At 39.7% G+C, this 286,541-nt stretch overlaps 14 protein-coding genes, 2 long non-coding RNA genes and 1 other non-coding gene across 30 annotated transcripts in view; 12 read left to right on the forward strand and 5 right to left on the reverse strand.

Annotated features, from left to right (window-relative positions):
• dock11 (dedicator of cytokinesis 11) overlaps nt 1-50,004 on the forward strand; it is an 82,202-nt gene extending 32,198 nt beyond the window's left edge. Inside the window, exons 21-54 of one of the 3 annotated variants that reach the window (XM_014991564.2) lie at nt 2,700-2,812; nt 2,952-3,035; nt 3,120-3,209; nt 3,387-3,508; nt 5,701-5,770; nt 5,908-6,033; nt 6,291-6,362; nt 7,788-7,934; nt 8,198-8,281; nt 8,698-8,809; nt 9,144-9,182; nt 12,126-12,307; nt 13,438-13,551; nt 15,569-15,644; nt 16,564-16,652; nt 20,205-20,325; nt 20,406-20,472; nt 20,687-20,734; nt 21,990-22,135; nt 25,848-25,963; nt 26,043-26,180; nt 29,373-29,555; nt 29,736-29,849; nt 31,689-31,904; nt 33,586-33,643; nt 35,318-35,424; nt 35,614-35,736; nt 37,780-37,893; nt 39,368-39,514; nt 39,915-40,125; nt 41,000-41,190; nt 41,313-41,413; nt 41,506-41,644; nt 47,970-50,004. In XM_014991564.2, the coding sequence (XP_014847050.2) occupies nt 2,700-2,812; nt 2,952-3,035; nt 3,120-3,209; nt 3,387-3,508; nt 5,701-5,770; nt 5,908-6,033; nt 6,291-6,362; nt 7,788-7,934; nt 8,198-8,281; nt 8,698-8,809; nt 9,144-9,182; nt 12,126-12,307; nt 13,438-13,551; nt 15,569-15,644; nt 16,564-16,652; nt 20,205-20,325; nt 20,406-20,472; nt 20,687-20,734; nt 21,990-22,135; nt 25,848-25,963; nt 26,043-26,180; nt 29,373-29,555; nt 29,736-29,849; nt 31,689-31,904; nt 33,586-33,643; nt 35,318-35,424; nt 35,614-35,736; nt 37,780-37,893; nt 39,368-39,514; nt 39,915-40,125; nt 41,000-41,190; nt 41,313-41,413; nt 41,506-41,644; nt 47,970-48,059 (3,950 nt within the window). In that variant the 3' untranslated portion in view covers nt 48,060-50,004. Of the gene's footprint in view, nt 1-2,699; nt 2,813-2,951; nt 3,036-3,119; nt 3,210-3,386; nt 3,509-5,700; nt 5,771-5,907; nt 6,034-6,290; nt 6,363-7,787; nt 7,935-8,197; nt 8,282-8,697; nt 8,810-9,143; nt 9,183-12,125; nt 12,308-13,437; nt 13,552-15,568; nt 15,645-16,563; nt 16,653-20,204; nt 20,326-20,405; nt 20,473-20,686; nt 20,735-21,989; nt 22,136-25,847; nt 25,964-26,042; nt 26,181-29,372; nt 29,556-29,735; nt 29,850-31,688; nt 31,905-33,585; nt 33,644-35,317; nt 35,425-35,613; nt 35,737-37,779; nt 37,894-39,367; nt 39,584-39,914; nt 40,126-40,999; nt 41,191-41,312; nt 41,414-41,505; nt 41,645-47,969 lie in introns of those variants that run through there. The other 2 variants (XM_014991566.2, XM_014991568.2) reach the window with 2 other exon arrangements.
• Nucleotides 40,562-43,811, reverse strand: LOC148153872 (uncharacterized). Its single transcript, XR_015766088.1, has 3 exons — nt 43,312-43,811; nt 40,971-41,250; nt 40,562-40,890 (listed from the first exon to the last, which is right to left on the reverse strand). It is a non-coding gene; the product is annotated as an uncharacterized LOC148153872 (long non-coding RNA).
• Nucleotides 50,005-55,267: 5,263 nt separating the features above from the next.
• LOC106920523 (uncharacterized) lies at nt 55,268-69,328 on the forward strand. The gene is made up of 10 exons (XM_014991571.2): nt 55,268-55,648; nt 60,259-60,407; nt 61,383-61,545; nt 61,647-61,746; nt 62,402-62,559; nt 62,664-62,794; nt 63,430-63,574; nt 65,520-65,619; nt 67,106-67,175; nt 67,285-69,328. The coding sequence occupies exons 1-10, from the start codon at nt 55,579-55,581 to the stop codon at nt 67,369-67,371; spliced, it is 1,173 nt and encodes a 390-aa protein (XP_014847057.2). The 5' UTR covers nt 55,268-55,578; the 3' UTR covers nt 67,372-69,328.
• Nucleotides 69,329-72,432: 3,104 nt separating this feature from the next.
• il13ra1 (interleukin 13 receptor, alpha 1) lies at nt 72,433-88,443 on the forward strand. The gene is made up of 10 exons (XM_014991572.2): nt 72,433-73,012; nt 73,570-73,715; nt 76,739-76,871; nt 76,956-77,055; nt 81,781-81,968; nt 82,190-82,320; nt 83,339-83,465; nt 83,746-83,833; nt 84,621-84,696; nt 84,833-88,443. Exons 1-10 carry the CDS (start codon nt 72,949-72,951, stop codon nt 84,926-84,928), a joined length of 1,149 nt encoding a protein of 382 aa, XP_014847058.2. The 5' UTR covers nt 72,433-72,948; the 3' UTR covers nt 84,929-88,443.
• Nucleotides 88,444-90,821: 2,378 nt separating this feature from the next.
• trnar-ucu (transfer RNA arginine (anticodon UCU)) lies at nt 90,822-90,895 on the forward strand. The gene has a single exon. It is a non-coding gene; the product is annotated as a tRNA-Arg (tRNA).
• A 2,371-nt stretch (nt 90,896-93,266) lies between these two features.
• kirrel1a (kirre like nephrin family adhesion molecule 1a) lies at nt 93,267-135,831 on the forward strand. Of its 2 annotated transcripts, none has more exons than XM_014991573.2 (15): nt 93,267-93,641; nt 114,205-114,357; nt 119,844-119,993; nt 120,075-120,232; nt 121,339-121,489; nt 122,158-122,263; nt 124,874-125,022; nt 125,103-125,230; nt 126,328-126,454; nt 127,160-127,260; nt 130,291-130,507; nt 130,624-130,731; nt 130,885-131,012; nt 131,272-131,385; nt 133,618-135,831. In XM_014991573.2, the coding sequence occupies exons 1-15, from the start codon at nt 93,596-93,598 to the stop codon at nt 134,278-134,280; spliced, it is 2,499 nt and encodes an 832-aa protein (XP_014847059.1). In that variant the 5' UTR covers nt 93,267-93,595; the 3' UTR covers nt 134,281-135,831. The 2 variants fall into 2 exon arrangements, with proteins under 2 accessions (XP_014847059.1, XP_014847062.1); XM_014991576.2 differs by having other exon boundaries at nt 93,269-93,641; nt 131,308-131,385.
• Nucleotides 135,832-136,778: 947 nt separating this feature from the next.
• On the forward strand, nt 136,779-142,831 carry ndufs2 (NADH:ubiquinone oxidoreductase core subunit S2). The gene is made up of 14 exons (XM_014991577.2): nt 136,779-136,933; nt 138,153-138,256; nt 138,339-138,529; nt 138,668-138,788; nt 139,011-139,123; nt 139,222-139,296; nt 139,380-139,457; nt 139,548-139,633; nt 139,707-139,826; nt 140,486-140,615; nt 140,751-140,846; nt 142,097-142,180; nt 142,529-142,586; nt 142,687-142,831. Exons 1-14 carry the CDS (start codon nt 136,824-136,826, stop codon nt 142,722-142,724), a joined length of 1,404 nt encoding a protein of 467 aa, XP_014847063.1. The 5' UTR covers nt 136,779-136,823; the 3' UTR covers nt 142,725-142,831.
• Nucleotides 142,832-143,014: 183 nt separating this feature from the next.
• On the forward strand, nt 143,015-154,985 carry fcer1g (Fc epsilon receptor IgFc epsilon receptor Ig). Its single transcript, XM_088015354.1, has 5 exons — nt 143,015-143,215; nt 152,293-152,384; nt 153,643-153,690; nt 154,215-154,238; nt 154,330-154,985. Exons 1-5 carry the CDS (start codon nt 143,149-143,151, stop codon nt 154,381-154,383), a joined length of 285 nt encoding a protein of 94 aa, XP_087871480.1. The 5' UTR covers nt 143,015-143,148; the 3' UTR covers nt 154,384-154,985.
• Nucleotides 154,986-157,047: 2,062 nt separating this feature from the next.
• LOC106933623 (nectin-4-like) lies at nt 157,048-179,363 on the forward strand. 8 transcript variants are annotated; one of them, XM_015012994.2, is made up of 11 exons: nt 157,048-157,400; nt 165,826-166,020; nt 166,394-166,561; nt 167,864-168,142; nt 168,291-168,405; nt 174,025-174,179; nt 174,278-174,428; nt 174,694-174,778; nt 174,886-174,966; nt 176,488-176,679; nt 176,820-179,363. In XM_015012994.2, the coding sequence occupies exons 1-11, from the start codon at nt 157,346-157,348 to the stop codon at nt 177,168-177,170; spliced, it is 1,827 nt and encodes a 608-aa protein (XP_014868480.2). In that variant the 5' UTR covers nt 157,048-157,345; the 3' UTR covers nt 177,171-179,363. The 8 variants fall into 8 exon arrangements, with proteins under 8 accessions (XP_014868480.2, XP_014868482.2, XP_014868479.2 ...); XM_015012996.2 differs by having other exon boundaries at nt 174,694-174,766; XM_015012993.2 differs by having other exon boundaries at nt 157,049-157,400; nt 174,883-174,966.
• Nucleotides 179,364-182,405: 3,042 nt separating this feature from the next.
• otub1b (OTU deubiquitinase, ubiquitin aldehyde binding 1b) lies at nt 182,406-187,724 on the forward strand. Its single transcript, XM_015012991.2, has 7 exons — nt 182,406-182,498; nt 184,133-184,194; nt 185,246-185,344; nt 185,430-185,548; nt 185,776-185,860; nt 186,427-186,621; nt 187,116-187,724. The coding sequence occupies exons 1-7, from the start codon at nt 182,456-182,458 to the stop codon at nt 187,311-187,313; spliced, it is 801 nt and encodes a 266-aa protein (XP_014868477.1). The 5' UTR covers nt 182,406-182,455; the 3' UTR covers nt 187,314-187,724.
• Nucleotides 187,725-188,341: 617 nt separating this feature from the next.
• Nucleotides 188,342-190,956, forward strand: cskmt (citrate synthase lysine methyltransferase). Of its 2 annotated transcripts, XM_015012988.2 has the most exons (3): nt 188,342-188,529; nt 189,030-189,067; nt 189,714-190,956. In XM_015012988.2, exons 1-3 carry the CDS (start codon nt 188,429-188,431, stop codon nt 190,394-190,396), a joined length of 822 nt encoding a protein of 273 aa, XP_014868474.1. In that variant the 5' UTR covers nt 188,342-188,428; the 3' UTR covers nt 190,397-190,956. The 2 variants fall into 2 exon arrangements, with proteins under 2 accessions (XP_014868474.1, XP_014868476.1); XM_015012990.2 differs by lacking the exon at nt 189,030-189,067 and having other exon boundaries at nt 188,349-188,529.
• Nucleotides 190,945-193,063, reverse strand: LOC106933622 (ependymin-like). The gene is made up of 6 exons (XM_015012992.2): nt 192,926-193,063; nt 192,787-192,821; nt 192,564-192,698; nt 192,279-192,471; nt 192,065-192,152; nt 190,945-191,424 (listed from the first exon to the last, which is right to left on the reverse strand). Exons 1-6 carry the CDS (start codon nt 192,990-192,992, stop codon nt 191,301-191,303), a joined length of 642 nt encoding a protein of 213 aa, XP_014868478.2. The 5' UTR covers nt 192,993-193,063; the 3' UTR covers nt 190,945-191,300.
• A 2,185-nt stretch (nt 193,064-195,248) lies between these two features.
• On the reverse strand, nt 195,249-198,778 carry LOC106933626 (ependymin-like). Its single transcript, XM_015013005.2, has 6 exons — nt 198,712-198,778; nt 198,587-198,621; nt 198,383-198,517; nt 198,112-198,304; nt 197,049-197,136; nt 195,249-195,655 (listed from the first exon to the last, which is right to left on the reverse strand). Exons 1-6 carry the CDS (start codon nt 198,776-198,778, stop codon nt 195,532-195,534), a joined length of 642 nt encoding a protein of 213 aa, XP_014868491.2. The 3' UTR covers nt 195,249-195,531.
• A 1,052-nt stretch (nt 198,779-199,830) lies between these two features.
• On the reverse strand, nt 199,831-202,123 carry LOC106933625 (ependymin-2-like). The gene is made up of 6 exons (XM_015013004.2): nt 201,984-202,123; nt 201,786-201,820; nt 201,556-201,690; nt 200,435-200,621; nt 200,262-200,349; nt 199,831-200,174 (listed from the first exon to the last, which is right to left on the reverse strand). Exons 1-6 carry the CDS (start codon nt 202,048-202,050, stop codon nt 200,042-200,044), a joined length of 645 nt encoding a protein of 214 aa, XP_014868490.2. The 5' UTR covers nt 202,051-202,123; the 3' UTR covers nt 199,831-200,041.
• A 1,499-nt stretch (nt 202,124-203,622) lies between these two features.
• Nucleotides 203,623-215,320, reverse strand: alpk1 (alpha kinase 1). Of its 2 annotated transcripts, XM_015013002.2 has the most exons (14): nt 215,281-215,320; nt 214,642-214,771; nt 213,946-214,100; nt 212,583-212,781; nt 212,196-212,255; nt 212,030-212,116; nt 211,189-211,265; nt 210,988-211,083; nt 210,790-210,900; nt 208,551-210,237; nt 207,934-208,081; nt 206,222-206,384; nt 204,705-204,891; nt 203,623-204,381 (listed from the first exon to the last, which is right to left on the reverse strand). In XM_015013002.2, the coding sequence occupies exons 2-14, from the start codon at nt 214,745-214,747 to the stop codon at nt 204,185-204,187; spliced, it is 3,273 nt and encodes a 1,090-aa protein (XP_014868488.2). In that variant the 5' UTR covers nt 214,748-214,771; nt 215,281-215,320; the 3' UTR covers nt 203,623-204,184. The 2 variants fall into 2 exon arrangements, with proteins under 2 accessions (XP_014868488.2, XP_014868489.2); XM_015013003.2 differs by lacking the exons at nt 213,946-214,100; nt 214,642-214,771; nt 215,281-215,320 and having other exon boundaries at nt 212,543-212,682.
• A 3,538-nt stretch (nt 215,321-218,858) lies between these two features.
• On the forward strand, nt 218,859-282,613 carry LOC106933619 (RAS guanyl-releasing protein 2). 2 transcript variants are annotated; one of them, XM_015012987.2, is made up of 17 exons: nt 218,859-219,269; nt 239,355-239,488; nt 239,600-239,702; nt 239,884-239,940; nt 241,455-241,586; nt 241,965-242,115; nt 243,439-243,612; nt 249,623-249,739; nt 250,102-250,383; nt 257,588-257,662; nt 258,481-258,603; nt 260,681-260,796; nt 260,886-261,027; nt 270,618-270,654; nt 275,429-275,587; nt 276,516-276,578; nt 280,847-282,613. In XM_015012987.2, the coding sequence occupies exons 2-16, from the start codon at nt 239,407-239,409 to the stop codon at nt 276,572-276,574; spliced, it is 1,809 nt and encodes a 602-aa protein (XP_014868473.2). In that variant the 5' UTR covers nt 218,859-219,269; nt 239,355-239,406; the 3' UTR covers nt 276,575-276,578; nt 280,847-282,613. The 2 variants fall into 2 exon arrangements, with proteins under 2 accessions (XP_014868473.2, XP_087872328.1); XM_088016202.1 differs by having other exon boundaries at nt 258,484-258,603.
• Nucleotides 282,614-283,768: 1,155 nt separating this feature from the next.
• On the forward strand, nt 283,769-285,585 carry LOC106933617 (uncharacterized). The gene is made up of 2 exons (XR_015766205.1): nt 283,769-284,335; nt 284,919-285,585. It is a non-coding gene; the product is annotated as an uncharacterized LOC106933617 (long non-coding RNA).
• Nucleotides 285,586-286,541: the final 956 nt, after the last annotated feature.

Here is a 286,541-nt window from a genome sequence, read left to right on the forward strand (position 1 = left end):
TTAAAGCTAGCAACATTTTTATTTAATTATTTCAAGCATGTTCAAACACGCATGGTATTAAAATGCCAGATGTTCACATAATGTAGTATTTGAAAGCATATATATATATATATATATATATATATATATATATATATATATATATATATATATATATATATATATATATATATATTTAGGGCTGTTGTAAACGAATATTTTAGTAATCGAGTAATCTATCGATTATTCTTACGATTAATCGAGTAATCGGATAAAAAAAATTATAAAATGAAATATTGGTAAATCTGGCATAATACCGGTGTTACTATCAGATATCAATATCAGTCCAATTTTTCATATTTGAGCATCCCTAACAGTTGCTTTTTTGTAGTTTAGAAAACTAACCTGTAACAATAATAGCTCACTTTCTAAGTTAACCAGAAGAAAAGTTATAGAAAAATCTGAAATTATATTGAATTTAATAACAAAGAGGCAGGCTCACAAAAATGCTTATAAAAAATGTCTACAATCCAGCTTTTAGTTTATGTATTCATCTTCAGTGAGTTTAATAGATTAATTAAACTCACCTTGCCACCTAACCTGTCACGCTTTGGGTTTGAAAATACGGGAAATGCCGCCTGGAGTGGGAGGAGAGGGCGAATGAACGAACGTAAGATGGAGGGGAGGAAATAGACCAGCGGACTGACGAACCGTTAGACCGGGGGACGAACACGGGGGGAAGCAATACGGGATATTTACGACACCTTCACTGGTCACACTCAGAAACTCATCTACCAGCCATGTACGATGCGCTCCGCCACCCGTTTCTTCAGACCGGGATATGAAATTTATTGTGCGGTTCGTCGGTAAAGCTACATTTACTCGGTAAGCATCAGCTACTCAGCCGCCCGCCCTGTTCAGGCTATCCGCTCACCTCAGCGCTCTTCCCGCCGTTCGCTTTCAACCAGCAGCCCCGGAGGAGAAATGCTGCCGTACTCCAGGCATTCCCCCAGTCATTTTAAGGATGCTTATTGGTTCCCCAAAAACGATAAAAAGTCGGGCATTATCATCAATCAATAAAATCCCCACGGGCCAATCTTGAAGATTGGACTTTATGCCGCTGAGACTTAGCTTTTGTCAACAACTCAGAGGCGGAAGTGAGAGCTCCGCGCGACGCAAATGAAGTCCCGGCCGGAACACGGTGCGCTAACTAATAAAACATAAATTAACGAAGCTTCGAGGCAGGTAAATTTTTCTCGAGGAATTTTAGTAATCGAGGTACTCGAATCATTCGAGGAATCGTTTCAGCCCTAATATATATATATATAGTTATAGTTATAGTTTTGTAGTTTTGTTCAAATTAATTAATCAATTGATTAATGTATTTTATTTTACAAAAACTGCTGCAATTCCACACCAGCACAGAAAATATTTGTCATTTGCTAAAAACATTTTGATATCTCTGGCACTTTGTCTGTGTCATTTATATGTCATAATAAAATGTTTTGGGACTAAAAGTGACACTTGAGATTCTCCAAATATCTTAATTGTGATAGTGGTTGATGTCTGTGCTTTACATAAAGGAAGTCTAAAATTATTCATATCCCTGGTAGAAATAAGTTAGAAAAATTATTTTTTGAATGTTATTAATAACATATAATAATAATAATATATATATATATATATATATATATATATATATATATATATATATATATATTATATATATATATATATATAATTTTTTATATAATTTTTTATATAAAATTATATAATTTTATATAAAAAAATTATTTATATAATTTTTTTTATATAATTTTTCATTAATTAAAAAAAACTAACTAGAAAACAATTATGTGTCTTCTTTATTGGACCTAATAATATAATTATAATATTTGGAGTTTGGATGCTGGATTCTTGACTGAAATCTAATCAAGCATCTGTGGGAGGAGCTGATGATTAGGGTGATGGTAGTGAGGCCTTCCAATCTGAAAAGATTCGGAGCTAACGACAAAGATAAATCATTAAAGTACCAGATGAAACACACAAAAAGCTGCTCAGATATTATAAAAAAGGTTTTCATTCCTGAAAAGCCATTTTAATTTTTCCTATTAATCTACTACTGTTTAAAGAAAAATGTTATTTTTTTATTGATTTTTTTAAATCAAAATCTACCAGGTTTATGAATAATTTTAGCTTTATCTGTGTTTGTTTCACCTAACTGAAATATATTTTTCTTCAAATTAATAAGGTCATATTCCTTCTTTCATTTTTGTGGCATTTCGCAAATCTAAATAATTTTGGTAATTCTCACTTAAAACACAAGAAGCTTTGCCTGATTTAACATTTCAGGGAGAGACAAAAGGTCTGCATGTCTTTTTAGTTATTGTATGCAAACTTCTGTTTTCAGCTGCATATTACTGTTTCCGTCAGGAAATATAATAAAATGCTAAAAGAGTAACATTTCAATATAAATGTTGGTGTAACTGAGTGTGTGGAGAATCTGAGCTGCTGGATGAAGAATTATTCTGTTGTGATAGTAGTGCTCAAATTCCCTTCATTTTTTTATTATTGCTATTTTTAGATGTATGAACACAATTTATACACCACAAATTTATCCTGGATGTTAATGTTTTGCTTTTGACGTGTTGACGGATCACTACTGTTCCATCCCATGTGACTTACCTTCTGTTCATCTGATTCGTCTTCATGTTGTTCAGTGGGATACTCCTGGATGCCTCTGCTCAAAGATGGGAGGATGCAGTCATCGGAGCTCCAGCTGCCTGTCGCTGCTGCTCTGCCTGCTGGGTATCTGTGTCAGGACAGCAGGAAGGTACAACCTGAATACCTGATCCAGAAGTTCAATCCGTCTGTGTCCTCTGCGGAGTATCTAAAAAAAAAAAAATAAAAAAACCCCCCAAAAAAACAGAAACCTGAGTGGCCAATCATATTCTGCTTTCTTCTGCTAACAGTCCCAGCCAGATATAAAGTGGGTGGAAAATGCCAAGCCACTGTTTAAAGTGAAGAGCCGTGTAGCGTCAACAATATATCCTCAGGTCAGTGTCCGTTCATTAGCCGATGTATAAAAAAATGAAGCACATACAAGAGATGAGACGGCTCAGCTTTATGTCTTCCTACAGGATCTCCATCTGCATAAATTCTTCCAGCACTGCCAGCTGATGAAGACCATGTCAGACGGCAACCCAGCAGAACTCATCAAATACTTGAAGGTGAGCAGCAGTGACCCTGGCTACGGGCAGGAGAGCTGCTAAGTCATTTAGCATATACGTACAATCCCAGAGCACATGGAAGTGACCAGCTCTGTCTTTTCCACATTGCCTCCGGCCCTCTCATGAGTTTTTATGTAACTCTTGTCTGTTACTTCCTGTCACTGTTTCCTCCTGTAGTGCCTACATGCCGTTGAGACTCACATCGTCATCACCTTCCTCCCGACGGTGCTGATGCAGCTGTTTGAGGTGCTCACAGCCGCCACCAAAGAAACCCACGAGATTGCTGTCAATTCCCTGCGGTGAGTTATGAAGGATCTTCCCCTCTATCCATCCCGTTCATTTGGCACACACCGCTCGTAGTTGTTTGGACCCGTTCTACTTCTAGAACTGCTTTAACTCTGCAAAGTGTTCGAAAAATTCCTCAGAGATTCTGGTTCCCTTAACCACATTTATCTGGTGGAGTTTCACTCGTCACACGTTGGTCGGACCTTACCTGTATTAGTTAATGGTCAATAAAACAGTAAAATAGTACCAGTTTGACAACATGAAGTAGGCTAATGGAGTACGTCACCAACACATCATGCTCTGACCTGAAGAAACTCAAGAGGAGATGAGAAAACGTCACAAGCTGTGTTTCCATTCCAAATGTGTGCAAATCTTTGCCTATATTTTGCGAATGTCAAAAATACACACTTTCACAAATGAAATTAAAATCACATGCGAATAAGCTTGTTCACATGATAAGTCATTAAAACTCATGTCAGCGGCTATGTGTGTGTAGCTATTAACTGGGACGAGAACTTAAACTCAATGGTGGGGTGGCTATTTGGGTTCGTTAAGTTCTGGTAGATACCACGCAGGTTTACCTATGTTGAGTAAATCCTTACCTGTCCAATTACCATACACTCATTTAAAGTAACATAATTAACTCCAGACTGTTAACTGAATCGTTTCTTTTAATAAGAACTTGGAAAAATAAACTGTTTTTATGAAAAAACTTTTCTTTTGAACTGTTGTTTCAATATAACCAGAATTCAACTTTTGTCACTAACATAACTCCATACATTTACCAGAATTTACAGTTTTTAACACAATATCACACATGGGCCCATACTCTCACTCACACACACACTGTCCGGTACTGGTTAAAGTTTTCGTTGCAGGCCTGATGAAGCTAGGACAATCCTCTTCTCCCCGTTTAAACAATAAAACTGACTCAGTCCTCTCCGTCAAGGTTGCTTTGTTAGTCCAATTTCTGTTGGAACTCCGCCACACGAGTTGCAGGACTCCTCCTCAATCATGTTAAAGCTAGCGTCGCCATGTTGACACGTTTCTCTAGCCACCTCGGATCAGCTGCAGTTCTCCTCCGCAGTTCTTCACTACAAAACACTTCTCCAGGTTTCCTGCCCACCGGGTGTAACTTTACTTGTGCAGAACGTGCATCAAACAGTCCAGTTCTTGCTCCCACCTCAACCTCTGCCCGCATTAGCAGCGGTCTACATGAGCTTCCCTCTTGTCGTCTCCCATGTTCTTCTCCCTTCTTCCTCCCATCATCCCATTGTTCTGTTCTTTTTTTTCTATATTGAGTTCACTTGTCCCTCGTTAACCTAAACTACTTCATAGATAGGAAATTCAATACAGTCTTTAAATTAATGAGATAATTGATCAAACAAGAATACATTTATGTAAGAACACAAGTCCTGTCCAGAAAAGCTTCGGCTTTCTGTTGTTCTCATTTTTTCTCACGCTACTCACAACAGTAACCGCTCCCCGCATGTACATAATCACTCGGATCAACAATTTACAAAAACAATAATACAAGTTTCTCACTTATATTTTCTATGTACATACAACCAACCTTGTAAATATTTTGTAAATATTAAAGGGCCTTAGGAGCATGGTTTTTAACCAGGGGCTGCATGTGCATCAGTTTGGGGAAATTGTAGAAGAGCTGGGTCAGAACTAGGCCTGGCAGACATAAGGGAACAACTGCAGAACGTATAGAGCAGTGAATCTGTTCAGGAGCTGCAGACCAAAAACCAAGAGGAACATCTGCATACTGACGAAGCTAGGGGGAATCTGTTTGGAAGCCGGTGCGTACTCTGGTCTAAAACTAACAGTATTCAAGAAGAGGCAGCAGTGTGACCATCTGGAGCTACCTTGCTCCAAAGTTGTGTGGTGCGTTCAAAAGTGGCATTAAAATGTTTGTAGGGAGTGATTGTTTGAGCAACTGTTGCTGGTCATAATCTTAAACCAGACTGAAAGTGTTCCCTGATAGCAACATATGCATTTCTGCCTACACAACTTTTTCGCATGATTGTGTGTGAAGATACCTTCACCACGTCTAGATTTATCAATACATTGAGTTGCTGCTATGTGATTCGGTGATTCACTGCTTTTGTTGCCAAGGTATTGAACCGTTATATCTAATATAGTCAGTATATGTCTTTGAATGCTCACAGCTTTAACATTTCCCACTCTGTCCTTTCAGTGTAATCATACACATAGTGTCCAAATGTCAAGAGGAAGGACTGGAACACTACCTGCGCTCCTTCGTTAAGGTGACCTACAGTCCACATCCACATTCCTCCAGTTATTTCTATCACCAAAGCAGCAGCAGATTATGTTTGGTTGTTTCTATTTAAATGTTAAAATTAATGAGCTGTTTGTTTGTTTGTTTGTTTTTTTATTGTTTCAGTATGTCTTTGTGGCCAACGCTCCAGCATCAGGAAGCTCGTCTACCACTCACGAAGTGCTGGCCACCGCTGTAACAGCCACTCTTAAGCAAACTGCAGATTTTAACACCAGCAACAAACTGCTCAGGGTGTGTAGAGACCTCAGGGTGTAATACCAGCTCTGAACAGCAGGAGGAATGCTAGAGTTTAAATCTGTTGGTATCCGCAGCCGGAACAAGATGAAAAGTCCTTCAACATGTTTCTGCCTGCCGTCTCGGTCTTTGACGTGTTTTCCCATCACCGTTTCTTTATTTGTGGTGACTGCTATTCTTAGGAAGACTGTGTAGGAGTAAATTCTGACTCTAGGCCAGCTTGTGACCTTTTCTCTCTTCACATCTTTTTCTAGTACTCATGGTTCTTCTTTGAAACCATGGCAAAGTCCATGGCCCAGTACCTGCAGGAAGGGAACCGCATGAAGGTTGGTATTCAGTGACACTGACCCCTCCAATCCAGATATTCTTTTCTGGTGTGCGTCTGACAAGTTGTAGCACGCTGCATGTGGTGTGACAAAAACCCGCCATTATGTTTTCACAAACCTTCCACTCAAGGATTCTACTGGGTCATTACTCATGTGCATACTGTACATTGCAGTGTCATGAGTCTGGGTTCCATCTGGGAGCTAACCAGCAGCACTTTAAACAGGAGAAACTGAGGCTTAATCAGGAAGAAGGAGGGTAGAACTACGTTAGTTATTTTCATTCAGATCACCTGCGTGATCTGGTTAGTGTTTGCATGGTTTCATTTTTCATTTTTGGATTTTAAAAGTGGTGTATTTTGACGGCATTTGGTTGTTTTTGACACTCAGCTTTGGACTCTCAGGTCTTAGAATAAAATTAAGTTTCTAAAAAAAAATTTTCAATCAAAGTAAGGCAGATAAGAGACAAAGTTTGAAAGTACATTTAGGATGTTGCCAAACATTCTGATATCTATGCTGAGTAAAATACAAGCAATAACGGACAGCCAAGAGGAGGAGTTCTCAAGTACAACTTTCCATCAGAGAATGGGAAATTATGGAATAGGATTTAATTATTTTCCAGGGTGAGATAAGTATGTGGAAATACCGGTATATGTGTTTCCAGACTTTTTTTTTGCCAACCCCATAGTCTTGGTTATGCAAGTTGCCGTTACAGAGTGCTGGATGTCAGGGAGATTGTAGAGTGTGTAACATGTTTCCAGGTGGTAAATCCAAATGTCACTTTAACCCTACTTTAATCATGCCTGAATCTGACATTTCTGTTAAGTAGCGACGCTTTTGAAAAGTCCAACAAGTTTATTACACAGTTCAATTGCATTAATTTGATATGTCCCATAGCCTTAAAGCTATAGTGTGTACAGTGTCTATGTTGTGACAGCATATGAGACAGATAACCTGTGATAATCTTCTCCCAGTGCTAACTAGAAACAACCAATCAGAGCCAAGAGGCGGGTCTTAGAGCAGCCAGTCATAGGTATGATTGAGAACTAGTTAGCATGACTACCATTGATGATGGATTGGCTGATTTCCTGTAACAGTGAGTTATGTCTCTACTGTTAGCACATTGAGAAACACGTTCACGCGGTTGATTGACAGCACTAAGACCCTCCTCCCGGCTCTGATTGGTTATTTTTGGTCAGGACCGGTGCGTTTCTTTTCCGAGACGGTGGCAGCGCATGGAGGAGGTGGAGGAGTTCCATCTTTTCACAGATTATCTGTCTCATACGAGCACGACATGGTGACAGCTTGAACAAATATGTAAAAAAACATATAATTTTTATAAAAGTTACACAGTGTTACACACTGCAGCTTTACGGCCATGCTGATTGTAGTACATATAATGGAAAGCTATTCTGTCCATCTCTTCAGATGCCACGGGCCCAACGTTTCCCAGACAGCTTTCACCAGGCGCTGCAGTCCCTGGTGTTGTCCATTATGCCCCACATCACCATCCGCCACATGGAAATCCCAGAGGAAGCCAGGAGCATCAACTTGAGCCTGGCCAGTTTGATCAAGGTCTGAATGCCACATGCAAAACATGACAGCAATCGTTTCCTTTTTTTTCCCCTTTTTTAATCAATAGCTATTTACCATTTCCTTTTCCTCTTACACCTACGCAGTGGTTTATGAATCACAGGTTGACCAACTCATTTGTATCTATGAAATTTGACATGAGACACAACTCGTTATTTTCACGCTTGCTGGTCTGCTATGGTTGGGTTTCTGTAAAGATGCCAGGGATGTGGTATTAACCTCAGCCGTGTGCATTTCCCTCTCAGAGGTGCATGACGTTCATGAACAGAGGCTTCGCATTCGGCCTGGTCAACCACTACATGTGCCACTTCAGCCTTAAGGATCCAAAGGTACGTTTCCACTCAGCATCCACTCCGATTGACATTCAGCCTCTGCGTGAGATGGCATCTGTTTTTATTTGACAGAGATCCAAATTAGATCAAAGCAATGTGCTCCTCGTCGTCTGATGTGGCTTTCTTAAAACCTCAGCACACTCAGTACACAGACGACTGCATCGTTCTCACTCGCTCTTTTCCATAAACGCGCAGCCCGTTGTGTGGTGTCGGCCTGTTTATTTAGCTCCCAGCTAACTTCGAGTTTTGTTTTCTCACATTTGTTGCGTGAGCCTCAAATTTGATTAACAAACTAAAAGAAACACAGACCTCCCCGTCATATTTGAACAATTGTATTTGCACAAGACGGGCGATGAGAGAGATTTGAATATGTGCGAGACCAAGCTCATGCGTTGTCCATGCCCGTCTCTCAGGTGCTGACAGAAATGAAGTTTGAGTTCCTAATGGCGGTATGTAACCATGAGCACTTCATCCCTCTGAACTTGCCCATGGCGTTTGGACGCACCAAGCTGCAGAGAGTTCAAGGTGAGCACACAGGAGCTTCCACAACGCTGAGTATTTGTTCTAACCTGCATCCGTCACACTGATGCCCTCTTTGAACCTGCTTGGTAAATGATACCTGTCATGATTCAGCCCCAGATTAGCAAATGTAACAGAAATTTTTTTGCCTCACCATGACTACGAAGCAGACTGTGTTGTGTTGGCAGAAACATTGCATGGATTGTTTAGCTTACCCCGAAAATTCTTTATTTTCACCTCACCCCACCCTCTCTGTTTTTTTTTTTTTTTTTGCTTTTGTTTTTTGTGTGTGTGTGTGTGTGTGCGTGCGTGCGTGTGTGTGTGTTTTGCTTGTGGTCAGATTTAATACCGTACGCGACGGAGCTTTTTGGCCCTGTAGGTAGGTGATGCTCCCCTCTCCGTAACCGTAACACTCCCCACGTTTGCCGCCGTGTGCAAACACTTTGCTCACCGCTCCTGTTCTGACTGGCATTATTAACCCTCCCGGCCGCCGTCAGCGCGCCCCCTCCCTCCCCCCTCCCCTTGACCTCTTAAGGCGCTCGTCTTTTCCACTCATCCTAAACATTCCTCATGCTAGGCCTTCATCTGGGTTCCTTGTTTTGCAGTGGAGAAGCACTCTGCTGTTCAGGGAATCAACCAAGCCTCTTTTCTTTATCCATAATTGACTTTCAACTTGTAAACAGAGCCTTAAAACATTTCTTATGGAGCTGCGGTTATCTCTCTCGCTGTCTGAGCCTCTTCCCTCTGCATATTGTTCTCTCTCTGCCTCCAGCATTAGCCAAGATAATAGTTGCTTGGTTTTCAGGCTTTGGCTCCTCTTGAATTAACACAACAGATAACTCTTTGGACTCTTTGATCTTTTCTGATTACATGAAATTAAAAAGTTCCTGCATCAGAACTTCCTAATACTCTCCATTATGGGCTGAATTATTTGGGTTCTTCTCATTTTCATATTTGTGGAAGTAATATCTCATTTGATGTGTTTTGTGATTTTGTTGCACACTGGTTGCGGTGTTGCACTTTGAATGACATATTTTGCATTTGTGTTACCTTGCAACTAGTTCATTTCAGTGGAGTACCATGTATTGATCCGATTTACGTCATTTTTGTTATTTATTTAATTTATTTATTTATTCTTAAGTACTTAAATAGAAAACTACTAACCAGGATACAAGAAATATTCAGTTCTTATCAGGTATTAAACTGATATAAGTACAACCTCAAAAACACATGACTTATTATACTGTTATTAATTGAAGCTCTCTCAAACTGCAGACCCAGTTTATAGAAAACAATATTTAGTAGGTTGTAGAACCATCTTTAATACTTCTTTATCATCTTATTAGACATATTACTATGTAGGAGTTATGACCTACTTCTGTTTACCCCATTTATTGCTTTAGTTATTTGAGCTTTGCAAGTATTTGCTTCAGTTCAGTTTTCTAAAGCTTGAGCTGCAGCTTTAGGTCAAAGTCTGGATTTTTTTCTGGGTCATGATGTGTGTTTGGGTCCCATAAGGTGCCCAGATCCTATTGTGATCCTACCAAGCTAACTATTTAACTCAGCACTGTTTAATGAGAGAGACATCAAAAAGTTGCAAGAGACCAAACTCCCTGGGCTGGAGTTTTCAGACCCTTGCTCCAGGACTTTGTTCATTGATTTGATTTTTGCTCAGATGATTTTTGAGAGAAAGGACTTTTTGTCTTAGCACCTTCTAGCTCTTAGATTGTATTGTCATGAATTTCAGCCTTTAACATGTTGACTGCTTGCATGGAAGTCTATCAAAAGACAGTTGAAAAATGGCCTAGCCAAAATCCAGACTTCTAACCGGACATACCAATTCATACATAGTTAAAAAAATAAATTCACCAACTTGACATGCAGTGATTTTTTAAAAATATGTCTTAAATTCAGCTTAGGTTTTGTAACCAGCAGTATAAGAAAGGTATTCCTCTTTCCCAGAAATGATTTAATTTAGCTGGTAAGCTCAAGGTTAGGAAACTGAAAACCAACTTAACTTCAAATTTCCCCATTATTGTATGTTATTTCGAAGGTAGTGAAATGATAAAAACATAGGCTATTGAGGTTTTTCTTAATCTGTCTTAAGCACAGCTTAGGCTTTATGTTACAACATTTTAAGAAAGGTATTTCTCTTTTTCAGAAGACATTTAATCTAGCTGGTAATCTCTCCAATCTTGGATGCTAATTTGTATGTATGTATAAAGTTGACAAAGATAAATGTTGGCCTTGTTTTTTACAAAACTCCTTAGCCTTTCTAAAGTAGCCTAATGCTGTAATATACTATAGATCTCATTCTCTAGAAAACACTTAAGCTAGTTTGTGATCTGAAGTTTAAGAGATTGTAAACCAAGATAGCTTCAGATATCTCAGCTTTAGCTTATGAAAATAAGCAAGACAGATTTTTTTAGATCTCTTTTAAACACAGCTTAGAGTTTTAGTTACTTTGTAACTTTTTAGTATTTCTAAAACTAAACAGTGAATGCTATGTTAAGCTAGCTGATGGGCGAGTTCAAGCTTAAATAAAAGTAGCACAAGTTAGTTTGGAATTTCTGCCTTAGTGTTTTTGGTTTTTTGACTTGGAACAATAGGTTAACATGACCTTATCCGAATCTTATATTTTCTTTTTTACATACGTAAGTTATGTAAAAAATTTGCATAACCATTTCAAGTTTGCATTCCTCTCAAAGCTCATGAACAGAAATAAATAGTCTTCTATTAAACATATATTTGGCACATGCCAAAGAATAACTTCACTATTCAATATCGTGAGAACTTGGAAATGTTATGGTAATTTTAATATGCCCACTTATTACAACATTCCTCTTCCTGACATCAAAGTTTATGTAACGCCATCTTTGAAGTATTCTGTTTATAAAAGTGTCAAATCAGTGAACTTCTGTCTTCAGTCATCAGATGGATTTAATTTAACACACAATGCTGCCACATTCTGGTTTATTTTTGTTAAAGAAATAATTACACAATATAATATGTAGCTATGTGTTGTAAGGTTGTACTTATGTTATAAATAATGCCTCATGAAAAGGAGATGATATTTCATCATGATTGGATGTTAATTGAACATTAGGAATTTAAGAAGAAATTTTCTCCATGACTTTTGGAATTATGAATTATCCCAGTGAAATATAAAGTTGCCTGTTACCCAAGCATTTTATTTATATAAAAAATAAGTTCCGACTTGCATAACTGGCTATTACTATTTTCTTCCCTTCATGCTTGTTGAAGTGTTGCTCGCTCCATCCGTTACTGAAGAGCTAACACTTCCTGTTTGGCTCAAACACAGAGCAGAGTCTGGAGTTCAGCCTGACAGAGGAGTACTGCAGGAATCACTTCCTGGTGGGTCTGCTGATGAGAGAAGTGGCCGAGGCCCTGCAGCAGGGCCCCGAAGTCAGACAGCTGGCCGTGAGCATTCTTAAGAACCTCCTGATTAAACACGCCATGGATGACCGCTACACGGCGTTTAAGGTGAGAACAGGGAGGTGAAGCGAACGTCCATTCATCCATCCATATCCTGTTTCTGATAAAACCTGTTTTCCACTCACTGGGGGCCAAAGTGACCCCATTCACCTTTTTAGAACAGCCAGGTAACATAAACATGCTTGGTTTAGAACAGAGTTTAAGATTAAACCACAACATTAACTAGGTTTAACTTCATTTGTTAACATTAATGTAAAAGTTTCCTAGTTAATAAGAAAAGTTCTGTTTTCCTCCTTATTAGATTATGTTTTTCTCTTATTTGTCCATATATTTATTATAAAATGGTGCCTTCCATATTTGCATTTAAGAAGTTAATGTTTAATGTGACACACGTCACCAACTGTACATAAGATTTAACGTTGTCTGCTGCTCTCCCATAGCGATAGCGCTGTCTGTTATGCAAACAAGCCACTGTTTAGTGCAAATCCATCACTGATAGCAGCAGGTGACAGAAAGGCTTGGGGAGATAATCTCGTCCGCACCCCCAGTGTAGGAGAGTCATTTTTATTATTTATTGTGGCCTTACTTTGCATGTCTTCAACAATACACCCTGTTTTTTTTTTTGTTTTTTTTTGTTTTTTTTACTGTCTTATTGTTATCTGCAACTGTTTCTGAACACAGAACTGAAACACTGCCAATGCTGTTTTCCTTTCTAAGGACAAACTGTGTGGCTCTCATAGCAAAGTAAAATAAATTATCCTGCTGCTTTTTGTTTTTCTTGTCACAATGAAAAGAGGTCAGTATGTATTTTTTGGAGGCTCTTTAATTTTTTATTTTTTGGCTTACATAATTTACTACATATTTTTACTATACATTTTCTCTAAGGTTTCAGACTTCATATAAAAAATTTCAAGCGCATATATTTGTAAAGCAATAGTTCTCAATTAATTGGCCAAGATTTAGTTAATTTTGGGAACTCAGCCGATCTTCTCTGCCTCCGCAACGGTCCGAAAATCAGCCAGTGTCTCCTTTCTTGTTCACTTTATAATGTTTTGAGAATTTGATAACTAAAACTTTTTGGATGATTTTAATCATCATTTCTTCATATGTAAGAAAGAATTCGGTTTTCCCTTAAAGACCAAAGTGAAGCGCTGATCTGCTCTTTGTGAACGTCTCAGAACCAGCAGGCCAGGATCTGCACGCTGTACCTGCCACTTTACGAGCTGCTCTACCAGAACCTGAAGCAGCTGTCGGCCCAGCCGCAGATGTCAAGTCTTGGACTTGGTCTGAATGTGAGTTAATTTACCTTGTTACACTCTTACATGTTGTTGTTATTGATAAAATTTACCCTGAAATACAATCACAGTACAGTATCACAGTTTCCATTATTTTAAGTTTTATGCTACATTTTTTTTTATTATTTTGAAGTCCAAACCAGATTTCTTCAAAGGAAGAGAAACCATGATGCCACAGATTTACGATGCACAGTCATGGCAAACTAAGTTCCTCCTCTTTCTTGGCTAAGGTTATTATATTGGCATTATAGCATTATGGCAGCGTCAGATGAATTACATTAGACTTCTGCTGCTGAAAAGACAAAAGCTGAGGCTAAATACAGAAGCACTGTGGGAACCAAATGACCACTGAATGTGATGACAGCTTGTTACAAACCAACTTTTGCAGCAACACCTTACCATAACCATGTTCCCTATCGCCTTATCAGCAGCACCTGCAGCGAAGTGAAGATCTGTGGGCTCCTTCCTGTCAGTGTTGCCTCATTGAGTTGAGGTTTACTGACATTCAGTTGTGAAAGGTTGTGAAACAGAATGTTGATGGTTTGAGATCTGGTCTGGTCTCTGACTAAGTCATTGCAACATCTCGACTCTTGTTCTCTTTTCTAGACATTCTGTGTTTATGCAAATCTGAGCACAGTTACTCAGCATTCTCTACATATCACTGTTTACATAAGTGTTATTTATTTTGTATTAATAATCATGGTTATTTTATTTAAAATTTTGTTTACAATAAAAAACATCCCTTGTCCCCCTAAGATAAGCCATTGCCCCGCCCATCTATATTCCTCTGGAGCCAGTCTGCTGTTGTGTGTATGGGACTCTGTGACATCAACTCATTGAATCAATAATCCACAATTTGATTGAGTCATTCATTTCCATGTAAATGGGACAGTGCATATAGATGAATGTTCAATATTGTCATAAGTATACTGGATGTAGTAAAATGCTGTGGTTCCATAAAATGAACTAAACAAGATAGAAGACTAATAATTAATATATTATAATCAGTGACAGGATCTGAAAATATGTTAACCAATACAGAGAAATTAACCATGCCTCAGTGCATGCAGGCTGTTCTTCCTTCTTGCATGGAGTTCAGTGCATTAGCTATAGCCTAGCTTTAGCCTGGCAGGGGGTAAGTAAAGCCTGGCAGCCCACCAGGCTGACAACACTGGGTTACAAATAAATATTTCCTGGAAGTTGTCTTATGTTTTTTTAAATGAATTAGGACTATTTTGCACCACTGAATCCTAAAATGACATAAATTTTTCCCAATCAGGTCAGGTAATAATTTGCTTTAGAGAAATTCGATCTTTTAACTAAATTGATGACATTTTTGTGACATTATCAGTTCATTTCTGTAAATATTTCTCATCCAAAAAAAGTCTTAGGAGAAAAAAAATTGTTTTCTAACAGAGTGTATTAATTAAATGTTACAAACTCAGATTTCTGTAAATTGAATAATAAACACTGATAATGTTAAGTACATGTGAACTGAACATTTCGTCTTCATTGTGTAAAATTCTCCGTCTCTGTCCTGTCCTGATGGAATCTCTCCTCCTGCTCATCACTCATTGATCAGATTCTCCAGATGTGAGAACAAGTCCTGCATTTTGATGCTCATGTTGCTCCATAGTTCAGAAAGTTGACCTGATTGAGCAAAACCAATGTGATTTTAGGATTCAGCTCATCAACATGACCCTAAAACAGATGAAAAACCCCAGACAATTTTTTTTTGGCTGTTGACCAGCGTAACTCAGGAGGAAACCCTGTAATTGATAATGGTGGTTGAACCATTTGAATAGCAGCTATATGTGAGCACTAAGGTACATGTGTTGTTTCAGACATCCAAAGAATTAGAACAAGTTCTAATTTGTTCTAATTAGAAAAAGTTTGTATTTCAGTCAAATACAAACTTTGTTCCATTTTCGTTGCGCTAAAGTCCGGTTGAGTGGAGCAGAACCTGAAGTCAGCTCTCTGTATCTCTGTGTGAATCTGCCTCTGCGGTCCGCAGGGCTCCAGAGACGAGCTGATATCAAGCAGCTCCACGGACAGCCGGAGGATCAGCACGGTCATGGAGAAAGACCACGGTGAGTGGAGAGCCACAACCTGACCGGCCGACCTCTTCCTGTTTACACATCTCCCGGTGTCATCACCCTAAGGGGCTCCCGCAGCACCGCAGCTGCATTTACGCAACACACAACTTAATGCATTAGCAGCACTCAGTGTGAAAGCCACAGCTGAGCACCAGACTAGTGCGAGCGCGCTACATTACTGCTCATTTCTTCTTGGCATTAGTTGCTCAGCATATAGAATTTTCCCAGGCCGGACTCCTCCATCACATTAAAGACTTCTTGATTCGTACATCACTCACTGGTGACATGAGATGAAAGTAGCAGCATAGAAAGGGTGCGGACCCCACATTAATATCAAAAGGAAGTACGGCAATGTTCAAATACAGCGGACATCGCCGTGTTTTGATCAGTTTTGTAGACTGCAGTGATGACGGTTCATTAGCCAAGACGCTGATTGGTTTGTTGATTGGGTAAAGAGCACAGGCGCCCTCTCTGTGTTTAGCGCTAATTGCGATTTCCTAGCTGTCATTTATTCAGTGTCTGAAAGGTGCTGCAACGATTACAGCGGTCATAATGACGTCTCAATCAGAATGTCGTTTCCTTACAAAAAATAAATAAAAAACCCCTCATCTTTTAATGTTTAATGGGCCGTGGTGCCTGTTGAGTTGCAAACGACAAAGAAAGCATCATCATCTTCAACTTTAAATCTTTCATGTGCTTCTCAAAGCCGCTTTCACCACCTTCTGTTTTCTGTCGTCCATGTTTACACAGTCAGAGTCACACCGCGCTTTGTGTAAAGTTTAAACTGCTGCATTGGAGAGCTCTGCTGTGTCTCCAGAGAGCCGTGAGCTGATGGTTCTGAGGAGAATCAGCGACCTTCTGATGGATGGTGTTCTGCAGACTGACATTATGCTGTGTGCTGCTCCGGCTGCAGGTCTCGCGCTGCTGAACGGCCAAGCTGTGAGGAGAGAGGACTCCAGAGGCTCTCTGTTTATGGACTCAGGAACAGCAGACAGCATGGAGGTGAGAAGGTCTCACATTAATCCACTGATACAAACAACAGAGTGGGATGAGAAATTAAAGTCCTATTCATGGAATCCCACACAGAGCGGTTGGTACTAACAGGACCACACTCAGTCTACTAGAACACAGTTTACGAGATGAGAGCACAGACAGACTTCCAGATGTGGACAATCCCCCACCATCACATGTAATGACACGTTTTTATGAGTTTTTTCATGTAAATCTAAATATATACTTTATTCATTTTGCACCAAAAATAAAGAGATTGCATTACTTTTTTTTAATCTAACATCCATTTCACCATTAACTCCACTTACAGACTGCCGTAAACGAAACTGTTTCCCTCCTCAAGCCAACTCTTTGAATTTTATATTCAATATTACATAAGTTTAAATATTACATTTTTTATATTATTGACCCAGAAAGCAAAATGTTGTGGTTTTTGTGAAAACACATTTTTTCTTAGTGTTTTATCCCCCCCCACACCCTGCAGTTTTTATACAATAAAACTATTATCGCAGCATCTTGTACTATTTAAAGCTTTACAGTTCCACCTTATTCACAGTGTATTGAAGTTCTGCAGAAATAATTGTAAAACTTTGATGTGGAGCTGGTGTAAGTGTGATGCTGGTACTTATTTGACATCCAGAAGCAATAAAAATGCAATTGACTCAAACTGCCTAAAGACAAGGGGCTTCCCCTCCTCCAGCTGCGTAAACACTCTGACCCTCTGCTGTCTGTTTCGGATCCTCTTGGAAAGACGTAGTTGTATCTTTTGGCGTAGCAGGTTAAGACCAACATGATTAAGCCTTTACCATTCCTGTGGTTCATTAAACAAGACAGAACTGCAACTCGGTTTGTTTCATTTTGCTCCAAGTGTCCCACCTCTCAGCAGAAAAACACTTCATGTGAACATTGGCAAGTTCCTCAGTACAGTTGAGTGTTCACAGTCAACACAATATTGAGATTTGTTTTATTAAACGTGGATGCCTTTTTTCTATTAGCATAGAAGAACATCAACTAGACCCGTACTCAGGTTAACATATGACGGCTTCAAAGTCATATTCATCACCTTTTTAACAGGCTTTAGTTTAAAAGCACTGAAGACAAGGCACCGCCACATTCCATGTTATTCTACGGTTACCAAGCAAAACCAAAATTCCTAGTAAACAGGTTGGAACAAGAGTCAACGCTCAGAGTCTTTTCCTCTGCATTTGCTGCCTACACAAAAAATGATGCTGCTCAACAGCCACGATTTAAATAAAAGCTGCATTATTAAACCTGTGCTGAGCAGTTCAGTTCAATATCAGTATTCACATATTCTCCAATTATTATTTTTTTACACTTGTTTATATTTATTTATTTCAGTTATTTTTAACCTTTCCATACACAAGTCAAAAAATGAAAAACACAAAACTGAAAAAAAAATGTACAGAAATTTTTTATGGCGCATGTCTGATATATGTGAAAGAAAACACAGATTGGGAAACTAAAATACTGAGTCGCAATGCTAGTTGACACACTATTATTTTAGCATTATTTGTTTTTTTATTTTAACGTATAATGCCTGTCCTGTAGCATTCTCAGTTTTTATCTGTGGGGGGAACGTAGGCTACTACATAAAAATGAGGGTGTAACATATTGAAGATGCTACAACGTGATGGTGTAGTTTTGTTCTCTACTTTCTCACCTCAAGAGTTCAGAAAATATATTTTTTTTCATTCTGGATTTCAAAATCCTACTAAAAAAAGTTGAAAAAATGTTTTCGTTTCACCACCATGCCTGTGTTTCGCACTGGTTGTTAAGGAGTACGGATGTGTTTGCACATGGGATTCATTTTTTACAAACAAAGTTTTAAAAAGTAAGAATTTTTTCTCTCTTTTTTTTATTTTTTATTTTTCCCCCAAATTACAGTTTCCAAAATCTTTGTGGTTACTTTTAAGTTTAATATGGTGACTATTATTAACCACTGGACAGGTCTGCTGTGACATTTGCTCTGTCACAGCAGAGCAAATGGGGACATTGGATGATTTCCAGACCTTTATGTAGGTAGATTAGATCAATTTTACTTGGACTTATCGGCCGATCACAGATCTCCCAAAATTAAGAAAATGGGGTTAGATTAATTGGCCAGCCAATTTATCAGTGCACCTTTAATCATAAGGTCAAACTGTGGTGAAGATTTATGGTTTGAAGCTAGCTCTCCTTTAAAGCTTGACATCAGTGGAGGAAGTTTTAAAGTAGAGAGACAGACAGCCAGTGACTACTTCATTTTCTGGACTGAAGTCCAGTCCAAAGAGTTTATCACAGTCTACCTCCAGATTTTAGGACAGGCAAGGACCGAACAGCCTGGACACACTACTGTCCTCAGCACTTATTGAGGACTTGTGGGTATTGAACCAGAATAATCCAACACAATCACATCGGCAGACTTGAGTCACAGCCGTCCAACAACAGTGTGCGACCAAGGTGGTGATCAGCTGTTGAGGTTTTCTATTGTAGTTTGATCTCCATTTATACAGTCCAATAAATGACACTAAAGACTCAACAGCAGAGTAAGCTGCTAGTCTTTGGCAGAGAAAACATGTTGCCGTTTTTCACCTGACAGAGATAATTCAGGAACAAATCCCGTGTGCTTCCTACTTCTTCATTACAATGTCAAACTCTGGGCCATAATGAGCGCAGACCCTCTAATTGTTGAAGGCTGGTACTCTATGGGGAATTCAATGTATGCATATCACCAGATATGCATCCTGATTCACAATCCAGTATTGTCAGCCTGGCGGGCCACCAGACTTTACTTGCGCCTCCACCAGGCTAAGCGTTGTTTATTTTAAATATGTTTCTTTTACACCAGTAGGAGTGACAGTAAGCTCCTTCGAGCTTTTTTCATTTGACAGTTTAGATAAATCATTCATGTAGACAAAGTTACAACAAGAAAAATCAACAGAAATGAATGTAACCATGGCGCTTTCAGCTGAACACTTTTCTCTTGAGTAAAGATAGTCAGTGCAAATCCCTGGTTGCTTATCAGGGCTAAAAGGTTTTCCCTGTCTGGGACTTAAACCAAACAAGCCCCAGACAGGGAACTTGTTTGGTTTCCTGTGTGTTTATAGACAGACACAGGTTCAACAACAAAAACAGCCACACACACAAAAAAAAGCTTGACTCAATGCAGCTGGTAAAATGTGGATGTTTTTTTGTCATTAGCTGCTAGTTTTCGAATATTTTTTCATCTTGCTTCTGTTAGCGTTTGATGACAGATTTGTTGACCTGGTGAGGGTGCCAGTACGTTGGTGGAAATCCGGTAAAAACGGGCTCCGGAGCTCGCCCAGTCGGAATCCAACAGAAGTGATCCGACTGCTGTGATGACCTCAGAGTCCCTCCGGTGTGTCTGAAGCCGGAGGAATGCAGGCAGCAGCGCCGAGCGCGCTTTGTGGTTTACATTCCAACACAGAAAAAACTGTTTTTATGAATGTCATCTGACCACGCCATAGCTGCGAGAGGTGCTGATTTGCCCTGGTGACCGTGTGTTCCTGTGTGTGCTTTCAGCTGCAGCGCCGCGGCTCCACCATGAGCAGCAGCGCAGGGCCGCCCGCCGGCAGGCTGGGGCTCTATGAGATCAAGGGTCTCCTGTTCTCCTTCCTGCACATCGTGAAGACCTTATCAGAAGGTCAGTCACTGACCGACACACACCATTCAGAATACACCTCAGTGTCGCCTCATGAACTCACGCTGTCTTCTGTCTTCCAGAGACTCTGATGGCCTACTGGAGCAAAATCAGCCCTCAGGACATCATGAATTTCCTCAGCTTGCTGGAGTGAGTAGAACGTGAAAGTAGAACCAACTCGCTCCATGTTGGCCTGTTTACACCCGCTGAGCTTGTAGTGAAACTAGGAACCTGTCCCATCACGCCTAATCTTTGTTCACGTTGTTTTCCCTGCCACCAGCAGGGAAAAACTTGTTCTCTGTTATGCAATGAAATAACAGTGAATTTAAGAGGTTATCTCCATGTTTTTTTCCCCCCCCTCCAGGACTTGTATTATCCAGTTTCGATACATTGGAAAGAGAAGCATTGGCAGGTAAGCCGGCAGCACTTTAACTTAAGTATAGCTTGGGCATATCAGCTGTCATCTGTCGACATGTCATCTGATCCCAGGGTTTGTACTACAGGCCAATTTTTCAACAGATTACGTCTTAACTGAGTTTACAAAAAAAAGTTTGACTTTAATTGGCAGGTAAAACATGAGCTTCCACACTGGCTTTCCCTCTGGGATCTTTTCTGTGTGGATTTGACATTTTCTCTCCACTCATATGTCCTTCTTTGTTCATCTCGGATCCAGCAGGTTGACTTCACAGCAGAGACATTCAGGATCATTGAATGCTGAGCTGAATATAGCTACGTTTTAATTACAAATGTGAAGAATTTTGTTGATATTCTGCTATTGTCGAAAAGCCCCACAAATCCTCAGTTGAGGTGTTTCCTTTAAATAAGAAAGGCATTTAAAATCACACGTGAATAAGTTTGTTAATGCAATAAGTCATTAAAAAACATAAAGACATGCTGCGCCATCATCCTCCAACTACTTCCTGTCTTTTTCTTCTTCGTGGTTTGTGCAGGTGGCAAAATATGGTTGTTGATCACAACTCATGTGATGCAAAAAAAGAAAACTGTTTCCGTTGCAGTTTTGCCAAGTAAACACATTTTTGATATTGCAAAAAAAAAAAAAAAAAGAAACACCTCATCGGAAAACTTTTTTTTTTAAAGCACTTTTTTTTTTTCAAAATTTCCATGTTTTCATTAGAATTTATTTTTGAAATGTCAAAAATAAATTTGACATTTCAAATTTGAAATTGCATCTAATTGTGCAATTGTCAAATATATTTTTGACGAAACAAAATGATTTTGAAGAATAAATAAATCAATTTTGACAAACTTCACTTATATAGTGTTAAAATAAAAGCCTGGAACACATGGAAGGATTCTCTTTGGATGCTCCGACTTCCCCATAGTCCAAAAACATTTGGTTCATTGGTCTCTCTAGATGTCAATGTCTAGATGTTACATCTATACAATTTGACATTTTTGACAAGTGAAAACAGATTAATTGTATTTATTTATTTTCACAAAAACTCTGGTCAGTTACTAAGAATACACAAAATAAATTAAGTGATTGTATGACATATACCAGAGAGAATGTGTTAAAAAAAAAAAAAAGCTGGACACAAATGCCCTTTTTCAGCTCTGTTCTGATCTGTCCTTCCACTGGTGAAAAAAAAAAAGTTCTGATCACATCTGCATATTAACCAAAAAATCCTTCCTGCCTTCCGGTCCAGGAGCCAGGACGTATGCGTGTCGAAGCTCTTCTCTTCAGACAGGAAGTCTCAGACAATGCCGGCCATGCGCTACAACCGCGCTAGCCTGATGCAGACCAAGATTCACCAGTTCAGCACCATGGAAACCTCCCTCACCCTCAACATAGGTAACCTTCTCCTCTGGTTTGCAGTATGCTAAACACCGTCTCTATGACGTTTACCCACTCAACCGTTTCTTGGGAAGGAACTGACACTGTTTAGTAAAGTGGAAACAGATATGCAAAAGTATTGGGTTGTATTCATGTTACTGTGGAAACAAATCAGGTTCTCTCAGTGCGCTTGGTTCATTTCTGAAAGGGTTTTGTGAGGACATGAAGAGGAAATTGTAGAGCCAGCGATCTGTAATCTATAGTGGATTTTACAGCCAACCTAAACCGAACAATTGAAAAATGCATCCTTGTAGTAATGGTTGGGTTCATATTTTAAATGGATTGGAGACATTTTTTCAAAATCTCACATTTATAAAATGATCAGGCTCTGATTTGTTCTTTTTGTAGGTTTTAGTTCATATTTTTTTTAGTTGAGACGTTGCATGTTTGGACAGTTCTCTGCTGCATCTGGAAGAATTAAAAGAGGATCGGCAAAAACAAACAAACTGGACCAGCAGTGTTTGCCAACAACTGATGTTGCTGTGGAATATCGTCTCTGCTGCCCGGGTTTGGAGCTGTTAGCATGTCACGGCAGTCCAGTGGCATGCTAGCAGTCTTCAGTTGGAGAAAAAAAATAATACATGGCAAATAAATATACATCAAATAATAAAAAGAACTCACCATCATTATTATCTGGGTTTGAAATCATAAAATGTTTTAACGACAGTGTGGAAGTACTTATCCTGCATGCTAATTTAGAAATGCTAACCATATAATTTATTTTATTTTACTGCCAGCAAACAGATGCGACTACATCTGTGGCAAACAAACTGCTGGCACCAGCAAGACAGCAGCTATGAAAACATGGTTTCTGCTTCACCGATACGCGGTAATTGATGAGATTAGGTGGCTAATCTGACAGTCTGTGTTGTTCTTCCCTGAGGCCTTCTAAAGAAACACAAATAGCATGAGTGGCTCCCAGACTGGCCTTAAACAAGCAAAGGTACACCAAAAAGCAACGGTGTTGGAACCAGTTCAGGATGGTGACTGCAGACGTGACCAACATGCAGACGAATGCAACCATGCGTGATCCGCTCTGTCATTTACCTGCAAGCTGAGGATCTCTATGAAAGAAGATAAATGCCAGACGGATTGGCTGTAAAGCTCTGAATGTTGTTGTAAATTTAAACACAGGTTGGCTCCGTTGTAGACACACGCTCGTCCTCTTGCCTAACTTGTTTTTGTCAAGATTCGAATCAGCAACATAGGTTCCAGAGTAATGTGTTGTTGTTTTGTTTGTTTTGGTTTTTTTTTGCATATGTTCAGGATATGAAGAAAGCTGCCACTAGTGATGGATGACGTGCCTGAATGTCTGATGCCTCCGTAGGCCTCAGGGCTAGACCCTATGTAACATGACAAATACATTTTTATACGGTTTGGCCTTTAATCCACACTCAGTTTAATATCACTAAAAATTAGTAGTTATAAAAGTGACTTGAGAAATTTGGGTTTTGTGTTTGAAAACAGAGACCTAGGGTCGCGTGCATTACAGTCTGTGACAAATAGTGCAGTGATCTATCGGCATGCTTGCTTTGACAGGATTCCCATTCAACATCGTTTTGTGTTTTATTAACTTTATATTCTAATACACTATCTGAAAGTAGTCTAACCTATATAACTAGAACTGTTGACACAAATGAAGCTCCTGGCATCATGTTTAACAAGAAGTCGTGATTGTTTTGAAGCAGTGTGATTGGCTGACATAGGTGTTAACTTTGTGCTACACTGTCCTCTATTGGTTTGGCATGTTTAAAACTACTCTGTATGTGCGGCCTCATGTGGACTCAATCGTTTCTGAAACCAATCCTCTGTGTTCGGTGTTATCTTTTTAAACAGATTTTCATTTTTATAAAAACGTGCCTCAGAAATACAATCCACACCAAAGAAAACAAATATGTCACAGGTCCATTTATTATCTGTTAATTGTGTGTTAGAGAAATAAATAACATCACAATTCAATAATATCTCAGTTATCCTAAATGGAATTTAAATGTTGTCCTAAATCTCATCCAAGTATCTTCAAAGAGTAATGAGGTTCCAGAGTAATGAGGTTCCAGAGTAATGAGGTTCCAGAGTCATGAGGTTCCAGAGTAATGAGGTTCCAGAGTAATGAGGTTCCAGAGTCATGAGGTTCCAGAGTAATGAGGTTCCAGAGTCATGAGGTTCCAGAGTCATGAGGTTCCAGAGTCATGAGGTTCCAGAGTCATGAGGTTCCAGAGTAATGAGGTTCCAGAGTCATGAGGTTCCAGAGTAATGAGGTTCCAGAGTAATGAGGTTCCAGAGTCATGAGGTTCCAGAGTCATGAGGTTCCAGAGTCATGAGGTTCCAGAGTCATGAGGTTCCAGAGTCATGAGGTTCCAGAGTAATGAGGTTCCAGAGTCATGAGGTTCCAGAGTCATGAGGTTCCAGAGTCATGAGGTTCCAGAGTCATGAGGTTCCAGAGTAATGAGGTTCCAGAGTCATGAGGGTCCAGAGTCATGAGGGTCCAGAGTAATGAGGTTCCAGAGTAATGAGGTTCCAGAGTCATGAGGGTCCAGAGTCATGAGGGTCCAGAGTAATGGGGTTCCAGAGTAATGAGGTTCCAGAGTAATGAGGTTCCAGAGTAATGAGCGATGGTGCAGGAAGGATCTCCAGTAGCAGTCAGTCTTGTTGCAAATCTGAAGATGTCCATGAAACGCTGTCAGCTCAACATCTGGGCAGCAAAGATGATATTTCATAGTAACATATATTCGATGACATCATCACTACTAATCCACCTCATTTGCTTTTGCCTCTTCTCTTCAAATCTCCGCCTGAAACATTAAGAGTCTGGTCTGTCACGATGGATGGTTTCAACTTCCTCCTTCTCTTTGCAGTTTGGGGTCGTAGTTCAGGTATCAGTTGATCTTTTGAGATGCTAATCAGCTGCTCCCAGTTGTAAAAGCAACATCTTACAGTGATGCATCATATCAACTGTCTGAAAGTTAAAAAAAAAAAAAAAAAAGTCTGAGCAAAAATCCTCCCAGCTGCACAGCATCCAAAACCAGTGCGAGTTCTTGTCCAAACATGCAAACCAAGAGAAAAATGATGTCAGTTGCAAAAAAGTGGATAAATATTTGGTTAAACGACTTTCATTTTGTCCACACCCATTTCGTGCCCAATAAAGCCTCTTTGTTCGGGCCTTCTGTGCCACTGGAAGTGGAACATGCCTACAGCATGATGCAGCCGCCGCCGTGTTTGACAGATGGTACAGTGTTTCAAGCTTTCTGCTCATTATGGCCAGAAAGCCTTAATAAGAAGTTTTGGTCTATTTTCCATTTCAGTTTCTAGTGCAAACATCTTAGACAAAACTAACTTACAAGTAACTTATGGGAAGGAGCTTGTGTTAAGGCCTTAATATTCCACTGACAGATTATTTCACTTATAACATGGGAAAATGTCATGTTTTAGGAGAAATGATCTGTCAGTGTAACTAGTACTTTTTCATTAATATGGAGGAATTAGTATCGTAAAAATACTTGGTAAGATTTATTGGGGTTTTTTGCAGTGTTGGTTCATCACTTGTCAATCATCAAATTAGAGAAGAGGAGACAACATGAAAAACCTCTCTTTTTTTGGACACATTGTGAATCTGCAACACCAGCTGAATATGTTTTTGTAATAAACAACTCCTCTGTGTCTGTGTTTGAAGGGGCGGGGCCGTCGGAGGCAGAGATCCACCATCAGGCTCTGCTGGAGGGCAACATCTCCACCGAGGTGTCCCTGAGTGTCCTGGACGTCCTCTCTCTCTTCTCCCAGTGTTTTAAGGTCAGCACACACACCCTCACACGCCACACCTGCAGATGGACACCATGGTGACGACGAGGCTGACTCGTACTCGTTGCAGACCCAGCTGCTGGACAGCGACGGTCACAACCCCCTGATGAGGAAAGTGTTTGACGTCTACCTGACCTTCCTGAAGGTGGGCCAGTCGGAAGCCGCTATCAGACACGTGTTCGCCGCGCTCCGAGGTTTCATCAACAAGGTTCACACACACACACACACGCACGCACGCACGCACACACACACACACACACACACACACACGCACACACACACACACACACACACACACAGAGAGAGAGGTGACTAGTTGTCTCGGTTTGGACACAGCAGGTGTTTGAGGTTTTATGATTCACATTTATTTATTTATTTTCACATCCTGAACGAGAAGCTCTTCTCTGTTCTTGTTCAACATGTTTATCCCAGTTTACACGCCATCTTAGATTTCCACTCTTGTATACAATGTTTTTTATTTCTTATTTACATTTTTAAGTCAATTCGGGAAGCCCAGACAAGTGAAGTGAGCGCACCCACTTCCCTAAAGACGACTTCCAAGTAGCATCCTGCGATATCAGTTTCTGCACTTTGTCGCTCTAACAGAGTGTGAAACACTGAGGAGCTTCTTCGTTTCATCCTTATGCTAAGCAGCTGCAGTGAGGCTTGATCTGCTGAACTCAAATGTTCTCTTAGATTAATGCTGCGTTCCATTTGTTCTCTGAACTGGGAAATTGATCTGTAACTCGGCATGACACAATACGGAAATTTTACTGGACGACAAATTCTTCCAATAGTTATTGCAATAAACAATAATATTGTTGTGGAACCATTTTCAAGAAATGTATTGTTAACGGAAGTTCGATCTCTGGAAAACAAATTTTAAATTTGTGAAGAACATTTAACACTGAAGATGTATCATATATCCAAAATAAAACACTCAAAGTCAATAAATAAAACAGAAATAAAATTAAAAAAACACACAACTTCATGGATCATGAAGTCTCTATCAAATTGGCCTTCAAAAAATATTGATGATCAGAATGGTCATCAAAATTTTTTGAATATTCAGAAATCAGAATGATCAAGCTGACTTTAATTTATCATGCGATTAATTGATTAATTGCATATTGCGCCAGGTTAACGTCTGCAATTTGCAATATTGTGAAGGCTAATACTCTTTCTCATCACACTAAACACGACAGGCCGACTTTGCATTTCAACATGGCTGCTCCTCACATTTACAGTTGCAAGCTGTGGTGGATACACATGTGAGAATGTTAGGGTTAGGGTTAACATCTGCAACTCTAAATTGAACAAATTAAAAGTTGTGTTTACTTACGGAAAGTAAAGCTTAAATAGCTGTTTGTAAGACGTACTGCAGGCAATGTCTCTGGCCGTCGTCATGTTGAAATTCCCACTTTTTAACTAGATGGCTGCTTATTCAGGTTGCTGAGTTTCTCAGGTAACTGAATTCCAGTTACCCAGAACTCTGGGAAGTGAGCAACTGCTTTCAGTGGATCAGAGGGCTGAAGAAGGACGGTTTGTTTTGGTGCTTCATGTCAGTTTGGATAAAGATCCAACAACAGCAGCTCCACCAATCAAACAGAAGGTTGAGTCCTTTGATCTTTCATCATCAGGCTTCCCCTCCACCCCCCATCAACAGTCATTCTGGAGTCTAATATAATTATACCTATAATGATGGCTGAACAGTTGATTGATGGGACGGTGTGTTCAGAGTGACGTTCCACTAAAATCATTTTGGATGTTACTCAAAAACTTCAAATTTGCAAATTTACATACAGGACCTTTTACAGCTAACTGTCAGCAGTGGAAATCTTTTCTTCTTATCAATACAGTATCTTATCAATACAGTATTTAGTGAAAGCTAAATCAGTATGCCAACATGATATTTGGTGAAAACTAAAGCAATGACTTAAATTCAAATGATTTCTTTCCTGTGCCTTTTGGTTGCTTTTCTGCTGAAATTTCTCTGTGCCTGGCTTAAGTTTTGGTGAAACTTAAGCCAGGCAATGTTCAAAGCTTGGAGATCTGTGGTATTTGTGGCGGTTAGAGATCACAGCCATCCAGAAATAGTACCAAAACAGAACTACATATTTTAATAATTCAAACACCAAATATGGCTTAATATACATTAATACACATAGTGAAAACCGTCTTAGCAGAAGCTAACAGCGACAGTCTGCCTTATTTCCACTCTTGGGAGTACACCCAATCAGCGCGAAGGGAAATAAATGGCTCTCCTGGATTGGCTGCTTTGCAAACACCAACCAGTAGTGTTTCAAGTAGCATTGAGTCTAGGTGTTTCAGCTTCCTGTTCTGTGTTTTCTTTCAAATATTATAGATATGATCTATAAAAAAATCTGTGCAAACAGGTGAACTTTCCACTGATATTTTTGCGTTACACAGAAAAATCCGCTAACATGCAGGAGCTGCACAGCAGCAGCACATTGCTCAGAGAGATCACAAAAAACAAGGAGTGACTACTTCAGGAGGGTTTCCATTCTCTCTCTAAAATATGAAACAGAAGTTATCTTTAAGAGTTGACCGTCAACTACTCTTTGTACCGTTCCCAATAAACCGACCAGTGATTTAAAGCAGTTGGATTTAACTAGAGCAACTCTGAAAAGTGGTCAGCAGATAAATCATAGAGTTCCTCCTTTTCATGGAGCGTCTCAAAACTGTAAACTACAACTTCGATTTGGTCTGTCGAGACAGCAGCATTTTGGTTTCAGATTTGGATCAAATAAATTATTAGGCCATGTGAAGCATAACTGCAGATTATCTGGTCGTTTCTGCTGGATTCCAGAAACCCTATCAAGGAATCTCTATCCCTTGTTTTTCACTTTTAGTCGATGCTTCTTCACTTTTAACGTTGAGTTAACATCAGCTGCGTTATAGTACTTCGGAAAATCTGATTTCTCCTTCAGTCTTCCTCAGTTCTAGAAAAATATTTAATTATACATATTAATGTTGACAAAGGTGTGAATCCTTTGTACTGTTTGCTCTGTACCAGTGTTTTTATGAGTTCTTTTTAATGCCGTTTCCTGCTTTGGCATGTTTAATGTCTGACATGGAGAACTCTGTAGACACTCTGTAATCACAAGGGAATTCTTAGTGGCATCTTTTTTATTTGTTTGCAAAGCAAAGTTAGAATCAGAACATTACTCATGATGTTTTCTCCTTCAGAGAAGCGCGTCCACAGCGTTTCAACCGTCCTGTGCATCGTGCCTCAGACTTATGCTTTCTAATTTCCTCTGCTGTTTCCTGCTCACTTCCCTTCGTGCCGTTCCTAACTTTATGTCCTAATCTCAGTGGCTGTCTTGGATCTGCTTTTAATCCACTGACTAACACACTGCCCCCTCCGTCGCCCCCACAGTTCCCGTCTGTGCTGTTTAAGGGCCGTGTGACGCTGTGTGAGGACCTGTGCTGCGAGGTGCTCAAATGCTGCGTCTCCAAGCTGGCCGTCCTGCGGGCCGAGGCGTCGGCACTGCTCTACCTGCTCATGAGAAACAACTACGAGTTCACCAAGAGGAAGACCTTCCTGCGCACGCACCTGCAGGTAGGGCATCAGGTCCACCCGATGGGTCCAGTCACGTGCTTCTCTGAGAGATTAATTAAATACAAACATTCACAACTCTCACTTCACTTTTTCCCTATTTAAAGCATTTAAACTGTTTTTTTCTTCTTCTTTTTTGTGTCCCGTGTTTTTTTGTTGTTTTTTCTTTCTTACCCTCCGCAGATTATCATCGCGGTGAGCCAGCTGATCTCTGACGTGGCACTGACAGGCAGTTCCCGTTTCCAGGAGTCGCTTTCCATCATCAACAACTTTGCGAACAGCGACAAGGCTATGAAGGTAGACGAGATGCTCCCTAAAATTGTCCCATAAAAGCAGGATTCTGCTCAAAGACACCTTTGTGGTCCAAGTCTGGTTGTTCTTTCATTTCAGATTTGATCAAACTGAAATCCGGAGTAGAACCAGTTTGTTTGTAGTTGGTGGTTTGTTTACTCTTAAACCTGAGCAGTTTCAGTTATGGGCCTTAGAAGTGATATTAATACAGCTTTCATGATTTAACTGGTCCCTTTTTCAGGGTGGAGTGTTTATATGAAGTACATATGTAACTATTTTTAAATGTAAGAATTGGGTTTGAACATATTGTTGTCAGGGTGGTGGATGTATCATGCTGTGGGCCGGATAGGCTGACAGTGGTTCTAGTGCTGAGTTCATTTGTTCCCTAATTAGCACAAGGTCAGATATATACATACACCCTCATCAACATTTGGATAAATGTTCTTCACACATTTTTTGGAGTCATCATGAACTCCATACATCTAGGTAGAAATATGCATCTATGACTTTTGTTAGCAGAATTGTTAAGCTCTATTAAACTAGCGTCCTCTAGGGGTAGTCGGAAACCATTTCTGTGTGGAATTATTGTTGTTAGTGGTGGGCACCGCTAAGTACAAAGTTAGTTGTGCTGCTAACACTGTAGCACTAATCAGAAGCGTTAGTTCCACTAATGCTAAAGCGCTTCACCAACATAGTATTGAATACATACTGAAACAATGTCCAACTGTCTGGCTGCTGATTGGAGGGGAAGTTGAGGGATTTGAGGGTAGTTTCCCTTCTTCATTATGTTGCCTACTTTGTACAACGCTTTCAGTATCTCTACAGCTATAACCAGAAGTTTACATACACCCAATAGAAAGACACACACACCTTTTTTTGTTTTTGTCTCACAGTCTGAAGTTAAATTAGACCAAACTGGTTATATTTTAGGTCAGGTTGAATGACCAATAATATTTTTATTTGCTACATGCCACAGTAATAAGGGAGAAAATATCAGATTTATTTCTTATTGTCTAGAAAAAAATCTGAATTTACAAATTTGGTCTAATTTGACTTCAGACAATGAGGAGAAGAAAAAGGGTTTATGTGTCTTCAGTGTGATTCTGACACCTCTGTGCTTCATAGTTGGTTTAGTCTAAGGTTTGCTCAATTTTAGTTTAAAGAAGTTAATTTCTAACTGTTCAATACAGTTGGTGTCCAACTGGAGCCAATCAGGAGCCTTGTTGGGTTAAAGCAGGTTTTAAATCTGCGTACCCATTTCAAATGTGCATAAAACTTTGTCAATATTCCACCTACAGGTAACACAACTGCTGTGTTTCAATGTAATCAATTAATTTAAAATAACATGAATAAGTTTATTCACTCGATAAGCCATTAAAAAAACATGATCCTCCAACTACTTCCTGTCTTCGTCTTCTTCATGGTTTGCCAATGTCAAATTTATTTATGTAGCACTTTAAAATCCGGTTTAAAACTGCACCAAAGTGCTGTACAAAAACGATAATGAAATACGTTGATAAAAAGAAAAAGAGAAATATTACAAGGGAAAAAAATCCAAATATAATGTTAAAATAATATAAGTAATAATAATTGTGTTAGTGGCAACATCCAGCTGTTGCTCATGTGACTTGTGAAAAAATTATTTCCGTTCTAATTTCGATACGGCCAAAAGCACACATCATCGTTATTCGAAATTGAGCAAATTTATTTTCAAAATGAGAAACTGAGCAATTATATGGTCAGTAGAAACACAGCTGATATTTCTTATCACTGTGTTAAATTAGTCTGTTGACACATGTCCTGACATGAGTTAATGAAGTTGTGTGTTTGCTGCATGCCCCGCAGTCCACAGCGTTCCCCGGTGAGGTGAAGGGTCTGACCATGCGGATCCGGACGGTTCTGATGGCCACGGCCCAGATGAGAGAGCACGAGAAAGACCCCGAGATGCTCCTGGACCTCCAGTACAGCCTGGCGCTGTCCTACGCCAGCACACCGGAGCTGCGCCGGACCTGGCTGGACAGCATGGCCAGAGCTCACCTGAAGAACGGAGACCTGTCTGAGGTATCTGAAAGGAAACACGGGCAGCAGGTTCATTCTGGGCTCTCGCTGCAAACACGTTTATGTCTTTTTTACGCCCTGCGAAGGCTATGTGCTCTAACCGGTCATTGCTGTCTTGGCTAATTGATTTTATGTGCTCTAAAATTCTTTTAATATTTTCACTTTCTTTGTCACACAACAATTTGAGCAACAACAGAGAGAGAGAGAGAGAGTTTTATATTTAAGAGGTTGAGCCCTTTTCTCAGATACACGCCCTGCGCAAATATCTGCACAGCACTCAGGATCCACCCCCTGCTGTCCTTTAATGTGTACGAGCTGCTGATTGAAGTGTTGGACAGTAAAACCATAAACTGATGATTGATTTGAGACTCCTACTGAAGACAGTAATTAAGGAAGGCAATAATTAAGGGAGAGTAGTTGGAATTAAAAAGGACAAAATAAGAATGGCCATTACGGACAGTCAGTAAGACTTTCATTGGCTGTTTGGACATGTTGTTTCCATCTAAGAGACCATATGAAACAAGTGGAGCATGAAGAGGATCTTAAAGGAGTTTTATTAACAACTGCAAACATCATTCAACACTCAATGTGTCTACGGCTATCTCAAAATTATTTTAATTGTTTTATGAACCATTGGAGAAGTATATCCTTCTGCACACTTGAATTGTTTAACCTCACTCTGATATTAATACCAGCCAATCAGAGCCTCGGGCCCACAGCATCACAGGCCCTCCACCATGCTTACCAGTTGCAATGAGGAGTTTTCTTCATGTCCATCCAAGACAGAATTCTGCTTTTTTTTGTGGCCCTAATCCTCTTCTGTAGGTCCCATTTAAAATCCAAGCTGAATTTACAAAAAAGAAAGTTTTTTATAAATTATATATTTTTTCCTACACTGGTAAAAAAAAGTAAATATATAAAACAACCACACAGTCAAAAGTGATATTTTGACTTCTTAAGTCAGCTTGACCCTTTAGGAACTCCTAATTAATAAGTTTTCTGTGGTATAAATATTGTGAAATACAGATGCTTACATAGTCAGCCACCACCCAGAACAGATGGCGTGATAAGGGAGGTAAAAATATCTTGGAACAAAGAGGAGGCGTGGTTGTTCAGATAGATTACACTGCTGCATTTAAAGATTCAAAAATGTCATTTTTAATGCAGAACCAGAAATTTTAACATATTTGTTTTCGGTCTTATATTGTTCTTGTATCTTAGATTTTTTTTTGTTTTACATGTTTAGTTTTTTTCATTTGAACACTTTTTGAAAATAAGTTCCTTTCTTCTGGTTTTAGGTTAAGAAAAGAATATATATATATATATATATTATATATATATATATATATATATATATATATATATATATAATATATATATATATATATAAAACCGAAAACAACTTTGAAAACAACATTTGTGTGTTTACACTCAGATCTGACCGCATTGCGTGTTTGTGTGTTGAAAATGATTTTCCAGCTGACGATGCATCAACTATCTCTGTCATTGTGACATTGTGATGGCAGGATGAGGTATGCCGTAGTGTTAGATTCCATTCCAGTTTGTATTGGCCTCAGTTGTAAGCTAGTTTTATGTTCCTTTATGCTTGTTTCTGTTTCTCGTTCTGCTCTGAGACAAACTGAACCCATCCAGTTGGTTTGTTTGTGCCTCTCTCTCTTCGCAGGCTGCCATGTGCTACGTTCATGTGGCCGCGCTGGTTGCTGAATATCTGTACAGAAAAAGTAAGTCTGAACACAAAAACAAGCCGTTGTTTTTATCCCCACCTGAGGACTAATAATAACTCTGCTGGGTTAAAGCGTCATGTTTGACAGCGATTGGCTGCTTAAGATTCCTGAGAACTAAAACTAACAAACCAACAAAACTAAAACCAAGTTAACATTTTCATTAACTGAAATAAATTGAAATGGTAATTAATAGGGAAAAAACTAAAACTAACTGTAACTATACCATGCATTTATAAAACTAAAACATGCTGAATTATAGATATGATATCTTTCATTTTCATGTTTATGAATCTATTTATTAGCCTTTTGAACTGAGGTGAAATTGATTTGCGCCCCCTCCCCAGTCCACACAAGAGCTTTACATCAGCTGTCGGCAAATTACGGCACGCCTGGCTTACACGAGTCTGCAAAATGGCGACAGCAGAGGTTGAGACAAAACACCAGTCAGTTGGTTGTTCAACAATAATTTAATACATTTTTTGAAAATGGTACCTTTGGTTGACCTAAAAATTAACTCAGGTAATCTGAGGTTACCTGAGTGTAATCTTAGGTAAGATTACATTTAGGTAATCTAAGCATGTTTGTTTAGTTTTGTTAGCATGAAAAAACTAAAACTACTATAAATAACAAATAAAAGCTAAACTAAAACTAAACAACATTTAACTAATAATAATGGTAACACTTTATTTGAAGGGGTTTATGACACAGTCATAAACGTGACATTACAGTGACATAACGTAACAGTGGTCATGAACATGAAGGCGTGTTCATTAATGTTTACAACTATTTGTCATAAGGCGTCATTCACTTTATGGCATAATGACACTTTAATGATACGTTGCACTAAAAGTTGCATTAAAAGTCCATTAAAAGTGTAAGCTTTGCATTATTTGGTTAATGACAATTTTAATGGAAAGTTTTAATAAAATTTGCATAAAAACTCATTAAAAGTGTCAACTTTGCATTAAAAGTGTCATTATTTATTTGCATGAAGACTCCATTATGTTTGACAGTCATGTCAGTCTTATGCTCACCCCTTCAAATACAGAGTTACCATAGTAACTAATAAAAACTAGTAAACACACTCTAAGAACTAATGAAAATTAACTGTATTAGGCAAACAAAGTCACAATGAAGTAAAACTGAACTATTTTGTTCAAAAACTCAAAACTATTACAACCCCGGACTGGACTGCAGACAGCCAACCAGGCTGCAAAACCATCACTGGTCGACCTGAGTGATCATTTTCCTGCTGTGGTACTTCAGGAAAATGTCCTCCAGTATCGAAAGACCTCCCTGTGCGCCGCTGCATGCAAAGGAGGTGTCTGGCCAAAACCATCATCTCACAACTAGCTTCTATCTCATGCAAATCTCACCTTAAAATAATCCGCTAAGCAAATGCGAGGCGGCTGTCGGCAGTGACAGCAGGTTGTTTATCTGCAAAGAATGACATGCATCTTTGAGTTATATCTGCTTCCATTTGGGACCAAGTCATGACACGGCGTAGCCATGACCCACATTGTGCTACGTGTGTTTGTGCGAGGTGAATTCCTTAAAGCGACAAGTGTGTTCATGTGAATTTACTCAGAGCCGGTGCCTTCGCTGCTGGTATGAGTCGATCAATCGTGTCAGAATTTTTATTTCTTTTTTTTTCTGCTCCTCGTCAATCAGAGTTGTTCCCCTGCGGTCTGACTGCGTTCAAGAAGGTCACCCTTAACATCGAGGAGGAAGCGGCCATGAAGGAGGACACAGGAATGCAGGATGTGTATTACACTGAGGTGTGGCCCTGGGATTTCATTTTCTTATAATAAACACGACTGTTTGCTTTTCAAAAGCCCCGATTCTGATAATATGTCAAAGAAGACTCTGCTTTTTATCAAGAAAATACATTTTTAGCTCCATTGATTTTGACTCTTTTCTTCACAGTAGCGTTCAGAGTTTACCCTTCCCTCTGTCCTGTTTCTCAGGAAGTCCTGGTGGAGCACCTGGAGGTGTGTGTGGAGGCCCTGTGGAAAGCCGAGCGTTATGAGCTCATCACACACATCGCCAAGCTTATCATCCCCATCTATGAGAAACGCCATGAATACGAGGTATCGCATCAGTCCGGCTCAGGTTTTGTTTGTTGTTGTCATAATCGGACCTGCCAGTCACTTTCTTTGACAGTGAAACTTTTAGCATTCCGCCCACTGAGCCGTTTATCTCAACCTGCTCGACTTGTTCTGAGTCATAAGGGCTTTTTACGCAACACTGATTTTCTCTGTCCTAAAGGAAGGGACTCGCTAGACCCCAACTGACTGGCTGTGAAAGTCAAGAGAATGAAACAGATTAATGAAGTGAGCTTGTTTACACATCGTCTGCTCACTGAACTGATCTGTATTAAAAAACATATTTCAGACTGTTTTTAATGCTCCATGTTTGCCTTTCCAGTATCACTGTGACTAGGGCGTCACTGTGAAACACAGGGTGACGTTTCTAAACTAGCTTGATAACTCACCATTGTTCTTGTAAAGATGCTGGTTTAATAGGTAACGTTTTAATCATATATCTGTAGATTTGGCAGGAAATAGTAAATGGACTGAATCTAAAATAGTCATACTGACCACTCAGTGCTTTACATTGTGGATAATCATAATCACAAAATATGTAAATGGATAAAGCAATGGTGGGAACTTCTAACTGTAAAGGTAGTTGCACTAATCCTAAAGCACCAATAAAGTAACATTAGTTCTGTTAATTCTAAAGTGCTACACCAACATTTAGCAGAAGCTAATGCTAAATCATTAAAGCACTAAATTCAGTCAGGTTGATGTTCACCATGTGCTAAAACATAGCGTATTGCTAAGCGTGCTAAACTCTCAAAGTTAACAAGAACACTAAATCACTAGGCGACAAATGAACTCGGCTATAGTAACAATTTTCAGTTAAAGTTTTTTCTTTGGTTAGATGAAGCCACATGGTAGCACCAATTCTGAACCGTGCCTGAGAGCTACAAGGTGTTAAAAAGGGCCCAGACTTTCTGGTTTATGGTAGCATGAGTGCATGTAAAAAATATCTGAGGGATGTTCCTGCTGAGCAGTAATGAAGCTGTTCACTGTCTGGTCATTTCATCTGGAAAACATCCTCACAGGCTGCATAAAAGTTTAAAAACGGCTCAAACTATTTTAGTTTGAGCTTTCTAGGGAAAGAAAACAGGCCTTTGAGAGCAGTGGGAGGTAGAACATCTCCATCAACAGGCTTTTATTTTGAAGTAGTAACTAGATGTCAGTCATTGTTAACAAAATATTTTGTTTTTTTCTCCTCCTGACTCTCAGGCATGTTGAAAGTTTGTCCTAAAAGCTGCCAGTCTGTAACCTGAAACAGTCCAAACAAACCGTCTCTTCTCTTTAATACGTCTCCTTCCAGTCAGTGGAGGGTCTTAGTTTCCAGTTTAACCTGCTGGGTTACTTACAGAGTCTTGCAAAGGTATTTAGTAGCTGCACATTTTGTGCCATTACAAGCTCAGCTTTAAAGCCTTTTATTGATCTTCTATGCGATAGACTAACACAAAGACGCACATACCTGAAGGGAGAGGTTATAGTTTGAAGTGAACATTGGTACCGTCAATCTTCACTTGACGGTGAACAATTATTCTCAGAATTAAAACGGCAATTCCACTGTTAGTTGAAATACGGGCATCATTAAATTCTCTCTGGCTCCTTTTAAAGTCATTGATTTCCCATGGTAAATATGCTCCTCAGAGTGAAATCTTTTCCAAATCATTTAACGCCACCGTTGCTAAACTCCATCTGAAGAGAAAAAATCTCAGTGCCTCCACACACAAGAACTTCAGACCCATTTTTAAATGACCATTTGTAAGCAAAGAATTATAGAAACTTGCTCTTGTTCAATTGAACAATTTTCTGAAACTGACTGTAGTAGATTTTCTTAATTTTGGGACGTCGACCGTATCCGTGTCTGTGACAGCCTCATGCTGTGGGTGGAGACACGGCAGTGACTGTGTTTGTTTTCATCGGCTCCTGGTTTTATCTTATCTGTGTATTAATTCCTTATGCTGTGTGAAATCCTCTGTTTACTCCGTGGACATGAAACAGATCCTATAAATGACTTGTTTCTTCTGACTGGTTGTGTTTCAGAAACTGAGCCGCCTGTATGACACTCTGCACAGAGCCTACAACAAAATCATGGAGGTGATCCAGTCAGGCCGCAGGCTGCTGGGGACGTATTTCAGAGTGGCTTTTTATGGGCAGGTACGTTCTGCAGGGTTTATTCATCCAGGAGAGAGGCTTCACCTTCAGGATAAATGTCACTGCTCTCTCACAAATCATACGTAAATTTTTCCTCTTTTTTTTTTGTTGGAATGACAAATTATTACTGAGAATTTTTGCAGGAAAATTTACATTACCTAGAAGTTTACATGCACTAATATTATAATACTGTGTCTTTTAAGAATTTTTCATAAATATCGGTAAATTGAAAAATATGATTAAATGTTGTTAATCCGCACCATTCACTAATTTAAGTAAGTGGCGTTCTGAAGAAGCCTATTCAAATGGAATGTTTGTCAAGAGCAGTTTTTGTGTTTGTGGGGTTGTCTCTGCCTTACAGATACCTAAAAAATTACATATAAATAGTTTAACATCATTTTTACATTTATCACAATAGTACCACAAACTATCATGATAAAATAAGTGACTATCACCCACCATTACTAGTGAATGTCATTGTCACAGTGAAATAGGCTGTGGTAAACCATTATTTTAGTAGTTGAGTAATCTATCAATCAACAGTTGTATCTATCAACTGACGATTAATCGAGTAATCGAATAAAAAAATTTGATAAAGTAAAACATTGGCAAATACTGTGATAGGCTTAGAAGCTTATAAAATGGATCAGACTTTTTAAGTCAACCTGGGAAAAAATTTTAAAAATTGAAATTGTATTCAATTTAATAAAGATAATAAAGCAGAAGGCTTAGAAAGATGTATTAAAATGTCGATAGTCCAGCTTGTAGTTTACATATTCGTCTTCAGTCAGAAGACAGAACATGAAAAGTGGACATTTCTGAGGAAAAGAGGACGTTTGTTATGCTAACACTTAGCATTCGTCAACAACTTATAGGCAGAAGTGAGAGCGTTGCGCAACACAAATAATCATCCGTCTGGAACATGGCGCGTTAAACCGTAAAACACCAATAATGAAGATTCAAGGCAAATTATCTGCCTCAAGGTATTTTAATAATCTAAGTACTTGAATCAGTAGATTAATCTTTACCTGAGGAAAACAAGATGGAACTGAAACGGACTGAAACGCCACTCAGCAAGGAGGAAGCCAAAAATACAGATTACAGTTTGTAAATGCTTACAGGGACGAAGACTTTAGTTTTTGGAGCTAAAATATGTCTTTTGGCCATGATTACTTTTGTTATAGTTAGAGGCAAAATGAGAAGCTTGAGAACACAATCCTGGCTGTGGAGTGTGGTGTTGGGCTGGTTGCAGTATTACAGAGACTAATGCACTTCACAAAGCAACATGAGAAATCAAAAAGTAGAAGTTGAAATCTTGGCAGAAATAGCTCATCTAACTGGAAGCACTTAAAGCCGAGGTCGTGTTCACCGACTCGCTGCAGCGAGTTCAATAAACAGACAGATGTTTATCTTATGGAGCATGTTCCATGTTGTAAAGCAGAGCTGATCCTCAGCGAGCTTCTGTTCTCGTCGGCAGGGTTTCTTCGAGGAAGAGGATGGAAAGGAGTACATCTACAAAGAGCCCAAACTCACCGGCCTGTCCGAGATCTCGCAGCGCCTGCTCACCCTCTACGGCGACAAGTTTGGTCCAGAAAACGTCAAGATCATTCAAGACTCCAACAAGGTGCCGGCAGCAGACCGACGGTCACTTTAATTGGAGAGCTGCAGTTGGAGCTGAAACACAGTCTGGAATGTAAATAATGTGTTTGGCTTTGCAGCCTCACTGCTGTGTTGACTCAGAAAATATCATTAGTCCAAGATAATGCTGGGAAATGTTCTTTCTCCAGCATGATGAGTTATTATAGAGTCTCAGCTGATAGATTGATCTGATATCTGAGTGCTTTCAGAGGTACCAGTCAGGATTACATGTGATGTTTAAGCCAAATGATTCAACTTTTTACACAAATTCCTTTATGTATTGCGGTTGGAAAGTTGCTTTTGGATGCCGTCGTCTCCTTCCCTCAGTGGCTCTTTGATTCTTTCCACATCTATTCTTTTCTTAAACCTTCTGGCTGATGTTTCAGGTGAACCCCAAGGAGCTGGACTCCAGGTTCGCCTACGTCCAGGTGACATTCGTCAAGCCCTACTTCGACGAGAAGGAGGCCCCAGAGAAGAAGACGGACTTTGAGAAGTGCCACAACATCAGAAACTTTGTGTTCGAGACGCCGTACACGCTGTCGGGGAAGAAACACGGCGGCGTGGAGGAGCAGTGCAAGAGGAGGACCGTCCTAACAAGTACATAAGGAACACACACATGCACACGCATACACACACACACACACACACACACACACACACACGCCTACATGACATGAAAGTGTGAACTTTTACACATTTTGTCAAGCTGCAACTAAAAAGAAGATAAATGATATTCAGTTTTTGGAGGTACAAATCTGAAAAGTATGAGATAGAAAGAGCAAAAGCTAGATTTTATGTATATTAAAATCACGTTCTTTCATATCATTTTTGTGAAAAATGTATTCGTTAAAATTGTTAAAAAGCTCAGCAAGTTTTCCAGCAGATAACTCGGTATCGTCTTCCTTCCTCTTCGTCATTATGTTGATGTGTCACATAAACTAAAATACATCAGAGTTTGTTACTGAAACAAAAGGTGAGAATGGTGCAGAAGTATTAACACTTTGACAGGCTGCAGTTTGGAGAAGTGCTGCTGTTTGTTTTTCTTTCAGTCCTATATGGTCACCATCAGATCGACATTAATTATGCATTTGTTTAATTGTTATTGGGATGACAAAGAAAAAAAACAACAGCGAAAGTTGGACGAGCCGTCAGGTTCATAATAATTTATGTGTGTGTGGTGTGTGTGATGTGGAACATTAGCGTGAGCGGCTGGTAGCTGACAGAGCGGACCCGTCCATCGGCGCCTCATCAGGCCAGCCAGGTTCTCTGGTACCAGCACCAACACCCTGCAGGCCTCTGCATTGTCTCCGTCTCCTAACACTGACAGTCCTTCTGTTTACTCCCTGCAGCCTCCGATACCAGCTGGGGGAAAATGACGCTTTTGTTTGTTTGCTTGTTTTAAATTTTTTGCTTGTTTTGCCACATTTGCATGCATGACTCACCCAGGCTTTGCGTGCGCTCTCGTCCCCAGCCACCAACACCTTCCCGTACGTGAAAAAGCGCATCGAGGTGAAGGGGGAGAAGCAGGTGGAGCTGAAGCCCGTGGACGTGGCCATCGACGAGATGAGGGCGCGCACGGCCGAGCTGACCAAGCTCTGCTCCAGCCAGGAAGTGGACATGATCCAGCTACAGCTCAAGCTGCAGGGCTGCGTCTCGGTTCAGGTACTGCCGCCTCACAGGCCCCGGCCCACGGGCCCTCACCGTCCCTTGTCCTGTGTTCAACTTGTGCACATAAAGAGGCTCTTCAGAGATCAGTGACAGAGATGAGTTGTGTGCTGGTGCAGGTGAACGCAGGCCCCATGGCGTACGCCCGGGCCTTCCTGGACGACAGCAAGTCCAACTCATCCGGCAGTAAGAAAGTCAAAGAGCTCAAAGAGGTTTTCAGGTAAACATCGGCCGAAAGAGATTAATCAAATAGGCTTCAGATTTATCATTATTTTGTTAAAGTTTACATTTTACTCATTTCTTTGTCTGCAGGCGTTTTGTGGAGGCGTGCAGCATGGCGCTAGACATTAACGAGCGAATCATCAAGGAGGACCAGTTCGAGTATCACGAGGGCCTGAAGTCCAACTTCAAGGACATGGTGAAGGAGCTGTCTGACATCATCCATGAACAGGTAACCTGGAAGCTAGCTGAGAAATGGGGCCCCACCTCCTTTAGTCATATCTGAAAGTATGAAGCTCTTGTTTGTAGAAGCTGTTAGTCACACAGTTTACGTCAGAGGAACAGAGGCATTCTTTATTATTTCTACCCTATCTGGAATCTTTGAGTCTTGATAAGTTTGTAAAATCCAGGCACGGCCTGAGTCAGGGCAACAATGAAGAATACAAGTAATGAAGAGATGGATTGTAGAAGAAGAGACTTAGTTGGTGAAAATGAGAATTTGTACTTATTTAGCATTTAAATTTTATGCAAGTGACCAAAAAATAAATAAAAAAAATGGTGGAATGAACCAATAATATAAAGATGTCTGTATTCAGGGTGTCCGCGCATCCTTAAAAAATATAGACTCATATCTAAATGTAAGCTGGCCTTAAATACGTTAATCACAAATCTTATGTTTTGCTAACAGGACTAATTAATTTCATATTATTCTCATACATAACTTGTTTTTTTTTGTCGTTTTTTTGTGAGACTTTTCTGTCAAGCAAAGGCTTGAGTCACGTGCAGATGCTATGGGTAGTGAGTAGCTAACATGCCCCTGCTAGCAAGCTAGCTAGCAAGCTGTGTAGAAAAAGCTAGCTAGCTAGCAAGTAAAAAGGAGCTAGAAGAAGAGAAGTACTTTGTTAATTTTAAAGAACCCAAGTAATGAAGTGATATCTTGCAGAAGCTGAGAATTAGTTGAAGTTGGGAATTTGAACTTATTAGAAACCTTTTTAACTTTTGAAATTTTATACAAGCTTCTTATAAAAAGAGGTGGAAAGAGCCTTTTTTAGCTAAGTGTTCAAAGTGTTGAAGCTACGTAGCTAAAAGTTATGCAGTTTTGGGCAGAAGCAGGTGGAGCTGAAGCAAACAAAAAGAATTAAGACACAAATAAACATGTAAACATTAGCTGGTGCATTAGCAGAAAAAACAAAAAAGTTGTTTTTCAAATAGAGACGCAGCAAACAATTGATCAAAGATCAGAATCGGATTATTTCCCCTCAACGTGAAAAAGATTACTTCCTCTCTCAAAGAACCCACAGCACATTTTGTTTTTCTTTACAGTTGTAAAAAAAATTAGGAAAAGATTCCACACACAAATTCCAAATGATGTATGTTTTTCTGACATATCTTATGAACACTTCATATAGATTTTGAAAATACTTTGAAATTCAAACGGTATGAATTAGCAATTTACAATACATCTGCATATTGGTTTTGATACGACAAATAAAACTGGGTCGATATTGATAAACAATTATATTTTCGCCTTGTTGCTGTTTATACATGTGGTATGTGTTTGGTCATGTGACAGTGCTAGCAATGCAGCAAAGGATTGTGGGGTCATTTTCTCACCTTGTCGAAAGGGAAGAGAAATATGTATAATATCGGTTATCGGCCATAACAACAATGCTAATATTAATACTGGCCCAAATTTTCATATTGATCAAATTTGTATATATCACATTTCAGGCACTTCAAAATGCTTTACATCATAAAAACATAAAACAGTAATAAAATAAACGGGGGGAAAAATTAACAAACTCAAACCAGAAGTTTGGAGTTGTAAATATAAAGATGTTCACGGAATTAATAAATCAACTTTTGTCATTTAAAGGCAGTTTTTTTCAAAATACTTACAAATGCTTTTTTCTTCCCTTCAGGCAACTGACAGACGGTTCCTACTGATATCAGTTTTTCAAAAGTTGGATTAGGCAAGGCGTTGCAAAACAGCAGTCATGTTTGCGCGAATCATCCTGCTGGTTTCATCATCTCTGACGTCCCACAGGCCACTAGTCAGATATTTTGAGAAGAAACTGTAAGGTTGAATTATGAGAACGAATATAAACAATTTAGATTATTGTAAAGCCAATTTGTAATGTGATTCAGCGGAGAAACTGAGACATGATCAGATTCCACACTTTGAACCTCAGCAGATGTTTTTTAAGCTCGAGACAACACAAGATTTTTAATCCACATTCTTCAGTTTCCTCATTTATCGGGGTCAGATTTTTAGTTATTTTCCCCTTGATCATCTTTGACCCCGAGACGACCTCTAACCCGATTTAGGGCAAGGTCGCCATGGCGCAGGAAAGTGAATTGAATTTTCAGACATTTGGACCCCTGGCCCTAACCAGAGTTGCAAAAGAACAGTGCAGGATTGATGCCATCTGAAAACATTTGGTTGATTAGGAAAGAAAGCGGTGATGGTAGCACTAGTCACAACCGGTCCACTCGGATCTTTTCTGAAGAAAAGCTGATGCAACTCCAGACGGTTCTCACCAGATCCTCTGGAAACACAATCCACACCTGCTGCTAACGCGCCAAACAAATGTTCTGGAACTGGAAGAAGAGATATCTGGAAAAAAAAATCTCATCTCTGTGGACGGAGCCACGCTGCAAACAGACATGCAAAGAGACACCTCCGATTGCCAGATGAGGCGTTTGACAAGCAAACGCCTAATTACACGCTGAGATGGAATCAGATAATAATGTGTAAACTGAGAGACGTTTCCACTTAGACTCACTTAGAAAAAGCCAATTCCAAACACATCTTTGCATCGTCCCACTCACAAACACAAGCTAACCCGTCTGGGTTTGTACTGCTGATGCGTCTGCTTTTAGTGTTTAAATATTCTACTTTTGGGAGATTCTTGTATTGGAGAAAAAAATTCAGCCTAGGAAAAAAATGTTCAAACCCATCAAAGGAAACTCATCTAAGTTCTCTGGACGAGCGTGTCGCGACTGTAGACAGTTACTTGTGTTGAATTTAAAGTGATCCCTCATACTCAGCATGCATGTGGCGACAATGGAGAGAAAAAACTCCCCTTTCATAAAGGGAAACAGAGCAGAGAGAGAAGGAGGAAGTTCAAACAATTTTTTTTATCCATCATAACCCCACTGATCTTATCCCCTACGTCAACGTCTCTCTTCCTGACTTTCTACGCGTACAACAAATGAGGTGGATTAGCAGTGACGATGTCGTCCAGGACATGTCATTCTTTGAACATACTTAAATGATATGAATTATTATGACATTTCATTTTCTTTGTGATAAATACAGCAATTTTACTAGAGCAACTTCCGCATGTTTGCTGTGTCAGCTTGTGGTAAGCTGCAAGCAGAAGTTATAGTTCTAATAAATATTGGTTTTCTTCCTGCCACTCTTCCATAAAGCTCTGACTTTTTTGAATGCTAAGCTAACAGTAGCATTGATCAGATTCTCCACCTGAGCTGTGGATGTCTGCAGCTCCTCCCATGTGTCAGATTATTGGTTTATAGACTAACCCTCAACAGTATATATTCAGTCAGGGAGGAAGTGTGCCTCAGTTTTAAAATTTTTATCTGTAAAAAAAAAAAAAACAAGACAAAAGAAAAGTTGAAATGCATGTATTATTTTTCATGGATCACTTTTACTATCAGCTAGAACTGACATGAAGCAAACTGACCGTTTTGGTGTTAAGCTGATAAAACATCCAGTCGGCTCGTAGGGGCGTTCGCTCCGGCTGCTCATAATCGGAATCCAGCTGACTCATAATGACCCACAACGGGAATCTGTGGTTCACTCGGCATCCAGGAATTATTGAAAACTGAATTTCCTCTTGACTGCTTCCTGGAAACAAATGATGCGCTTCATCATATCAGATGGCTCGCACAATGTCTTCTTTTGTGCTTAAAATCCCTGCAAGTCGGATTCCACTAATGACAAGCGAGGATGTAATGAGATTAAAGCTGAGATTGTGAGTTTGTGTACGTTTTTGGTTGGGTCCAGTGTGTGTGATTTACTTCCTACTAACTAGTTTTCTTTCTTCTCTCCACCGTGCTGGCCTTTAGCTTTAAGGAAAAGCAGGTAATGGCTGTTTTGACAGTTTCATCCTTTCATTCAGACACCAACTATAATTTTGCACACCCTTTTATTCCCATTCATTTAGTTGAAATAAAGATGCGTAATCGTTTGCAAGGCAGGCACGTCACCTTAAAGGGGCAGTATCATGTAAAATTGACTTTTTTGAGCTTCACATCATATTATGTTACTTCCCCAACATAAACATAAACAAACCTTCTTTCATGCATGTTTGAGAAATCCTTCTGTCTCCCATGGCAACCATTCAGCTGTGATGCAGCTGTGACTCCTTCTTACTAGCCAGCAGCAATTAGCAAACAGCTGAGACACAATCTCCAGGCATCAGAATACAAAGTCAGATTTCTTTTTAGTCATATTTGATATATGTATCATTTTAATATATGTAACATAGTTACTCGACTGTGCTCTAAAATGGCACCATATGCCTGGAAAACACATCGTACTGCCCCTTTAAATGACAGCCCTTGAGCAGAGAGTGGTAGAGCTCAGCTCATCCTTGTGGAAAGATCTTCACCTGGCACAGATAGATGGAAAGTTGTTTTAACATACTTAGATTCCACTTGGCTTCCTTCTGCAACCAGCCAATCAGATTGCTCGCTCCGATAAACGAAAGGAGCGGATCGCGGTCTGACAACGGTGCTGCTTAGAGTGACAAAAAACAAAAACAAACAAGAAAAGAGATGCAAATGAGACGCCTTTAATCAAATCACCATCACATTTGCTCTCCGGGTTTTGGGTTTGAATATTTCCATGCTCACAAATACCCATAGCAATGCTGTGTTTTTTTTTTTTTTTAAAGCCTGACTTTAGCTTTAGATTCTGAAGCAAAGCAGGCTGACTGTAAACACGACACCTGGACGGCTGCCATCAATGGCTTCCCTGTGCCTCTTGTCACGCAACCATACCAGCACAACCTGTCTCCTCGGGTTGCTGCTCACTGCTCACGTGACAAGCTAAACTGTTGATCTACAGCAAACATCCAGATTTGGCACTCCATTCTGCTTTTCTACCATCTCACACCTTGATGTAAATACATTTTGTAAATTTCTTTTCATCTTTCTAATACGTTTACACTGCAAAAACATCAAATCTTATGCAGTGTCTTTTGGTCTAGTTTCTAGTGCAAGTATCTAAGCACACTTGGAAAAAGACAAAACTAGCTTTAAACGTAACTGTTCATAAAGGAGATGCTTTTACATCACTAAAATTTTAATTTTTATAAAAAAGTACTAGTTCTACTAGCAGATTATTTCACTTATAGAAAGACATTTTTATTTCCAAGTTATAAGTGAAAAATTGGAACTAGTACTTTTAGTACTTTCACTAGTACTTTCACATTAAGCTGAGTTTATTATTCAGAGTTTATTATTAGTGAAAACATTTTTCATCTAAGGAAACCCAGCAGATTGCATATAGTCACTGACTCTTCCTGGAGGAGAAGTAGAGACAGGAGACAACCGCCTGCATGGTGTCATTAGCCGAGCATGCATGGAATGACAGTGGAGAGAAAAAACTCCCCTCTAACAGGAAGAAACCTCCAGCAGAACCAGAACCTGGCTCAGTATAATCAGCCATCTGCAACAACCAACTGGAGGTTTGAGAAAACAGAGCAGAATGCACAAGACGAAAAGATGTAGGATTATTTTTGATGTTCATGAAAGTAAAAAGTTAATAGCAGGATAGGAAGGATGATTAGTCGACAGCAGCATTTTGTCAGCCAGGAAGGAATGTAGTGGCAGGCCAGATGTAGCTTCTATGAAGGGGAAAAAAGAGAAAAAACATGAAGTTAACAGTTGAAATAGCAGCAAATACCAACTGGAGAATAGTAGGAGAAGAAAGTGAGGAAAAACGGTCATTCTCCAACTCACCAAGGTTGATTCTGGAACAGATTCATCAGGGTAACGTTAAAGCTGATAGAAATCTATCAACTCTGCTTCAAAGTCCAGAAAACCAACCAATTTAAATGACCTCAAACAATTTTGATCCGATTATTCTGTTATCCTACCAGGATTCTGCCAGTAGTTTGTTGATGGCTAGAAAAAGCCGTTTTCCTTCAACTTGCTAGGAGACATCGTGTGTGTGTGTGTGTGTGTGCGTGCGTGCGTGTGTGTGTGTGTCTGATTTTTCCCTATGTGTGCGTCAAAGGAAAACGTGCAGATCCAGATCCGGTTTTGTTTTTAATGCATAGAGGGATTCCACAAATGCATCGTTAAAGACCCCAAACGCTCCGACAGCGAAGCCAATCAGTGGATCAGAATCAAACATCTACGATCCCGCTTCTCCTTTCATCCTGGCCCGTGCTGACCCAAGTCCCACCGTAGTGCATCCCATCTAATCCGCCCATGCAGCTCTTTGCGTGTGTGTATGTGTGTGTGTGTGTGTGAGAAAGAGAAAGAGCTTCTTTTTAATTGTGTGTTTCCTCTTCACCCATCAGATCTACCAGGAGGACATGATGCGGTCGCTGCTGCAGAATTCCCTCCATGTTTTCCGTGCCATCAGCGGGACGTCCACAGACATGAGCTGACCTCAAACACTCGGCCCCCTCCTCCAGCCCCCCTCTGTGTTCTCACAGCCTGCCCCGCCCCTCCAAACATAATGTTTACCTTTCCACATTTCCCTTAAGGATGTAAACTGGGCGATAACGGGAGCAGCCGCCTGCCTGCGCTTGCCAAGGAGCTGCCCCCACCCCTGGTGTCTCTGCCTGACGTGCAAAGGAATCTATGAGGCAAAAAAAATCGAAAATAAAATCCAGCATGGTGCAGGGGTTGGATATTCACATCACAATGAGCAGTATTTCTCAGAATGTATTAAAAAAAAAAAGCTGAGCTTCAATGTGTGCATGTCACATAAAGCTGATGAATTCCAGACTGTGATGCTCTTCTCCCACCTCATGGAAGGGGGCGTGGCCCCGAGGATCTATGCAGAACGCCGCTCTCCGCCCCGCCGTCACCGTTTCCTACAGGAGAGCGCTTCTTCTTTTAAAGCCGCTTTTAATTTAGCCGCACTTCACCGTTTCCTGTTTTCACCCTCTTTTATTTGTTTCACGCCAAGTTGAAAAAACACAAGCAGCTCTGTTGTGATAGCCTGTAAAAGCGAAAGCATCAGGTTGTGAAGCAAAGTTGTTTTTATTCATTTATTTTTTTCAAATGCAACAGCGCGTTCCAGCCAGGTTGAAAAAAAAAAAAAAGACGCGATAAGTCACACTGCGGGTCAGAAAGGTGCCTTGTGTTTCTACTCTGTCAATAACAGGATGCGTTTGACTCCTGATAAATGCTCACAGGTCCAAGACTTCTTCCAGTTTGAATGCCAAGATACTGAATTCTTGGGTCTGGACTTTGACTGGGTCATTCCAACACACAAATACATTTAGATCTAATCTATTCTGCCGTGTGGCCATGGTACCTTCCTCCACATGTCTGCTGTGCCCCCAGACTGAGTCCAGTCGATTGCACTGGGTTTTACTTAGTATCAGGCTGATGAGAATAATTTATCTTCCACCTAACAAATATGTTCTACTTTGTGAATGCTGATGAAATACATGACACAATGTGTGAAAGTTAAAGAGGTGTTTATAGTATAGCAGGCGCGCACCGATTGCAGTTTCCTGGCCGATCGCCGATCTTTAAAAGTCTGACCTGCCAATTACATTTTTAGCTCAAACTGATTTTTTTTTTTTTTTTTTTTGGGTCTTAAAAGTTGCTAAATGTAGCGAGAAAGCTAAGCCAGCGACAATGGAGCGGCTGTTGTTAGCCGACATGGTGGGCTGTAAGTATCGACCAATCACAGATTACCGAAATTAAAGAAATGGGGCCAATTTATCTGTCCACCCTGCTGTATAGAAATCATAGGAAAAGGAAAAACTTCAGCTTCTTGCCAGTGGATATTAGCTGTGTAGCAATGCTGATGAAAACATTTTTTTTTATTTTTATTTTTTTATATAAAACTATGCTGTAAGGATTTTTTTAAAGCAAGGCAATAAGTAGTGACTAATAAAAGATAGAAGAGCTTTAATTCTTTAAACATTATCTCCCTTTCAAATCAGGACTGGGTTCAGAAATAAAAGCTGTGTGATAATATTTACTCGTTAAAGAGCTCCTCTCATTACGTTTAGATCTGGTGCCTTCACACTCTGCCTTCTGGAAGAAAAAAAAAAAAACCTCCTCTAACTCGACTAATACTCACCATTGCAGGTCGGTTATTCCAAGTATTTCACAAGTGCTACACTGAAACGAGCAAATAGATGATTAATATTTAAGATGATGTGTACATAAACTGTTGACATGATGTAAATTCAATTCTGTATCCATGTATGTTTGTATGTATGTATGATATTTTGTAGCTGTCTTAGCAGAGACTTTTGTTTTGTTCTTATCTTTTTAGTTTTATTGCATTATCTACAAAAGGTGCAGCTGCTTGTCAAATTTACTTTGTAAAGCTTTTTTTTTCCCAATAAAACCTGAAAATATCAATTATGCAGATTTATGTTTATGTACAATTTTTGTGGCAATAGCAGCTTTTTATTTCAATAGTACCTACACGAAGATAAGTGGAAGAATTACAGGAACAGGAAAAAAATTATATATCGTGAAAGAGTTACATTTTTTGTCACTTATTTTAAAAAGTTGATTATTGTATAGAAATTTAAAGACTTTATTTGGCGTAATTTTGATGATAATAAAAATCCAAATGATGTAATGAACATATATGATATGGTGATGCACACCTCACCATATGTCCAGGTATAGTTTGTTTCATGATTAACAAAATATTTGTAGTTTCATAATTTATTTTCCATTTCATTGTCCATATTTTGTTTCCATCCATCCATCCTTTCTAATGTTCGTTTTGATGGAGTCGGTAAGCACTAGGTGACCATATTTTGACTTCCAAAAACTTGGCCCAGTCCTGAAACAATCAACATCAGTATTGGCCGCTATGATCATTTTTTAACATATTTGTGTCAGTCCGATAAACTGGTCCGATATTAGCGACTGATACTTATTTCCATCTTGTTGCCATTTATGTATCACAGGAGGGGCTTGGCCATGTCTGTTCAGTCATGTGATAGTAATGGTGATGATGCAGCACAGGATTATTTGGTATTTAACTGAAGCACAGAGTCAGTGTAGGCCGTGTTGTTGCTTTGACATGGTGTCAAAAATCTAGCGAAACATATATATTTTTCTCGACCTGAACAAAAATAACACAACAATCTGAAATTGTACTCAATGAAATAATAAAAATAGAAAGTAGCGGTCTCATAAAGACACTTTAATCTCTTGGTCGGTTTGACAGATGAACTCTCACTTTGCACAGCCTTTTTATAGCTTTTGTGTCCAAGTGAGCGATGAGATCTTTGGCACATTTGTCACACACAGAAACACATGTGCCAGACATCTGCTTCGTGCACTCCGCCACCCATTTGTTGCGAACAGGACAATATGGCGGACCTTTTCATCAATCAAACAAACCCCTCTCAGATCAACAGGGCAGAACGTGAAATAGGGGCCGTTTCATCACCAGTTCTTAATCACAAACCTTCTGACAACATTTGATTGCAAAAGCATTAAGGAGGCCTCTACCATTTTAAAATAATGTTTGTGGCTGAACTTTAGATTCCCAGAAGAAAAAGAGAAACCATGACAAAATGATCTACATGATTTGCAAGCACTGTCAGAACACCACAAATGGCTAACGGCTAAATATGTTTCTGGCTGAAGGGCCAAATCTAAAATACTTTGATTAAACCTGGACTGAATACTTACATATTAAAAGACTTTTCTTTAAGGCCCTGTTTGTGATTTGTAAAATTCTTATAAATAGGGAAATGTAAAGTTTTGCCCCAAAATATCACCTTATGTCATCTTGTTGTGAACTTAACACTGGGTTTTGTGGCATGACCTAGATCTTTATCTGCAGATGTCGCTCATTGCTGAACCCAGCCATGTCGGTGGACAAGGACTGAACTACCCGCACAAAACTAAAGACTGGTAAAAACTCTGAATCCCAGAATGCACAGTATTACCTCTTTACAAAACAAGTCCCAGGAAGGAGTAGTCCCAGAGACATAAAGGTATTGGTTAAACATGACAAGATAAATTAGACATTTTTAAAATTTGCAAAGGAAACAGGATTATATACAATGATATAGTTTAATCAGGGTTTAATTAGGTAAAATACTCTGGCCCACACTCCAACACAGTAGATGGCAATAATGCATCTAGATGTCACCTGCCATAAGATCTTACAAGAAGAAGGAATCCCAGCTGGAATCCCCTTGACATTACAGAGCTACAAAACTCTGCCCAGCGGCATCTTCCTTCCACGGGAACATCTTGATCTCACTGGCCAGTAAAAGACTGCATATTTGAAGAAACCTCCAAATTAAAGTGCTGCTGTTTGTGTATCCAGACTGGCGACCTGTCCAGGGTGTACCCCGCCTCTCGCCCGGAACGTGAGCTGGAGATAGGCACCAGCACCCCTCCCGACCCCACTGAGGGACAAGGGTGAAGGAAAATGGATGGATGGATGGATGTTTGTGTATCCGGTGACTGAACTCTGCTTGTCTGAGCTCCTGCAGAATGAATTATACGTTCCCTAAGAAGGGATGGCGTCAGTTTCCCCTCCACTGTCCTGTGAGAAGAAGGCATAGGAACCAATGTTCTGTTCAAACTTAACTGCTGGAGTGCTAACAGGATACTGGGCCTGAAGCAGCACATTTGTTTTGGAAAGTTGATGACAGGAAAAAAGTCACTTCAGTCCTGTTATATGAGTTTGCTCCATTTTGTCTTTTTCTTCTTCCTTTCCTCTCACAAATCTGCATAAAGTTCTGACCCTAATAAGCATATCAAATTGTCTCTGTTATCCCAGCTGCTGACGCTAAAGTTTTGATAATGCTAATAGGGTAGCCAACATTAGTCCTGTTGTGTTTAGTTCTGTTCTGTTTGCACCGCGATCGCATTTGAATTGTACGATTGTCTTTTAACAATGCAGTTTGGCTGTATGCCTACGGTCATTGTCCAGTTTGATAGACCCATTTGCACCCGAGCTAACAGCTGGTGTCTTTAGACCAGCCAATTAAATCAAATACAGCGTCGCTTAACCTATCAAAGGTTTCCAACATCAACATCTTGGCTTTCCCCTCATTGTTTAAAAAGGTGGTCATCATTTTGTATGTAAACTTCTGATTTTAAAGACATTAACCCGTAAATATCTGATATATTCTCTTTCTCATTATTGTGGTATTTAGTTAATAGAAATAATCCTGATAATTCGTATGGAACAAAACCAAGTTTCATGTGATTTAATTTCTGACAGTGGTTCAAAAGTCCATAAATACACTCCTTCACTTGTTCTATAAAACCACACCTCACCACACAGGTACTCATTACACAATAACTGACAGAGACATAACAGTGATTCGGCTATTAATTCCTGATGATCCGGTGTTGCCCTGACTTGGTAGATGTGATCAAAATTACTCAAGTTGTTAATAACTGCCTTCACAGTTATTAGTAGCTACATAATTGCCAAACCAAACCAAACGTATTGCTGCACAATACGCCACCAAAAAACTGAAGCCATTGCACTTCTGCTTTCAGGCAGATTATTGTGCGAAGCATAGACAAATACCTGTTTATTCTAAAATCCCCTGCTTTTCTGGTTCTGTTGTCGTCTACATTGTTGATTTCTAAACCTGTCTGAGGAACTTTCTTGTTTGTTCCCATGCAGACACAATACGGTGCGTATGCATGGGGACATTTAACTGTGATTTACAAAGTGTTCAAACAGAACAAAAATAATTGTAGTTTAAAATGCTACAATCTGATGAAGGAATGTGGCGAGGAATGGTTTAGTTATCTTGTCTTGTTAGACAGATGTGCTGTTTTCTGTGAGCCGATTCTACAGACCGTTGGTCTTCTTGACTCTGGGTTGCGATTCTGTCACAAATGTTCGAGTTATCTTTGACACTGACCTCAAATTTGCCAAGCGGGTCAGTGCAGTAATCCAGCCTAGCTTTTATCATTTGAGGTAGATCAACAAAATGAATCCATATCTTTCTCAAACTGTCCTAGAACGTGTCATCCATGCTTTCATTGCCACTAGCCTAGACTCCAGCATCTCCTTTTACAGTAGGAAGAACCTGCTAACTGGGAAAAGACAGCGTGAACACATCAACCTATTAAACTCTCCACCATGGCTTTCTGTTTTGTTTCGAATAACTTTCAAGATTCTACTTTTGGTTTTTAAACCATTAAATAGTCTGGCACAGTCCTTGTAGGTTGCTGAGATCTAAAAACCAAATACGTTTAGCTGTTCTAAGGACTAAACTGGCGCGTTAAAGAGATCAAGCTTCTTTTTTTGGCTGTCATTTTCTTTGACTTTTAATTCTGGAGAGATGGAGAATTAGGCTGCTTATATTTCTGTTCTTTTTTAAAATTCTCTGTCATTCTGTTTCTATTTCTTTTATTTCACTATTTTGCCACTTTTTTTTTTTTTTTTACCCATGAAGCTCTTTAGTCACTTTATTGTGTGTAATATTGCTATATACATAAAAATTGAAGAGAGATTGAAGAATTGCACCGCTCTCGATTAAAAACAACCAATCACAGCCAGGAGGAGGAGCTTAGCGTTGTCAATCAACCACGACTGCTTCACCAGATGTGCTAACAACAACTCAGTAGAAACAACCGTCAACATCCACAACAACTCTTTGAAGAAACTTGGATGATATGAGTTACAACACAAACTGCCCTTTGTGGATTAATAAAGTATTTTTTGAATTGATTTGAATAATTTGAAAATGAATCTGTTCACATTTATGAATTCTGAGCAATAAATATAATAATAAACATAAAATTGGTAGGAATGTTAATTACCAGAGCGTTCCAACTTGAGGTTTGTTGGTTACCCTAATTGTTATTGATTTTTGTTAAAGGTGCTTAATCAATACCTTCTTAGATTCGTAGGGGGGGGGGGTGCCTTTGGGTTCAGCAGTAGAGTTGATTGTGTGACTTTCAAAAAAAAAGGGGAGTAGACATTTGGTTACCCATTCCATCGTCTCTTTTCTTCCCTCACATGGTTTCTTTGCTTGTGTGCAATTTTTCCCACATTTTCTTTACACCACATCCTTCTTTTTTATTTCTTCCTCTTGTTCTGGCCTTCCTTTTGAGCTCACCCTTATATTACCTTCCTGCTCTTTTTTGTTTGTTTTCCCCCTTCCTTCTACTCTTTCTGTCAATTCTGATTAAGTAGATTTGCCAAGTTTCAGAAAGACGCAGCCCATAAGTTCAATTCTGCTAACACTGACCTACTTGTTTCTGGTGACTCAGTCTACAGTAAATTGTCGTGAAAGTCATTTATGGCGTAGTTCTAACTGTATGATCTGGAATCAGTCTGGAACAGAACTGACTCCTAAATAAACTTGGTGCAACACTCTGCTGCTTCAAAAATAAATTCCATAAATGTTGAAATGTGTTTTTATATTCCTGGCCTTTCTCTGCTCTCCTACACGTCATGTGTTTTGCTTTCACATAAATCCATTATCATACAGATTTTCAGCTTAATGATTCACAGACTCATTAAGCGGCTGACGACTTCCTGGAGGAATGGATGGACACTTGTGTTTATGATATCCCACAAATTACACGCATGCGCTTACCCTCCTCCCAATGTTGTAGTTTCTCCTCCTACAGTCAAGCAGAGTTTTATGGAGCTAACCCGGTGTTGACAGACTATGTAGGGCTCACTGTCATTGATCTCCTCCTCCTCCTACTTCTGTGCTCCTGCTCAGCTTCGTCGCTTCAGACACCTCTGACCCACCGAGACTGTCTGTGCTCATATTTCTGTTCCCATTTGGTTTATCTTCTTCTGCTTTTCTGAAGTGGTCCTCCGGGCACCCTTCCTCTTGTGTGCCTGTCACAGGCACTGATTTGTAATTTGTTTTCTTCTCCCCCGTCTTCCTGTCCCCTCGGAATACGAGAGCTCTTGTGTGATTTTTTGTCGCGCGCAGAACTGTACAACTCAGACGCTCGAGGACAAACATGAGCGCAACGCTGAAATTTGTCACCTTTCTGAGCTTCGCCATCATGGTGGCACCCCACGGCGAAGCAGGTAAAACTTTTAAAATAACTAACCGTTTTCCCTTCCTTCTTTACACATTCTTTTTTCGGGGGAAGAGGAATTAAGTTTGGAGTTTAGCTGAAACCCAACACCTGTTGGTTGCTCTGTCTTGGTTGCTGTTAATTTTATCGCTCATTTCCTTAGCTATTTATTGAAGGGTAATTTAGTGGTGTTTGGTATCTAAATTGCATTTAATGCCATTTACAGCAGAATATAATTACCAGTTCTAGTCGTGTGATTAACCTCTGTGTCCGAGTTGCTCTTAAATAACTCTACACTGATGTTTGCTAAGATGTTCTTATTTAACAAGTTACTGAGCTGTTTCCTCAATCCACAAAATCAGTTTTTTTTTGTCATGTTTAGAGAGTGAAATATTTAAATAAATAGTAAGTAGAACTAAAATGGTTATGCCATTAAGTTTTGGGGCTGAATTGAAGCTGTCGCGGTTGTGGAAAGTCGGCCAAAAGGAGGATGTAAAACGATTTATTGTGGTAGAATTTGTAATAGTAGTTTCAGCAGAGCTGTAATAAAAATGAAATGAAAACATGCTTGCTTTAGAACCTTTACTAATGCTGCGTACCCCGTCCTTCACTGCGCTGCTTTCGACAGCTGTCATTCCTGAAACGCACAGAAACTGCTTTCAACCATCGGAAAGGGTTCGACTCCTATTCCCAGCGTTTCACTGCTTTTCGAGGAATGACAACCTTATTCGATAACACCTAATTCGGAATCTAAAATGCAACAAATGCTTCATATTTTGTTCATTTTGTCAGCAAAAAAAAAAAAAAAAGAAGAAGAAAAAAAGCATGTATTGATTTATTAACAAAAATATTACACTAAAAAAACAGCTTTTCCTTTTTGTGATCAAAAACAGAGAGTGGAAATTTTAGTGGTTTAATTTTCTTATAATTTCACTGTGGCATCACTGCCCATGTATCCCTTTTATGTCACAGTATAATGTGCTAAAAATACAAATGAATCAATTTTATAATCCTGATTATTTGTTTTAAGGTGACATGATATGTGGGACAACGCTTTTGAGGCGCATAAAACAAACAGCGCCTCCTGCAGTATGCGATGTTTAGAATTAAATGTGAGGAATGTAAAAATCATAAAATATTTTGTTTATCTTTAACAGTGATTTTCATTATTTTTAAGTACAGAAAGAAAATCAAGATACATTTATAATGCTGCTTATCAGTTGTTGTTTTTCTTTTTAAAGAAAACAAAAAAAGGCCCTTGCAAATAAATGTAATGCTTTGTATTTTAAAACATCTAACTTTAGTTTGTATTTTTTTGTATTTTCATTCTGGTTGCTAAAAAGAAACTCCCTTATGCAAAAACATTCACCATGTTATGTTGCTTCTGTGTACACACCACAGGTCGTACGGCACAACGTAAATAAACAGCAGGGTATAAAAATAATCACAGTTACATTTTTGATAAATTTAATGATGAAAAATGTTCTTTTTAAAAGTGATGTCTTTATAACATTGTGAGCCGCGTGTAAAAAAAACAAAACAAAAAAAAAACACACAAACAAAACAAACAGTTCAGTGTATCAGCCATGCCGTCACGATGTGAAGTTTGTATTTTGCTTGTGTAAGTTAAAGTGTGGAAGATGTCAGAATATGAGAAAAAGTGCCAATTTTTCCATTATCCTTTGCCAGTTATTTTATGATTTTATTATTTTATATAAGAAAAGAAATTACTGTTACATTTAAGCATCTGCTTATCCTTTTTTTTTGACTACAAAAAGAAACACCTCCAACTATACAGAGAGGCATTTCCAAAAGCTCAATCTGTTTTTTATTTTACTTAAATATTTTGACTGCTATCAAATTAATGTTTCAATAACTTTTGCCGCTCAGCCCATTTGCTTCTGGTAATGCTTCAAAATCATACTGTTGGGGTATGTGCTTTGATAAAATTTTATTTGATTCATTTTATTAATAGGGGTAGAAAGTAGCAGTGAGTGGGATTCTTTCATTTTATCTGTGTGATGAACTCGCTTTGAGTGTGTGTGTGTGTGTGTGTGTGTGTGTGTGTATATATATATATATATATATATATATATATATATATAATAAACTATTGCCTCCAATAATTTCTAAAGTTGTAAACATCTTGTTTTTCCAATATTCTTTTAAGTTACTTTAATAAGCATTATGGAATCATTTTAATTCATTATGGCCTCTGTTTTCTTCTTCCTCTATTTGCTATTATCTGACAGAAAGGAGAAAAAACAGTTTACAGTCTAATCAGAGTCATAAATGCATATTATTGATTTCTAACACAAATCTAAAACCTTCTTGTTGTGGGAAGTGCCGTCTGTAAACATAAGTTTGCTTTACTCTCTCAAATTAACTTAGTTTCTTTTTATTATTATTTTTTGAAAATGTGACGTTCCAGAGGATACTTGACCTTTTACTTCTTCCATACACATAAATTCAGGCCAAACTTTATGGGAATAAGGGACATTTCAGCATAACATGCATCACTGATATTACCTAAGAAGCTACGTGTTGGCATCCGCAGAGAGCCGATGCTAATTATCAGATCTCACCATCTCTCAGTGTAGCTGGTAATGTGCTATTCCTTTATTTATTCAATTCGCTGATATTGGTGACCAGAGATCCTCATGGTCTTTAACGTGTTTATTTGAATATATAAATATTAACACAGGCCTACCTTCACTGTCCAGTTTTCTGGTCCGATGTTTAAAACCTGGACTGTTTTTCTTCTTTAAATAGTTTTAACTTTTCTCTTTACAAGTATAGATGTACATAGGAACATTAGGAAGAGTATGCTAATTAGATGACTGGAACACTTTACCTTCACAGAAACAAAACTCACGTCCTGTTAGCTTTGCCAAATCATCCCGGTTCTGAAACTTGACTTTCAGAACTTGATGCAGAGACATCACAGCCCAGCTAAATGCAATCAAGAGCTGATAATTGCTCAGTTAAAATGAGTAACGGGTCATGTTGAAGCACCAAAATATGCAAATTTAGTTTTTCCACTTTTTCAAGAGTCTTACCTACGGAGCTCAAACTGACCACAGCATCTTTTGCTGTAAAATATACGGGAATTTTTTGATAATGATTGGCCCTTACAACACTTAGAGAGTTTGACGCCCCATAGTTATCATAGCTAAAATGTTGCTAAAGGCTTTAATTAAGAAAAAAAAGAGAAATACCTAAATCTGTAAATATTGCTTTAAAATAAAAAAAATGCATAAAATTATCTAATTGCTTTTATTCAAAACAAATAAACAACAAAATATAATGGGGGGGAGGGAGTTGCAGCCAAAACAAAAATTACCATTAATTACCATTATTACCATCAAAATAAATTTATTTTGGTTTGGAATTTAATATAGATTATAGATTTATGTTTTTTATTTATACCTGTTCTAATTGTTTTCTGTTGTAGCCAACTGACAAGCATTGCAAAGCAACAAGTTGGGGTGGGGGAGAAAACTTTCTCTTACTTCTCATTAAAATGTCTTTAAATCATAGGACTAGTCAGACATTACATTTGATTTTGAGAGAGTAAATTTTGTAAAATCTTACACCTAATAGCAGTACCAGTCCACACTGTTAGAATAAATTAAATAAACTGAAATTATTTGCAAAATGCTAAGATTATTGCAGAGAGTTGCTGTTTCTTGCTCTTACAAATCTAAATTGACTCAGTGTGTAAGCTTATTAATAACAGAACATAAATCTGAAATGAATCAACCCCCAGATCAAATTAGGCTTAATTGCAAAATATATAAAGTAGTACCTATTAAAACAGTTCATTTAAGTCAACATAACTCCTACTGCAGGTGGTTTCTCTAAATGTAGCAGCCTGTAGCTGTCTGGACCTGCTGTAGAGGGGCTTCATAACCAGAAACCGGCTTCTGGCAGCATTGCTGAAGAATCCGAGCTGTCCTCCTGGGCAAAGGCTTCCGGTTCATTAACATTCTTGGGTTCGCAGCTGCAGCTGCCCTTTTTTCAACTTTACTGCCCCCTGTGACGGATACTCTGGTTTCTAGAACGTCTCCTGGAAGACTTGGTGGACATTGAGGAGAATTTGGGATCATCGTCCTGGTTGGAGGTCCAGTGATGGCCAAGCTTTAGCTTCCTCTCTTGGTAGTTTTTGGTGATATTTTCATGATGTTCATTGGGATTCATTGGTCTCCAGAACGGTTCTTGGTGCAGTGATGGAGCCATTAGCAGAGCTACTGAGCATTGCTATTTCTGTAACATAGAAAGTACTCCTGTTTCAGTACTTCTGGGTTTTCTTGTTGTCGTTTTCTGTTTGTTTCTCCACTGTCTTCTCAAACTCCCAGCTGGTTTCTTCCTGCTAAATGGGAGTTGTTTATTTTGTTTATTTCCAAAGTCTACAACTTAATGCAAGCTACTGTCATACTTGTCTTGCTAACAATGTGGCTTAGCCGCATTAACCAGGCTAAACCAAATCCACTTAACACTTTGATATTTCCTTTCATTCTCAGTGACCAGAGGGTGTTTGAGTCAGATGTATTGGTGCTGTATCTATATGCAGCATCTTTATGCTGCGTGTCTGACTGTCATCTTTCTTCCCTCCTACAGATCACCGTCTTCCTGCCCCCCAAAACTGTACTCCTCACTGGGCGGATAGATTTGTTGTGGAAGTGAAATGGATTTGGCCGAAGCCCAAGGATCTGCCAGAGAGCTGTAAAGTTGAATTTGAGATACGATGGACCGATAAGCAGGAGGACGTAAGAATGGCTACATTTGGGGGGTGGGGGTTGCTTGGTGTGATTATGATAATGATGACCTACATTCTCTTCACATTCCCCATGTAAAAACTATGTATGCACCGATCCCCTTTTTCACTTTTGATTCTGATACACATATCTGAGGTTTAGCACCGGCTGTTATTGATCCGATACAGAAAAACAGAGCTGAATTGACTTAGACTTTTAAACCCTTAACATGAAGCCCACAAGCTTATCTGAGTTATACAAGCCAGGTTGTATTTATTTCACAAGAACAATGCTGGATTAGATGAATTTCCAATGCAAGATTTACCAGGATTTAGTGTATAAAAAAAGCCTTAACTTCTTACTCCTCCTTGTTTACATAGGTGTAGATGACACTGGACAACTAAGCTATAAGTTTGCAGATAGACAGAGGTTGTCTCCCAAGCAAAAATTGTTTGAATAAAAATGTTGAGTATTGTGAAGTTGTGGTTAAAAAGCGAAAGGTGAAAAGATGCCCACATAAAGCGACTACAAGTGTTTAATTGTGGTTAACCAAGCCTGACTTTCATCATCTTTGTTTATGTTGACTCTGGATGTTTCATACTGTATCAAATTCCACCATTTTATATGTAAAAATAGATTAGTGTGCATAAGATTCTGTACTTTAAATTACCATTAGTAAGTTCAATTAGCTGCCAGGTTTTTTCATGAATAAAAAAAAATTCAAAGAATTGTTTGAAATATATGCCGTGGCTGAGCAATATATACGATATGAAGTAAACTCGCAAATTGCAATGTAATGTATTTTAAAATCCATTTTTGAACATTTTGAATCAAGTCAGAATTGGACTAGGCATTGTGATTCTCTATGCAGTCAGTTCTTTTTTCTCTGACTGAAGACATTCTGCTGCTATCTGAAAACCTCCAGATTTAACCTGGAATTTTATGGAATAATAACTGGAGCTAATACTCTCTGTTGCTGTCTTTCAGGTTGCTCATGTGAAACACACCAATTTCACTTACTACTATTTAAGTAAAGATTTCACCGCCAACATTCTGGAGCTGAGCATTTCCTCCAAACCCTTAAAAGACTGTAACGGCTGGAATGAAAGTGACCCTGTAAAAGTGAATATTAAGGCACCAAAATCATATGGTGAGGATGAAAAAACTGTCAAGTAATAATAATAATCCACAGTTGAGCTTCACAGGCAGATGTACAGACTGTAACAATACTTTACTGTTTATCCTGTGCAGCTGAGTTGGTGAAGGACTTCAGATGTTTTTACCTGTCCAACGGCTCCAAGTGTTTCTGGACTCCAGTTGATCCATCGGAGGATCTGAAGGTGTACTATAGGTGGGAATCGGTTTGTTTAAACACTCTTAAAAGGTGTAACAACAGAATAAAAGAATGTCCACAGTGCTGGTTAATAATTACTCATGTTCCACTGTGTTGACCCAGAATGTGTTCACAGTAACCTTTGTGAGCACACTGCAAAATCACAAAATCTAACCAAGCATTTTTGGTCTAGATTCTACTACAAATATAACATAATTTGTCTCAGTTCCGATGTTCTAACATGCAAGTAACATTTCAACAACATATAGCAGCTTATGTTAAGTCAGTTATTTCTTAATATTGATTAAAAAAAGTACTAGTTCCACTGGCAAATTATTTCACTTAAAACATGGGAAAAATGAATTTCTACATGTAAAATAAGCTGCCAGTGGAACTTGTACATTTTTTAAAATTAATGTTGAGAAACTATTTACTTAAAACAAGCTGATTTGTAAGTTAGTTTTTGTTTTTTTATGTGTACTTCCACTAGAAACTAAGCAAAATATATTCAAGATTTTATTGCTTTTGCAGTGAGGTGTAAAGAGCTGTTTGAAGAGAATGAGTCGCCACTCAGACTCGTTTCACAGACTACGTCTCCCTCTAGTGGCTGAAAGGGAACTTGCATCTTAACCTGCAGGTGTGTGACATCATCTGCACCTTTTTATCATTTCAGGTCCCGTGGAAAAGAGAAGAAAGACATACAGAGTCTGAAGGTGTGTGAGGCTTTCAAGATGGAAGGGAACAGCTGTTCCCTGAAACTAGAGAAGCGTCGAGATATCTTTGTGCTTGTGGAGAATGAGACAAGAATGAACACCTTTGAACCTAAGATGGGTTGGTAGTCTTTGGTGACTCACTTCTATGTTTGATTTATTTTTTTGTACTGCATTTTGGCCAATCTGATGAAGGAGTTTTACTATTTATTTATTTATTTTTAGAAATATATGTGCCGAAAATGAGCATCATTGAGACAGAAAAGTATCTCCAGCTGACATGGAGAAAACCAGCTGTTGGACCGGACGGTGCGTGGCGATTTTGCGTCTGGTACAAAGAATGTGGAAACAACAAAGTAAGTTTTCATGTCAACATCAAAATATTCAGGAGTTTATGACGCAACGGAGGTTCTGAAGATGTGGGTCGTGGTTCCGTTTTGGGCGGGGGAGTGAAATCATGACAAGAGAGGGCCTTCCTGATATTTGTTTTCAATGTTTTTCACGAGTAAGCCTTACTTTTATTTTGATCCGTTTCAAAATGCTAATACAATAAATTGAAATTTGTGGTTATAATGTGATAAACATGTCAAAGCCCCAGGAATGTAAATATTTTTCATATGCGAAGCAAAAAAAAACGAAAGAACCATCCTGCAAAGATATGTTGAAGCTGCACATCTGATGCAAGCCAGTTTTTTTCTAGGTCTTTAAGCTACTTAAGAAAAAAAATAAAAAAATAATGTTTAGTTTCACTTCTGTTTCCAAATGAGAAAAGGCTCCTGTTTAATTTCACTGTTTTGGTAAAATGCTGTTCCTGTTTCCTCACTAACAAAATTACACAAAAGCTAGTTCACTTTTTGACAAGAAAAGACAACAGAAATATGGGACATTTGAGCAGAAATTATTTTTCCTTTGCGACAGTTTGAAAATCATGTTTTTTTACACTTTAACTTTTGAGTTATAAAAGTAAGCTAATGATAACCCTTTCTTTCAGCCTCCTCGGTGCTATGAGTTCAGTCAACGTCGAACTGTGAGCATTCCCTACAACAAATGCTGTAGGTACGAGTTTCAGTACAACATCAGCACTAACAAGTTCAACGAGGACGTATCCAGTGACACCAGTGAAGTTATACTTCATGGTAAATATCCAGTTTTATTTACATCTTTCTGTTTTAACATAATTTTAGGTTAGACACTGATGATTTCTCACTCTTGATCGTCATATTTTTTTAGCTTTAGCAGAAAGAACGGAGTCTCTTCTCCATTGTCACACACATGTCTGATGAAAGTGCTGCAACATGGTTGCCTGACGTGCGTTCCATATCATGAACAGATAATGCAAATTGGAATATGATCAATGTATCGTGTCTTTGGACCATGACATCCTGTGTGTCATATCTCATAGCACATTTGAAATGAAGATTAGAGCTAAGGAAGACTTGAAGCAAAAAAGGCTAAAGTATTAATAATAGTGCTACAGAGATATTTATAAAGTATAATGTTTAACATTTATTGGTCTTTTGATGCTGATACATACATTCTTAAGCAAAAAATATAGAATAAGCTGCTCGTAAATTTAATAGTTTGATTTGATGTATGGTTCCCAGCGTATATAGACTAAAAAGACACTCTGTCGTATACATCTAAAAGGAAGTCAAGAAAGTCATAGAACAAGGTCCCCAAACAGTATAAAACATTTGCAAAATATTAAATTCCATATCAAAGGGACGTACTGAGGACACGAAACTTTCTGTCTTTGTTGCTGCACTGGTTCAAAGAATGTTGCTAACACAGAGGTTTGGCTTCAGACAGCTAAAACAGATAAGATAATTAGATAAAGTCTCAGAATAAACAATTATCATATATAACAGATAATTGATAGATAAATTATTTCTCAAATCATAATGCAGAGAGCAGTGTAAGATAAAATTATACTAATCCTCAACCACAAAACTTTCATAAACGTCTTTTCTTCTGGCACCCCTTTGAATCTTCCCACTTCAATCGCCAGAGGCAGCGTACCTGTTCTTACCTGAGCACATAGACACCTTTGTCTTCTTTTCTTGTTGAAATTTACAGATATCTCAGTTTGAAACACATTTTTAATTTGAATGTAAGTTCCAAGTTTGGGTTTCCTACAGATTCTCTTAGCTTGCCAGCTGTAGTTTTGCAGTAGCTGTTTTCAGGATATGTGAGATTGCCTAGAAAAAAAGATTCACACTTTTTTTTATTTATTTTTTTTTTTTTTGGAGTGAGGTTATGTGAATCTGTCATTGCTAACTGTCTTTTTGCTTGTGTTAGAAATGTTTCACATCACTGTGAGCTTGGTGAAAAAGTAAACACACCTCTGGAGTGATTGAAACTTGCCAGCTAAAATGGTTGGTACACTTCAGAGCAGCTTGGTAGCTTTCTGCCATTAAGAAGATTTAATTACTTCTTCAACAACCTCATGGTGATGTGACGTCCTTCTACTACATTCTTAAAACAGTTTCCAAATAATTTGGATGCATCATTATACTAAAAAAAACAAATGCTATAATATCAGTAGAGATCATCCCAGAAAATATAGTGCTTGTAATGTCCCCAACCCACAAAAAAGTTGAGAAACATTGAGATTTTCAGCTGATGTGAAAATTAGCATGTCTGGCCACAATTAAAAGCACATTTGGTGAAAAAGGAACTGCATGTCAGCACAAATACCTCATTCCAACTGAACCGGGACAGCGGTGGAGCATGGCGCAATGACTCCAACCTCATCCTGATTATGCTTCAACAAAACATATTACATAAGCAAATGTACAGAAACTGAAGAAGTACTGTAAAGAAGTGGGACAGAATGCACTTACAGTTCTGTGAAAAACTAAGATTACATTACAGTGTACTCGGGTTTTCTGAGAACTAGCAGTCACTACTGGCATGCCACTACTTACTTCCTTTCTCCTTTCTGTTTCTGTTCTGTAGTAAGTCCTTGAAGTCTTTTGTATATTTGGAGCAGAGATGAGCAGAAGCCTCTTCAGAGTTTTCAGAGCAAAAGGCTAAAAATTGTATTCAACAACTAAAGAGACTGCTTTCTTTCTCTTCAAGGTACCACAAGCTCTTGCATCAGTTCGGCAAATGTGGTGGCCATCATCATCCCGATCATCGTTTGCTTCTGTGTCATCTTATCCATCTACTGCTTCAAGAAGTACGTGTGTGTGAGGAGAAAAGAGGAGATGGTGTGGGGGGATTAGGGGATAATTACACGTTTAAAAACATGTTTAAAGTGAAAGAATTCAGAGTCCGTTTGTCACAAAAACCAAAAACACATGCGGTGCATTTATAGGAATTTCTTGATTCCTAGTGAAGAAGAGAAAAAGGAAACATGAACCAGATAAAGTTGTCGTCGCTGCACATTTCTGGAGAACTGCCAAAATATTAGGCAATGACTACATAGTAACCCACAAAATTCTTTTGACAAATCACAAGAGGGTCAGACATTTTGCATATCTGTCAGGCATGTAAATTACATTCTTAATCAACAAAAACAACATGAAACGGGAGACATTTTGAAGTTCAGAGGCAATTTACCAGTGAGCCATATTCATGCCACTTGGAACTTTTTCACTTTTTATCACATTGAAAACACATACCTGAATGTATTTCATTGGGATTTTAAGTGATAAACCAACTCAAATAGTGCAGGGGAAGAAAATATGAGATAATTTTTAAAGCTAAAAACTGAAACTGCATTTCTGTCAGTGACAAAACAGCATGATGAAAACCGAGCAGACATGGTGGTGGATAAAGTTGTGGAAAGGCTTGAAACAGGTTTAGGTTATAAACTCAACTAAATCAGCTGAAAATAGAAAGGGTGTGGCACGACTGCAAATCTACCAACACCACGGCCCTCCACACCGTAAACCAACTGAGGTTTACGATGTGAACCTCAGTTGGTTAGGGTTAGGAAAAATCTATGGAGAAGATTTGTTTTGCATTCCACACATATTTGTTTAATCTTTGAAGGCAAGCCCCAACAAGTCTCCTCTACAGTCTCCCACAAGCAATGTAAGGCAAACTGAAAGTATGTAAAAGAATATATTCTATTGGACTACATTTGAACATTTTGGTCTGCATGCAAAATGCTATTTGTGGAGAAAACTACAACCTTGAAACCACGGTGAAGCAAGATGGTGGTGGGGAAAAGGAAGTTGGTGAGAGTGGATGAAGCTAAATACAGTATAGAAGCATGTTAAAGGAGAGAACCAGCTTCCAGTGCGATGATCATAAATGCAGAACCAGAGCTGCAGCCTTTATGTCGCATAAAAACATGTTAGAATGGAACAGTCCAAGTCTCGTCTGTGACAAGACTTAGAAATGAATGTTCACAGATGGTATTTGGAAAAAAAGAAAGACAAAAGCTTCACTCCAAAGGTATTCAGCACTGGCACGAACATGCCCCAAACGTTTTGCAAAAAGCACATCGAAGTTTGTTGTTTTAGCTCAACCAAATGACGAAATGTTACTGAGTACATTTGCAAGGAATGTAAACATGATGTGTAAATGCAGGTCACATGAGTGTGACCTGTGCAGTTGCAAGTATTATTGGAACCTCTCTATTAGGCATGATGAGTCGTAACATGAATCCCTTTTCACTCTTATGTTGTTCTGTTTATTTGCTTCCCTTTTTGCAGACATGAGAAAATCTTCGGCTGCACCCGACTAGACCCCTCTGTAATAAAGGAGATCTTGAACCTAAAACAGGTAAATAAGGTGATTTATATATATATATGAGAAAAGTGTAAAAATTTGAATGCTTACCTCAGTTTTTCTCAGTTTTCACAAAGGTTTTGACGCTCTTCTCAATTTTCAGATTTCCCAGGAGAACCAGTGTGCGCAGGACCCAAGGGAGCACACAGACACTTGCACTCCACTTGTACCTGAAAAGGAGAAATGCTGACCTGTTGTTATTAACAGTCAAATATCTGCCTGGCAGCTGGACTTGAACTCTGGGTGAACCTACAAAAGAAGCTAAACGTTTGGTCAAGAGGCTTGGCCGTGCTGACTCACAGAAACACTGTTTCATCCTCTGGATTTGCTGCGAGGGGGAGCTAACCTGTGCTAACAGCCAGGAGAGAACTGCCACTACTAAATGTCAGTGGAAACCTCTGAACATGGCGCTTCGGCACTATAAATTTTGACCTATAAAATGGGAAGCATGCAGCGTTTTATTGAAATCTCAAAATTACTGCATGAAAAGCAAAAACTGTGGAATATGCCAATTACTTTGGAAGTTCATTGTTGTTCTTTAACAAGTCTCAACGCTGACAGCTAGCAGTCTGATCAAGATTCTTCAGAATCCTTTTCTCAGGTTTCCTGCATTTTGTTGTGTACACTCACAAGATGAACCCATATTATATTTTTGTAAAAGGTTCTTATACTCGAGTCCTGAGTGGAAGCTACTCTGTGGGCTCTTGAACTCAATGGTTCCGAGTCAGGCCTGATTCTACTTCTGCTTGCGTCGATGGAATGGAGTCTGAAGATGTTCAGCTGACGCGCCACAAGCAGAGCTATGCTCTAACCAATCCTTCTGCGATGGCTGTCTCGTCAACACAGTCTGGTCAACTTTCTGATGGTGGAGTGACTGAGGCAGCTTAAAACAGGGGGTGATCTTTGCAGCCAAACTGTAGCGTGAAATGGGTTTGTGACGGACAATGTTCTGTTGAGTCTCTTTCTGTCTTATGTTTATAAGGAGTTATGCTGAAGTCCCTTCAGGTGGTACCACCCATAACCTTTAACCCTCATAATTCCATTAGCTGCATCCAGGCCAAACTGTACCATAATCTCTACCTTGTTTTCGCAGATTACTGTAAATTGTCACTTGTACCAACCTTGAACTTCTGTTTACATATTTCCCACAGTTAAAGAACTGTGGATTTATCACCTCATAAAACTAATTTTAGCCAAAGTTTCTTGGATAAAACCTGGGTGGAGAAGGATAATAGAACTTTTTTTCATGCCTGCCTCAAGAGTTGCTACATGGCAAAAATATTTTTTTCTTTCTTTTTTTTTTTTTTTACTGAGACTGTGCCTAATAAGACTTAAGAAAACAATAGAGATAACTGAAGGATTATGCATTACCACTTTAAGACTAAACTGGAAAGTTTGGTTCTTCAGAAGAAAGGAGTGGCTTTAGTCGTTGCCACACTCCTGTCCTCCTGTCATTCCTCTCCATGGCAGTGCAGATGTGTTGCTGATAAAGGGCATCACAGACAGTATAAGGAAATGCAATCTGTGGGAACTAACGTTTAAAAAAGGCTGTCCAGTAGCCGAACGGGGTAATGTACGGAGAGAAAGAAAACTTTGTAATCATGACCTCCAACTCAGGAGAAGAAGAGGGCTAGTTGTGGTGTTTCATGGCTTTTGTACTTCATAGGAAATGGGTTTAAATGGCAGGTTAGCAGCTAAGCTAAAGACAGCTAGTGATGACCTGAGTAGTAGGAAGTAAACAATCTACTGCTTGTACAGGTTTGCTGCTAAGTGGCACAATTCTATGTGCTTGGGCTGAATGTCTGAAGGTAGCTCATGAGTTGGCATTACTTCTCTTTGATGAAATGCTATATAAAAGAGAAGCTCATGGCAACTTGATTTCCTCTTTTTGAACCACTGTAGGCATGTGTCCGGATATTCATTAACCCCCACTAACTCCGACTCTGAGTTAGCCAATTTTCTGGTATGCTTTATATAGAAATAAGGTTTTCATTGTTATAAGCAGTTTATTGTAAATCTTAACTGCAGTTTAAGGATGTATTCCACACTGTGTAATCAGATTTTGAACTTTCTGAAAGGAGAACAGGGATGAAATACTGTAAATATTTGAGAAAATATTAAACTGATGTAAAGCTTTGTTCAATTTATCAACTGTTGTTGTTGCTGCTTTGTTACTTTAACCTTGAGTGCACAGAAATCCATGTCTCACCACCGTCTGCTAGAACTCTTTGTTTCCTAAAATGAATTGGCCTATTCTCTTGCTTCTTCTTTATGAGTTGTAGTATCTCTGTTGGTCTGGGTTAGACTAACAGAAAAAGTAAATGGATGGGAAAAAATGCAAATGTTTGTTTTTGTTGGTGGATTTACATACATCTTACAATCCTGCAGCAGATGGTACCATTTCAAGTTTTCTTTGTGTTGCTTTTTTAGTTCAGTGCTCCTTGTTTTAGCTTTAGCTCTCCTCTAAATATATCTATAATTAATAAGTCAAATAGTATTATTGTTAGAATTCAGATAAAACGGAACAACAAACACTTCAAATGATCCTGGTATTGCCATGGCAACAAAGTAGACCTGTTCTGGACCCACAATTTTTGCTATGCACATGTTGGAGTGACACATTTTGTCATTTTGGGTTTTATTACAAATAATTATTTTAGTTAATAAGCTTTTAAACTGTAAATAATAGCTATAATAGCTTGAAGCTGTTTCACAAATCTTTACATTCAAGATAACATGTCGGATAAGGTCAAACAATATCAGACTCTGGTGTGGATGTCTTTAAAATAATATCTATGTTTAAAATGGTAAATTGTTTTATATATACGAGAGAAAAGTTCACTGAACTGAACTCTGCTTTAGTTTAGTGAGGTTTTATACTGAGGAACAATCACTACTACAGCTGTGGAAGAATGCAAACCGGCAGACTGACGGGAGGTGAATAACACAAAGGATGTTGAACTACAAACAAACTAGAAACCAAGGGGCCAAGACTAACGGTTATTGAAGAGAAATAAATCAAAGAGAAATAAATCCAAACACACAAAGAAAAGAACACAAGACTAACCTAAGAAACTAAAGACAAAGGACTAGCATAGCTACCTTTCAAACAATAATAAACAAAGATCCAAACTAAATACAAAAATACCTACAGAACTTAAATAAATCTCAACAGAAACACCTAATAATCGGAACACACTGAGCTCTAATTAGCTGAGCCACAGTAACAAAAATACACATTAGACCAAAAACCATATAATAATTTCGAACTGTATTGAACTGTCAATATTTGCTTCCAAAATTTGTAGTTGACTTTTTTATGTTTAACCTCAGTTAAGGCTGAGGTCAAGAATTAGGGTGAAAATATTAGTTGCTGTGTTTCTTCTAATTATGTGCTCCAATTTATTAGATTTTACCAGATACTGTCAGCCCTGAACTACCCGTACAATTTGCCTACTGACTGCAGAGAGGGGTAATATCAACTTCAGAATACAAATAACTTCTACAGTTCTGTTCAACAACTTCAGTTCTGCATTTAAAAACATTTAAAACAACACTGACTCATCAAAAAAATAGAGTATATTGAAAGTACAGAATACTACCCTTCTCATCATTCACTGGATATACAATATCCTCCGCAACAGGCTACAGGCTGTGAAAATACAGACAACATCATCAGCGATTTTCCACAACACCCGAGAACGCCATGGTTGCGCCCTCAGTCCTCTCCTGTAAACAAACGACTGCCAGAGTTTACCCATCACCACCTACTACAAATATGGAGCCGCAGTAGGACAACTCACAGACAATAGTTTCATTGCTGCTCACTCACATGAAGATTTTGCACTGGGGTGTTCTGGGGTTCTTATAACTATCTCTAACTCAACATTGACAAAACAAAAGAACTGGCTGTACACACGTTAAACTTACTCCTTGGACTCAATGACATTACCATTCATGGTCAACCAGTCTGGACCATCCTCTGAACTGGTTCTTCACTCCCACGTCACTGATATTGAACCCTAGACTAGAATTCTGGCTCAAGCAGACCTGTTAGTATGTCTTTACGAAACCCACCAATCCTCCACTGATTCTCTGTGTTAATTGCACCAGATTGAGCTTGTTACCTGTACAAAAGATTCCTGTCCAACCAATCAGTCAGACTCAAACTTCTCCACCATTGGCAAGACTAACAGGCTGTCCAAGGACACCAGGGACAAATTATAGACCTGCACATGACTGGGACAGGCTACAGAACAAAAAGTTTTGTGAGACAGCAACAACGATCCAATTATTAGAAAATGGAAGGAATTCAAGAAGACAATCAGTCTCTCTTAGACTGGGGCTCATATCTTGAATTATAATGATTATGAGACATGTGAGGGATAGGCCCAGAACTACAGAGGAGGACCTGGTGAATGACCTAAAGAGAGGTGGGACCATAGTCTGAAAGATTACTATAGTAACATACTACGTCATTATCGATTAAAATACCGCAGTACTCAAGCCAGTGCCCAGGCCCTTTTGAAGTTTGCTATTGACCAAATGGATAATCCAGAGGAGGCATGGAAGAAGGTCATATGGACAGATGAGACCAAAGTAGAACTTTTTGGTAGAAACTCAACTGGCTGTGTTTGAAGGAAGTAGAACGAGTACAATCCCAAGAACACCATCATCCCTACCACGAAGCATGGAAACATGCTTCGGAGATGCTTTTTGGCAAAGGGGACAGGATCACTGTATAAGACGGAGAGGACCATTTGTCTCTAGATTTTGGGCAACAACCTATATCCCTCAGTTGGAGAATAGAAGATGGGTCATGTGGTTTCATCTTCCAGCATAACATTGACCTGAAACACATAGCCAGAGCAACTGAGGAGTGATAACGAGCATTTCAAGGTCCTGGACTGCCCTATCCATCCTCCAGAATCTGCACCCTACAGAAAATCTTTGGAAGGAGCTGAAACTCTGGGTTGCTCAGTTTCTAGGCTAACAGGCTAGAAGCCTGTTAGACATACTGACAGGCTTGAAGGAGAAGATGTGTATGAGGGAGTGCAAACCTGGTCAATAACTACAGGAACAGTTAACCTCTGGAACTGTTAGCAAAGGTTTTGACAACGAATGTTAAGTTACTATTGCATAAGATTTTTCAAATATTTATTTAATGCAATAAAACAAATATTTTAAAAATCATACAATGTTGTAGCTGCTTAAAAATCACGCAATGTAATTTTCTGGATTTCGGTTTTACATTCTCTCTCATGCAGTTGAGGTGTACCGACCAAGAAAATCATAGTTCAGATCTCTTGGGGAAAACCTGAGAAAATAACTATATATCAAGTATTTATTTCCTCCAATGGATATTTGCGGCTTAGAACATGAAATAACGCGTGGAGGATATAACAACTTCATTACTTCTCAACGGGATGCATACTGATATTCTGACTCGCAGACGTCTCGCATTTCTACTTCAAAAAAACAAAACAAAACAAAACAAAACAAAAAAAACGTCGCCGCCCACCTCCAGCTTCCAGAACTTCTTATGCCTTCCCCCTTAAAAGAAGTTGGAAGCGAAAGCGAACTTGCGCTGCTGTCTCTCTCTCTCTCTCCCTCTCTCTCTCTCTCTCTCTCTCGTTTTACTCTTTAAGTAAACGGGCATCTTGGGAACCGGACGTCAGTCTGTCATGAGAAAGTCAAGGTCTCTGAGCGGCACGAGGAGGGAATAAGAAAACGAAAAAGACAAACCGCGTTTAACTGTATCAACAGGATGTTTCACTGCTTGGAGTTCGTCGCTTTTATTTGTCTGTTTCTTGCGGCCAAAACCACAACAGGTAAGAGGACTCTTACATACGCCACAGTGTGGGCTTAATGTTTGGTGACGTTATAGGCTTATTTATTTAGTTAAGTCTTTTAACTGTTTTCTCAGTCTTCTGTTTCCCAATAGTGACGTCATGTCAGTTCTGGCATTAATTCCCGGATGAACTTGGGGAAATAGGAAATGGATCACAGGTTTATTGTGTTTAAAGGGAACTGACACCAACAACTATCACAAAAAAGTTTTAGATCTCGTTACACGGTTTTAAAAAGCTGAAGTGGTTACTTCGGAGTGGAATATTTTACTTTCTAAAAAAAAAAAAAAAAAAAAGAAAAAAAAAGTATGAGACAGACATCTGTTAGCTGTGAGGCAGGAATGTCGCTCTTCCTCTGTTATTTTCCTGGCTCCTGGCTAAAATTACCCGCGATATTTACCAGGATGTTGTATCCTGGGACTGTGAGGGAATTCTTTAGATGTAGCTTCCTGGATGTTTTCCAAAATTCATTAGGAAAAATAAAATGATGTGAATCTTGTATAACCATATTTGTGTCTCTTGTCTGTTTTCACTTTCAGAGCAGATTTTGCCTCCCCAAAACTTGTCCCTGCGTTGGATAGATGAGTTCAACGCAGAACTCACCTGGGAGCCGCCTCCGCACTCCGTGGTAAACTGCTCCTATCGTGGAAAGGTGGATCAGGATCACGAAGTGAAATTAGCATTTGTAAGTCAGTAAAAATGTTTACAAGAAAACATCTTTAAAAAATGATAATTGCAGTTCCATGCTTTAAATTATAGAACCAAACATTAGGGGTTATGGTGCTGCAATGTAAACACAAAGCTGTAAACATATTGGCTGAGTGAAAACTGAGAAGCAAATGCAATTTTTAGATTATGTGAACATCAAAAAACTTTTGTTTTTCTTTATTTACAATGCCGTTCCATTGTATTCTAATCCTATTCAGTTCCATCCATTGTCTAAACCCATTAATTCTTTCAGGGTCGTGCAAAATTGAATGTGCTTTACTGGGATTGTATGCGACCAACCCAGTTTATCTGAAATCAAACGTGGTTTTGTCTTGACAGTTTTTGCTTTTGATTTTTTTTAATAAGTTTTATTTCACACACATCTACACACTTATATTTTTTGTAAATTTGTCTTTAAGTCTTTATGCTGGTTTGTGTGCTAGGCTGTTTTAACACAAGAATATGTTTCAGTCATTGAAGTCCTGGCCATGCTTAAAGCAGAAGAAGAATGCTTTACCTGGGCTGTTGTAAACAATTATTATTAGTAATCAAATATTCTATCAATTGTTCTAATCAAGTCCTCCAATAAAATTTTTGATCAAATAAGATATTGATAAATACAGCCAGAACAGCAGCATTAATATCTGATATCATTACTGGACAAAATTTTCTTATCTGTGTATCCCTAACAATGACTTTTCTGTAGCTTAGAAAATTAGCCCATGACAATAATGGCTCATTTTAGTCCAAATCAACTTGGACTAAAATAACACAAAAATCAGTTTTTATATTCAATTTAAGAATAAAAATTAAAACAATAAAGCAATAACAGTGCTTACAAAGACACTTAAAAAAAAGGTTATACTCCAGCTCCATTCCAAGCCAATCAATAGATTCATTTCCATTGACCTCAAAATTTCGCAGACTGCAATTTAGGGCTGTTGTAAACGAATATTTTAGTAATCGAGTAATCTATCGATTATTCTTACGATTAATCGAATAATCGGATAAAAAAAATTATAAAATGAAATATTGGTAAATCTGGCATAATACCGGTGTTACTATCAGATATCAATATCAGTCCAATTTTTCATATTTGAGCATCCCTAACAGTTGCTTTTTTGTAGTTTAGAAAACTAACCTGTAACAATAATAGCTCACTTTCTAAGTTAACCAGAAGAAAAGTTATAGAAAAATCTGAAATTATATTGAATTTAATAACAAAGAGGCAGGCTCACAAATATGCTTATAAAAATGTCTACAATCCAGCTTTTAGTTTATGTATTCATCTTCAGTGAGTTTAATAGATTAATTAAACTCACCTTGCCACCTAACCTGTCACGCTTTGGGTTTGAAAATACGGGAAATGGCGCCTGGAGTGGGAGGAGAGGGCGAATGAACGAACATGGGGTGGAGGGGAGGAAATAGACCAGCGGACTGACGAACCGTTAGACCGGGGGACGAACACGGGGGGAAGCAATACGGGATATTTACGACACCTTCACTGGTCACACTCAGAAACTCATCTACCAGCCATGTACGATGCGCTCCGCCACCCGTTTCTTCAGACCTGGATATGAAATTTATTGTGCGGTTCGTCGGTAAAGCTACATTTACACGGTAAGCATCAGCTACTCAGCCGCCCGCCCTGTTCAGGCTATCCGCTCACCTCAGCGCTCTTCCCGCCGTTCGCTTTCAACCAGCAGCCCCGGAGGAGAAATGCTGCCGTACTCCAGGCATTCCCCAGTCATTTTAAGGATGCTTATTGGTTCCCCAAAAACGATAAAAAGTCGGGCATTATCATCAATCAATAAAATCCCCACGGGCCAATCTTGAAGACTGGACTTTATGCCGCTGAGACTTAGCTTTTGTCAACAACTCAGAGGCGGAAGTGAGAGCTCCGCGCAACGCAAATGAAGTCCCGGCCGGAACACGGTGCGCTAACTAATAAAACATAAATTAACGAAGCTTCGAGGCAGGTAAATTTTCCTCGAGGAATTTTAGTAATCGAGGTACTCGAATCATTCGAGGAATCGTTTCAGCCCTACTGCAATTACAGAATTCAATTTGCTTAATGGAAACTCTGCAACTTCAAAAAAGTTCATGTTTTTTGAACAAAGATTTTTGCACCAGGATGAGGTGGTTTTTAGTCCACATTAAAATTTGTGTCTAACAAAACTGCAACGGAAGCATTTTTTTTTCGCATCACACGTCTCTTCAGTTTGCATACAGCAGCGATGCGCATATTCGTCTATCCTGGCCTCTTTGGATAAAGCGTAGTTGACTCCACAGCATCCTATGGTTCATCATTCGAAATTGTTGAAGCCATTGCTCTTGTGTGTGTTGCTATTGCTACAGGGAAACTGTCATGACTTGCATGATGTCAAAACAGTGTTTCCATTGCGGTTCACACTAATTTCAATATGGTTGACAAGTCCCGTCATCCTTGCATAAAAACTTTTTTTTTTTTTTTTTTTTTTTCAAAAAAACATGAGTTATTTTAAATTGTCGCGTTTCCTTTCGGAAAATTTACTTTTGTAATTCCAGTTTACACAATTTTATGGTTGATGGAAACGTAGCTAGTGGGTAAGATGGTGCAACTGGGCTTTTTGAGGCACCTCTGGAGGAAGAGTTGTTGCTAAACCTTCTTCTCTACATCATCATCAGAGTGTAGGGGGAGGAGAAGTCCCACTGGGAAGGGAAACTTTGCTCCAGGCACAAGTTGTTTGGCTCACCTAACGGACATCTATAATAAACATACACTTCATTGTGAGATTTTCAAAGCCAATGATGTTACTTTATCTGCTAATCTGCTTTAAATGTTTCCACATCTTTACCCCTGACCTGTCTGGTGTGTTTCCTTCCTAAACTCTCCTAGTGACTGTGACCAGGCTCTTTGTTTCTGTGGACCACATTTTATCCAACTGGGATTATTCCTTCTGGATAGACGACTGTTTCTGTCTGTGGCTGTATTTAAGATGCTTGTCTCCCTTTTGATAGACGAGTCAAGGCGAGTTTACATCTTTTAGGATTATCAACCACTACACGGAGAGAGGACTTCAAAGTTACTCTTTGCAAACAGTTTGTCACGATAAACGAAGTCAACCAGCAGTTTTGAATATATTTTACCCAGGTAGGACATTTACATTTAATATAATGCATTACTACAGAAGGTACATACATTGGTTTATAACAATCTGTGCAAAATGTGTCTCAGATCTGGTGAAGTCGTTGGATTTCTACATAATTTCCGCCAAACAAGGTCACTGCTCCTGGTCCCCCGTCATCACAACTCCAGAGCTGCGTTTCTTCTATCAGTAAGTCTGTGTGTGCAATGAATATTTTTTGATCATACATTTTGCAAAGTGTAGGCTGCATTTGGCTATTTTGCAACACTTCCTGATTCATACTGAGCTGCTTTGGTTGCACCACAGCCAGACTGAACCTCTCTTCTCCCCTCCCAAAAAAAAGTAAGATGATAAACTTTAACAAGGACTAATCTGGTTACTAGCTTGGCTTTTATGTTCAGTATAAACCAACACTGCAAAAACACAAAATCTCCAAGTATTTTCGATCTAGTTTCTACTGCAAATGTCTTTGTACATTTGAAATAAGACCAAACTGACTTCCAAGTAACTTTTCACCAGGAAATAGGAACTCGTTTTGGTAACACTTTATTTGAAGGGGGTTGAATAAAACTGACATGACACTTTCATAAACATGACATAAAACCTGTCACAAACATCAATAAGTCTTCATGAATATTTATGACTGTTGTCATAAAGCATCATTCGGTAAATTATGATACTTTTAATACAAAGTTGACATTATTCAAAATGTCTTTGTTATGACAACTTGACATTAACCAATAAATCATTACTGTTTAAACTTTACCTTTAATAACATAAAGTTACCTGATTTTTAAAATGCAATCAGTAATACTTTTATAACAAATTTATATCAGTAATGATTTCTTGGTTAATGTCAAGTTGTCATAACAAAGACATTTTGAATAATGTCAACTTTGTATTAAAAGTGTCGTAATTTACCGAATGACACTTTATGACAACAGTCATAAATATTCATGAAGGCTTATTCATGTTCATGACAGGTGTTATGTCATGTTTATGATGGTGTCATGTCAGTCTTATTCAACCCCCTTCAAATAAAGTGTTACCCTCATTTTAAGTCTGTGTAACAAGACATTATAACATTACAAGATATTTTCCCATATAGCAAATTAAATAATCTTCCTGTGAAACTAGTTAATTTCATCAATATTAAGAAATTATTGACTTAAAACAAACTCTTATTTCTTGTTGAAACACTACTTTCAAATGTACTATAATATTAGTACTAGAATCTTACCAACAATACTTGGTAAGATTTTGTGTTTTTACATGTGAACACAAGGATATTCTACTAGTAAAGTTGACATAAAAAAAGTATTGCTATCTAACTAAAGGTTGATTACAGTCAGTTCACTCTGACAAGGCTTTCAGCGCCTTTGGAAGAGAAACGGGTACACGGCATCATGCAGCCTCCACCATACGTGAATTGAGTTTTGTGCAGGGAGAAGGGGAAACATTTTCAACCTGTAAAATTTTCTTAATACCATGAATCCATCATATCAGAATAAAGCAGTTTACAGCTTATAATTTATGGAAACTGCATCCGTTTTTTTGAATTCTGAGTGAAAAAAGGAGTATGTCCTTTGTTCAAGGCGAAATTGTAATTTTTATTAATTTATTTTTTTAATTGAACCCAATTATCCAAACATACCATACTCTCCCACATCAGTTTGGAGAGGGGTTCATTCCACATTACAGGCGTGTGCTACCCATGTGGCATCATGCAAATTTACAAAGCAACCCCCCATAAAACTCCTCCAGCTGCCTGTAATGCTGCAGCTGGGAAACGCACACATAAAAAAAAAATATGCAAATGTAACCGTCACGGTGAACTGAAATAACAGTTCTAAATAACAACCAGTGCTGTAAACTAAAGGCCACAATCCACACCAATTCAAGAGCTATCCGCTTCACAAACGATTCCAGCGTGTTTTGTTCAAATAGCATAAGTGATGACTTCCTTTTAATGTGAAAAAAAAAACTAATCTTCTGCCTTGATCAGGTGGGGGCTGGCATTTAGAATGGTTCCCCTTTATTAACCTAGACAGAGAAAAACAGGCTCTATCTGTCTGTGTTTGCTTTTCCACAGATATTCATCGTCATTGTTGCAAAATCTGCTTGGCAATAACTCAAAGGAGATCAAGATCATCTACATATTTAACAAAAAAAAAAAAGACGTTTAAATTTAAATCTTTGAAGAAAACCTGAGTGGTTGACTAAACAGCTTTAGATATTTGAAAGCTGGTTCCAATCTGACTGAAACATCTAAATTAATAATCAAACATCTGTAGAATCAAGGCCAGACAGGCTGTTTGTTCTGAGTTACAGTCCACGTCTTGGACTGATGATGTGTAAACTAATAAAGAGATAAAAGTGGAGTTTCCTTCGGTAATTGGTAAGTGCTCGTTTTTCACAACCATGCTAATGTAATTACCAGGCACAGAAAAACAAACATATTGGATGATGGAGTCTGAACCGATAATAGGATTCGATTCCCCACACAGAATAACCTCAGTATTTTTCTTTTCTCTGAAATTGAGGACATTTAACTGGGCCCTCATTTTTAAGACATTTGTTCCAAATGGTGGTTCTACGATGTGGCTGTAGACGTCGGTCTCTCTGTAAGCCAACAGCTGAACTGTTATCACTGAGAGCAGTTAAAGGGGGACACAAACTTTCACATTTGCTTGCCAGGCTCCTCAATTCCCTGCCGGTTACATTTGGCAGCGTCTACACCTCGCATTCAAATCAGTCCTGAAGGATCAGATGTCCGCTCTCCATGCAAATAAAAAGGCAACCGAGGAGCACAGGCCTCCGTCGGGCAACATCTAGAGACCTAGGTCTAGTGTTGTTTCTGTACAGCGTCTACATTTGCGCAGTTACCACTGCAAAAGTCTATACAGGTGGAGAGCTCAGTTATGTGGCCTAATGGAAGGAATGCAAGAAGGTCAAATCTCTAAAAATAAACTTTTTTGAAAAAAAAAATCCTTCTTCCTAATGTAAAATTATTCTGTTTTTGATGCTGTTCGTGGAACAGTTATCAACCCAAAGAAGATAACCTGACTAGATAAGCCATGTTGTACAATGAGAAGCTCATACTGCGCTTTAATTGCGGATTATATTTTGAGTTAATTTTCTTCTAAAAGAAGCTTTTATCAAAAGCAGAAGTTGCAGCTTACTGGGCATTGCTCAACTTCAGTGAATAAGGCTGTGAGGAAAACACACTGCTTGCCTCTGAGTGCTCTTCACATTCCGGTCTGAGTAATGTTGAGTAAATACACTGTCTGCGTTGTCTGTCGTGTCTTTAGCAAGATAAGGTTGAGTGCAGCTTATGCTGAACCTGACCCTGCTGTCGTTCTGCTGGTTCAGCCAGAATGGCTGTTTGTTGTCGCTAAATTTATGGTTGCAGTACTGACTGAGGCCTTTGTCTCAGGGAAGCAGGAATCCAGACGCAATAGCTTCTTAGGAATCCTGTGGCACACCTTTGCTACCTGCAGGACAGCTGTGCCAATGTGAATTACTGTATGATTCATTTCTTATATTTAATTTGTATAATTGGTTATTATAAAACTCCGGCTTCCTCCCACAGTCCAAAAACATGACGGTCAGGTTAATTGGTCTCTCTAAATTCTCCCTAGGTGCATGTGTGTGTGTATGTGGGTGTGTGTGTGTGTGTGCGTGTGTGTGTGTGTGTGTGTGTGTGTGTGTGTGTGTGTGTGTGTGTGTGTGCGTGTGCGTGTGCGTGTGCGTGTGCGTGTGCGTGTGCGTGTGCGTGTGCGCGTGCGTGTGCGTGTGTGTGTGTGTGTGCGTGTGCGTGTGCGTGTGTGTGTGTGTGTGTGTGTGTGTGCGTGGTTGACTACTTAGAGCTCCAGTATGTAACATTAATCAAAAATATGATTTTTACATATCTCTTAAAACTGTCAACATGTCGTGACAGTATAGCATGAGACAGATAATCTGTGAAAAGATTAAGTTCCTCCCTGAGCTACTATTTTCTTCTGAACAAACGCACCAACCAAAAACAACCAATCAGGGGCAGGAGGCGGGTCTTGGCGCTGTCACTCAACGTCGTGAACACCCTAGTAAATGTGCTAATGGCGAAGAAACAACTCACTGTTTCACTTAAACAGGAAAACTGTTTATCCACCATTATGGGTGGCCATTTGTGGTGATTGGCTGCACACCCTAAAGAAGAAATAAGGAAGGCTGTATTAGTTTCTAGTGACAAGGCATTTTCTACTGCGCATCTTAATAATACATTTTAGGTTATATTTGGCGTTTGAGGTAGGGTGTTGCTCCATGAGCTCAGATTTATCCATCCCAACTGCTTGGAGTCTTTCTCATTCATTCTGGAGAAGTTTCTGCGGTTTGTTGTGTTGCTGATTAAAATGCTTTCTGTTAACCCATCCCTCATGTCAAATTCTGAGATTCTTCCAACCTTCACAAAGGAGGTGTAAATTGCCATCGTAAGATTTTTAAGAGCCTAAATGCTTTGGATTGGAGGATGAGACAGTTCTGGCTGTAACTTCTCTTTTAGCTCACACGTCCCCACATTTTCTCACATTACAATCTCACATGTGTGTTTCTCTTGGAATTTCTACTGCAGCAGCCATGAGGACACGACAGAGTATTAGGGCCATGCTAACAAAAAGACAAATTAATTATGAGAATAAAGTCATAAGAGAAGAAATTGATATTGCAAGAATAATACGATAATAAAGTATCATTGTCCTTGTATTATTTCGACTTTATTCAACAATGTTACTATATTTCCATATTATTTTGACTTTATTTTTGTAATATTGTGACTTTATTCTGACATTTGTATTATTATTATTTGATTTTTGTCATTCTTTGATGCATGAAAGTAATCAATGTTTATTCCACCCCCCCCAAAACTTTTTTTTTAAGATTGATTGATAATTTATCAGGCAATCACTCGACAGAGATACAAGAATGCTCATCGTACACTTACACTGATGGTGTGAAGTCTGGCTGTAATTTGGATGCAACTACAAGGATGGGCATTAGGATGCTGTTTAATGCAACAGTGAACAACACAGTTGTTCGGAACACCTTCTTCCAGGATGAATTAAAAGGTTAGTAAAACTGGTTGTTCCATTTTGTTCCCTCTGTTCTAATTATGCCAGAATGTATGATTTAAATAATAATAATAATAATAATAATAATAATAATAATAATAATAATAATAATAATAATAATAATAATAATAATAATAATAATTAAGTGAGAAACCTAAAATGCGTTACTATGTCGGTAATCCCTTTCATGTGTTTTTTTTTTTTTTTTGCCTGAAAAGTAAAACCACCTGCCCCTGAATGGACAGTTAAAGAAAATAAGAACAATTTCACCATCAGCTGGACTCCTCCGGACGTGCTACGATTAGAATCATGGACATTCCAAATAAATTACAACGAATGTGAAAAAAAGGTAAGACATTAAACACTTATGTCTGTATGTACTGAAATTCTATTCAAGAATCAAAGGAGTAATCGCTTGTTTGTTTCATCATATAAAAAAAGTCAGTAGACTGTTTATTTATTGATCATAAAAAACTTGGGTTTCTCAATATCCACAATTTTGTAACCTGAAACTGTAGCAAACAGCAGGGAATATTATGGAGTAATACTCCTTAAACATTGTGCCATGTTGCAACTACAAACTTCTATCAGGATTTTCTGAGAGAGACCAAGTAAAAGAAGGGCAGAATAGTGAAATATAAGCAGTGGTGAGCACTCTTCTGCTAAGCCTTTCAAGGTCAGATGTAATATGATGTGAAGGTAGCACCTTAGCATTAGCTTCTGTTAAACACCATGTTTGTTTAGCGCTTTAGCCTTAGCGGAACTGATTTTTATAATTAGGTTTTAAGGTTAGCGTAAATAACCTTTTAGGTACCGGTGGCCACCACTGAGTACAAGAAAATGATACATAGTTTCACATTTATTTTTTTCAAATGAAAATATGATAAATGAAAAATACCTCTTTTAGTCTGATACGTGTAAATAAAATCCAGGGCCAGCTGCTGACTTTAAGTTATTTAGTGTCAGTATGAATCCATCAGTGCTGTTCTCAGTGGTTCATTGTCCAGTGTTCAAAAGGCCAAGGACCTCTGTGTTAAAGTGTTCTTTTTTTAGTGTTTCTAGGGTTGTTTGTTTCAATGCTCTACATACATACAATAAAGTTTTCCTAAAAAAAAAAATAAAAAATCATGTGAAGTTCATTCTTTTGGATTCCAGGTTTAGATTCATCAGTTACCATAAGCTTCTGTTGTACAGCTTGTCATGAAACTGCATCAAACTGTTAAATTACTATGATTAAATCAAACCTGGTATATGTTTGGTTACAAGCTTGATATAATGAGCCTTTTTAAAGAATGTTTCAGCCCCCAGGGACTTTATCCGACGCTGCAGTTGGTTCAGATTCACATTTATTTGTCTACTTTTCTCAGAACCAACGGCCTGTCGCAGGAACAACGTCCTCTAAGCTGGAGCGGTCCTCTAACTGTCGGTACTGCATATGGATTCAGGCCACGAGCGAATTTGGCAACTCTCTTCCAACTGATGAGAAATGTTTTGGTACAGTTGTATTTCTTTCTTTTTTTATCATTTTGTTTTTCTTTATTATTTTAAAAGGTTCTTCTGCCATTTATATCACCTACAACCTACACTGCAAACTCAAATCATTAGCTTTTATAATGAGCTTGGTGCTAGGATAGTACCACGACTCACCGCTTTATCTTTATAGTTTGTGACTAAACTTTCTCATAAAATTGAATGTATTCAAAATTTGCCAGTAATCATCAGATATCCCTTTATTACATTTGCTGACTGATCCTCCTGGTGCATTTATTTACAGATCCTGCTCGGGGTTCTTACTCGGTGTACGTCGTCATCGCTGCCCTGGTAGTTACTCTGGCAGCTATCTCCATTGCGTGTTTGCTGAGGTAATACTTTTTATTTTATTTCACGATGCCTCGCTAAAGTAATCACACCTATTGTATTGTTAAAAATGTCACAAGTCAACCATTAGCTTAAATGTTCTTCAGTGGGATTTTGTGTGACTGGCCAACACAAAGTAAAGCATAATGTGTGTGTTTAGCATTTGTAGAACATTTTACTTTTTTTTTTTTTACTGTAGTTAAAGATGTCAGTCTTGGTTATTTTGGCTTATTCAATTTAAGTTGGTTCAATTCAATTCAAAAATATTTATTCCAAAGGGTAATTAAATGTTTAACTCATTTCATCCAAGTACGCTCAAACAGTCGTTGTAGATGGAGGGCAGGAAGGATGTTCAGTAGCAGTCAGTTTTGCAAGAAATCTTAAGATCAATTTTGATACAGCCAAAAAAAAGCCCACCCAATTCTTATGGGAAAGTTTTATCGACAAATGAGAGATTTTTTTATTTATTAAAAATTTATTTTTGAAATGTCAAATTGTGCAATTATATGGTCAATTATATGTCCTGTATGACATCATCACTGCTTAAATCTCCGTCTGGCTGCATGATTCGAAACCTGGAGATGTTGGAGTAGGGGAATCACGACAAAGCAGGCTGAATTCAAATGCACACCACACTTTTCTTTTTAACTATATGTTGGTCCATTCCATAAAATCGCAATGAACAATGCATTGAAGTTTTTGAGTTTAATGTGGAAAAATTGAAGAAATGTTATACTTAGGTATCATGGTTGGCTCTATTCTTCCCTTTGAAACAAAGTTCTTTCTGTACAGGAATGGTAAGCATATTTTCCCCAAAATACCAGTACCTTCAAACTTCTTCAAAGATGTTATCGAAAACAACAATGAGGTAAAAAGAAGAGGGGGGCGGGGAGCGTTATTCTGTGTGTTTAGGGCACCATTGCTGCTAACAGCACTATTTCAAGAAGCATTTTGTATATTTGGACTAACACTTTCTTCTTTCGGGTGCCTCTTCCTTCTCTCAGAGTTTTTTTCGCAAGTTGTACGTCCCGCCAGAGGAACAAGAGAACTGTACCATCACGGTGGTGAGAGATACGCAGACCATCAAACCAGACTTTTGAAACTCCTCCGCTGTCAATGCACACTTCCTCTGAAGCAAGAAATCAAATTGGCATTAACACAGAAACCCGATTCTGAGTCTGTTTTTATGAAACTTTGCAAAAAGTCATCTCGTGTGACTGTAGGTTGAAAGGCCAAACTTTACAATATTGATACAGCAGAAGAAAATCAACTGCTGTATCTGAACAGATCCACTCAGCAGCTGCTTGTTTTCACGGAAATCCCTGAGATTTGGTCGCTTTGCACTAAAGGGTCACTGAACTGTGAGTCAGGACCTTTCCTGAGACTTCCTTCTGACACATGCAGCTGTTCCTACTCAGCCACAGCTGCATGAGATGCATACTGAAAGAGATTCATTATTTATCCCCAGCTGATTACTTCTTGAGGTGTTTTGTTTTATAACTCCTCTGGTTTCCAACTGAGGCAAACCATGTATATTTTTAGATGGGATTTCTTTTTTTTGAAGAGTTCTCAGACCAGAATCCAACAATGTGCCACAAATTATCCTATTGTTTCTACCTACTCTTGATTGTTTTTATGTCATAAAACCAGAGGGACGCAGTACTGTACGCCATCTTTGTGTAAAGAGTTATCCTTTTGATTTGCACATATGAAATGGGAAGAGAAGCATTTTCAGCTCGTATCGGGAAGGGTAGTTATCCTGGAAACGGTTGGAAAATGCTACACCGTTTCTGCTTGAATTTCTTGACAGTTCCATAAAAAGATGAGATGTATTCCATTACCTACAAGAAGCTGCTAAATTAACCAGAGATTATTCATTTTGACACCATGTATGACAGATATAAATCCAGGTATGTAGTCTGCAAACCTAGCAAATCTACTGTAGACGTAAATGCACACAACTCCAAATGTTATCTGGCAGCAAAGTGCTTTGAGTACAATCGATGGGATGTGTGAGGTGTGTGTGAACCAACTTTAGGGTGATGCACACGCCTCCTTGGCTGCATTAAGGCCGGATTTGGTGCGAGGTCAGTTGTGACAATAATCTACAAGAATCAGATCCATAAATGCGGGAAATTCTCAAGGTTACAAAACCAAACATCTGACTAAAAGTTAATAAATATAAGATGGTAAGAAAAAGATTTAAAGAAGAAAAAGGATATTCCCACTGAGCTCATTTAGTGTCAGAGAGTTCTATTAGAGGTTGAAATTAAAGTGGACCCCCTGTATTAGCAGGGTTGAGAGACCACAGTAGTCCATGAATACAGGAGACCCTCTAAAAATGCCTCCAACTGCCTGTTTTAATCACTCCAACACCAAAAACAGTGGAAACGTTCTTGGCCCTACTGCAGAAATAACTTCTACACTCCTGGTTGCTTTGTAAATAATAGCCAGCAGCATATAAAACAGCAATATGCATGGGTAGTTCAGCTCCCCAGCAGCATTTTCTTATGAATATTATAGATGAGTTCTACGAAAAGATGCATTAGCAGGCAGGTTTTCCGCAAATAAATTGACGTTAAGGCGAATGGGTGAGTAGATGGGGGTTTCACTGCGAAAAGGCAGGAGTAATTTCCTGTTTCGCTTTATTACATTATGGCAGTCTGAGTCTGCTGTTGAACGAGCTCTTTAAATGACAGAGCAGATATAGAGAAAAGATTAACATGGTCCTAACTTTGGACACCGTTCTCCTCTCCAACACGACACCCAGAGATTCTAGTTCCTTTCTTACGACACAGCTGACCTTACTGCCTCAACAAACATGGCGGCACTGGCCACCACCGACTCGTAGAACGTCCTCAGAATCTTCCGGCAGATGTTCCGGTGCCCGGGCCTTTTCAGAAAGAAGAAATAGCTCCAACCCTTCTTTTTAGACCACATTTGCATTTTTAACCAAGTCTGATTTATTGTCCAAGTACACCCCTCTGATTCTTATAACTTTTCGTGGTCCCTTGAATGTCAACAGGGGTCACAAGGGCTCTTAGACCTTTTCAAGTCCACAACCAGTACTTTAATATCACCACTTTGGGTTCCAAGTGGTTTTTCATGTTCCATCTGATTAATGTGTCCAAAGCAAGCCTGTGTTATCTCTCATCACTGCCACCGAAGAGTCCAACTACCTCAGACTCATGAGAATACTTCTGTGGATGGCAGGTGTCTGAACAGCGGCTGAAGTCACAGGTGTAGAGAATAAAAAGAAAAGGTGAAAAAGCTTACGATAAAAAACTTTGGGGAAAAAAATATATTAATTTGATGAGTTAGTACTACCAAAAAGCGTTAGTGACAGCTTATTTGGAGGTTTATCACGATTTTGGCATCCAGGTAATTCCCTTGTTTGCCAGCAGTTACCTCACCACCTCTGTACAGAACTGGGCACCTTAAACTGCAAGAATCTCCCTTTATACATTCAAGTTACTGCCAATTTACCAAATATTTCAGTATTTACATTTTTTCAACTACTTCTTACCAAAAGTGTAATAACATGATAACTGAAATCTTTAAAAAAAAAAAAAAAAAAAAAAAAAAGTTCATTTAACTTTTCTACTCCTCTAGAACAAAATCTGAGCTTTTATGGCACAAATTTTTTGGGGGCGACTGCAGTAGGAGTTCACTCTGCAATTGGAGGGTCACCGGTTCGATTCCCAGTCTGTCTGCCCTTGTCGTTTATGCCCCTGGGCAAGTCATTTCACCCACCACCCCTGATAGTAGATGAGCCTTTTGTGATTTGTATTGGAGATATAAAGGTATATATATAATGAATTATTATTATATTGAAGATGCTAAGTGCACATATATATTTTTTTACTAGCTTTAAGTCTTCCAATTATTTCCATCATGGACCAACCCTCTCTTCCCTCCCACAATGTCTGAAACTGTTACTTTCCTTGTTTTTCTGTTCGGGCAGCTTTCTAGTCTGGAGATATTTTCTGTGTATTTTGATGACATACTTTGTGTGACTGATCAGTGGAGCTGTTTGCAAATGCCTTAAAACTCAGTTGGGTTTCTTTCACAACTGGAATTTGTATATTTGCACACACACACACACACACACACACGCACACGCACACACACACACACACCTACATACACACATACACATACACAAAACAGTGGGTATATTTGTTTTAAAGTAAAGCCTGTTATGTATTTTTATATCTTTCTTATGATCAAGCTGATCTCAACAGGGGAATGATTGTATTTGTTTTTTGGAGTGCATTGAAGAAACACGGTTCCCATTAGTTACATTGTGAATATGCATTGGTAGCGGTAACAACCTTCCCAGTTCCTCCACCCTTCTACCCCCACCTGACCCCAACAATGTAGTCAGATGATTATTGTCAGCAAGATAACTTTAGTTTGCAGTTATGTTTTTGGGGGGTTTTTTGTCTCCTGTCTAGCTTCTTTCTTTTTAGCTAAGCTGATTAAGTAGCTGTTAGCTGTATCATACCATGTTACACACCAACTTTAAAAGTATGCTTCCACTTCTTGACAAGAATGTGATTTTTTTATCCTTCAAAAAAAAAAGTGAATAAAATAACCTTTTTAAAACACAAAATGGGTGTGTTTTGTATGAGGCTGTATTTAGTTTGGTTAATTTCTGGTGTCTCACTTTATAAATAATTTTTACTGGTAACTCTTTTACTATTTTTTTTTCTTTTTTTAATTTTTTTTTTTACCACAGTTGAGTATACTGAGTTACAAATGAAGAAAGCATACACACATATTGTTGTTGGTACCCCTTTGTTAATCAGGAGCACTGAAATGACTTGAAATGAAAAGAAAGTACAGAAAATTAACTAATGAAAAATGAGATAGTTTCTGAATTGTGTTTCCACAGTTTTATTTGAAAAAAAAAAGTCTGGAGAAATATGATTTTTATTATCACTGTTATAATTTTTTTATTTATTTCAGTGACCATCATGGGCTTTTGGTCATCAACTGAAGATTACCAATAATGTTGTTTATGTGTGTAAATGCTAGAGAAGTGGCAAAGACTAAACACATCAGCTAATTGTCAGAACCTTTAGGTTCACAGTTAGAGGTTTTCCACATTGGCCCATCACTGTCTTCTGCTTTATCTGCAAATTATCAAGAAAGACAATTCCAACCACTGAATTCCACTGAAACTATTTAGCAATCTCACTTCTGCAAGTTGTACCATAAGCACACTAACTCTTTGGTATGTAGGGAACTGTGTGAAGGTGGATCAGGTCTTCAGTATTTTTGAGTGTTGGTCTCAGTCGAAGGTAAAACCGACCCCTGAGCCGTTTCTTTTCTTCTCAAGGGAAAGTATTAGAAAATGAAAGTGGATTCTGTCAGAGACTCCTGAATGTTTTAAAATAAAGGAAGTATGCAAAATGTCAGCATATTATGATGTTCAAGGGACTTTCCAGTAGGAAAAGAAAATAATTTCTGAGAGAAATGACATGACTAAAAGTAGCATATTTCCACAGAAAGACAACTTCCTTTGGAATTGTTCCTTATTTTGTCAGAACATTGAATTTGAATATTGCAAAACTAGAAGGAAAGCAAAAATACATCTTGACTTGGGGAACCCTGTCAGAAGCTAACATGTATCTTGAATTAGTTACAAGAAACTTTCTATGACTGCTTCATTGGTGCTCAGTCTGCATGACAGAACAGCTTTAGCTCATTGAGATTGAACTGGTGATGTTTGAGTGCAGCAGACATCGATCATCTGTGGTTTGACTGTAGTGTGTTTCAGAATGACAGAAGCACATTTTTAGACAAGCAAGCTCAAACAAAGCCAAGACCTAGACCTAAAGCTGCTTGAGTTTTAAACGTAGCGGTATGCTTGGGGTTGGATTAATTGTTCTAATCTAGACTTTCAAAATAACTTACTTTCAATTTGGGTTGAATTGGTATTGTGTTAATGTAGGCATTTCCCAACTATGCCGTATTCCGCATGCGTCATTGTTGATGCTGTGTAATAGTTGGTAGTTTGCACTACATCATTTTTTTCTCGGAAGGTGCACAAGTTATTTTATTCTTGTCTGTCTAGAGTCATTTTTTCTAGACATTCATATGGAACCTGACTCTAATCTGTACTACTTGAAAGTTAGACTTGACAGTTTTGGTTTTCACAGTGTTTGTTTCCTCGTAGAGCTGTAACACTCTGAGGCCTTTCAGGACACATGTATGAGATGGCTTTCTGGATTTCTATAAACCTGGAAGATTTACTCCCTTTTTTAAGTTTCATGTTGTATAAGCATCTCATTAAAAGCCCAAAATTAACACCCACAATCTACACCGCCAGGACTTTATAACTATGCTGTACCTCCAGACCAGATATAGATCAGCAACTGTACTTCTCTGCCAGGAACTATCCACCGAAATAATATGAGCGGTAAGGAAGGTGGTTCTGATGCAACACTGGCGCAATCAGCGCCTCCTTTCTGTGACAAGTCGGAAATAAAATGCACCTAAAAAATTTAACTTGTTTGCAACATATTTGGCCTTTTCATAACTCCTCTGATGAAAATTTCTCACCAGTCATTGCTGTGCTTCATAGAGCTACCGTTTACATGTTTCTCCCAGGTCTTTTGCCTGGAAACCACCGAAATTTCTTCAGATAAATACAATGCACCTAAATCCCCATTGTGGCAGCGTGAGGCTTTTAAATTACCTTGAATTCAGGTACTTTGATACAAAGCTTCCTGTTGAGAGGCGTTCAAAACAAAATCTTTGCGTGTGTTAAATATAGTTAGATTTTTACTTTCTTGACTCAAACACTTAACTTCCTGTTGCAGATTGACTAGCTTGATCACTGACAAATAGAGCGACAGTTCCCTCTGGTGGCCAACTTGAGAAGTGCCAATATGTCGGCTAAAAATGGTCCTGATGCTGCAGGGATGCAGATCGGCGAGGATGCTATGAATCTAACTTGTGTTGGCTGCGTGATTGGCTGGCGCAGTCTCTGTGGCGCAATGGAATAGCGCGCTGGACTTCTAATCCAGAGGCTCCGGGTTCGAGTCCCGGCAGAGATGGGTCACTCTGTATGCCAACATGGCAGATCTGCGATTGTTTTTCAATCACATCTATTCTCTGAAAACAATTACACCTTGTAGTGATGCTTTTCATGGTATTTGATCATCAGTGAAAGCGACGCACGTAATGCCTGGGTATAAATAAACACACAAAACTCATACTTATTTTATTCTTCCGCAATGAACTGGTTCAGTCTATTTCTTCTCATTGTCTTCTTTCTTAAAAAAAAAAAAAAAGATTTGTGTATGCCATTCACACACATGCACACAATATTTCTGATAGCGTGAACGGAATTATGTCTGGCTACCTGTCTGTTGATTTTAAGCTGGCATAATTTTGTGATCTACTAAAAAAAAAAAAAATAACATCCTGAATAACATTTTCCCAATAAAGTGTAATCATGTCACAAGAAGTATATTTGAATTAATTTTATGTTTTTACTCCATCTCTTAAAGGTTTGAAAGGCGGATGGAAATAGTAGTTCCTTTTAATTGAAGTTCTCACATTTTAAAAGAGGTTTACTCCAGGCGCATCTCTTGTCAAAGCTCTTCATGTGACTGTGGGTATGCACAGACTGTGGATGCGGCCGTTCCAGGAGCAGATTTGACATTTCTTCGGATGGCAGCAGCGACGCTAGAGGGCGCTCCAGCTCCAGTGTCCGAGAGAGAGCGTTTCATCGCGGAGACCCGCTGAGCCGTGACAGCTCCTCTTTCAGGGGACTCCATCAGGACAGCCTACATTATATGACAGGAATGAGGACAAGGCCTGTTTATTCGTCATGTGCTCGCGCCGTTTCATCACATTGACGTCACCGTGCTAAATAGTCAACGTCAATCTGAATGAGACAGGTGCATTTTTTTTTTTGTTTCTACGCCTGCTACCGGCGTTGAACTCTCACTTCAGTTCACCTACAACAGAGCATTTCTACGTATTTTAATCCGGTTAATCTTAATCCACGATGATGTCATGGCCAAAGGTTACACTGGACACTGAATAGTGTGATGTCAAAGCACACGCATAGTTCATGAACGCATCCATTACTTATTAGTTAACCTTTTTATGTGTACCCACGTTATTTTAAGAAGTCGAGGGGGAAAAAAACTAGTGTGTGTGGGAGAGAAAGGAATGCGCCGCTAATGAGAATATGACGTCAAGTCAGAAAAAACGAATACGACACAGGAAGCAGAACGTGGTCATGTTTAATGAACTTTATTTCACTCATCTTAATAAATAAAAAATTGAATAGATGAAATAAAAATAAAAATGAAAACATTTCAATATTTATGTTTGATTTTTGATTTATGAGAAAAAATATATATACTGAAGAAAGAATAATAGCCAGGCTGTTGAATTTAAATAATCCCACAAAATAAGGTCTGGTAATTCAGTTTACATTTGAAAAAACAAATCAACATCATGTATACTCTTTTATTATACTTTTTTATTTATATTTTTGTATTAAATGTCTGCTTGCAGGCTGTACAGTGGTGCATTTGATAGCACTGTTGCCTTGCAGCAAGAAGGTTCCGGGTTCAATTCCCAGGGTCTTTCTGCATGGAGTTTGCATATTCTCCCAGTGCATGTGTGGGTACTTCCTGTTTCTCTAAATTCTCCCTAATTGTGTGTGGATTATTGTTTGTCTGTCTGTCTCTGTGTTGCCCTGCAGCAGACTGGCAACCTGTCCAGGGTGACCCTGCCTCTCACCCAAAACATTTGTTGGAGATAGGCACCCTTCCTGACCCCACTCCTATAGCTCAGGAATTCAATTTTAAAGACAAACTCTTTATTTGTTTCCCCCCGCCCCCATTATTGTTACAAAAACTAAGTTTCTGATGAATGTAGAATATTAAATAAGCCCAATAAAAATATCCGTTTATAACACTGACATGTTTTCCTTCTGAAAAGCATATAAATTTATTGTAAAAATAAAAAATAACAAAAAACATAATTAGCATAAAATACTCTAAAACATCCTGTTAAATTACTAGAATTTGCTTTACAATCTTCTTATCTGTGTTACCTGTTTTACCACAGATTTTCCTTCCACTAAACTTTCGAATGATATACAAGGAAAAACAACGCTTTGAAAAGCTGGTTTCCTTTTGCGAAAGCCTCACTAACATTGCGTCAGACATTCTTCCTTAAGGTAGAATCAAAATTTTCGGAACAACTGGTTTTTGTTATGATGGTGTGTATGCCAGGAATGTCCAAATTAACTGTGTTCATCCTTGAGTTTAACGAAGTCAGAGGTTTTTGTATCATTATTATTATTATTATTTACTATTTTATTTTGTGTCTTTCATTCTTACAATGTGCGCGTTGTCGAAAATAACACCTAAAACCAACTGCTTTCATTTGAGTTTTATTTTGAAAGTCAGGAACGAAAGAACGGAAGTTTGAGAAGAGAAGTCATTGCCGCACACTTGTCGCGCCGGAGCGAAGTAGAAAACAGACTGTCGCTGGAGAGCAGAGGATAGAGGTGAAAAGAAACAAGGAAAGAAAGAGGAGCAAAACAGGGGCGAACAATGGTGTAAACGCAAACCAGTCCGACCCGAGTCTGGAGGGGACAGATGTGGAGGAGCGCCGCTGGAGGCTCTAGTTCGCTCCGGAGTCACTGTTAGAAGTCCGAAAACTCCCGCTTTTTGATGCTGTCCTCACGGAGGTCTGAGCCAATAACGGACTTATTGGTCGGCTGAACCATGCAGAGGCTGCTGCTCCTGAGTTTGGCGTTCAGTCTCCACACCGGTAAGGCTGTATTTAGAATTACTCTCTGTGGTTATGGTGATAACGTGATTTACCAGTTTAAGAATTTACTGTAACATTCTGAAGGCTCGACTGACCTGTTCGTCCTGGAAGGGGGTGGAGAGTCGGTTTGGAGGATGAGGAGGGTATTGGGGGGCATTTTGCATGATTTCACAGCATTCCCATGTAGGCGTCGCAGCGATGGATCACCTTCGGCGCGTGACTCTGCGCGCGCACGCGCGGGCCACCCTGAGCAAGGATGTTAAACTTCATTCTTTTTTTTTTCTAACAAATGTCTCGCGGGGTGTCTCGATTTGCGGTCGACGTGGCTGCGTGCGTGCATGCGTGCGTGTGAGCTAAACTGGACTTATATGTCGGCGCGCGGCACCGGCCTAAATGACCTTTGTGCACGTGAGCGAAGGCATCCGCGTGCCGTTTTCCCCAAACGGGCAAGTCGTATAGTGAGGCGGTGAGGACGTGACGGGAATGACAGTGATTGAGCAGAGACAGAGAGAGGCCCCTGCTAACCAATCTGCCCCCTCCCACATCACACACCCCTTCTCTCCCTCCTCTCGTGGGCTCCTACCTGTGGGCCTTCATTTCACTCTGTGCACAAAGGGGCTGCATGTGTGCACCAGTGCATCTGCCTCGCTCACCCTCCCCTACCCTGCCTCTTGTACCTTCTGCACACAATGGGGCGCCAGGTAGGCTATTTATTGGCTTATGACAATCACAGCTGGAGCCCAGTTGCTAGGAGACAGGAGGCTGAGAGAAGAGGAGAGGATGCTTGTCATTTCCCCCGAGCTACCTGTTTGATTGAGCCACATCTGCATATTTTTGCCTTCTATTATTTTTTTAATTCCGCCTCATTGTGTATACCTCAGGCAGCCGGGAGTGTGCACGCTGACCGGCCCGCCATCATAGGTAGGGTGGAGGGAGTAGGGGGGGTCGTGTTCAGGGGAGGCAAGGTATAGAAAGAGATGATGTCACCATGTCTGCCAGGCTCTATTTGCTTGGTTCTGCTCGGCACCCAGACGGCAGTCGTGGTTCTGGATAAAGACTCGCATGAGAAGCAGCTTTGAGGAAGGAATAGAGTTGGTTTTCATCGACAAAATAAGGTTGTTGGTGGCGTTACGTGTGACACTCTGGCAGCCGCTCCCTCACTTTGTCTGCCGATGGCTCAGCCTCCGTACATGTGCATCCTTTTGTCTCTGTCTCAATGCACCGCCACAACTCCATAATCTGGTTATTACTCCTGTCACACACAGAGGTATTTACCCACGCTGGTTTTCCTCCAGACCAGATTATCGGCAGGCTGATTCTTTTCCGTCTGTGAAGTCCCACACACATGTCCCTGTGTTTTTAGTTCAGGAGCATCTTTTTCTTCAAGCGTTCATCTTCATTAGACCAGTAAAACACTATAACCTGGCCTATAATTTGCACGTACGTAATTGCCCCCCAATGATTGGGTGGTTATTAGCTGAGGCGCTAATTAAAGCTTCAGAATGCTTTGTTTAAAGTCCGTAGCAGAGCTGCAGCCATGCCTACTTCCAGCGTGTCACTGTTCCAGGAGAGACTGACTCGGTATCCCGTCCTTGCATCTAGAAGCCACCCTCGGTGGTAACTCTCAAGCAAGTGCTGCCATTAACACAGCTGTTAAATGTTACTGCATAATCAATCTTTGCAAACTCTCTGCGTTAACTTACTGATGAGCCTCAGGGCCCCAGGGCCCCAGGGCTGGCCTCGGGGCAGCGGTGCACCTGAAGTGCTGACTCGAACAGAGGCCTGCTCCATACAGGTGAGCCATTTGGCACCCTGTGTGTTCTGGAGCAGACCCCAGAATGATCTTCTCCTGACAGTACTGCGTTACTCCGGTTGGTTGGTTGGTTGGTTGATCGGATTTAATGGTTTTATTGCACAATGTTAATGAGTCCAACAGGGGCAGTGATAGCTCCAATGAAAAAGAAAATTATAGAAACCTCATAAACAATCTAGTGCATTGTGACACATCAGTTTGGAATCAGCTGATTTGATATTTGCATTTAATTCTAATTGAACTCTTCCCGCATATTAGAGATTGTCCCTGAGCGGTGATCAGATGGTAGGAAATTGAAAAATCTGATTATTTCTTTAGGGAACATTGCTGTGCTAAGACCTACCAGGGACTGGTATCTCTCTTCTGTGTAGAAGCTAGCATTGAATGATGAATTAAAGTTAGCTAATTTCAGTATGAGTAAGGGTTTTTAAAATGAAGTTGAAGTATGGCACCTTCTAAGAAGTGTAGTCCAGCAATGAGCCATTGTGTTTTTGTGTTAAAATTTTTTAAAAGTTACAAAAATTCGGAGGCGCACGAGAAGGCGTCATAATTTGGAAATTATAGCATGTGAGGAGTGTGTTCAATACATCAAGTATAGACCTAGCTTAATCCATCTTTACTTTTATTGGTGTATAACAAGCCATATTTAAAATAAAGAAGCAACGGTTAGTCTGGTGGGTGGGCAGTGCATTACCAACTACCCACCCACCACTAACGGTGGATGAAACTGATAGTGGTAAATGTCAGTTATCAGTAGAGGTGTGCCGATCGATCGGCCACCGATCATAATCGGCCGTCGGCCGATTTTTGTAAAAAAGCGTATGATCGGTGATTGCTGATCACTGTCTCTTGTTGCCGATCACCAAAACCAATCACATTTATCTCACTTCGTAGCCTACATATGCAGCTTAGCTCCTCTTTCCTTCAAGTCTTCAAGCTTGCAGTGTAAGATGCTTCACACTGCGCAAACGCACAGCAACAAATCCTGTCATGTGGAACTATAACGCTCTGAGAGTGAATGGGGACGTTTGCGTGTTGTGGCGGAAAATTATCTCGGTGGTGAAGCACGTCAAAATGCATCAACACAAAGAATCTAATATGGCATTTAAAAACCAGGCACTTCACAGAGTTTATTGAGGCTGAATGCAGGAAAAAACAGGACATCCGGAGCGGCCAAGTAGCAGGTAACGTATCGCACAACTACCAACACTCACCTGGATTAGCATCACGGTCAGAAAGCTAAACAAATAAACCAAAAAATAATTCAAGTCTTCAAGCTGGCAGTGTAAGATGCTGGTTCTGCTCTCACTCTTGGACCACCGCTATGCGCTACTGGTAGTAATATTTCACAGACGGAGCGCCGCTCCACCAGAGAGTGAACTCTCATACTGAACAGCTGCTAAAAGTTGCAGCATGTAACTTAAATAAAAAGATTTTAAATATATATTAAGATATGTCTATCATATCTAAATTCTGTGATTTTATTGCTAGATAATTTTTCCATTTTGCCAGGTAGCATAGTATCATTTATACCTAAACCGAAAAATTAACAGCCATTCCAGGCAAAGATAGGTGAAAGGGAAAGATTGGCCTCATGGATGATTGGTATCGGAAATGGCGGCAAAAAACCTGATCGTTGCATCCCTAGTTATCAGCCATAACAGCAAAATATTGAATATTGACTATTGGCCCTTTCACATGGGTCCCTCTCTCATGACTTCATTATAGATTTCTGATTCTGATTAGACATTGTTTTCACGAATTGCCTTGAAATGGTATTTGTCGCGAATATATGTAAAGAAACAGAGTTGAACTGAAAACTCTAAGTCTTACATTACTGACAGACACAAGTTCTGAATGTTGACAAATAGTTTCTGCAGAGTGAAATATTTGTGGGTTTCTACTTTGGAGGATTTGGTGAATGTTTTCTTAAGACGAAACTTGATTCTTCAAAAAGGAAGACGTTGAAAGCAACAGAAAAGTCATGGAAACAAACAGTCTGACCTCCAGAAAGTCAAACTTGTCTTGATTCTCCAGGTGGATCACCAGTTCCAGAACTATGTCTAGCTTTATAAGAGCTCGATGCTACGCTCTTTGAGGCTAACAAACACCTCATGTCGTCATGGCAAACCCACTCACCAGATCCTACTCTAAGATGCCTGAACACAGATATTTGGTCTTTGTTTCCAAACCCAGCCAGAGGAATCCCTGCAAGTTAATCAGCGAGTTTGGGAAGCTTTGTTGTTGCTGATGCGTTTGCTTCAAAGCAATGCTTCGGCGTCCCATAATGCTTCTGGGAAAGTGTTGCTAAGGAGAGGGAAAGGCACAGAGGCAGATGTTTCATTATCTGACTGGTGCTTGCAGATAAATTCAATCAGAAGTGTGCATCCTCAGCTGTTAAGTGAATGTTTCACCAGGTTTTAAAAGCCTCCTGTAATGTGATTGTGTTTGATGGCCTGGGGGTTGTGAGGGGGGCAGCGATTTAAGTTATAAAAAGAAAGGGGAATAAAAAAAAAGCCTGCCCCGAGGTAGAAAGGAAGGCTTTATCTCAAACGACTGGATGTCTGGGTCGTGTTCTGCAGCCAGGAGCCATTTCAGTTGAGGTTTTTTACTGGGGGGGGGGGCAAAAAGAGGCCATCATGTTGGGCAGGTGGGTGCAGCCCGATCGAGAGTGATTAGACTTTATTCTGTTTGTTTTAGAGATTGCAGTGCTGAGGGGGGCAGAGGAGAGGGGAGTGTAGGTTGTGGTGGATGAAAAGACAGGCAACCCAGGGGAGAGAGAAGGACTGGACGGAGAAAGGGTCCATTACTCAGGCCTGACTGCCCCCTCGGCGGGGACAGAATGTGGTCGGGGGGGGGACACTCAGGCCGGGGTTGAACTGTCGTTGGAGGGGCTTGCTGAACTGCTCCCTCCAGCCCCCTTCCTTCGTATCGTCCTTGCTGTGGTTAATCACCTTTAATCGCTCTTAAACTTTCTTCAGCTCTCTCCCAACATGATCCTTTTTTTTTCTGCTTACCAAAGTGCATTCTTTCTTCCCCCCGTCCCCTCCTGGACTCTTTTTACCCCCCTCCCCTTCCCACCGCCATCAAAACTATTACTGCTTCTCTTTCCATCTCCCCCTTCCTCTCTCTCTCTGACTCTAATAAGTTCCAGATGTGCATTCCTCTGGTCGGCGGAGAGAGAAAGAAGAGGGTGGGTGGGGGGTGGGGGGGCAGGGGGGAGTAAGTTGGGGGAGGGGACAGGAGGAGAAGCAAATGAATTAAAACTGGGAGCACATGATGAGCAAGAGGAGCCCATGTACTGCCAAACGTACTCTAAATGAAATGTGCTGGCTAACACGGAGCGTGTGTGTTTCTTCGTTTGGGCGGGTGGGTGTTCGCCCCGTAATTTGGAAACTTTCTGAGATGTACTCTTCCTCCTTCCCCTCCTCCTCCGCGCCCCCTCCTTCTCCAGGAATGTTGCCGACGCTGATGTCACTCTCGCAGTTAGTGCTCCTCAGCAGGGACAGGGGCCTCTGAGGCAGATCAGACTCGCTCCATCCGTCTTCCCCACCCCTCTTCTTTAACTGTAACATCAGGGTCAGCGTCCGACCGGAGCACCGCCACGCTCGCTGTCTTCCACCTCATGCCCGCGGGCGGAAAACTGCTGCCAACTTATGGCCGAGCCATCCCGTAGCAGCAAAAAGTCGTCAATGTCTTTGAAGTCCGGTCATTAAAACAATGCGGCGCAGATGCGTGGCCCCGCTCAAGGTTCGCAGCTGTCAACTTAATGCCGTAACCTCGAGGCAGAGCTGACTTCAATGCCGTGTACTCACGGTTGGAGATGCAGATCAGACTTGGTCTAATTTCCATTTTTGCAAGTCATCTCGAGTTGATGGAAAAAGTGCCGCAAGGCCACAAAACATTGGGAATCCAGTCTTATTGAAGACTTCAGAACCTGACTGTGGGCCGACTGCCTCCTATTCAGCAGCAGTAATTGACTCTGCATCGGCCTTTATGGGATTTTCACAGTGAAATAACCAGTAGTAAAAAGACCACAATATCGCAATATTTACACAAATACTCTTAACATGATCAACTACCCTTTATTTTTAACTAAAGCAGCCAAAAAAATATCATATTTTCATTATTTCAGTTTGTTATTTATAGAGACAGTCACCAGCCGCCTACAAATATGTTGTTTACATCATTTACAGTAAAATAACTAAAATTTGTGGGAGACCCCATCTAAAAATGCTTATAACTGCCTATTTTAGTAGTTCAAACTAGGAGTGCCCTGATAAATCAACCAGCCAATAAATCAATCCTGATTTCCTTCATTTTGGGAGATCGGTGCAATACTTGCCTGTAAAATTGATCTTAACAAATGTCACCACACTCTTACCAACTTACCAACTTTGCTGCTACATTTAGCAACTTTCAAAAACAAAAATCTGAATAAGTAGATCAGGCTTTTTAAAATCTGTGATCAGCCAGAAAACTGCAATTGGTTCAACCCCAGTTCAAATGCCAACTACCACATAATTACTCTGCAACTTTTCTGGAGGACCCAAATGAATGAAATATCAAATTCAGTTTTGGTTTTTTCAACCTGTTCATTGGATTTCAAATTACATCAATTTGGAATGAGTTTTTAAAAGCATTTATTCAATTTAATCAATTTCAGATTCAAACTGCAATTGAAGCTTATTCTATTTCACTTTCTGATTGCACAAAGTTCTGCCTATAATTTGCGATCGAACTGATTACCCTCTGGAGCCCAGACAGTTAATAGGCAGGGGTCCACTGTACTTACTGTAACTTTGATTTTCATACATACAAAGATTTACACATCGTCATAGCTTGCCAACTGTATTTTAAAAACAGCATTACCGTAATAGAAGGGATGAACGGCTTTAGTTTCCACATCAACACTGTCTGTGTTTTGTGCTACTACTTCTGGTGTACCAATAACTTAATAACTTTCCGTAATTTTGGGATTTGGCTGATCGGCCGATACTTACATGTGAAGCCAATGTTATCCACTGATTTTGTCTACCTTGGTAAAATCAACCACTCTGTTACTCTGCACACCTGCCCTTCAGGTCATTTGCAGTAAACAATAGTCACTCCACTGTGACTATATTTACTATACTATACTATACTTCCTACTATATTTAACAACATTTCAGAGAAAAAAATCAGCATCGGCCAAAATTGGAATTGGCAGGTTAGGCTTGTTAAAGATTGGTAACATGGGGTCAGCCAGAAAACTGCAATTGGTGTACCTCTAAGAACTACATGAAAGACTTGACTCAGGCTCTTACACTCCAAAAGACTGTTGGATTAGAAAACAAATGGTTATTTTGCTAACCACTTATTCTGGGTGAAATATGAACTGATCCAGCCCATGTTCAATGGACACAAAAAGATTGGATTATGAGTTTGACCCAGCACCTCAGGTGGGTCAGGTACTTTAAACCCCAGGCTTAAAGTAAATAATTGTAAAATAATGCAACAGCTAACATTGTTCATTTTGAAAACCCCTTTTAATTCTTTGTCTCAGTCTCTTGAACAAATATAACTTAGTACTGTCTGTCGTCATTTTATTTTTAGTTGTCTAAATTTATTTAAGTCTTAATTGACAAAAACATGAAATTATGCAAGAATGTCTATTTAAGCCCTTTGCGGCATAAAAGGGAAATCTCCTTTTTACACTTGCCGATTAACATTAATCATTGTCTCATTTTCATAAAACTTATTGTCCTTTAATTTTTGTTAAATTTAGTCTAGCATTTGAACATTAAAAGGGGTGCTGTGACACTTTTATTTGATGAAATTAACTCTTGTAACAGAAAACGCAAAAGTTTTCTGTTACAAGGCATGAGTGGCATCAGTGGCTAATTTTCAGACCTGTGCTGAAAATATGATCAGTTTCTCATATATCGTTCTTGACGATTTCTCAAAATGAAGGAAATGGGAGCCGATCGGTGCTAGCCTAGGTTTTGCACCATTTTATTCCTTGGTATTTCTCAACCTGATTTACTAAATCTGACTTTTTTGTAGGGCGGGGTAAAGTGAAGAAGCTTGAAATAAGAAGTATTATTTCAGACCAGCAGTTTTCAGCAACGGTTGGGAGAGGGGATTTTTTAAAGGACCCATGTGGACTAGAAATGCACCACATATTCATTTTTGATTTTATGTTTAGGTCTGGCAGGACAATTCTGGTTTGAGCTTATTCATATTTTTCTTATTTACTCACTCAAATAATTAAAAAGAACAAACTTAGCTCATAAAATAGGAAGATGTTTGGCAAGATTCTTGATAGAGATAGTGTTCACGAATTGAAGAGAGGAGAAAAGAAGTTCATCTGTATTTATCCATCAGAGAATAAGTTCGTAACATCTCTCAGATGTTTTGAAAACTCAGAACAAGGTACACAAAAGCTTTGTTTTTTTTTGCTTGTTTGTTTGTTTTTTTGTTTTCCAAACTGAAAATAGCGTGAGTTTTTATTTTTGAGGTAATGCTGCACATAAGACACCAAATGGATTTTACAGTATTTACCGTACCAGTCACCAGGGGAAAATTGGAACATTTCCATTACTGAACGGCGCAACCCTAATATTGACTTTTTTTTTTTTTTTTTTTTGCCTCTGGGGCCTAATCTTGCAACCATACAAAAGCAGGCATTATTTCTGTATTACAACGTGTTGTCTTCAGGTGATGTGAAGAACTATTTGTGTAGTACCATCTTCCAGTGAGTACCGGACTTGGAGGCCACAGAGCTCATCCCAGATTCCTCCAGATGTCTATCATTTTTCAGAACGTACGATCTCGCAACAACCGGAGAGCTGGTGACATTTCCAAGAGGCTTCACGTGGACGTTCCGCTGCTTCAGGAGGTCAAGGCCCCCAAGCTTTTATGGGATGGGTTTTCTGTGACGGATGACATTGCGAGAAGCTACAGCACATACCAATAAAATTAGATTGCACTGGATTGAATTAAAGCAGACCTCGGACAGAGGTAATTTATGGAGGGGGACACTGCTTGTAAAACAGCCCCGCTTTCGTTCCGTCACTGCTCCGCACCATGGGCCTTGTTGTGGATGGAGGGGGCATGTGAAAGCTGAATCAACTCATGATGTGGTCGCTCACGTGCTCTCTGGAGGTGTTGGTGGTGGCGATGGAAAGGGGTGGGGGGCAGGGAGAAGGTTGGACTTTTGGAATGGGGTTGCCTGCCACAACCAATGGGGAGTGGCTACTGGGAATTATAGATTCATTATGATATCGATTGTTCCAGTTGAATTCGGTAGCGACTCGTGTGCTGTGAGCTACATGGTGCCCTGCTGCAGAGAGGCAGCAGGATAGGTATTGTATCCTCTTGTTCAGGCTTATCCAGAGGACAGCTATTGTTAGATGTGGTCACCCTTGGTTACAGGAGCATATTCTTTGTCAATCGCTCAGAGGATTGTAGATTACCGCCGACCGATTGGCGGACTAACTTTCCGCAGATCCAGCATATTAATGCAGCTGTAACGTGTCGGATGCCTCGTTTGTGAATTATCATATTACCCACTGCTGATCCCGGGGGTTGCCATAGTCACCGTGTCTATCATTATGTCAGCGGTCCTCACCGGGCTGTAGCCATGGTAACAATGTCCATAACAGAGGTTCCACACAAATAAAGCTCTTCAGATGTGAAATGCTCGCATGAGAGGCGCCCCAGAGAACGGAGGGGCGGCACACTCACGCATTCATAGAAAACTCCACAGCAGCACATGCACTCTGGAGCGCAGGGCACTGAAATGGTCGCAATTATTTCTGTTGTACCCCGTCCTAAATAAGCCCAATACCTCGGAGGTGGGAAAGTAACAAAGGAAGGAGGCAGAGATTGAGGAAGATGGGCAAGAAGGAGTTGGAATGTAGTGTAAAGATGCTAGCCAAGCAAATAGTGGGGAATGGGGAACGAGGGGCCACAAAGGAGAAGAAGAAAGAGAGGTTCCTAACTGCAAGTTAGGGGGAGGGATGTAAGGTAAGATGACAGAGAAAGGGAGTGAGCAGCCAAACAAAGGCAGGAGTCTTTGAGTCTCCTCTTTGCCCCAATGTCACCCCCTGCTTGGCCCCCCAACCTCCGGGAGACACCTTTGTGTTCGGCTGATGCTCAGCGGGTCACCTCCCTTTGCTCACTGCCTGTCCCTATAGTGGCATTACCATGGTGACGGGTTGTTATGACCATCCTCTCAGGCCGCCATGTTGTTGAGGGGAGACAGGCACAGGTGGTAGTTCCCACAGCTGGATAGGAAGATGAGCAGACACTCCCGTTGTGTCTATATCTATATCTTTGGGTGGTAAATCAGCTGGTCAGCTGCTGGGACATTAACCGACACTGATGTTGACAGTAAAGTAAATGCTCGGATTTTATATGATTATAAACCAAAGTTAGCTCTTCCAGAACTCCACAGCACAGCACTGATTGCTATCCAGTTATTAATCGGTTAGTTACAAAAATAGTCAAGAGATCAGGTCTACATGGCTGAGCTTTTCAAGTTGTCATTTTTAGCTAGAGATGCATCCTTTGCTACAAATGATCAGTTTTATTGCATTTTAGGCAATAAAATATTTATTTTCTTACGTGAAAAGGGAATTGAATTATTTGTTTATTTTCACCTTTTTATGTTATTGCTAATATTTTATTACATGGCCTAAGTGGTTAAATGAAAAATCTGCAGAAAGAGCCCATTTTTTATCCAATTAATCATCAAAATATTCAATAGAATAATCAGTTACTAAAATATTCATTACTTGGAGCCCTATTAATATCCAATTTTAATTTCCACCCTTTTGGTAAATATCGGCTGTTGTTACTAAATTTTCTTATCGGCGCATCCCAGCAGTAATGTGACAATGTGAAACAGTGCAGAAAAAAATCGATTCAATTCCTAGACCTGGGAGTTCTGCATTAATTCAAAATTCTCAAAAATGGATTTTAAAACACGTTTTTAAATTATGCGTCTTTGTCGCTCCAGTTTATTGCTTTTTCACATCACAAGTCCACTTGGCCTCCGTATGGATTTTGAATGATTCTTTGATTTTTTTTTTTACTTACAAAGGAGCCAGGCAGCTAAGCTAAACTAATGCTGGTAATTTAAGTACAGAATGTTATGCATCAACCTACTTTTGTTTTAATATAAACTGTGTTGATACAGTATGAAACCTTATAAAAATATTTTAAAGAAATGTTCTGTTTGTCTTTAAACAATTTAAACAGAACATCTAGACCGTTTGAATAGAAAAATTGTTTTTGAATCGAAAATTGTTTTGTAGTCAAATCGAATCGCTAGACACCGAGAGATTAGCATCTGTAGATGTGACTGCTTTTGCCAGCACTCTAAATACTTTACATTTTTTTTTGTTTGTTTTTTTTTTTTTTCCAAACCCAAACTTTAGAAATCCCTGTCCTCCTCTCCCTAAAGCATTGTCTCTGCGCTCCGGCCGACAGCTGCAGCATCCGCCAAACCTGGGCAGAGGAGAGACGGCGCCACGTGATTCCTGTGGCTGCAACTTTGTCCTGAAACAATGATGTCATCGTCCATTGCACACCTTCCCCGCCTCTTTGTGTCCCCTCATCGCCGCCTCAGCCAGTCTTTCCGCCACGGCCATAGGCTGCGCATTTATTCGAAGCAGATTGAGTATTAGTGTGAAAAAGAGCAGGGAGGGAGGAACTCTGAGACATGAGCGCTGGCTCAGAGTATTAATTGAATAGGTGGAGGGATGATGAGGTCATTGATTTTCTTTCTTTTGTTTTTTTTTTTTTTCTGTCCAAAATATGGATGTACCAAACACAGGGGAGGGTTTCATCAGACACACAGATGCACGTCGCGGGTGTGCTCACAGACACGCTTGGACAGAAAACTTTTTTTTCTTTTTTTCGGGCAGTTACTTTACACGTCAGCTGTTGCTATGGTGACGTAAGTCGGCGATCCAGCCGGGCCCGGGGATTGGCTGGAGAGGAGCGAGGGGAGGGGAAGGCGGGTACAGGAGGATACGGGGAGAGGGACCAGACACAAAGATAATTAGATGGATGCATAACGAGTCACACAAACAGCATTTTATTATTTAGGACGTGATTCAATGACAGAAAGCTGAAGTGTGAGCTGTGGCATCACATTGTTCCATATTGCAGGATGAGGTGAAAAAGGTGATAATAAGGCAGAGAGAGACGCGTGGCTGAAAATAGCTTCAAACATCTGCACACACACGCACGCACACACTGCAGCCTGGAAAAGTGTTTGACCCCCTGCAGATGTCCTCTGGTTTTGTACAGGAGTAAATACAAAACGCTGACCTTTCCGCATTTAGAAATTGTTTTTAAGATATTGTTTTTGTTTTATTTCAGTAACATTTTTTACCTGGCTTTAATTAAAGGTAAACTGACGGATGGATTACTATTGTCCTTCTGGATTTTCAACTTATTTTGTGATGCATAAAATTAGGGTACACTGATTGTAGTTTTCTGGTCAGTCACTAATCTTTGATAAGCCAATTCCTGTTTTGGTCGATGCCAACTTTTTTTGTCTGAGAAGTTGCAAACAGTGGGGTGATTATTGTTAACGTGCGCATGTGTAGATGTCACTTGCTGGCCGGGTCTGTCAGACAGCCCTCATGGCAGATCAACAGGGCCTTTGTGTAGGTAGATCAGGTCGGTGGATAAGATCGATTTCACACATATCAGCCGATACACAATCTGCCAATACTAAGGAAATTGGAGCTGATTTACCATGTGAAATGGATTCTTGTGTTTTTTAAAGAGACAGTATTGTGTTTTCCAGGAAGATAGTGCAACGTTATAGCATAATCAAGTAACTTGTTACCTTCAGTTGATATAAAAATGCTACTCCTAGGCCTGTCGCGATAAACGATAAATCAATTAATCGATAAATTAAACCTATGGACCTCATTTTAATTATCGGCTTTATCGTCTCTTCCTGCATTTTTTTCTTTCTGTTGATGACACTGAATAAAAAAAGGCTCAACTCCGGTGCTCTCCAGTAACCCCTCCCTTCCTCATTTCCTTAGTGTAATGTCCAGCGCACACTACACTAGTTGTCGTCCAATTGTCGGCCCATTTTCAAAACCTGAGAGACACATTAGCCGACAGAAATCCTAGGTACAACGGTTCGATCGGGTTCAGCCGTGTGGTGTCCAACCACACGGGCACAAAATAATGGCTACAAGTCCAGTTAACTAATTTTAAAATCAGGCATTAATCGATGTTATACTGCAATCTACCTGCAATGCATGTAGCTAGAGTCAGCGTAAAGTCCTGACCGAATGAAAATCATTAGAACCTATTTATGTCGAAGAACAGCTGAAAAGTTACCGGGTTTATGAACTGCGGTAGCAATTTGGCTCCAACTCCTTCCCTTGTCATCTCTATATTATTTGCACGAAATGTTGACTAAACATTAATGTTGTTTCCACATGTCATCTCCAATGTCAGCTGTTTGGGATTCCCCTCCGTAATTTCCCCTCAGAAAGCACAGAGGAGAATCCACGCTCGCTGATTGGCTACTTGTCACATTCAGCGTTAGGCTCCCAGTCGGAGGACATGACGATCTAAATCACACTACAGGATGATTGGTTACGAAATCACCAACGACAATCTTAGAACGGCCAACGATCTAAGATTGTCATAAGGGGAAAATAGGGGCAAAAAATCGTGTAGTGTGAACTATTGTATTGATGTGTTCATCTTCTCTATTTACATCTAGTGATTACTGAAGGGCAATATAGTATACAGACTTTATAATCTGTACTCTTTTGGTTGAATGCAGTATTTATTTCCACTTTGGCTTTATGTTTAGTTTTTATTCAAGTACGTTTTTTGTTCATGGATACTGAGAATCCATTTTATTTTTGTTTTTGGTTGTTTTGTTTATTTAGTTTATTAGTTCCAGTGTTACGTGTTCTTTTGAAAATAAAGTGTATCTATCTATGGCAGGAAATTGCATGCATTATTAGTCATTTCCATTAAATCAGTGACAAAGTCTTGAAACAATATTATTGTTTATCGCAATAATTTTTTTAGACAATTAATCGCTCACCAAAATTTGTTATCGTGACAGGCCTAGCTACTCCATATATATCAAATGTGACTTAGAAAAAATTTGACTTCCTAATTTAATGGCTTGATATTGGGCCTCTGCTCTGTCTTAAACTCTGCCTTCAGGAAGTCATCACAACATAGCTCCTCTATTAACCCTCTAACAATGTTTTTATCAGTGTTGGACTAAGAAGTAGGTCTTATAATTAGCTCAGCAGACGTACAGGTGTTTGCTAATTGCTTCTAGCTAGTCTGAAGGAGCAAAGTGGGGAATCGTGGGGGAAGGCTGCACTGAGAGGCGGAAGCTTGGAAATTGCAGTTTAGAGGAGACCTGCGCCTTGAAGGCGGCGCTAGGCCCACCCAGATGCTTTGAACAGCTGAATGGTTGCCATGGAGATTAAAGGATTTCTAAAACATGCGTGAAAGTGTCATGCCGACACTCCAGGTCTGTTTTTGATGAGGGAATAACATTATAACATGATATAAAGATCAAAAAGTAAATTTTACATAATACTGCTCCTTTAATTGGTTGCGGCCGTTGAACTCTCCAGGCCATTGTTGCCTGTCTCTATCTTAGTATTGAGTCATGAACACTAACCTAATGATGCAAGTGAGCCCTGCAGTGGTTTAGATATTACTCTGAGTACGTCTGTGAATCTCCAAGATGAAGACTAGTCCATGTTTTCTCCCTTTGTGGATGACGGCTCTCATTGAGGTTTGCTGGACGCCCCAAACCTTTCTTTGTAACTGTTTCCATGCTGGTAGACGTCGGTGACTTAGTTAGATTTGTTTAGATCGGGGCAGGATGTGTGGATGTCTTTAAGAGTACTTCATGATTTAAACGAGTTCCTGAGTTATAAAAGAAGTAGTCATTAGAAAACCACATTTCGCATTTACCCGCAATATATCTAAACAAATTAAAGCTTCATTACTTTGCCATTAACACATCATCACACAGTGTGCGAGTTGCTGGAGGCCTGAACTGCTGTGTCTGTTCACATTGTGGCAGCAGAGCTTTTAGTGAGTCACTCGCCTTTGGCATTTGCGTCCGCTTCCACAATCAGAGGTTTGTCTCTCAGGGTCCTCACTCCCAGATTAATCTTAATCCCTTTCAAAACTTTTGACTCGGGTTGTACTTAATCCTCGACGAAACTGAGACGCGTTCCCTGCAGAGCCGGGTGTGCTCTCCGCTGTCTTGGTGTTTCACTCAGGAAACCGCCTGCGCGTGTTGATTGCATGCTTCGGGATCGGCGCGGTCGTGTTTGTGTGTGTGTTGACAGGAAATGGTTAGCCGGCGTGGTGAACGTTAAGCCGTCCCTACTGCCGGTTTGGTGTTTGTACGTGTGTGTGCATGTGGTTGTAGTCTCGGCCCTTTGTGGCCATCTTTGTGTGGACAGGGTGATCAGAGTCCCCTGGTGGCATCACGGGGACGAGCGACTCAAGGAAATCAGGGCACTCTAAATTTGTCGCTGCAGCATAACCCACTTAATGAAAGAATACAAGCTCCCTTGCATGTACTCTCCATCCGACTGCTCACACTGACTGTGTGCGTATTTTTCCTTTCTTAAACACACAGGCACATGCACCCATGTTGACAAGTGTTAACTGGGTAATATGGAAATCAGAAGGCGAAGAGCAGATGTTCAAATGAGTCAATGTTTTCAGTCGTCAAGCCTTTGCATGGGTGTTTTCCTTTGCAGATTGTGTAGCCTCTGCTCAAAAGCGCTCGGTCTGGATTATGCTGTTACGGTTTATGGAGGCAGTTGAGGGAATACCTCCAGCTCCGAGACAGTGGAGGAAAGGATTTGCTTGCCCTTAGGCTGCTGTAGAGGTTGCAAGGTAGTTTAAACCCAGATAAAGCCCCTGTACACTAGACATCTGAGAAAAGACTTTTTAAGCTTTTTATGTAGGTAAATAGCTACTCTAGGCAGATTTATCATGAAATAAAGGGCCAGTCCAAAGAGAATGCATAAAAAATATGTAAGCATTAAAATAAGGGACATTCTATGCTTCTAAAATGTATAAGAAAATGTAATTAATTTGTGGTGGGACAATTAACCTATTATTTGTAGTCAAAAACATGAAGACACTGTCATTCATGGAAGTTTTTTAAAAGGATATGGCTTAGTGATACAGTCTGCAAGAAAGGTACACAAAGTTAACATATTGGTAGTAAGGCTTAGATGTATGCCTCACTTGCCAGAACATTGTGGTAATATTAGATCAACATTGCAGTTATAAACAGCAGTCTGCTATAGGCAATATCTTTTATGTCCTTGGAGGCAACCATTACTTATAACATAAAAACTCTCTATGACTGGTGTACAACAACAGAGTAAGGCAAGTTTACTGGGACCAAAACTGTATATCTAAAATGATCAAAACCCCACAAAAAGCAGAAGTTGAGGTTCACAATTACATTCTCAGTTCATATCAATGTCAAACAAAACAAATATCTCACCTGAGCAGACATGGTTTTGAGATTAATCCTACGACAAAATATTTTAGTACTTAAATGTTGACTAACCGATGCAGAAGGCAATTGTTTTGCCTTTTTTTTAGAACTGTTCATAAGAACTGAGAAGCTGGCAGTCAGCAGTCCTGTCTCTCTGCATCTTCTCCGTGAGTTATTGTTAGCTTTAGCATGTCCAAATATCTGAAATGTATTCATTTTGTCATTTAGGAATGTTTAATTACTATAATTTCTACTCAACTAAGCCTTTTTATAGCTACTACAGTTTGTATCAGTTATTTATTTGACATTAAGGCCAATCTCTGTTTTCACAGTGTAATGAAGCAGGTAGCGTAGTTAGCAGCTAACGTTTAAGGCTACCACTTAGTCAAGCGTATTGTGTGTATTTTATGAACCATGTGAACTTCTTGAACACATAGTCGAATGTAGTAATTGCATACATTAATCATGATGAATTCCTTCATTTGCTACAAACTGAATGGGTGCCATCACGTTTGATGAGCCAATTGGTCGCCTCGCCCTGTTTCTTATGAACCAGCTAGCTCTAGCTGCTGTGCACCCTTGCGACTGTTTCCGCCATCTCTCAACTTTATCATTTTTTGCAGTCTGATATTAATTGAAATTAGACTGCTCGATTTTTTTTTTTAACTCATTTATGATTTCATAAATTATTTCTAACTCTAGTTCTGATTAATGACTGAGACGTTTGTATTACTTTCTTCACATCCAGAGATGCACATACAGTGCATGTTCTTAGTATTCTATAGTTTTAGTATGTATAATTGTCTGACTCTGAATAAAGTAACAAAAGTTCTCTAAATTATGCAACACTTTTAACTAACTGTGTTTTTTATTGTTTTGCTTTGGAACAAATACTGGTATAATCACTGTGCAGAGTAGGTGTTAACCAGGATCTTTTGTAAAACCATGAATCTGTGCCTGAAGGCAAAAACTAAGGTTTCTAAGTTTCTCTAAAACATGCTGTAAAATCTTGTGAACTCGTTATTGTGTATCATGTCATTGTGTGAGCTGGATAGTCAGTACACTTCTGCTGGAAAATGGTTTTATAAAGAAATCTGTTTTTCTGAATCTTTCTAATTATTTTTTTCTCAAAATAAACTTTTCCTAAAGATCCCTTGGAAAGGGAAAAGTTCTACTAGCAGGAAATGTACAGATTGTTTTGTACTTTTGAAACCAATGGTTCTGCAATTGCCTTTCATGCGTGACTTAAAGTCCCTGCATAATGACTAGCACTGTGCCTTGTCAGCATATTTAAATATTTCTTGGAAAGACTTTTCCCCTTGGGGGGCCTAGTCTGTATTTTGGAGTCTAAGTAGATACTGCCCACCTTTATGTTGAAATTTTGAAGAGAAAACTTCCAAAAATGTTTTGTCTCATCTTAAACCAGCAGCATTCAAGCATGTAGGTTCACCCTAAGATAAAAATAATTATTAAAAATGTATAAATACAAAATTAAGAATAATGTTCTGTACAACAAATACAAGATTACCTCATGTACTCTATTTTTAACCCCTAATGCTGCAATAGTACATCCAGCAGTTGCTTAATAAAGCTTGATAAACAATCCAGAGTAACTTTGTGCTAGAAGCTAGCAAGACCAATGTAACCAAGGGGGTTAGTAACTTGTAATATCACTTGTGTTCAGTTATATAGAATGGTCTTGTGTAATTTAGTTATAGCAAACATCTGATAGTTTGAATATTGTACAAAAATTATTTCCTACTCCTAATTATCTTTAGTCATAGCTTTTTCCAGTGATGCTATTAAAACCTTTGCAAATTTAAGTACGTTTTTTTTTAAATCTTCATTTTCATCAACCTTTACTAATGTGAAACATCAAAATAAGTTTTAAAAATGCTGATGAAAACAGTTAATTTAAACTAATTATTTGTACAAAGTATACTACCCCTTATGGCTAAATATAAAGTTTTGCTACTTACATGTACGCTGGAGAAAGTGTTTTACAATTCCTCACCTCTGGTTTGCTACACAACTATCATTCTATACAGTCAAACAAAAACTACGCTAAAAATAAAACCAACCCAGAGGCAAGATGGGAAAAGTAGTTCGAACGGCAAAAGTAGGAATCTCAACAATGAAATTTTTAAGCATCATCATAAAATATATATATATATATATATATATATGTGTGTGTGTGTGTGTGTGTGTGTGTGTGTGTGTGTGTGTGTGTGTGTGTGTGTGTGTGCATGCATGCGTGTGTGTTTTTAAAATGACAAATATTGCACCCAAGTGTTAATTTTTGGGACTTTAAACTGATGTGTAACGAGATAAAATGTTTGCAGTCAAAGTTTCTTTTTTAAATCGCCGTCTGATAGTCATATGCTTTTGTTTTTGAATTCATTAGTTAATCCAGTTAAATTGGGCATTCCTCAGGGAACAAACACAGGCTTGTGTTTTTTTTTTTTTTTTGTTTTTTTTTGGGAGAGGGGCTGGGGGTGAGTACTGAGTTATTCTAGGTATGCACGCTGCCAGGCTCCATCTGCATCTGATTCCTTTTTCACCGCATATCCTCGCACATCCCCTTTATCTTCAGAATATTAATGTGCTGCACTGTCAGAAGGCATTGTAAGGATTGCTCCTGAAATCTTTTTGCATGACTGCTTTCTTTTGTTTCATCAGGCTTAGTCTACCTCTACAAATTGTGTTAAATATGACATGATGTGGAGGGGGTTGGGGGAGTTAAAGGGGTAAAAAAAAAGTGAGTAAATGTAAAAGATAGGGACATGGGGAGGTATACAGTACACGGGCATATGGCAGTTGTTAAAAAAAGACCGCAATGGGAACCTTCAGCGAAGTGCTTTAGGGCTCTGAGAGAGACTTGTGAGGGCATGAGAGACGTAGAGTGAGAGGGAACCAGAAGTGACAAAAAAGTAAAGAGGACAAGTGAGAAATATAAATGGTAAGAAGTGGAGAAAAAAAAGGGGAGAGAAGGGAAAAAGTGAGAAGAGAGATGGGTGAATGAGGGAGGGAGAAAGTGCTAGAGGGGTGATATTTAATGTGATAAATGAGTTGTGACAGTCCGCCTCTAACCCCCTTCCAACCAGCAAGGAGGAGGACCACAGAAATAGAAAGCATTATGGGTAAAAGGGCATATACACCATTATATATGTATATAGAAAGAAAAACAGTACTGTAGGAATGGAGAGTTTGGAGGGAAATCAGTGCCAGCAGAAGGACATTCATAGGCAGCATTATAGATGGAGAAAGGGAAGGAGGCGAGTGGGGATGCATGCTTATAGCCTGTCGAAGCAGCGAGTGAGGCAAAGCAATTTGGGTAAAGGACACACAACATCATGGACAGGGAAGAGAAGGAGAAATGCAGAGGAAGGAGGGGAAGGGAGGCAATGCAGCAGTGGGTTAATCATCTACTCTCCGAGTTTCTTAAAAATAACAAGCGGCAGAGGGGGAGAAATGAAAGGCAAAGTGGAAGGAAGGAAAATGTACAGAAACTCCCACCCCCCAACGCCTGAATGTTTTACGTGTGCCCTGCCTTTAAGGGACAGCTAATTACGCCTTGTCATCACATAGCATGGAACGGTAGCGGGGATGTCGGAGGCTGGGCTTTTTCTTGCTTTGTGCTCGTATTAGGTGGTCGTTGGGAGCAATGGCGGCACCGGGCCATCTGCTGTGGTTTGCGGTCTATAGACTGGAAGGCAGAGGGTCCAGAAGACAATGACAGCCACTGTAGTTCGTGTTGGTGGAGTGGAAGCCAGGGAGATGACTCATCGAGAGGAATGAAGAGGGGAGAGACAAGAGAGGGAGGGCTGGCGAGTTTTGACTAGGGGCGGGGGGGCATAATAGTTGGGAGCAAGAAGTCGGGAGCCACCCCGATGGCGGAAGATCATTGTTTAATCTCCTCTCAGTGAACTTGAAAAGCCTTCAACCCAACTTCATACTACTTCTTCAACTCTTTTCTGATTTTCTTTCCCTTCATACCTTTGTCTTTTGTCTTGGTTTGTTACCATAGTGCTCGGTTTGTGGCCGCAAGCCACAGAGTGATCAAATGTGGTAATGATGTCAATTCAATGCTATTGGGGGAATGCAGATTTGAATGAAATAATTGTCCGATAGCAGACACATCCAATAATAACGCTGGGGTGGTCGTCTGTAAAGTCTCTAACTTTTCTTTCTTTCCACATTTTCCTCCCAACCAGCAGTGAGAACGGCGAGATTCTCTCAGGAGCCGGCAGACCAGTCGGTGGTGCGGGGCCAGAGGGTGATCCTGTCCTGTGTTGTCTTCAACTACTCTGGCATTGTTCAGTGGACCAAAGATGGTCTGGCTCTGGGCATCGGAGAGGACCTTCGGGGTGAGACATCACACTCGCTCCTTAGGTCTTGCCTTCATAACACAAAGACAATTTCTGTTTTCAAACTACTTCTGATTTCTTTTAACTGAATCTACTGAGGCTGCATCAAGTAAGGAACTCTCTTTTAACTCTTGTGCGTGCAAGGACTGAGGCAAACGTAGAGGACTATGGAAAATGATACAGGTTTTACGTGTGTGGGGTCAGTTGGACCCCATTTCGATATACAAGGGTTAAACTCACTTCCCACACAAAGAGGACCAAACATTTTTCTTCTGCCAAGATTTTGCTGAAAATGAAGGTGACTAAACTTGACACCTTGTTGTAAAGTTCATGGGAACACTTAGGGGAACATTGGACATTCACCTATCAGTGGGACTTTTAACTCTATGACAAAGAGCTCTAAAAGTCTTTGTCAGAGAGGGGTTTCAGTGAGTCCTACGTTTTTCAAAGACAAGAAAAACTTAAGTAAATACAAAGATCTCCCAGTATGGCAGACATTTTAAACCTGTTTTCCAACAGAAATAGGATTTTTTTTTAAGGCCCCGTCCACACAAAGATTATTTTAAGTGTGTCCGTAAAGGTTTTTTGCAGAAACACCTAACACCTAATAGGCATTGGCAGGTTGCTCCAGAGTCTAGGAGCCGCTGCCCCAAAAGTTACCTGGTAACCTGACCTTAGTGTCTTGACTGGGTTATAAAAATTCAGCCATTGAACTGAGGTATTGGGGTGATTTGAAAACCAATAACATTTTCAAATCAACCTTCTAGTCCACCAGCAGCCGGTGAAGCAAAGTCAGTACGAGTGATGTGTGGTGACGCTTTCGCTTACCAGTGAGAAGACAGACTACTGTGTTCTACACTAATTACAGACAACATATTATCCATCCATTTTCAATATTATAAGTGTGGCAAGGGCAAACAGAAAAATCTTAGTTTTGTTATTATTAAGTTGTAAAAAACGGCTGGTTATCCAGGATTTAATCTCCCTCAAACAGTCAGTGATTTTACGTAACACCTGCAGAATCCTGTGGTCAGCAGTATCAGTCGCAGCAGTCAGGTCAAGGAGAACGACTTCACATTACTTTCATTACTTAATTGTACAATTGTCTTCAGTAAAGAAACAGATATGGCTTTAGAAAACAGAAATCGCAGCAAGATAGTTTGGTTGCTCACCGTATCAACTGAAGTACAGTTAAGCTAGTTTTCACATTACTTTCAGACACAGATTCTGAACCTAAATTAAAAAGAACAAAGAAACCAGCATGTGCCAGAACTTGTTTCTGGATCACTGTTGTCCTGTGCATCACAACTAACTCACTGATAGTTACCCTTTCATTACCTGAAAGAGTGCCTTTCAACAACATGCTACACTAATGTCAACAATTTGCCTAGCTAACCTATTAACTTAAAGCCTCATGCTAAGAAGTTGATTTACACCAACTCAAGTCCACTGTGAAAACCCCCGACCACGAAGGTATTGGTAGGAGAGAAAAAGAGGGAAAAAAATGTACAAATTCAACTTCTGCTTCTAATTCCAAAAATGAAAGAGCAAGTCTTTTCTACAACTGATGAATTGCTTTGTGGAAAAAAATCATCCCACTAGGAATACATTTTCCAAGACTGTGGTTTCTTGTTTTATCTGACTAGCATTCCCCAACACTTAAATATTCGTTGTGCTTTTCCGGTGCAGGAATGTCACCCAGAAGAATTTTTCCAAGTACTTAAAGTCAGATTCCAGAGATGGAACTTCACTCTTTTACTTACTCTGTATACCTTGAAATCTCAAAGAAGGGAAAACTAGCTGCATTTTGTGAAACGGTTCCCTGCCAAAACTAAAGAAATGCAAGAGATTATGAGCTAACTTTAATTAACTGCTGTTTTCCTAAATTCTTTATTATGAGAGATCATCAGATTACTCCTCGTTTCAATTTTCAAATATGAAACTGAAATCTAATTTTGTACAAATACAAGATCACTAATGTTTAAAATATAATACCTTTAGTTACAAAGGGCAGTTTTCAACTTTGGTTAGCTCATTAAGTAGAACAGCTGAAATCTTTTTACTTTGGGCTTTTTTACAATCCAAGTCTTCAAGGTTGCCTGTCAGTGTGTCCTCCAGTCACAGTGCCTAGTCATGTTTAAACCACAAACATCTGGGTTTTATGAGGGATTTATTTACAGATAAAAACCTAATACCCTCCTTCACTCTGGTATTCCAGAGTAAAATGCAGTGGGAACAAATACTGCCAGACGTCATCTTACTAATAAATGATTGTAAATCCAGGTGTCCTGTGAAGTCTTCAGAGGTTTTCTTTTGTAGGTTAGTTCATCTTTTAAAAATGGAAAGAATATGACACAACTGCAAGCTGACCAAAGCATGGGTGTCTACTTAAACTTGGTCATCAGTAGATCCTTGATCAAAGAAACAGACCAGATGGCCACTGTAACTCTGTAGAAGCTGCAGAGACACGTAGCTCAGGTGAAATAATCTATTAACAGAACAATAGTTAGACATATGTTCCATAATTTGGTCCTTTAGAAACAACAGCAACAAAAAGCCAATATTGAAAGAATGGCATACATTCTCCTGATTGTAGTTTGCTACAAGTCACATGGGGCACACAGGAAATGTTGAAGAAAATGGCCAGGAGGCAATTCAGACTGAATCATTTGAGTCTCTTGCTGCAACTAAAGGTCCTCACATACTTAGGCATATTTCACTCCTCAGAGGTCTGCGCGAATTTTAGGTGAACTCAAAGCAGACACCCGCCATATACATCCGTGCTTTGGTACATTCTTACTACCTCATAAGCGGTATAGCACAGAAAACTCTTTGCCACGAGGTGGTCTGACCTCCACTAGTAGGTAAGGAGGGGTGAAATGTCCAGCCCAAGAACACAATGACTGAGACTAACAAAGCAGGAATTCAAAAGAGGAACCCACTGGTTACAGGGCAAACTTCTACCTTCTTAGCCACTGTGCAGGGTTTAGTCTAAACAGTCTAGCAAGTTTTGTGTTCGACACAAGCAGCAATATTTTCCGTCCCCTAATCAATGGACGGTGTTAGCTGTACCCTAACCAAACCATTGTTTTGGTATGTACTTGCAACTGAAAAGGGCCCTAGAATGGTGAATGGTACAATTGAAACAGAAAATAGTGTCACTAACCGCATTGGTACATTGCTGTATCACTCAATGGAATCAATGACAATCTTGCAAAAGGATCTCCATCCGAGTTGACTGTAGATCAATTATTTTGCAAAGAAGAATGACTAAAACTTTCAGTTATTCTGTTCAAAGCTAGTAGAGACACATCCCAAAGGACTACTATTGGTGTTGAAGGTAGTTATAGTAGTGACTCAAATATGTGCTTCACCTTTTATACAGTAAAGAAAGGAAATAGTACCTATTCCATTTCAAAACAATGAACCCGATGGAGCATTAAGGATCTGAGATGTTTTATGATAGATCAGTTATTGTAGCATCTTCAACATTATGTTGTTACTAGTGTTAAACATGTGAAGCATAGGAAGCACTGCCAGATATAAGAGAGGCCACATTAACTTTAGGTTAGGACAGTGAGACACTTCTTTTTTTTTTCTCCCACAGCAGATGATACCCCCTGTCACATCCTATTGTTCCAAAATGTGCACATCCTTAGCTGGATGCTAAATTTACCCAGCCTCAGTGTTAACGTTGGGTGGGAATTTTCTCCACTGCCTCCGGCGCTGTTCTCAGTCCGTCAGCTCGGCTGAGCAGCATCACGCTGTCATCGCCTCTGTCAAAGCAGGCCGCCTCCGCTGCCGCTGCCCACCGAGGGGGAGCTAGCTAATAACCGGCTAACGTCCGGTATGCGTTCAGGGCGGCATACGTCGGCTAACTCATGGAACACCGCAGCTGTTTCTCTCTCTCCAGTGATTTTCCACTTTGATTTCTGTAGGACTTGGACCAAACTCCAGCAGAGTGATTCATCTGAGTTACAACACTGGTTCCAACTGAAAGAGGAGGAGGGTGGATGAGTTGCGCAGTAACAGATCAAAACATGTGGCCAGATGTGTAACTGATTATCCCACTGTTAGTGATATGCGGTTGCTGTGTGTTTGTTGGTGTTGTCTCCATGTCCACTGCAGTTTTTCCTTCTCCACATCACCTCATCACAGTGGAACACCGCAAGGCGACTATTTGGGACTTTCTCCTCTGTCAGGCTATTCCTGTGTGACCTCCTCCTCTCAGATCCCCTGTTCCTCCCTGTCCCCGCTGCTCTCCTTCACTCATCTGCCTTTGTTGCACTGAGCCCTCTCTGATTCTTCTTTTAACTCGTCCGTCCCGTCACTCATCAGCCTCGCTCCTAATTCCTGCCCTCCTCCTCCTTACCCCTCCTTTTCTCTGTTTTCTATCACTTCGTCACGTCATTACTGTAACGGCTGAAGGCTTCGAGGCAGAGCTTTGCGGAAACAAGTGAACGAACACATGCCCTCTGTCCCTTCCACACGCTCCTACACATGCGACACCCTGCATGCAAATGCGTGTGGAAGAAAGGTGGCCAAAGTCGAGGAGAAGGGAGGTCAGTCGGGCAGAACTGCAACGGCGGGCTTCGTGCGGCGATGCAAACAAACACATCCTGCACCATGGAATGAAGTCGATTTAGGTCCTCTAAAACACTCCTGTCATCATGCATTCAAACCCTTTCTACTCATGTGATGCCAGAGGAGTGCAAGGACGCCACCTAATGGCGAGAATGCATACCGGCTGCACAGCTGGAGCTGGGTTGGGGGAAGGGAAGATCTGGGTAGGTTTCTGTCTGAGTGAAACTCTGGTGGCTTTTAGGCTGAGGCTACAAAAGACTGACTTTTATCAGCGGCCATTGAAATTTTTTTTACATTTATTTAACCTTTATTTAATCAAGGTACATTTCTTGAGAACAAATGATCACTTTCAACAACAACCTGTTCAGAAAACATTGAAACATCGTTTGATAGAAAATTGTACAGCAAAAAAACTAAAGATTAGCGCTATCAAATCAGTTTAAACAAATTTAATCAGATTATCAATATGCCTAACTCTGTAAGTTTGAAATATAAATGTCCCCCATATCAGAAACTGATATGGGCGACTGAATGCATGTTTTCGAAACATGCTTAGGAAAATGTTTTATTGCCTCAAACCAAGCATGTCTGAAGATTCTTAGTTTTCAAAGTTTTTATTTGGAGGAAGTCACATTGTTTTAAACGGTAATTTAGAAAAGTCACTCTCCATTCATTTCCTATGGGACTTGTGCCATGAGGCGACAGTCATTCAACCAGCTGACTGGCATAAGTCATGCATGGGACATTTTGAACTCAGAGAAGTAGATGTGAACACACGGGCTAGCGACACATCACACAAAAGTTTAAAAAAGTGGCTGGATATAACGTTAACCTCTGTGTTTTCTTCCTACAAGTTGTCTCTTGTTAAAATCTTGATGCCTGTGTGTTTGTGTGTGCTACAGCTTGGCCCCGGTACCGTGTGCTGCGGGTCCAGGAGCTGGGTCAGTACAATTTGGAGATCCTGTCGGCCGACCTGTCTGACGACGCCCTGTACGAGTGCCAGGCCCCCGACGCCGCTCTGAGGTCCAGAAGGGCCAAACTCACCGTCCTGAGTGCGTTTCCGCTTCTGGCGTCTTCTGGAGACAACTCTCCACACTTGGTTTGTGTTTCTAACGTCTTTCCCTCCGTTCCAGTCCCTCCAGATGACCCGGTAATCGATGGAGGACCGGAGGTGCTGCTGAACGCGGGGGAGTCCTACAACCTGACGTGCGTGTCTCGTGGAGCTAAACCGCCTTCGATGGTTGAGTGGATGAAAGATGGGCTGCCGATAGAGGGCGCTGTCAGTACCACTGTGAGTTTCATCAGGCTCTTTAAGGGTGCATTCACATCCGCCCTGTTTAGTCCACTTTAGTTTGTTTGCCTGGAAAGTCTGGTTCGTTTGATGAGGTGTGAATACGCAATCAAACCGATGTGCACTCTGGTCCAACTGAAACCCTAGATCTCGGTTCAGCTCAAGTGAACTCTGGCACTGTTTGAATACATATTTGAATAGTAAGCATATCGGAGATCGCTCCAAAAGCAGGAAGCCAACTATTCTGGTTAAAACCAGCCGAAACAAAAGCAGGAGTCCAGTACTAGTGGGAGAAATGGCTTTTGACCTTTTTACCATGGACAAGAGAAATCTTACAACTACTAAAATCTCCACTCCATTTTTGTTTATGTTTTGTGAAGAAAGAAGGTGTGCTCAGTGTCTTCTTTGTGGATTTTTTTGCCATTTGCTTTAAGGGTTCGTAGTGTAGCGCCAACTTGGGACCTTAAAGGTGTTTTCCCACCTGATAGTCCTGTGCTCTCTTTCACTCTGCACTTTGTCAAACAAACCAAACTCTTTGCAGCCTGTTCCCCTCCTCGCCTGCGGCGTGCTGCACCATGAACCACTGAAAGAAACAACACAAAACCCTCTGAACAAGACATGAGCGCAACTTCCTTCTCCGCAAAATGCAAACAAAAATGGAGTGGCGTCAGATTTTAATGTTTGTAGGATTTCTCTTTTGTCTCTTGTCTTTGTGGCAAAAGAGAAATCAGGACGGTCCTCCTGGTAGCACGACACTCACATGTATATTTTGGTTACCAGAATACTTTGCATTCTGATATTTACCCAGAATGCCCAGGGTTGTAGTGCATTTCCTGTTTTGGAGCGGTCTCCACTTTGTTTGACAACACACATTCAAACCACACCAGGGTTCACTTCATCCAAACTCGGTCTGAGGTTTGTAGGCTCACCAGAATGTATCCGAATTTGTTTGTGCATTCACAACTCCACAACAAGGCAGACTTTCTAGGTAAATGAACTAGAGTTTGACTAAAGTGGATTAAACAGGTCTGGTGTGAGTGCTCAGTTGGACTCAGGAATGTGGTCAAGCATTCTCTAGGTGTTTTCACTGGGTGTCTGCTCTCCAGGAGGTGCTTCCAGACAGGAAGAGGGTGACCACGCGGAGCTACCTTCCTGTCCACCCCATTGACACTGACACTGGAAGGAACTACAGTTGTGTGGCCACCAACCAGGCCGCTCCCTCTGGCAAGAGCACAACCGTCACCCTTAATGTGCACCGTAAGTCCTGCTGCTGTCACCACCAGGCAGCAAATTGAAATAAATCCAAAAGTATTCATACTTCTTGAATTTTCTCACATCTTCACAAGTCATAGGCACTAATTTCACTACTTTGACTGAAGACTGTTTCTGTGTGACATCATCACTGCTGACCCACCTCTTTGGCTTTTGCTTTTCCACTTTAAATCTCTGCCTGGATATATTGCTGGAAATCATCTGGGATTTGGGGTTGTAGCTTTCAAGATGCTATCTAATCAGCCAATCCCAACTGTAAAGACTACTTCTTGTTGCCAGGGTGACACGTCATAATTACTGTCTGAACTTTGGAAAAAAAGTACGAGCAAAAACTCTTCCATCTGCACTGCATCCAATAGCAGAGGTCTCAATTATCCAAACGTGTAATGCCTCAACTAAAAAACTATGAAAAATCCAGAATTAAAACAAATTAGGACTAACTAGTCCAACATGCTGCCACCATGGCAACCAGACCAAGCAGAACGGGTCAAGCAGCATAACATTAAGTAGAGTGTGTAACATCTGCCACCAGATGAAGGACTTTAAGGATGTTAGTAACTAATGCATGAAAAAGCATCTTGCGTCAGATAATCCTCTGAACTGCCATGCAGCTGTAGACTCCATGTCCCAAGAGTGTCTGTTCTTCGTTTCAGATCCACCAACAGTGACCCTGTCCATCGAACCGCGCTCTGTCCTAGAAGGGGACCGAGTCACCTTCACCTGCCAGGCTCATGCCAACCCTCCTATTATGGGCTACAGGTCTGCTTCAGCCTCTTTCCTTTGCAACACAAGCTAATGCAGCTGAGCCCATAATTATTCAGACACATGGAAGATTTCCATTTAAACCTACTTTGTTTGAATCAAGAAGTTGGTTTCTGATGTCAGCAATTAACTTTTTGGCATCACGACAATCAAACTCTGCCTGTAACTGCTGAGAAGCTTTTTTACTCTCCGTGTAAACAAGAACATCATTTAAAAGTAAAATACAACAATTGAAACCAGAAGTTTACATGCACTGAGACAACTTTTTTTCTCACTGTCTGAATTTCAATCCAACCGAGCTTCTCTTGTTTCATGTCAGTTGGAATTACCAAAATTATTTCTGCTTGCTAAATTCTACAACAATGAGAGAAATAATATGTTAAATCTATTTATAAATGTCTTCTAAATCAGAAGTTTACATTCAGAAGTAATGGGTGGAAAACCAAGAAATTTCTTATAGGTTAACCAATAGGTTAATTAACACACTTAGGCTAATTAGAGACTCACCTGTGGATGTATTGTAAGGCTGTGAGAAGCTTCTCTAAGGAAACCTAATATGTTTGACCCAAGTCATGCAACTCAAAGACAAAGCTACTAAATACTGAGGAAATGTATGTAAACTTCTGGTGTTGAAGACATTAACAAATAAATCTGACTTATTGTAGCATTTAGCAAGTATAAATAATTTTTGATAAGTTTTGTCTGGTGTAACTTCAGACAATGAGAAAAGAAGGAAGATGTGTCTTTTTATCCAGTTTATGTAAACCTCTGGTTTCAACTGTGCTATAGTGACCAACTACTGAACAGATGACATCGGTGAAAATGGACAGAGATTCCTCTATATGTATCAAATCAATCAATCAAATTTTATTTGTATAGCACATTTCAGCAGCAAGGCATTTCAAAGTGCTTTACATCATTAAACACAAAAACACAGTCATGTAACATTGAATAAACAATCAAAAACATTAAATTTCCCACCGATTCGAAGTTCTGCCCTTCAAATCGGCAGAAAAAAAAACAGCCGCGAGGGACAGACTCCAACCCGCAACCCTTTTAAAACAACGGGGGGACTCTAAACCTGCAGCCCTTTTCTCCCTTTCACTTGAACCCGGGTTGGGATTCAAATCCCAATTGTTATTTATGTTCCATAAGCAACTCTAAACAGGTGGGTTTTAAGTTGAGATTTAAAGGCACTCAGTGTTTCAGCTGTTTTACCGTTTTCTGGAAGTTTGTTCCAAATTTGTGGTGCATAGAAACTGAAGGCTGTTTCTCCTTGTTTAGTTCTGGTTCTGGAGATGCAGAGCAGAACCAGAACCAAAAGATCTGAGGGGTCTAGAAGGTTGATACAACAACAGCAGATCTTTAATATATTGTGGTGCTAAGCCGTTTAGTATTTTAAAGTATATTCTCTGAGCTACAGGGAGCCAGTGTAGGGACTGGTATTATGTGCTCTATCTTCCTGGTTTTAGTCAGAACACGAGCAGCAGCTTCAGCTGTTTGATTGATTTATTAGTCAGACCTGTGAAGAAACTGTTGCAGTAATCAATACGGCTAAAGATAAACGCATGGATGAGTTTTTCTAGATCGTGTTGAGGCATAAGTCCTCTAATCCTGGAGATGTTCTTCAGGTGGTAGAAGGCCGACTTTGTGATTGTCTTAATGTGGCTCTGAAGGTTCAGGTCAGAGTTCATCACTACTCCCAGGTTTCGGGCTGATCGCTGGTTTTCAGTTGTAATAACTGAAGCTGTGCACTGACTCTAGTTTGCTCCTCTTTAGGTCCAAAGATAATAACTTCAGTTTTGTTTCTGTTCAACTAGAGAAAGTTTTCGCACATTCACACATTTATCTGTTCTAAACATCTATTCAGTGATTGGATGGGTTTAGAGTCACCTGGTGACATCATAATGTAGAGCTGCGTATCATCCGCGTTGTTATGGTAGCTAATCTTATTTCCTGTTATAACCTGAGCTGTTGGGAGCATATAAATATTGAATAGGAAGGGTCCTAGGATTGAACCTTGGGGTACCCCACTCCAAGTGTCACCAGGTTTTCTTGGGATTGCAAACATGACTGACTCCATTTACTGCCTCATCTCCAACAATAAGCACTTTTGGCATACCTTTCATTTTCCTGGTGGTCACTTTGTCCTTTGGAGCTTTAGGGGGTGGATGTGTTGGTCTTGCCTCATTGTTGATGTTTGAAGGTGAGGTTTCACTCAGAGGCTCAGGCTGAAGTGCAGAAAATCTGTTTTTCAGTGGGATTCTCACGGAGTCAGAATGTTTTGAGGCTAGGGCTGGTCGCTTTGTCCTTGGGAGCGGGGATGGTGGAGATGTTTTGGTTCCAGCTGCTTGTTCACTTTTACTTGGTGGAGCAGGAATTGAATACAGGAATAAAATTAAAGGACATTTTTCACGGGAAAATGATCAAAATTCAGATTTTGAAGTGAAGATAAAATGTCTCAGGAAAACAGTGAACTGGAATATGTTGTTTTCCAGTTTATGTTGTTTTTGTTTGTTTAGAAAATGTGAGTTTCTTTGGAAACGTTGCCTGTAAACTGTTATCTTGATGTAAAACCATCAAGATAACAGTTTGTGTGAACGGCAGGTGGGCTAAAGGCGGCGTGGTGCTGCAGGGCGCCAGGGAGAGCGTGTTCACCACCAAGGCCGACCACTCCTTCTTCACCGAGCCCGTCTCCTGCTTGGTCTTCAACGCAGTGGGGAAGACCAACGTCAGCATCTTGGTTGATGTTCACTGTGAGTCACGCCGCACTCACCTCACCGTGACAGCTGCTGGAGCTCACAGACATAATAATTGTCCCCATTTCTTCCTCCAGTCGGTCCCATCCTGCTGGTGGAGCCACAGCCCAAAACAGTCGATGTGGACTCTGATGTCACCCTCAACTGCAAATGGGCCGGAAACCCTCCACTCACCCTTACCTGGTTCAAGAAAGGATCCAACATGGTAAAAACTAAACTCAAGCTTTTTGAATTCTTAGTCTGCCCCTGACAGAGACATTAATATTCATAATGTGTATTTAGGATAACCAGGTTTTCTCAAGTTCCTTTAAAAAAAATCTTGTTTTAAAAAACCCCCATTTCAAATGTTTGACTGCCAATTTGATTTAATTGATTTTAGACCCACATACTTCTGTAGATGCTATTCAAAGCTTACAATCTTCCCTGTTTTTCCTGTAAATGTAGTTATGGTCACAAAATAAAACTGGCCAAACAGTTTCATTTTAGTTCTGTCAGACCACAGGATATATCCCCAACAATGAAGGTCTTTGTCCCTCTGGACGTCTGCAAACTGCAATTTGGCTCTTTATGTTTCTATTGGATGATGGTTGGACATCCCCATCATGTCTGTATTTGCGTATAAATGTTTGAACAGATGAATTAGGCACCTCCAGAAATCTGGAGACGGTAAACTTTAGATTTTTAAGACATGAACAAATAAATCTCTCACTTGTTTTTTCTCTTTATTATTGTGGCATTTAGCAAACAGAAATAATTTGGGTAATTTTGATCATTCTAACTGACCTAAAGCAAAATAAGTGTTTTTTGTGGGGGAAAAAAAGGTGGATGTGTCATTTTTATAGTTTTATAGGTCGGTTTATTTGATTGAAGCATTTACTGAACAATTTAGGATGGAATTAAGATGCGTTCACCTTCTGGCTTTAATTGGACCTGCATCCAGGACCAGAACTGGATAAAAGCCAGAAAACCCTCCTCACATCAGAGCCACTAAATATGTCCCGACTCGGCTCACGCCCACGCCTGTATAATCAGGTGTTTCTCTCTCTGGGTGGTTTCCTATGTAACCATCATTTTCCTCGCTTCATTTTCTGATAGATGTGGTTGCTAGGCAACTATAAAACCCTTGTGACGGGTTAAGAACTGCAGCGGGAGTTTACATTGTCAGTCATATTGGGTCAGAGTAGTAGATCACGGTGACTCTTTAAAGTGAGTAAAGCATGCGGAGAACGCGATGCAGACTGTTCCTTCACTCTGCTGTTTGCTCTGTTTACATTCGTTGCTCTTTTGTTGCCTCCCCCACAGGTTCTGAGCAACAGCAACCAACTGTATCTGAAGTCAGTGACCCAGGCGGACGCTGGCCAGTATGTGTGCAAGGCCATCGTTCCGCGGATCGGCGTAGGAGAGACCGAGGTCACGCTCACAGTCAACGGTCTGAAAAAAACTTTTTAGTTCACACCTTAAGGCTGCAATGTGCAACCTTTATTTCACCAAATATCTAAAACAATATTTGTTGTTCTACAACAAATATTGTTTTACATATTTGTTGAAAATATCATCATATCGTGACAGTATGGCGTATGAGACAGATAATTTGTGAAAAAAAGGAATTGAACTCCTGTGCCTTCTTCCAGTGCGAACTAGAAAGAGCCAATCAGAGCCAAGAGGCGGATCTTAGTGCTGTCAATCACTTCATGTACATGCTGCTCTGTTAGGTTACAACTTCTTCCTGAAAGTAGAACCTGTCATGAATACTAACTAGTTAACATAGCCAACATGATGGTAGACAAACAGTTTTACCGGGCCGGTAAGTTGCTTCTACCCCCATTAGCACATTTAGTAGCACGTACATGAAGTTAATTGACAGCGCTAAGACTCGCCTCCTGGTTGTTTTCTTCAGACAACAATAGTAGTTCAGGCAGGAGATGGAGGAGATAATTCTTTTCTCTGATTATCTGTCTCATAACACACTGTTACAACATGGTGACAGTTCTAACAAATATTTAAAGAACATACTTTTTATAAAAGTTACATACTGTGGCTTTAAAAGCAGACTTTTTTTCAGTTACTGGAGAGTAAAAATAAGATGGAATCACCCCCTGCACTTGATGAGTCTGTGGTCTGTGTGTGTTCACAGGTCCACCCATCATCTCCAGTGAGCCTGTGCAGTACGCTGTGAGGGGGGAGAGAGGAGGCGTGAAATGCTATATAGCCAGTACACCCCCTCCAGATAAGATCGTAAGTAAAAAGCACCTAATAGAATTGTTTACACCATTTGAACCCTTTCACATTTCATACAGGCCTAAACAAAGTAGTTCATTATTATGTGAAAGGGACCTGATACATTATCTATTGAGATTCTCAGTTGGACTTACACTGAGGCTTTGATCTTAACCTCTGCCCTGACCTCAACTCCTCTACCGCCTCTTCCTGGTTTTCTTCCATCATGGTCCTTCATTGAGCTTCATTCATCCTTCCTAACCAGCTTCTGTGCTGCGGAAGAGCATCCCCACAGCATGATGCTAGTAGCATCGTGTTCCACCAAGGGGGTGCAGTGTTAGCTTTCTGACACATAGCATTTTGTATGTAGGCCAGGAAAGACAAATTTGGTCTCATCTGACCAGATGACCTTCTTTCACGTGTCTGCTGTGTCTCCTTTGTGACTTTGCCTGTAAACAGGCTTTGTATGGCTTTCTTCAGAAGTCGGCACACTTCTGCTAATGCACTAATAGCAGAGCTAATTTTTTGTTTAGCACTTCAATGCTTTTGCTAACTCATGAAAGAGTTTAGTGCTCTTAGCTTCCCCTTGGTCATTTTTTCCCATACGAATTCTAAGTCACTGGTTTGTCTGTTTTGTAAACTTTCAATCAAGTAAAGTTTGACATCTGTATTGAAGTTTTAGTTATCGACCATTAAGAATTCATCATGTAGTTAGATGTTTATATTGATGCTCTTATCCTGAAGTGCGTGAAGACTGTTTAAGCAGCAGTTCTGTTTTCTTTCTTGATGTTTTTACCTCAATAACTTTATTTCAAACAAGAATCATACATAAACAAAATAAATCATCAACAGTAGAGAACCAGATCTAAATATAAATACAATACCTATGGGTAGAATAAAACATGTAAATTATAATGTCAAAATTAAATTTGAGCTCCATGGTGGATTCTGTCTGTAGATATATGAAGGGAAGGCATAATTTGAAATAAAATTACTGCCTTAGTGCTTTAGAATTTGCTTCTGCTAAATATCATATATCATGTTGGTGAAATGGTTTAGCCTTAGCTTCTGCTAAATATTGTGTTGGTGTAATGCTTTTGCGTTTATTCTTCAAAATATCATACTGTAGTGTAGCTATAGTGGTTTAGAGTTAGTTACTTACTTACTTACTTAGTTTAGAAGTTTAGAATTTCTCCTTCGCACTTGTGCGCCGCTTTGTTTTGGTCTGTCCCATAAACTCTCAATAAATTACCCTGAACTTTATCTTTGTAAGGTGACTACGTGTGAAAGGGTTCAAGACTTTTGCGAGACACTTTAGCAAACCGTATGGAGCACTTTCAGTGGAAACTTTCAAATCTCAGCGACGCATCAATTATTGAGCTGGGAACAACGACAGACAAGGAAAGGCTTTGGCCACAAAGAGCACATGGTTGTAGCTTTTAGGCTCACAGCAGTTGGGATTAGACTGCTTCCTGTCCCTTCCTAAATGACTCGCTGGCTGCTGTTAGACACTGTCTCTGTTTTTTTTTTTTTTTTCTGAGTGGTGACTCAGCCTGGAACCCTCTCTCAGTGCGTTCCTCCATCCCAGCACACAAACAAAGCAACTCTAAGTCAGTCCGCTTTTAGTTCTGCGTCAGTGAGCAGGCCGGATGCGGCGCGGAGCTCCGCAGCCGCCTCGGCTCCGTGACTGATCCGTCCTGACTTGTGGCACCGCACTCCCTAATGTGACCGAGGGAGTTGGGGGACAGAAAGACATTTATAAAAGATGATGGACTGGAGAGGAGCAGTTGTCCCTGTAAACGCCACAGCCAGGAGGTTCCGCTCCCCCCCCCCTGCTCTGCCCCTCTCCAATAAGTGGGCACATTATAGAAACATGTGGGCTTATGCATAATTAACTGAGCCTAGTACAGTACTTGAGTGCTGAATAATACAGCTGCTTTTAGTGGCTCTAAAGGTGGAGAATGAGCAATGTTCTCGCCAGCTCAGTCACCCACTGTGATGCTGCGCTTCAGCTTGCAGAAACATCAACACTGCTGCCGCTCGCATGAGAGCCTGTTAAAGTTTCTGTTGGAGGGAGACGGATGCATGCGGCCGCCGCTGATTACATCAGGCAGTGGACACAACAGAAGAAGGATTTAAGGTTTTTCTTACCAATTCAACTTTAAACGCTTGCTGCTCTAGATCGGGTTGCTTTCTGTTACACACACGAACGTTAAAGGGACATCCATCCATCCATCCATTTTCTTTACACCCTTCTCCCTAGTGGGGTCGGGAGGAGTGCTGGTGCCTATCGTTAAAGGGACAGTATCATGTAAAATCAACTTTTTTGAACTTTATATCCAAAAAATACCTGGAGTGTTGTCTTGATTCTTTCATTCATGTTAGGAAAATCCTTTGATCTCCCGTGGCAACCATTCAGCTGTGCGAAACACCTGGGTGGACCTCGGTATGCCTTGGAGACGCAGCTCCTCCTCAGAGCTGCAGCCCTCCACTGCGCTCCTTCAGACTAGCCAGCAGCAATTAGCAAACACCTGGTGGAACTGCACATCAGCTGAGCTCATTATTTGAGCTACATCTCAGTGAAACGCTGGTAATAACGTTATTTAAGGGTTAATAGAGAAGCCATGCTGTGATGACTTCCTGAAGGCGGAGTTTCAGACAGAGTAGGAGTTTTTAAAGAGACAGAGGCCCAATTTTGCATGTTTACCACTGAGCGTCAATTTCTCTGAAATCCCTCGATACATTTGATTGTTGCAGGTTGCAGGTCCAGTTGATGTTGTATGCATTCTTCAGCAAGTACCGCCTTTGCTCATACAGCGCCCTACTCCTCAGAAAGAGCCTCACACTTTAAGATCGGCACAATGCTGACGGCAAATGTCTTTTTTTCTGGCACGTGCCAAATCCAGACAGGATAAAGGCTTACAAATATTCTGATAAGGTTCCTCAAAGGGATTTGAGTTGCATATAACATGAATTCGCTCCAACTGAATCTGAATGCCTCTCTTTGATTGAGTCTCATCAGGCCGTCGTTCTGCGTGTGCGCTGCAGGTGTGGGCGTGGAAGGAGAACGTGTGGGAGAAGGAGAAGGGCACGCTGCTGGAGAGGTACACAGTGGAGCAGAGCAAGCCAGCCGCTGAGGGCGGCGGCGTCCTCTCCACCCTCACCATCAACAACGTGATGGAGTCGGACTTCCTGTCCACCTACAACTGCACGGCCTGGAACGCGTTTGGCCCGGGCACCATGATCATTACGCTGGAGGAGAACGGTGAGTTAGAAACACACACTCTGTGTTGTTTGAGTGAGTAGTTACACCCTGATTGTACTCCTAACCTGTGGTGCGTGTGTGTGTGTGTTTGTGTATTTCCCCCCCATCACACACAGAGGAGTTTCCAGTGGGGATAGTAGCTGGCAGCACAGTGTGCTCCACCATTGTCCTCCTCATCTTCCTGCTCATCCTCGTTCTCGTCTTCTACCGGCAGAGAAAAGGCAGTGAGTCATGCTCTCTGTGAGGTCAAAGGGCGTCCACTCCTCCTCCGGTGTGGGGATGTTGGCTCTCTTTGAGTTCCCGCAGCTCATGAAAACACCTCGACTCCACAGGGGTGTGTCTGGCCTGTTTTTCACTCAGTGTGTTTGCGCTCACAGGCCGGCGCGGTGTCACGCTGGGTAAGCCCGACATCAAGGTGGAGACCATCACCAAGGAGACCCACAGCCTGGAGGAGGACTCCGGCAGCGTGTCCACGGCCTCGCGCATGGTCAAGGCCATGTACTCGGTGAGCGGCAGGCAGCGGGGCGTCTGTGTTTGGGTTGGGATCTGTTTCCGCAGCCCGTAGCTGTAGAATAACTCCCTGACTCCCTGCAGTCTAACCACGCTGTACCTTTTTAACTGAAAACAAACACCAACCTACTCTTCACTCACTCCTTTTTAACTCCTCTTTCTCTTTTTCTCTCATACTCTGTTTCCTCCTTCCCGCTCCTGTTTTCTGTTCTGGCTCCTCTCCTTTTTGTTTGTTCTGTTGTTTGACGGTTTAGTTTCTCCCTTCTGTGTCCTTCTCTCCCTCTAATCAGCCTTTTAAAGATGACATAGAGCTCAAGTCTGACCTGCGCAGCGACACCCTGGACACCCGCCAGGAGTATGACCTAAAGGTGAGCTGCCTTTCTGTAAAACTCCTCAGCTTTTTATTTGGACTGAAGTTGATATGGAGTTGACATATATCATTTGTCACATTTTTCAAATTATTATTTCAATTATTAGGGCAAAGGAGCAAAACTACCCCATGTGACTGTTGTGACTGAATGTTCTTCTCTTTATGTGGAAAATGTTTTGTGTCTTGTTAAATCCTGATACACTTGAAGTAATATGTACTCTGTCAACTAGAGGAGCTGTTGTCAGTCAGTTGTGTATAATGTAACAGCAACACAGAGAGCAAGAAGAAAGAAGAATATGAGTGGATTTTAGTTCCTGTGTTATTTTTGCTTTGCTGTGGGGCATCGAGCTTAATTAATAAACCCACATCTCCAGGTTTCATTTTGGAATTGCTCTCCTCTGGATGGCAAGTAAAACAATTGTCTTTGTCCTCCTGCGTTGTGTGTATGCGCAACATTTCTGGATATAAACAACATTCAACATGTCTACAGGCTTTTTTGAGTCCAGAAATGGACCACTGTAAAAAATATAAAAATCAGAAAGTTCCATTTTTGTCTGGAGGATAAAGGCCAGGTGCTCTAGCACCCTGACAGTGGCAGGTTACAGGTTCGTTGTCGTGCTGCAGCTGCTGCAGAACCTCTAGCTAGCGTGGCATGCAGAAGTTTGACTCAGTCCATGTTCGCCATTTCTGGTTTTCATGTGTTTACTGTTAACTTTGTCTGGAGGCTTTTTGCTTTTTCACATAGAGCCAGCTCCGTTCAGATTATGCTTTTTCTTTACAAATCCAATCATCAGTTGAAATCTGGTTGTTATATTTACTCAACTTATCTTTATCTGATATTCAAATTTGTTGGATAAATTTACGTGGCCAGACTGTAATACTCTTCCACTTTGGTTTGTGATAAAGCACTTTGAACCACCAAGCTGCCAAAATGTTTCTCACAACCCCCCTTCCCATTCTAAGAATAATCTGTGAGGGCAAAGGAAGGCAGACCCCTGAAGCTGAAGTGTTGCCTCAGATCATAGGGAAGAAATGCAGACCGGAATCCACCCCAGGACTAGTTTGGTTAGATCACTCTGACGTACTTCTTCTTTTCTTCTTTTTCCAATCCACTGCCTGAAGCACTATACAATGAAACAAAGTTAGAGGGAGGGAAGACGCCTGAAATAGATTGGCACAATGCTGCCAGATTAAGACAACAGATAAGCAAATTACCAAGTTGTAGCCGCAGGCCTAAAAAATATTCCACAGAATCTTGGAATAAGGCTTTCAAGATCCATTGAAAGGCTTATTTTCAGCCTTAAAGCAGAGGATAACTTTCACAGCAACGGAGAGGTCCACGTGTTTTCTCATACAATTATTTGTATGAGAATAGCTGTCAAGGATATTGTGATCTCTACAAAGCAACATAAAGCCAAATTCCAAAAAAAGCACGGACACCCGGGCTGTCCTCCGCAGAGAATGTAAAATGATAAAACAAGATAAACTGAACTCTTTCTCTTTTGGTATTCCTCTTCTGAGAATATCTGAAAGTGTTGCTGGAAGTAATATGTACATTACGTAGTTAGAGGGACTTAATGGCACAATTTAATATGTATTTACAAGTGAAATTATTTGAGTAAACTTCTGCATTTTTGTTTAAATATGTCATATCCTTTTATATTTGGAGTTTTTACGAATTTCAGGTTGCAAAGTGTTCACACACCTCAGACGTGACATTTTGTCCAGTTAATAAAACAAACTACATATTTAGATGAGTATTGAACAGTCTTTTTAACGGTGGTGGGCACACTTCTGCTAATTCACTAATAAAAGAGCTCATTTTTAGGGGTTTGTTTTTGCTAATTTTGAAAGTGTTGTAGCACAATTAGAGCCCCCTAAATTATTTTTCCAGTTAGATTCTAAAGTCCAGGCTATAGGGCATTCTGGTTTTGTGTTGTTTCCTTCAGTGGTTCTTGCTGCAGTGCCACCACAGGCGAGGAGTGGAACAGGTTTCTCAAAGGGTTTGGTTGGTTTGACTCAGAGCAGAGACAAAGAGAACCACAGCAGCTGGAATTGTAACAAATATTTCAGTTTTACACTCCAATCAGGTGTTTCCACACCTGATAGTAAAGTGTGAAAACACTGTGCTATGTACAGTGTACAATCAGGTGTGAAAACACACTTACACTCAGCATTTATTTGAAATCATCTTAATCGTTCTTCCATCTGTTTCCACCTGCCTCTGCAGGACCCCACTAACGGATACTACAACGTGCGAGCTTCCACCCAGGACGAAGTCCACCCTGGGTCCCGTTCCACCTTGCACTACTCCGACTACCGCTCCCCTGCAGGAACGCCAGGGGGTGCGGCCTCTATCAGTAGCAGCACAGGGGGCTCTGGAGCCACCGCCAGTGGAGGAGCCCCTGTCCCCCCGGGTCCTCTCACCTCCCCCGGACGCCCGCAAGCCTGCTACGACCCCCGGCCGCCTTCCAGACTGTCTCACATCAGCTACGCCCAGTTCAACACATTCACCCGCGGGGGCCAAAGCCAGCAGCCCCCCGCCAACCCCACCCCAGCGGCCACTGACTTTCCTGGTGACTGTAGCCTCCTGGACTCCACTTCTCAGCTGGCCTACGACAACTATGGTTACCCTTCACACTACCAGACCTACCGCATGGGCTTCGCACCTTCCAGCCTGGCCCCTCTGGAGGCCGGCCCCTCCTATGAGATGTATGGGGTGGGGTCCGGGGTGCCAAGCCCGGGGGTTGGGGTCAGCCCCAGTGGCCCGGCTCCCTCCGGATCAGAGACCGGGTTGGGGAAGTACGGCAGCTCCACCCGCTTCTCGTACACCTCGCAGCACTCTGACTACTCTCACAGCCGACACACACAGCGGATGCAGACTCACGTGTGAGAGCGAGACACCGGACCCCTCCTCCCCCCTCCCACCCTCACAGTGTTAGCGGAGCATAAAGAGGCATCTTATAAATAGAGTCGCACCGAAAAACACACACATACATCCATAAATGTACATGTCCTGCTGGACACAAACACACATAGACACATGCGTGCGCACACACACACACACACGCACACACACACACAGGCACAAATCCTGAAACCATGCCCAAGAGAGAGAGAGAGAGGGAGTGAACACAGGGTGAAAATGAAGGATGTTTTAAAGAGACAGGGACGGGAAACTGATTTCCCTCACTCCCGACGTTCATAGACGCTAGCTCTGTGAGAGCGGACAGTGCAAGTCACAATCAGGCCGAGAGAGGACAAGAACTTGCAGATCCAAGGAGCCCCCACCCCACCCGACCTCCGTTCCAAACTGACGTAAAGTTGAGGGGGAGAAACCTCGGCTAGTGGGAGCCACGTCTGGCCGCCATTTTTAATTTTCTTTTAGCTGGTTGTCTTATTCAGTGATCATAGAGCACATAAACAGTAGTGTCCCAGAGAGCCCGTGTGTACAGTGCGGTCGGGCCCTGTTGGAGGGTAGTGGGGGGAGGGAGGGTGGTCGTCCATCATGTTGCACTTCGTCCACTGTATTCATCCTCTTAACTATATCTCTGTTGTGTCTTCTGTTTATTTGCACACCAGACTAGAGCTTTGTATTCTATTTTTTAAACATTACAGAATTATTTTTGTCAGCGTAAAACATGTATGTTAATCGTGTACGATGTTACGGACCAAATGGCGGATCACGAGGGAAGAGCTGCCCCAGCGGCTGGAACCTGAACCCCCCCACCCCACTCTCCCATTGTTAAAAAAAAAAAAAAAGGAAAAAGGAAAACCTTGTGCCAAACGTTCGTGTTCCTCAGGACCACGTGTATGCAGTAGACGCTCCTCCGGTCGGTGGAGACATCGCTGTTTTTTTTTTTTTTTGTTTTGTTTTTTTTTTTAACCATAAAGCCTGGCGCAGATAGGGGGATGATGGGTCTGGAGTGGCCTTATGGGGGAGCATGTCATGCATTTTCCATTTTTGAATCATTCCTCATTGTTTGCCAAATCTGGCCGAAGGAGAAAGGTTTTAATGAAGGCTTATCCGCAGTATTGACATGTATTAAAGCGTGTGAGCGCGAGAGTGAGTGTGTGTGCGTGTGTGTGTGGTTGGTTGTTGGGGTTGCACACTTCCATTTGTACAGTGTGTTTGTATAGAAGCGTGAATGAACGTGTGTGTGTGTGTTTCAGTATACGTCCATATCATTTCTCACCAAGCCGTTCCAGTACTTTTATACCTCTGGTAGGACTGTATCCTGTATTATCGTGTCTTTGAATTTAGGAGAATCCAATGTTTATCTTATCGTACTGTTGGTAGCAGAAGACAGCTGTTCAAAAAGATGTACGACAAACATTATCAAACTCTCATTTTTTAATTTCATTATCCTCGATATTTTTTAAAAATGGTATGTAATTATTTTTCCACAGTATTACATAAATAAAAGCACTGTTTTTTAAGAAAGTCTTGTGTGGTTTTTTTTTTTTGGTCTCCTTTCATGTTCAAAAAGGAGAGAAAAATAACTGAGTCTAAAAGACTCACTCTTAAATCTGCAGCATATGAATAAAATATTTGAGTAGTGACTTGCTTTTTTGTATTAAAATGTTCAACATGTTTGCGACAAATACTTTCAGAAATTAAATATATATGTATAAATAACGTTTAACCATTAATATTTTTAATAGATTAGTGGTTTTATTATGAAGTGATGAAGCTGAATATGACATTCTATACAAATCCAGGTACAAGATTATGATGTATGTGTCAATACTTTTCATTGTAGTTGGCAAAAATCACATGTGGTATACCCCAAGGTTTAAACCTGATGACTGAATCAACTCAATCGTTGAGCAGATGCATAGAAGAAATTGATTCATGGATGTACCATAACTTTCTCCACTAAGTAGAAACAAAACTGAAGTAATAATTTTTGGACCTAAAGGAGAACCATCAAGAGTCAGCACACAGCTTCAGTTATTACAACTAGAAACTAATGGTCAGAACAATGTAGTATTATAAATCACATTGGAGTGGTTTATAATGCCACTGCAATGTTTTTTTAGTTTTTTCCCCCTGATATTTAATGTTTTTGTCTGATTTTAATCAGTTCTCGCTTTGCACATAAAACTTTAATCAAAAAGTGCAAACACTTTTTATACAGAACAAATACATGTATTTATATAATGACAATGGCTTTTGTCGGAGACTTTACAGAATTTCGAATTATTTTCAATAAAATCTTTAAATTTTTAGGTCATTATTGAACAGATAAAATAATTTAAAAAAAATCACAATTTTGCCCCTTACCGCAAAATAGTTTGGACACCACTGTCTTAAATAATGTTGAAGAAGCAATGTATTATTTGCGCCGACAGGCGGCGGTAACGCTCTAAACCCCTTGCTGAAGTCTCGGAAACAACTAAAGAAGAGAGCTGGCTAGTTGTTTAACAGCCAAGATGGCGGCGACGATGTTGAGGTCGCTCTCCAGGCTGGGAGGACGTCCTTCAAATAATGTATTACTCAACAAGAGCTTATTGAGCCCTGGCTGTTCGCTACTGCAGAACAGGTATGATGAGAAGGAAACACCGGGATATGTGAGCTTTGTTCCGCTGCTTCTATGCACAAACTGGGAGGCTAATGCTAACATTATGCTAACAAGGTTTTTCTGTAAAAACAAAAAAAAAACCTGTCAAATCCACACTCACTCTGAACGATAAATACGCGTTTAAGCAAGGTATTATAACAGCAACACATACATGCACGGGGGAATTAAAGCTTAGCTGTCGGAATGTTCTACTGTTTATTTCAGACTCTGCATTTTCCTTCAAAGTGTTTCTTTCTAGCTTCTGTAATTATGCAACTATCCCCTCAGTGTTAATATTAGTCAGTAGAATAAGAATGTCCCTGGCTTGCTTTGGTTTGAGTATATAGTCAAGGCGAGATAAACTCATTACTCAGGCTTAACATCTTATGTCACCATATTATATGACGTACAATGAAAACTGCTGTGGTTTAATTAAATATCGTGGTTAAATTTTATATTTGGCGGCTTCACACCTATACAAAATAGATATAGATATATCTTGACATTACCTTGACCATTCGTATTTCCACCCTGTGCTGCTGGATAGAAATGTTGGGGTAGACTAAATCCTGGAGCACAGTGCTTTAAACAGTATGCTAATATCGGGTCGATAAAATCCAATACAATTTTTTTAACTTGTCTGATTGATTTACGATATCAATATTGGATCAGGACGACTCTTATTACAGCATCACCACCTCAAAACAAACAAAAAACGTGAAAAGATTAACTTTTCTTCCACTGTTTTTCCCAATTTTGGAGCTTGAACCCTTTTATTTAGTCTTGCAGTGCTATTGGATAGAAAATTAGCATGTGCTACCCCCCATGTTACAGCCCTTCCTCACAGCATCTCAAACTTCCACAACATGAAAAATATTGGCTGAGCAAGATCTCTGTGATTCACTGCACTAGATTAATTAAAAAATAATACAACTAATAACTTGTAATAAAGGGTAAATATCCTTTGAAATGTTTTGGGTGATTATTACAATGTCTCTAGAATGTGTATTTTTTTAAACATCTGAAATATAGCATGTTATTAATTATATTTGTTACTACAAAATGTTCACAAAACCTTACAAATAAATAAATATGAAAACACCCTATATTCATCTTGGCATGCGGGTGCCCCTAAGTTCCATGTTGGGGCTCCTCTTGCTTTTACTTGGCATTGAGAAAACCTGTTCCATTTGGGTTCCAGGCAGAAGCAATGGCAGCCAGATGTGGAGTGGATGGAACAGTATGGGGGGGTGGTGATGTATCCCACCGAATTCAACAAGAACTGGAAAGTTCCCCCATGGAACGGTACGAAGCAGCCCGCCTTTTTGTCGCCTGCTCTTCTCCTCCTTCACATCAGTCCTGAACCGTTTCCCTCGTCTCCTTCCAGACAAAGATCCCCCCGCAGAGAAGGACGTGTCCAACCTGACCATCAACTTCGGGCCCCAGCACCCGGCCGCTCACGGCGTGCTGCGCCTGGTGATGGAGCTGAGCGGAGAGTCGGTGAAGAAGTGCGACCCACACATCGGCCTGCTTCATCGAGGCACTGAAAAGCTCATCGAGTACAAAACCTACCTGCAGGTACGGACCAACAGGCACAACGCTTTAGGGGTTTTGTTTCTGACGGCGTACATTTCTAACGTGAAAAACGCAAACAAAGGGTTATTTCTCTGACATTTAGATCAATATTTCCTAGTGATTTCTTCCCTTGTCCATCAGGCTCTGCCATACTTTGACCGTCTGGATTATGTTTCGATGATGTGCAACGAGCAGTGCTACTCTCTGGCTGTGGAGAAGCTGCTGAACATCCAGGCTCCGCCTCGGGCCCAGTGGATCAGAGGTGCTCTTTTTATCTGTTCATGCCCAATGCATGAATGTCAAATTGCGCTACTATGCGGTCAATGGAAACTTAGTTAGCGTTAAACTCGGAAAAACGATCATCTTTTAAGCTTTGATGATTTTATTAATTTGTCTTTTATAAAACGGACTCTTAAGTGTGTTGATAACTTTGTTCCGGATGTGATTAGTCAAGCAGGTCCGTTCCAATCTGTTGTGTTTGCAGTTCTGTACGGAGAGCTGACTCGGATCCTGAACCACATCATGGCCATCACCACGCACGCGTTGGACATCGGCGCCATGACGCCCTTTTTCTGGATGTTTGAGGAGAGAGAGAAGGTCAGCAACATGCCTGGCTCTGTCGCGCTGTGTTAATGCAACAAGACGGCCTCGTCTGGATTGGTAATGAACCTGAAAACATGCTTGTCCTCTCCCAGATGTTTGAGTTTTACGAGCGAGTGTCCGGAGCCAGGATGCACGCAGCATACGTCAGACCAGGCGGCGTTCATCAGGTGTGGACTGGACCCTCGTTTCTTTCTCTAGAGTCAGTGATGCATCATAACAAAGCTGGGCTCATGGGGTTTGTGTGTTGCAGGATTTGCCCCTTGGCCTCATGGATGACATCTATGAGTGGGGCAAGAATTTCTCCCTGAGGATTGATGAAGTGGAAGAGGTAACCCAAATCTGAACAAGTAAATGTTGATCATCAGCTGTAGAGCAGGGAGAACTGACCGCAGGGCCATGTTGGCTTCTGTCTGCCCAGATGTTGACCAACAATCGGATCTGGAAGAACCGTACTGTGAACATCGGGGTGGTCAGCCATGAGGACGCCCTCAACTACGGCTTCAGGTAAGCCTCTGATTAAAGTTGGGACTCTGCAGCTTTATGGGTGGCTGACGTCTTTATGTCACATCTTTACCAGCGGAGTGATGCTGCGTGGGTCGGGAATCAAGTGGGACCTGAGGAAGTCCCAGTCGTATGACAAATATGACGAAGTGGAGTTTGACGTTCCAATTGGATCCAACGGAGATTGCTACGACAGGTAAAGAACGACTCTATGCTGGTTTATGTCGACTTGTTTTCAGTTTAATTCAAACACATTCCCAAAGGGAAATGAAACGTTGTCGAAACGTGACGCAGCGAATCTAAAGATGAAGACTTTCCAGGCAGCACCATCACTGCTAATCCACCTTGTTTGCTTTTTCTGCTCCTTCCTCTGATTAGAAAGCCAGGCATAGAGATGTTGGAGTAGGGGATCTGAACCTTTATCCATTCTGATCAATGATTTGAACTTCCTCCTTCTCTTTGGAATTTTCATAGTTCAGACATTATTTGAGCTTTTTAGGTGCTTATCAACCCCTCCCAGTTGTAAAAGCAACACTTTGTTGCCATGGTTATGCATTATAACCACGTGTTGAAACAAAAATAGTAAAAGCGAAACATCTTCTAGCTCCACAGCATCCAAAACCAGAGGAACTATCATCAAAAAACCAGAAAAATGATGAGCTAAAGTCTAGAAAAAGAAAAAGAACACCATTCTAGAACTTTCTTCTTTTCTGTTTCTGCTTGGATTAGTTGTGTTGTGGTGAAATAAAACTCTTAAGTTCTCTTCAGTTATTGGGAGGATAAATTGATGTGGAGAGAAATATTACTTGTTATAAACTCCTGAATTTTTTTTTCTGTGTGTGTGTGTGTGTGTAGGTATCTGTGCCGGGTGGAGGAGATGAGGCAGTCCCTCAGAATCATACTGCAGGCCCTCAACAAGATGCCAGAGGGGGAGATAAAGGTGGATGACGCCAAGGTAGCTCCACCTAAGAGGTCTGAGATGAAGGTAGGTGGAGCGGATGGATCTGTTTGGATTCCTGATCCGAGTTCTGATCAGTTTTGCTGATAAACTCACTTTAATAAGCAGAGCGAAGCTTCAGGGATGTAACTCTGTTTGTGTTTTTCCCCCTGTTCCTCTCAGATGTCCATGGAGTCTCTGATCCATCATTTCAAGCTCTACACTGAGGGCTACCAGGTGCCCCCAGGGGCCACATACACGGCTGTGGAGGCTCCAAAGGTGAGGCCCCTCATGCTGGGTCACGTTTAGGTTGTGTTTTATTTCACTTTTTCTTGATTTTCTAAGTTCTAAACCAACATTCTCCATGGTAATTATGATGATTTTACTCACCATAGCTGATTAAGACTGAAACGCTTTACTCAGGTTTTGGCTTCCCAAGGTGCATTTCGTTTGTCCTTTGGAATATTTCAGAGAATATTCCAAAATATTCCTGGAAATCATTCCAGGAATATCTTGAAGTTGCATTCCACGGAAAAATCCCTAAATACTGAACCATGAACAGAGTGAATAGTGGTTTACTGTGGACCGATTTACTCTTAACTTTGTTTAGTAGCAAAACCCCAATAAAGTGCTAATATTAGTCAGCATTTATGTTTTTAGAGAGAGTCTACAGTCTTCATTAATCATACTATCCTGAAATATTTTTTAAATACCCACACATATGATTGATAACTATTAATAATTGGTCTCTAGTTGGTAATGGAACTGCTCAAATACACACTCAGTGTGTTTAACTGTAAAGTTTGTGGCTGTTACTGTCCTCCATCACTGCTTGTTCATACTCTTCTCAAGTTAACGCCACAAAACACACATATTTTATTGGAATTTTATGTGATAAAGCAATAGATGGTGTGTGATTATTATGAAGTGAAAGTAAATGAATGGTTTTAAAAACTGTTAAGTCTGAAAAGTGTGGCGTGCCTGTGTATTCAATCCTGAATCAGCATTTCTTTTACCCGAGTTTTGTGAATAGTAGCTATGCATACAAACATAACGCTAGATTTGATGAAGAGATTATGTGAAGAGGAGTTTTCAAATGGTTTGGACTTTGACTGAGCCATTCTAACACACAAATGTGGTCTGATCTCAATGTGCTCTGATAAATTGGAAAAAAAAATTAAATTTGAGAAATCTGCGATCAGTCAATTTCCCAAAATAGTTTCATTGCTGACAAAAAATACCTGCATGTGAAACTGATCTTATCCCAAATCAGACCTTTTAAAGATCAGAACACTGCAATCGGTGCTCTGCTGGTTTGGTCTGAACCGTTGTATAGTAGCTCTGGTTGCATTTCCATAGAAACCACATTACACTTAATAATTTACTCTTCCTTTTCTGTTTTTTTTTTCTATAACTCTATTCAATATTGAACCTGTCAGTAGTTCAGCACAGATGACATTCTAACCACAGTTTATTTCCAACCGGTGTGGTGTATTAACTGTGTGTGTTTGTGTATGTGTGTGTTGCAGGGGGAGTTTGGTGTGTATCTAGTATCAGACGGTTCCAGCAGGCCGTATCGCTGTAAGATCAAAGCTCCGGGATTCGCTCACTTGGTGCGTACAACATTATGCGGAATCAAATAATAATGCCTCCTGATCAATAATTTAGAATATTTAACCGCTTGTCCTCCAGGCTGCTTCCAACTCCTGACTTTTCCCCAAATGTTTTTGAATCACTTTCAGCTGACGGCTACATGAAGCAGCTTAGCACGTTTAACTGGTGGCTTTCAGGGCAAAACTGTCTTTTCAACTGGATAAACAAACTATTAGTGCAGTTAGTGGAGAGACTCCAGGCTGTTTAGTCATGAATAATAATAAATAAAAAAAAAAGAAGTTGTTAAAGCTGCTCTGGAGGCGTAGAGGGCGCTGTTGGTGCAGATATTAACGTGTGCTTCTTTCTAGGCCGGTCTGGATAAAATGGCCCAAGGTCACATGTTGGCAGACGTGGTGGCCATTATCGGTGAGAACCGGGTTGTTTTCATCGTTAGAAAAGCAGAAGCGGTCATAAAGTTTCGCCTCGCTCAGCCTCATCTCTCTCTGTCTCTGTTTTCTCCCCTCAGGAACTCAGGACATCGTGTTCGGGGAGGTTGACCGTTAACGCTGCTGATGCACAATGTGCTTCTTGTTTTCTGTTGAATCCAGTCACCATCCAATCACACATGTATAATACTTAAATCTACTTAATAAACCTTTTATCTCCTCGTTCTTCCTGTCTGAACATCGCTTCGTTTCCTCACACTTCAGAGTTTAGATTATGTCAAACCCAACAGCCTCAGCTGGTGCCTCTTTTCCTCTGGGTTGGTGTTTTCTAGCCGGGGTGGGTAGGGGAGGGGGGGGAGTGGTCTGATGAGATCTGAGAGAAATGGACTTCGAGCTCAGACCACAACTTCCCCTCGTAGCTGTGAGGTACGCAACACCCGAGCGCCGAGTCAGACAGAGGAAAGCATCGCCCAGCGTCTGCTGCTGCTGCTGCTGCTGCTGCTGCTCCAGTCCGTGTTTCAGCCACGTTTCAGCCCGTCACCATGGGAGCGAGGGCCGGGAGTCGGCTGCTGGCCGCCGTCCCTCTCTGGATGTGTTTCGGCAGAGCCGGTGAGTTCGGAGCACTGACCTCTTTGATGTGTGTGTGTGTTAGATTGAGCGACTGAGTTCTGGTTAACCAGACAGGAAAACACATCAGACAGAAACAAACTCCAGAAGCAGATCACATATTTTATTTTATTTTATTTTATTTTACTTTATTTTATTATTTTTTTTAAGTTTGTGTTTAGTTTATGCTGGCAGATGATCTCTGAGGTTCTGGCGACATTCGGCCCCGTTGCGCTCGGTGGATGCAGCGGACTTAGTTCCTGTGAAAAGGGAAACTAATGGTGCTGACTGTAAACCAGCAGAAAAAAACCCCATCACAGCTCGACTCATTCATCTTATCCACATCCTGACAGATTATTAACCTCATCTCACTGCATATTTATCTCCACATTTGTCATTTATTGGGATTAAAAAGCTCAACTTGTTCTGTTTGTGTCAGTTTTCGAGAAGCAAAACCAATAAACCAAGAACAAAAATATAAACCAAAACTGATCAGTATCTTATGTTTCAACATGTTTATAGTCGGCCACAAACACTGGAAGAAAACATGAAATGTGTCGATTTTATTTAATTATGATAAAACCATTAAATATAAAGTAAGTTTAGTTTGAAATATCAGTTATCTTGTCAGATTTTCACATTTCTACACTTCCTGCATGTTTCCTCATGATGGTGAAGTAAAATGTCGGCGGATCGATAAGATTAGTTGTATAGTTATAAAATGGTTCCTCAGGCGCAGTAAATAATCTGTATGTTAGATGTGTTTAGATTTTATTGCAGACTTTAAGTCCAGATCACATTAAAAATAAAAAATAAAATCAATAAAATAAGAGAATGAAAAGTACATAAAACGGCCTCTAACCTCTCAGAAATTGATTTTTTTTTATTATTCCAAACCACTGCTCTTGGTGGCCTATTTTTATTTATTTATTTATTTATTTTTAATTGCTCTACGCCACGATGAGAGACAAACTCCTCTCTGACGCATTATAACATCTTTTCAAAATTGAAATCATGTGTTGAGTTATTTTTTTTATGCCATTTACCCGTTTTTCTGGTCTGATCAAAACCAAAACGCTAACACTCTGCTTCGTGGTAACAGTTGTGAATTTGTTGGGATGTGTGTTCAGGTATTACACACATTAATGCAGGGCTATTTTAGGTGTTGGTTGTTTACTCTGAAGGAAGCAATGTTAGAAAAGGAAGGGCGATATCGCCACAGAGAGATCAGCAGTGCTGATGGAACGGCTTCACGTCACTGAAGCCGACATCGGTCTTATCTGCTCCGTCACCAAACGCAGCTCCATCCTGATGGCTGTAGCTGTGTCTGAAAGCAAGAGGAGTGCGACTGGAAGTGAGTCACTTGTGGACGTCCATCATGTGGCCTAAGGCTGAAGGGAAGTGCTCCACTTCCTGGATTTCAACAGAGAAGAAAGAAAGTGGGAAGGAAGCAGCAGAGCGTCTCATACTGTAGCTTCTGGATTAATTAAAAAAATAAAATAAAATAAAAAAAAAACAGACCTTAGCTCTGAGGTGGATGAGTTGCCACTTTAGTTCAATCAGGAAGGATGCCAGGTTTTCTGTTATTTTAGTATTTATGAAGTGTTAAACTGAGGATGTTCAGCTCAGAACTGTGAGGTTTTATTTGGCCCATCAGAACTTCAGAAGCTCATCTCACACTGAATATATAAAGGAAGCAGAAGGTTTATTTAAAGTAAATATTCTGTGGAAAGAGGCGACATTCTCACTGCCACCGAGTTAAATGAGAAGATGGCGGATGGATGTAAAAACCTGTTACCATTTCAGCTGAAATTCATAGTACTGTCAGTACGCGCTTCAGAAAACATTTTCAGTAACGCAACAGCCACTGCAAAGTGTTCTAATATGGTTCTGACTATTACCGTTAGCATAAGAATTGTAAAAATCAAATTTTTCCATTTAAAATATTTAATCAATGATATCTAAAACAATATCTATGTTGTAGATATAGTCTGTGACGATATGTCACAGGTACCGTCACAGGACAATTGATATCAGATCACTTCAATCTGGTCAATTTTGCTCAGTTCAGATATTTTGACAAATTTTCAGTCCAACTAATCATTGTTGTACTTTAGGTGTATTTAAACAGTACATTCTGTTACATTGCCAACAGCAATATTTTATTGCTATTTTGGGAATTTGAAATATTTAAACATTTATTTTTCATTTGGGTTTTGTTGTGGTTTTTTCCCCCCTTATCTTTAACAAGCATTAAAAAAAAATAATAAAAAAAACGCTGAGATCCCCTGAAGGATTTCTATTTTCACAGCAAAATTTTGTCTGTCTACATGCAGTCCTATTCAATAAATTAGAATATTATTGAAAAGTTCCTTTATTTCCAGGACTAGACTGATGGTTTAAGGCCTTAACTTCTGTTCATTCTGCTTTCAGTCGATGAAAACACAACATTTAATACTAAAATATTACTTCAATGAAAAACAATTCATTATAGAAATGTGGGCTTAATGAAAAGTTTGTTTAATATCTGCTTAAGGTTCTTTTTTAGAAGCTACTGACAAACGAGCCTCATTGGAAAGCAAATTAAAATTGTTGAAATATGACTATACATTGCCAATTTCTTGTCAACAGAAAAGTGAGCACACTTTTCTGTCAACAATCCCATCTACGACAGCAGTGAGCCTCAAACACACACTCACACGGCGTGTATGTATATATATACATTAGAATGGTTCAGACCGCAGTAAATAGAATCAATCGGCCAGTGATTGAAATAGACCAGTTTTCCCAGCAGCAGTTCTGGTTGATGATCGGAAAATTGCTCCGCAAAGAAAACCAGAGATTGTGGGCCGATCGGTTAATCTCTAACATTAGATCATTTTCCAGTATAAGTACTCTGCATTCTTGTTCAATACTTAATAATTATTTGGAAACTCAACTAAGATTAAAATTAGTTTTTGTTAAAAAGCAAATCTAAGAGTTTAGTAGAATTACAAGCAATTTTTTTAACTGTCTGCATAGATAACTGACATACATGGTTATTATAGATTTAATGCAGAAACACATATTCAGGAGAATATATCTAACGTCATATTCTCATATAACTCTTTCCTGTCAATTCACTATCAACTAAAGGCCACTAGAGCCAATAAATCCTTTAAAAAAAACAGGAAGTAGAAGGTTTCTGTGTTATAGAGGAAAAACATGATTCTGTGCGAAATATAAATATGGTATGAACCTAGTCTAGATCAATAAAAAGAAGTTGTGAAGACAGCGTCTGAAACTGGTTTGCATCATCTGCAGTAAAACGAATCGTCTGAAACGCCTCTCAGAGAGGAAGAAGCCACTGCTCCAAAAGACAGATTACTGCTTGGAACTGAGCTAATGAACAAAAAGCTTCATTTTAAAGAAGTTCTGTGGTCTGCTGAAACTGTGTAAGCATTTAACCTTAATGACTGTCATTGCCACATTTAGACTGAAAAAGGAGAACCATGAGAACACGATTCAGACTGTGCAGTTATAATGCTGACCGCGCCATGTTGTGTGGGGTGAAAAAGTTCTGGTGTGAGTGAAGCCGCCTAAAACCCTGACACAAGTTCTGTTTGGAAATAAAACTACAACAAACTGTAGTCTAAAGCTTCTGAAAATATTTGACTCAAGTCACGGTTTAAAACCTGTCCCGACAAATACTAAATAAATTCAGGTCAGTGATTCTTGAGAATAGGGACAAAATGGGTTTTAATTTTCCCATATTTTCTTTAAATTATTTCTCAACCTTATGTATGCAAATATGACAAATAATGTTAAGAAAATATGAAGATGCTAAGGTACAGGCTCCCAGTTGCGAATTAAAAAAAAAAAATTACATTTTTAATCGACCTGACCCAAAACTTTGTCATCACCATCTGACAAAAATAAATCTAAAATGATTTTTAAAATACCCCATTAGTGATATTTTTACTCAATTTACAGACAAATGCTTCTCAAGAAATAAAATAAATATTATTTAAAACAAAAAACAAGAAAAAGTCCATCTGATGGAGTTGACAGTGCATGACGGAGTTGACACAGAACTGAAGGTGGTGACAAACTAGTAAGTAAAATGAAAAACTTGGTACATGTGAAGTAATGCAATTCATGTAAAATACATTAAAATGAATTAGTTGCACAATTAAGTGAGATTTGACAACAATTTCACTGAAAGAGTCAGAGAAACTCTGACGGAGTTGACATCTGACGGAGTTGACGAAATGCCAAACTACCTCAATTTATATGATGTTATTCTGAAGGAGGCCATATTGTAGCTCGTCAGGTCCATGAAATCTTCACATTATACCAAAATTAAGCTTTTATTTCGCAAAATTTCATCAAAGTTTTGTAAATTGTCAGTTATGGAGTTGACACATCATGGTTGTGACAAACAACTTAGGAATAAAACAGAAGAAAAAACTAAAGAATAACTTAAGCTAACCGGAGCTAACTAGCCCTCCTAGCAAAGGAAGAGAAAAGACAACGTCATGGGGTCCTCAGAAGTTCTGGTGCCCCCCAATAATGCCTGATTTTTTTTACATTCTTTTCATTTCTGACGGTGTTGACAAAAACTAAGGACAAATTTCAACGGAGTTGGAAAATATCTAAAAATTATTTTTAATTCAATTTATCGATACTTTTATAATTATTTATATGACTACTTATACTTAATTGTCATAATATATAATTTTAGTATTTTTTTAATGGTTTTAAACTATAAGAATGTATTGAGTTCTGCTCCTGGACAAGGGCTTTTACAGGCATCATCCACCGACTACAATGTTTAAAATAAAAAAATATTCAGCAAAAAAAAGAAAAATATACATTGTTGTGCTCACATGACCCAGGTTAGTTTAGTTAGATATTTGAAAAAAATATATTTTGTGTATATTTTATTCAAATTTCATGCTTTATCCATAGGACCTGTTTTGTCCCTATTCTCAAGAATCACTGAGGTAATGTAAAAAAAAAATCTAGTTATTGGGGCAATACAATTGCCCCAATGTATACATGCAATATGTACAATATATACAATATATAATATATACAATATATACAATATGCTGGTTATTAGGAAATACAAATAATGCTGGTATTCCCCAATTAATCTAAAAAAGAACAGCCAAAAAAAGAGGGGTTTTCATTAAGTGTGCGTAACTATACTGTCTTCTGTACGTTGTTTGAAAAAGCCGATATAGTATAAATCTAGCAGTTCATTTATATTCTCTGTTCCTATCAAGTTTAGATAATCCAAACAGTGTCGCGCTGTTTGTGACGTTGTAATGGCCGCTGTTCTATCAGATAGCCCTACGCCACATATGTCAGAGTCAAGGCCCGCGGGCCACATCCGGCCCGCGAGAAGGTTTTTTACGGCCCCTGGGATGATCTTGATTTATTATTAGAACCGGCCCGCAGCAAGCCGGCACCCCGTCTGAAAAAAAAATATCTTCCTTATTTGAACTGTAAGTAGTTCTTTAAATGTTCTGTGAGATGATGTACTTACCCATGTATCCATAACAACCGGAACTTTCAATATCCACCAAGTTATTGCCGAAATATACCGTCTATTAAACGAGTGCCCCCCGGATTAATTACACACTCTGCAGCTGCAGCTGCGAAGTTACCGTATTAACCCGATACTTGCTGGAAAGTGCAACGTCTCCCCTTTCAGAAACCGTTGGAATTTTTCCACTTAGCGCTACGTGTGGCGGAATTACGGTACTGCAAATTTAGATGTGTCGACGGCGACACATCTAAATGCCTTGACTCTGACATATGTGGATTAATAGATTTTTGCACTTTATTTTATTGTATTTCAATCCAATTATATTTTAAAAATATTTCAGTTGTGTCTGTTGAAAATTAAAGATTACTGACAGAGCCATAAGAAAATATTGCTTTATTTATCTGATCATATTGGAATATATTTGTTAGGTTTTCAGTAGGTTCAATTAGGTTCACTAGACTATATGCGTCATTTAAAAACATTTCAATGAACATTCGATCAGTCCGGCCCTCGGCTTGTAGCTAAATTTTTTATTTGGCCCTCCGTCCATTTGACTTTGACACCCCTGCCCTACGCTGTCAGGACCACAGACATGGTCCTGACAGGATAGATCTAAGGATAGACGCCTCATGGACCGCTCTCGCCTATTGTCGCTGACGAGATTTAGGGCGGCCATCTTGGAGCGGTACTCCACGCCACTCAGCGTTATGTGTTTAGCAGGCACAATGATGTATCAGCGCATTTAATCGATCATAACACACTTTTTTGTTTCTGTAAACCATATTCAAACATCTATCAAAGCAACATTAATAAACAATTGTATTTTTTAAGTATGTTTTTAATACATAGTTCATCATATTTAAATATGCTTAGTGGCTATAACAATAGAACAGGAATGGAATATTCAGATATCGATGTATGAAGAGCATATTACAAAGCACACACCCGTTCATAATTTATTTAATAAATTATTTAGTAATATCAATACATATTTTATATAACTATACAAACACTAATAAATAAAAATTAATAATGGCACAAATAAATGATTAATACTGAATTATATATATATATATATATATATATATATATATATATATATATATATATATATATATATATATATATATATATATATATATATATATATATATATATGTTTTTCAGCCGACGAGTCCAAAATCCGATGTGAGATTCATCCGTGCAGCAGTGAATCCGTCTTTATAGATATCTCCCTCTTCTTCTTATATTATGTCTATGGTCTATGGTCAGGATCATAGACATAATATAAGGGTAGACGCCGCATTGGCTGCTCCGGCGCAGGAAATACGGCGGCCATCTTAGAGCGGTATAAACTCCTACTTTCCTCAATCAAAACAATAGACGATGCCTCAGCTCTGAGGGATATTATTGTTCGGATCTATGGATTATTGATGTGAGGGCTCCACAGACAGCATTTCACAAGTAAGATGGACATATTATTGTGTATATATTGTGATTATATTATATATTAGAATATTACTTTACTGTATTTATGTCCACCGGCGAGATACCAGCTAATATTAGCTACAGTGCTTGGTGTAATACAGGTTCAGCCCCGCTATGAAGACTAACTGAGATTCTGTACATCTAAAAATATTAATTATTCTCTAACATTGACTTAGATTATATGACACAAGAGCATTAGAAATGAAACAATATAACACATATTATAAAACTTATGTGTTATAACATTCACCAGCAAAGTTTACACAGGTGGTAAAGACTATTATTTATATGTAATTCTTTCACTAGTAAGATACATCCCAAATCTTCCGTTTTTGTTTTGAAAGTTTCATAAAGACACGATGTGAGGAAGAAGAGGGAGAAATCTATAAAGAGAGACGAATTCACTGCAGCAGGATGGATCTCATCAGATTTTGGACTTAATCTCAGCTGCTGAATCTCTGAAGCTATATATATATATATATATATATATATATATATATATATATATATATATATATATATATGGTTCTGGGTTCGATTCCCGGCCCCGGTCTTTCTGCATGGAGTTTGCATGTTCTCCCTGTGCATGCATGGGTTTTCTCCGGTTTCCTCCCACAGTCCAAAAACATGACTGTCAGGTTAATTGGCCTTTCCAAATTGCCCCTAGGTGTGAGTGTGTGTGTGCATGGTTGTTTGTCCTGTGTGTCTCTGTGTTGCCCTGCAACAGGCTGGCGACCTGTCCAGGGTGTACCCCGCCTCTCACCCGGAACGTGAGCTGGAGATAGGCACCAGCACCCCTCCCGACCCCACTGAGGGACAAGGGTGAAGGAAAATGGATGGATGGATATATATATAAAATTCCCCTCTCACCCTCCGTGGGTGGTCTCTTTCATCCTCTGAGCTCGGGTCCTCTACCAGAGGCCTGGGAGCTTGAGGGTTCTGCACAGTATCTTGGCTGTGCCTAGAACTGCCAATATATATATATTATTCAGTATTAATTATTTATTTGTGCCATTATGAATCTTTATTTGTGTTGTATAGTTATTTAAATATGTATTGATATTACTAAATAATTTATTAAATAAATTATGAACGGCTGTGTGCTTTGTAATATGCTCTTTATACATCAATATCAGAATATTCCATTCCTATTCTATTGTTTTAGCCACTAAGCATATTTAAATACTTAAATAACATACTTAAATAATACAATTGTTTATAAATGTAGCTTTGATAGATGTTTGAATATGGTTTCCAGTAACAAAAAAGCGTGTTATGATCGATTAAATGCGCTGATCCGTCACTGTGCCTGTTAAACACATAGGACCGAGTGGAGTGGTATACCGCTCCAAGATGGCCGCCCTAAATCTCGTCAGCGACAATAGGCGACAGCGGGGCATGAGGCGTCTATCCTTATATTATGTCTATGGTCAGGATAGCATACATGCAGTTAGTACGCATGCCCGCGCATGCGCATTAAGAAGTCCGACCGTCAGTGGAGTTGTCAGTTCAGCATACGCAACAAGTTATGACGACAATAAGTCATTAAATTGTCTATAATATCACATAATATGATAACTAGATAAATATACATACGTTGTCGTGGTTTCAAAGTGTATTTAAAGCAGGTCTGGCTGCAGCTGCAGTCAACTACAACACACGCCCGTGTAAAACTCATTAATCTACTTAAACTCTAAATCAGGATGTCATACAGCTGTTAATAACAAAGTGTATGATGATCTACGTCATGATTCTATGTTGCTGATTAAATGAAATCATGTGGTAATGACTGCGTATACATGTTTGAGCTTAGCGCATGACTATCTGACAATGTATGCTGATCTGACAGAACACCGCCACTGTCGCACCTTTCACAATTCACAATGGTACAAACATTTAGGCTGTTGCCTAATAAGGTGGTTTTGTAAATGACTCCACACTAACATCATCATCATAGAGACCAGCTACAGTCACACACAGTGTGTAAAAGTGGAAGTCCTGTGTGTGTGCAGCAGGCTTTCTTCTTCTAACGTTCTGCTGTCGTCTCGTCCTCCAGCTGCTCTATCGGAGCCAGAGATCTGCTACGTTCTGGATGGGATTCTTTTCCTGTACGGCATCATCCTGACCGCGCTCTACTGCAGGGTCAAGGTTCGCACCCACACAAATCTTTCTTTCTTATTAATGTTAAACAAACCGTAGAGTAACAAAACGCTACCAAGTTAAGTATGGAAGAAAAATACCATCTATACATAGATATATTTTTAATGTCTGTGTCAGTAACATAAAATTCAGGGAAGGGAACCACTAGCTAAAGTTAACAGTAATCATAAACATTAGCGCTGCTAATGCTAAGGCACTATTCCAACATGGTATTTAGCAAACGATAACGCTACAGTGCTTTACCAACATATGACGCAGAAGCTAATGCTAATGTGCTGCACCAACACAGTATTTAGCAGAAGCTAATACTAAACTTAAATTCAAACTGCATTTAGCCTTGAAGGACTACAACGCAAACATTTAATTTCGACACATGTTCTATGATACTCTTAGACATTGTGTTTATGTTTATATCTTATTTATTTATTTTTATTCTTTACAAAGGTTGTTCCTTTATGTTTGAATTTTAAAAAAAGCAAAAGTTAGCAAGAAAAATTAGCTCCGCTATTAGCACATTAGCATAAAAGTGCCCGCCATTGAAGAAATGTAACACCTGAAGGAGAATATTAATAAGCAAAGTAAAAGTCAGAAAACACATTTTCTAGACAGGTTTAAAGCAATATGTCTAGATGGAGGGCAGTCCAGAAGATTTATTAAAATAAATCCATAAAAAAAAGAGTTCTGTTTACAGTTTGACACAGAAATGGAACTTTTCTGCCTAAATGGAATGTTCCCTGCATGGCTGAAAATCTACATTACCTGAACAAACCATTCCCAAGGTGGTGGCAGCATCATTCTGTGGACATTTTTTTTATACATATACATGCATTTAAACTGAGTATAAAACAAAATTTTCCACATTTTTATTTGTGAAAAATATTTTTTGTCACTCCATAATTGGGCTGTACGTTGTGTTTTGTCTAACATAAAATCTCAATAAAGGCTTAGAGTTGAAACCAGGTAGCACGGGGCGCTGGTCTTGGTCTTGACTCGGTCTCGACTTCCCTCGGTCTTGGTCTTGACTTGGTATCGGACCCGAAAAGTCTTGGTCTTGTCACGGTCTCGATACACTCTGGTCTTGGTCTTGGGTTTGGGTTAGGTGGACTTGACTACAACACTGGTTGGAACTATACGCTTTTGCACGTCAGTGTAGATTTTTTTTATCTTGATAACATCATGTATTTACTGCAAATGAATCTACCTGCTGCTTCAGAGGTTTATGTTTTTCTCTGTATATCGTTGACAGATCTACAACGCCAGAGAGGCCAGCGGCGGAAAAGCAAAGTCAAAGCAGGTGAGAGCGACTGCTCTACTAAAACAGGAGCCGCTGTGGGAACCGTGTGCGTGGAACGCATTGCGCTGCAGCACAAAGTGGCGTTTCAGTCAACAAAAAAGAAGCTGAGTTTCTGTTGAGGCTAACCTCAGTGGACACATGCTGAGGCTGAGGTTTTGGACGTGAAGAAGGAAATGAGCACACAGCATGCCTACATACATCAACCGTGCGTGTGCGTGTGTTAGGCAGTGTGAACGAGTTTGTTTCGTGGTGAGTTGCGCTAATACTGAGTATCCTCTCTGCAGTGGCTGTGACCACTGAGCAGCCGGCTGTTTAGAGGAGAATAAAGTCAACATCCTGTCCACCTTTCAGCTCAGCCCACTAAGAACAAGAGCTGCATGTTATTTTAGGACAGAGCTCTGCCTCTGTTTGGTTTTACTTTAAAAACTTGAATTGTTGGTTTGAGCCACTGTTCCAGTTCCCGTTTTTTTGTGTCACAATGACTATTTTGTCTCTAATCTCTTTCTCGTCTTTTTTTCTGTCAGAATGTGGAAGAGGGCATCTACACGGTGAGTTTCAGAGAACCGCGCCGCGTTAAGCTGAAGTTTCACATTATTCATATGTATATAAATATATTTCCTCCTCTCTCCCCTCCTTCAGGGTCTGACTCCTCACAAGCAGGACACATACGAAACCATCGGCATGAAGAAGTGATCTCACCCGGCCGCAGCGTTCTGTCTTGGTTTTTTTTTTTTCTTTTGTATTTAAACATAACACATGTCGCACTCTGTGTTTTTTATACCAGCGCTTGTTTCCCCATTTTGCTTTTGTTGAATCGAGCAGAAGTTGAGGAGTAAGAGATAGAAAAGAAGAAGTGATGCGGCTTTCTGTTTGAGATACTCTTCCTGTCCTCTTGGACATATTTAACATTTTATTTTGACTACTGATATCCTGAAGATGCATTTAAATGCTTAAGTGTGAAAAAGAAAAATAGGATTGTAATGAGAGGTTTTATATTTTGCGTAGATTTCAGGACCAAAACACGCTGATGGAAATTTCACTCTTTACCATTTTTGTAAATTTGACAAATTGCATATGCTTTCCTTCTATTTGTACTATTATTGTTTTATTTTTGTATGCCATAATTTCGGGGTAAGAGAATTATAAGGGGGGAATGTAATTATACTGAGCAGTATTTCCATTACACCTCAGGGTGGCAGTGATGGCATCTCCTTCACCTTTCTGAAGCTGATACATGTACACACAAGACTTTGTTTTGCACGCATATTCATATTAAAGAACTTATCGTTTAGAAATACGGCATCTCCGTCTCTTTATTTAACTCTCAATCAGAACTTTTTTAATCTTTAAGTCTTTCTTTACCACAAATTTCTGAAAACAATCATTTCCTGCCAGGAGATTTTCATATAAATAAGATTAAATGTGGACACAGCTTTAGCTTTGGTCAGATATATAGATATGATGTTAAAATATTTGGAGTTCTAAGTTGGAGATGTCAACTGGAACGCCTTGAATTCAATGTTTAAACTAAGATGTCATAGAAACCCAGATTTAAAACCCAAGGAAAAGGAAGTGTTATTTGCAGCCTTATTTTTTTTTTAATATAGATTCTCGTTCAGTGAGATTTCTGAAGTGCTCAACTTGTCTTGAACTTTATCGAGGAAGTGTCAGCTTCATCCTAAACCATTCCACTCAGCTTATACCCAAACCTGAAAAACACCTGGCGACTGCTTTCAAAATAAAAGCCCATTTTAAAATCAAAGCTGAAAATTAGGATCTGAGTACAGATTTGAGGAGTTGACTGTATTTAATTAACACAACTATGTTTTACCAGCATTTGTAGTTTTTAATAGTTTATTCATATAAAATACATTAAATTTACAGTTTGAGAATTAAACTGTTTTAAACTTAATCATGACCATTATAATTATTCCCTTACATTTTACAAGTGCTTGGATCTACAAATAGACTCTCTTTGACATTTCTTGTACAGAAAGAAGTTTCTGATTTACCCCATCCTTAAAAATCAGTATGTTACACATAGAATACAGCGTAAGCTGTCAAAAATAACTCATTTGCAAATCTTTTTGTGATATTTACTCTCATTCCAAGTTCGGACGTCTAAGGTACATCACCCAATGATTTTTATTTTTCAGTGTCATATAAGAAGACGTTAACAACGCCTTCAGTTTTAATCGACAGCCTTTATGTGGAACAACTGTGTCAATGACGTAACAAAAAATAGCACATTTTTTAAAATTATGTTGTACAGATGGACTCTCTTAAAATAATTTCTGTTGTTCATTGGTGACTACATGCAGAAGTAGAGATGATTCTCTTATGGTCGTATTCTGTGCTGTTGCATTGCTGTACTTGGTTCTCTTGACTGTTAGAGAAACCAGCCTGCAGGGCGTTGAACACTTTTAAACATCTACATCAGAGGACATGTTCTTGTTGATTTGAAATATATATATACATAATGTTCAAGCTGTGCCTAAAAAACAAATCTCACACTAGTAAAGCAGATGACAGTTAGTAAGTTGTTACTGGAGCACCAGCCCCCAAAAGTAAAATGTGTAACGAAAAGGAACTGGCCCAAGCACCAATCCCTGAGGAACTCCACATACAGATCATAATATTCAGATTTAATCAACTTTAGGTGATATCTAACCTAATAAGGAAAGTCAGAATTTTGTGACACTAAACATTAAACATTATTACTGTTTAGTAACAGTAATAATGTTACAGTTATTACTGTAACATTACAGTTACAGTAATAACTGTAACTGCTATTACTGTTAACTGTTAACTTCAGACATTGGTGAAGAGCAACGTCTGAGTTGCTCTTCACCACAGTGACATAAATAGACGTCAGCTGAGTTTGTGGTTATGTCAAAGTAAGTGTACCAGAGAATATTGCCCTACTTATTCAGAAAATGAACAGGGAGATTACATTCTTTCAGCTTTCAACCATTACCGTGAGAATAAAAACACTTAATGTGGGGAGATTAGTTTGTGTCTTTCTTTTCGGTTACAGGCCATTGTGGCCTTTACGTTTAGGATTATACCTCTTCAACTTAAAGGGGTCATTGGTTTCCTCCAGAGGGAGGAGGCCCCTCCAGTTTCGGTCTCAGCCTGGCTGTTATGATCCGCGCTCTGTGTCATTGGGATGAGGTTCAAACAGGTTTTCTCGGGCATGCTTATTCACCTGCCTCTCCTCTGAGCCGAGCAAGTAAAGACGAGAAAATAACTGTCATGATGCCTTCACTAAACCAGAAAAGTGAGTTTTTCAGTGTGTGTGTGTGTGTGGGTGTGTGTGAGAGAGAGAAGCAGAGAGAGGGAGGGAGTGAGAGGCAGAGCGCAAACAGGTGTATCCTGAACAGGCAAAGGCTGCACCTTCTTTCACCACACGACCAACCTGATGGCTTAACTTCACTCCTGGACAGAATCCCTACCACACTCTACCCCGAGGACCACGGCTCTTTGGACAGGACCAGGAGTAGACTATTCTTTGACTGTTCTTTGAGGATGATCACTCACCAGGAGGCATGACGGCTGCCCACTAATTTTGGATCCTACTCGTGGACCGATGAGCTTCATAGCCGTGCTGACGGCGTCCCGGCTTGTGCACAGTTAGCAGTAACGCCAAAGGAGGATGACATCTCTGCTCTACAGATTCTCATTGGGTCTCCTTGGGCTCCAGATCTTTGGTAAGATGAATTTTTTTTTTGCAACACATGGATGTGACTGAATAACATGATGATAAACTAAGCCTGGATGGTATGAAAGTGCTTTGAAGGCTCCTCATAAAGTCACAAACATTTGTGTTGATTACAGAGTAAGGTCGTTTCCAGCCAGTGTGATATGCCAAGTCTGGATTTCTAATGTAGAGGTTTTGTTTTATGCCAGTCAGAGCAGGCCTTGTGGAAAACACTGGGGGTGAACTCTGATAGATCAGGAAAAACAGGTTGTTGTTGACCAATCTGCCTACCAAAGCTTAGGAACTGCATGAACCCTTCTTCTTTGTATGAGTTAAGCCTTAAAATGCCACAGGTCAAAAAGTCGCTACACCCCCCAACGGCCCACTCTATTTCTACAGTGTGAAACGTCTTGGCACGCCATGATCTGTCAACAGGCAGTTGTTTGGAAACCTAATGGAGTCAACAACAATCCTTGTGGTGACATTGTGACACCTATGGGGAAAAAAGATCTGTTTTCCATCCATGAAGCCAGGAGAGGCTGAGGGTTATTCCAGTAATGCAGTGCAGGCAGATTCCACATTAAGGCCCAGACCTCATCCAGGGTCACAGACATTCAAACCCCACACGCACGCACGCACACACGCACGCACACACACACACACACACACCCCAACACACACACACACACACACACACACACACACACACACACACACACACACACACACACACACACACACACACACACACACACACCTTAGTCTCTCAATACACTCACCAGCTCTGATGGTAAACGCATGAATCACATCCTTCCCAACTCATTACACTGTCCCACACACAGTGTTAGAACCAACTGTTGCACAAGACTTAATTAAAGCTAATTCGCATCTGGAACCACAAACTTTATTGTGCTTTGTTCAGATAGTGATGTGATAGACCAACAGCAGTTTTCCACCTCTTGTATTTTAGGCAAATGTTTCAACGTTATAGCTTTAACTGTGCTTTATATTGCCGCATGTCTGAGGAGACTCGTGGGATTCTGTGGGCAGGACTTTTTATGTCCTTCTTAACAATATCTGTTCTCTTGCCACTTCTTGAAAGGCTAATGATAATCCTGTTAACTCTGAAGATCCTCCAAAGTTATCTTTGATTGAAACAAAGCACTGAAAGCTAACGTCTTCTGTAGTAGAAATCAGTGGTGGGCTCTGCTAGCTAAAAAGTTATTTGCATTAACCCTAACGCACTTACCAGTTACATTAGTTTTGCTAACATTGAAGCATCACACCAACATGGTATTTAGCAGAAGTTAAAATCCTAATTTCAGCCATGTTGATACTTATTGTGAATTAATGGCACATGTCTTACAACATTGTAAATTGACCTCAATAGGGTCAAATTTGTTATTGAACAATTGCGTTTCAGGAAGTGATTAGAATATATCTTTCACTCATGGTTCCAGTTTTATGATTAGAGAGTGTTGCTAATGTTACTGCTGATTTTGCCTAATTGATTTATTGGTTTAGTCAGAAAGCATGCATGAGCATAAACATGTAACTGCTAGAAGATTTCTAAACAGTCAATGATGAAAGCTTGAATGTCAAAATTTATTCAACAGAAAGATAACAAAACAGCCAAGTGATATGGTGCTTAATTCATTGAGGAGAAGCTAGGTTTGCTAAATGTTTTTTAAAGTTAGCCAAATAGCTAAAGCCCTAACTGAAAAATTAGCTCTGCTATTAGTACATTAGCATGTGCTAATAGCTATTAGCCAGGCAGACCTTGGCTAATAGCGTATTAGCTAGAGTCTGCCCACCACTGGTGAAAAAAACACTTCCAGGACAGTTGATTAGGATCAACAAGTTTGTGGCCAAGAATAAAATTATTTTTGAATCACGAAGCAGGTATTGTCATCCTCTTACAAAGCAACCTGTGTTTTCTGTCATCGTCCTAGCGTGCTAGGAGCAGCTTTGTGTATAATAACATCATAATCATTGGTTCTCCTCAAGCCATCCACTCTGCAAGCACTCAGCAGTCGCTGGATCAGTTATGTAAGGGCTATAAATTATTAAAATATTGTCCTTAATGGTGTTGGACTGATGTGTCCCTACAGTAGTTCTCTCTATACCTTCTACTCTATGTTGAGATAAAACTGCAGCACTCATTTGATTGGTGTTTGAGTTTTCAAAAGTCCTAGTTAATAAAAATGAACAAAACCATTACAGAGAAAACATACCTAAAATATATCTGTATTTGGATGAGTTTTTTCATGCCACTCACTACTACAATGATCACCTTATTCATATGTCCTGATGATTTGCATGCTTTGTGCGAATGAATGGAGGACAAACATTCCTAAGTGAATAATGTAAATTTTTACACCTTTAATAATATAATTAGTGCTGCACCTTGATGACCTCAGAAATGGCCTCTGATTTTGTATATGAGCCTGTTTAGCTGCTTTATTAACTGTACTGCTACAGATCTAAAACATTCTGACGTGTTATTGTTTACAAGGTGGATCATCTGTTGGAGGAAGTTGGACTCCACCCTCTACTTACCTTGCAGCAGACGTCCAGCCCAGTCCCAGCCTTAATTACACTGATCAATGGGATTGGATTCTTGGCTCATTGTAAATATTGCCTCCATAATACTGCAGCTGCAATATTATGGAGGCAAAAGCAGCATTTACCTGGATAGCGAACAGTATCGATGAAAATGTTGCCGAAACTGTTTTTTTGGCAACAGTTTTCTGTTGTAAGTTAAGATCCCAATTTTAGAATGGTGACTCTGTTGCGTAAGTTCTTATTAGTTCTTTTTTTTCCAAGACTTTTGCCTTGGAAAAAAACCTTTCTTTGGTTAAGACGTTGCTTTTTTTTAATCCCTCTGGTTTTGGATTCTGTACAGCTGGTAGGATTTTTGCTCTTACTATTTTACTTTCTGGAAGTTGCCATGATGTACAACAATGCCGACAAGACATTGTTTTTACAGCTAGGAGGAGCTGATTAGCATTTCAAAAAAGCTCAAACTGACACCTGAACTACGACCCCAAACCCTAGAGGAGTTGAAAAGGAGGCTTTATGGATGCAGAGAGAGAATGAGGAAGTTCAAACCATAATAGCTCATAGCTCCAACTCCAACATCTCTCTGCCCGGCTTTCTAACCTAATGGCAGACAGATTTAAAAAGTGGCAAAAGCAAATGAGGTGGATTAGCAGATCTTGCTAAAAACTGATGGAGTCATCCAGGACATGTTATTGTGGAATATTTTCTCTGCTGTAAAGACATTGAGCTGTTAGCTGACAGACATGAGACCGTCCCATTAACAGCCTTCAGTCAGAGGCCTCTACAGATTCATTGCGAGACTGACTTCTACTGGAGAGTGCTCCTTCCCAAAGCATCATCATGCAATAACTGTGAAGAAACGAGTTATGACAACATTAATGTTATTTTGGGATAATAACTGAATTGACTGCAGTCAGGAATAAAAATAAAAATAATAATAGTATGTTTTATTTATAATGCCTTTTTATCTTGAAATCTCAAAGGTCTACAAAAGAAAAATTACAAAAGATAAAAAAATAAAATCAAATAAAATGAGATTAAAATAAACATCTAAGAAAGTGACATTTGGAGAGATGAATGGAGAAAATGCTCTTAGCATTGATTCTAATCCTTTTCAAAATCTAAACTATGTGTTTCTGGTGGCCAGTTGTAGCAAAACAACTGCACTGTAAACCAGTTCCTTAAAAAAATACCACACCCTACACACAGTTAGCTACCAAGGCCAGCCACTTTACCGCTCTGTGCCCACAAACACTCCTACACCAACACCAGCAAAAATGTGGAAGTTAGCTTATTGTTGGCGATTGATTAGTGGTGGCTGTCAGATTGTTTTAGAAGACAAAGTTAGGCGCTGAGGGTTTTAAAATGAGCAGCACTGCTAGCTAGCACTGCTAGCATATCAGGCTACATTACAGAGGTTGATATGTTGTGATACAAACAGCAATGTGCTGGGCCTCAGCAAACCTGCAGGTAAACCAGCAGTCATTAAATCATCTAATCTAGCTAAAAAAAAAAGACTTTTACTCTGTTGTCCTTCCTCCTGCTTAAAGTTCTCTGCATTATAGAGAGAACATACTTGGCTGCTCCCCCCTCCCCCTACGCCACCTTGCCAAGATTGAACAAGTTGTATTAGCTTTCTCCTAATTATTACCTGTCAACTTTCAGTCTAAACCTTCATGCTGAGTTGCTTCTTGTACAGCTCTCTTCCTCGTGGTCTGGATTGCAGAAAGCAATTTAGCAGTTGTGTTTGCCTCAGGGTCGGCGCCAACGGCCTTCAGCTGCACACCAACTGAAGAACCAGTGTCAGGATCAGATTCTACGACATTCAGCGATGGAGTCTGGGCTTTCAGGTGGTTTTATGTAGAAATGTTTGCATTTCTGCATTGGAGGAGGGGAAACTGTTAGCTATGTCATATAGAAGTGAAACTAGAGATAGAAGCAGGTAATCTAAAAATACAAACAAACAGCAAGTTTGTAATTCGGCTCTGATCCACTCACTAGTCTGTCATGTTGAAATAAATAACTTAATTATAATGGCATCTCCTGTGTGTTGCTTTTAACTTTTTGTTTTGCCACGTGCCTTATCAGATGAACAGAATCAGTGAGCAGGTTGTTAACCTCACCTCTGGAATTACAGCTGTCACAAAGCAAACAATGAGCTTTTTCTGTATCAGGCTACCGTCTGCAAATTCAGCTCCACTTCTGCAGCGTGCCAGGAAAAAAAAACAACCTGCTGACAGGTGCAAACAGGCAGGTGCACCTTTACTATTAAATTCAGGTTGCAGAGTTCAACATCATAGCTCTGACTATGTGTGTTGTGTGTGTTAGACACCTAATACACAGGGCCATTGAAGATTTTGCTCAGAGGCCCCTGTGACTGTGGTGTCCGGACGCTGAGGCAACCTCAGAGAGTTTGCTTTGAAAACCCATCCTGAGCAACTAGTTACGTGACATATCTTTGCTGGTACTCACCATGCTTGGTAGACATCCTGTTTTCCTTCTCCTCTGTTTTTCTTTCCTCGGTCGTTCATTTCACGTACAAAGTCTGATGGTGTTTTATCTGTTTTAGAAACATCACATAGAAAATGGGCTAACTGGCGTCAGAGACAGAGGAATAAATCCCACTGAGGCAATTGTTTGCACAGGATTTCATTTAAGGGTTAGAGACATTGTTGGTTCATTTAATGAAACTCATTTAATGATAGACAACTTATAATTTTAGATGCTTATCTGCTTAAGGAGATGTTTAAGGAGGCATCATTTATTTCTATTTTTAGATCTGAAAATAAAGAAAATCATAAAACATAGCAGACCTGTTTGTCTGTGAGGTGAAATAACTTTCTGATTTAGCTGTGCTATCGCTGGTGGTTCAGTTGAAATATAGCTGCAGATGTGTGTAAAACGTCTTTGCTGGAAAGGAGTCAAATGGAGGTGGAGGTCAATTTTGTTCATTAAATAGGGAAGAGAGAGCAATTGGCTTGAGACCAGGAATCGAACCTAGGACAACTCCATTGAAGGCTATTGACTCTACACATGGTGCGCACTCTACCCACTAATCCACACAACGCCCAGACAAACTGCAAAAAAATAAAAAATAAAAAAAAATAAAAAAATTAGTCTGCTGGTACTTTTGGTTGTGGAATTTCAAGGAAATTATTTCATAAAAACAGAAAATTGCTAATACCTGCAGTTAGATTTTATAACTATTTTCACAAAGCCTGGTGGTTCTTTATGATGTTTTATTGAAGGTTAGTTGGAATCATTGATGGTCCAAAGAGCCACTAGTGAACGGTTTTATACTTCTGCATAAATGTTCTGTATATGACGAAACAAATGTATGCAGAGAACATCTAGTTCTTAATTGACGGTTGGAAACAGAGCTGGTTACCAACTAACAGTCGACTGAAATGGTCCAACTACCTCCTAAGCATGTCTAAGATCTGCAGAGTTATGCTAATGAACCGTCATTTGTCAGAGTGCACTGAAAAATCAGTCCTGAGTTCCATAATTTTGGGAAATTGGTCAAAACTTAAGCTAGAAACTGATCTTATCCACAACCTCATCCACCTCCATAAAGGTCTGAAAATCAGCCACTGCCGCCTTTTACTCTGTCATGAGAGAGGACTGACTGACAGACCCCACCCACCAGGTCATGCCTGCACATGTCCGGTTAACAATAGTCACCCAACTGTTGTCAACTTAGCAAATATTTAGACAAAAAAAAAAATCAATATCAACCAAAATTGGAATAGGCCTGATCGACCATAAAACTACAATTGGTGTATGTCGAGTCATTTGATTAGGTGTAAGTTCTGTGCCAACATGGAAGCACCGTGATGAAGGTTCTATGTTTCTCACCTCAAGGAGTGAGCTTCCTCTCAATCCTATGAATGACAGAGGGATCAAAACGTCCAGCAAGAGAACGTCTGTGACCATTTTGGCAATTTTTATGATTATCCAGTGAAATGGAGAACTACGTCTAAAGGCAAACGTGATGAAGACGTTGCCTCAAGATCAAAAGCTTACAACTTCAATTTAAAACAAAAGCAAAACTCACCAGTTTTTGCTTTGGCATAACCTGCTATGCTCAAGAGAATAAGGAAGCCTTTAAATGAAATGAAAGCATTTTCTTTTTCATTTTTCTAGCAAACTTCTGCAAACAGATTCTGATCATTCTTGGCACCAAAATCAGGAAATTATTCCATGAACTCATACACATCAACCTTAGTCTATTGGAGGAACTTTGAGACCATCTACATGATTCTACAAGGCTTTGAAAAAGTATTCACAGTCTTTGCTGTATTTGATTGGAATTTCATGGCATAGGCTAACACTAACATTGTATACTAGGGATGAAGAAGAACAATAGAAGAATCAAAAGGGTCATGATTCCTAAACTCAGCACCAAGGTTAAACACAAGGGTCTCAGGTGTTTTCTGCATGCCTAACCAGAGCTGACCTCTACCTGTTGGGTCAATGGGATGAAAAGCAACGGGCAGCACAAAGTCTTTGGGGAAAAATAAAAAAAATTGCCATTTGTGCAATTAGAGCTGCAAGCCTATTTAAGTATATTTTCAATTTTGGACATCTAGAGACTGAAATTCTTCTTTTCAAAATAGCACAAGATTAGAAGTTAAGCTATGTTTCGCTACAGACTCACAGTTGAATTTATACTGGGTCATTGATCTACATCAGTTTCATCGTACCTCTTGTTTTTAGGTGTATTGTTTAGTCTATTAAGACTACATACAGCACTCATCAGACTCCTATTAAGTCTGACAAGTTTCAACCTAGCATAAGACTACCACCGCCATCTTTCTCCAATGAGGAGAGTGTCCTGCAGCTCTTCCAGAGGTACCATGCTCCTCTTTGCTGCTTCTCTGAGTAATACTCTCCTTGTCCGATCTAGTTTATGTGGCTAGATGGTTTTGCAGTAGAGTTCCTTGATCTTCATGTTGCTGTTTGTTCTCTAAAGTTCTTTAACAAATATCTTTGGACCTTTACAGACCAGCTAGATTTATACTGACCTGTCAATGGGTCCACAGCTAGGTCTATGTATATAGGTGGACTTCATCTATCTATGCATCCATCTACTATACCCACTTGTTCTTGAAGGGCCGTAGGGAGGTTGAGGCACCTTGAGGTGGAGTACATCCTGCACAGATTGACAAACACACTCATGTCCTTTCATCCTTTTTTTCCCGCTTATCCTGGGTCAGGCTGCAGGGGCAGCAGCATAAGTAGGGAGTCCCAGACTTCCCTCTCCTCTGCCACTCAGGCCAGTTCCTCTGGGGGAATCCCAAGGTGTTCCCAGGTCAGCCAAGAAGCATAGTTCCTTCAGCGGGTCCTGGGTCTTCCTCTGAGTCTCCTCCCGATGGGATATGCCAGGAACACCTCACCATAGAGGTGACCAGGAGGCATCCTAACCAGGTGCCTGAGCCACCTCGATTGGCCCTCACAACGTGGACAAGCATTCATGCTTAAGGATAATTTGAGACCAATAAACAGTCACAATTTTGGACTGTGGGAAGACACCAGATTACCTGGAGAGAACCCACGCATCCATGGGGAAAACATACAAACTTCATCCAGAAAGATGGAAAGATTCCCTAATTTTGTAGACACGGATTTTATTTCGGGCTGAATACAAGCAATGTGCTTCACTTTTCAGATTTTTATTTGAAAAAACAATGCACCCTTTTACTTCCACTTCATAATTATGCACTTCTTTGTCTTGGCCTATCACAAAACATCACAAGGTGATAGATGGGCGTTTTTATTTGTAACATGGCAAAATCTGAATAAGCTGAAGGGGGTCTGTGTCACACAACAATGATTATCTTCATCTTTTCCCAACCTTTGTGTTTTTTCAGTGATGGGGATACAGGGACAGTCTGAAGACGCTCCAGCAAAGGTTTCCTTAGCGACTCTGGAGGAGAAAGAAACCATCCTGCCCTGCCCATACGAGCTGAACGGAGAGAAGGTGGTGCAGGTCACCTGGTATAAGATAGGCCTTGATGAGAACAAGGAGCAGATGATTGCTGTACACATGACCGATGGCCAGTATAGTAAGTTGGAATTGTCTTGTGATTATATATGTTGTTTTTCCACCCTTTCTACTTTATCTGCTACTTACAGTTTCACAGATGTCGTTGATCTACTTCCCCTCTCTTCACACTGACATTATTTCTATAGCTTATCTTGCTCTCTTGTTTGTTTGACCAATCAAGCAAGATGGCTCCCAACTGTGACTCTATGCTTAAATAAGGCTGACTAAAAATTTCTTTGCTGTTAACATTTTAACTACCAAAATGCTTTAAATGAAAAGTATCGTCAGACCGTTGAGGTCTGTTCTGAACTCACTGGACTTTTTTCAGTCACTTCCTTCCTTAAATGTCTCTTTAACTCTCTGACCTCTTTCACTGGCCACTCTCTGTGCAGCGTCCGACAAGTGGAAAGACCGCGTGCACTTCAAGAGCAATCAACCCATAGAGGACTCGGCTCTGGTCATCACCAGCACAAAGCCCTCCGATGAAGGCGATTACCTCTGTCAGATCACTCTTTTCCCGTCTGGGAGCATTGACAAAGAGATGCATCTCACCGTGTGGAGTGAGTTATCTCTCATAAATCTGATGTAATGTGGGTAAAAACTAACCCAGTGTAAGTGATGAACAACAAATGTAACCTAATTGTTCACTTTGGTTTAGGTATATAAATATTTTGTATGTCTCTAAAGCAGAAGAAAAACTGCATAATTCTATTGCTCTCTGATATATGTTACGACCTTTCCTGTTAGTTAGGGTACTCAAGTGATACTGGTTGGCTCTATCCCATTATTGCATATTTATCTTGTGTTTCAATGGTGTAGGAAGTCACTCTGCCTTAGGTTAATAAAACCTCATATTGCCTAGCTACACACCCATTAGTATTGCATATTATTGCAATTAGATCTCAGCTAGATCAGGCTGCCATAGATTTTTTATAGATACATTCAAAATTTCTGTGGACATGGCATCAGAATGTTGTTTTTGTTATGCTTCTATGTTTCAGATCTTTAAACAACTTTTAATAACAAAGATAGCCTGACTTGTTCTAATTGGAATAAGAAGTGATGATAATAATAAAAATAGAAAGCTATCCAAATGGTTCTGATTGAATTTAATTCAGTTTATCTCAGTTTAATTTAATTCAACTTTGTTCAGTTCAATGTAGTTAAAATTAATTATGTTCATTTCAACTTAACTCAATGCATCTAAGCTCAGTACAGTTGAGTTTGGTTAAATTAAATAAAATTAAAATAAATTAATCTTTCCATCCATCCATTTTCTTTGCACCCTTGTCCCTCAGTGGGGTCGGGAGGGTTGCTGGTGCCCATCTCCAGCTAACGTTCCGGGCGAGAGGCGGGGTCACCCTGGACAGGTTGCCAGTCTGTCGCAGGGCAACACAATTAAATTAAATTAAATTAAATTAAATTAAATTAAACACGTTTCAAATCAGTAAAATTTAGTTCAGTTCAATGTAACCTAATTCACTTCAATTCAGTTCAAATAAGTTAAATTGATCAGAATTCAGTTCAACTCAACTCATGTTTATTCAATTCAGTTTAATTTGATTCTGTTTAATTCAATCAGATTAAGTTAAATTGAATTCAGTTCAATTAATTTAAGTTCAATCCAGTTAATCTTAACTCAGTTTAGATTAACTGGATTGAACCATGTACAGTTGTTAGTTGACCATGTACAGTTTATTTGTACATGGTCAACTAACTAAAAGTAGGACAGACAAATAAGGTCAGATCTATGGATCTGAGTGTTTTTATTTTTTGTGGAATAGATTAATTGCAATATATTGTCTTTAACCTGCACTAACTGTCCTCTTTCTGATAAACTCATATTACAATCCTCCTTCCAGCCCTTCCCATCAGCTCCTTGGATCCTGTGGATGTAAAGGAGGGTGATTCCTATAAGGTGGTGGCCTCCTGCCGCTCTGTGGCCGTCCCACTTCCTGAACTCTCCTGGGACACAGAACTGAATGGTAAAACTAACAAACTGATCTCTGACAAGGGGGTTGTCTCCATACACTTCTCTCTGCACCCTCTGAGGAGTATGAATGGAAAGAAGCTGGACTGCCTGGTTCAGCATCCAGTATATGACAGTCCACGCAGGATCGAAAACCGACTGGTGGTGCACTGTGAGTATACATTCAGTGAATCAGTTGTTGCTATTTACATCATTTCAGATTACACTATCACTAGTAGAGAGAAAGCCAAGCACAACCCTCTTTACTCTCATCTTGACTTAAATGACTAGAGCCTGAAAATGGCTTATCTTTCTTTCAGTTCCTCCAAATGCTGAAGTGTCTGGCTACAGTGAACAATGGTCTGTCGGTATGGAGAACGCTGCCCTGACGTGCAAACATGAAGGAAGCCCTGAACCAACTCTCACTTGGACCAGGTACAACAAACTCACCTACCCCTCTGGTTGTCTAGGAACTGCATGACTAACCGTCTGATGTGTCTGGTCGCTGGTGCTTCTGTTAATACTTGCAGAGCAAACGTGCAAATTATTTTTGGCCTGTTATGTTGTGAATCTAATTGGGATGTTTGTTGAAGTTGCAATTAGGTTGTTCCCAGGATGTAGGTAATATTTACTGATACTACCCGGTCATTTTAGATGTAAAATACCCATTAGACGTGGGGTGTTCTTCATCTGCCCCCACCTTCTACTTCTCTGTACAGTTGAATTTTTCCTATAGACTATTCAATCATACTACAATGTTAGTCTGTGGTTGGGGTCAGTGTTGTGCACAGACATTTTGGGGGGCATGTGCTGGCTGGCTGGTCTGACATTTATTACAGGCAGATTTTGGCAGGGAAAATTACAGAAATGCTGAGGGAGTCGTAGAGTAGGCTTTTAAATCTAGAATATGCTAAAAAAGAAAAAAGAGATTTCAAAAGGACATTTTGGGATCATGGTCCTGTTGTGGGTCCTGTTGTGTAGTTGGGGATAACCACCATCTGTTGGACAGATTTGACTGGAGTACAGCTGTACAGAGGCGTTTATGGTGAACTCAAATGATTGTGAAATAAATCCCATATTATTACACTTCTACCCTACCATGCTTGAAAATTGGTCTAAGATGTTTGTTGATTTGTTTGGTGATATAGTGGGTGAATGATAGACTACAAAATATGTCACTTATGCCTTTTAAAAAAATACTTATCTCAGGTGATTGCTGATGTCACAGTGCTTTGCAAAACTATCATCAGTACTCCTTGAACTTTTTCACATTTTGTTGGTACAAACTTAAATGTATTTTAGGATAACATGTGCTAAGCAACACATAGTTACACATTATTTTGCAGGGGAAGAAAAATAATTCCAGACTTTTTAAGAACATTTTACAAAAAAAGAAAAAAAAAAAAGCTGAAAAATGTAATGTGCAAATGTTAAGTCAACACTTTGTTAATTTATCTATTTTGTGATCGGTCTAGAACAGCTTTCCTCATCCAGGATGTAAGTTCTGTATTTAGATCCAATCGTGCCAACAAGCCTGACAAGTTCCTGACTAACATGATGCTGCTACCACCATGTCTCCCTATGATAGTAACGTGATCAGGTGAATGTTAATTTCCCAGTATATCATTTTGCATATTGGCCAAAAAGGAAAGATTAAGCAGTGCACAGTATCAACAGATTCAGAGGTTGTTGTTGTTGTTGTTTTATACTGCAACCCTTGGTCACTAGTGATCTCATGCAATTTACCTTCAATGCCACCTAATTTATTAAGAGACTCCACCACTCTTTAATAATTTGGTGACATCAGAAAGTGTCACCAAATTACACCTGCTTTTTTTTATTCAATTCAATTAGAAATACTTCAGATATACCAAAGAGAAAATAAATGTTGTCATAACTCATATTGTCCAAGTGTCTTCAAAGAGTTGTTATGGATGGTGGTGCTGTGGGCAGGAAGGAAATCTGGTCAGTCTGACATTTAACTGACATGACATGCTAACAACTTAGTGTCCGGATAGCAGAGTCGACACAGGAAAATCACAGTAGCATGTTCTGGATGTCACCTGCAGTGCTAATCCACCTCACAGTGATGGGCACACTTCCGGTAATCTACTAATGTGCTATAAATAGCAGAGCAAACTTTTCAGTTAGCGATTTAGCATTTTTGCTAACTTTGAAAACTAGAGCTCTTAGCTTCCCTTCATTTGATTTTTCCAGATCAGTTCAAAAGCAGTTCTTTACTTGGCTGTTCAGTTGAAAAATGTTCAACATCTGTGTTGAAGTTTTTGTTATCGACTTGTGAATTTTTCAAGTAGTTAGACGTTTATATTTGTGCTCATATTTTGAACTGTAGCAGCTTCATTTCCTCTACTTTCTTTCCTTCAACCCCCCAGGAACTTTATTTCAAACAAGAAACATAAGAGGACAAAATAAAACATGAACAGTAGTTGACAAGATATTAACATAAATACAACAACTGGGGCATTACGGAATATGTCAAATTTAAATGGGTGCTTGAAGGTTGTAGTCTTTCAAGGGGTGATATAATTTGAATTGAATTTAGCATTATAATATTAGCTTCTGCTAACATGTTGGTGAAGTGCTACATCAACATGTTGGTCTGCCACTTCAGCGCTAGCTTCTGCTAAATAATGTGTTGGTGTAGCACTTTAGCTGTAGTGGAACTAATTGTTTATGATCAGCACTTTAGGGTTAGCTAACTAACTTTTTAGGTAGCAGTGCCCACCACTGGCATTTCATTTGCTTTCGCTGCTCCTAGTTAAATCTCTATGTGGTGGTTTGGTTAGAATGGCAAGCAGAGAGACGTTGGAACTGGGGATTTGAACCTTACCCTTTATGATTGATGAAAGAGTAGTTCAGGTATTATTTGAGCTTTAGAGATGCTAATCAGCTGCTCCCAGCTGTACAACAACACCTTGTTGCCCCAGTTACGCATCATAGCAACCGTCTGACCGTAAAAAAGCAAGGGCAAAAAGTTATGCGGTTGTGCTTTGCTTGTTGGTCTGCCATATAAAATCTAAGTAAGACATTTAAATTCATGCTTTTAAACTGAGAAAGTTTGAAAAGATACTAGAGTTGTGAATATTTCTGCAACGTGCTGCACCCTGACGCTCCAGAGCAGGAAGAGATCTGTTCAGCGAGCTTCACCATTTCCTCTTGAATTGTTAAAAACCAACTGCGAGAGTTTGTGCTGCCCTAATCCTAATCAACGATCAGTACGGACGTTGAACTCACAGACCAAAACTAAAGCCAACTTTGGGTTTCATTTGAGAAGTATTTCTCAGATCCACCGCCTGCTGCATTAAATATTCTCAGGGCGTGGCGTGACTAGAAAAATGTGTTCTGTGAACAGAAAGAGTCACGGCTCCCATTAAGTAATGAGAGCTGAAGTTGGACCTGCAAGACAAAAAATACAGAAAGAATGGATTTATCTGCTTCAGAAATACAATAAGGACTGCTAGGTGTTTCTGTGAGCTGCTGCAGACTTAATGATGATGATTATGATATGCTTATTAATTGCTATGTTAGTCATGGAAACACCTATTGTAAAAGGTGTTTTTGTGAGTAACGTTTACCGTACACATACCGATCACTCACAGACACGCTGGGAAGTGAATCTGCACCCAAAATCTGTTGTTACATTCAACCTCTTCTTACTCACACTTTGCCGCAGCGGCAGGCAAACCTGTTGGGAGTAAGTGGCAGCAGGTGAAGTAATAGCTTGTGTCACAGTGTCATGTTGTGACTTGTGCCGAAAGCAGACAGATGAGACAGTTTCACACGAAAAAGGGGGAATGAAGAAGAGGGCGGGAAGGAGGGTTCAAATGAAAAAAGGAAAGGGATGAGCAGAAATGAGAGAGGTGAACCAGGAGCAGAGAAGTGGGGTGGAGTTAGCCATTAGTGGTGGAGGTGAAGAGGAAATGAAGTTGGTGGGTATGTCTGAAAAGCTGTGAGAGTGATGCTATCACTCTGACGTGTTAGATGCAAATGTAAAAACAGCAAGTTCCTCTTTCTGATTCGTGACGCGGAGCGCTGTGAAATAAGTGAGCTCTGTGTGAAAGCTAACTCGTTAGCCTCGCGGAATGGCGCCTACCTGGAAACTTCTGGGCTGCCAGAAAAACAACCCAGCGTGGGCTGTATACTAGCTTAGCGTTGGCTCTGACGTAGTCTGATCCAGGCCTGGATTGACTGAACTCAGTCTGGCTTATTAAGGGTAGACTTAGGCCGGTTATTAGAATCATTCTGTTAATATTATGGTTTCAAAAGCATTAATATTATGCCTCATTACATTCCTAAGATTTAGAGTCTGGATGTTCATGGCGCTGCCACTCAATCATCGGTTGCTGTGAATAGCCGATAGCTGCTGATTGGACAGATGTCCAGAAGACAAGCAATATAACCACAAAATGTCATGGCTGAAGAATCTGTTTGTTCACAGAGTTCTGTGTCCAATGATAATATATTTTTTAATGTACTTGTATTATCCTTTTAACAGAATCTGACTTCAAAATTTCTAAACTACCCCTTAAGTATTTTCATTTGTCATATTTCTACCATCTTACCATTTCTTGCCGAAGTCTTATTAGGTAGTTCAAGCGTGTTTCTAGCCCAGCAAGCTTTGTGTTTTGTGTATAGCAGTGGGGGACGTGCATGTGAGTGTGTTTTGAGAGATAAGTTGATAATAAGTTATGATGAAACTTTAATCTATGTAAGTGAATGAAATGCATTCAAAACAACAACTACAGTGGGGCAACTCCCTTCACAGATGCTGAACTCGTGAGTCACCCAGCTGGTCTGGGTGCTTAGCTGAACAAATGCCTATTTTGCCTCACACCCTCTCTTCTAAAAAATAAGAATACTGTTAAGATTGGGTGCGAAGCTGTCAGAACAATCAAACGTCATGATCTTTCATCTTTATGTGCTGAGCTTTCCTGTTTGCTTGTTGCCAAACAGGGACGCACTCAGATGGACTCTAGGTGGGGCTGCAGCACCCAACATTTTTCTTTTGGACAAAAGAAGTGCCCTTCTGAAATCTTTTGTTGTTTTGTATTTGTTTCTTTTTTTAACAGTATATCGTGTGTGGCCCAATGTAGCATTTCTGGTTTTAAAAACCTATAAAGTTCTTTTCTGGGATTGCACTTATCCATCCTCCCAACAACTCTGCTTCCCAGACCCTTGTAAAGAAAACCATTGCCATAACATGATGCTGCCACCACCACTATGTTTCATCATGGTAACTTTTTTTTTTTTTAGAACTAAACAAAACAAGCAATCCACAGAAAGAAATGTTGAATAATTTTGCTCTCATCTGCTCAACATTTCCAACATGGCTGGTAATGAGTTGGAACTGGGAATTTATCTCATCAATAATTGCTTTCTTGATTTGTAGAGTGCAATTAAGGCTGCAGTACATAATGTTATCAAAACATTTTTTTTTTACTTATTGTAACTCTGACCATGTTCTGACAGTATGGTATGAGACACATAATCTGTGAACAAACTCGAGCTCCTCTGCCTTCTCTGAATGCTAACTAGAAACAACAAATCAAAGGCAGGTCTTAGTTCTGTTAATCACAATCTCATGTGGTGCTGCTCATCCCACCGCCCCTCTTCCCTGACTCTCTGCTACCACTACAGTTTTTCCATGTAGGCAGATCCTGTTGCAAATGCTCAGCCTAGTTAGCGTTGCTCCTGACGATGGCAGATGTACGGCTAAAAGTTGTTTTTCTGCCATTAGTGCATTTAGCAGCAAATACATGAGTTGAGTGACAAAATTAAGCCCCTCCTTCTGGCTCTGATTGGCTGTTTTTGACTGGGAGCAGTGTATTTCTTCAGAGGTGAATAGCAGCTCTGGTGGCAAGTGGAGGAGCTCAATCTTTTCACAGATTATCGGTCTCATAACAAACTGTCACAACATGGTGACAGTTTTAACAAATGTGTAAAAAAAAAAACAAACAAACAAAAAAAAACATATTCTTTATAAAAGTTACATGATGCAGCTGAATAGCTGAATTTTTTTTGTTTTGCCTCCAGATTAGGTGGACAGCTTCCTAGCGGTGCAGTTCCCCACCCCGATGGGAGACTCGTCTTTGAGCGACCCCTTAACACCAACGACTCCGGCACCTATCAGTGCTTGGTGAATAACTCAGAGGGTGTAGATAAGGACACTGTGACCATCACTTTAGGAGGTAGCTGATGGAGTAACCCTTCACTCTAACGCAAACTGTGAGAATCCATGAGGAATCTGTGTGTGAACGGCATTAACCTCAGTGTTGTGCTTCCACAGCTTGTTGTGCTCCTGATAAGTGGATGATATTCATGATCATGGGAGGCACGGTGGCCGGCCTGCTGATTCTCATGCTCGTCATCTTCTTCGTCCTCGCTTGTCACCACCAACGCAAGAACAAGAAGCTGAAGAAGGAGCTTACTAAGAAAAAGTACAAGATAAGATTGTTTTTTTTTAATCAAGATTAGATAAAATCAGATTCAGATTATCATTTCCAGAGGGCAAATTGATGAAATATGCATGAATGAAAACAAGTTAAAAGCCATGAAGCAGTTTTGACAGAAAATACAGCAGATGTGTGAGTCAATGTGTAGAAAGATGAAAAAATTTGAATCTAGTTTCATATACATTATCTATATGTGATGCAGCATTAAAACCTCGGCTAAATGTTGTCTTCCCAACTCATATCTTTCCAGAGAGGAAATAAGCACTCTGTCCAGACAAGCTTCGTTCAGGAGGGTGAACTCTGTCAGCACTGATGCCAGAGAGGTGTTACTAGAAGTTAGTCTTTTATGTGCTGAAATCACTACATTTTCAGCAGACCTCTTATTAGTTGTCATTTTTTCCCCACCTGTTTTAACAAGTAAACCTATTTCTTTTCACAGCAGCTTGAGGAACACCACCCTCTGAAGGTGGAGGGAACCCTGAGGAACAGCCTGTCATCCCTCGGGGTCAGTCTACAGATCAATGTAAATCTGCATGCAAGGCCGGGGCCTGGGACTGAGGCTTTACTGTCCAGATGCCGCGCGGCTAAGTTCTGAAGTTCGGCATTTCCGATCTGAATGTAGTGCGTCTCAGACTTTGTTATCAACAGTAATACAATGTATAACCAAAGACCTTTCAGACGGCGATTTCTTGGGACGTTTGGGTTCTTTGGCTTTACATCCTCACTCCTCTCTAAACTACTTGTAGACAAGTCATTTGGCTGTTGATTTTGAAGTATGAAAACACTGTCTGATAATATAAGCCTAATAGATTCAAAAAGTCACTGGTTACTATAAAAATGTCAAAGATATAACTTAGCTCTAATTTCTACAAATTTTGTTCAAACTTTTAAAACGTCACAAAAACAAACAAAACTAAATTTGAAGTAGGCTTGTTTCCATCTACTGGTTTGGTGTGACTCAACCTACACTTGGTGTAATTTGGTCAGATGTTGACACTACATATGATTGTAATAAATAAGATGAAACGGTGGCAAATTAGTATGGACCACACACCTCGGAAAAATGGAGGACCTCTGTGCTGGAGGATTGGATTTTGAAAATTTTTCTGAGTTCTGTGCCTCTGGTGACGCAGAAACCCATCAGTGAATGGGAAAGTTTGAAATTGAAATGGTAAACTCACTTTGTCTCCTAATGTTTTGGAATGATAATCCTCTGACAACAGGAAAAAACCTGCTTCACTTTGAATGCATGTTTAACCTAATGAGGAGAAGAGCTAAACACTTTTTATGTTAATGTCACTACCAAAGTCGATCATGTCCAAGCGTCGCATAGATTGTAGACGGACTGCAAACTGCAGACAAACTTCCTGACAAATACAGCTCAGGAAACACAAGAGGCTTTGTTTAGCTAAGGAAGCAAACCGATATGTTTTAACTATATCGGTTTTAGTAGCTGGATGTGATTTGGTTTAAGAGAAATAAAACCAAGACAATGTCAGAGCCACTAGCTTCATAGCATGTTAACAAATAAATTCTATCACCCATAAGCTTCCTATCAAGAGTAGGATATCACCCATTAGCTTCATACCATGCTAACATCCTCAATGAAAGGAAGAATAGAAGCACTGCTGTTTAGATGTTGTGTCATGGCAGAAGGATAATATTTCAGGATTTTTCGGTGTGGGCTCTTCTGTGTGTTTCAGACAGTTGATTAGAAGGCTGCATCCTCTATTTGCTTCCTTTTTAATATTTATTTAATATATTTTATTGAAATTAACCTTGTTGTTTTACTGACTTTAGCAATCCAGTGTTGCCCTAGAATGTGAAAATGTTCAAGGGCATGAGTGCCTTTGCAGGACCCTGAAACAGATAAAGTCACAACATAATTATAAAACATCCTGGCTGGGACAGAAATATAGCTTTACATATTCATAGCTCTGAGCAAACTCGCCTTGTCACACAATCAGGAAACATTATTATCTATGCAACTGATAAGTTCATCTGTTTATGTTTTTAAAAAAAGCATGTTTTTCTGCTTTAACAGGAGCAGGCCCGTTGCCGTGACAGCAGATCAACTGTCTCAGGTGGGCGCGGAGGAGGGGCTCCTGCATACGATTCTCTCGGCAGACCGTCCATCTACAACAACTCCCGGAGGGGGAGGGACAGGCCTATGGATCGGGACAGCGAAACCCGGCTTAGAGTAGAGCAATATGTGAGAAACAGCAACATGTCCTTGGTAAGTGTCTCATGCTGCCTGCGGCATGTCTAAGCTTGCAACTACCAAGTTATGGAAAACTTCTCACCCAGCTTACTAAACACTTGCATATTTACCTGATGACAATGGGACAAGTGATGGTCTCTTTTCTGCCATTGCAGCAGGACCCTCGGTTGCTTCCTCCTCTGCTGCAACCGACATATCCTGTGGTCCACTCAACGGAGATCGTAAGACGGATGAACGGCAATGCCGTCATCCCAACAGAGGGGAGTTCCCATTCAGGAAGCGCCATCAGGAACTACCAGCCCCCTACCATAAGCTGCACATACCCACAAGTAACTTATGACGAGGATGAGATCGACGAAGGGCTGGGCGGCCCTGCCAGTCAGGAGCATCCTGACGACCAGGATAGCGTTGCCTCCAGCTCGAATTTCTCAAAGAACAGGATGAGCCCTCAGCCTCACAATCATAACCCCCACACTTCATACGTCCACAAGGCCCAGATTGTTTAGCTGGTAGCAGCTGAACCTTAGGTAAAACCCCAAAACTGGGCAGTTGTGCTGTTGGACACAAGTCACCCAGAAAAAGCATCTTTTACTTTCTGCTCAGTATGGAAACTGACTTCACTCAAGAAGGACGACTACTGATCTCTACATGGACGCTTAGAGATCAGTCACATTGAAAACAGAACATATGACTAATTTCCCAGTCGTTGCAGCTGCGTCAGCTTTTGCAATGTCTTGTTGTTTTAAGTGGGTTCAGCTGACAGGTGAACACAGCTGAGAAACCTTGTGCGTATACACCTGAAGCATTTCACATCAGTGGAAACCAGGAAATGCGGGAGGAGTACCAAAAAGAACAACTGTGTGGGAAAGTATGTAAATCAGAGGAGTCTATTGCAACACCAGCGAAGCAAGGGCGTATTGCTGAGCTGGTGGTGTTTGGTGGAAGAGTAACCGTGCATGTGACAAATTCGCTTATGCACAACTGTTTGGGAACTGATCCAGAAGTTGTGTGAGTGTCTGGCCACACCTGTAACATGCATTCCTCTGTATTGTCTCTGAGTCTTTCTCAGTCTGCATTCATCTCAGGCATTAAGACAAGAAAATATGTCTCATGTACATTTTCACCACATATGAACTGATTTACATCCGTTAGACTGTGTTTTATTAAAGTGACAGTCAAAAAGTTTTTGTCCTTTTAAAGTTCAGACGTTTCCACATGCATGGTCGGTTGTGTCCTGTCACTTTGCACATTTAAAAACTCCACATGTAATGCTTTTCACTCATGGATACTGTGAAAAGAAGTGTAGTACACCCAACTTCTACATGTTTTTAATGAAAATTAACATTGTATATATTGAAAGCATAAAAGCGCATGAAACACAATGAACTCCAAGTCAGTTCACCCCTTTGCCAACTTGCCACAACATTTGTACCCAATGAAATTAAGTTTACTTCCTTTTGTAGATCTGTTGTTTTTTAAATTATAAAAAATAAAGTCAAAAAAACTCTTGAATGGCACTTATAATTTAATTCAATTAGATGTTATTTTAAGAAAACTTTACCCCCCCCACTGTCACCGACTGGCGTTCTTATTCCTGTATCAACCAGCTGTGACATGTTTCTATCATGTGGTTTGATCACAGATCACAGATCAAACCACAGGAAAGAAAGTCTTCACTGATAGCACATAGCCACGTTTCCTTTCGAAAGGCTGTGAGCAGATTCTAAAAACACTCTTTAAATCATTAGTTTTGGAGCGGGTAACGTCCCCCTGGTGGGTACGAATCGACGCTCGGTCAGTACGAAACATGCTAGTTGACTCATTCTGGTATTGGACAAAACTGAGTATGAGATTACAAAGAAGCAAAAGGTCCAATAAAGCCTGTTACATGTGGAGTTGCCTATTGCTTGCATATGGAGGTATACTCTACACAATAATGAATGTAAACATGGACATTTCTGTCTACAAGCTGCTCTGGGAGAGTTCTCTGCCAATGTGGATCTTTCGATAGCAGCAACAGAATTATGCCTTTACAAGAGGAATGTGACGTTATCTTTACTACTTTGATACTCTGACAGAACCAAACATGTATTTTCCTTTATTTTTATTGTCTTTGGACTGTTGGTTTTAACGTTTGGTTGCGATATGTTTTATGTGTTGTTGGGTTCTGTTACTTCCCTCATAGGGGCGTGCCAAAGGGAGTATGAAAATATGTTTTGCTTTTTCTTTGTGGAAATTTAAGTATTATTTTCCTCCATGTTACACAGCTTTCCTGCTGCAGATATGGCTGCTTCCCCTGAGTTTGAGATCTTTGGGTCGAATGTTTATGCAGTTTGTGACAAACAAAGCACTGATCCCAATCACCTCAAAGGCGAGAGCCGTTGAACGGCTCACTGTCGATTTATTGAGGAAAAGCTCTCCCTGCTGTGCATAGCTGGGAACTGCAGGTGGCTGGTAGAATTCACTGAGCTATGAAATATATTTTTTATTCCAAATATCGTTGTGTTTCAGAAGATCTTCCTGATCTGGATTTTAGTTTTTCCCTTGGAGGGCGCATTGACATTGAGGATAAATATGGGAGGGTAAAAGAGCATCGGCGTCATCCAGTTACTCGAGGGATTTTTATTATTATTTTTTTTACTTTGAACATGTGAACCACTGCAGAGAATATCAAAGTTTAAATAAATACTAGATCATCACTGTGGCCCTTGTTTGCTTCAAGCTTTGCCCTGTTTATCTTTCTTTCCACTAGCTTCATAAGGGTGTCAGCTGGAAAAACAGGTGCTAAGCCACTGTGGGAACTGCTTTAATCTCTAAGTACATATTCATATATAAGGTCAGCACATAACTGCTTTTGGTATACACTGCTGTTTGTTGGGTTACAAGTTACGTGAACGCATGATCCCAGTCTAATCAGACCTTATAAAATTGCATTAAGCAGTGGGTTATTACAAAATAATATATTAATTAGAATGGGACTTTTTTTAAGACACTACAATACTGGGAAAAATGTCACGGAGTTTCTCAGGTCTTAAAATCTTTAAAGCAACAACAACACAAAAAAAGGATAACATTTCAGTTGAGATTTACCTTTCAGCCCCAGGGCTTCCTCTGTTGGAGTTCAACATGTTTTTGGTCTGCTTCAACTTGTCAAAAATTTGATTGTCATCAGATTGCAGGTGTACGATTGCAATCACTCATATTTGTACATTAGAGGAAGTAAATTGGCAATAAAAGAACTTCCAAAAAACAAAAACATTAAAACTTTGAATACTACTACCCCCGACACCATTTTCTTTTCAACAAAAATACTGAATTTTAAAAAATAATGAGTTTCCAATGCAGAAGTTGGGATTCGTTGTTGGCTTTGTTTGTGCTAGCTACGTTCAACAGAAACCTGAGTTGGTTCTGAGGCGTTTTCATCTAATCTGAGACATTTGTTTCTTTGAGGAATCCAAATCTGACAGAACCAATCAGAATCAGACAGATTGTTCCAGTCGCATATCTGAGTTACATGCATGAAATGTGGAAGTTAGTCTGTTATAAAGTTTGATGATTATTTCCAGTCATACAAACAGCTACACAAAAGTACAGCAAATTGAAGAACATATAACATTATATTACCGTATTTAGAATCTAAAGTAAAGTTCAAACAGTAAGCTGATTTGAAAAGATAAGATAATTAACAGGTTCATCTTATTCTTTGTAACATTAATCTGATCTGGAATATTTACTTATTGTGGTTTTTTTTTTTACACAATCAGTGTAGAAAACATTCCAAATCAAACTCTTTATCTTGACTATGTTTTCTCCATTCACCTCATATGGAAGTCCTTTAATGGTACTCATACATAACCTGGTTTGACACAGATCCTTACAGTAATCATGATCTTTATTTGTTAAAATAGAAGTAATAGACTTAAAATAACTTGGTTAAAACAATTTAGAACGTCTTAGTGCAAGTTGAAGTCTGAATTTACCTTTCCAGGATTGACCTTGGCTCGACTGCAGCTAAGCTAGCAGTCATTTTGGCCGTGACTGACATTATCTTCAGTGGACGTTGCCTTTCATACAAGCATTTAGAGGAAGAAGTCTACTCTTAATCTTTCAAACATTAAACCTCCATCATCGTCAAAGATGAAGACCTCTGAAGAATCAGCGACACTTGCAGAAGCAGGTCTTCCAAATTTATAAATTTGTAGTTCCGTACTAATTACGGAACTACAAATAAATTCACTGATGGTTGCAAACATTTCCAAAGTTCTTGGTGATGATTTCAGCAAACGTTAAAGATTGTAATACAATTCAAAGCTCAGTTTCACTGCTGCATGATACAACTGCATTTTCTTAAAGATATCAAACAAGGATAGCTTATAATTATCCTGGTTTCTTCTGCTAAAAACACATTTTGATAAGTGAACAGTATTCAAAAAATAAATCTTTCTGAAGAATTCTGATCTAATTCCAAAAAATTACTCTGATGTTTGCCTAAGATTTGAAAATAAAACAAACAAAATAAAATCATTTTCTATTTTAAAATAATAAAAATAATTCCCACCTCTTCAGGATCAGAAACCTGCAACATTCCTGTCAAATTTTTGGACAAATTCCTTGACCATGCTAGTTATAAAGGAAAATGATAACTTAGAAAAATTGATGCAACTTCAGCAAAATGCCCAAAACGTAATTTTTAATTACTTGTGAAAGTAAAACTGTGAAGGTAAAGAATATAATTGGTCCAAGGTATCACAATAAATTGGGTTAATTCAAACATACTGAACTGATGGGTTTAAAAAAACAGTTTGGCATACCCTGTCTAAATAGCATACTGGAAGTCTACTAGGCTACTTTCATAACACCATAAGCATATTTGTATGTTTGTTGTGTAATTAATGTGTACTATATAATAGACAAAAATTAGTAGTGTGAGGTATACCGAAGTGATGATTAAACTCCTTTAAAACATTGAAAGAATTCATCTTTCCATTTGCTATAATTCACTCAACCTAGCAGACAGCTAGCTGGATGTGTAAAGCAGTAATTTTCAAAATATTTTTTTTTCAGCAATATAACCTTCTTTCAAGCATGTGCTTCAAATTGGGATGTTTATTTAGCAAGTGAAAGTTATTATTTAGTTGTTTAGATACAGGATTGGACTTTTTCACCTTTTCTCTACGTACTCCTCAAGATAGCCCAAACTGGCTGACCCCACTAGCCAACCATTTTGTAATTTTATTTTATTTTATTATTATTTTTATTTCAGTGAGATACAATGAAATAATAGTTTATAGAGGAGCATGCTGGTTCAGTGCAACACCCATCAAAACAGCATACCCCTTCATAAAGATCAGAATGCTGATTTGATAAAATGGCCTTGTAGAGTGGTATGCTAAATTGACAGGGTATGCCAAACCGACAGAACACCCGCCCCCTGTTGGCCCCTCTCTAGAACCGCCCATGGCTAGTGGGATAGTTTTATCTTATAGAACGTTTTTAACCAGTTATTGATATTAATGATAATAAACAAAATAGAAAAATGTAAAAGCAATTCCACAACCTGTAATATTTATTTGCTCAAATTCATTACAAAATACAGTAGATTTTACCCCTACTCTTTTCTTTGCCATACTTGGCCAGACATGCAATCTATTAAAATTTCTCCTTACTTTATGTACCATAAAAATATGACTATTATAATAAATGAATCAAGCACTTTTTCCTCTCTTCTCTTTTCGGAAGTATATAATGCATGAGGTCATGAAGAAGGAGGAAACAGATCTCGATAGCTAAGATGGCGGAGGAACAGCAGGAATCCTCGCAGGGAGAGATGGAAGGTGAGAAAATCAGTTGCTCGTGAAAATCTCCAACAAGGTGCAGTTGACATTTATCGGGCAGCTGGAGCTCAGATTAATGCATCTCTCCGCAGAGGGCTTCATCTGTCTCTGTAACCGTGGCTGACACGCCACCTGAAAGGCCACAGCTTCCCAGCTAACACTAGCGAGCTGCAGCTGCTGCAGTTACACAAAGAAAGAAAGAAAACCGCTGGTTTAGTTACAAGCAGGGAAACGGTGCGTGGACTTGAACTAGTATTAAACTTCACAAGGTGTATAATACGTAGGATTAACATGTAAGGGGGGAGGTTTTGTTTTCTGAACGGTGTGGAGACGTTTTTCGTCGTGCCCAGAAATTGTTTTGTTTTCGCACAAGTCGAGCTAGCCCTGTTTAGCTCTCGGGCGGCAGCCGGTGTTATGTGGAAGATTGGGTTCGTTATAACTGAGGAATGCTGTTTTACAATAGCGTTGTTTACTGGTAACAAGATTTTTTTAATTTCTGAAGGTAGTGTTTTGTTATTTTTTAAAATCTTTGCTCAGGTTATGTTCACGTAAACATTCGTAGAACTACATCCTTTTTTAAAGGACCAAGATAAAATGAAACGTACAGAAGATATTAAAGTAATGGTCAAATGTAATTACAGTAGACTCTAAGATCTGAATGAAAGATGCTGGATTCGCTGGACATGTAGAATGTGTTGTCATTTATGTGTTTCTGAATCATGTCCAGAACCACAAACCTCAGAGATGAACAAATGTGGTGTTTTTCTGTGGTCGGTGCCAACACAGATTTTTATATCTGTTTATGTTTTTACTCGGATTATGTTTTAAGTTTGTATTTTATTCCACTCTTTAAAGTCTGTGATCAAAAATTATTTCATACTTTGGAACCATCTGCACCAACACCTGCTGCTTAAAGATAAGCTAGCTCCGTTTTAGCCTGAGGATTCGGAGGGCAGACTGATTAAAAGTAGTGGACCTCCGGTATTTTCATGAGTTGGGGATAAAGGCGAATAACTAAGATATGCGAATACTTAACACCCTCTCTAAAAATGCTTAAAACTTCCTATTTTAATTGTTGCAATCACCAAAATACCTTAATATGCATCAAATGCACAGTTTTAAACTGTTTTAGCATTACTTTAGTTCACCATCCACTGTTTTTCTTATCTCCGCTCTTGGGGTTACAGCCAATCAAAACTGAGCAAAAAATAAAGCTGCCCTTGGATTGGCCGCTTGGAAACGCAGCTGATATTATAACAAGTAGCATTGCGTGTAGCTAGTTTAGCTTCCCAAGTTGCTCTTCAAACATTTTGAGGAAATGAATCCGCAAAATTGCACCACAGGTTAGGTTTACTGTAATTGAGAATACTTCCTTCCACTGGAAATTGAAGTTCTGCCATGATTTTTTTTTCTGACCTGTATAACAATGCAGGTCCTTTTGTTATTTTCTTGTGTGAAAGTAAACTTGCATTAGTGCTTAAAAAATTTGAAGGGAAATGACACGGTCTCTTCCTAACAGCAAGTTTACCTGCACTATTTTCTTTCCCTTCCTCATCTGCTCTTTCCTTCTATATTTATGAAATTCCATATCCAGTCCTGACTTTGACTGTCCTTGACTTCTCCTTGTTTTCCAGGAGTTAATTGCCTCGCCTATGACGAGGCCATAATCGCTCAACAGGACAGGATTCAGCAGGAGGTGAGGAATCAAATGTTTCTTCTAAGGGGATTGCCCCTGAACACACCAAACCACACTGCATTGCATTCTGGGTAACTGGCAGCTATCTGGTCTGAGTGCCTACACACTTTGTACGCAGACGATGGAGAGAGGGAAAAAGCGACAAAATGAAAGGAGAGAAAATAGGAAAAGGACAAAAGCAACAATGCTACTAGTTCATAAATGAACTGATGAGCTGATGTAGAGATTATTTTAACAGCACTAAGAATGACCTTTGTGTTTTTGGTTTCAGCTAAAAGCAGATGTAGTTAACAAATTTAATAATTTTTTTTCAATGAAAATTTCCAATATTTTCTTCTAGAATTTATGTTCAAATTTGTGAAAATTTTGAGGTAATGTTATTCCCTCATCAGCAACATGCCTGTAGCGTTTCCCTGATTAATTCATGCGCGCTTGAGAAATCCTTTAATCTCTATGGCAACTGTTCAGCTGCACAAAACGCCTGGTTGGATCTAGCTCCGCCTTCGAGGACAAAGCTCCTCCTCAGAAAAGCAGATTCCAAGCTTCCGAGTATCCGCCTGGTGGAACTGTGCTGCTGCGGAGCTCGTAATAGGAGCCACTTCTCAGACCAACGCTGGTAGAAACGTTATAAAAAAAAAAAAAGTTAATAGAGGAGCCATGTTGTGATGACATCCTGAAGGTGGAGTTTCAGAAAGAGCAGGCGTTTCTTAAATTACAGTGTCAAATTTTTTTAAGTCATATTTGATTGCATTTTTGTAACAACATAGTGACTTGATTGTGCTGTAAAATGCCACTATATGCATGGAAAATACATGATATTGCCCCTTTAAGAGATATACTGATAATAATTTAGAGTCTGTTTGAAGCTTTGATGTCTTTCTCCACCCAGAATAAGCCTTAACAACATTTTAGGGTTGAAATATTAAAACAGGCAGTTATAACGTTTTTAGAGGAGGTACCAAAGTGTTCGTGTATTGTAAATGCACAGTTGACAACGAGTTTAAAACATCTGAGTTGGTGCAACTGCAGACTCACTGTATCGTCTGTGCAGATCGCAAACACCAACCCGCTAGTGTCGGACAGACAGGACCTGTCGGTGCTGCAGAAAGAATACGCTGAGGACGACACGGTTTATCAACTCAAGCTCAAGGTCGGCCAGACTGCCTGTTCATAGCGTCGGGTTTTACAGCACGGCTCCAAATTCGTAACCAACGGTTCTTCGTTTTCTGTTTCAGGACCTATACAAAAAGTACGCGTATATCCGCAAAACACGACCAGATGGAAACTGTTTCTACAGAGCCTTCGGCTTCGCACATCTGGAGTCGCTGCTAGACGACAGCAAAGAACTTCAGAAGTAAGAGGCATCAGGGCTACTGTCGGCTTATTAAAGGGTTTTTTTTCCATCTTAAACCAAAAGGATCCATTTTGGCTTTATACTTTATACCATTGCTGCCCTGCAAATTAAACATACTTGCCAGTATTTAGCTTCTGTGTTATTCAAGTTACCATGACGCATCAGAATGTGCATCAGATTCTGTGTTGGGATGTTTCTATCTTTAATAAATGTTTTTGTATTTTTAGATTTAAAGCAGTTGCAGCTAAAAGCAAACTAGACCTGGTTAACGAAGGCTTCACTGAGTTTACCATTGAGGATTTCCACAACACGGTGAGCGTCCCGTCCGTCCGTTCGCCGTTTCGCTCCGCAGGTCTGGTTGTTGAAGCTGTCGGTTCGGATTAGATGGATAAATCAGATCGGCTTCTCAGATTAACAAATTAGCTCCGATTTAGTTTTTCTGAACCACAGAACTTTATTGTATTGACTTGCTGAACTGTTTTCATTCATTCCATATTTACACATGTTTTGATTTGGATTTGAGGACACAGACATACATCAAAAACACATTATGTTCAAGATTTTCTTCTTTGTGTTGTATTCATCACTTGACAACAACATTCCTGTTAAGCTAGCTCACCTTCAGTAGCTAATGTAAGATTTATTAAGTATATTTATTTATTAAGTATATTTAGCTAAAATAAATATACTTTATAAAAGTATTTATATTACTTTTATTCACAACATACTAATTTATTCCTAGGTGTCTTGTAGTTGATTTTGAATGTGGCTTTTTTTTTTTTCTTTGCCGAGATGGCTAAAGTACACAATATTTTTTTTGTCTTGATTTTTTTAGTAGTTAATTATTATTTTTTGCTCCCCTCCCACCTGCCATCCAGTTCATGGACTTGATTGAACTGTGTGAGAAACATCCCGGCCTGCAGGAGCTGCTGAACTCTTTCAACGACCAGAATATGTCCGACTACGTTGTCGTGTACCTGCGCCTCCTTACCTCAGGCTACTTGCAGCGAGAGCATGGCTTCTTCGAGCATTTCATCGAGGGAGGACGTACCATCAAGGAGTTCTGTCAGCAGGTGGGCAGCGTTTGGGATAAAAGTTGTTTTATAGAGAAACGTGATAAAGATAGAAACTGGAAGTCGCGTTTTTCCCCCAGCTGATAGTGATTGTGTTTCAGGTCTTAATCGCTGATTCTAATTTTTACTACTGCACATAAAACAGCAGCGGTGGGCACCGCTAACTAAAAGAGTTAGTTGCACTAATCATAAACATTAGTTCCGCTAACATGCCACCCCAATGTGCTATTTAGTAAAAGGTAATGCTAAAGCGCTAATAATATCTGCCCTCAAAAGATAACCCTCAAACACCAAATTAATTTAGACATAATTTACATTTTCCATAATACCGTTAAATATTATATTTATGTTTATATGTTGTTCTCTACTGTCTTCCTATAGGTAAACATAGATACTTAAATATCATTAAAGAGGATTTTTGAATGAACTTATGTGAAATGTTTGTGAATATGTAGTTTATTGGGTATTTATTTTTTTCCTTTCTCCTTTCCTAGGAAGTAGAACCTATGTCTAAAGAAAGTGACCACATTCACATCATTGCCTTAGCCAAGGCCCTGAATGTATCCATTCTGGTGGAGTACATGGACAGAGGGGAAGGAGGGTCTGTCAATAACCACATCTTCCCTGAAGGGGGCGACCCACGCATCTTTCTGCTGTACAGACCAGGCCATTACGACATCCTGTACAAATAACACTCCTGGGCCACATCAGATCACATCCTCCTCAAGCTGCGCTCCGCAGGGGGAGCGTTTAAGAAAAAACAAACAAAAAATAACATCAGCTGCCACGTTGATGTACAAATCGCATCTGTGTCTGAGATGATTCTCATTTATTTGGAAATAAAACGATAAAATCACATGCGTCTCATTTTACCCCTTACTCCAGACCTCCCCTCACCCCCGACACCCAGGCTATCCTCCGCCATCACACAAATGGTTAACGGGGAAAAAAATAGTTGGAAAATAGAAGTGACTCCAGCCGATTAGTTGTACAGTTTTTTTTTTTTCTTTTGTGGTTGTAAATGTTATCTACTTGCTTTGTTTGATTCTCTTCCTTTGGTACACTGCGTTTCATTGAGGTTTATTAAAGCAATTTACATCTTATTTGCTGCCTTTTCTCTGACTCTCAGATCTTGCTCTCTTTTTTTTGATCAGGAAAAACTACAAGACACTAACAAATGGCCAAGAGTTATACCAAATGTATAATTTTTCTTTTTTCTAAAAAAATTTTTAAGAGACATCATCCAGAAACTTAATACTTTCCGTAGAAACGTTGGGTCTTGAATCTATTATTTGCCTTCTGCTGTTTGTCTTTACAATAAAAGTGCAAAAGCTGTAAAAAAAAACAACAAAAAAACTAGTTCTATTCAGGATTTCAACATGGCTGTGAACGCATAACCAAATGCCCTGAAGACACTTTTCTAAACTGAAATTCTTCATCAGCATCTACAGCGTTTTGAAGAAATCTGTATAATATGATTTAAAGCAACATGTAATTTCCCTTTAGGAATAAGTATTTTTGAATTGAATTTTATTTTTAGCTATAAAAACGAAAAGCGACATTTTTAAGAAATCATCATAAAATTAAAAATAAACGAATAAATCAAACAGCTAGTTGTCTTGTTTTTCAACTGTTTTCGTGAATATCTGAATATTAGAACCACGAATTTACGCTATATATGTAAACTAACCAAAGATCGTACATTAAAACGAGATGTTTTCTCGTTTACGTTTTACTGGATTCTAGAATAAATTCAATATTATAGAATTCGTGGTCAGAGTGAGAGCTCTGTCTCTGTGGTTGAGCTATGGAGAAAACAAACCAACATGTCTGCTCTCACAAAGTCGTTCACGTTGGCTGGCAGAAGAGTAATCTCCAGGAGTTTAAGGCAGCATTCATCAGTGACAAGTATGTCCAAAGTTGGAATTATTCATGTCAAGATAGTCTCGTTATTTTCTTTAGTGGTTTCTAAGCTAACCAGCTAAATAGAGTTTTTCGTTCAAAAGGTTAGCTGTTGACATTTAGAGTAGCACAAAGGCTAGAATGGCTTGTTTGGTGATGAAGATTTATCGCGAATGTATTCAACAACTGCATATGGCACAGCTAAAGGTTCAACTGCAAAGTTTGTCCACGACGGTTTTTATATAACTACCACAAACTTCATTGTGTTTTCTCTGGATTAATCCAGCAGGTCACCACAAAGTAGTTCATAATTAAGTTGAAGGAAAATGTATTTTGGTTTTGTATTTAGAAATGAAAATCTGAGAAGTCGGTGTGGTGTGCAGGTATATTCAGCCACCTTGAGTCAATTATTATGTATAACCACCTTTAAAATGTTACAGTATGTCACTACCAGCTTTCTAATCAAAAGACTGCATTATTTTTTTCATTCTTCTCTGCAAAATAAGTCAAGCTCAGTCTGATTGGCTGGACAGCAAAAAGCATGGTAAGATTTTAGTTTGAACTTCTACTTGTATGGTGGCTCAAAAGGGTCAACACAGCAGCCACAATGGAATTTATGCTAAAAAGGAATTTATTCTAAAACAGAGGTTATGCCAACCTTGCTAACATAACTTAACATAATGTTGTCATTGTCAATCTGGCTGCTTAAGGATGAAATGTCTTGGTAGGCCTTCATGTCATCCATTTTCAAATGGATATATTGGACTTTTACTTGTATGGTAGCCCAGAAGGATCAACAAAGTGTAAAAGTCACAGTGCAACAACACAACAATGACACTTAAGTGCTAAAACGGAATTTATGATAAAAAAATAATTTATGCTAATACATTGAGGCTATGCTAATGCAGAATTTAGGGTAAAATGTAAAAATCACAATGCAGCAACACGACAACAAAAACCACTATGGACGTTGTACTGAAATGGAAATTATGCTAAAGCAGAAGTTATGCTAAACATGCTAAAATAACTTTCTTTATGAATCTCTGATAAATATCGTCCTTGTCTGCGTGTTTAAGTATGCCATGTCTTGGTAGTAAAGAGCTGAAGGACACTATAAGTCAGGACTAGATGGTAAGCTGTGCACATTGTCCTGGTAACCACTGTGTCTCTTTTCTCTTTCTCGTGTCTAGCTGAGCTGATGGAAAACATGGATAAGAAATCAGCATGGGACCGCTTCTACTCTGAGACCAGCAGCAGGAGTCACAATTTCAAAAACTTTGAGTGGTTCTTCGGCTTCGATGCTGTGCAGGACTTCATCACGCCCTTCCTGCAGACTGCGTCCCTTTCACGCCGTCCTGTCCAGGTCCTGGACATGGGATGTGGCACATCTGCGTTAGGCCCCTCCATCTACAGAGACTCCGCTTTGCCAGTGCGAGTCACCTGTGCCGACATCTCCCCTGTAGCCGTGCGGCTAATGCGGGAGCACGTCCGGGCTAACCCCGTCCGGCCTCGCAACGCTTCCTCTCAAATAGAGTTTTTAGAACTGGACTGCACCCAACTTGACAGCCACTACGGTCCCAGCAGTCTGGATCTTATTGTTGACAAGGGCACCACAGACGCCTTGTTGAGGTCCAAGGAGGGGGCAGAGAAGGCGGCCTCAGTGCTGAGGCAGTGTCTGAAGGTGTTGCGGCGCTCCGGGTCTCTGCTCCAGTTCTCAGACGAGGATCCTGATGCCAGACTGGTGTGGTTAGAGACGGCCGCTCAGGGTCAGGGGCTGGCGGCGGCAGACGTCGGGGTGCAGGAGGTCGGGGTGCTAAGGGGTGTGTGTTACTACTGTTATCAAGTGACTGCTCATCATTATGTAAACAAATAAAATTTTAAGTTATTGAAGTCTGTGTGTAGATATGTGTTTCATATCTACACACGGATATTCAAACACACCCAGCTTTGTAAAAATGCCACATTACTGTAATGCAGAATAACGTAATCATTTGTGTTGTCAAAAAAAGAAGAAAGAAAATGACCCCACCAGGAAATGTTTACATTTTACGAAAAAAAAAAAAAAAAATCATGAATAAGTTAAAATGATGCTGTCTGACAGCCAAGAAAATATGGTTTAGCTCTCTTTATGTTTTAAAAAACATAATTTTCTCAAGAATTTCCAGAATGAGCGAACATTAAAGATTCCTCCAACAAGTTCCTCCATCCGTCACTCAGACCCGTTTCCGCTGTCTACCGCCATCTAGTGGCCAAGTTTTATTCAACAACAGAGATCCCAGAAAATACATGGTTGAGTCCGTTTCTGTGATTGTACAATGTAACATTAATATTTTTGAGAGAATTACTTTTGGGTTTTTATTTACTACAAGTAATAGTCATTAAAATATTTCATTCAGCTTAAGGAATCATAATAAATAACCATTTTCTTTATGGTATTTGATGATATTCTGATTTATTGAGATGCTTTATAGAAACAGACATTTCAGAGTCACACAATCACAGTGTGTTGCCATGACAAACAATATCAAATCAAACATGACGTCTCAAAAAGTTGACTTTTAGAGCTTTATTCATACGTGATGAGAAAAAAATGCAAAAAAAATATCTTATTTGCACTCAATTTAAATTTTACATTATTTGATTTATACACAAACAGCTGAATGAGTAACAGGCTGATGGCAAAGATTTTATCCACTTAAAGTTTCTTTATCAAGGACTAAAGGAAGTGATAGGTCAGTGCAAAGATTCACAAAGGGAACCAGATTCATAAGAATCTTCTAGAACAAGCTGTAGAAGGTGGCTGGCTCTTCCCCTTCCTCTTCTTCCAACTTGGCGTCTTCACAGAAATGCGGTGGGATGAGCTGTTGAGGATCAGACAGCCCCATCACGTTGTTGAAGAAGCTGAGAGAAAAAAAGAAGACATGTAAGACATGTATGTATGCTGTGAAAAGTTTAAACACTGGAAAGTCATCGAGCCACTGTGTGATTAGCTTATTAACTGAAAACAGCTGTTGAGTTTCCTGACCCTCTCAGTCTGGGTCAGTAGAACACAGCCATAGTGAGGACGTCTAACTGGACAGACGTCCAAGGAGACAGACATGGACACCCTTCACAAGGACAGGCCGCCACAAAAGATCACGGCTAGAGGAACAGAAACTTGAAGGAAAAAAATTGTGCCTCTTCAACCTGCAACCTTGAGAGCAGGATGCTCAACAAACTGTTGAGTGAATTGAGATCAACATATTTTTTTCACTTTTTTATTGATTGATAATTGAGCAAACAGTGGAGAAAATAGTAAGACTCACAATCCTGATAATACTGATATTTTTGTCAGAATTATTTGGAACTTATTGTGACGATAAACAGTAAATTAAAATTCTTATCATCATGAGATTTATCAAGATAAACAATAGGATAAATGATAAATGTCCACCCATGTTTTGCTGGTACATTTTCAAATTTAGCCCTGCATGGCAGTAGTTCTGGATGACATTTGTCAGAATGTGAAACCCTTAGGGCCTCTAAAGCCTCAGGCACCAACCTGGTGATCCTCCATCCGTCCCTGCAGCTGTGGAACAGCGTGGTGACGGGAACGCAGCCGAACTCCGTCACGGTACTCATGTACTTCACTGCGGTAAACACAGAGCAGGTCAACCTGTCAAACTGGAAATCCCGCGCAGGGATTTTTTTTTTTTCTAAGAAAGGTCATGTGCTTCCTGCAGCACCACGTGATTCTGTTTTTCCTCCTGTCGTACCTGTCTTGTTCCTCATCTGCAGCTGTCCGGTCCAGGTGTTGACCAGGACCCCCTGCCCGGGGCCGGAGGAGCTGCCCAGCACGGCCTGGCCCAGCAGGGAGGCATTATGCGGGATGGCCAGCGGGTGGAAACATCGGTTCAGGCGCTTCTTGCAGCACGTCTGGTTCCTGTAGTTGATCTTGTACATCACACCCTTACAAAACAGGAGAGGATTATAATACTACTGCTAAAAAACAAAAAACAAACATAACACGTTGTTTAAAATCCCTTCTCTGTGGTTGTTACTTCTCTGTAGAGCAGAAGCACGTCCAGGTGGAAGGTCTTATTGTTGTAGGATCCAAACTCCCTGAGGCGGATCCGCTGTCCCAGAGCATCGTAGGTGTATTTGGCGAAAGCCCCCAGCTTCTCATTCTGGGTGGACTGGAAATAAATCCAAAATAAATATTTACTATAATCACAAACGATCGCTTTTTGTTATTTGGCTGGTAAAAACAAAGTGGCAACTCACCACAGAAAGGGAACCGGTCAGCAGCGGCGGGGAGGCTGTCGAGATGAAAAGCATATTTTAGTCTGATTAGACGATAAAAGTAGAGATGTTCACACAGGTGTGTGTGTGTGTGTGTGTGTGTGTGTGTGTGTGTACTCACTGCATGGCCGGGGTCTCTGGGCCACGCAGCCCACCGACAGGCACACCAGCAGCACCAGAGCTCTCATGTCGTCAGGCTGACTCTCCTCTCGCAGTCGGAGCTCACTTCCTTTAAAGGTGCGCAGTTCTCAGTCGGTGTCACCTGACACCTGTTTCCTGTTTTTAATTTTGTTAATATATTTTGATGCTTGATGAATGACTTTCAGCGTGAACTCATGCTGAAAGTCATTCAGCGTGAGTTCACGTAAATCAGCTGAAAAACGAAATCGACATTTTTGAGCTTTCTGGGTACAAAGCAACAACAAAGAAAATACATACATACACAAATATATGCAATAAGTGTTGCCTCAGTCATTCAGTTCATTTTTACATCATAATGTTGTATTTATACTAGTGCTGTCAATTGATTTAAGAACATGTAATCAAATTAATCACACTCTTGCACAGTGATTAATTACTATTAATCACTGTGCCTAACTTTTGTAGCTTGAAATATAAATGTGCGCACAGTTGTGGTTCTTGCAGGAATGTTGCCCTGGGCAACCCCCTCCTTCTGCTGCGTTTCAGCCAATTAAAATGAAAGAAATTATCTGTGGGGAATTTTTGTAGCAGAAAGCAGGTAATGTAATCTCCCAGAAGTCAACAGCAGCTAAAGGAAACTTACTCCACTACACATGCATACAAGTAGCAGAGAACCTGTTCAGGGGCGAAATGACAGATAAGATATATTTTATTTTCTAGTTCTTGTGTGGCCCACACCTTTCTGATGTTGCCCTGGGCAAGTGTTTTTTTTTTTTAATCCCAAGCAAAACATGTCTTAAGATTTTCAGTTTTCTAGGTTTTTATATTCAGAAATCTTTATAGGAAGTTTTGTTTAAAACAACTCCACAGCCCCCAATATTACGTTTTGCAAACTGCAAAACGTAATATTACTTTTTTTAAGGGGATTTATTAAAACGTTAGTTTAGAACTGTCTCTCTCTCTCTCTCTCCATTCATTTGGACCCTGAGGCGACAATCGCTTGTCCTCGTACGTGAAATTTCGAGCTCGTACACGTAGATGCTCACGTGGACTGGCAACGTTACACATGAAAGTTTTAAAATGTTCAATTGTTGTTACTGTCTCAGAAAACTTTAACCTTTCGCTGTCGTTCGTCGAAAGGTTAAAGACAAAAATACTTTAAAAAGTGAGAACAACGAGTCAAGCGACAGTTCCTCTAGTTTCCTACTTCCCCGAGTTAATAAAAAAATAATACAATCTCATACATTGAGGGGGAAAAACAGGTTTTACATATCAATAACCCATGAGCTACAATATTAGAACAAGCTAAAACTTGCATAAATTTTATTATGTTATGTTCACATGCCGAGGAACAAAATTAGACTTGGATCCTGAAGATTTGTTTTGGCTCTGTGGTATCAGCCATCAGCCATCAGCCTATGACAGGTTTCAAACTCAAAATATAGAATCATTTTTTTCTATATCTGACATATAGAAAAATGTCAAATCCTAATGATGCACAGTCATGTTTGCGACTGTAAAGTGAAAATATGTTAGTTTAAATCCGGGATGCACCGACCTGAAAATATGGGCCGATGCCAATGTCTAATTTTAATGTGATGGCCAACAACTATTATCTTATATTACATATCCAGATATTATACATCCTGATATGTGTTGCTACAGCTAAACACACCACAGTCACAGTTGCTGCATCACCATTACTGTCACATGACCAAACAAATTCGACATGACTCAACCCCTCCTCCCAAAACACATCTGGCAACAAGATGGAAATAAACATTGGTTATTATCGACCCAGAAATATTTATGGGACTAATATTAAGGCAGATTAATATTGGACACTTTGAAGCTGTTGGATACTTGTGCAAGGTTCTGCACTCAGCTTCCTGTCAGTCAGTTCAGGAAACGACTGCTGGTGTTTTCTACTGTGACTGACTGCTGCATATTTTAATAAACTCACATAAATCATTAATTACATTAATGTTGTATTTAATGCCTCCTCTGACCTCATGGCCTTGGTTGTACATTGTCATGGAGCTCAGTACAGCTGCAGCGTTTGTATTTATTTTTCTGCATTTATAAGAATATCACTGCTTACATCAAAATGACATGAGGAAAAAAAATATCTGGATGAAAACAATACAATAGCAGAGGATAATTTCTATATCTATATCTTTCAATTCCTTGAGTGGAATCTGGAATAAAGTTCCAGAAAACTGCAAAGATGCTGAAACACTGATTCCTTTAAAGCAGAGGTGCCTTTGACAAATTTAATGAATTTGATGATGGCATTTGACAAAATGTAACATTGATTGCTTGTTTCATAGCTGCTTACTGTATGATGTTTTTATGGAGTAAAGAACTTTGAACAGCCTTGTTGCTGAAATGTGCTGAACAGACGAACCGACTGATGTTTCCTCTCAGTTCTGAACAATATAAATATGAACAATTCATTATGAATGAATCCCAATTTGAATTCCATTCAGTTTTTTCAAGTTTTATAAGAGCTACTTTGACTAAAACCACAAAAAAGTCATTTTACAGTAAAATAGATAGGCTCCTGCTGCAGTGTGTTTCTGGTTTTTAAAGAAGCTGCAGGAATGAAGTGTGTGTGTCTCGCTCCTCTTCCTCCAGCTGGGCAGTGCTGCAGAACGGTGGTGGGGTGAGATCCTGGGGGTCTACCAGGCCGACAACGTTGTTGAAGAAACTGAAAACCAGATGAAAACAATCAGTTCAATCTGTTACAGCTGCATCTGAGCAGAAAACACAGTTCTGTGTCTGAGTTCATGCCTGGTTTAAGGTTTGTTTCTGCTTGTTCTAAGTGGTAATTTTATTCTGTGATCCACTTTCTTTGAAAGCTGGAAAATAGATGAAATATCTACTCAACACCAACCTCAACCTGAAAATCCAACATGGCTGACACATTTGTGTAAGATTATGACAGGTGAAGAGCTAAAAGTTTAGATATCACAAAAGATATAATTTTTCACCTGTGTGCTAAAAAGAATTGGTCTATTTTCTATCAACCAATGGAATTTGCTAACTATTATTATTAGCTATTAGCTGCTATTAGCTAGCTGCTTTCCTCTACTCCTATTTGATCCTTTTTAAACCTCCCCCCCTTTCTACCTTTCTTTTCTCTCTTCTTTTTTATCTCTGTGTCCACTACATTTGAAATGAACCCAAAGAAATTTCTAATACATTTTATTTTCACAGATCAAGTGTAGCATCTTGGCGAAAGCGGTAATGCTGTACTTATAAATCTGTTGGGCCTCACTGTGACCCTCACAGCAATTCTGAATGTCGCACTGCCAACAAAACATGTAAATAAAAAAGAAAGCTATTAGCTGCCGTTAGCTATTAGCTGCTATTAGTATTTCACATTGTGAACTTGTTTTTCTAAGGATTTTATGCATTCAGAAATTGTAACATTTTTACTGATAGGGGCTGTGTGACTGTTTTAGTGACATTGAAACCATCAGAAATGCAAATCTAAAGCTTATTACTGGAGATACTGTTATGTTTTATACACACAGCACAACTTGTTGGGTCGGGTTGATAAGAAACTTCCTCTCATGGTGTAACAACAGATGAGTAGCTTGCGCGTTTGTGGACAATTCTGTTTATTTTGCTACATTCAGCCGACTTAGTATTGTTTATGATGAAGGGTAATTATTTTTGATCACCTGCTGGTTAATTGATTATAATAGGACAGATTAGCAGGTATTACAAGTTGTTTTCATCTTCTGTTTATGTGTTTCCTGAGCAAACCGGAGCAGGCCTTCAAAGCCTTATATGGAAGCGTTGTCATGGGGATTGTATAGTTTGTGTCTCTCCATACTGCTTACTCCTATGTTTTCTAGTTCAGTTTTATTAATTTATAAACACTTTTTTCCCACAATTTAAAAAAAAAAATCCTTCTGCATAGTGGACCATTTGCTGGCTGGAGAGAAGAATAAAATCACACCACCAAATTTCCCTTCGTATTTCTGAATTTGAATTGAGTGGAAGGACACCATTTTATTCAGGAATGTAAAAAGACAGCATTATCTGCTCTCTGGAGCTGACGGAAATTAAATAACTGAGGTGTGAGCACTAACCTGGCCGCCACCCATCCTCTCTTGTCTGTGCTAAACAGGGTGCTGATAGGAATACATCCAAACTCTGTAACCGTGCTCACGTACGTTGCTGCAAAAGGAAAAAACAAAACAAAACAGATCAGTCACATAACTGCTGAGTCATTTGCAGTCATGTGGTTGAATGTACACTAGAGTGACTGACAGCACTAAGACCCTCTGGTAACACTTTATTTGAAGGGGAGTGAATAAGACTGACATGACACTGTCATAAACACCAAGAAATAATTACTGATATAAATTTGTTCTAAAAGTATTACTGATTGCACTTTGAAAATTAGGTAACTTTATGCTATTAAAGGTAAAGTTTAAACAGTAATGATTTCCTGGTTAATGTCAAATTGTCATAACAAAGACATTTTGAATAATGTCAACTTTGTGTCATAAAAAAGTGTCATAATTTACCAAATGACGCTTTATGACAACAGTCATAAATATTCATGAAGGCTTATTCATGTTTATGACAGGTGTTATGTCATGTTTATGACAGTATCATGTCAGTCTTATTCACCCCCCTTCAAATAAAGTGTTACCGACCCTCCTCCTTGCTCTGATTGGTTGATTCTAACTGGATATCTGGTGCATTTCTGCAGATATCTGTAGGACCACAGGGAGGAGATGGAGGAGCTTGATTTTTGACAAATTATCTGTCTGATATTATACTGTCATGACATGGTGACAGATTTAACAAATATGTGAAAATATTGTGTCTAAAATTTAACTACTGGAGGTTTAAGTGCCTGGTGTATCTAATTAGCATCATACCTAAAGTTCCACTAGGTCAGTGTTCAATTTTAAAATCTCTAAATAATTTTATATCTATACAAAAGAAATGCAGTTTTTGTACAACTAGTTTTACATTCAGGATCCTTTTCAGAAAAAGGGCTCAGAAACACATACCATGGTTTTCACTGTCTTGTACTACCTGCCACATAAAATCCCAAATAAAATATATTAAAAATTGTGGGCGATGTGAAAAAAAAGTGAAAAACTTTAAATAGTATGAACATTTTAGAAGAAACTCTACCTAGACCCTTCTTGGTCAGCAGAGTCCCGGTCCAGGTGTTAACCAGAATTTCCTCCCCTGGAACTGAAGAGCTGCCCAGCACAACCTGACCCACCAGGGAGGCATCCTTAGGAACGGCCAGCGGGACAAAGTCCGTACTCAGATGCCTCTTCAGGCACGTCTGGTCCCGGTTGTTGATCTTGTACATCACCCCCTGCAGGAAGGGATGGGATTACAAACAGAACCTGTTGGAATCTGGCGTACATGCATATCCCCTCTCCTTGGTTCTCACCTGTTTGTAAAGCAGAAGCACGTCTAGATGGAATGTTTTATTGTCAAAAGACCCAAAGTTGCTGAGGCGGATTCGCCTCCCAAGGCCATCGTAGGCGTACTTAGCAAGAGCTGCCAGCTTCTCGCTTTGGGTGGACTGTAGGACGGAGAGAAGGCGTTTCACTGAGAGGAGTATGAGAACAAAGTCGAGCTGGATTCAACTTACCACAAAAAGGCCTCCAGACATGAGAGGGGGGGATGCTGAACAGGAAAAATGCTCAGTTATTATTATGAGCTGGTAAGAAGAAATACAACATGTTGATGCCGAGCTCTTCCAGTGTGTTTACTTACAGCATGGTTGGGGTCTCTGAGCCAGGCAGCCCACCAACAGGCACACAAACAGAAAGAGAGTCATCATGTTGTCCGACGGCAAGCCCACTGTACTCTGCCGTCCTTAAATGCAAGCCTGTGGGGTTTCCAGTCTGTATCCAGCATAATTATCAAAGATGCTGGTTGTAATGGTATGAAATATGCTGAATCCATGTGACTGAACAAGGAGAACTTTCTAACTTGCTCTAACTGATTAGGATTCCCAAATCCAATGATTATCTCTGGTTTTTGCCCATCCAGCCATGATCACTGTCTGGTCACGTTATTCCCTGGTGAAAACCTATTTATTTGCTCCTCTTTTAAAGACATAAATGAACACTCACCTTCTTAAAAAGTGTTTTATGTTTTATGTTTTAATTACAGCACCAAACCTGCTGTGTATTTACAATAATTTCCCTCGTTCAGGAAAAGTTGAAAGCCAACAACAAAGAGCATCGACCATCTTTTGAGCAGAAGAGTATTCTGTTCAGAAGGAATGAACAGAAAGCTCTTCTTGAACAACCAAACATAAAGATCCTCAGGTCGTACAAAACCAAAAAGCTCACGTATTTTTGGGCAGTTTGTGTGACAAACATAAAAAGTATTGTAGGATGGTGAAGTAGGGAGAGAATAGAAATACATCTAAATATGTGTATGTGTCATTTATCTCCATTTACTGATACTCAATGTAAAATTTAGTCCCTCATTCGCCTCCACTGTCCTGCATGTGGAGATGGACTCCAAAAAATTAGAAACTGTAATTGCAATAAAATGTTAGTTTGCACAAACTTTTGCATCCAAATAAGAATTTTGTGCTGATTTGTGTTGGATATACAAAATCTCAGTAACCTGACAAAGTGTGAAAAATGTTCAAGATGGATGAACTGTTTAGTGTGTGTACTTGTATGTAACCTACTTAGGGCTTTCTCTGGTGTGAGCCTAATGAGGGCCATAGTCCACTCACAAGGCCATGGGCTCTTCTTTTAAGGATTAGGGGTTGGGCTTAATGGTGTCATGTGAATTATGGTTAGCGTCAGGCAAAGTTATGGGTAACCTATAAGCTTGTGTGTGTACAAATCAGTTAAAGACTCAAAAACACAATGAAGAGAAAATTACTCAATTTATTATTCTTGCTCGTGTTCTAGAGAGACATTCTTCAACGGATCATCAGAGTAAATGAAAATGAATTGAAATGGAGAGAACTGAACAAACGCATCCATTTTGAGAAAAAATACTGAACGGCACCGAGGTCTCAACCGAGAGTTGAACAAGACAACAGAGTTGGATGAAATGAAACAATCGAAGGAGGTCTTCATTTCTTGCTTTGAAATAAGCTGAAGAAGTCTACTGGTTCCTTCTGATCCTCCTTTCTCTCTGCTTCAGAGCAGAAGCTGGGGGGATTGAGGAGATTAGGATCTTCAATCCCGATGACGTTGTCGAAGAAGCTAACGGAGAAACAGATGCAGGAATCATAAGGCTGAGCTCGGACATGTCAGCTCAAGTTTTATCATGGTCACGATGCTGAAACTAACCTCGTCACCACCCATCCGAACTCTTTGGTTTGGTAGTTGGTGTTGACAGGAATGCAGCCAAATTCAGTGACCACTGATGAGTACTTTCCTGGAAGGACAGAGAATAAAAGCTGTGCTGCCAAAGCTGGCTGAATGAAGAACCGAGGAGGTTACTGCCATAGACGCCTTCTCACCTGACTTGTCTGGTAGCTCTCCCATCCAGGTGTTCACCAAGAGGCCTTGTCCAGGTCCAGAGGAACTTCCCACCACAGCCTGACCCAGCAGAGTGGCGTCTTTTGGGATAGCCAGCGGGTAGAACTCTACCTTCAGAGGCATCTTCTTACAGGTACGGTTATGATGGTGGATCTCATACATGGTAGCCTGATCAGAAAAGTAAGGAGGGACAGTTTCAGCAAGGTCAATTCTTTCAGATTCTTCTGTACATCTTACAGAACACTTTTCAAACAAATCATCCTAAAATGGAGAGGGTGGGACAACTGCAAACCTACAAACAAATGGCTACCAACACATAGAGCATGCATCTGTATATGGATATGGCCTTCTGAGACAAGTTACTACTGATCACCCTAACACTGTGCTATAATGTACATATTTAAGGGCATCAATATTTGCATTGGAATAAGCAGACCATAAAGGCCAGATGACTTCTCTTGTATTAAGTGATGGAAGTTGAGGCAGTGCTGGTACTCTGGTGTCAGACCCGGTGCTATAAGGTCCTTGTAAATTTGTGTTGCTGATCTGGAAATGTATCAAAAAGGTTCCCACCCTGAAGTTTCATTCACGATGCTTAATTTGGTATTCATGTAACAGTCTCTACAAGTTTTCAGGACTGAAGCCATTGCACACAGTCAAGTAACTGACAATCTTCAAAAGGAATTGTTTCTAAAATGGTGAATTTGTAAGTTGTTCTGGTAATTCTGTCAACTCTGGCATTATAAACTGATCATTGTTCCTCCACAACAGAATAAGGCTTTCTTCATGGGTTTAACCAGAGGTAATCATTTACCATTGCTCCATTTTATTCCACTGCCCTTGTGATTAGGGTTTTTTTTTTTTATGTGTAGCTGTTTCCTCTAAGAAAACTTTCACACTGATAAGAGACTGTGATTTCCTGAAATCACATTGGAATCTTTCTGGCTTTACATCTAAGCAACCAGCTCCACTTGCTTGGAAAAATCTTGAGAGAAATGTTTCTACTGCAGTGTTTCCAAACTTCCATTTCCTTTTTTGAAACCTCTGATCTACAGTCACTTTCTGCTAAAATAAAGACACAGAATATCCATGCTCTGGTCACCTCTCTGTAGAGCAGCAGAACGTCGTAGGTGAACGTCTTGTTCTCGTAGGTGCCCAGCTCCAGCAGTCGTACTCTGCGTCCCAGTGCGTCGTACAGGTATTTGGCGTAGGTCCACAGCTTTTCATTCTGCGTGGACTGGAAAGTGAGAGTGTAAGTGATGCTGATTCACACATTTACTCAGGAGTTCTGCTCAGGTTTTGCTTCATTGTGCAGACGAATGAAAGGCTTACCACCGTGAGGGCTCCGCTGAGAAAGGGAGGACTTTCTGTGTGGAACAAAAATGTAACATTTTTCAAATTAAAAACACCAAACAAATAGTCTAAATAGCAGCAAAATTTTGTCTAATACAGAAAAGGTGAGACATGATGAAGAAATGTTGAGAAAGCAGATGAAGTTAAAGCTTAATTCCAACTAAAACATCCTCCTACCGCATGGATGTGGCGTCTCTGCCAGGCAGGCTGCCAGCAGACATGTGAGCAGGACTGGGAGTCTCATGTTTCTCGATGCGCCGATCTGTTCACTCTGCTGTCACAGGTGAGGGATCTCCTCCTTATAAACTCTGACCTGAGTCTCGGACACGCAGAGCCGTGGTTCCGGGTTTTAGCTCCAGCCCTGACAGCTGGCCGCAGGTTGAGGTCATAAATGAGACAAGTGCTGTTCTCAGAGACACGCTGCAGTAAACATCATAAAAGCCAGCGTCTGCATTATTCTCTGAAGGCTGGTTAATGTTCCATTCAGAGCACACGTTTAAAGCAGGTTTTTACTTTTAGTCGTTTTGTATTTTCTTAAATATTGAAATTGATTTCACAATAGAGAAACTTGAAATACACTCTTGATCCTCTTTTGGTTCAATACGTGACTTTTCACTCAGTGGGTGGTTTGGCTTCCAGCATGGGACTGCAGTGGGTCAGGGGTGAACAGTGTTGTTTGTGCTCTGATTGGAAGGAGGCTCCTAACCTCAGGACTGGATCTGAGCTGATAGATGAAACCACAGTCATATGACTCAGGGTGTGTGACTATCACGGGACTAAAGCACCTGCAGTGGAATTATGTTGAATTATGTTTTATGTGAATACAATTATAATACATTTACACTCATTGTGCAGATTGTGCAAGACAAAAATGAGCTTGTTTTAGCTAACTTGGCTACATTTACATTATGATCTTGACCAATGTGCATTGTCTGTTGACACATTAATAAACTTGAAAAGTATATTGTAAGTATTTTTGGTTTTTATGAGAGTGAACTGGGAGTTCATTTAATACAGGGTGTCTATAGATCTTGTAGCCTCAGGCCTCCGTACATGGTTGTATGGTTTACCCCTGCGCCACAACTTCCTGTTCCATTCTTCTTCTTCTCTGCTCTGCCCTTCCCTCTCCTGTCGGCTGCTGATTGAGCCCACCTGTGCTTCTGCATATCTAAACTCCAATTCTGCGACCTCTCAGTGTGACATTGTGTATCGTCATCCATGTCGTGGCCTTTGACAGTTCCATGTTCTTGTTGCTGACTGTGTCCCTGACCTCTTAAGCCTGTAATTTACTCTGCTTTTGGCTTTTATTTTTCATCATCCACCTGGATTCATATTCCTGCCCCATGGATTTTGGATCTGTTCTGCCCTATCGACCCAGGTTGTTGCTGACTTGTTTCCGGTTTCCAGCGTACAGCGTTCACCTCTATGCGATCCTGTGGGTGAAAAGATTCCAGCTAAAAGGACATATTCTAATCCTCTGAGAATTCAAGTTTGTTGATGTCCGAGCCTCCAGTACTTCCTGTTTTCACAATGCTTACTGTGCATTTGACCAGTCATTAACCTTCCTTTCTTTTCACAGAGTCTGACCAGCAAGTGATCACTAGAAAAAGTTACCGACCATTTATCACATTTTGCTGTGTTAACAAAACTCGTTTAACTTTTCTGATGGTCTTTGTTCCAGGTCTGACTTGTACAGACTTTAGTTCCCCACACATTGCTTCAACAACATTTTTGAATTTATTTTAAAAATTATACCTTGATAATATCTTAGTTTGACTATTTTAGCCCTTACGACAAAAAGTTCAGACACCGGACGTTTGATTGATATCAGGAACGAAGATCTGATCAGCAAAATTTATTAAAGTCACTGCTTCCACATTCTTGCATTCCAATGTTAACACAGACTATTTTTTTTTCTTTTAGCATTTTTAATTGAAAATTTACTCAAATAAAATGTCTTTTTTCTTCTTCCAAAAACTGATTTCTTCAAGTTTTGATGTATAATTTCTTTTGCCTATGTTAATAAGAAAATTCAGCTGGAGTGGTAGAATTATACTTGGAGATAAAACAATTTAAATCGTAATGCTCTGAACAAATGAACAAAACAAACGCTTACAAAAAAGCAGATTCAACACTTTTCTGGAGAAATATAGATGATCATAAAATGATGTGAAGTATAAAGCAATTAACAAAACAGCTTTGAGTTTCAAACTACTTGCTTCAGTCTCAGCTGCTCTGACCATAGTGTTGAATCAATCAGATATTCAGAGTAATGTTGGATGCATTTTCTATAAATATCTGATACACTGTGATTCAGACGCCAAAAATTGAACAAAAAACATTCTCAGCATCAGTCAGTACATGTAGTCTCCAGCTCTTTAAACATGTGACTGCAGGGTGAGTGGAGTGAGTTCAAGCAGGTTGCAGATCTCGTTGCAGGTTGGTCCATGTTGCTCTTTCCGGAAAATTGCCAGCCCCCTTTCACCAAAGTTTGAGGGCCCTGTGGGGGTCCTGGTGGAGTGAATCTGGGGGTCCGTGAGGTAAGTCAGACCTTTCCCATTGGAAGTCGTCCATCCTGTGGAAGAGGAAAAGTGCCATCTGTTCAGAGTTGCCTTTGATTAGTAGTAAGTGAAACATTGACCAATGTTTCACTTACACCAATGTGTATTTGCTTGATGATTTTGATGACATTTGGCAAAATGTAATGTTTATTTCTTGTTTCATAATTGCTGACTGATGTCTTCATGATTTGAAATGTTTGTTGCTGAAATGTCCTATACAAACAAACTTGACTTGACAAAATGTCAAATCTCTTTTTCCATGCGGTATAATACACCTGAAGGCTGCAAACGATTACTGTGTTCATCCCTGGTCAGAGTTATAGTTATGTACTGATACCTTGCAAGTCGACCACAACTTCCTGGCAACCAGAGAACAGATAGGTGAAGTGTCCAAAAGCCAGACCATATTTCGTAGCCTCGACAGACATCTCTTTCTGCCCAGTGTTGTTGGTGAGTTTAACAAACTGTCCAAGCATGTACGGCTCCACGGTGATGCAGCCCACAATCTCATCTCCGTTTAGAATCTAAGCACAAAGAAGAAATGGAGGAGGCATCTTGAAACTTTCAAATCTCTTCTGATGAACTGATCTGTTGTTGCTCAAGAAGAAACGTAGGGGTTCAGGATCATTTTAGGCCATGTCCATACAACCCATATTTCTTTTTTAAAATTTTTTTTAAATGGATTTCTCTCTGCTGTATTTGGACTTATCATCCACTTGTTTACATCTACCTTCCACTTTACCAATGGTAAGCCAATACAGCTCTTGTGAGGATTTTCGTGTGTATTTTTGTGTGTTTATTTAGTTCCTGATTCGTCTCGTCTCCCGCTTGATTCTCCCCATCTGCCTCTTGTTTCTCTGATTACCCTCTGTGTATTTAACCTCACCTGTGTCACCTGTTCCCTGTCAGATCCTTGTCGTGTGAGTCGTAAGTCGTGTCTTTTGTCACTCTGCTCCTTTCGTGTATTCTACCCAGTTGCTAGCAGTGTCTGAGCTCCTAGCCTTCTTTGCTGCCTGGACTTCTGTACTCCTTGTTATCATCAAAACATCATTTCTTCACATCGACCTGAGTCTACTGTGTCAATCCTCACTACCAATTCATGACAACTCTGGAAAAAATAAAAAATGAAGAGACCACTGCACTCAAGCCCATTGAAAACCTCCTGGTTATTCCACCAATACTGATTTCTGAACTCTTCCTGAGTTCAAACATTAGTATTGTTAAATAAATATGAACTTGTTCTCTTTGCATTATTTGAGATCTGAAAGCGCTGCATTTTTAATTTGTTTTTACTATTATTGTTTTTTGTTATTTAGACCATTTCCCATTTTATGCAAAGAAATACTACATTTTTGCTTGGAATTTTGGAGACATGTTGTCAGTAGTTTGTAGAATAAAAGAATGTTAATTTTACTCAAACATATACCTATAAAAAGTAAACTCAGAGAAACTGATAATTTCTCTGAGATAATTTCCTGCAGTGGTTGTATTTTTTTCCAGAGTTGTACATGCTTTCAGCTGGTAAATCATTAGACACCGAGGGATAAATTTACACTATTATGATACTCAACAATGGCTACCCATAAATCCTGATGAATGAAACCAGTTAGGTAGATTACAAGTTTGTCTTGAAAACCTGCTCTGGTTGCCCTAAACCAAACCACTACCAGTATATGCCTAAGCCTAAACCTAACCTAAACTCAATTCACACCTTAATCCCAAACCTAACTCCTGGCCCAAAAACAGCTGTTCTCAGTTGGTCCCCGCAACCTCATATGGTTTAGGAAGACGGTCCTTACAATTGATCAAATACAAAGCCACACACACACACACACACACACACACTGTGCTCACCAACAATGCGTCGGAGGGAATGTAGAAGATCTGAGCCAAAACTTCTTTATCATAGAGACTCTTGTTGAATTCGGTCACATAGTACTGAGCTGTCATCTGGCGCTCCACATCTTTCAGGTGATACCGGATTTCTTTTGGCTTCAAGTAATCCTTCCCTACATAACTGCAGAAAATGTCCAGAAAAACCAGAGGATATTAGACAAAACTCAGAAAGCATTAACAGCTTTTTCGCCTTTTTATCCTATGTCACAGTCTTAGTTAAAAATATTTCTATCAAATTTCTACACACAATTCTGCCAAATATACCCCCTATTTTTTTTTGTAAATTTGTTGAAAATAAACAATTAAAGGAGCAGTATTATGTAAAAGCAGCATTTTTAGCTTTGCATCATGATATAATGTTATTCCTTTATCAAAAACATACCTGAAGTGTTAATTTGACTATTTCATGCATGTTCGAGAAATCATTTATCTCCAGTGGCAACCATTCAGCTGTGTAAAACCTCTGGGGGGATTGAGCATCGCCTCCTCAGAGCAGCAGTTTCCAAACTTCTGATCTTCCACCTCACAGAGCAGCCTTCGCCCAATCGGCTCCTTCAGACTAGCCAGCAGCAATTAGCAAACACCTGGTGGAACTGTGCATCTGCTAAGTTCATTATATGAGGTAATTTAGTGCAATGCTGGCAGAAACGTTACTAAAGGGTTAATAGAGGAGCCATGTTGCGATGACTTCCTGAAGGCGGAGTTTCAGGAAGAAGTGGAGTTTTTAAAGAGACAGATGACCAATTTCAAGGCGTTAAATCATGAAGTCAAATTTCTTTCAAATTTGAGATATATGGCATTTTGGCAACGACTGTCAGTAACATACTTACTTGATTGTGCTGTAAAATAATTTTATGTGACTGGAAGACACATAATACTGCCCCTTTAAAACACTAATTTTATGTTCATTCAGAATTTTTTTTGATGTGGAAACGCAGATATACACTGGGGAAGTGAAGAACGTTAAGATGCTTCTGATTCACCTTGAAGCAGCAGCCATTTTGTAGCCATTCTATTTCAGTCTCAAGCATTTTGATGAAATTGGAAACATCTGCTGAAATACAAGACATTTTGAAACATGTATTGAAGTCTTTAACAACAAGCTAGAACAAAAACCAGCTAAATGTAGTAGTTCTAAAGCAAATATTTATGTTTGTCTTTTCCACCAACTTCCTGTTTGCCCCAGGAACCATAATAGCTGACAATGGCTGATACTCAGCTGGGTTAGTTGTGTCCGAGCTATTGCTGACCTTTGGTGTGAAACAACAGTTTAAGGAGTGATAGAAGTCCTCACCATTGGTGCCACAAAATGTCTATAATTTTGTTGAAAAGACTTTATATCACTGTCTGGCCTACGTTGACCCCTTGATCCTGTCCAGGTGGTGGGAGACAGAAGAACTCCCACCCATCATGAAGCTATTACTGAGCTGGAGCTCTCCTTCAGTGACATCATGGGTGCACAAAAGAGTTTTATCATAGATCCTTCTGCCTTGTGCTTCCACTCACTTTTAACTTGCTGCTGATACATCCGAATTTCCCCCATTGTGGGACAGGATATCCTATTCTATTCTAATTTAAATTTGAGGCTGCAGCCTTTTTGAAACCACGGTTTCTGCTCTGAGCAAAATGTGACATGGAAATAGCATGATTATTTTTGTAGCATATCATACCTGCTTAACCTCTCCTCCTGATGCAAAAACTGAACCCATATCGCTCTTCTCTGTTTGCCCTCCATCCCCATCAGATCCCCGATGTAAACACAGGTCTCTCTGGCTGTCCACAGTCCTGTGGCCTTGGAGAACTTCAGGTGAAGAGCATCTAGTGGGGAGAATTTGCAGACATGCAAACTTTTATATCTTGTTCGTGACAAGAGTCATTTATTCAGACGGGCTTTTAGCTAGCTTTTCACTGTGCGATCTTGTATGTAATCTGTTTTCAGGACTTTGGTTTTCTGACCTGTGGAAGGTATACTATATAGATAAACTTGACTTACATTTACACAAAACAGTAAAATGACAGCATAAAAACACCAAAATACTCAAGGAAATACTAAAAGCAGCAGGAAATTATAATTAGGTGCATCAGTTAAGAAGCCAATGAAGACTGTTGCATATTTTGAAATTTAGAACATTTTCATTTATGTTCTCATGTATATATTTTTTATTTTAAGGCATATTATATATTTTTAGCATGACAATTGCATTGGTGAATATAACATTTTGAATAAACTGGGATTATCTACATAGATAATGAAGAGAAGTTCCTGCTATCACAGAAATAAACTTACTGTAGGCAGTTTGAAATTTTTGGAGTTGGAATAACTCTGTCTTGCTGTAGAACCTCCTCTGCAGACATTCATGGCAGATTCCAGCCAGTAGAGCCTGGTAATCATGCTGGGACAACTCAAACTCAGGAGCAGCTGTTGTGGTGCTGGGGTACAGACAGCTGTAGCACAAAGTATTCTTGTTCTGAGGTGCTTTTCTTGCAGAAGTCACTTCATTGCTTTGGTGCACGTTTTCATTGAGCTCCACCATATCGTACGAGCTCTCAGAGCTCTCCTCAGAGCTTTCAATAGTTGCGTTTGGGTCTGGAATCCTCTGTGAAGAGTTGTGTTGGACCGCTGAGACTGCACAGCCTACAGGTTTTGCAGGACTTGAATTGGCTGCAGGTTTTATATTTGAGTGAACATCATGCCTCTCGAGTGGTTTGTGATCTGTGATGCCACCAGGTGAAGAGCTGCTTTCAGAATTCAGTGTTTCCACAATGACGAAGCTCCCATCAGAACCTGAAGATCGACTCCTTGGTTTTGACACGTAACCTGGTTGTACTTTTTCACACATGGGGGAGTTTTGGCCAGTTGAGATTTTTTCCCATGAAGACTGGGAACTAAAACTCTCTCCAAAGGAACTGGAAGATGTTTGGAGAGGTAGTTGGGAATGCAAATATTCTTTGCTTTCCTCATTAACATCAGCCATACTGTCTTCGTCAAAGACTTCTGTCTCTGTTTCGGCTTGAATTGCTTCACACTGTGGAAGCGGTCTTGGGGATTCAGGAATTGTGGACTTTAGGACTGGATGGGAACTATTGATGGAGTTCTGGTTTTGCGGCTTTGGCTTATGGTTTTCATCTGCAAAGTGTGAAAAACCGTCGTCATCATCACTCTCAGTGGGAATGTTGCTCTGGTCGCTAATGCTTGCTCCGTGTCCACTGCCACTTCTATGAACACCACTGCTGGGCTGAAGAGAGCCTGAACTACTGAAGGAGAGCTTCTGCCAAGACAATCCCAGGGGGTCTGTGCTTTCCAGGGTTGGAGCAACATTTTGAGACAAAAACATGTTTGATGAATCCGAGCTTTTTGATTTTTGCTTGAATACTTCTGTACCACTTTCTCTACTGGCTTTATCTAGGTTTGTATCCAGTGCTGTTAAAACTTTTGCCTTTTTGTCTTCAGTCTCCTTGAAACTTTTGGTGGCCTCACACAGCGATGCATGATATTTCTGAAATCTCTCCAATATCTTTGAGAAACCCTCCAGGGTGAAATTTACAGAGGAATCTTTGTCGTTTCTGTAGCTGTCTGGAATAAAAGATCCTTTATCTGAATTAGGGAATGGCTCAACACCCAGCAGCTGCTTGACTTTAGCAACTTGTTGCATGATTCTAACAGACAGGCCATCTTTGTCTTGAGTACTGGAATCACAATACTTGTAGAAATATCCTAAAGCTTGCTGGCAAGCTTGAGCAGCCTCCTTTACAACATCCTTTGGAGCGTCCAGCCACTTGTCAGTGACGGTCATTGAATAGGCTGCCTTCAGGAAGGTGTGAAGTTCCTGCTGGCTGGTAACCGGCTCGCCCTCTGCTTTGGTGAGAAGGCCGATTGTGAAGGCCTCTCGAGCCTTCTGGAGAAAGGTCACTCTTTGAGAGGGAGGGCATGCTAGTGAGAAGCTGTACAACAACAAGCAGCTTCCTTGAGCCGTCTAAAGACAAACAAATAAAAAACAATTACAGACCATTCTTTAGATAGTTACCTGGTTTTTCCTGACCAACGTTAGTCAAGTTTAAAACTCTCAACAGTTTCTAAATCTAAATTTTCTCTATTAGTTGACACCTTTCAGCACAGCCTGTAAGTAGGATGGCACATTTAGCAATGGCTGCTGCTGAACCACAAGCAGCTCGTCAGTTACAGTGTGTGGTTTTCTGGTTCATGTGATGACATTACTGGCAGTGGCTTAATTTCTATTTATTCCCACTTCTCTTTTGTCACATTACCATACCAATCCCCCTGTGTATTGAAACATTTTAGGAAAAGAGTCAGACCATCCTTCCTTATCACATTGATTCCTTATGAATGGGTCCAATGACAAAAGTCAAAAGACACTTTATTCAGCACATGAAACGTAACCAAATCAAATGTAGAAGTTTTCCGAGTCCTGGATGACTGTTGAAAAACTAAGTGACTCTTTTATTGAAAGGAGAAATGTTCCTGTAACAGCCGTGGTAACATGAGAGTGTTCATAGGTACAACGTACCACATTCGTCAGCACGTAAAGTGAAGCGTACTGACTGTACACCACAGCCATCTTAGCTGCCTGGGCGGCCGAAAGAAGACGATGACTCCCAGGATTTCCGAGTAAAGATGGCTGAAAAATAGCAACAAATATAAATTACACTGAATACCAAAAATATCTGCACAAGGAAAACAACTTTTTTTGGTTTCTTAAACTTACAAAATCAATATCTGGATTAGTTTTAAAAGAATGGAAGTCTTCATCACTCATGGACACTAATATGTTAGCCAGTAAGCCAAGAGAGGTCCCAATGCCCTGTGAAACAAAGGTTTATAGCAATGTGGGATTGAGGCTAGTAAACACAAGAGCTTTACAATAGGGTACCAATGCACACTTTAGCAGTCTTATCTTTAAGGTTACCTTCTTATCAGGCTGAGGGAGTGAGTAGTAGCCAACCAGAGAAGCCCAGATTAGCTCTGCGGCCTGCAGCCACAGGCCTGAAATACAAAAAGATTGTAAAAGCAGGACAGAAAACAAAAACCTTTAACTGCTAGAGCTTGGAAATAAATACAGGAGCAATATCCCTTTAAAACCAGAAGCTGTTCTGTTGTAGTGAGAGATAAAACACATTGTAACTATATGTATATATATATACTGCTCAAAAAATAAAGGGAACATTTCACTTTAATTTTGTGTGTGGCTCCAAATCCAGGCCTCCATTGGTTAATAAATTTGATTTCCATTGATGATTTTTGTGTGATTTTGTTGTCAGCACATTCAACTTTGTACAGAACAAAGTATTCAATGAGAATATTTCATTCATTCAGATCTAGGATGTGTTATTTGAGTGTTCCCTTTATTTTTTTGAGCAGTGTGTATATATATATATATATATATATATATATATATATATATATATATATATATATATATATATATATAGTTTTGGCAAAATATAAAACTTCAACAAAGTATGTTTTTGTTGAAATGCAAAGGTTGTAAAAGCAAAAAGACAATACTTCGTGGGATGTTTGAGTGTCACCTTGAAGAAACAGTCAGAAGACAGTCAGATGGAATCCCTTTATGCATTTATAAGAAGTTGTAATCTGTCAGGAACATCTTTTTATATCTCGTTATAACAAAGTCTCTCATTTCAGCTAGCTACTGCTCCTGAATTTCCATACTAGCTCTGGCAGTTAGAAGCAGTTTCTTCCATACATGAAGAAATTAGTAAACTACTGCTTACTAATTTCAAACTCACCCAACTTTTGCAAAACCATTCCACGCACTTGAACACTGACGGCTTGAACGAGCACTTTGTCACTGTCACAGTGATAGACCCAACAACCTGAATGTCAAAGACAAGTTCATGCTTAGAGCTGGACTTTTAGGCCTTTAAAACGGAATAAAAAGCTCTGTTGAACTACCTGTTGTTCCATTTCTATAAATCAAACTGCTCAAGATGGATTCTGCCTTCTGAAGTTTTCCTGTGGAGATAAGATATAAAATAATCAGAAAAAAAGTATAACACTAAATGAAATTATCAAAAAAGCTTTCAACCCTTGTAATACCAATTAATACTATCCTGTAAGTGTAGATGTGTTTTTTTTTTGTTGATTTGCCAATGAAATGGTTTGTTTCACAGTAAAAACACAGTAATACTAAATAACAATGAAAGTTGAGTTGTTGTTGCACATTCTACAAACATAAAAATCAAAACTGTTCCATTTGACCTTTATATAAATGTCCAATTATATATAAGGCATAAGAATACCAGTCAATATGTTCAAGCCCCTTCCTCCATCAGTAAATACCAGAGTTAAGGAAGACTCTGGCCACCCGTATGATCAGCTGAGGGGCTATGGGTTGTTCAGGGTAGTGCCGGTTTAGGAGCTTGGAGATCTTTAGAAGTCGTCTGGATTCATCGATCCAGTAGAGGAACCGGTCCACCAGGAACATCACTGCCAGGGACGTCTGTGGTTCCTGAGCCATGATGGAGGACTTCAGAAGATCCTGGCAGCAGATTAAACACACAAACTGTATGTAAGAGGCGCGTGTGGATTCAAAGTGCTGTAAAAACATAGTCATACCCTGATGGATGACTTCTATTTTTGCTGTTTTGTCACACTGTTCAGACCAAACTAATTTTAAGCATATCCGCTGTTTTTTTTTTTGTTATTTTTATCTAGCAGTGTTGATCATGTACGCTGCTATCATTGTCCCTTGGGCCATGTCTGCTTTAATTGTGGTGTATTGTACTGAAAAGCACTGCATGCTGTACTGATGGCGGGACCATTGTTTGAACACTGTTATTGTACAGCCAGTTAGAAACGAACTCCTTCACCCGAACTCTATCTTCTCTGATTCTGGTGACTTATATAAAATGAACTATACTCATAATTATAGATGCATAGACCATAAAGTCACAGCACTCCTCCACTGGCAGCCTGACACACCCTGACGCAACATGTCAACGCTCTCAGTCAGTGGAGTTTAAAAGATGGAAAGTAGAAAGAACAAGAGAGGAGCAGAGAAGGGAAAGAGGAAACCTCTGGAATCAGACGCAGTTAAATGAGTAGAAACTGTCGACTTTTTCACAAAAACGAGCTCTAGGTTAGTAACGTTGAATGAAGACTATGAAACTGTTCAGTAAAGTCGATGAATCCTTGACTTTAGATTATGAGATTATGCAACAAAATGTTGCATAATCTCAATATTTTTATGATGTGATCAACGCCCCAGATCTATCTTATAGCCAGAGAAAAGACACAGCACCCTTTGACATGTTTCTGTAATACTGTAAATATTATTTACAATATTGTAAAAGGAAAGTCTAATGTTGTAACGTATATTGTTGGAGATTTGACCTTTAACTCTTATTCTCTTTTTTTTATCTAAGTTGTGATGAAACCATTTTCTTGAAAACAAGCTGAAAGTGCAACACTATTTGTTTTAATTTCATATTTTGAAGTATTAATGAAGTTGATATGGATAGCTTTTTCTCTCTTAAAAACTGATTGCTATAATTTTACACAGCATGTCTGTGATGTTAAAATTAGTTTAATGACTAACATTTAGGTTTGCTAAAAAAAAATAAAAAAAAGAAGTAAAAACTGAAGGTGAAGGTCATGACTTTTCTCAGCCTGTGTTTGTTAGTATAAGTTGTCTAAGAATTACCAAGAGTTGCTGCAGGTTTTTGCCGATGAGGTCATTGAGGTTGGTCTTGTCTGTGGGGCTGATGGACTGCTTATACTGCCACCTCTCTGGCACAAAGGGCCACTTCATCTGCTCTGCCTCCTCCAGCAGAGAGGCCAGTTCTTCACACAGAGACTCTACAGGATATAAAAGAGGAATTTCATAACCCCAGGAAAAAGAGTTCAAAAACAACGAGAATACTCGGGTTTAAAGCTGCACAACAAACTTCACTATCGGCTTCAGTTAGAAGCCCCGTTCAGGTTTTCTCCAGTTCTCCAGAACTTAATGTAGATGAAGGTTACAATTTCAGAAAAATCCACTCCAGTGTCATCAGATTATTATCATAAGACATTAATATGCACATAAAAAAGACTCGTACATAATTCACATATGCATGTTCATACATATTTAATAATTTGCCAGGTCATTTCAATGCAAATCCCTAAACATGAATTCTGAAAGCCGTTTCCATGGCCCAGTCAAAGTCCAGATCATAATCTGATCGATGTGATAAGCTTCTGAATGCGGCTCATAAAGTTTTGATTGCTTTAAGCAAAACAAACAAACAAACAAACAAACAAACAAACAAACAAACAAAAAAAAAAAACGATTTAACTCTAGTAAGAACCAAATATTTAGTCCAGATGAACAGGCATATAGCGCCATCGTGTGTCTGACCTCTGCAACATTTGTACTTCAGCTTCACAGAGTCAGAGATTTCAACACTTCCAGGTTCTTCTCTCGCTGCGCTGAGGCAATCCTCCAGTAATCCCCCCACCTCCATTCTGAGAAACACAAGCAGTGGCTGCTAGAGAAAAAAAAGAGGATTTCCTCCTGCTTAGAAAGAAATAATATAATAAAATAAACAACTATGTGTTTGGAAAGGACTGGAAACATTACAGTTTTGTTACTTTATAAAGTATGAGACAGAAAAACAGATTGAAAGAATGAATGAAACCATCGAGAGGAAGAAAGATTATTTTATATTCAATATAAATACTGAGAAAACACAATCAGTATTCATCATTAAACACTGTCTGGACTAGAAATACAATCATTTGTGCTACCATGCATTACAATGTAAAAAGCTTTGAAAAACTTTTCCCTTAGTCAGATTATTTTAATTACTCATTGATCCCATGTACTGTACTTTGATCATGTTCAATAAAAACACTTTACATTCAGAGAGAACAGAGTCACAGTGAATAACTGCTGTAGGACAAGATGAGCTTCAGGATCAATACGGCAGAAATACATCCCGTTTTATTTGAAAGGAGCAACTTATTAAAATCATTTTTAACAATAAAAAGTACGTACCAAGAGTTAAGAGTTCCCGGTGACTTCCTGGTCAGGCAGGGCTATAAAATGCTGCTTTCAATGCTGTAGGAAATTAGATTTTCTCAGGTTGGTTGCTTTCATTTTCAGTCTTGAATAAAAACTGATACTTGTTTTTCTCTAGTTTCTCAGAGAGAAGACATGTAGTCCTGACACAGAAGACGTCCAGAACTCTGCCTCAGATGAGCCATCTGACATTATTATGAACCTGCTGGTGTGTGTAATCTGCAAACGCCTCTGGAGTTTCTAACTAAAATAAGTAACCATTTGAAACATGTCAAGTCTTCTGTAGCAATAGACCTGACATCTGTTTTTCTGAATTCTTCAAAAAGCTATTTCAAGATATCGTCCGCAAGTAAAGTCACCCTGGGACGACGTAGCTGATGAAAACAAATTTTTTATGCCTTCCTCTACATTTTCATCTGCCACAGCTCCAGGAGGACAGCAAGCATGGATTGTCTCACAGTTCCTATCTGAGTAAAGTGTCATTTCTTTGATACCTCAGGTCTTCTGGAAAAGATCTCGAAAAAGAGCCTTGACTTGTGTCTTTTCAAATCGTACTACTTCAGTACAGCGATGCTTTTTGATGTGGAAAGCAACATTTTGAAGCTAATAAACCCTAAAAACTTTAGCTTTCGCAATATTCTTCTGTCCACAGTGATGCCATGTTACCACCTTTGCACAGATCAGTCAGGTACACAGACTTACAGTTATCACTGAGATGACTTTCCCCTTCAGAGATTACCCGTTGGGCAGATCCTTTCTCTGTTGTATCATAAAGCCAATGTGTATTCCAGAATTTCAAAACCACAGCTCCATGATCTGTTTCTGGCAATTTTCTGGGGGCCACAGAAAGTTTTAAAATTTCTGTATTTGCCTGGCGGCCTGCAACACGCCTCAGTCTGCCATATGGGGTTCAGCCAAGAACACGGCTGATCACCAAACCAGCGTTTTTGGTACCTTCGACAGTAATATTGAACATTTTCCAAAACATTTAAATGTTTTGACTCCTTTCCTTCTTTCTGAAAATATTTCTGAATATTTATTTCTTTATAATATTTTACAGTTTTGTAATGGTTTACAATGCTAACAAAGGAAATGGTTAAGTAAGTAAAACTAATCTTTGAACATGATCTTCAAAAGTCTGCACACCTGTTAGAACCTCAGGGATTGAGACTTAAAAATATGAGACCATTATAAATCATTTCCATTTAATTGGACATACACTGTATTGGCACTATATTTATTTCAGTACATTTTCTTCAGTAGGAACATGGAAGTTGGTCAGAGTTGATGGGAGAAAACTTGCTAGAAGTTGTAAAAGCAGGAAAATGACCCCAAATATACAGCCAGAGATACAATGGAACGATTTAGATAAAAGCACATTTCTTTGTTAGAAAGACCTAGTCAAAGTCCAGCCCTAATCCATTCTCAGGAGTGTATCCCGACTCAATCAGATTTTTCTCCTTTGGAGATGCACAGTGTGAAACGCCAGGACACAAGCACTCTGCCTTGAGGAGACCCAGTTTTCAGTGTGGTGGATTTGGGGACTAACGTTTCTCTCTCAGTCACATAGCTGAGAATCCACAGGTAAAGAAAGATTCTCTATTAATCTCTGAGGTATGATGATAAATCAGTGTTCCTGGACAGGTTTCTATTTTAGACTGGTTTCTGAGATGGGAGGTTGGGCTGACAGGCAAACCGATAAACATTTAGTGTTGCAGGGAGGCTAACAGTCAAGTGTGGTTTGACAAGTTGCAAAAATTGTTGAATTATTATTGTGGTCAGTATGAAAGATTTACTGAGGCAGGAAACAGTTGATTTCTAACTTAGAGTTTAGACTCTAAATTAGAGTTTAGACTCCAAATTAGCAGAAACCTATGTGACTCCTTTCAAACACCATTTGTTTTTAGCTTCACATCATTCCACCCATCATGTTTTTTTGTAAATAAATGTTTTTGTTGTTGTTTTTTTCTTCACAATTACACTGTCATTTTGTTTTTCAACCTCAAAATAAAAACTGTGATCAATGGTAACTAATGTTTAAGCACTAACAATCTTCCAAAAAAAACTGACAGCTCAGTTTTACAAAGTTATTTCCCTTTTTATTCTGGTGGATTGCAAGAGCAGCTTCACAGTAAACGAGCCTGAGTGGACATTGCTTCATCTCTCTGTTTTTTTTGTCATTGACCCGTACCTTACCCAGGTTTCTAGAATGCATGATCAGAACCATCACTGCTTATTTATTATGATGTTTTCCTATTTACAGTCATTATTGAATTTATATTTTCCCAGCAAGTTTTAGCAAAACAAATTTAATTTGTATAAAAAATATAATATTTTATTTCTTTGTACATTAAAAAACCTTGTGTGTAATTCATTAGCCAGTTAGATCTTATTGTAAAATGCATTTGGTAAATCAAATTACTTGGAAATGAACATCATTTTGAACAAGACAAGGATTAAGTGAATATCTTAATGGCCTCACATGTTCTCAGAATATTTTATGCTATGAATCTTTAAATAATTATTATAGTTTCTATGCATGTGCTCTGTCTTGTGTGTCTCTGGGTTCCTCTGACAGACTGGATAAACAATCGATGGAAGTTATATCTTAGCGCCCTCTGCTGGCAATGTGTTTAAGGTTAAGCCCCAAATTGTCCTCATACCTGACAGGTTGAGATTAAAAATTATTTTAATTAAAACAAGACCTTTCTGTCAGGTAGGAAATGAGACAGGCATTTCTCAAAAGATAACAAAACAATATAAATCTACTATGCATAAAAAAGTGTCTTTAAAAAAATTGCTTCTTCCACAAATTCTCTAGCTGATGCAAAATTATATTACTTCCAATCTTAAGATAATTGTCAAAACTAAAAGGCTACGTTAAATTTACTATCCAAGGGGTATGAACAATAAGTGTAGCCAACATAAAAGATGAACATAAAAGATAAAATAGCCAAGCTATCTAAAATAAGTCCCCCATCTTTTGGGAAAGTCTAATAAAAAAATAAATAATAATAAATAAGCTTTTACCATCTATTTGTAGATAACTACTACATTCAGAATGTAACAATAAAAAAATCTCCCTAAAACGCAATTCTCCTTCATTCTCTTGTTCAATGAATGCAACACGTGACGTGACGCGAAGGGGCAGATCTGATGTAGTAACAGGTTGCTGTGTTTCTTACAGTGCATCCTAATTATTTCAAATGGAAAATAACTAAAATAAAGTCCTATTTAATGCGACAATGTTAAAACAGCTGACAAGAAAACCGTATTATGTGTTGGAATAAAAACCGTTCAGCGCACGATTTAAACGGAGAAAACTCGGTACTTTTGTAACTTTCCCGCTATACAAACTCCCTCTGGTGTTAAGCGTACTTCAACCGCCGCGGTGTGTACATGTATGTGTACGTATGTATGTAAGTATGTGTGTATGTGTACGTATGTATGTAAGTATGTGTGTATGTATACGTGTGGAGCTCGCAGGCCGCCTCGCACGCGGACTGAAGCGCGGTGCCTTCGCGGTGCTGCCGGAAGGCGGGACTGTGGCTCCGCACTGCGATCTGTCGGTCGCACAGCTGGAAGGCGCTCCAGCTGCGAGCCGATGGCCGAGCTCAGCGGCACGCCAACACACACCCACACCAAGTCGCTTCCGAGTGCGTCAGCATCACAGCACTTTGTGTAGGCTTTTTTTTTCTTCTTTTAAATCTCTCAAGAGCTGATAAGAATTATTAAAAAGAAGCAGCCGCATGACCCGACAGAACAACAAGTACCAACTCTGAGAGGAGCGAACCGAGCGGAAATCGCCTGATGACTCGTTGTGCATTCCGCCTGTGAGCGACCAGCAGGTCCCTGAGCTCCCAGTTGGTGGCCGAGCTGACGCTGTGATGTGAGGCTAAACTCATCCACCACTGTTCCCTCTGCAGCCCGTCCTCCCGGAGCATGGGACCCCGCGAACTCTGAAGGTAAGCGCCGGACCACAACTTGCCTGTTAGTGCACACACTGACGCTACTTCGTGCGTCTTTCATGCAGACACAGAATCATCTCTTAACACTTTCTTGTGCGGATCTGTTATTTGGAACATCTCTGTCGATCCAGAGGTTTGTTTCGGGATAATCACGGCTGGACGTGTCTCTGCGTCCGTGTTTTCTATAGGTTGATTAAATCAGGCATCGCATGTGTGAGTGGAGGTTACTGTTAGATGGATCTACTTGTTGCTCAGAGTCAGTGATGGTGGAGTGTGCACGCACACACACGGACACACGCGCGCGCGCAAAATCACCTGGTGACTGGTGGTTGTTGTGTGCAGGAATGACCGCATGCACACATTAACTTTATGGCTTCCAACAGCCATAATGTGAATGCTCGGGTGCTGCGGCTGCACTGATAAGACACATAAACCTGCTTTATGATTGTCAGAATATGGAAATTTGCTTAATGGGCTCTGAGCAGAGCTCCCAGTGGTGATGGAGGAAAGCAGGTCTGTTCCTAAAATTAGAGGCGGCTTCTTCAAGTTGGATCTGTTAATTGCAATAAATTCCAGCTCTTCATTATTGTGTTATTATTATTATTATTATTATTATTATTATTATTATTATTATTATTATTATTATTGTTATTATTATTATTTATTTTTTCGCATTGGCTGCTTAAATTCAGCACAAAAGGTTGAACCTGAATTGCTCCCTCAATCAGACGGGACTTGTTCCCCTACGCAAGGCTGCAGACGCGCTTTGCTTGTGGTGATTTAAGGTGATTTTCTCCCGCCACCCTCAGCGCAGAGACGGATTAGGAAGCATGTTTGAATGCCAGCTTCACCCGCAGTGTTATCCTGCTGAATGTTGAGCTGCTCCAGTGCGGGGATTTTCACTTGTAACTGGGTGTCTGTGTGGACGTTTGAACGGGATTACAGTCGTGGCAACCTCCCGCAATTCTCGAGTCTTACGTTACGGTATGTCGTAAAAACAACAATAACAACAACAACAAAAGAAAAACAAACAACTCATTGTTCTCAGGCTGTAAAATGAGGTGAGCACGGCCTCGACTTAACAGTGCTTACATTTTTTGCCGTGTCACTGTTTATTTTGCAGATGGCAGGAGTTATAGTGTGTGAAAAAATGAAGCTACCTCATTATTTATGACTATTTAAAGTCTCCTTGAGTAGTGAAACATAACATGCCACATTCCTGAGAAATAACTTGAGTGGAATACACTGGAAGGAGTATGTTGCCTTTTACACACATTTGAACGTTTCTGGTTGAAGTTTCTAGGTGATCAGTTAGCATCTAAAAAAAAAAAAAACCTCATAAAATATCTGAACCGCAAGTCGTATTTAGGATAGCAGCTAAGTACTTTCTGAGGTGTGTATGCATGCGGACACATTGCAGCTCCCCCATACACCTCAAACTACAGTACACAGTTTAAAGACAACATTTTACCGCTAACTTTAGCTAACCTGAATATTTACAAGCCCCCTCTTGAAAGACTGAAATAACTCATCTACTACCTGTCAGTCACTTTGAAAGACTTTTATCCTTGTCCCTCTTCTGTTTTTTTTTTCTGCCTCTGATCAGACAACAACACAATTCAAATGAAAAAAAAAATGGTTTAGCAGAGTTGGGGTCATCAGAGGCGCAAAAAGTGGGTATGCAGCGTATGCAACGCATAGGGGCGCAGCACCAGAGGGGGCGCCAAAACCCCGTCTGGAGGGGAGGGTGGGGGCGGTGAGCGTCGCTCCTTCACCCTGAAGTTCCTTCCGTTGGGGGGTGGGGGGCGCCGATTTATGTTTTCGCATCCACCTGAATAATATGCAGTTGCGCCACTGGGGGTCATCCAGCACATGTTCCTGTTACATCATGGTTTTAACACCTGGAGCTGTTAGCAGGCAGTAAGACGTTAGCGTAACCCGCTAGTCTTCAGCCAGAAGCTTCTTCAGAATCGATTTTTTGAAGATACTTGATTAATATAAGTCCGAGATGTCTCCTGACAACAAATTTAAAATACTGGTTTATATCTTAAATATATTTTTAAAAAAATTGCTTCTATAGATTTTTTTATACATCAAACAATCTGACGTCTAACTGAACTTTATCACTGTAACAATAACGGAGAACTAAAACTTTGCTTGGGTTCATGGGCTTCAGAATGGCTTGAACCAATATAAAACGTGACTTAACCAATGCAGACTGGCAGCTCAGGCTGATTTCAGATCTGTTGAGCCTCAGGTGTGAAGCTGTATGTGGCACATGTTTACCATGTGCTTTCACTGCACTGGTTCCAGATTGTTAGCTCTGTGGTGTGACCACACATTGTTGCAATGTGGAATCAGCTACACTACCTCATGTGTGAGTGCAAAATATTATTCATCAGTAAAATGTAAGCAAATTTTGCAAAAAAAAAAAAAAAAAAATTATAGCCCAAATACCTTTATGAAAAGAAATAAGCTGACAAAGCTGAGAAGTAATCAGCGTTTAACAATGTAAAGAAAGTTTTGAATATTGCTGTGTGTAGCCTAAAAACACATGAATCATTTTTACTTTGTCTTTTAGAAATTAGACAGACTTTTTAGGATCTTAAACAATAAAATAGTCAAACCTCATGGGAGAGCAGAAGAGGCCAGTGGTTGATATTTAGACCTTTGCTGAGGTTGATAAGATCAGTGGATAAGATCGGCTTCACATGAACGCATCGGTCGATCACCACTTTCCTTCATTTCCTTTCTAAATGAAGGAAAGTGGTGTTGATAAATCAGTGGACCCTTGAGTGATCATGTGGTATTTGTTTGGTCATGTGATAGTGATGCAGCGTAAGATTAGGGTGTGTTGAACCGAAGGAGAGAAGCAGTGTCAGCATTTGGTTGTTTTTTCAGTGTCAAAAGATTTGGGAAATATATATAATATTGGTATATGTAGGTTATTGGCCATAACTGCAATATTGGTTATCGGTATTGGCCCGGTGCATTCCTAATGCCAAACTTTGATTACTGGAGGTTGTGTTCACATAATTCTACCTGTTGGTGACCAGATGTTTTTAACCAGTCCTGACATCCGTATGGCATAGGGCCAGGCTCTCATCATTACCATGACGACAGCTGTAGTCTCTTCCTCCTGCGAGGCAGAAAAGTCACTTTGTTATTTCCAGTGCAGCTGCTGATTATCCGCGCCTATTTAGAATTTCGGAACAAACTCGCTTTTGTGCGCCCGTTCATCCAGGCCAGCGTCTGATTCAGAGGATGCAAATGAAGCTGCCGCGCCGCATTAACCATCAGACGCCGCCTGCCCACTCACACACCGACAAGTCAGCAGAGCAGGAAGCAAACCCGTTCCCACACGCGCCGGCCTCGTCTGATAGGCCGTCACCTCAGAGCCGCCCGTGGCCTCTGTGATCTCACGCATCCCCAGCCCTCAAGTGGTCCTTGACTTGAAAGATACGGCTGCTTCAAAAAGGTCGGGTTCGCAGGGACTCAGTCGGCCGGCAGAATGCGGGGAGGAGATTCACAAAGCAAAAACTCTGCATCTCCGTTCCTGCTGGCTCGCCTCTGCTGCCGCAGAGCAATTACTGATGGCCTCTGAAGCAGTCACCCCTGATATTTAGCATAGCTTCCCAGCCTCATCCTCCTCTCTCTCCTCCTCAACCTGCCGCAGTGTTGCACTTATCAGGAAATCCAGCCATAATTGGTTTCCATCGTGGAAGCCTGTCTCTGCATGGCGGCCGACCACTAGAAACAGATTTGGAACGAGGAGGTGAAGAGAAAGGAGCGAGGCAGAAATCGATCCACACAGCAGTAAAGCCATCCCAGAAAGCAGACAGACAGCAGCACGCTCAGACACGTGGGCTGGATGTTGGTCATCGGTGGGATCGACGCTCCGGCTGCGAGCTGCGGCTGGCTGCTGGCTTTTTAATTGCTAATCCAATTGTTTCATGTCCTGGAACTGTGCCCTTCATTTCCAGCAATCAATACACCTGAATCTGAGCCTCTCCTCTTGCTATTTGTTTGGAGTTGATTTTTTTGGAGAATAGATTTTTGTTGCAGAAATAAGAATGTACAAGCGTAGGAAGAGCTGGAGTCAGATTTAGTTTGACTCCCACCATGTTGGCAGAACAACAGCCGTACTGAGAATCAAACATCACAGGGGAACTTTGTGATGTCTTGTATGTAGAGTCAGAGCTCTCCTTTTTTTGTTTTTTAATGTGGCGTCACCGTGGGATGGGAGCGTAGGTCAGATACAGTGACTTATATTCACATCCCTTAAGTTTTTCCTCATGTTGTCATGCCACAACCAGAAACCTTATTGAATTTCTGGGGAACTTTATGTGATAGAAATGAAAGTAGTACAAAACTATGTAGGAGAGAAAAAATAGTATTATTATTATTTTTTTGTAAATAAAAATATCAAAAATGAGCCATGTGTCATGTTCTGAGAAAGTCTTTTAACCCACATGCACAATCAATCAGCGGACACCTGAGTGAAAATACAATGATTGTTTATTTACAGTTCCCCAAGCATTGAAAATCTCAAATCCTTCAGTCTGAATAAAAAGAGAACTGCACTATAAATGTACCAAGAAATAGCCGTCTGTCTAAGACAACAAACCAGGCAAGAGGAGTTTATCCCATGGTAACTTTGGAGAGTGGAAGTTGTCTACAATTCAGGTGGATGAATCTGTTGACATAGCAACACCACATATCTGACCTTATGAAAGATTTGGACATTTAAAAATAAAAATGCCACAGTAAGTCCTGCTTCCTGTTTGCCACAGGCCAGGCAGGGGACAGCAGGTTCTCTGGTCAGAAAAGACCAAAAAAGGAGCAACGTAGTCTGCATGAAAAACATTAGAACTAAGATGGCGCAATACTCTCAACGCATCAGCCATGTTATAAAATATGGAGGTGGAAGCATCATGCTGTTCATGCTGGAATGATCCAGTCAAAGTTTATGCCTTAAAATCACAGTAAAATAAAGAAGTTTGAGAAAAAGTTCAGAGTTCAAAGTAGAGGTCCACCAATTGCAGTTTTGTGGTCGATCACCAATCTTTAAAATATCTGACTGGTTGAAACCAATTTTTTTGTCCGTGAAGTCGCTAAAATATAGCAACAAAGTTGCTAAATTGGCAACAGTGGGGAGACTTTTCTTAACCACACACATGTAGACATGACCTGCTGGACGGGGCAGTGAATGATTTTCAGACTTGTGCAGATGGGTTGATGAGGTCGGATTCTCAGGTAAGCATCAGTTGATCGGCAATTTCCCAAAATTAAGAAAATCAATCTATTGTTGCACCCCTAGTTTGAAGGTACTGTATGCTTGTCTTTTCTCCTCTCTGGAGCAGATTCAGCATTAGCGGGAGACAGTGGAGACGGGATAGTTTCAGGCTCCAACAAACCTAAATCAAACTGATGCGTAAATTTAATCAGTCAGAGTAAAACACAATTAACTTAACTAAGTCAAGCAAGTAATTACTCCAGGCAGTTAATTACTGCGATGGTGGCTATTAGATGGGGCTTGGTTAAAGTTTCAGCTGACTGGCACCGATCTGTGCTACAGGTGTTGGGCGTCCACTTTCACAAAGGGAACCGAAAGCCGAAGTGGGCCTTGCACCAACAATCACAATGAAATTCTCTTCTGACTCTGCATGACTGCACCGCCCACCTGCAGCCTTCTCCACATTTCATGGAAGTCTGCCGAATCAGTAGTGCATTATGTGTACAGGAAACGGAGGGATTTGTGGCTCCAATCAAGGGCTGCAAGGCGTTTTTAGGGGATGAATACACAAACAGGAAGCATCCGTAACTGAACCCGGACCCGCTGAATGAGAAATGTGCAGGGTTCACTTCTGAACAAGTCCAGAGTGATTGTTGCAGAGAACCCTGACAGGCAGCAGGAAGTGAAACTGATGAAATCTCACTTTCAACAGGTTAGCCTCAAAATGCACATGTTTTTGTGATTGCCCTGAAAACCACAGGGATTCCTAAGAAGAAAAGAGTGTGTGAGAGTGACTGGATGATTTGCCTGTACCTAATCCTGCACCAGATCTACTGTGCAGTGCCTCCTTTCAAATACATTTCAAAATCAGAGAATAGCATGATCAAATGCAAAAAGCTGTGTTTAAATGATGAGTTAAAGAGAACAAACCTTTTAAACAACCTTGGCCTGTGAACAAGTTATTTCCCATCTTCTTAAATCTTTTTTAGTTTGGCCACCCTGCGACCCGATTACTGCCAGACTTGTAGAATCAATATATAACTTAAATATGCCCATTTGTTTCCATGAAGAAGGCAGATCACTGGCATCTATCCGTCTGGAAAGAGTACAAAACTATTTCTAAGGCTTCAAGTTTCCAACCAACAGTTAGGAGCTGATAGCTACAATTGGAAAACACAGAACATTGACAAACTTTCCCAGGTGTGGCCGGAATATCGTAACTTCTCCAAGAGCACATTGGCATCTCATCCAGGGGGGTCACAAAAAAACCCAGAGCAACATCTAAAGCACTTCTCTTAGTTATGATTGAACAATGAAGAAAAAAAGACTGGACATCATCTATGACACTGTTCCAAAGCCAAAAGCCTGGCTGACCAAAAAGAACACAAAGGCTTTAAGGAAATTATTCTGTAGGCTAGAAAAATAAGATTTTTATCCAGTTTCATCAGGTAAAAACAAACACACCAATTCATTAAGAGAAAAGCGTACCTAGGACAAGACAACTTGCTGGAAGTGATGGAACCATGAATTCTGCTCACACAAAATTCTAAAAAAGAATGTCCGGCCTTTAGTTTGTGACCTTTAAGCTCAAGGAGAATGATCCAAAGAACACCAACATTTCCGCCTCCATTTGCTCTAAAATACTAAACAAAGGTATCAGAGTGGCTTAGCTAAAGATGGGGCTTAATCTAACCGAGATGCTGTAGTATGACTCTAAAGAAACCGTTGGTCAGATGTCCTCCAGTAGCCATGTGACCATCAATGTTCTTTATGTGCATTAGAAAAGGTTGATGGAATCGCTGGGGATGGTTTTGGCTTTTCAGAAAAAGTTGAGAGAAGATGGAAACACATTTAGGGTCTGACATCACATGACTGATCTGCTGTTTCTGCTGTTAGAGTGAATAGAATAAAATGTTTTGCTCTAGGTCTCTGCGCAGCGTGTAACATCACCAATAACAACTACAACTTGGCCAACAGCAGCACATTCCTGAACCATCTCTGCATTCTTCTGAAATGCGTGGTCCATGCACAGAGCTAGCAACCTCAACTTCCTGTTACATCAACATCTGGCAAAATTGCAGACTGGCTGAATTTAACACAAAGAAGTAGAAGGAAATTAATTCACTTTTTTTCCCTCTTATTATTTTTTACAACTTTTTAAAAGCTTGTTCAGAATTTGCATGACAATTGGATGGAAACACTGCTAAAACACTGAACTAAAACAATTCTGCAAAGAAGAGTTGGTCTAAATTACTCTATAATCGTATAAGAAACACTTTGCAAGTTGCCACACAATTTAAGGACATTATAATACTTTCTCACACAGGGTCAGACTGATTTGGATACCTTAATAAATACAACCATCAATTGAAAAGTAATTTGTGTATTTGGTCAGGCTATCTTTGTCGGATTTTGGAAGACATCTATAAGGGGGTCAATTACTTTTAAATGTCAGACCAACATATAAGACTGATTCTTAATCTTTCAACATTGACTGTGCTACTTTAGACTTTAAAATCTTCAGTGTTAGAAGAAAGCCTGTGTCACAACAGGAAGTGAGATTCCACAGTGAGGCGTTGCAGAGGCACGGAGGAGGCGAGTTCTGAGATTGAGCAGCGTAAGGTTCACCGAGAAGACCGGCTGTGTCGCAAGACGCCATATCTCATGTTTGCTCCGTTGCCCAATATGCCACCAGGCCTTATCTCACAGTCAAAAAGTCTTGACACCAATTCAGAATAACGCGTGAACTAAGTTTAACTTCTTTTTTTTGTTTGTTTTTTTAAGTGCACAGAGGCGCATACACCCTCCACATTTCATGAACTCACACACCCTTCCGGTATTTGTCACGAAGCAAAAACTCCCCACATCTGTTTTAACGGACAGACATTTGAGCAGGAAGGCCCTGGAAACAAAGCGCTGTGACACAAAGATGCACTGTTGGCTTCTCTACCAGAACGTGCTGCTGTCCCTCCCCCACGCGTCATGTAAAGTCACAGCACAGAGATGAGAAATATTACAGTGTGCCAGATGTGAAACATGTGGCGTGACTTTTCAGTTTTGTTTTCTTTTTTTTTTTTTTTATCGTTGTTGTTTTAGAGCGTGCAGCTCCCAGCTGTCACGTCCCAGCAGGACCTTATTAAATTTGCATGTTATTCTCCATCATTTCCTTCTGTTATTCCAAATTTATTGAAAATGATTTGTTTAACAAACACATCCGAGTAGCTTTTCATCATCTTCTAGGGTTTTTATCATTCCGAAGCCTTCGGGTTTCTTTTCTCTTCCTCTTCAGCCAACCGTTTTCCATGTTGGAATAAGCTGAAGCTCTCTCCGTCCTTCTCTTTCCCTCCTCCCTTCCCTGAGGAAGAACGGCGGCTGCTAATCTGTGTTTGCAGCCGGTGATCCCCCACCAGCATTGCACTCTGCGTGTCCAGGGAAAAGGAAATATTTCTCTTCCTGCTCTCAGTACCTTGCAGTCTGTAAATAGATCCATGCCTTCTGCTGCTGCTCTGTGGTCTTTTCTGGACAGCTCTATCTGTGCCGTCACATAGCTTCTCACTACAACTTCCTGAGACTAACTGGAGGGTGTTAGGCCAGAGATAAGTCCAGTCTGTCTATGTGCTGTGATAAAAGTGGTGCTTGTATAGCTTATTCACTCGATTAGGACAAGAGGATGAGATTATGTCCCCAACTCAGAATTACTGTGAACTCATAGTCCCAGTTATATTTGATTCCAGAAATGGTTCATATCCTTGTTGAAGTTACCCGTCAGCAACATTTTTATCAGGTTTGAACTGTTCAGCTATACTTTATTATTATCATGTGACAGCAGGTGCTTTAAAAAGTTCTGGTTCTGAAAATTAAACATTTATACAGTTAAAAATGAGCAGAACTAGCCAGCAGTTGATTCGTGTAGCACTTTTCGTCAGCCAAACGCTTGAAGGTGCTTTGCATAATAAAACCAGAATATTGCAAAGTTGTAAAGAAAACAACATACAGTCAAGAATTGAACAATCAAGCTAATAAAGCTCAGAGCTAACCACAGAATAAAAAAAAAAACTCTAAAAGTGTCTAGATGTGGAGCGAAGCCACTGCTGGAAGCCTGAATCTACCTGGCTAACTTTAAACAGATGCTTGGTAGAGGAGTGTGATCAGACGTGTCTCCTAGCAAACATGATTTACACATCAAACTGTGAATTTGCAGTTTATATTGTTCACTTGATTTTTGTCAAGTGAAAACTTCACAACAGTTTTCAAGTCACTTCTACTGCCTGACATACCCTGGGCCCACAGCTGTTTGGGGTTCAGTATTTGACGATTCTCGTGTTTCTGTAGAATTTAAAGCCAAATTATTCACAGAAATCTCGCCTATTCACAGATTCTTTTCAGCATATCAAAGGAAAATCCATCTTGGGAAGCTAAGTGCTATTGAATTAGGAATATTATGAGTTCTAGCTTCTGTTGCAGTGCTAAGATGGTTTCCATTGTGCATATTAATGCATATTAAAGTATGTTAACGGTTTAAAAAAGGTTTTAAAAAAGGCAGTTATAAGCATTTTTAGGATTCACTGATTTTTTATTTCCAGGTCTAGTTCTTCTTAGCTCAGGGACTAACCCCAGTAAACCTCAGTTTGGATGTGGCTAATTTGTACAGAATTGTTAGCAAACTTCATAAAAAATGCTAAGAACCTAGCAAGGTCATTTGATCCATTTACTCACAAGCAATGCTTTCGTTTCTGTTATTGTTTGTGCTGGGTTTGTATCCAATTTCTGAGTATTAATAAACCACATCACACCCTCACATTTGGAAGACCAGGAATATTACCAGGAATATGACTCATTTAAGATCTTATTTATACACATCTGCTATTTGGCTCAAAACCATTATTCACAAAAGCATATGTCAGTGTTGGTAAAACCTAACACCAGGGAGAGAAATCAAAACGAATTCATTAATGACTGCATGGAGGCTGTACTTTGTTCAGGGGATGTACAAGTGTGGAAATAAGCTCATTATGGAAAAACCAATACCAAGACAGATAGAATTGTTTGCGTGTTTGTGACTGTCATGTTATTAGTCAGAGCTGGAGTTGTGTTCTTCACACACTAATGGAATTATTTATACTCTCTTGCCTTTTTTTAATATCAAAGTTCTACGTTGCAGTTTGCTATTAGGACAGGACAATGGCGTCCCAAAGTATTTCTTCAACATTTTGATGTTTTATCACACTACAGCCACAGACTTCAAAGGGTTTAATTGAGACTTGATTTGGCAGGCTACTACAAAGTGGAGCATAACTGAAGTAATGATACCCCTAAATCAAATGTGGTGCAACCAGTTGACCTCAGAACAAACCTAACTGATAATTAGGGTACATTAATTTGGAACACAAGGGGAGCGATAATCAGAGATGCAGCTGAACAGCCCATGGTAACTGTAGAGGAACTGCAGAAATTCACAGGAATCTACTAAGAGGACAACCGTTGTCCATGTCTTTGTTGAAGAGCGGCAAGAAGGAATCATAAAAATGTTGCATTTGAAGTTTTCCACATGACCTGCATGGGGAGAGAGCAAACATGAGGAAGAAGCTACTGTGTCCAAATGAGGTCAAATTAGAACCTATTAGCATTACATAATTGTTTTTGCATATTACTCTGAAAATACCATTCTCATAATGTGTAATGGTACTGGCAGCATCAAGCTGCAGGGATGCTTTTCTTCAGCACTGACAAGAAGCTGGTCAGAGTTTTTGGGAAGGTGGATGGTGCCAAATACATGACAATCCTGGAAGGAATCCTGCTAGAGCTTGACTGTCGATGTGTTAGAATGGCCCAGTCAAAGTTCAGACCTAAATCCAACTTAAAAATTGCATCCACAGATGTAAAAATGGCCAACTATTTCCCTCTCTAAATGGGTAAAGCAGTATAGTTGTTGACCTACTGTAAATAGCTGCAGACTTAATAGCAGCAGGAGGTGGTTCTGTCTGCAGCTGAAAACCAAGCTACACCTGACCAATGTACAGTTGGTGTATCACCTTCTGCTGGTGTATCATACAAACAAGAGTAAAGCCTTGTAAAATGATATAAAAATGTGAACCACTGAACTCGTTTGAATACTTTTAAAAGCCCATGGGTTTTTAAATGATTAAATAAATAGAAGAATAGGAATGCACTGATATGCATATATGGGCCGATATCGATATTTGGAGTTAGGGCTGATATTTACAGATATTGTATAAATTTCTCTACCATTATGACACTGTTAAATAAAAACAACAACCACAATGACAATATTGCTTCTCACCTTCAGTTGAATACCTCACAATCCTGTCACATCACTGTCACTGTCACATGACTAAACATCGACTGCCCCCTGTCTCTGTTGAAACACAACAACAAGATGGAACTAAACATCGATTGTTAATATCGGCCCAATTTTACTTAATTTTACTTACCGATGTGTTAAAAAATGACTGATATTGGCTGATACCGATGTCAATGCCCTAATTGAATGAAAAGATGGGATACATTGCAATATAATAAAAGACAGTTTGGTGTAATATGATTCAATGCAAAAAATCATAGCAAAGTGATACAATACGGATTGATTAAAAATAAAAGATTAAACAAAATAACACATCACCGTATAACATAGAAGATATGAGATATAGGCAGAGGAAATATGTCGCAAAACAATACAGCACATTATGGCACAGTTTGATGTGATGCAGCCAATATGTTGATGTATCGCGCATAGCTTTTAAAAAAAATCTAAGCAAACAATTGTGAGCAGCAAATAACTGTATCTGGAAAACAGATGGTAGAAGTCACAGGTTTCTGCATGATGAAAGTAGACAGAAGAACCGAAAGAGCTCCTCTGAAACAGCCGAAATGACAAAGGCTACGGTCAGAGTGTATCTGTCTGTGTCCAGCCAGAGGATGTGACATTTTCATTGTCCAGTGAGGCAGCAGTGTGCTGTGGATTGACCAGGCAGCCATCCCCGCTGCGCCCCATCCCACCCCTTAATCTGCCTGATCGATGGCCCTGGGCTGCTGTCACCAGGCAACCGTGGATGACACCAAAGCCCCTCGTCGCCTGCTCCACCTTCACTCGCTCTTTTTGTGGAAACAAAAGCAAAATTACAGAACATAAAAAGGGGAAAAACTGTCAAAGAATAAGTCAGAGTAAAGCCTCCTGAGAACTTTGGGAGAATTGTTCTCCTGGTTGTGATAAAGCGCTGCTGTCAGTTCGGTGATGGATGATGTTCTTGCACGCAACGGCGAGATGGCATCATCACCACGACGGGCACAGGCTGTGCCGCCGTGTCAGACTGCTTCCGATAAAAGCAGCCTTGGTCCCTGTGTGTCTGCACTATCACAGCTATTGAGAGAAGAGTCCTACGCTTCAAATGCTTCCACAGCCACGAGAACACGCTGTTCTGAAGTCGGCTCATTTCGTCACTGAAGTGCCCTAACCTTTCAGATCTAGATTTCCCCGCATCGTTAATGATGATTATGGCTGAGCACACATCACTTTCCTCCGTCTCTGTTCAGACAGCGCTGTCAGTTACACAATGCTGCCTTCTGACCAGATTTCCTCAGTTTAGCTTTAAAATGTTTTTATTTCATGATGGGGGGAGGAATCCATCCAAACCAATTAGGAACTACTAGTGCTGGGTATCAATTTGGAATTCCCAAATTGATTTGATTCATGATTCACTTCGATTGATTTTCAATTCAGTTAGATTTTCGAGTCAGTTAAGGTTATCATGTAGTATCAGCTTTACTTGGATATGGAAGACAGAACTAAAGCTTCAAATAGTAGACACTAACTGAGTAGTAGAAACACCAGTTCTTACATGAAGAATCGAACCTGATGCCGTCAATTTAATCATGTGCTTTTTATTTAACATGACCTTACCAATACAAAAATGCAATAATTTAAATACATTTAAGCCACCAAAACTTCACCTATAAAATTCAGTATGTGGCACTTCATTTGTAATGTGTGGACAAACAATAATGGCCTCAAAATCAGCCAATCAGCCAGTCTAGAAATGACGGTTTGCTTCCACATTATTTCACCATTCGACTCTTATTATCCAGTTCACTGCTGACTTCCTGTTTAGTATATCCAAAAATATTTCCAGATATCTGCCTTCAAGTTTGTTGGCTGAACTGTTGATGCTTCCACCATTTTGTTTTGTTTTGCTACTCATGGTAGTCGCCGTATTGTTGCCAGTTTGTTTCATTTGTTTTACATTGGTTGCTGTACTCCCAATTGCACTGAGTGAACAAATTAGAGTTGTGTTGTTTTAACATGTTTGACCAAGCTTGTGAATCCATTGGCGTATGCAATTCTAGTTCTGAAAGTGAAAGTTTTGCAGTTGCCTATTCAAAGTCTGAACTGAGATGCTGTGGGAGGAACTTAAAAGTTCCATTAATCAGCTAAATTAAAACAATTCTTCACAGCAGATTCCTCCATGGTGATGTAAAAGATTCAGTGACGTTTTGTTTGATGGCACTTGTTGAGGTTTAAATATTGTCACGTAGAGCCGGGTTGGTCTGGAAAGCTGTTTTCCTGTAATAAATACAATGTTCAATTAAAAATAGAAGAAGCCCTGAATTTGTTCAGTACTGGTAAGATTAGATCTTGGAGCTCAGATAATGGTTGGCTAACACAGCCGGTGGTATTTTTATTGTGAGGTTTCATTCTTCAGTGGAGCACAGCTCTATAGCTCAAACATGCTTCCTGTGGGCAGCTCTTGTTTCTAGTTTCTAGTTTTCTTGCAGTCTAATCTTTTCTGTAACTGGGTACAAAATCACACATCTGCAGCTGACTAGTTTAGCTCTCTGTTTTTATCATAACAGTGGTTTCCGTCGTCTCTCTCTCTCCCTTTGATGAGTGTGATGCAGAGACGCTGAAGCTTTCAGGTCACACTTCCCTCTTTTTCTCTCTTTTCTCCTCCGAGCGTCCCCGCACACACGAGCGCGGCCATGGCAGCTTGCGGAGGCCTGTAATTGAGCGTGTCCACCCACCGTGTTGCGGCAGAGGCAGCGCAGTGAAAGGCTTCATTGTGTCAGGCACAATTGATGTGTACACACACTTATCACACCCTTCTCACGCTCACCAAGCCTCGCCGTCGACAGGCCGTCCGTTAAGAGTTGCGGCCGCAGGGGAGTGGTGTTGGTGGTTTTGTTGCTAAACTTTGCCACTTTACAGAAAACGAGTCCAAGGGGGTTTCTCTCATGTTGGTCTGTGCCAGTGGACAGTGATGTAATCTGCATCAAAGACAGGACAACAGACGAGATAATTTGGAGGTGAATTTTACTCCGACAAGCATTTTGAGTCAATATAATCGAATTGAGAACAAAAAATGCAGCAGGCATTTCTTTTTTTAGGCATGCTGGTAAGACTATGATATCAGTTAAGTTCCACGTCCGCAGACTGAATGTTGGTTTCCTGCTGATTGTGCTGTGGTTTTCTATCAGCCTTGCACATAGCTTGTCATGTCTGTATCCAAAGTTCAGTCATAAAGTCAGTCAACTTGTGTAAGCACATATTCTTTTGTACATTTTTGTAGCTGTATTCTTTCATTTGGAATTTCATAACAGTGGATATCGTTAGCCTCTTATATCGGCTGACCAGCAAAGCCACAATCCTTTAGAGCTACTATCCTCCAGCCTTGAGATGCATACCTTCCAACATGCCTGAATCAAATGAATGTCTCGATACAAGACCTCTGCAGAGCTGAAGGACAACTGATGAGGGAATTCAGAGATCTGATTCAGGTGTGTTGAAGCACAATTCCCTCTGACTGGTCTTTGGCATTCATGGCCTAGATTTAAATTCTCCTCAATATTGAATGACGAAATCTCTTGTTGGCATTTTAGAATCTAACTCTCCTTATTATTGCTGACCACCATGTTTCCACTGGCATTTTGACCTTTTGACATTGTTGACTACCTCCAAGTCTTTGCGGTTGCAAGGCCTCCTTGCCAAGTCCACTCCCAGAAAGCTGTCATCTTGCAACTTTTGAAAGCATCGTTATTTGTGACAAGCACAAGACATGCTAGTTTGTAATGTACTTTTGTCACGCAAACACCTACATTACGTCAAACTGGTGAGTCACGTTTCTCGTCACTAGTGTGACATAATGTCAGGTGTTGGGTTTAACCCTTTCTGCCTAGTGAGAGTCCAACTGGAGGTGGAAACATCCTGAAATCGTTGGACCATGAAACAGCGTACCGAACCCCAGCAACCTGTGCTTTACTGCTCAGTGGAAATGATGATGGTCTCTAACAAACCTCAGGGGCCAGAATCAGAATAGCCAGCACAACTGACATAAATTACACACAGCTGGATTGTACTGTTATGTCCATTGGTTTGAAGAAGTTTTATTTTGAGTCATCAAGGTGAAGTGAAATGAATATTGAATACAATGTACATGTCAGATTTTATTTCTAAAACAGTTTTATGTACTGCTTTATCACATTGGGTGCATTCACACCAGGCCTGATTAGTCCACTTAAAGTGAACTGTAATTCATTTGGGAGGGTGTGACATCACAATCAAACTCTGATGCAGACCAAAAAAGGAAACTCTGTCCTCCTACAAACCTAGACTGTAGTTAGCTAAAAAAGGAGGAAGCAGACTAGATCGCAGGGGATTCTGGGTAAATACAACCGAAACAACTAGTGGGAGAAATGGTTTGAAGTTTTCTGACAGAGATGAAAATGAAATCCTGTAACTGTCAAAATCTGATGCTACTCCATTTCTGTTTTGCATTTCCTGAAGAAGGTATTTGCGCTCAGTGTCTTCTTAGGAGGTTTTCATGTTGCTTCCTTCAGTGGTTCTTGGTACAGCGCCACCAAAGGCAAGGGGTGGAGGATCAGGCTTTTCAAGGAGTTTGGCTCAACTGACACAGTCCAGTTTAAAAGCAAAGCAAAACACCTGAAAATGTAACAAATGTTACAGTTTTGGTCCCCAATGGATACGAGTCTACCAGATTATCAGGTGTGAAAACTGCCCTAAATTCCCAAAATAAATTGAAGAATTGTGTGTCTGAGAGTGTTTGTGTTAGGGGACAGAATGTCAAAAAGCTCAAGGCAGTGTGCTCTGTGGTTAAACAGTTACCCAGATTACAGTTGACACAAATAGACATCAGTCAAGATGAGCGAAGATAAAACGGTATGAGAAGTGAAGTAATGCACTGCTTCCCCAGCGCGTGGTTTAGCTACGCTGTAAGGCAGAACAATTATTTAACCTTTTCACAGAGATGATTATCTGCTATGTGCTTGGTGCAATGCGTGTAAGAGTGATTAGCGTTACTGAAGGGCCATCCACAGCCAAGCCTCCCTCAGTGTCAGGCTCTCTGTGGGTCCGCCAGCGTTTCCTTCTCCGCGATCCTCCGCAGTGGCGGGGAAACAAACCCAAGCTCATGTTGCCTGAGTCACAGAGGCATGTTCATAAATTGTCTTCTAATCCTCTTATGCTTGACAATATTTTTATGTCAACAGAAAAGATTACTAATATAAACACTGCATTTTAATGTATTTTATGCATTTTATTTAGAAAGCTTAAAAATATGCTGGTATTTTAAAGGGGCGATGATACGTCTTGATTGTGGAACTGCATGGAAGGATGGTAACTTTAGACTGTTGCCTCATATCAAAATATCTCATTCAGAATGAATGCATATGCGTAATGTGGTTATGTAAAAAGATTCATTGGCTATTTATTAAAGCCGCTCAATCTATTTACTGTAATCATAATTGCATTATCACTGTGTGGAATATTTCGGAATTGAATTGAACCACAGTCACAACGGACCGTTTGAGAGCAGTGGTTGGTAGGCTGAGACATGTTGATGATCTATTCATCACCTTCACAGTCCATACCTGATCTAGCAGGTTGGAGTTCAGGGAGACGAGTGAGGATGTCTTCATGATGAAAAAGAAAATCTAGGTTGACTACAATCAGCATGATCTTTAAATTAAACACTTTGTGTAATGTAATATGCATAATGTAACCTCCTAGCTTTTATTTAAAAAAATGAATCAAATTCTTATTCTCCTGAAATGCTATGATGAATTGACTGTTGCAGTTGTCATGATATAACATTTATTGACCATTATTGTCATTTTCATACATTGTTTCAAGCAAAAACGCAGAGTAAGCACTTCTTAAGTAGGCGATGTTTGTATTGGCTCATAATCCGTGTCACTGTCGACATGGACTAAAAGTTAGGATTCATCGATCGATCAGTCGTGGTTTCTGTAATTTTGGCAGATCGGTTGATACTTGCATGTGAAGCTGCTCTTATCTATCATCACAAAGGCATGAAAATCAGCCACTGTCCCCTTTTTGCTCTGTTTGGACACTGAAGTAAAGCTTTTCAACCTTCAAACACAGCATCGTCTGCCACACGTCAGCTCATGTTCAGAAGCAACTAAATCATTTAAAATGCAAAGCAGTGTTGTGGTACTCGAAGTTGGTCTTGGTCTTAAGACCGGTCTTAAGACCATTTTTTGATGGTCTCGGTCTCGTCTCGGACTCGACCGCATTTGGTCTCGGTCTTGTCTCGGTCTCGGGCGCTGAGGACTCGGCATTTTATTTCAAGACCAGTCAAGACCGCAACTGTGAAAATATCACTAAACATACAGCATTCTGTCCACTTTAACATCTTTGTTTTCAGTGGATGCAAAACGCACCGATTAAAATCCAAGCAACTACGTGTTTCTGTTACTCCCCCCACACTCCCTACCTTTTACTCTCCCTCCTCCTCCCCTCCCCACCTTTCACTCGCACGCGGCGCTTCAGGACATGCGCAGTGGTTTCCTCTCAGCGGCAGAAAATGTTTGTCTAATCATCAGTAATATAATAGCGCTGCATAAATAGTAAGAAATCCGATGGCCACAGCTAACTCAGCAGCGCTTCGCTTTCACAGACGGTGGGGTCAACGTCTAACTTTTTTCGTCACTTAGAAAAGTAGCTCAAAGAAGGTAAGCTCCGTTAACGTGATGTTAGCAAAGCTAGCTGTACAGAGACACATAAGCATTGTGATGAAAAATGTTATCACTCACTGTGCTGAATTATTGTGCGGAGGTGTTGACTGACTTGTCGCATATATGGGACAACGCTATGTCCAAAAGTCTGCAATATAGTGATGTGACATTCAGAAACAGTCGATTCTTCTCCACGGCTCTTTACTTATTAGATAGGACTGGAGTGTCACTCACTGAGAGCCGTTGTTCTATCAGATAGCCATACGCTGTCAGGATAGCATAACATGCATTAAGCATTAAGAAATCCGACCGTCAGGGGAGTTGTCAGTTCACCATACGCAGCAAGTTATGATGAACATAAGTCATTAAATTGTTTTCAATGATAACTATATAGATATACATGTGTTGTCATGGTTTCAAAGTGTATTTAAAGCAGGTCTGGCTGCAGCTGGAGTCAGCTACAACACAAGCTCGTGTAAAACTCACTTAACCGCTAAGTCAGGATGCCATACAACTGTTAATAACAAAGAGTATGACGATCTACGTCATGATTCTATGTTGTTGATTAAATGAAATCTTATGATAATGACGTGTCTGACAGATATAGCCGGTGTTCTATCACATAGCCATACATGCAGTGAGTACCATGCCAGCGCATGCGCATTAAGTCCGACCGTCAGTGGAGTTGTCAGTATACGCAACAAGTTATGACGAAAATAAGTCATTAAATTGTTTCTAATATGACATAATGTGATAACTAGATGGATATACATGCGTTGTCATGGTTTCAAAGTGTGTTTAAAACAGGTCTGGCTGCAGCTGGATGCCATACAACTGTTAATAACTGTTAATAATGATTTACGTCATGATTCTATGTTGCTGATTAAATAAAATCATATGGTAATGACAGCGTATGCATATCTGAGCTAAGCGTACGACTATCTGACAACGTATGCTGACCTGACAGAACACCCGTTCTTTGTTCTTGTAATGCTCTGTATACACTGCATCATTATTTTATTTTATTATGTACGTTAATATTTAAATTAACAAATAACTAAAACACAAGAACGAAAGAGCACACAGAGCATGCACTCTTTGATTGTTTTTGTACAAAGTGTCAGCTGTAATGTCTGCCATGGTGTCAGACTACCTGGCTTCATGTACTGGGAGAGAGAGTGAAAACAGTCACAATGAGCGCCTTCTGTTTGGTTACTTCTTGCTTGTTGCTCCTTGGTCAGTGTTCATGGTTGAGCGTTATTTACCATCAGGGCATTGCCTCAATTGCTATGTTTAATGGTGCAGACAGTGGTGGTTTCTTACATGAGCAATATGGGCAAATGCCCAGGGCGTTATGTTTTTAGGGATGGCACGAGACCATCACACTTTTTAGCACATAAATGGAATATTTAATATTGGTAAAATGTATTAAGTATTTAATATCTAGGTGTTTTATGGTAATATGGATCTTTCAGATTATTTTGAGAAGCAATTTCGATCATATTTTACATTTTATTGTGTCATGTAGCGCGGGCCGCTGGTCTTGGTTTTGACTCGGTCTCGACTTCCCTCGGTCTTGGTCTTGACTTGGTCTCGGACCCCAAAAGTCTTGGTCTTGTCTCGGTCTCGATACACTCTGGTCTTGGTCTTGTCTTGGTCTCGGGTTAGGTGGTCTTGAACACAACACTGATGCAAAGTTAGCAAGACATTTACGCCCGTTTTTAAACTCCTCACAGGAAGTGGGACTATTCCAGGCACAGCTGATGTGAAGGTGTTTTCCGGTTGTGTTGACTTCAGACAGTCTGAGTCTTTTGCTCACTTTCTGATCCTTCTCCTTTCAGTGAGCACCACAAGATTCCAACCAGACTGGAGGAAGCGAGGTGAGCACAGAGAATGGAGGGAACCATGGAGTCCATTCTATCAGAGCAGTCTGCCACGGTGGATGAGCTGGTGGAGGCCTGCATCCAAGCCTTCGGTTCGTCATTCACCTCATCAGAAAAAAAATTACTCATGTGGCTTTTATTGGCAGTAAGTACAGGCTGTTGGAAGCCGGCACATTCTGACTAAACTTGATTTGTTTTTGAAGATGAGAAAGGCACTTTGAAGGACGCTTCCCTGGTCCGCATGTTCCTCATGATGCATCCCTGGTACATCCCTTCCACCGACATGGCCAGGAAGCTTGTGCTTCAGTATCCTTTGACATCTGCGTACATTTAATGTTTTCCCTTCTGGTGTCTGCCTACAAACACACAGAGCTGTTAATTGCAAACCTCATTTTAGGATTTAAACATACGTTCAACTAAAAGCCTTAGTTTCTTCTGTCCTTGTGTATTTAACCCGAAACAGATTTTTACATCTTAACTTAACAAGATCCCGAGAGGAGAGCTGCACCGAGGAACGTCGAACGAGAATATGCCACCTTGTCAAGTAATGATCTCTCCTCTCTCTCTGATAATGATCTCATGTTGTCTTTTTTTTTGTCTCGTCTGTCAAAGCTGTCATCGTTTACTTTCTTCTCATGCTCGTTCTTTAATTAGCCTCCTTGTTCTCATTTCTGCCTCACAGTGTTTCACATATTCACACCCTTTGAACTTTTACACATTTTGTCATGTTACAAGTATGAACATTGATGCGTTCTAGAGCAATTTTATAAAAGACAAGCTGAACGGTGGATGGATTTTATTGAAGATCAACACAAATATTCTAAATCTTATTAGAGATTAAGGGTCCAATCTCCAATCACAGAACTTATAAATTTCTAATCTACTGATATCTCTTTTTTTTTGCAGCTTCTGATTTCTGTGCAAGAAGTATTAAAACTAAATATTCATTTTTTTCTGTTTTCTGCTCTCTGGATGCACTGAGTATTGGTCAATAGAATCAATAAGTAATATTTGGGAAACTTTAGAGGGAGTAAAAAAGACTAACTGAAACAGCACTCCACACATTTCAGATTTTTATTTGTACATTTATTATTTTTTTTACAGCTGTGAGCACATTTCCACCAATCCCCTAATTCGCTAATATCAGAGCTAATTTGTTGTTTGGTGCTTTTGCTAACTTTGAAAATGCTTAGCACACTTAGCTTCCCCTAAATGATTTTTTCTGCAGAAATTCTAAAGCACTATTAGACATCTGTGTTGAGGTTTTTGGTAACGACTGTTAACAATTTTTAAAGTAGTTAGACATTTATATTCTGCTTATGTTGCACTTCTGTTTCCTTTTCTCACATTTTCTCAGACTTTTTGCTTCCAAAGCATAAAATGTACAGGAATAAAATAAAACACAGACCATAGAGAAGATGATATAAACATAATATCTGAGGATATTATCGAAAGTGTAAACTATAATGTCAACATTTAATTGGTGCATGAGGGTTGTGGTCTTTCAAAGGCAGATATAAGTTGAATTGAAGTTAGCGCATTTTAGCATTAACTTCCACTGAATGCCGTGTTGTTTCTTTGCTTTAGTATTTGCTTCCAGTAAATACTGTATTAGCACGTTTTAGCATCCTTTAAATGCAGGGTTGTTCTATCACTTTAGCATTAGCATCCACTAAATATCATGTTTGTGTAATGTCGTAGTATTAGCTTCCACTTATGTTAGCGTAGTGCTTTAGCATTAGCACAATTAACTTCTCAGTAATAAGTGACAGCCCAGCTCTGTTTTTATCATGTTTCTTCCAGTTGACAATTTTCACACTAAACTGTGGTTTTAATGTGAAAAATGGATTGTGAACACTTTCACAACACACTCCATGTTAAATTTAACATGGAGCGCCTCTTGCACTGCATCGAACTTTTCTATTTTCACCTAGCAGCAAAAGTAACGATCCAGAAAAATAGATTTATGAAACATTTCAAGCTGCACAAACTCAGACTATTTTCAGCATCCAGTACAGCTTCATCCGTCTGCTGTTCTTCCTGCGGCCTTTCTTCCAGGTACTGGATCTCTGAGTTCCCTGCTGAGTTCAATCTGAACCCTGAGCTGGAGGAGCAGATCAAAGACTTTAAAGACCTCCTGACCACCGAAGGCAATGAGAGACAGAGTCAGCTCATCGACCTGGACAGCGTGTGAGTGAGCTGGCTGCTAAGTGCTGCGTGTCGTTGGCAGTGGGGCTGGGAGTCTGTCTCCACAGGTGTCAGCATTGTGTTTAATTGACATTGCTAAACCGTGAAGGGTTAGTGACTTGTTTCGGTTCTTTAACGATAAACTCAAGTATGAATCCATTTTAACCTCCATTTAAAAATATGTAGCTGATTTTTGATTTTTGGAGGTTAAAAAAACAAACCAAATTCTCCAATTAAAGCTGGATCTCTGTGGCTTTCTGAGGGAGCCGGTAATATCACATTTTCCAGTGGCTGTAAACCTAGGTCCCCATGACTTTTATGACGCTGTTTAAAAATAACATCTATAAAGAAAAATAATCTGTTCCGTGTCTCTGCTCACAGGCCGTCGTATAAATGGAAGCGGCAGGTGACTCAGCGTGTCCCATCTGTGTCTAAAAAGAGGAAAATGTCTCTGCTGTTCGACCACCTTGATTCATCTGAGCTGGCAGAGCACCTGACCTTCCTGGAGTACAAATCCTTCTGCAAGATTCTGGTTAGTGCTTCAGAGTCAACTTGTTCACAGCTCTTAAATCAGTGCCACAGGTTAACCGTGGTTGGTTGCTAAGCAATAAAGACTGATGTCAGCTTTCATAGCGCGGTGTGTATTTTTAGTTAATTTTAGAGAATGTTGATTTTTTATTTATTTTTTATTTTTTGGTTGTATTTCTGGAAGACAAGAGGAGATGAGATGCTTACTTATAGAAACCGTAATAAAATCATATCTCTTCATAGAAAGTCACATTGGAAACAAATTCAGTTCCAACCAATCAGATTCATTTCAATGCAGTCCAGTTCTTAACAGTGCAGAGAATAAGTATATGCTCCCTTAATGATTTCTTTTGCTTTTTTAAATCAAATTTTAATATATAAGATCATAAACAAAGATATCATGTGTAAATACAAAACAAAAAACTATCCGAACCAAACCAGCCCTACCTGAAAGCATATTTGACCCCGTTGAGATTGAATATTGTGAAAAAGGGAAATATTAGAAAATCATGATGTCACACCCTAATCAGATAATTAACTCAAAACACCTGCAAAGGTTTATTGAGGCTTTAAATATTCTCTCATTCTAAGAAACGCAATTAATATCTCAGATAAATAAGTTTCTTCACGCAACGAGTCATTAAAAAATATCGCCATCAAACGTCATCATCCTCCTGCTACTTCCTGTCGTCTTCTTCTTCGTGGTTTGCACCATTGGCAACATCCGGTTGTTGATAATGTGACTCTTGAGATGCGTAAAAAGTGTTTCCGTTGTAGTTTTGTGAAATAAACCAAAAACACCTTTTCCTAGTACTAAAACTTTTTATTGGAAAACAATTTTTTTCCCCCCGAAATTTCCTGCAAGTTACATATAAGCAACCTTATTTTAAAATATGTCAAATTGTGCAATTGTATAGTGGATGGAAACACAGCTGTTGAGCAGAAGCCACAGAACGTTACTACTGGAAAAGCTGGCTGTTGACAGAATTCTGTATCCAAGCATATTTATAGAAAGTTAAGTGGAAGGAAAAAGTGTGGTTAGAAAATGTGCTCAAAGGACAGTCATTTGAACATTCTCATGCAAAATATTTTTATAACACACATATCAGTTATGCTGTGTTTGACATCATTTGGTTTTGCTTCGCTTCATCATTCTGTTAATTTCACACATCAAATAATTTTGGATCATAACTTTTGGTACCAAGTTGTATCATTTACTACGATACGAAATTTTAATCATCAAATCATCATTTCCAATATGATAACTGCTGTTTGGATCTCTCCTTGCAGCAGAACATTTTCAGTGACATCCTGCCTCTTTGCTTAGTTCCAGGACTACCACAGCTTCGTGATGCACGGCTGCACGGTGGACAACCCCATCCTGGAGCGCTTCATCACGCTCTTCAACAGCGTCTCCCAGTGGATCCAGCTCATGGTGCTCAGCAAGCCCACCGCCCAGCAGAGAGCAGCTGTCGTCTCCCATTTCATCAGGGTGGCTCAGGTTAGTCACCCCCCGGCACGCTGGCGATCTGCTTCCAGGAAGTTACGTGGAGGGTTGCGTCGCCCGGAGCCACGGCAAAGCAAAAACTTGTTTGGAAAACGTGAAACAGAGCTGAGGCGCGCACCAATAAGCCTCTGATTTCCCACCGGATAGCATCAGTTCTGAAAAAAAAAAAAAAAAAAAAAAAAACGTAATAAATCTATCTAAGTGTTTAAACATCTCCTTAGAGAGCACCTTAGTACAGGAGGAAAAACCTTGTATCTTGTAGATTAAAGATTCGCTGGCTCGTGTGATGGAGCGCATTTACCTAATTGCATTTAAATTTGCCTCAAGTAAATAAAATTACTTTTAGAAAAAGATGATTAAATGTTTTTTTTTCTCCCCCCAAAAGTCTGATAAAAGTATGTGCAGGAAAACAACATATTGTGGATGAGGCGCCAGGTCTGTGTTTCCTCCTGCTGCTAACTGCATACATTTGATCTGAAGCAGGACATAATTCTGCTCTAACAAAACAAAATAATTAGATGATTTTTGCTAATGTTTCATACCGACTGAACAATTATCTACTCCTTTATTTGAAAAGAAATTGCTCTGTTGGTGAAGATTCAAATGTGTGAGACATATTACCATTTACTTTTAATTCAGTCTTGCTCTTACCACAACCCTGCTCCTCCAGAGGAACCCAACACCAGGGAGTTTCCCAGCATGCCGTTCTCTGTAGGAGCCAGTAGGCATTTGCATATTGAGGTTAGGCGGCATCCATCTCATAACACCAGTAATCCTTCTAGAATAATACAGGAGCAGAGAGGGATGGCATGTTTTTTGATTACTGCATGAACAAAAACAAAAGAAAAGGATTTATTCAAAAATGAAATTACATAAGATATAAATACTTTTTAATGCATTGTGAGCTAAAACTAAAACCAAAGTGGAGTTGTTTGAGCTTAATGACCTGCAAGACATTTGGAGGAAAATCCGGGATGCTTTTACCACCGCAAATGTAAGCTATGGAAGTGGCAGCATCATGATGCGGGGATTTTTTTGTATGGATATATATACATACAAAAACTTATGATTTTGAAAAATGTAATAACATATTCTCAGTTTTCTGGCTTTTAGCAAATAGAAATAATTTTGGTGATTTGAACTGACCTGAAACTAGAGAAGTTTGATGTGATTTAAATTCACACACAGAGACATAAATTCAAACTTCTGGTTTCAATTGTACAAGTCTTGTCACAGATTTTCAATTAGCTCTAGGCTGGATTTGACTAGGCCATTCTCACATATGAACATCTGTTCAGGATTTCTCATTTGGACTGGAGATAAATTTTTTGTAAAATTCAAAATTTTTAGGTTATTTGTCGCCTTTGTCCTGTGGAGCACCAGAAGCCGAGACATGCCAGTTCAAAGCAACAGTTTATTTTTTCTAATTGCCTTTAGATTCAGCTGCTATTCACCTGTTTTATGGCTTGTTTTTGTTTAATTTGGTTGTTGGGTGGGTGACAGATCAATTTTATCGATAGAATTGTCTGTTTATGAAGTTTAGATTTTTTGGGACGAGTGATGTCAGCTCACCTGGGCCCGCCATCTTGTTTTAGAAGAATATTCCATAGCTTGTCTTTAGTTGAACTTTGAACTCTGGTAGACTCTTAGGAGGATTGACTAAAACAAAAACCAGTTTTTCCTCATGTATAGTTTATTTTTTTAGAAAAGAAAAGAAGGAAGAGAAAACAAATGCTTGAAATGTCATTTGGTATTTAAAAAATATGACATTTTATTTTTAAACAGTAAACATTGCGTTCACACATTTCACACGTTAACTTCTTGCTCAAAAACCACCCGGATAGCAAATTGTAAACTTTGGTCATCCTTATTGATTCCCACCCTCATTGACTCATTTATTCAGGTTTGCTAAAATGTTCCTCCATCCCTGTTCCTAAAACAATCCCAAATCCCAATAAAAGCCTCATTTGTGGCTGACCAGATTTTCCTCTCACTGAAGAAATCTCTCTGTAAGTGGCATCCTGGGTTTTACTGTAATTGCTTTCATTTCTGCTTGATCTGATCATTTGCTGCAGTGTGCCAGATGGGTTGTAATTTTTTCCCCCTCTCTCTTTTGTGACAATCTTCTTCATCTCCACTGTGAAGATGAAACCTCGGTGAAGCAGAGAAAGCGCAGATGTATTTCCATCTTAATAGGCTGCAGCGTGCCGAGGACGCGTCGTTACTTACCGACAGCGGGGCTTGTGGATTGTTTCCGTCGTTATGAAAGCTCTCCACTCCGCTCTGCTCTCTGGGTTTGATCTCCTCTGTATGTACAGAACAGACAGCAGTCAGCCGTGGTTTATTCCGCTGGCTCTCGGCGGGGTTCCTTACGTCTCTCTGTCAGAACACATCGCGGCCTACCTAGGGCTCTTGTCGAGGGAGTCCAGCAGAGCACTCCTTAGTGTTTCAGTCACATTGATTATGAGTTGGCCGTCTTGTTTCTGGTGTTTTATGAAGCTGTGTCTCTGCGGGGCAGAGAGAGGACAGATGCTGGTATTGACCAGATCTGCTGGAGAGACAGAAACTATTTTCTGCTCATCACGGGTGACATTTTCTTTACTCTGACCTTTCGGAGAGCAAAGGAGTTTGACTGCTCAATCCGCCGCCGTGGTTCAGAGAAGACCTGGAATTGGTTTTGGTGACATTTTGTTCTGGTGGCATCGCGCTGGCCCACGTCGGTTTTGATGGACTTTTCTCTCCAGGATTAGTTGGAATAACTTTGATCTGCTGACTCCTCGTCAGCAGTCGTTATTAAAAGAGCACGGCAGCTGGAGACGAGCTTAGCTTTCAGTAGAACACTTTCAGTACGCCGCTTTACGTTTTAGCATGCCGACATGCCACAGGATTAAAATGTCCCAACAAGACCTGTGAAGTACCACAGTGTTCATATTTCCCGTTTTATTAGATTGATTAATTATATTTATGAACTGTATTTCTTTTAAAATCGCCCAAGCTAAAATTATCTAATTGTACAACTTGTTATAGGAGACCTAGGATTTATTTTAGTACATGTTAAAGGTTTTATTGGCTCTTGTGGCCCTTATTTGATAGAGGGTAATGAGAGAGGGGGGAAGACATGCGGCAAGGGTCACCAGGCCAGGACTTGAACCTGCGACAGCCACATTGAGGACTAAGGCCTCCATATGTGGGTTGTGCTTAACCCCTGTGCCACTACAGCACCTGTTTTAGTTTATTTTCTTTTGGACATGCTATACTTGTATAACATTTGGAGAAAAGCTTACTACAGACAATGTACATGTATTCCTCTGCTTAGCTGCAAAGCTCAAAGTACTTGAGGTCTGAAAGAACTGCAACTTTTTAGTTATTTGGACCATTTCTCATTTTCTGCAAATAAATACTAAATGTTTGCTTGGAATTTCAGAGACATGTTGTCAGTAGTCCGTAGAATAAAAGAACAATGTTCATTTTACTCACACAAATAAAATCAGAGAAACTGATCATTTTCAGTGATCTCTTAATTTTTTCCAGAGCTGTTTATAAAAACACATTTTACTTCAAAATTTAGCTGCCATCTGTCTAAGTAAAATACACATAAATTTGTGATTCTAACATGTTTCAAAAATGTTAAAAACCTCAGATAAAATGTATCGTTTTGTAAAACCCGGTAGCAGCTGTAGCTTATCAATCTGTCTATCAAGTTGTCCTGCCAAGTCCTTTCAGGAGAAGGTGGTGCAGGTTTAAATTGATTTATTAAGAAATTACACATCCAGCTCAGACACACAGCAGAACATGAATCCGTTTTAGTGAATGCCTCTCCTCTGTGTGCTAAAGTTGCGCTAACTCTTAATGAACAGCCCTCTGCGGGGCTTCACGCTGCCCTTCATCCTGCTGGCATCTCACTGGAAATCAATGGGGTCGCTGCTGCGTGGGAGGCCTGCCGCAGGGGAGCATTTGATCCAGCTCACACACCCTCAGGGATCGATCCGCCGAGCGGCGCCCAGGCAGACCGCTGGTTCTATCTGGATCCAACGGGAGGACCGTGGAAACGGACGCACAGCGAAGCAGAGTGGGGCGAGGAGCGGGGCGAGGAGCAGGGCGAGGTGTCGTCTTCATCAACAAAGGCAGAAGGGCGAATTCCCACAGAGCATTAAGAGAAATAAATTGGACGAAAGCAGCAGGTGGACTAATGATGCTGGTTTGCAATGAAGAAGGAGAATATGAGGAATTGGAGATGTGCTCCCCATAGGAGGCTGTAATGGGACACAACCAGTGCATGTTGGGGGAACCTGCAGAAATGTCAAGAGCTCTAAGGCTGCTGTCTGTGCTGCCTCTGAATGCATTGAGCTTCAGTTTTATCACTGCGTGCGCAAGACTCATTTTCACAAAAACATAGTTGAGACCTTCGCACAGGAAAAAACAGAACATGGGATAATCCTTTATGCATCGACATTAATTCTTACTTACTCTTTTTATCCCCCACACAGAAAATCCAAAACACAAGTTATTAAAACAAGAGCTCAGAAATTGAATCGATGTAGTTTTAGTTTTCAAAAGCCTCAGCCAGCAGTGTGGCCAAGAACTGACTGACCTGAGTTGACATGCACAAGCTGCAGAAGGAGAATTAGCAGTGAGCGTCAGTAGTAACCAAATAGCTGCTTTGCATCTGCGTGAGAATATTTACAAGTTTAACTGAAGAACTGCTTTAGCCTAGAGAAAGGCAACAATTGACTTAAATGTACAGGAGGTTTGTAAAGACTGTGAAACTTTTAATCAGTGCTAATCACCTCACACTTTCACCAGTCAATAGCTGGTTTAGGTTAACTATAGAATTGTGCAAATTGTTGAAAGGGAAAATAAATCTGCTTAATAGAAACACGCCAATTAAAAAAAAAATAATAAAAAGTTTTTGTGCTCGAATGATGTATTCTTTTTTTTTCATATCAAAATTGGTTTATTTTGCAAAACTGCAATGAAAACACTGACATCACATGAGTTGCTACTGGTGCAAACCATGAATGAAAAAACAGCAGGAAGTAGTTGGAGGATTATAACGTAGCTTGTGTTTTTAATTACATAATTTAATTATGTTTATTATTTAGTGGAAATACCATAATTATGAAATTGTGTTGTTTTTTTTATGTTAGTGGAATATTTTGCACACATTTGTAATGGAAACACATCTAATGATGGTTATGTGTCATGTTTGTTTTCTGTTGTTGGTGCCATATTTTCCTTGATATTTCATTACATTACATTATATTTAGGGATGGGTGATATTTCGGTACTAACATCTGTACGGGCCAATATTAGTCATTTTTTAACGTATCAGTATTGGTTCAATTAATAAAACTGATACTAAAAAGTTACATTTATTTCCATCTTGATATCATTTGCTTAGGGAGAGCGAGCGGAGGAAGATGACCATGTGGTATTTGTGGTTTGTTTCAGCCATAGTTAATGACTTAGTTATAATATTTAGCTAAATTTGAGACAAAAAAAAAAAATCGGTATCAGTCAATTGGCATCAGGCCACAAAACTGCAAGTGGGGCACCCCTAAATATTTTTTATATGCTTTATGAAAAAACCCACAAATAAGCAAATTTTCTGTAGATAATTTGGAGTTAAATTCACTAGAATACTCCACAGAAGCAGTGTGATAAGTGAACTGCAAATAGGCAAGTGTTCATCTACAAATGTGACCCAGTTAGGCAAGTTGTGTCAGGAAGAAAAGACCAGAATTCCAGCAAACTGTTGTTACAAGCTCTGTGAAGATGCTGATATTTGAATTAAGTCATACATTTTAAAAGTAAATTTAACCCTTAAGAAAGTAACAAAGTTCCTGTCATTCAGCAAACGGTAATAAATTTGGTAACCTTCTTAAAATGGGGAAAAAAGTTTTGTCTGATGTCTGATTTTGTCCCCACACAGTCCAAAAAGGCTGTTTTTAATGCAGCTTAAATAAACATGTAGTTTTATCTGTTCTTCTCTTCTCCATGACAGAAGCTGCTTCAGCTGCAGAACTTCAACACCCTGATGGCGGTGGTGGGCGGCCTCAGCAACAGCTCCATCTCCCGTCTCAAAGACACCCAGAGCCACATCAGCGCCGAGACCAACAAGGTGCAGCAGCGACCCCTGCCCTCTACGCCGTCGCCCAGCTCTATTTCTGGTGTTCGCTTTCGGACACCAGTCCGCAGTGGTCAGCGTGTCGGTCCACTTAGCTAGACATTGAATCTTGATTCGACAGCCCACCTCTCTTCTGTGAGAGTTGCAGAGCTGCTTGTCGTTGCCCATTACTCCCACGCTGTGTCTTTTTAGAACTATGAATTTGAGCCACATGACTAGAGAGTTGATCAGAACAGTTTGGTGGATGTATAGTTTCTACTCTTACATAAGTCCATCTGGAGTAACAGTTTTGCTAAACATTTGGGAGTCTCATGAACCAGACTCTAAAAGTCAACCCTTCCTTTGCTCGCCTGCAGGTTTTTAACAACCTCATCGAACTGGTGACGTCATGCGGAAACTACAGCCAGTACCGCAAACGCTTCTCCGAGTGCTCGGGCTTCCGCTTCCCCATCCTCGGCGTGCACCTGAAGGACCTGATAGCCGTGCACGTGGCGCTGCCGGACTGGGCCGACAAGGACAAGACGCGCGTGAACCTGGCCAAAACCCAGCAGCTTTACGCCATCCTGCAGGAGCTGACCCTGATCCAGACCACTCCGCCGAACATCGAGTCCAACACCGACCTGCTCAACCTGCTCACCGTGAGTTCGGGGGCTCTGGGTACAACCTGTAGAAATATAAGTTGGAGTGCTAACAACAGAACCATTCTCAAAGGAGCAGTCAGACTAGACAGAATGGAAGGACGCTGTGAATGACAAAACATGCCAATGTGACAGGCGTCCAGGTCGTGACACCCATTCTGGCAGCCGCTCTGTTGTAGCCAGATGGGACAAATCTGTGCACGAACTCAGATGAGAGAGAGTGAATGAAAATAGTCGGAACACAAACTTTTTAGCAATAAGTCATCTCAAGGGTAGAAGAAGTTTTATGTATATAGCAGTAGGATCAGAACCACCGGAGAACACGATGCAGAGGTTGGTAAAGGTTGAGGGTGTACCCAGGCGAAGGCTGCCAGGCGTACAGTTTTTTGATATCAAGCAACCCTGGACTCATGGAGCAAAGACTGCAACAGATGGACTGAGAAGTGTAAACGAACAAGGGTTAATCGGTTCAGTATTTAATTACTGGTTAATTCACAAACCAAAGAGATGGTAAAACCAAGATCCAATTAACACGTTTACAGATTTATTCTTCTTTACACTAAAATGTTTCAGATTGTCATCCAAATTTTAATATTACACAAAAACAACTTTAGGAAACACAGAATTAAGTTTTGAAATGACGATTTATGACAGAAAAATCGTCATAAAAAGTCATCCACACCAACGTGTGAAAATAGAGTTACCTGTTCTATGCAGAATTATTTGAATCTGAGCACACTAATGTCATCCCACAACATTTTCATTGGATTTTGTCCCAGACTTTGACAAGGCCACCTCAAAAATATTTTGTATATTTACCAACCCCGCCTGTGGTGGCGCAACCAGGGATGTGGTTTGTGAAATTTAACCAAGGAGTGGAGATAATTTTTTATAGGAATGCACCAATATAAAAATGTGGTCCACTATCAATATCTGATATTAACAATTCTGATATTTATTTACTCTAGTGTATTATATACATTACGTATTCCCTAAAGTTTCAACAGAAAAAAAAACCCACACCATCAACATGGCTTCTCTGCTTTATTTAAGCATCTCCATTATCACTGTCACATGACCCAACAAAAACCTTATATGGTCCCCCCCCCCACCTCCCTGTACCCCTCCCTGGAGCACAAATGGTAGCAACATGAAATTAAATGAATTCTGTGTTGTTTTTTTTATCGGCCCAGTTTTACTTATCAAACCGATACTGGTATGTTAAAAGAAATGACTAATATCGGCCAATATCAACTTTAATTCCTGGATCATGCATCCCTACAGTGTTCTGCATAGAGGAAGTGGTGGAGATACAGTTGAAACAAGTAACACTGCTCACAAGGAAATATGTCATGACATGAAAGCAAAGTCTGGCAAATATTAAATCGATGCCCACTCCTTTGAGTCAGCTTAAAGAAGAAAGTGTTGCCTGTCAGCGTGTTTGAGATAAACATTACTGGTTTTCTGGAGTATTTGATTTCTTGGGTGTTTTCCTTTTCTAACATTTGTTCTTCCTACAGAAGAAGAGCAAGTGAAATGCTATTAGGATGTAAAGGAGAAACATTCCTCAGGACATAATTACGTTACGCTACTTTTCCTTCCTGTCTGAATTTCCTCTCTGCTTCTGTTCCACTCAGTGTTGAACAGTAAAACTCTCAGACTGCAAATGTCAACAAGGTGGAACGAAAAGTCTCATACAGGTTACAAAACGGCCTACAGTTTAAAGCCGTGCTTGTAGATGTGACGGCTCCTTCTAGATCCCTTCTTGTATTTACCAAATGCTCACCAAACGATATAGAAGTCACCCCATTCCTCTGTCTAAGCTGGTGCTGAGCTGTTTTTGTGAATATAATTTCTTTTGAAAACTGAAACCCTGAAAGTAGAGCGATAAAATATATAGTTAATAAAATAACTGCATTGAAAGGTTTTATCAAAACACAGTTTTTTAATGAAAAATCCAGTTTCTAATATACCATCTGTTTCAGTACAAAAATGGGAGAAAATTTTTTAAAAAGGCATTATAAATAACTGATGAGATTTTATACCTAAAAGATACATAATCTGAACAGCATTGTGGATCACAAACATACAAGTAAAATATGACACTCAACTAGCAATAATACTGGTGTGCAAAACCCATTTGTGGTTTGCAAGAGTGCAAATGTGTTTGAGCACAAACACAAAATAATGCAAATCAAGTTTTCAGTCAATCTCCTCTCTATTTACACTTTTACTGTTATTAAAGTGTAAATAACAGTCAGACCATGTTATTAAATGCCCACCCACACTGACATGGCAGTCCACTGTAAAGGAAAACGATCTGAACCGAGACTAGCCAAGTGGAGCTGAGTTGAATCGTTACATTTCTGAAAAGGTGGCTTCTAAAGACAGGTGTTTGCAACAAATTTCATTTAGGGGTGTGAGAGTAAAGGGGGGCAATTATCAGTGAACTTCAGACTTTACAGTGGACTACCACCCAGTCGCTGGTCAGTATTGGTGGGGTTCTGAGTGGAACATTGTATGTTGGCGCTTTTCCTTGGCTCTGATTGGCTGTCCCCCAAAGAGCAAGTAAAATATGACACTCAACTAGCAGCTCCAACGCTGGAGATGTTAGCTTCTGCTGTAGTTCAAAGATTTGCTCTGTGCATATTAATCCATTTTGTGGTATACTTTATGTTTGAACAATTAAAATAAGCAGGTAGAAACATCTTTAGAGGGGCTTCCAAGTATTCATGAGTTTTAGGGGTCCTTAACAACCTCCCCCCCATCGCCTCCCCCAGCCGGGGATCCACTGTTCCTTACTTCCTTCTACAATTACATGCTACTGTGTGCTGCTCTACCACATACAATCTCTACAAAACACATTGAAGGTTGTGGTGGAGACAAAATGTGAAAAACTTAAACTGAATTACTTTTGCAAAGAACTGTATTTACTACTTCCCATGTATGAGACCAATTTTCAGATTTGGCCCTCCCTGCAGACCAGCATGAAAGCATTGGGTTTCTGTTTTAGCACCGCCGCTTTACTGCTTCTGTGTTTGTGTTTCATTATTTTTGGCAGATGTTTCCTGAATGTGGGAAGGGAAGCTTAAACAATCCCAAGAGATCAATTACTCAGCCTGGCTGCCAGTGTTGATGTGAGATAGCTGCTGGAATTTGGTTTATTTATACAGCACCCACTGACAACAGAAGTCACCTCGCCGTCCTTTCCATGGGCTTTAGATCTGAGGCGGACGTCAGGAAAGTTTACAGAACGGGGTCAATGCTCAATTATCTTTTGTCAGTAGCGAGTGGAGTTGATGTGTGTTGAGTCCTGCTCGGCTTGCAACGATAAGATGGAGAGAAAGTCAATAAAATAACTCAAAACCCTGCAGTCTCTCTCTGCATCAAAACATCGGAGACCGCGCAGGTTTAACTGCTTTAACGTATACAGATGCAGGATCTTCCAAAATATTTCTCACTCTGGACGTCTTGTGTCTTTTCAAAGTAGCGCATGACTGTAGCCTATTTAAAAATTTAAATGTAACAAGTTTGGCATGCACTTTTTCAGCAACCCTTTCGATTTATTACCACTGAATTCCAAGAAAAACAAATGACTTCATTAGTCACCTGCTTATTAGCCAGGGTACCATGTGTATAATTAACAGGAAAATCACAATTTTATCACAGTCAAGAGCAACACTTTTAAGGAAAGTACATAATAGAACCCCCTGGGCGAGAGTCTTTCTAAATGTTCCAATCAACCTGCACATCAATGCCAACTGCATGAAGCACAATTGAGATTTAGTTCATCTGCTTATTGTTCAGACTTAAAATACACTGAACTCAAATGATACAACAGCACTCTAACACAGTTCACTCTGGCTAACTAATAATTTTGTAACCTCATCAAAATCATAATTTTGTACAACCATGACCATTTATAGACAAGCAGGCATCAAAGCATGGAAGAATGCTTTGATGTTTGTTCTAATTCATCAAAATGATCAGTTTAGCTTTTTTATACAGTGGAATAATAAAGTTACTTGCAGGATTTAGGAATGGCTAAAGTCCGTAAATACTTGAGACTCCCTCTAAAAGGGCTCCTGACTGTAGTTCAGACAGTAAATATACGTTAAAATGCTTTAAAAGTAGAAACCGTCTTATCAGTAGCACAGAAGGTAACACTTACAGTCTTTCTTATTTCTGCTCTTAGGGGCTGCAGCCAATCAGCAGCAAGGAAATAAATGCCGCTCCTGGATTAACTGCTATGCCAACATTAGTTGGCAGCGTCTCAAGTTGAATTGCGGCTAGGTTTTTCAGCTAAGCTGCTTTTCTTTGGAATAGCTTTAAAAAATAGGCAAATTTGTAATTGTAAAAAAAAATTTAAAAAAAATCAGTGAATACTGAACTAGGAATAAGTGTGGTCCACGATAAATGTCAGCAGTATTATTAGAAGCAGTACTAGATGTGCTATTTTTTGGATTATTACATTACTCAGTACTGCCCTCAGAATGTGAATTAAATGGCATCTGTAGGGGATTTTACAAACAGATAAGCTTTTTTCTAAGTTAGCTTTATGATATTTAAATCTGAGAGTGGTTTTTACCTGGATTACCTTCACTTTTATTGTGTTTACCATATTGACGTTATACCTGAAGCCCTAAAAACTTGAGTGTTGTTGTTGTGGTTGACGTGTTGAGTGTTATGAGACCCTCCTTAATAACACTGGTGGTCCAGTAAATCTGAAGTGTAGATAACCGGTCAACAAGCTAACGTACTTATCGTTAGCAGCTAGGCAGCTGGTAGCAGCCAAGTGAGAAGTCTAATCTTGTAGTTCCCTCTCTGCGCAATACCTTTGATGTAAAATGTATACATTTAAATTTATCAAGAAGGTTTTTAAAAGATTTTTGAAAGGTTGGGTAAAGTTAACTGACACTAAACTAGAAGGGGGAAAACAAAACCAATATATGAGCTATAGAGAACAGTGACCCATAGAACGTGTCAGATTGTCATCACAATCTAATGCTATGGTGTAATATCTTCAGATAACCCACAGCTATATCTGACCTACATTTAAAACAGCAGAGGAAAACCAACGGTACAGATCACCATGGAGACACCATCCCCACGTTAAAGACGAGCCTCTTTTAGCAAACTTTTTTGTCACAAACCGTCGGAGCTGCTTCTGGCCATTTTGGTAAGAGTGTTCAGAAACGAAGCAGGATGACAGGATGTGTGGTGAGGCTTTCACATCAGCACTAATAAAATCTGAATCAGAAGTTTCCCCATCCTATTCAGAAATTCAGCTTACCACAGGACAATTAGTACATCGAGCTAGCTGCCTAGTCAAAGTTCTGACAAACCAAACTATTGTATGCACGTAATTTAAATAAAATAACTTGGATTTTATAATTGAATAACTCCTTCTTAACCTTTACTCTGAGGAAGAACAAAATCTGGTAAAAAAAAAAAGAGAACTAAACCAGGAAAAAGAACTTTTGTCCTTCCTGGTGAACCAGTCTGCCTCAGTAAAACACAGGAAACACCCTGACAATGAGTCAACAGCTCAGCGCAGAACAACTGTGGGGCCAGTGGTGGAAAAGTATGTGTGACTTTTAATTTGTAACCTTGCCCAGAAATAAATGCGGCTGTTGCTGTAGTAACGTAGTGCGAGAGCGCAGAGGGGCGCTGCTGTTAAACAGGGTTCTGCTTAACACTTCCCACTGTGAACAGGTGAGCCGTCTTTGTGTACAAGACACCCGCCGATCCAGTGGATATTTTTCATTTTGGACAGAACAATGCATCTCGCTGTGATAAACGCCCAGGTCCAGCTCTGCCTCGCAGAGAGCAACAAAAGAGCTGCAAAGGTGGCAGCGAACGCAAACTGAACTTATTCGATTTAGTCTGCCTCGGATTTGTAAACATCTGTTTGGATTTCGTTTGCTGCTCTCTTACACCTTTGTTTGGTAAAAGTAACTTCTTGAGCTGCTGCCTCCAGCTGCCATTTGTCTGCTAATAAGGCCAGTTCAGGTGACACCATGTGACCTGAGACTGACCCTCAAATGATGAATGACGGCTTGCAGCTGGTGCTTCCGTGGAAGAATGGAGATCGGAGAGTATAAACTGAAGAAAAACGGCTATTAAAAAAAAACAAACAAAAGTTCAGGAAAAAGAGAGACACAAACTCAAGTTTGAAGGCTGGGAGTCACATTTAATCCCAGAAACAAGTCATGTGATTTATTTTCAATTTTCTGGCCTTTTGACAGAATATCAAAAATTAAATATCAAAGGTGATATTTAATTTTAAACTTCAGTTACTTAAATTACGACTCTTCTCAGAAACAGGCACATTTGCTCCTACGGACAAAAATTCTTCAATTCCAACTTTAACCTTTATTAAGATTTCATTTAAGATAAGAGCCATTTAAGATAAGATAAATGTCCACAAGATGGCACAAATTGGGTTTCTTACACACCCAATTCATGGTGTGTAAGAAAAGTTCTCTCCATGTCAAGAATTACCGACAGTGTTTAACTGCCAGAGCCAGATAATAAATACAACAGTATTTTTATAAAACCAGAAACTTTCTCACTATAGCAAGATATAAAACTCATTCTAACAAGTTTTATTTGTTGTTATAACAATTCAAAAATATTTTATTTATTCCAAAGGGATATTAAGTGTTCTCATCATAACTCATATCATCTAAGTATCTTAGATAATGAAATGGAAAAGAAGGATCTCCGGTAGCAGTCAGTCTTATATCAGATCTGAAAAGGCCTCTGACTGAACACTGTTGTTGTATGACAGATCGTCATGGTAACAGACCAATCTTTGGGCAGCAGAGACATTTCACAAAAATTTGTTTCATTTCTCGTTTTAACGACAAATTAAACACTTCCATAAATTAAACACTTCCATAAATAATAGTGTGTAAAGAAAAATATATGTGTGAAAGGGAAATTATATGTACTTATATATGTTTTTTTTATGAAAGACAGTGGACTTCTGTAAACATATTGGCTTTTATGAGCTTCAAATCCCAGACATACAATAAAAAATTGACAAATATTTCTGGCAGAATTATTTTTTGAAAACTATCAGGATACATTATATATATATTTGAAGAGTTTTTGTGAAGCAGAAGTTTTTTTGTTCTTCGGGATATTAGCTGTGACATCATCTAACTCTACATGCCTCACGCTCATGTTTTCTCTGCAGGTATCACTGGACCAGTACCACACTGAGGAGGAGATCTACCAGATGTCTCTACAGAGAGAACCACGCAAGCCAGCTGTACGATACTTTTTGCTCGTACCTTACATTTTAAGAACCACATGCTCCTGTTCTACATGCTGAAATCACAGAGCCCTCCACATCAAGGCCAAACAAGGAAATGTGTTTGGTTTTGACACCACACAGTGAACTGCTGCCACCATTTCCTGTGCAAACCTACTGAAAAAATAGATTAAGTTGGTTCAATCGTGAGAAATCAAGACTATGGAGTTTTGTGATGTTGTGCTCTCTCAACTAGGAATGCTTCTTTTGCCATATCATTTTATGTATTTATTGCTTTGTTATAAATCACACACCAACAATCTCAAAGTGGTCGTAACTATCAACCAAATCAGTCAGAAAGTAGGTTCTGCTGTCAGTTTCACATACAGTTTCAAACACCCAGCATCCTGAGCTGAGTGAAGCATCAACCTAACATAGCATGATATTCAATAATGAATAATAATATCAGTTATTGCTGTAATATTTTGCAGCTCGATTGAGTATGACAGAGTGGCCCACATGTTCAATAATCATAAGACAGAATTTTTTTATAATGTCCAAAAAGTCTGTAGCAGTCTGACTTCAGCTGTTAATCAAACGGTGTATGCTGATGTTTAAAATGGGTTATTAAAGCAATGCAAGGCTGTTATTTTCTTATGGATATTATCCATCCTGAGGCACTGAACCAGAATGTTTTGAGGATATATAGAGGATATATCAGAAAGTTAGTGCCTAAACCAGAGGTGTTAACATTTGCTTTGTTCTGCCAAAGCTATCTTCTTTCTTCCTTAGTTTAACCTCAATCCCATGATCCTTTGTGCTTCTTCACTGTGCAGCAGAACTCCAGCCCTACCCCGGCGCCTGAACCTAAACCCACTATGATTGATGAGTGGGCCGTGTCAGTGAAACCCAATGCTGACCCGACGATCATTAAGAAACACATAGAGAAGATGGTGGAGGTGAGTTTCCTCTGGGGGCTCTGTCTAGCTGCTGCGATCTCTCAGGGACCACAACGATATGGATGGCTGATTATCTGCTCCTGTCCTCCATATAGGACTATTTGATGTTGGCTGGAAAGCTGAAGATGTGGAACAATGTTACATTCTGATATAGTTGTGAGGCTTTTAATTGAAGCAATTTTTGGCTCAATGAACCACAGGTTAAAATTCTCTGAGTAGATCGTCATTCCTACAGCGAACCATGGCAGCAGTTCAGGGAAGCTCCAGGGCTGATTTACTTCCTTTCTCACCAGAAACCCAGACATTAATTTCATTTTTGTTCTTTACTGAAAATCTTTGGTGGGATTTAAAACATTTTCACCAACTAAATGAATCTGATTCTGCAGTAGCGGCTGAAAGTGACATTTCATGTTTCATATAGTAGCTAAACTGGCATATTTAAATGATCCTTGTTCGAATTGTTCACTGCAAACCAGCTGCTAGTTTGCATGTTTGGATAATAATGCTAATTAGCGACGGGATTCGAATAATTTAAGGTGCAGATGTACCAACTACTCATACGTTCTCCATGGAACTCCACTTAAAAAGAAGTTGAAGTTTCCCACTGAGGGGAACTAAAGTGTTTTGTTTGCAGACTGTCATCACACAGAGGCATTTGCTGGTGGAATCTTGTGCTGATTTTCTTCTGTTTTTGCAGGTTTATATGTCCTAATTACCCGCATTTACAGATGCATCGCGGTGCTAAATTTGGTCCGTTGTTAGTTTAAGTCCATCGCCAATTGTGATCAATAACGTGTCAGCAGAAGAACTATGGTTTCATGCAGAAGATGTTTTGGTTTCATTACGTCGTCAGGCTATAAATAAATCCTGCAGGCCGGCTGATGTGACTGTGACAGTTCCTGCTTTTATCGCTCCAGTCTGAACGCGGTTATTACAGCATTTTCCCCTAAAATTGTGGCCCGGTTGCCGCTGCCTGGGCTTTCTTCACTTGACATGAAAAACACTGCAGTCAGATTCCCTTTTCGTCGCCACCAAGTAATTAAAACAGCAAACCCAGGGAGCTAAAACTCGAATGAAAGATAAACTGCTGCACCACATAAGCACTAATACAACCTCTTTAGAAAAGGTCTGGCAAAACTTTTAATATCACACAATTAAATTTTATTATTAGAGTTGGAATGAGATCTTATGGCAGGAAATCATGGGATATTAAAATGTCATGATGTTTCTCCTCATTAACACATTGCTGTCCAGTTTCTGCCTGCGTGTCGCATTGTAGTCGTGCTGCCTCTTCACTTTCTAAAGGTGGTTCAACAAAGTTTTAGTAAGGATGTTTAGACTTATACAGCCAAGATATTGAAAGCTTTTTTCTAAGTGTGCACCAATTGCATTTTTCTGGCCGATCACCAATTACCGATCTATAAAAAATCTTGACCTGCCGATTCCGATTTTGGCCTGATTTTCACTCAGGTAGAGCGTAGATTTTTTTACATTTTCTATACGGTGTAAACGGGACAAAAGAATCAAATGAGCCACCAGATCAGCAGCTGAAATTGTCTGGTGAAACAAGATAACACTGTTATCATGAGTTCTGAATCTGCATATAAGAGTGCAGGATTTACCCATGACTCTTATTTTGAAGTAAGAAAGGAAGTAGTTTATGAGACGACAGACTCATCCTTCTAAGGACGTGCTCCTAACCCTAACCCATCGACTGCGGAGACAAAAAGTGGAAGGCTCAGAAATACACATAGGTCTTGAGATTTATTCCCACCCTTACCTCGGTCTATATCCAGTCGCCTAGCAACCAGCAAACCAGGAACAAGATGGGGTGACAGGAAACTGCCATCGCTCAAAAAACCAGAATAATGTCATACCACACTGATTAGAGGCAGCTTGAAACAGTTTGTGAAAAATTACAAATTGAAGACTTAAATTTCTTTCAAATATTGTTTGTATTTAGATAATCTTCTCATTATTAACCTACTTTTTAATTTTAGTCACACCCAGTTTTTCAGGTTTTTTTTGCAACAAATTTTATGCTATCCTCCATTTTATTTTATTATTTTACCTGCAGAGTGTCTTCAAGAACTTTGACACGGATGGTGACGGCCACATCTCCAGGGACGAGTTTGAAGCGATCAGGAACAATTTCCCTTACCTCAGCAAGTTTGGAGAGCTGGACAAGAACCAGTGAGAATCCACCAGTTAAGACACGTGATAAAGTTAGTAACATCAGTGTGTGTTTACAGTCTATCTCTTCCTTTTGCGTCCGATCGCAGAGACGGGAAGATCAGCAGAGAGGAGATGATCGACTACTTCTTGAAAGCCAGTTCTCTGCTGAACTGCAAGATGGGCTTCATCCACACCTTCACAGAGACCACCTACGTGAAGCCAACGTTCTGCGAGCACTGCGCTGGCTTTGTAAGAAACCACTAATAACTTACTCTTACTGATTATATCTCTCTTTGTCAGAGTGAATGATGTGAATCCATGACCTGATGGAAGTTTGTTTCTGCTCTGTCGCGGTCCAGATGTTACACTGTTCACTCCGGTTTTAGTGGGGATGCATAAGACACAAAAACACTCATGAAAATTTGTGATCATGATTTTTATCATTGTCTTAAAAATCTAAACAAAACTGAGATTAGTGGAGAAGTAATTTTTTAACCATTTTCTCCACTGTTCCACAAATGTCAGTAAATTTGTTTTAACACATTTTTTAATTTATTTTCAAAAACAGAACGAACACAACATGGAGTTGGTGGAGTTAAATACAAACTGATGTGTGAGGAGCTTAAAGGAAATACAAAAAAACTGGGATGAAGAGAGAGAGAAAAATAAAAAATAAAACAAAATTAATTAAATAAAAGAAATAACTAAATACATAAGTACATAAATGTAATATATCATTAAATATGAAAAATATGACACCCAGAAAAAGCCAGTTTAAAATAGGAATGTTTTCTGAGAACAGTGTTTGTTTCACTAGGAATGCAAAAAATTCTAAAAAAAACAAAAAAAAACAACACAATGAAATAGTTTTTCATGATCATTTTTATCCTTATCACAATAGTACCACAAAATATCTTGATAAAATTCTGAGTCCATATGAGCCACCTCTACTCGTTATCAGCTGTAACTGTTAAAATAGACGGCCCAACCTTCAACATAGAGAAAATAATATGGTGACTGAGTTATGTTGATATTATAATACAATATATGTGAACAAATAGAAAAAATAATCAAACTGACTTGAACAACCATGTGAGCCAAAGTCTCAGAGTATTTCAGTTCTCCTTTCTTAAAACTATTCTGACTGTTTCCATCACCAAATATATCTTAACATGCTTTAACACACACAGTTGAAACCATGCTGTTAAAAAAAAAACTCATGTCGTTGCTGAAGATGTTTTCATCCCAACATTTTGCTAAAAGTGTCAAGGCTGATGTTCACATGTTTAATCATTAGTGGACGAATCTTACAGAAGAAGTCTTTTTCCTGCTTCATGAATTTTTCACGTCACTTTGAACACGATCGTGTTTGTTGAGTGTTTCGGCTCATCAGTACCGCCTGATTTTCTCTGTTTGCAGCATTTCTACTTAGGCTAGTAAAATCTGCAAAAGTCCTATTTTCTAGGATAATTATGGATAAAGAAAATAAGAGTATAGAAAAAGATTTGAATTTCCAGATTTTGTTTCTTACATTTTGTCTAAGTTGTCTAACTTCTTTAAGTCCTTTATAATTTCCCAACTTTCTTTCTTCTTTGTGTCCCTCTGTAGGAGTTTTCTACCTTTCACATCTTTTCTTTTAACCTTGCTCCTTTCTCTCTTTGTTCTCTCTTTTTTCATTTCCGTCCTTTCTTTTTTTCTTCCTTTTTGTACCTTTCTTTATTTTTTCTCTTCCTTCGTTCCTTCTTTATATAAAAAAATACATTTTCATCCCTTATGATGGATCTGCAACTGGGATTTTAAAATTTTAACCTGAAAATCTCCAGAAACCAATTTATCACCAACTTGACATAAACCGTCTGTAACTCCTGTCAGTGGATCTTTAAAATGATTTTTGTTTGATGTTTTACTCCTTCAGGACGTATCGATCTTTGCTTTATTCGTCCATATTTTATTGTTGATCGCTTTCATCCTGTCTGTCGATACCAGGTGTCATTTCTTCTCAAAGGTCAAAGGTCAGACACACTCTCCATGTCATCTCATACCTAGTGGGGTGAGAGCTGGGACTATTTGCACATCATTATTTGCCTCCACAGTCGTGATGGAGCGTCTCTCCCAGGCTTTTCCTCCGTGTCAGGTCAGGCCAATGCCAATTACTATGAGCTCCAGTTGCATTCTGGGAAACATAGAAGAAAGGTAATTGGGTGAGATGATAACCCTCGTCTGTGGCGGTGTCACCTCTGTGCGTGTGTGTGTGTCCTTGACATGCCTCCCGAGGAGCTGTGTGTTGTTTAGTGAGTCAGGAAGAGGAACGTGGCTTTAGTCGGCTCTGGATGTTTTTGGTTGGTCTCTTTGTGTTGCGTTCAGGCGGCAGAGTGCCCAGAAGATTATATGCACAGACTTTCATTAAAACTCCAACACTGCTGCTGTACACACATTTATTCTCCAGGGAGGCTGACATTTTCCACTCATCCTGAGGGGAAATTCAGAATAGAGAGCATGGAAAGATAAGGACTCTGTGCTTTGAACATATCCGTGCGTGTGCGTGTCTGCGTGTGTGCGTGTGTGTGTGTGTGTGTGGCAGAGGTAGATACACCAGCCGCATCCTCGTCTGCCCTCTTAGTACCTTCCTCTTGGTTCCTCTGCAAAAACAATATTTTCCCCTGCAGCCTGGTATTTTATTTTATTATTTTGTTCCAGCACTTGTTTCAAATATGCTGCTCGAGTGGAGCCAGGCCTCCAGTAAACACTGCAGAGTTCACACTTCCTCCCACCCCCAGTGTTTCACACGCACACACACACGCACACACACACACACCCCACACACACACACACACACACACACACACACACACGCAGATCATCTGAATCTTGTGCCGCTCTGCCCGCAGCCTCCTTCGGTCCTAACTAATGGCTCGCAGATGAGTTTTACTAAACACACAGAGCGAGCAGACACGCAGCAGAATGTGTGTGTCGGCATCTCCAGAGGACGCTAAAGGCTCGGAGTGTGTCTGTAAGACAGACTGCATCTCAGAGTCTCTTTGAGCTCCTCACAGTTTAGTTAGCATGAAATCTAAATGAGCTGGGCAGACTCGGTCCACACACATCATTTAGTCATCAAAAAGGAATGTTCAGTTTGTGGAAAAGGAAACTTGCTTCAGTCACTGGTTTCAACCACTAGCTAAAAAGTTTGTTGCACTAAACCTAAAGCGCTAGACCAGTGGAAGCTAATTTAGTGGAAGCTAATGCTAAAGCACTAAAATGCTAACTTTATTTGAAATGATCTGCTCTTAATAGACTACAATCCTCAAACACCAATTTCATTTTTACATTTTACATGTTCTAGAAAGCCCTTAGTTATTGTATTTCTTTATATCTTAAGCTCTATTGCTTTGTTTTATTTTGTTAATGTTTCTTGTTTGAAATAAAGTTATTGGGAAAAGACAGAGAGAGAACGTGAGCAAGGGAAACGTAACGTTTCCAAAATAAGAGCATAAATATGTTTAACCACTCGACAAATTCGTAACAGTCGAAAACAAACATCTCAACACAGATGTCAAAATTTATTCAGACAGTTAGCAAAACAGACGAGTCAATTAGAGCCTTAGAATGGATCGGGAAATGTTGAAAAGCTAAGTGTGCTAAGTGATGTCAAACTAAGAGCAAAAGAGCTAAATGAAAAATTAGTTCTGCAGGTTGGCAGAAGTGAAATTCATAAAATTATTTTTTAGCAATGTCGTTTTCAAACAAATCCTTAAAAAATGCCATTACAAATACAAAATTACAAATAACCAACAACCTTTTCTTTCAAAGCCGACCTCAATGTACTTCAGCTCGACTAGACATAGCAAACAGGAAAGAATGATTCAGATCCTGATCTTGTAAAGGACAATAGACGAGAAAATACAAATCAGAAAAATGCTAAACACTGTTAGTATGTTTTGGGTCTACAATGGTTTACTGATCCTTCTCGCTAAAGTTCACTGTCACATATCGGCCGACTGAGGCATTAAAGGTGCTGAAACATCCCTTTAAATGATTCATGTTGGATCATTGCGAGGTGCAATTGTCCTATTTATGGATTCTGCTGTTATGAGGTCAATATCTTCCTCAGCCACTGCAAAAAGTCACCTTTCAAGTTCAAACATTGGGTATATATTAATTAAAATAAAATGATCTGCCAACAGAGCAAGAAAATGAGACTTGTCAAGACTTTCCTAAACAAGTTTTAAAAAAAATCCCATATAGGTCTGTCACCATAACAAATTTTGCTGGATGATATATTGTCCCAGAAGTTATTGTGATAAACGATACAATTGTTGTTTTAAGACTATTTTCAAGTGGCATAAATAACGCAAGAACACATTCTGAAAGGTCAATGAACCTTAAATTCTAATGAACATTTAACACTGATACTGGAAGACATTTTAAATACATAAAATAAATTAAAAAAACAACATCAAATAAAACAAATTATGAAGTCTGCGTAAGTGACTGACCAGACTGAGGACGTTTATCATCTAGTTTTAGGAGGAAATGGGGGAGAAAAAAAGAGAAAAACAAGAAATCATGCAAGTGGAAATTATTGAGTTTGTTTTAATTTGTTGTGCGATTAATTGTTTTGTTGCTTTTTGCAACAGCTCTGCCTGAAAATCCCTTAAAATTAGTGTACTTTCATTAAGAACAAGACAATTTTTACTTATTCAAATAAGATAAATGAGACTTATTTACAGAATGTGCTGAAAAATATTCTCGAGAAAATCCTACTTGACATCTCGCGCATTATGTTTATATATTTCTAGCAGCTTAAGTGGGTGGATCAATTAGAGTTCTGATTAGCTTATTTCACAGAAACATTTTTTTCATTAAATAGAATAAAATATATCTACATTATGCCAGAACACAAGCTTCAGTCAGAGCTCTCTCTATTTCAGACCCTGTTCTCTCATCATTAGGCTCAGACGCTCTGGCAAACACATGCTGCTGCTAATTATTGCAGGTTTATCCATGGAGGAGGGAAGTATTGAGAGCATCCTTTTTTCTTTTGGATCTAATAACATGATCTGTCCTTAGAAAAGAAAGAAGAAAAAAAAAAGCAGATAACGAGCCAAAGCAGCCCACTGCTGCTGGGCCTGTCTGTGTTAACGTGACCGCTGCAGGCCAAACCGGCGCAGCGCTGAGAGTGAAACGTAGATGTTTCCAGATCTGACCTGCCAGACCTGCTGTTGCCGCTTAGCTGCTCCAGGGGCGACGATGTGAACATGAAAGCAGCAGGTTTATACGCTTTAAAGTCTCCTTTTACAATTTCACACACAGGTTTTGTGTTTTGCGAGGCTTCGATAAAACTGCTACAAATACAACATGTCAGTACTCCAGCAGGCATCCATCCTGGTTCTAACACTTAATTTCCTTTTATCTTCCATATGACTCTCTCTTCCAGATACAACCTCCTTGAAAAGGCTAAACTGGCATTGGTCATACCCAAATGCTAATAAATCAGGGTTTTGCAAGCTTTACGAACCGACTCTTTGGAGCAAAATAGTTTGTTTTCATCATAGCTACTGTAGAAAATTCCCAAAGTTTAGGAAAGAACAGTGATTTTTACTCTTGTTTTAAGATTTAATACATTTTCTTCATTGCAACATTTAAATTTAAAGTAAAATGATAAAAAAAATATTGTGTCATTCTTTGCAGAAATGTATGTATATGTTGGACAAAAACACCTAGGAAAAACTGGTAAGCTAAAGTGTTTTTGGAATTTATTGTAAAAGTCATTGAGAGCCACAGGCTGCAGATGTCAGCAATAGATAAATTCATTCTTAAGATCCATCTGCATAAATCTTCCAGACTTCTTTGGTCTGCATCATGTGAAAAATTAAAGTAGTTTCCACATATTTTACAAAAAAGATACATTCATTGTTCTGGAGCTTTCTCAGCTGAGAAAGGTCAACATTGTAACTTTAAGTCACTGTGAGCTCTTCACAGCTATGCAAGAAAAGCACTAAATGGCTAAAGATCTTATTTTGTGTTTTTACCAAATCGATGCGCGTCAACGGCAACTTTTTATTGGGTGGAAAATTAAAAGAAAGGAGTTTAAAAATAGTCAGCCTGAAAAAAAAAAGCTGAATTTTGATAAACTGTTCATTTAAATACATTTAGAATTAGCATGCTAATTCAAAAGCTAGCGGAGAAAAGTCACATAAACCAATAAGTGTGTAACTGAGCGTCATTCCGACTCCTGTGTGAACTTCATTGTGTTTCACCGACTCCAGCAGCAGCAAAGGTCAGTGTGTGTAGGCTGAGCTGTGATGATGCCGGTGTCTAGATGTTTGTCTTCTCTTTGTTGCGCAGCCCCTGCCTGTGTGGTGTGTGTGTGTGTGTGTGTATCTACGTTTGTAGCTAGCGGCGTATTTGTTCTTATGGCTTCTCTGTAGTTGTGTGTGTGTTTGTGTGTGTGGAGAGGTCAGGATATTTTGTGCCTCCTCAGATGTGCCAGTGCTGTGTGTGATCTCCAGCTCGGCTCTTTCATGTTATTGTCCCCCCACTCCTCCACACACACACCCCAGCCCCTCCACCGCTGCACTCCTCTTGATCTGGGTCCCCCTCCACCAGCCCCCTCTGCTCTGGCCCCTGTCTCACCTCATCTCTCTGTTCAGTTTTGGAAATTCAGATATGAAATGAATGGGTATTTTAAAATGTATATCTAAGCTAAATTCTGTTTTCAACACATTTTTTGAGTGTTTTCACACCTGATAGTTTGGTAGACTCGGTTTGATTGGGAACCAAAATCGCAACATTCCTTACAAGTTTTAGCTGTTGTGGTTCGCTTCCCAAACGTTTAGAAAGACCTGTTCAACTCCTCACCTGTGGTGGCGCTGCACCAAGAACTACTGAAGGAAACAACACAAAAACGTCCGAAGAAGATACGAATGAATTACTTCTACATGTAATAGCAAAAATGGAGTAGCGTCAGATTTTAGCAGATGTGGGATTTTTCTTTTGTCTTTGGCTAAAAACTGCGAGCCATTTCTCCTGGTGACAGAAAACTGGGGCGGTTGTTTTGGTTGTATTTACCCAGAATGCCCTGCGCTGTAGTTTTTGCATCCATATAACCATTCAAACCCAACCACAGTTCACTTCAAATGGACCAAGACAGATCAGAGGTTTTGGTCTGCGTCAGAGTTCCATCACACATTCTCACCTCCCAAACGAACCGAACAGGGTGCATTTGATTTTCTTTCATTCAATTTCACAGCTCAACAAAAACTAAAATTATAAGAGATTAGAAACAGAAGGCAGTGGCTCCCCCATTTTCACCAAAATCTCCTGAAGTCTCCTGAATCGTAACAAGTGACACATGGTTCTGAATATTTTTTAGTTGAAAGCAGTCTGACATAACTGGCATGCACATTAGTGCAGCCCCTTTAATCAAGTACCCCTGAATAAAATCAGATACAACTGAGCTTATATTCCACTACTACACATTTTTTAGATACCCCCACTCAGTTACTTAGTTATTTCTTTGGATCTAAATGTATTACTTTTAAATAATAACTGTACAGTGTCATTTCTCCAATGTTGTGAATCCTAACTGTCCTTCTTACAGTTTTTTTTTCTGTAGCTATTCTACTCTATCCCAAACTGCCTTCAGAAATCACTTTGTGTCTGTTTGTTGGCTTAGTAGAAATGAACAGCACAGGGATTACATTTCTAGGTACAGATAAGTGCTGCTTTATGTTAGTCTGTCATGTAAAATTCAAATAAAGCAGAAAGTGGGTTTTTTTCGATTTGGTGTCATTCGGTTCTGTCCTGTTCCCTGAATCTGTCACTAGATGTCCCCAGCTACCCTCTCCTGCTCTCTGCAGCATCACGTCATCATGTCGTCCTCATCACTATCCTGAGTCTCTCCTGCTGGCACACACACAGTCCTTCCTCAGATCCTCGCCCCACTCCCTCTTCCATTCAACTCTCCGTTCTCTGTGCTGAATCTTCTCCGTTGCTCAGCCTAACAGTTTTGACGTGTTTCTCTGAATTATTTTGACCAAATTGTCCTAATGTGATGTTTTATTTGGTGTTCTGCTGTCACGTTAAACTCGTAGTAGTTGCTACTGAATGTTCATCATTTTCACATCTGTTTTTGTCGTCTTCTTAACACTTGTTTCCAGATAGTGTGGCATAAATGTCAGCAGTCCTAGCAGAAGGAAACAGCCTCTGCTGTTCGCAGTTCATCCATTTTAGAAATGTGTCAGTCTTTGGTCTTTTAGGATAATTGGAATTTTCGAGATATTTAAAGATCCAAACTTCCAGTTATGAAATGAGACAATTATTTCAAATTTTTCCATTTTTCATTATATTTCCATCAGCTTTATTGCAAAGTTTATGTAACACAAACAAGGAATTTAACTCTCCTTCCATGTGCATTTACTGTATATGAAGGGAACATAAAAAATACAACTTTTTTGTAACTAAACATCCGTCATCATGCTCTGCAGGACCCATCTGTCATGTTGCAGCTGGAGGATCCTGCTGAGATGGAGTGATGTGAGGATGCTGCTTCTCTATGAGAACTATAATTATCATCATTCAAAATACAATTTTCTTTCAGTTATAATTGGACAGAGTTTTTTGTACAAGTAAAACACCTGAAGCCCTTATTATGGAAAGTTTTTCTCTATATAACCTCTATTTAAAATGTATATTTGTAGGGAACATGGGTGTGTTCTTTCTGTTTTTGAAAAACAAGAAAAAAATATTCAACTCTTGCTCAAAGTTTCCCATCCAACTGAACCTGTTCAGTTCCATGAAAGCTGGAGGTGAAACGATGATTAATCAGGGCTAATTTGCTGCCTTCTTGGCATTTGCTGAACTTCTTCCTGTTCCTGACTGCTTAGCGATGTTGCATTCACTGATTCACAGCTGATATGTGCGCTGGAAAAATATTGATACCTTTACCTTTAGTGGGAGACACCGCTACCTAAAATGTTAGTTGAGCTAACTCTGAAGCTCTAATAACAAACATTAGTTCCACTAACATTACAATATTACACAAACACAGTATTTAGCAGAAGCTAATACTAAATCACTAATGTGATGTTTAGCAGAATGCTAAAGTGCTAACTTCAATTAAAATATCTGCCCTTGAAACACCACAACCGTCGAACACCAATTTAATTTTGACATTATTTCCATGTTCTATAATGGCCTTAGATATCGTATTTATGTTTATGTCTTGTTCTCTATTGTCCGGATTCTATTTTGTTTCTGTTTGTTTCTTGTTTGAAATAGTTATTAGTGAAAAAGCAGAGAACGTGAGGAGAGGAAACAAACTGTTGCGCAAAAAAATTATTCTACTGAAAATTTACAAAACAGCCAACATACATAGATAGTGCTTTGGAATTTATTTGTGATTTTATTTAGGAGTAGCTAAGTGTGCTAAACATCTTCAAAGTTAGCTAAAGAGCTAAGCGCATTAGCAGAAGTGTGTCCACTACTGCCTTTACCATAACGTTACAACCACAGCATTTATGTATTTTGGGAGGATTTTATTTGATAGACCGACACAAAATGGTGCATTATTGTGAAGGGGAAGGAAAAAGATCAAAGGTTTCTCCTTGGTTTTTATTTGTGAAGGATTGTCCAGACCTTGTATTATTATTCTTCTAATTAAAGTTGCCCCATCAAAACACACTGACGTTTGTGGTTTGTGGAACCTGACAGAATGTGACAAAGTTTAATGGGTCACTGCATACCGGTGTGTTTTCTCCATCCATTACCTTTCAGGTATCTTAATTACCCGTTCACCAGCCTTCTTCTTCCTTTGTCTTGTCCTTTCTTTCTTCTAGATATGGGGCTTTTACAAACAAGGCTACAAGTGTAAAGGTAAGACAACAATTCTCCGAGCAGATGTTCTTGTTCCACTCGGAAGGCTGCCGCCTCCTGAGAATCTCTTGATCCCATTGATCTCCCCTCTAACTCATACGCATATACAGAGTAAATGTCAAGAACACACAGAGCCACCATCTCATCAGCTGTACAGGATCACTCTGTTTTACTCCATCTCCACACGTAAAGCCTGGATTTGCCCTTCCGGGCCTCCATACAGACTTGTGTTTGACACACACACACACACACACACACACCCCTCCAACATCTCCTCTCCCTTCAACACTCCCTTCATAAACACTGACTTAGCCTTCTTCTTTGCACTGGGGAGAGGCTGTCAGTGGTTTGTGCCAAGTTGGTGATGAACTGCAGATGCTATACTCTGGAAATAACTTAACACTGCGAATGGAATGTGAGGAAAAACTTAGGGAGTGATGGCAGATCTCGGGAAGATTTTCGTCTGCTGCGGTGTTAGCAGGAGGCGATTGAAGACAAATGACTGCTCTGCTAGTTTACACCCAGAGTGGCTCAAACGATTAGCTCATTAGCTTGCAACAAACAGGTCCACCTCTGTTCAGTAAATTCTCCAAACTTTGCAATGGGGAGGAATTCTACTGAGTCTTTTCTGGAAAAAAAACAGGGATTTCCTTTTCGTCCACATGCAATTTCGGTATTAACTTTCTCCTCATTCATTTCGGCCTTCAGGTTTGCTAACTGTTGCTTATTAAATCGCTGGCAAGCCTTCATCAAACATTTCCGTCGCATAGCAGCCAGAGTAATTAGTGTTCGCTGGGGTCATTAGACGCAGTTTTCACAACGCTCTGCACCTCGAATGTAGGAGACAAGAAAAATAGACGTGTTTACTCAAAGGCTGATTTGTTTATTAGCACAAACTAATCCCAGAAGTATTCCAAAACCTTTGAACTTTTCCACTTTTTTTCACGTTGCAAACACAAAGCAGTGCCGGAATGTGAGGCAATAGGGAAACTGTGATTCTATAAACCTTCTAGGAATAAATGACTGGAAAGTGTGGATTGGCAGTTTGGATCTAACTGTGCAGTTTAGGTCAAAATGTGTTCATAGTTGATTTTACTATAGATTATGTGGAAAAACTTGTACATTTTGGATTTGCTAGATGTTCTCCATGCACTTTCAGATGTTTTGCTAAAAATGTCAAAAGAGGGGAAAAAACATACCTCAAAAACCAAAACAAATCCCAAATACATCTCAAAAAATGTAAACTTGTGAAATGTACAATTTTTTAAGTCACTCATTTCAGTAATAAATTATTTACAGAATGAAATATTTCATACTTTTGTTTATTATTTTTATAGTAACTGACATTAAGGTAGTTACTTGATTGTGCTATAAAATGTTTTCCACGTTATGTGCGTGGAAAACATAATACTTTCCCTTTAAGAAAGTGAAATCAATCTAAGTTCACATTTTTAACCGATAAAAGGACGGTCCACATTTGGCTTTTGGTATTACAGAGAAGGCAAAGTGCGGGTCAAACACAATCACACCCATAAAAAGGACTGATGTCTCTGCAGTGGGTACACCCACACCCACACACACCTCCCACCCATTCAACCCATCTACTCCCCCCACACTTTCCAATATCCTCTCCACTCAGAGGCCTGTAGTCTGACTGGGAGTTTCAGTGTGTTCTGGCTTGTTCCATTAATGAGACCGGAGGAAGTCAATGAGACAGGCCCACAGCCATTCATCCCCATTACCATTGTTAGGCTGTACTCAGGGAGGGAGACAGAGCGCCAGGGGTGTAATTGAAATGAATCACCCACTGTGGCGCAGTGCAGGAGTGGGAGGACTCTGACTGCGAGTGGGTTGCTGGGATGTGTGTGTCGGAGCAGCAGATGTCAGGCATTTCAGACTTAACTATAGGAAGCCTCTAGGTGTGTGACTGGGTGCAGTGCTGTCACAGTTCATTCTAACTTTTACTCCAACACACAGCCACAGAAATAGCCCTGATTTGGGGGGGGTTTCAGACTTTTTCAGTCAGCTTGACATTTCTGCAGCAGCAGCTTTCACTTTTTTTTATTGAGAAATATTTGATCTGACTCCCATATCTGTCTCTCATTCGACTTACAGCTGCTTAAGTCTTACAGAGCCATCCACACATCTAGAACTTCTTCACATTTTGTCAGAAACTTCAACTTGATTGTATTAGGTTTTTATCCATCAAACATGAAGTAGTGTGTTTTGGTGGAGTAGGACAAAATGGATAAATGGCTTTCAGTGTGTCAGGACTCTGTAGAGCAGGGGTCCCCAAACTTTTTCCTGCGAGGACCACATAACTGTTACCTTTTCTGGTCAGGGGCCGGTCTTAGATTTTCGAGAAAGAAACCTTAGAAAACTTTTGTTGAGGGGGGACGGGGGGGGGGGTGAAACTGTGGAGCAGGGGGGTTGGGGGGGCTGGATTACTGCCGACGACATATTCGCGTTTGTAGATAGATTTTTACCCAGAATGCAAATGGAACCGTGAGCAAAATGGTGACTGGTACTGACTAGTATATATTCCATTGAGGGAAACTAAATTTCATATCTGCTCAAGAGCCCCCCTGGTGGTTGAAGAAAAATCCACATATATATGAAAAAAAAAAACACTGAATGCCAGATCCGGCATTGTTCAGGGGGCCGGACCAAATGAGGAGGCGGGCCATAGCTTGGGGACCCCTGCTGTAGAGCCACATTTTGCTACGGAGTCTTTAGGGAATGTTACCATCAGCTTTGGACATTTGGAGGATTGTAGTTTTTGTTAGAGATCAGCGTATCGATCCAAAGTATTGATACGTCCACCAAGTATCAGATCTATTAGTATCCAGTATTGCATACTTTAGTTTCATATACTCTCTTGAAATTTTGTATAATTTTTTATATTGTTTCAATTTGCTTTCAAATTATAATTTTGTTGCACTTTGTTTATTTAAGAAAAATGCACACAAGTCATGTTATATGATATTTTTTTAAAGTAAAGTACTTTGTCCAAATTATACAGTGGTCCAGAGGTCCACTGTATTGGACCTCTGGACCAGAGGTGAGCGGCTCAATCCAAAGTATTGATAATGTCGATACCAAATCTTTATCAGTTTTGGATCAATAGTAGTGTGGTAAGATTGACACTTTAGTTTCAGATTCCCTCTAATTTTTTGTTTTTTTGTTTTGTAGTTTCCCAACTATACTTCAAAAAAATTTTCTTTTGTTTTTATATTCTTTCTGTTTATCATATTAATATGCTATTAACATATTTTGTAGACATCTACCAACTTTGTCCAAATTCTGTCTTCAGTTTTAACAAAATAATTCAAAAGAAAAAACACAAAAACACCTAAGAGTCAGAAGCTCATTGATATATGAAACTTGAATAATAAAAGGTATTGATAACAGTATCGGTATTGGTGATATTGGCCCAATACTAATTTGGTATCAGATTGATAGCAAAATATCTCACAGCTCTAGAGGACACTTACCTATTTGCAGCTCAGTATTCACAAAATTGTGGGTTTTTTCTGAATTAGTTGCAGAAATTTTTCCTTTTTGCTCATTTTCTTCTAGATCATATTGAAAATATTAGAAAGAAAATCCAGCTTGGAAAGCTGAGGAATCAAGGCAGTGCTACTTGACAGGCCATTGGCTGTCGTTAGCCAATCAGATTGGCTGCACCACTCAACAGTAGAAAAAATATTGTGGTTGCTCGCATTTGAAGTAGTACTATGACAGTATACACTGTGTATTAATGCATACTAAGATAATTTGGTGTTTGAAGTATTACAATAAGCAGTTAGAACAATTTTAGAGGGAGTACCAAGTATTTGCAAATTGTAGCTTTTTGCAGGTGACGGTGGCCCCTAACCTGCATGAATACTGGGTGTCGCTCAAATTAGAGGTGAATGATACTGCATGTTTTGGTATCGATCTGATACCAAGTAAATACAGAGCCAGTACTGATGCCATTATCAATACTTTATACCATTTAGGTTTGATATATCATCAATCTTCTGACTTCAGTGTGTTTTTGTTGTTTTTTCTTTTGAATTATTGTGTTAAAACCAAGGATAGAATGTTGACAGTTTATATCTGTCTACTCTACAAACATATTAACATGATAAACAGAAACCATTGAAAATAAGCAAGTCAAAACAAAATGTTTTGTTGCGATCTTAACACGCTGCTATTGATCCAATCTAGAAATTGATCATTTTCTTATTGTTTTGTATCGATCCACTCACTTCTGGCTCAAATTAGGTCTGAGTGGACGGAGAGTTTCTGTCAAAAATGTGTAAATTAAAAGTTTCTAAGTGTAACATGACATACTGTGGACAAGTTCAAGGCTCAAAAATCATTTTTAATATACGTAACTGAAGGTAAATATTCAGTTTTCTTGCTTCCTCGCTGGGTGACCCACCACTACTGCTCCCGCTCCTCTCAGACTCGCCCCAGTTTACAGAGTTACTGTTGAGTACGGTTGACCTGTCTGTGTGTGTGTGCCGGTGCTCGTGTGTCTGCATGCTGTGCCAAAGCACTTTTCTGTCGCCACTAGCTCTCCCATTTACCCCCATGTTTCGGTTTGGACCCGTCCCGTTGTCTGACCCTGTCTTTCCTCCCCATTCCTCCGCCGTCCCAAACAAATGGACATTCCCTTGTCGCCGATCCTCCCTGCCTCTCCATCCGACTCGCCGTCCTCTCCTCCTCTCCCGACACCTGTCCCTGCCGGCGTCCTTCGCCCGCCGTGTCAAACCTCCGGCTGCAGCCTGCGGGGTGAACTGCCACAAGGCCTGCCGCAGCCGCCTGGCCGTGGAGTGCAGGAAGAGAACCAAGAGCATCAGCCACGAGACTCCGCCTGCCCTGCAGGCCCGGTCCTACAGCTTCCCACCACCTGCAAACACTCCGCCCAGCCTGCAGAACTCAGGTGAGGACGACGGCACCAGTGTGGATGGAAAAAAAGGGCTACGTTTCTGACAAAAACTCTGAAATTTTTTGGTTTAATCTCAGAAAATTTCTAGCAAAAGAAAACAAAAATTCTGAATTTGAAAAGTTGAAGATTTGCTTTAAAAAAAACAGAAAATTTGAGGTTAGTCTCTGATTTTTTTTAAAGAAAAACCCAAGGAATTTCTGGGTTTGAAAAGTTGAACATTTGCTCAAAATAACTGAAGTTTTGAGATCAATCCCAGAAAATTTCTAGAAAAAAACTTCAGAGTTTCAGAAGTCAAAGATTTTAGACTTTTGAAATTTCCAAGTTTGAGATTAATCTCAAAATTTCTGAGTTTGTATTCACTCAGTAGCCAGTCTGTGCCAACATTCCCAGTATCACACACCTCTTTGTTCTGTTAATCTTCCACAGTGACGGAGGAGATTCAAGCCAGTTACCTTTTTATTTGCCTTTATACTTATCTTATTTGATGCTGCAAATGAATGACTTGGAAAATGTTTTTTTACTCTCTAGTGAATTTGTTTGATGACTGGAAACATTAAAGTGATCATAACAGAAAAAAATCCCTACAAATCATTTTCCTAGAGCTCTAAATTAATCTTTACCATAAATAGTAGCAAATATAGCAGGATATTTATGTTAAAATGTATGCATTAAAATCAAAAATAATAGTACATCATAGTAATTGTGTGCAAATACTGTGGTATTTTTATTCATTCACGCGGTGAGCGAATAGAGTATAATTTGTAATGGAAATATAATTAGCTTATCACAGGGAAACCTTTTCTCTCTGGCTGATTGGAGGACTCGGGTTTTCCAGATAATTGAACCAGAATGCCGTAAAGATCTGGCCAGTGCTCAAGGTGTTCTGGGCTCTCAGTCTTCTCTTTCTCTCTGTCTCCATCAGTCATTGCAGAAGAAGACATAGAGACGGTCGAGGAGGGAGTATTTGATGTCCATCTATAACCAGGTGAGAGATGCTCGATGTTATTGCATTCCTCTTCTGCGTGTCGTTGACGTCTCTCTGCGTTTCGCAGATTTCCCACAGCAGTAATTGATTTTCACTCTTGTTAATAACTACCTGTTTGGCCCTGGATGACTCCTGAAGTTTCTGTGATATCTGTTGGGCAAGGCAGAGAGCGGTCAGGCGGAGGCTGCTGGTAGAGCCTACAAGATGCTCTTTCACATGTAAAACACTGAGGGGAAAAGTCATGACGCACTGCTATCTCCTCTATTTCTGCAGTTATTTGACTTTAACCTTCATCTTTATTTCTGCTTTGGATTCATGAAGCACGTTGCTCTAAAGACATGTAGGAGCAATCCTGCAGAATTATGCAGTTTGCAGTTATTTTTGTCAGGTATGCGTCCTCTCTTCAGGCTCCAAACACAGCAGATGCAGAGGTGTCTGAAGACAAACAAAAGTTTGCATTTTATAGTTATTTTATTTAAAATAAAACTGCTGCAGTCGTCCACCAGTGAGGAAATGAAATTGCACTCCTGGATTGGTTGATTTTCAAATGCCAGTCCATAGCATGTCAGTGGCTTTGACTTGGTATTCCAGCTTCACAAACTGCATTTTCTTTCAAATACTTGAGATATATTCTGTGGAAAAATCCATGAAAAACTTGCATGTACGTTCTGTAGACAGATCTGTAAACACTGAGCTGCAAATAGGCCGAGGTTCACTGTGCTGGACTAAGATTTGGTGACTTTGGTTAAGCCAGCGGAGTTCAGTGCACTCGATTTTATGTTCAAGATGATTTGAGGTTTATGATATGCATAATATTCCAGAGTATGAGGCATGCATCTTAGATATTTTGCTGAGATGACTCCAGCAAGTTGCAAACTACACACCTTTGGTCGCAAAATATCAGTTGGTTAGTCTGAAAACACACAACCTGTGATTCTATCAGCCTGATTTGTGTTATGTGAAAAGGCAAAGTGAACTGTAGCAGGCAGGTGGTGGATGATGTTTGTTGGCGGTAGCGTCAGATGCACTTCAGGAATACGAGTTCTGCCCCAAACTCTGGAGATGAATGCTCTACAACAATCTGAATGATGCCACATCTGACTGACTGACTGGTCTTTAGAGACAGGTCAGGTTTACATGGTAACCAGAAACAAACACTTTCCCAGTCCACTTAGCGGTACAGCATGGGTCGGTACGGGCCGGTACTCTGTTTTATGGAAAGCATTTCCACTGCCAGATGGACTCTCACTGGGCAGGCGGGCTTAAACTCAAACAGCTAACGTTGCGTCTACCAGTGCGACGACAAACATAACCCACTAGTACACCTCATGTTTGTTGCAAGCAGTGACGTTCTTGTGTGATGCCAGTAGTTGACTGTAACCATACAGTACCATTGACCTATAAACTTACAACCGAAGGGGGTCAAGGAATAGTGTGGCACAGGTCGGTTGCATGGGCCACTTTTTCAATGGAAACAAAAAAAATAGTGATCCGTAGCGCTCAATGGAAACGAGGCGAAATGCAATCATCTTTCATAAGTCAACCAACAGCACAGCCACATGTTACTGCAGCTATGGACATATCCAAGAACACGAGTACTGCAATGTTATCCATTAACCGCAGCACAGGTGCTGTTAAGCCCATTTCTTTGCCTCGCTTCCTTCCTTTAGGATTGTATTATGGAAATAAAGAGATCAATAAGTGAGCTTTAATAACTGTAACCGTGCCAGAAAAACCTTTAGGTCTTCTAAAAGCCTTTGTGGCTTTTGGTCCTTTGAAAAACATCAATGACTCCTTATGGGCTCCAATCACAGCTTGCATATAAATAAATATGAGTTGTGAGCAGTTCAGTCGAATTGCGTTCTTTCATTTCCCAGGCTGTTTGATTTGAATAATTCTTAAAGGCCTTCACAAGTGAAACTAATCAGTGTATTAAAAGAAAAAAGGCAAGTGGAGATAACGGACGGCAAATAAATTTGCCTAATTTCTCTTTGGAGGAATGACTCTTCTTCTTTTGTACCATCTTACCCCCTCTGAGAATTATCTTATTGCTAAGTCGGAGACCAGTGTTTTCTTAAATAGGCTAATTAAACAACAAGAATGCAAAATGACATGGTCATATTCGCCAATAAAGAGGCTGTGGGGCAAAAATATATCCACACATTTTGAATACATTGCAGTAATGGATGTTTTCTGGCTGCCTTCAGACATTTTGACTTCATAATAAAGTGATGTTAGAATGCAGCGCCTTAATTCCCACTGAACATCGACACATTTTCAACCACAAGCTGTCATGTACCTCATTGGGTTTTATGTGTCGGACCAACACAAGCCTATAAATAGTTGTGAAGTAGCAGAGAAGCTGCACTTTGTTTCAGCCGACATTACTCTGATGCCCATAAATAAAGTATGTTCAGAAGTCACCAAATCACTAAACAGAGGTTTGTTTAGAGAACATTAGTGAACCGATGGCATCATGAAGAACAGAGAACAGACAGACAGGTCAGAGAAACATCCGGAAGCCGTGCTGGGTTCTGGTCATGAGACCCGAGAGCTCATCGTCAACAGTGGGTCATAAAAGGAAATATTATGAACAAACTGTTTGCAGCACAGTAACTTAGCAACAGAGCAGTGGTGGGCACTCTTCGGCTATCACGCTAATAGCAGAGTTCAGTTTACTCTTTAGCATTTTTGCTAGCTATGAAAACATTTAGCATACATAGCTTCCCATAAATTGATATTTCCAGATAAATTCTAGAGCATTAATTTACTTCGACATCCATGTTGAGCTGTTGGTTATCGACTGTTAAGAATTCTTCAAGTAGAGACGTTTATTTTCACGCTCTTGTTTTGAAACGGGTGAAGTGTGTTTACGCAGAGGCACGAAGAACTGCAGCTGGAAAAGGTTTCTGTGAAGAATCAACTCAGAGGGGGGAATGAAAACACTCGCCATATTTTTGCTTTTGTATATTTTGAAAACATACGAACCATGAATCATTTTCATTCCTTTTGCCAACTATGCACCACTTTTTTTCTAGTCTGTCAAACAAATCATCGTATAATACATTGACGATAGTGTTTGTAATGTAACATCGAGTAAAAAGAAAAAAAAAAGAAAATCATTTGAATACTTTTGTTAAGCTTAGTAAACTGGAAGAATTTACAATTTAGCTAATCTTTGCACATTTATCTGGCTTTATGTGATCAAAATGATGGATTGTCATTGGTAAAATTACACAGTAAAAAGAATTAACAGCAATATTTTTATTTCTTTAGCCGTAGAGAAAAAAAAAAGAATGTTCAATTTTCAAAGTCATATTGTCACCATGTTATTCATACTATTCATACATTTATAAATGTCAGAGTTTCAATCTATTTAATTCACAAACTAGATACAAGCTAGATATGTAGCTAGCAAGTTAGTTAAGAAGTTAAACATTTAACTTACTGACTCTCCCTAGGTGTGAGTGTGTGTGTGCATGGTTGTTTGTCCTGTCTGTCTCTGTGATGCCCTGTCCAGGTGACCCCGCCTCTCACCCAGAACGTTAGCTGGAGATAGACACCAGCAACCCTCCCAACCCCACTAAGGGATAAGGGTGAAAGAAAATGGATGGATGGATGGATGGATGGATTTTTTTAAGTTTCAAATTAGTTGGCATGTTAAATATTTAAGTTGCTAAGTATTTAGCTTGCTTGCTAAATATTTATTTAGCCGAGTGCTAAATATCTAGCTTGCTAACTAAAATTTAATATTTCAACTTTGTTAATTAGCAAATTAAATAATTAGCTTTGTTTCTAAGTATTTAGCTAGCAAGCTAAATATTGAGGTCACACCTAAATATAGACATTTAGTCGGGAAAATATTTACTTTATAACTAATAGTTAAAATAAATACTTTTAGCTAAAGATTTGTTAAATATTTACTTTCAAACTTTGACATTTATAAGTATACGAATAACATGGTGAAAATATGACTTTGAAACATGAACACCCATTTCCGCCCCCTCTCTGACAGGCTAAAGAAACCAAAACAATGCAGCTCATTTTTTACAGTGTAACTTTACAAACAGCTCTCCCTCACTAATGGGTTATTTAAGACAATGTTGACCTACTATTCAGTCAAATGCTTCATATTTCCCATGATTCTTCATTCTTTCCTCAGACCAGCTGAAGGAGGAAGTGCAGAGCACAGATCTGACATCCTGGTTTCCTGTTTTGTCCACCTGGTGCGGCTGCCATTATGCTGATGGGTTTCCTGTTTCTTTTAGGAGCCTTTAACTGAAGGCTGTGTTCTGGGAGTGGGCCGCTGTCATCCCGCAGCCCTCTCCACCCTGAACCCCACCCCCAACCCCAGACGACGGCGGTGTTCACGGAGCCAGACCCGAACCCAGCGGAGAACGTTCCCTCACTAACACGGCATGTTAGTGGTAGAACCCTCAACACCGAGGGGGAACACGCTCTGAACACGCTGCCACACGGTGGACTCATGCTGGAACAGCACGCTGTCTTCACCTAAATCGATGGTGCAACGTGTGTGTTGATTCAGTCTGCAGAGAATGTTCATGTTTAGAAATATTGTATGGTTTTCTTTCTGTATTTTAAAAAAAACAATCCATAAAATTGTATTTTCTCAGTGAAACTTTAGAGTCAGTGTGCATCTTGAGGTGGATGTCTGCTCTTCTTCAGAACATTAAAGCGGTGCTGTTATTGCCACGAATGTAAAGCGGCCACTCAGACTAAGCTATTGTCTCCTTTTCTCTGAGATGCTCTTGTTTCTTTTTTGTTTTCCTCTGTGCCGTTTTCTCAAGTATGTATTTGAGTGGAGCCACAACAAGGACCCAATTTTGATGTCAGATATATTGTTGCTTTGTGGAAACCGTGACAAAAACATCTGCTGGGCAGACAAAAGCGACAGCAGACAGGAGCGTTTAGACGCCTGTAATTAGAGCGCCGGCGAACGCGGCCGTGTTTTTGTCACGTTTCCCTTCGTGTCGGTGGCCGTCCTGTAGTGAACGCCGTGCCGTTTTCGCCGTACTGTGATCGTGATCCTAGCAGAGACAGAAAAACGCTGCCGTCACACCACCATCCTTCCCTCGCAAATTTGGCAACAGTTTTTTTTTTAAGGGATCAAAGCGGGGAAGTGAAACTGAAATCACCTAATGAGGCTTTTTTATTATTATTGTTATTATTATTATTATTCGACAGCAGCCTGTAGAAAAATATTCCTGAGAATCTTGGATTTTGCCTTTTTTTTTGTTTCTGTTCTGCACGTTGCCTCTGAAGTACTTCTGTAGAGTAGAAGTTTGGTGGTTTCTAACATAGTGAACTCCAGCGCCGTTACTGACAAAAGTGTGCAGCTTCGTTGTGCCTGTGGAGAGATGAATTCAGACGTGGAGCTGCGTTTCGCAAACTGCCGCTTTGTCACTGAATGAGACTCCGTGTTGTTGATTCTTTGCTGCATGAGTGTCTGGCCGTTCAGTGCTGACGGCTGCCTCTCTGTGTGTGACCAGAACCTCGCTACGATGTTCTCTGGTGGCTCCCAAATGATTCCTCAGTATTAAAAGCAGCAGCTGTTCAAATGAGTGTTGTGAAAATGTTTGTGATTAATAAGAATGATATATATATAAAAAAAACATGAGTTTGTGTATTTTTTTTCATCCATCCATCCATTTTCTGTACACCCTTGTACCGTAGTGGGGTCGGGATGTTTGTTTGTTTTTTTTGCCCATCTTTGGTTAATTTTGTGTATTAATGCTCATTTGTATGCAAGAAATGAAGATTTTTTGATTCACCATCGCTGTCTTGACTGAGGCGTGTCAAGAACAGAGTTACTCTTTAAGAAGCCATCCCACTGTTGCAATGTGATCTTTATTTATGACAGATTAGAGTCACTAGAAAAAAATAATTCTTATGAGAAAAAAAAAGAATTCTGAATGTGGGACAAAAGCGTTTTTTCTCCCTCAGAATTCTGAGAATTTTAGAATTCGGAGAAAAAATTATAATTCTAAGTAAAAAGGTAGAACTCTGAGAAAAAAGATATTTTTCTGAAAGAAAAAAAAGTCAGAGTCACTTTGTCATCAGTCCTGTTGCAAAGCTATCGGTTGCTTTATCAAATCCGACCTCAGTATGACGAAAAGAAAAGAAAATGAAGGTTTTGGGACGGTATAGTCAAAGACTTTACCAGTCGTTACCGTTTAGAGCAGCGAGGCCAAAACTGGTTAACTTAAACTACTGAGTATTAACCCAAAATTAATTAACGTAAAAATGCAAAAAGGTGTTCGTTTATTTATTTTTTTTATTTATTAGTGTTTGTTTTTTTACTTTTACCTGTCCAACAATTATTTTTAATTTTGTGAAAATGGTGCATAGTTAAAGATCCAAAGCATTACAAGTGCTTCAAACGTTTGCCTTATTAAAAGAAGACAACCATTTCCAAATATCTTGGTTCAGTTTTGTTGGCCAAATTTTCAATATTCTGGATCTGTGGTCAGGGGCCAAACAAAATCATTTTAAGGTCCACAAATGGTCCCTGCACCACACTTTGAACACCCCTGGCAAAGAGGATAAACATTTATGACACAAAGACAGTTTGGTTCTGAACAACTTTTCCCACCTTAATTAAAATCATAATTTAAAAACTGTATTTTGTCTTGATTTAGGTCTGTGATATTAAAACTGCACTGCAAAAACATGAAATCTTATCAATTTTTGGACTAGATTCTAGTGCAAATGTCTTAGTGCACTTGAAATAAAACAAAACTTACAAGAAAATATTCAGCAAAATATTGGAGCTTGTTTTTTGTAAATAATTCTTCAATGTTGATTTTTTAAAAAAAAACTAGTTTCACAGGCAGATTATTTCAATTATAATATGAGAAAAACAATTGTTTTAACTGAAATAATCAAATAATCTGCCAATTAAGGTACTACTTTTTATTCAATATCGAGGAATTACTTGAAACAAGCTGCGTTGTCATGCTAAAAGTCATTTGTAAGTTAGTTTTGTTTTACATCAAGATGTTTGCACTAGAAACTAGATCAAAAATACTTTGTAAGATTTTGTTTTTGCAGTGTTAATAATAACCTGTAACTGAAGCAAAACTAGAATTCATCTAATAGAGGCAAACATTTCTTTGCCTCTCTGTTGCATATACAGATGCAGCACAGTTGCTGGGTTTTGTTCCTGAACGATGTCCTTGATGGGAATTTGCTGAATAACAGCAAAGTAAAAAGAGTTTCGACTTCCCTCTGCTTGGATGCGATCGATGCGGCGTGATTAGAAGTTGAGCTCTGGTGGAGATTAAGATCTAGAGCAGGTCTGTGATGCGTTCTTCCCCTTCACGTCTCCACACATTTCCAAAGATAGGTCCCCTACTTCTCCTATAGGAGACTCTACATTTCTCCAAGTTCCCGCCTTTGGGTTCAGGTGACCCCCGACCCCGTGCCCTCCGCCTGTCTGCCTCTGGCGGCAATAACCAGCCCTGAATGGACCTGGGCGACCACGCCACAACTAATTACCCTCAGAGATAGAGTCGGTGTCTGGTTGTTCCGTTGAAAGCGAGGACATCGATCGAGCTGCGTTCATATCTCACCCCGCGCTGTGATGGCGCTAACTGCTCTCACGTGGATTAACAACGAGCTGTTGAACCGCAGAACTGGACCCGTCAACCTTGATCCGCTACCGGATCGCTCAGCGTGGAGTTCAGCCCGTCAGCATGAATAAACCCCAGTGAGAAACTGTCACAAAAACACCATATGTAAGTGTCAGGACTCTGCTGCTTTCCGTCTTATTTTGCATTATGTTTTAGGTTGGCCTTTCATGATCATTTCAGTTTTATTATTTGAGGTTATTTAGCGTGATTAGAATTGCCTTATTATTGCTTTCCTTATTTTCAGTCCTTCATAATGTTTCTAATTAGGTTTATTCTTTAGTTACCTTAGGTCCAGTCTGAGTCTAGGTATACCTTTCTTTAGTAGTTCCAGTTAAGTCCTTCTAGGTTGAATTCTGTTATGTCTGCATCCATTTTTTAGTAATCCTAGTTATGTTATTTCTTAAGTCCTTCTAGTTCCCCCTGTTAGTCTACCTAATTTTCTTATTTTATCACTTTAGGTTTAGTTAGTCTTTTTGTCTGAATCTATGTTCATCTTTCTTTAGTGATTCTAGTTAGGTTATTTCTTTGTTTAGATCTTCTAGTTACTCTAGTTCTATGTTCCTTGGTTCTTGTTAGATCAGCCTTGTTTATGTTTTCCTTCATGTCTTCCTCTCTTCTAGTTTATGAGATTTTCTTTACTCTGAATGTGTCTTCTGTATTTTCAGCTCCCTGTTGTTTTCCCCAGCAGATCCCCTCAGGCTCCCTGGACCATCTTCTCCCTGCCCCTCATCTTGCTCCTGTGCCAACTACTCACACCTGCTATCATCTCATCTCGTTAGGTCCATTGTTCCATTTACTCCCTCCCAGTATTTAAGCTCCTCTATCTCAGTCACAACTCTCCAGTCTGTCTCGTTACCCAGCTCGTCATTATGCTCGTTGCTATCTCATGTCTCCCCTTTGCTTGTGTTCTGGATTTCCTTGCACCCTTGGATTTCAGATTTTTGTTGTTGGTTTTCTTCATTGACATATCCACAGTACACTACATCTACTGCCGGCTGCGATTGGGTCCACTCCACACACATCATGATAATAAGCCGTTTATGTTGCTTCATTTGAGCTAATTATTATTATTGTCTTCATTTACCACCACTAATATACATATTTATAGATTTGCCTTGCTACAAACAACTATTTTACTGATTTAGAATATTTGTTTTTACAGATTAGTATAAAAACTATGAAAATATGTAATTTATTATGCTCAGTTAAATCCCAGAATTATGCAACTGAAACATTTTTATCTAGCTTGCTCATATATTCCCTCGTGTTATCGTGGTATAGTACTTCCTGTTTGTGTCCCGATGGTCAGATATTATTCATATGCAACTGAGCAATAAACTTTTTCCATAAGTGTCTCAGGGGTCTCTGGGGGTCCAATATTTTCCCACACACATTTTGGTGTGTGTGTGTGTGCGTGTGTGTGTGTGTGTGTGTGTGTGAATATTTATTCAATCACCTATTTTACATTGCATGTTTTTTATTTAACTGTCATTATTTTGTATTATTGTATTGCATTATTTTCTATACTTTTTATAGGTTTATATGAAGAAGTTAAGAGACATGAATACTTTTCCTAGAGACTGTCAGAACTAACTTTCCTGAACATCTGACTTCACCGCTACAATAGCGCTCACATCTGGATCTCTATTTACATGTTATAAAGCCTTTCAGAGATCTAAGCTATGACCGGCTGACATTTCTTCTGCTGCTGGAATGACGTATATAAATAGTCAACACCAGCATCTGTTTGTACATCTGAGAAACAGCATAAAATGATCAAGTTTCAGGAAAACCGAACAAACCAAAAAGCAGAGACACCAGTGCAGAACCTTGAGGTACGCCCATATAAATACCAACCATTTCAGACTCTTATGTTGTTTGTAAACACTTTCTCTAATTCAGAAATGATTTGACCAAAAAAAAATGTAATTTTCATATGCTAAGAACAATATCACAAGGTTTTCCTCAATAGAAGGAAAACCTTGTGATATTGTTTTCCTTTATCCAGCTTAGCCTTATCGTGGAAAAAAAAAAATCTGCACAGTGATGTTTCTAAAAGCCAGACTGCATCGAATCTGACGAAAAAGGGCAAAAAATATAGAGCTGCTGAATAATTTGTCAGGAAATCAATTTTACATATTGACCCTGATTCTTCCTGAACTGTGTGGTAATATCTACTTTTAAATATTTCACACTGCCCCTGTTTCACCACCACCACACCACAGCTCTCTCAAATCTTGTGCAATTGCTCCTCAAAGACTGTCTGCTCGTTTCTCACTCCAGGACTGAATGTCTCTTTTAGCTCCGTGAT

Source organism: Poecilia mexicana, unplaced genomic scaffold, assembly GCF_051168715.1.
Source record: "Poecilia mexicana isolate PSO_F unplaced genomic scaffold, ASM5116871v1 scaffold_18, whole genome shotgun sequence".
Classification (NCBI taxonomy): Eukaryota; Metazoa; Chordata; class Actinopteri; order Cyprinodontiformes; family Poeciliidae; genus Poecilia; species Poecilia mexicana.

Bases quoted from the DNA above. Each gene is read 5' to 3' on its own strand.
- LOC106920523 (XM_014991571.2), top strand. From the start codon at position 55,579: ATGAGCGCAACGCTGAAATTTGTCACCTTTCTGAGCTTCGCCATCATG. The intron at 61,747-62,401 runs GTGGGAATCGGT...TTATCATTTCAG, and splicing joins GATCTGAAGGTGTACTATAG to GTCCCGTGGAAAAGAGAAGA. The intron at 62,795-63,429 runs GTAAGTTTTCAT...CCTTTCTTTCAG, and splicing joins AAGAATGTGGAAACAACAAA to CCTCCTCGGTGCTATGAGTT.
- il13ra1 (XM_014991572.2), top strand. From the start codon at position 72,949: ATGTTTCACTGCTTGGAGTTCGTCGCTTTTATTTGTCTGTTTCTTGCG. The intron at 76,872-76,955 runs GTAGGACATTTA...AATGTGTCTCAG, and splicing joins TTTGAATATATTTTACCCAG to ATCTGGTGAAGTCGTTGGAT. The intron at 83,466-83,745 runs GTACAGTTGTAT...ATTTATTTACAG, and splicing joins AACTGATGAGAAATGTTTTG to ATCCTGCTCGGGGTTCTTAC.
- kirrel1a (XM_014991573.2), top strand. From the start codon at position 93,596: ATGCAGAGGCTGCTGCTCCTGAGTTTGGCGTTCAGTCTCCACACCG. The intron at 125,231-126,327 runs GTAAAAACTAAA...CCTCCCCCACAG, and splicing joins TCAAGAAAGGATCCAACATG to GTTCTGAGCAACAGCAACCA. The intron at 127,261-130,290 runs GTAAGTAAAAAG...TGTGCGCTGCAG, and splicing joins CACCCCCTCCAGATAAGATC to GTGTGGGCGTGGAAGGAGAA.
- ndufs2 (XM_014991577.2), top strand. From the start codon at position 136,824: ATGGCGGCGACGATGTTGAGGTCGCTCTCCAGGCTGGGAGGACGTCCT. The intron at 138,789-139,010 runs GTGCTCTTTTTA...TTGTGTTTGCAG, and splicing joins TCGGGCCCAGTGGATCAGAG to TTCTGTACGGAGAGCTGACT. The intron at 139,297-139,379 runs GTGTGGACTGGA...TGTGTGTTGCAG, and splicing joins GACCAGGCGGCGTTCATCAG to GATTTGCCCCTTGGCCTCAT.
- fcer1g (XM_088015354.1), top strand. From the start codon at position 143,149: ATGGGAGCGAGGGCCGGGAGTCGGCTGCTGGCCGCCGTCCCTCTCTGG. The intron at 153,691-154,214 runs GTGAGAGCGACT...TTTTTCTGTCAG, and splicing joins GAAAAGCAAAGTCAAAGCAG to AATGTGGAAGAGGGCATCTA. The intron at 154,239-154,329 runs GTGAGTTTCAGA...CCCCTCCTTCAG, and splicing joins TGGAAGAGGGCATCTACACG to GGTCTGACTCCTCACAAGCA.
- LOC106933623 (XM_015012993.2), top strand. From the start codon at position 157,346: ATGACATCTCTGCTCTACAGATTCTCATTGGGTCTCCTTGGGCTCCAG. The intron at 166,021-166,393 runs GTAAGTTGGAAT...CTCTCTGTGCAG, and splicing joins CATGACCGATGGCCAGTATA to CGTCCGACAAGTGGAAAGAC. The intron at 168,406-174,024 runs GTACAACAAACT...TTTTGCCTCCAG, and splicing joins CCAACTCTCACTTGGACCAG to ATTAGGTGGACAGCTTCCTA.
- otub1b (XM_015012991.2), top strand. From the start codon at position 182,456: ATGGCGGAGGAACAGCAGGAATCCTCGCAGGGAGAGATGGAAG. The intron at 184,195-185,245 runs GTGAGGAATCAA...TCGTCTGTGCAG, and splicing joins AGGACAGGATTCAGCAGGAG to ATCGCAAACACCAACCCGCT. The intron at 185,345-185,429 runs GTCGGCCAGACT...TTTCTGTTTCAG, and splicing joins TTTATCAACTCAAGCTCAAG to GACCTATACAAAAAGTACGC.
- cskmt (XM_015012988.2), top strand. From the start codon at position 188,429: ATGGAGAAAACAAACCAACATGTCTGCTCTCACAAAGTCGTTCACGTT. The intron at 188,530-189,029 runs GTATGTCCAAAG...CTGCAAAATAAG, and splicing joins GCAGCATTCATCAGTGACAA to TCAAGCTCAGTCTGATTGGC. The intron at 189,068-189,713 runs GTAAGATTTTAG...TCTCGTGTCTAG, and splicing joins GCTGGACAGCAAAAAGCATG to CTGAGCTGATGGAAAACATG.
- LOC106933622 (XM_015012992.2), bottom strand. From the start codon at position 192,992: ATGAGAGCTCTGGTGCTGCTGGTGTGCCTGTCGGTGGGCTGCGTGGCC. The intron at 192,822-192,925 runs GTGAGTACACAC...TCATCTCGACAG, and splicing joins CCAGAGACCCCGGCCATGCA to CCTCCCCGCCGCTGCTGACC. The intron at 191,425-192,064 runs GTTGGTGCCTGA...TTTTTCTCTCAG, and splicing joins GACGGATGGAGGATCACCAG to CTTCTTCAACAACGTGATGG.
- LOC106933626 (XM_015013005.2), bottom strand. From the start codon at position 198,778: ATGATGACTCTCTTTCTGTTTGTGTGCCTGTTGGTGGGCTGCCTGGCT. The intron at 198,518-198,586 runs GTAAGTTGAATC...TCCGTCCTACAG, and splicing joins TGTCTGGAGGCCTTTTTGTG to TCCACCCAAAGCGAGAAGCT. The intron at 195,656-197,048 runs GTTAGTGCTCAC...TCTGGTTTTCAG, and splicing joins AGAGGATGGGTGGCGGCCAG to TTTCTTCAACAACGTTGTCG.
- LOC106933625 (XM_015013004.2), bottom strand. From the start codon at position 202,050: ATGAGACTCCCAGTCCTGCTCACATGTCTGCTGGCAGCCTGCCTGGCA. The intron at 200,622-201,555 runs GTGACCAGAGCA...TTTTCTGATCAG, and splicing joins TTCTGCTGCTCTACAGAGAG to GCTACCATGTATGAGATCCA. The intron at 200,175-200,261 runs GTTAGTTTCAGC...TTTCTCCGTTAG, and splicing joins TTCGGATGGGTGGTGACGAG to CTTCTTCGACAACGTCATCG.
- alpk1 (XM_015013002.2), bottom strand. From the start codon at position 214,747: ATGGAGGTGGGGGGATTACTGGAGGATTGCCTCAGCGCAGCGAGAGAA. The intron at 214,101-214,641 runs GTCAGACACACG...TATATCCTGTAG, and splicing joins GAAGTACAAATGTTGCAGAG to AGTCTCTGTGTGAAGAACTG. The intron at 212,782-213,945 runs GTAATTCTTAGA...ATCTGCTGCCAG, and splicing joins AAAACCTGCAGCAACTCTTG to GATCTTCTGAAGTCCTCCAT.
- LOC106933619 (XM_015012987.2), top strand. From the start codon at position 239,407: ATGGAGGGAACCATGGAGTCCATTCTATCAGAGCAGTCTGCCACGGTG. The intron at 239,489-239,599 runs GTTCGTCATTCA...TTGTTTTTGAAG, and splicing joins GGCCTGCATCCAAGCCTTCG to ATGAGAAAGGCACTTTGAAG. The intron at 257,663-258,480 runs GTACGATACTTT...TTCACTGTGCAG, and splicing joins GAGAACCACGCAAGCCAGCT to CAGAACTCCAGCCCTACCCC.